Raw genomic sequence first — 287,764 nt, forward strand, 5'->3', positions numbered from 1 at the left:
TCTCTGGGTAGTAGCCCTTATCTCTGGGTAGTAGCTATCTGCTTTCTCTGTGAACTTAGTTTACTCCCCATTTCCCAGGACTGTTTTATTAAGGCCATTTTTTTTATGGCGGCTCTTGGCTCCTTTCACAGGGGAATGACATTAATCCTTTCACAAGGGCAGGTTCCCTCATGACCCCAAACACCTGGTGAAGGTCTGACGTCTTCTCCACAGTGTTACACCGGGGACCCAGCACTAGCCTGAGTTTTGGTGGGGACACACCACGAGCAAACCACAGCAAACTGCTCAAGTGTGGGGCCTGGCTCTCCGTTCCACACTGCTGGCTCACCTGCGACAGGCCTGTCACACAGTGCGTGTCTCTGCAGAAGCGGTCCCTTCCTGCTGTGGTGCATCTCCCAGAAGTGAGTAGTCAGGTAAAAATGCACAGGATGGAAGGGCAGCACACGGGCCACGGAAGAATGGTCCAAGGCAGCCACGGAGGCCATCAACCCAGGCTGGGGCTATATTTTCATGGAGGATTTGCAACAAGCCTAAGAGATCTAGCCAGGCCCAAAGCAGGGACAGGGTGATTAAGATTGGGACGAATGAGCATAACCAGTATCTAAGACAAGTGGACTTAAAGGCGGTGCAGTGGACATGATCCTAGCTTGTGGAAGGGTCTGAAGGCACAGGGATGAAGGCTGGCCTTCAAGCTGCAAAGCAGGGGAGTCCCTCTTCCAGGTTCCTGCTGCTGGACAGAATGGGTTCTCAGTTAGGTGGTTGGTGTGGCAACAGAGGAAATGAGAGATTAGAGAGCAGTTAGGAGGCCATTGTATTCCAAGGGAGAGGCAATGAGGTTCTGGGCTATGGTGGGTAGAGAGAAGGCAGCATGGGCACAATTCAAGGGAAGACATAAACCTTGGGGCCTGGAACAGGAGAGGAGTCTCCAGCATGATACTTAACTATAGAGCCTAGGTGACCCAAATTAACTGATACTTAATTTGGAGGGGTCTTACAGAAACTTAGGAATAAGAGAATTTGTGTATCGTCCATACTCAGCTTACCTTATTTGCGGCTGATTCTCCACCTTGGAGTTCTTCAACATAGAACCCAATTCAATCCAGATACAATCTTCATTTTTTTTTTAAAGATTCATTCATTTATTTGAAAGGTAGAGTGTGAGAGAGAGAGATCTTCTATCCGCTGGTTCAGTCCTCAAATGGCAGCAATGACCAGAGCTGGGCAGATCTGAAGCCAGAAGCCAGGAGCCTCATCTGGGTCTCCTACGTGGGTGCTGGAGCCCAAGTACTTTGGCTATCTATCGCTACATTCCGGACGCATTAGCAGGGAGCTGAATCAGAAGTGGAGGAGCCAGGACTCAAACTCATGCCCATACAGGATGCTGGAGCTGCAGGCAGCAGCTTTATCCATTACACCACAGAGCCGGCCCTAACAATCTTCATTTTTTAAAGTTAAACTTCCCGAGACTACTACCTAAGGGGCTCATAAACTGTGGGAATCTGAATGGGAAGCCAAGGACCCTCTTGCCCAACTATGCATGGTAACAAATAAGCTTGTGATGTGCCAGTGAGTCACAGGTGTGGTTTGGATTGGTTTGGCCACATGTTGGAAGCTTGGTCCCCAACAGAGCAGTACTAGGAGGTGACAGAGTCTCTAAGAGTGCTTGGTGCAAAGTAATTAGGTCCCTGGGGGTGCTGCCTCAGAAGGGATTAAGGAACTTCTTTCTTGCAGGACTCGAGTCAGTTTAGTCCCTTAACCCCGGAGTAACTCCTGACTTGCCGTGTGTTCTCCTTCGCACAGGCACTCCCACCATCATGTCATCTTACTTATAAAGGCCATAAAGCAGGTCAAATCCAAAGTGTTTAGGAAAAATGACTAAACTGAAGACTTTTAAGGTCACACACAGACACACACACACACACAACTAGAATGGTTTAATACTGCTGACAAGTCACAATGAGAAACTAATTTGATTTTTTTGGAGTGGGCACTGAGTAATTAGGTGCCTATGGAAAATTAGTAATAAAGAATCTGAGGCCAGAGATGAAGCTGCCTTGAGGTTTTAACTCTTCCTGCTTTATTGTTACAATCTGGAACAACTAGCTATGAAGGGCTCTGATAAATGGACCCTTTCAAGATCACTCTGTGGGATTTACAACATCAGCAGATAACAATGTGTGTTTCTTTCCCTGTGAATTACTTTAGCGACACCCAGAAAATTGCCATATTTTTAGTTCTCCCTCATAGTAATTGAGCCATTTTTCACCTTTTTTATCTTTAGTAAAAACAAAACAACAAAAATTATTGTTCGTCAACAATGACTCAAACGAGTTATTCCCAAACAAGTAAATCAAATACACACTTCGAAATAGGGAGATTCTCAAGTGCCTTCGTAGTGAGCTGAGAGAGACCATCCTGCGTGCGCGAACGATGATAGTTTCTTTGTTTTATTTGGGGGCGGCAGTTTGGCCTAGGGTACCATGCTGATTGGAATGCCACATTGGGGTTCATGGGTTTGATACTCAGCTCTGGTTCCCAATGCAGACCCTAGGAGGCAGCAGTTATGACTCAAGTAGTGGGCTTCCTGCCACCCATGTCGTTGATCCAAGTTGAGTTCCTGGTTTTCCCACTGCATGCATCTGAGGAATGGACTAGCCTATGGGAGCTCAGTATTTCTGTCTCTCAAATAGATTTAATCTATGTATATTTAAGTATACACATATATACTTAATGGAGCAATACATCCATCTGAGTATAGGTCTGATAATTAGGACTCACTATCATCAATACTAAGTAGGCTGGGACTGGCGCTGTGGCGCAGTGGGTAAAGCCACCACCTGCAGTGCTGGCATCCCATATGGGCACAGGTTCGAGTCCCGGCTGCTCTTCTTCAAATCCAGCTCTCTGCTATGGCCTAGGAAAGCAGTGGAAGATGGCCCCTGCACCCATGTAGGAGACCTGGAAGAAGCTCCTGGCTCCTGGCTTCGGATTGGCCCAGCTCCAGCCATTGCGGCCAACTGGGGAGTAAACCAGTGGATGGAAGACCTCTCTCTCTCTCTCTCTCTCTCTCTGCCTCTCCTTCTCTCTGTGTGTAACTTTGATTTCAAATAAATAAATAAATAAATAAATCTTTTTTTAAAAAAAATACTAAGTAGGTGAAAATCTACAATGTGTGTAAAAGCCAATAAACTGGAGTTTTAAATGTAGAATGTCTCTATCAATTACCAAGCACAGGCATTCTTTATGAGTTCCATGGAGAGTGGGACATCAGTCGACAGCCACAAACCTTTTGCCATCCTGCTGAACAGGCCTGGTTTATTTACATTGCCTTCGGGCTGAGCGGACCATTGGATACCAGGGAGGCGTAGAGGCACTTGGACCTCCTCAGCACATCTGGATCCTCCCTGCCCTCAGCCCCGTGGGAAGGCTACAATAAAGAGAAAGCTGACAAGCAGAGGACTTTGCCAAGCGACGAAGTAACGGCAGCAACGGAACAAAATGCAGTTCCCTTTTGGGATATCAAGTATGTTCCCTTTCTCCTTGTGACTGCTTGCGTCTGTGGTTCTTTTTTTGTTTTGTTTTAAAAGTTTTTATTTATTTATTTGAGCGGTAGAGTTACAGAGAGAGAGGGAGAGAGGGAGAGAGGGAGAGAGGGAGAGAGGGAGAGAGGGAGAGAGGGAGAGAGAGAGAGAGAGAGAGAGAGAGGAGAGATCTGTCTTCCACCCGCTGGTTCACTCCCCAGATGGCCACAACGGCCGCAGCTAGGCTGATCCAAAGCCAGGAGCCAGGAGCTTCTTCCGGGTCTCCCATGTGGGCCCCAAGCACTTGGGCCATCTTCTACTGCTTTCCCAGGCCATAGCAGAGAGCTAGATCAGAAGAGGAAGAGGAGCAGCCAGAACACAAACAGGCACCCATAATGGACGCCGGCACAGCGCCAGCCCCTCTGCGGTTCTGTTTATCTGCTGGTTAAACACCTCCAGTCCCAGATTTGCTGTCACTTCCGTACTTTGGCTATCTTGAAGTTAGTGCTTTTTCACGGAGGTGACTTTCAGTCCCTCTTGTGTCTTCCGCGGTTCCCTGCGGGAACATTGTGGGGAAAATGGGGGTGTAGACTCTTGGTGGTACAGAGCTGTCAAAAAACAAAATTTCCAGTGTGAGCTTAAGGATGCACTGGGAAAGCAGAAGAAGACGTGTGAGCCAGCAGCACCCCAGGAGCTTCACAGGTGTTGAAAGCCCAAGAAAGCAGAAATAGGATGCAAAGGGGATTGGTTTCAAAGTGATTTCCTTACTGGCTACAAAGCAGATGAACTTTGTTATCACGCAGGCGCAGGTTGCCTGGGCCCTTCCTCATCGGTGACCTCCTACTTGTTTGGAAGAGGCCCATTTCTCTAGTGCAGTTTATTCATGAAGTGCACCCAGCCCGAGTGACTCCGTTCTGGTTTGGTGTGGTCTGTTGGGCCCCAGTGCAGGAGCTCATTCCTGAACAGGAGCCGCTAAGAGCTCTTCCCAAAGCTAAGCGCCAAGAAGGCCAGAGGACCAGCTAAGTTCACGGAGCAGGCCCATGGCCGCCCACAAGCAGGGGGCGGCTTTCCCACGGCAGCGGCGCCTGTGTTAAGTTGCCTCTGGAAACTGCTCAGAATGAAGTCATTAACGCCGCATCTTTGGGATGCTTTCTTCAGTCCACCCCAGACTCTCTGCTTGGGGAGGCCAGCCCATTTTGTTGTTCGCTTCTGTAGTATCCAGCAAAAATCTCTAATAATTGAGATCTTTCACTTTCCATACTCTTTTTGACTTGTAGAATGCATTCTTGAGACATTAAGTGGATCAAACATGCCTGAAATTTAAGACTTTCCTCTTTGCAATTTTTTTTTTTTTATTCTGGAAAACTGGCATTGAACCATTGTACTTAAAGATTTATTGATTGACTTGAGAGGGAGGGAGGATGAGGGGGAGAGAGAGAGAGATCTTCCAACTGCTGGTTCACTTCCCAAATGCCTGCAACAGCCGGGCCTCGGCCAGGCTGAAGCCAGGAGCCAGGAGCTTCATCCAGGTCTCCCACATGGGTGCAGGGGCCCAAACACTTGAGCCATCTTCTGCTGCTTCCCCAGGTGCATTAACAGAGAGCTGGATTGGAAGTGATGCAATCTGGACCCAAAGCAGCACCCAAACGATGCAGACATCGCTGACAGCAGCTTAACCCGCTACACCACAATGCCAGCCCTCTTTTACACTCTCACATTAGCGTTCAACAATAATCACTAAAAACTTCAAATTACTGTGAGAACTGTAAGGTGCCAATAAGCATAGCATGAAAGACAGGTGAGTGGTGTATTGTGAATGGTTAGAGTAGAAGGGGTTAATCAGTAGATGATACTCAAACAATAAGTTCCCTCTCTGGGGATAAGCAGAAAACAGCCAGAAACTTAAAAAACGTTATACATCAGAATATATGCCAAACAACTGGGGTAAGTGCCTGCATCCCAAGTTGGAGTGCCTGGATTCAATTCCTGGCTCCAGCTCCTGAATCCAGCTTCCTGCTGCTGCAGACTGAGGCAGCAACGATGGCTCAGGAAGTTGGGTTCTTGCTGCCCACGTGGGAGACCTGGATTGCTTTCCCAGCTCCCGGCTTCAGTCTGCGGGGCCACTGTGGGCATTTAGGAGAGGAAGCAGCAGATGGGAGCTCAATCTGCCTCTCAAATATTTAAAAAGGCAGTCCAAATAATTAAAGATTCATACACCAAAAAAAGAAAGGAAAAAAAAAAAAAAAAGAAAACCCCAGAACCTGGTTTCACTAGAAAACACGAAATATTTATATATCTTTTGGGTGGAAACATCCTTGAGGAAGATTAAAATAATGGAAAAATTAAAGTGATCAATTGCCAAATGACAGAACTATCTTTATACTTTGAGCTGGTATCAGACAGATCCCAATCCAACTGCCCCAAGCATGAGGGGAGGCCCCTTTTTCCCATCTCTCCCTTCAAGGCTCCCAGGACATAATCTCAGGCCACACTCTGGCCTGCTCCTGTGTGGCCCCCTAAGCCTCCCACAGTGCCCTGTGGAATGCATGGTTTGTCCTGGACAGGACGTCCTGGCCTTCATTTTTTTCAGCCAAGTCTCTCCCTGCCTGGTGCTAAGTGAAATCTGAATATCCCCTGAAGAAACCGCTTCTCTGTAGCCCCGTCCAGTGGTGGCAACGTTGCCATCCCCCTCCCCATCCCACATTGGTACTGCTGGGTCTGGAGATGGAATCCGTTCCTCCTTGCTGCTGTTTCAACCCCTGTTCCCGCTTTGTCCTTCTGACCCTCTACAAGCCTTGGAGACCTGAACCACCCCGTCCTGCTCCATTTGCTATCTGCCCTTTTCCATGCTACAGACATCTCTCAGTGTCTACAGGGATTGCTATCAGGACACTATGCCCACATCTGTGGATGCTCCAGGCCCTTGTATGCAACGGCACACTACTTGCATAGTACACACATGCTCTCATGTACTTTAAATCATGTCTACGTTACTTCTAATAGCTAAAACAATGGGAATGCTGTGGAAATAGTTGTTCCGCAGTACTGCTTAGGAAATACTGGTGTATTCATTCAATTCTTCAAATATTTTTTTAATTTGAAAGGCAGGAAGAAAGAGTTGGGGAGGATGGCAGAGAATGGAGTCGGGCCAATCCAAAGCAGGAGCCAGGAGCTTCTGCGTCTCCCACACGGGTAAGGAGCCCAAGCACTTGGGCCATCTCCAATGCTTTCCTAGGCCATTAGCAGAGACCTGGATCAGAAGTGGAGCAGCTAGGACTCAAGCCAGCGCTGCAAGCAGAGACTTAACCTACATCACAGTGCTGGCCCCTGAGTGGTCAATTCTGCACATGTTCAGTACAGTTTTTCCTCCTTTCAATCCACAATTGGTTGAATCTGCAGGCGCAGAACCCATGGATAGGGAGGGATAACTGTATTTTTTTTTTCCCCCACAGGCAGAGTGGACAGTGGAGACAGAAAGGTCTTCCTTTTCCGTTGGTTCACCCTCCAATGGCCGCCGCGGCCGGCGCACGGCGCTGATCTGAAGCCAGGAGCCAGGTGCTTCTCCTGGTCTCCCATGTGGGTGCAGGGCCCAAGCACTTGGGCCATCCTCCACTGCACTTCTGGGCCACAGCAGAGAGCTAGACCAGAAGAGAAGCAACCGAGACAGAATCCAGTGCCCCGCCTGGGACTAGAACCTGGTGTGCCAGTGCCACAGGCGGATTAGCCTATTGAGCTGCAGCACTGGCCGATAACTGTATTCTAACTTTGCTTGAAGATGGTAGCTCCTGGCTTGCTGTGTATGTCAGGGCTTTTCGTGCCATTAGGATGGCTCTGCCTCTCACAAAGACGGTACCTCCACTGTCCTGGCCTCTTGGTTCCTCTTTTCACTTTCCATGGGCTTCTCCCCGAAGTTGGGCCATGTATTTTCCTTGTGAAACTTCAGCTCTTGGAAGGTCTTCCTTTGATATCCAGGGAGCCACACTCTGGCTTTCCTACTGCCCCCTTTCCTCCCCAGCGTTACCCTATATGATGGCATTAAATGATCCACGCATTCCTAATTCCCAAGCATTTCTGCCTCGGTCCTTCCTGGTAAACTGTCTCTACTGGGAAATCTGACAGGAATCTCACACTTAACATACCCAATTCAATTCATTTACCCTCTTTAGATTCTTTCTTTCCAAGTGTACCCCATTAACAGCAAAATTCATTAGCTCAGGCAACATAACTTGGGAATCATCTTTTGACTCCTGTTTCTACCCTATATCCAATCCATCAACACATTGCTGGCTCCATCTTTGAAATGTAACAATAACCCAAGTACTTTTGAACACCTCCACAGTTAGTGACCCAGATCGAATTCTATGGAGACTGTAGATTAGAACTTTCTGAACATCAGTTGTCATTCTGTGCACTTCACAGTTCTATTAAACACCCAGACCACGGGAGGTGCTGTGGTGCAGCAAGTTAAAGCCCCAGGCTGCAGAGAAGAAATCCATATGGGTGCAGGTTCAAGTCCCGGCTGCTCCAGCACCCTGCTAATGTGCCTGGCAAAGCAGTGGAAGATGACCCAAGTCCTTGGGTCCCTGCAACCATGTGGAAGATCGGAAAGAAGCTTCTGGCTCCTGGGATTGGCTCAGCTCTGTTGCAGCCACTTGGGGAGTGAACCAGCAGATGGAAGACCTCTCTCTGTAACTCTTGTCTTTCAAAAACAAAAACAAAAAACAAGGCCACATCTCGCCTGAAACCTTCCAGTAGCTTCCTATTATTGTCAGTGCAGTCCTCACTGGAGTTCACAAAGTCACATAAGATCTGGTGCCTGTCACCCCCATCTCATGGTCTTGTCTATTTGGTGCCATGTTGTGCTTTTGTGGATTTCTGTTTGAAGTAGCCCCAGGCACAGCCCTGAACGTGCTCAAGTGTTATGTAGCATTCTTAAGCATAAGGCAGCTGTGATGTGCCTTACAGAGAGTATCCCTGTTAAACTTCATTCAGGCCTGTTACAGTCCTGCCAGCCGTGAGTTCAATGGTAACGTAATGAATCAGCACTATACATTAACTAAGGTTATCATCAGATAGAACCCCAGAAAAGCTGGTTGACGAAACTGCTGTGGCCAGATGCTTGCAGGAGTCTCACACTGTTTAGTATTTGCTAACTCAGTGTTCCTGGTGACTTAAAGTTAACTACCAAACGTGGCAAGAATCAACTCTCTCAAAATCAATTTCTCTCCTAGTACTACCTAACATATACACAGGGACTTCAAAATGTTCCTGGAAAATGGAATTAAAAGGTTAAGTTTGCTTTGGTGCAAAATATATTAAAATCTTGATATTTGAGTATTAATCTACTTATTTAGAAGGCAAACTCCTACAAGGCAAAAATTTCCTTTCACTGTATTGCCTCACCTTGGGTTCACAGAAGTGTTTGGCACTTATTGGAAACACTTGTTATATGGATAATCAATAACAAACAAAGGATGGACAAGCAAGTCCTCAAAGAAACTCAGCTGCCAGTACTTACCTCACATGGATATGTAAAAAAAAAAAAAAAAAAAGTCTCCATTGTCAGTGCTACTGCCTACCATTGGGAGGCCTCAGGGAGGTCAATCATGAAATCACAAAGACTGTAATTGTGTATCTGCTTTGACCAGGCAGGGCCACTCTCCCAAAAGAAAACTCGGACTTGTGGTAACATTTCACTAAGGGTACCTGCTGTAGCACTATTGACAGCAGCAGCTGCAAAACTCTAAATCACCTAAGAATCTAAAAAGATTAGTGAAACAATGGCTATCTATATAATGTGGCATTATGTAGCTGTTCTACAGGTTTTCAATAACTGAGATGGAAAACTCATTAAACAAATCATATAAGTAAGTTCTAGCAGGCTCTCATTTTTATTTAAAATCTATATGCATAAAACATGATTGTTTGCAATAGCTATCATTAAGTATCAATCAAGATGGATGATTCAAAATCCGGTTTTCCTGTATTTTTCCATTTTTATTTACAATAAATATGTATTATATGCTTATATGACTATATTCAATAATCTCACATACACACACACACACATATACACACACAAAAAAAAAACCAGGAGGGGTGTGGGAGTAAATCTGACAAATAGATTATGAAGTACTGAGTTTCTGGCCACGTCTTTTACCCAAAGACCACTGCCACCCTTAAATCTAAGGAACTGCTGCTGTCACTTGAAATCACTACGGCGGCGATGCTGTCTGGGGATCTCATCGCGACATGAAGCCTGAGAGGTGGAACTGAAGCAGATAACACTGCTGACTACGTGACAACAACTCTACTCAATCCCAGCCCTACAACGTATCCACAGTGTACAGGGGCTCTTTATCTGTAAAGTGTGATCAAAGCATCTCATGCATTAAGAATGCTGGGATTTAACTGAATCAACATTTCATAACATTACAGAACCCAACAGGCTCATAGCAAGCCTGGTAAACACTGGTTATTATTCTCTTCCTAAACAGAACTGTTACATGGTGTCTCACTCTGTGTACATAACTAAATGCCTTGGCAAGAAATTCAGGTTAATGTTAATGTTTTGTATATCACTATAAACATACATTACTTCTTACTGTTAAAGCTCATTTATTGGTAACTTAATATTACTCGAAGTTCTAGCAGTAAGATTTCCTGGCATCTTTCATAAGGAGAAAAAGCAGACGACTGGTCCTGAGTAAGTTTACATCTTCACAGCACTCTATGAACAGAAGAAACAGGCTTGGGCTCTAGGACCACAGAACCAGAAGCGCAACTGTCACACATTCATATACTGCACACAACAACTTATGTTTGTCTAGTGTTTTTCCTGACCTGACATAACCAAAATTTAAAATCTGCAAATTCAATGCACCCAACTGCACTGCCAAAAACGATACAGTAACTCTTCATGTTTTACATTTTGAAATCTTCATCTTCCCATAAGCAGAAAATGAAACCAACAAGGAGGATACATTCCTGATCAATTTAATTTGTAAAACGGAGTCCATGCTTCACAGGCAGAACCAGAAGGAAGACAACCCTCCAGGAGCTTACATTTTGTTCATGGTTATTACATAAGGCCAGTGTATGAACACTACCTGAAAACACGTTTTTTTCTAAGTGCAATAATAAATATTAAACTGAAAAGAATTAAGCATTTAAAAATTCTCAAACAGGTACTCGTCAAAATGAGGTAAGTCTAGTGTGTCATTAACTAAAGGATTTAATGCTGAAGTGGAAAAAAACTCATCGAAAATATCAGTCTTCACGGGACTCTCCAAGCTTAACGTTTTAATGCAGGCATTACTTGTTGCTAAGTCTGGCTGAACTTCACATTGATTTTTCTTGCTGGGGCTGCAATAATTATGGTCCTGTCGCAGATGTGTGTTTTGGGGAATATCATTTAACTCACTAGGTACTGGTGCTGGAATACAGTTATCTCCCATTTCCAAGTATCCAAAGTCAACATCTCCATTGTCTGAGAGCTCTGTTGAAACAGTGTTTGTAGGAGACAACAGTTCTGCTAAAATGTCTTCATGAGTCTGACCACTGTATGAGGAAACATCAGAAACAGGAGTGCACCCAGGTTGCTTATCTGCAATATCAATCTGAAACTGCAGCTCATTTAACAAGTCTTCTAACGAGTCACAGTCATTTGGAGACTCACACTGGGACACTTGCTCTAAATGTTCACTTGCAAGTGTTCCATTTTGGGGGGAAGACTTCAGGGTAGCTAATTTCTTCTTTTTGGCTTTTAGTTTTTTAAGAAGTTTTAGTCGAAGTTTATGGATCTGACCTTCAACTGAGTCTCCATGTTTTGCTGAAGAAAGAGGACTGTGGCTGAGGTGAGCTCTATAGGAGGTGTTTTCACACTTCTTCAAACCTTCTGAGGCAGCACTCGAAGCGGGAGCAGCAATTCTAGCAGGTGGAGCAGCCATGTGAGCCGGTGGAGGACCTGGAGCTGCGGTTTTGCTAGCAGGTGGAGGAGCGGCCATGCTAGCCGGCGGAGGAGGAGCTATGCTAGCAGGTGGAGGAGCGGCCATGCTAGCCGGCGGAGGAGGAGCTATGCTAGCAGGTGGAGGAGCGGCCATGCTAGCCGGCGGAGGAGGAGCTATGCTAGCAGGTGGAGGAGCAGCCGGGCGAAGTGGCAGAGGAGCTGGAGGAGCAGCAATTCTGGCAGGTGGAGCAGCCGTGTGAGCCGGTGGAGGAGCTGGAGCTGCGGTTTTGCTAGGTGGTGGAGGAGCGGCTGTGCTAGTAGGTGGAGCAGCTGTGCTAGCTGGTGGAGGAGCGGCCGTGCCAGCAGGTGGACAAGCTGGTGGGGGACTCTGGACCGGAAGTGGCTTACCTGCGTGCCTCCGAGATTTCTTGGATACCTGCTTACCCTTTTGGTTTCTACCTTTACCTTTAAAGCCATCTACACTATTTGCCCTTGTAACGACTGAATGCAGAACAGTGTCTCTATTGCAAGCTGAAACACAGAGTGGCATGAAAGAAGCCCCCCTGCTTAATAAGCCTTTAACCCAACTTCCCACAAATGGTTTCTTCTGATTTTCTTTCAGACACTGACTCTGTAGTGACTTCACTGTGAAGGTCTGGGGTTCTGCTACAGGCTTTTTCTCCTCCAAATTAGAAAGCTGAGATGTAGTGTGTTGTTCTGATTTTAATTCCTCCAATTTTTGTGGAAAGGACTGTTTGAACTGAGCGCTCGTCTCCATTTCTGTTGCCTCCACTCCCTGTGTAAGGACTGCAGCGTGACTGTCACTCACAGATTTAGAACTGCCGCTGTCTCCCGTATTCGGCTGCACTGACGCCATGTTTGTATTTACAACTTGAGATGGAACGCCTAAACCTACACACTGGTCTTGAACTTGTTTTTCTTTACATGGATCTGATACCGAAGAAGCCGTTAGTGAGTCTTGTGATGGTAAAGCTCTGGTTTCGACAATTCCTGTATTTTCTGCTACAGGCTTATTTTCTAAGTTTGGGAAAGACTGAGAGTTCACTTGGACAACAGAGGCGGTTTCCTGGACAGTTTCTTTAAGTGTCAAAGGTAAAACCTTATTGGCAACCCAATCTTTTGGTTCTGGGAGAAAATGATCCCCAGGAGCCACGGCATCGCCTGGTGGAAGAGCGACTGATCTACCTGCAGGGTGAGTCATGGAGGCCGCGCCAGCTGAGGGGGCCGCACGCCCAGGACACAGCGCTGGAGACGCCGGCTGCTCAGCACCAGAAGCGTGCTCATCGCTGGGTTTTTCAAGCAGAAGGCGAGCACCTTCTTTATCTGTCACTTGGGATGTTTTTCTTTCCCAAATAACGATATGGATCTCTGAAGCAGGAATTTCAAATTCTTCATGCCTTTCAGAACACAGGCCTTTTAAGTCATCACATTCCAGCCAACTTCCTGGGGGTTAGGAAAGAAAGTCAAAGAGGGTTACACATTCAAACATCACCATCCTGTGTTAACTCTCTTCTGATCTTTTTAAAACATGGCTGTGTCCTGCTCACCGTCCTTCTCATGTTAAAGTCTTTATTTGGATGACAAAAGTTATGGACTAATATACTCAGAAATCTGAAAAACTGAGGCAATTTTCTGGATAGCTTATACTCTCCCAAAATGTCCACAAAAAACAAGACAATTATGAGCATAATTAACCTTTGGTACTTAGAATACGGTAACAACCAATTTATCCAACTTCAGAAAAGAGTAAGTTGTTCCACATTATGGACTTAGCCAGATAAATGAAAATCATTACTTTAAGTAAAAGCATTTGTTTTAGTTCTTGCATTATTTTGCGTCTGTTTTCTTATTTGTCAAGCGGTAAGAAAGATGGTTGATGACAAGGGACACGTATGAAGACGAGGACTAGCTCTGTGAAGAATCCACTATTTATAGCAATCTGGTCACTGCACAATTTCAGTGGTGTGGTAGGAATGAGAGTCATTAAGTAGTGGTACAACGTGAATGAAGAGATGACCTGTCTTAAACTATCTGTTACAAAAAGAGGAGAACACACAGACACCAGCAGGACAGCTACCCTCAACAACCACCAGCACCACGACCACAGATGAAAACCACCAAGGCTGGCGGGGACCTGGAGACAGTGGAATCCTCGTGCCTTGCTGGGGGAACATCAAGTGGAACAGCTGCAGTGCCACAGTCTGGTGTTTCCTCCCAACGTTGGATGCAGAACTACTCTGAGACCCAGCAAGTGCCCCTGCAGGCACACACCCGAAAGAACTGGACAAAGGGTCTCAGCCACTCGTGCCTTATTATTCACAGCTCATTACACACAGTGCTCGGAGGCGGAAACAACACACATGTCCATCAACAGGTAAGCGGGTAACACAGACAATGGAATCTTACTCAGCCTTTTAAGAAGAGAAAACTTGACAAGCACAACATGGATGCATCTAGAAAGTATGCTAACTGAAATAAGCCAGACATAAACTGAGAAATGTTGTACAATTCCACTTGCATGAGGTACCTAGAGTTGTCAAATTCCTACAGACAAGCAGAATCACTCGGGGGTAGAGGGAAAGGAAGTCCCTGTTTAAGGAAAATTAGTTAGGATGATAGAAAGTTCTAGAAATGGATGGTGATGCACAATACTATGAATGTATTTAATGCTATCCAATTGCACACTTAAAATGTTAAAATTGTAAACTTTGTTATGCTTATCTTACCAAAATAAAAAAATACAAACAAAAAGTACACTAGACAGGTGACAGAGATTAAGAAAGATATATCTAGGGGCCGCACTGTGGCACAGTGGGTTAATGCCCTGGCCTGAAGCGCTGGCATCCCATATGGGCGTTGGTTCAAGATCCAGCTGCTCCACTTCTAATCCAGCTCTCTGGTATGGCCTGGAAAAGCAGTGGAAGATGGCCCAAGTCCCTGCATCCATGTGGGAGACCCGGAAGAGGCTCCTGGCTTCAGATTGGCACAGCTCCAGCCATTGTGGCCAATTAGGGAGTGAACCATCGGATGGAAGACCCCCCCCCCCTCTCTCTACCTCTCCTCTCTGTGTAACTCTGACTTTCAAATAAATGAATCTTTAAAAAAAAAAGAGGAAAGTATAACTATACTTTATTTATGGTCATGTGATAACTGGGACAAGTTAACCAAAGGCTGGGATGAATAACAGCTTCTTAATAACAATATCTGTGTTTTTATTACTGGCTTTTCAAAACAACTCACACTTTCCCTTTATACATCAATATCTATATTTCTATGACATATAAAGTAACTACAAAAAGTAAACTGTCATGGAAATTGTAGAACAGCAAATATGTGCTCTCTTTCTACAAAACCTAATGTGATCAATTAAAAAAAAGTTATATTAACACCATCCTACCTACTATACGACATTTTTCTACTCTCTGAATTGTAATAGTGAGCATGCAAACCACTGTATTTCTTCTAAGGAGTAGTTACTTTAAAAAACACCACACTTAAAAACACACACACACACACACACACACACTTTAAGGCCGGCACTGAGCGTAGCGGGTAAAACCACTGCCTGCAGTGCTGGAATCCCATATGGGTGCTGGTTCGAGACCTGGCTGCTGCTCTTCTGATCCAGCTCTCTGCTGTGGCCTGGGAAAGCAGAAGATAACACAAGTCCTTAGGCCCCTGCACCCGCGTGGCAAGACTCAGAGAAAGCTCCTGGCTTCAGATGAGCGCAGCTCCGGCCACTGCGGCCAACTTGGGAGTGAACCAGTGGAGGGAAGACCTCTCTCTCTCTCTCTCTGCCTCTCCTCCTCTCTCTGTGTAACTATAACTTTCAGATAAATAAGTAAATCTTTTTAAAAAACCAAAAACACCACACTTTAGCAGCAGAGAGGGGACAACCGCTTTAAGGGAGAAGAAGAATGTTTACAAGGTTCATCTTAAATACTCAAAGTGTGCTAAGTTTCCCTTTTCCCTTCCTTCTACACACACTCCTACCTTCTCAGAAAAACATTTCTAGGAGTGAGATAGAAAACTACTGGCTCGTAAACACATGATGCATCTGTCCTTCACTTTGTTAGGACAAGAAAAGATCTTAAGTGTACAGGGACAGAAGAGCTCGATCTTAGGTTTCAAAGGTTTCCTAGAAGGAACTCATTCTGAGGAACAGGGAAGGTTAGGAGAGGAGAAAGGGATCTACTCTCGATGCTTCAGGCCAACTCAGTTATTAGTAGACTGGGCAATTTCCAAAGTATCCCCAGTGACTAAGTGAGACTGACAAAGGTCCAAGACCCAGCACAGCTTTTTAAAAACTACCCCAAAGGGGAAAATTAAAAACAAGATTAATATGCTTATTAAAATATAAGATATGATGCGAAGTAAACTGAGTGCATAAGTCACAAATAGAAATAAGAGTTCTCTAATAGTTAAGTTACAAAAAGGAAAATTAAATGAACTGCTAACCCTCCCACAGAACAAAAACAAAACCACTCACTAAGTATGTGGTTTATGTAGATGCATATGTACAAAATACCTGACCCCTCCATTTTTTTTCTATGCTCAGTAAAACTCTGAGATTTTTGTTGGTCTGCATCAGTTGTTCTCTATCAAAAGTGCACTTTAGAACCACCTGAGGAGCTTCTACAACATTAATGATATTTGGGGCAATCTTTAAGACTGATCATTGGTCTGGAGTAGAGCCTGAAAATTTTTTAAGCAAACCAACTGATTCTTATATGCTGTCAGGGTGGGAACCAGGCTGTGCATGAAGCGGACTTTTTACTCCCTGCCATGAACAGCAAGCTAAAGTAAGCAGGTTTTGTTTTTATGTTGTGGAGAATTACTTCTATCCAAATTGTAATGGAGGGTGATACTTTAAGGTAATAATTATATTCATAATGTAAGTTTCAGTTTGTAAAGCACTTTTGTAATCCAGTATTTTTAATGACTTTCATCTATTAGAAAGGCCTGTCCGTATAATGCAGTATTGTGCCATCCATCCAAACATCCCTCTGGGAGGATGTAAAAAGTGCCCAAACAACAGGGAACAGTTACATCAAAGTGACCCCTTACCAACGGCCTGATATAAAACGTTCAGGGGGTTCAGCTGCCTAAGGCAAAGTAAACACTCAGAAAAATAAACTAACAAACTACATTAGACAAACAGAAGGGGAAAAAACTTTCAAAACTCATGAACTGTACTTATTTTTGAGAATCTTATATAAATAAAGCTGTTAGCAAACTATGCATTTCAGATATTCTATTTAACAGTGACAGGGGGCTATACTGTCTAATAATAATTCTAGAGGGGCTAGTGCTGTGGTGTAGCAGGTAAAGCCGCCATCTGCAGTACCAGCATCCCATATGGGCACCGGTTCAAGTCCCGGCTGCTCCACTTCTGATCCAGCTCTCTGCTATGGCCTGGAAAAGCAGTGGAAGATGGCCCAAATGCTTGGGCCCCTGCACCCGCATGGGAGACCCAGAAGAAGCCCCTGGCTCCTGATCGGTGCAGCTCCAGTCATTGCGGCCAATTGGAGAGTAAACCAAAGGACGGAAGACCTCTCTCTGTCTCTGCTTCTTCTCTCTCTGTGTAACTCTGACTTTCAAATAAATAAATAAATCTTTAAAAAAAAAAAAAAAAGAAGTGGAACAGCCCAGACTTGAACCGGCACCCATATGGGAACCCTGCCCTTAAAAAATATAATCATCATCCTAGAAACAGATGTGTACTATTTTGCTTACACTAACAATTACATACTAAATACAACTTTTTCAATTAAAATTAAACTTTTTCAATTAAAAACCTCAGAGTGATGAACTTCCTCTGCAAGAGATTTATGCAGCATCCACAAAATTGAAATTCTGGGACCTGCACTGTGACTTAGTGGGTTAACCTGCTGCCTCAGATACCAGCATCTCACATAAGCACCAGTTTGCATCCCAGCTGCTCCATTTCCAATCCAGCTCCCTATTAATAGCCTGGGAAAACAGCAGAATATGGCCTAAGTTTTTGGATGAAGCTCATGGCTTTGGCCTGGCCCAGCCTTGGCCCTTGCGGCATGAACCAGTGGATAAAAGATCTTTCACTGTCCCTTTCTCGCTCTGTAACTCTGCCTTTCAAATAAAATCAATCAATCCCTTAAAAAATTAAACATATATTACTCATAAAATTAAAAAATAAAAATATGAAGTGGAAAACAAGCAAACTGTAAATGGACAGTACATGATCTCATCCTTTGTCTAAAAAGGAAATACTTATAGCAGAGATCCATGCTATAAGAAAAAGGAAGAACATAAAGGTACTTCAAAAAGTTCATGGAAAATCAAATTAGAAGTTTATTTTGCTGCACTTACCATCAGCATCTAAAATCCAGGTTATAAAATGATTACTTGCTTGGTACTGAATTATAGACTTTATTTCATAAAGACATCCTTCCAAATGAAATGCATAGCGCTGCAAGTCCTTCTGTGGCAAGCCTTCTACAAAGTGCACCATGAATATGGGAGACACTCTGTGGAGAACAAAGGCAAGAAAATTCAAACAAATTCAACGCCATGTGTCTGCTCATACAAAGACGGGCTGAAGCAAACTAGTCACACATAATACGTTCAAGGCAAACTGCACTAATTTTTCTTGAGCACCTCCAGATGTGTGCCTTAATTAGAAATGGAGAACTTGCTCTAAGAAATATGTAACATTAAACCCTTTTCAGAATGGTATCAATGACAGTTGGAAGCCATCAGGCAGTAAGAATCTAACACAGACCATTAAACAAAAATTGCTCAAGTAAGAAGCAATGCTGCTTTGGCTTATAGAAGATTTCATGCGAGGTACATGGTAGAATTAAAGGGAAAAATCCAGACCTTTCAGAATTTTCTTTGGCATCAAGTGCCCAAATCAAATTAACTGCTTTTGTTAGGTAGAGTAGGTAATGCATGAAACGAAGCAATAAACCTGTGATATTCAAAGTCACATTAATTTGGTTTATTTCTTTCAGCTATCTCTGGAAGTAGAGAAGTCTACCAAACCAAAATTTTCACAGAGGAAAAGTTTCTAAATAGAGAGGAAGATACAGCATCCTGGCTGATTTACTACAAACTGTAAGACAACCATCATTCCTAAATGCATTTTACTATCAGAGCAACATGCCAAAACAGAAAATAGAACCCAGAGACAGGCCTCAAAAACCAAATTTAACAAAGCCCTCAGGATTTAAGAAAAATGTTGAATATCCCTTTTCCCAATATTTGAACAGCTGTCAAAACTTACTTATCTTATTAAAATATATTCAGCTGAAATGAACTGGAATCAATGTCCAAAATGAAGATTATTTAGACTGACAAGAGATAATTTGTAAATTATTCCTTGTCAATCATTTTGTCAGAGAATAATCAAGTCCTCAAATTTTAAGTGCCTATACAGAAGAAGCCCTGCAAACTCTACAGCACTATGTCCTACTGTTGTTTCTACCACATTTATTTCAATGAATCTGAGATGTCACCGACTATAAAATGTGCTACCATGAAAAAACCAGACTACATCATGCCATCAAATTTGAGATGTACTCCCATTTCAGGTATGTTAAAACGTGAGGTATGTGTCCTTATGTCGATGATCCACAGTAAAAATAGATACACGTTCACAGCTCACTTTGCAAGCTTTTTATACCTAAGAGTTAATTAAAAATATTTTAAAATAAAATATTTATAATATCAAGTTCTGTTGGCCTCATATAAAACCTCTCAAGACATCTTCTGAGCTAGTTGACAAAGGCATTAATAATAAGTAAAGTAATGCATTAAGATCATCTGACATATTTTTGTAAATTCGAGTCTTCTAAACTCCCCTGTGGCAAATTAGTAAAAGTAAAAACCAAGATTAAAACCTGCACCCTGGGTATAGTGGATAAAGCTACCACCTGTGACGCCTATATCCCATATGTATGAGTCCCAGAAGCTCCACTTACGATCCAGCCCCCTGCCTGAGAAAGCAGCAGAGGATGGCCCAAGTGTTTGGGCACCTGCACCCACGCTGGAGACCAGGAAGAAGCTCTTGGCTCTTGGCTTTGGACTGGCCAGGATCCAGCCATTGTGGCCATTTGGGAAATGAACCAGCAGATGAAAGGTCTCTCTCTCTCTCTTTGTAACGCTGACTTTCAAATAAATAAATGAATTTTTTTTATAAATTATGACTTAGATTTATTTATTTTTTTAATTTGACAGATAGAGTTAGACAGTAAGAGAGGGAGACAGAGAGAAAGGTGTCCCTTCCGTTGGTTCACTCCCCAAATGGCTGCTATGGCCGGCACTGTGCTGATCCGAAGCCAGGAGCCAGATGCCTCCTCCTGGTCTCCCATGCGGGTGCAAGTGCCCAAGCACCTGGGCCACAGCAGAGAGCTGGACTGGAAGAGGAGCAACAACCAGGACTAGAACCCGGCACTCATATGGGATGCCGGCACCACAGGCGGAGGATTAACCAAGTGAGCCACGGCGCTGGCTCCTGGCTTTGGATCAGCATAGCTCTGGCCGTGGCAGCCATTTGGGGGATGAACCAACGGAAGAAAGACCTTTCTCTCTGTCTCTTTCTCTCACTAACTCTGTCAAAAAGAAAAAAAATTTAAAAAATCTGCATCCTGCACACTTTCTTGGATTTAACAGACATTCAAACTCTAGTTGGATATAGATTCCCCTGGATACCAAGAAATGACCTGCCCGAAACCTCCAAAGCCAGAGGAGGTAGAAATTTGATTTTCTTATCCAGCACAAAAGGGAAGACAACCATCAGGGCAATTGTATCCATTTTAAAACATCCTCTTAATTACACCAGCCACTCAGCCAAAATATCACCTGGCCACCAAAGTTAAGCAGGGCTCATGTGGAGCAAGACAACAGAGAGAAGAACCACAAATCTTTCTGGCGTTTCTGCTACTTCAGCCACATAGAGGCGAGCCCTCAGAATGTCCTCCTAGCGTTACTTTCCATTAGTATGAAACTTGATAGGTTTCACATGCCAAACAGAGCTCACGTTCCTTTTCTCTAACGCTGGGATGCACCTTGTAACTGATGGCACGCAGTTAAGTAGGCAGCGTTTTTTCAATGGCATATTAAAAAAAAAAAAAAAAAAAAAAACAACAACACAGTGCAATGTGTGAACACTGGTATCCTGGAGTCAATCAAATAAAGCATTCACTCCGTCCTTCTTTCCTTTTTCATTTTCCTCTTTAGATCCCCTAGAACAGGAGTGGGGAACCTCTTTTCTGTCAAGGGCCATTTGGACATTTCTAACATCATTTGCGGGGCATACGAAATTATCAACTTAAAAATGAGTCTGCTAGAGATGTACTGAATGTTGTGTCCCACCTGCAGTTGCCTTTGCAGGGCTGGACCAGATGAATTCACAGGGCAGGACATCCCCACACCTGCCCTGGAATCTAGTGTCCCTGGAAGTTACAGAATTCTCCTACTCAAAATTACAGCTTGTCTCATTTCCAGCCTCTCAGGCCAGGGTGGAACTTTACCCCTTGTTTGGTACTCAATTTCATTTTCAAGCTTCTTCCTTCCTGCAATGCCTGCAGTATCAATCAGAGATGAAGCTCAGAGTTGACAGCAAATTAGGTACTGCTTCAACCACAGGAAAATTACATGGGACAGATTAAGAGAACTAGAATCTAGAGTCAACAAGAGATTTCAAGCTAAGATCCATTTGCATTCAACTGAAGTGGCACTGGACTCCTACTTAAGGATCTACCCTTAGGAAAAGAAAACAGAACAGAGAGAAAACAGCACAAGAGAACTGTGCTAGTTATCTACTCCCCAAACACAGCAGGGATATGAGTTCCTGGTCTCATAAAGAGCACTCACATCTTGTGCTAGTGGTTTGAAGTGTAAGTTTTTAATTTCCTTTCCAACTAGTGGAATAATGCCTATTTTCGAAAATGCAATTTTAACAAGATGTATATATGTGCATCTGAACTGTAATAATTAGGCTTTAGAGAGAAAATAAATGCAAATGTAATTTTTAAGTCTCATTATACTTCACATCTATCATATCACTACTGCAACTATTTCAGACTGATAAAAAATGAAAAATTGTGAATGAAATCAACTGTAACCCAAATAATTAGAATTGGTTCCTATTAACTGTAACAAGAAAATACCTCTTTAGAAAAGTACAGCTGCTCAAAGGTTTGCAAGCTGTACTTTGGAGGTAGTATAAGGATCTTATAAAGAATAAAGAGGAGCTGGCTGTGGGGAGCAACTCGGACTAGACTAAGTTACTGGAATTAAGACTTATTCTATGCATCTGCTCTCCCACAATATGGCGCTGAGAAGGGAGAAACAGCTTCTACACAGCTGCCTCCAGTTCAACCAATAAACTGTAGGACCTGCTCCTGATTGGAGGAGAGCAGCGTACTCGGCGTGTGGGTAGCAGAGTTGGGATTGGCGGAAGAGGACTATAAAGGAGGAGAGAGACAACATGCACCAGGAACATCTAAGGGGAACATCTATCTGAAGGAACACCTGTGCAGCCCCTGAGAGAGCCGGCTGGCGGTGTACCGCTCCCCCCGCGGAAGTGGGGAATGTGGCAGGGGGAACCGCCCTTCCACGGAGGTGGAAGGGTCGGTAGCCAACCCGGGAAGAACCAGCAGCAAACCTGGGGAGGGCCAAGCAGACAAAAGAACAGCGCAGGGTCCTGTGTCGTTCCTCCACGAAGATGGGGAGCGACATAATGGTGCCATGACTCGGATATGAAGCCTAGGCAGGGTTTAGTGTCGCTCCTCCACGAAGAGGGGGAGCGACACTGGCACTGTGGCATAGCAGATAAAGCTGCTGCCTGTGGCACCTGTATCCCATATGTATGCCAGTTCAAGACCCGGCTTGCTCCATTTCTGATCCAGCTCCCTGTTAATGCACCTAGGAAAGCAGTGGAGGATGTCCAAGTGCTTGGGCCCTTGTACCCATCTGGGAGACCCAGAGGAGGCTCCTGATGGCCCAGATCCAGCCACTACAGCCGTTTAGCAAGTGAGCTAGCGGACGGAGGATCTCTCTGTCTTTGCCTTGCATGCTCTCTGTAATTCTGCCTTTCAAATAAAATAAATCTTAAAAAAAAAAAAAAAAAAAAAAAAAAACAGGAATAAAGCATTTCCTATCAAGCAATGAGGATTTAGATAAATTATAGCTATTTTATATATCAGTATCCATTCAAACTTTTGCAGAGGAGCTTAAATCAAAAAGCCTCCATATCACTGTAACACATTGAATAAGCTCTGTAAGCACAGAAATGTCTTATTTCTACCACTTCCCTATTCTTTACAAAGAGTTGCTTAATAACTCACTGTTGAAAGTGAGTTTAAATACACGTTTCAAATGCTGATCCACAGCAGTGTACGACCAGACTCCTGAAGGAGACTGTAATGAGGTTCACTTCAAGAGTTTGGGAAGTAAATAAACAGTTTTGGAAGTAAATAAAATCTGGTTCAGGGATCTTGGTGCTCCATGATTCCTAAACAATTTACTTGAAGACATGAAATGAGTTTTGATCCACTAGGCGCCATTCACCTGATTTATCAATGGATTCCTTTTCTAATGGGGACATAACAGAGATGTGGATTATCTAAGACAAGGTGTTCTATTACTTTTTAGAATGTTGCATGATAGAATTACCCATATATCATGATGGATATAATTGCTTTTAAGTGAATTCCTAAAGACTATATTAAATCTATTTTTAAATTTCAGCAGGTACAAACAAATCGTTATGAAAATTTCCAAGTAAAAAACTACAAAGGGCTTATATAAAGATCTTATCATTTAAATGAAATTTTACACTAGTTCAATTTACTTTTGAATATATGGAAAATATTCGAATTACAAATTTTGTTCATAAATTGGCCTCTCAGTTATTAAAGCAAATTTTCCAATGAAACAGTTTTACCTAATAGATACATTTCCAGACTACAGCATGAATCTTTAATGTAAAGTAAAAACAACATACTAGTATAATTAAACAGTTAATGCTGCAATGAAACAATTAACAGATCAAACAAAGTAACAGAATGAGTCTATCTTCTATCATTAGGCTTGAGAAAAAGCAGGTATAACCAAAAAATGATAAACCCCAAGAAGTCTGAAGCCATGCAATGGCCCAGTGCAGGATGACAGACGGTCACACGCTGCCGCCCTTCCACCTGCCTTCTCAACAAGGAAAGGGCATCAGAGAGGCTCCCTCAACTTGCTCCCAAAGCTTGGACAGCAGAAAGCCAAGATTACAGACTTCTGGTTAAGCACAGCTCCTCTTCCTTCCCATTCAAATGCTATGGGATACAGTGAAGGACAAAGAGGAAAAGGAGGCAGGCATGCAAAAGAGAAGTCAGCAAATTCAGAAGACAAAAACCGACAGACAAGCGGTACCTCGCAGGGCAGATGGCCCAGTGGTAATGGCAGTGCTACAGAGTGGCCATACTAAGAAGAGCTTATTTGGCCCACTGGAGCCCTATAAGATTCCATGTTTGCAGATTACAGATGCCCTGGAACAAGGGGATGAGGCCCTGGGCTAGAAACTAGAAGAATGACTCCAACTATATAATGAAGAACGCCCTGAACATAAGCACCACATGCTTGGCTAAGAGGGAATAATGATGTATACAATGGTACTTCTAGAAGTTTCTGGAGGCTGGTGCTGAGGCCTAGTAGGTTGAGCCTCTGTCTGTGCAGCCAGTTCAAGTTCTGGTTGCTCCACTTCTGATCCAGCTCCTTACTGGTGGCCTAGAACAGTGGAGGATGGCCCAAGTGCTTGGGACCCTGTACCCATGTGGGTGACCAGTAAGAAGCTCCTGGCTCCTGGCTTCACATTGGCCATTTGGGGAGTGAACCAGCAGATGGAAGATATTTCTGTCTCTCCCTCTGTGACTCTGCCTCTCAAAAGATTTATTTATTTATTTATTTGAAATTCAGAGTTACAGAGAGAGAAAGAGAGGTCTTCCATCTGCTGGTTCACCCCCCAAATGGCTACAACAGCTGGAGCTAGGCTGATCCAAAGCCAGGAGCCAGGAGCTTCTTCCAGGTCTCCCAAACGGATGCAGGGGGCCCAAGGACTTGGGCCATCTTCTACTGCTTTCCTAGGCCAAAGCAGAGAGCTGGATTGGATGTGGAGCAGCCGGGACTGGAACCAGCACCCATATGGAATGCCGGCACTGTAGGCGTTGGCTTTACCCGCTATGCCACAGCACCAGCTCCAAAAATAAATTAAAAAAAAAAAAAAAAAAAAAAAGTTTGTGGAAAATGAAGTCTATTTGGATTAAAAAAGCCTAAAACCCATGCATAGTTTTTTCATAATGTACACTATTTTTCATTTAAGAAATTTTTATTGGTAAGATGATATGAGATACAAAGATGAACAATGCACACTTTATACGAGCTTTTTGAAGACCTTTGAATCCATAAAAACACAAGTACCCTGCAAGTACTAACTTAGCCAAATACATTATCCCACTGGAAGGACAACGATGGGGCCAAGGTTTGGTATTAAAAACCTAGTCTTCAACTACTATAAAAGGAGAACAAAGTGCATACAGCAGAGCAAATGAATCATTTGAAATACCACAATTCAGTGGACCCTTCATAGGGGGTAGAAGTGGGATTGGCTCCAATCTGTGGATGCTCAAGTCTCTAATATAAAATAGTACAGTATTTGCACAGCCCATGCATGTCCTCCCATATACTTCAAATCATCTCTAGATTACTTATAATAGCTAATACAACGGAAATGCTCTGTAAAATAACTCTTCTATATTGTTTAGGGAATAATGACAAGGGCAAAAAGTCTTTCCATGTTATTGCAGATACAGTTCTAAAAAAACATAATTTCAATGCAAGGTTGATGGAATCCACAAAAGGAAGGGTTGACTGCACTACCTTAAGGCTGAAGCCCGGAGGCAGGGAAGACTGCCCCTCCTCCCTTTTAAGCCTTTGGGTAGTATTACCTGAACGAGTATTTATGCTTCAATGAGAATAACCCTTTGAAGAGATGCTGCGGACTTTCTGGCACATTCAAAGGCATCGCTGGTTCTTTATTAAACCAAATTGTATCTCAAAACATTCCCTTAATTGAAGAGTTAGAGATAAGGACACTGAAAATGAAGGTTAAAGATGTGTGAGTGCATGAACAAGACAGACTGCTGAAGCTGTAACTGACCCGAGAAGTTTAAAAAGACAGGACTTTTGGTGACACCAGAAAAGATAATTCTGACCAACTATTCCACTGTGGAAAAACAAAAAAGCTGGCAAAATGCAATCAAAACACATCTGCTTGAGGACGGCAGAAGACTTCCAAGATGATGAAGAATTAGCAGGCCGAGATCTAGGAAAAAATGAAAATGCACACAGATGAGCCTGTAGTTCATCTTGGAATCATCTTAGTTCTTGAAATCAGATTAAGGAGATCTCAGAATCCTAGTGACTTCAGGCACTTGGCATGAGAAAAAAACTGAAGTTTAATATCCTTAAAGATGTGGAGGCAGGAGGTGGGGGTGGCAGAAAGAAGGAAAACTGTAGGAGAACAGGGCCAGACAATCCCCCGAAGTCAGCTCTGCCGCCGAGTGTCACCCTGGAAGGTATCAGCTAGTACACTGATTAACAGAAGCATCTGGTGATCCTAAGTGTGCGTTCACCCAAACTTCTGAAACGTAAGTTGTAGTCGCCATTCTGAATACCACACATTAAAAAAATTTATATAAATCCACCCTCATTTTGTTTTAAAAATTGTAAGAAAATTTTAACTCACTTTTCTAATACCATTTTTCTTATTTGTGATTTATTGTTGCAATTGTTACAAGGACCGAAATGGGCAGCATTAAGAGGGTGCCACTCAGGGATGACATTTGTGAAAGTGACCAGACTCTTCGTACACCTATGAAGAAAGAAGACATAATTTAAGTTCATGTATGTAACTTCAGCCAATGCCTAAAACTAATGGCACTCCCTTTATTGCTTATTCATATTTTCATATTTCCTCAAATCACATTATCAACATGGTAGTGGAGCTCCCTGGCCCTAGTGACGAAGTTCTCTGAAGACTCCTCACATCACCAACAGTCTCTCAGCTATAAGGCAAAGCAAGAAAGCGACAAAGGCAGTTTCCAATAGCAGCACAGATAATCCTCTGGGATGGGGGGCACTGCCCTATGCACTGTGGGATGTTTTGCATTGTCCCTGGCCACTACTCACCAGAGGCCAACCCCAGCTGTAATAACTGATGCCTCCAGAAATTGCCAAATGGCCTATGGCTGGGGCAGGGTGGGGAGCCCCTACTTGAGCAGCACTATTCTAAGGTGGTCAGTTATAAAGCGTTCATCCCTGACTCAAACAACTCCATGTGGCTGGCATTACTGACACCAAAAATGAAAAGAGGCATCTGCATCGTAACTGCCGTGCCAGGTGCCCACCCCAGACACGTCTCTCCCTTGAGCTCTCGGAGCTTTTGCTATGCACCTCTCAAGTGCAGCTACTACCTTGCGTTCAAAGATAATGGAAAGCAGCCCAAAGATCAACTAAATGACTAAGTTACTGGCCCTCCACTACGTGTTCATATATTATCTTCCCAACCCACAGGCTGAATGTGGCCAGGACAAATATTTCCAGAGGAGTCACTAGAACACAGGACACACTCAATGAAAAGCTGTGAAACCAAGATGGAGAGTCTAGAAAAGCTGGAATTGGGCTGATTTTCATCATGAAGCTTGTTCACAGTATTTAAGACCCAGGCAGTAACTAGGGAGCAGACCACAGTGAGAGTCTTGGAGGCCAGGAAAGCCCTGGCGTGCCTGCAGGTTCTGCCACTTACTAGTGTGTCACCTCCGGCACCGGCTGAGCCCCTTTCAAGCTTTGGTGTCCTATTTGTCAAGTGAGGATAACAGGACCTCCCGCACGGACTACAATCAGATAACTGAGGTCCATCAATGACAGACTAGAAACGGGTGTCTGTCTTCATCCTCACAAAAGGTGTTGAGTAAAAGGTTAATTCTTACCCTGTTCTAGTAGTCTTAAGCTTACCGGTAAAAAAACAAATACTTTTCTGTTGCGTGTGTTCCCTAGCACAGTCTCCCAGACTCAACAACATCTGACTGCTCCCTAAATACCTAAGAAGAATCTCATGAGTTAGGCACCACCTAAGCAATAAACTTCTCTCAGGGCAAAGGAATGCGAATTATCTCTATGAACTACTGCCAGCCTCTAGGAGTTTCTATGATGTTAAAAACGTAAAGTAAACAACAAATAAATACTCTGCTCTTTAACAGAGGAGTTGACAATGGAGTTATGAGAGCAGAGAATCTAAAGGGACACTCTCAACAGCAATCTATGAGACCATGGGCTTTGGATCCTTCCAGCTCCTAGCAGCAAGCGAGCTGCAGTTTGTGTCTTCAGTCTCAGTGCTGGAAAGACTTTGAGGTGTAGTGGGAAATTCGGTCAAGGGTAAAGAAATCAGGGAGAGCAGTATTCAAATGTGATCCTGACAATCATTTTCAGTAGATGAACTCCCTTTAAAAACACTCACCCACCTGTGTTGATACTGGTGTCCACACTGGGAACATTCAAAGTCCCAGGAAAAAGAATATGTGAAGAGCTTTTCAATGTGGGGCTCTAGTTTTAAGAGCAGGGGAAATGCGAACACAGGGCTTTCCATGTCACCTTCAATTGAAAGAGAAAAATCATTGTTCATAAGTAACAGTTACAAAAGGCAAACAAAACTGCTGTCTTTTCTCACTATAGAGACAGAGTTGTCACTCACATTTGGGTGGGGCACATTTCTGGAATCATCGCTCTAAAAATGCCCAGCATGATTTAGTTATCACCTCAGTCTATTTCTTTTTTTATTTACTTATGTACTTATATTTTTTAACTTTTATATAATGAATATAATAAATTTCCAAAATACAGCTTATGGATTACAATGGCTCCCCCCCATAACTTCCCTCCCACCCACAACCCTCCCCTCTCCCGTTCCCTCTCCCCTTCCATTCACATCAAGATTCATTTTCAATTATCTTTATATACAGAAGATCAATTTAGCCAATTTAGCATATATTAAGTAAAGATTTCAACATTTTGCACCCACACAGAAACACAAAATGAAAAATACTGTTTGAGTACTAGTTATAGCATTAAATCACAATGTACAACACATTAAGGACAGAGATCCTACATGAGGAGTAAGTGCACAGTGACTCCTGTTGTTGACTTAACAAATTGACACTCTTGTTTATGGCATCAGTAATCACCCTAGGCTCTTGTCATGAGTTGCCAAGGCTATGGAGGTCTTTTGAGTTCGCTGACTCTGATCCTATTCAGACAGGGTCATAGTCAAAGTGGAAGTTCTCTCCTCCCTTCAGAGAAAGGTACCTCCTTCTTTGATAGACCGTTCTTTCCACACCTGTCTATTTCAACAACAAAAACTACAGAAGACCCACACCACCTTCTCAGATAGCTAGCTATTCTCAGAACTATAAAAACTTTAGCATATATTGAAACAAAGGTTACACAGTTTGCTACAGACACTAACAAAATATAACCAGTGAAAATGTTAAAATATCAAAATTGGATAAAATCACTGAAACACCATTTCTACTCCAATTCTCTCCTCTGACCTTGGAGAAGGCATGACACACGGGGTTAAAGGGCCAGGCTTGAATCGCCCACCTCCTCATCTCCAACAACTGTAAGCCTGAAGAAGATCTGAATGTTGTTGTCACTAAAGCAAACACTGCATAGTAGATGGTAGCTTCCAGCTTGGAGATCAGCAAGTATGTTAAATGGGAAGATGTACATTCTTACATTCCTCCTCCAGGTGGTTTCTCTCCTTCCTATCCTTCGGGGTGCTAGGCTGCAGCCTTCCTGGGCTGGCCCTGCACAGTTAAGAGTCCTTCCAACTCCTCCCTCCTCAGGACAGAGTTGCACTTTCACAGTCCAGTTGTCTCACTACCCTGGAACTACAGCTGCCCAGAATGTGTTACTGCCTAAGCATATACTGTAAATACCTGTAGTTAAAATGGCGATTTAAATAGTCATCTTTAGGGTACAGTCCCATTGCTATTTTTGTACAAAAACATAAAACCCAAATGAAATATTCTGTATAAATAGAAATACAAGTGATCTCGAAATGAGTGTTCAACGCCATATGCATAAACAGTATGCAGTACAGCATGAATTTGTAATTAGTCCCCAGCCTTTAAATGTGTACTGTATCACAATTCAGTATTAACTGAAAAAGCAAACCATCTGCATTTCCTAACAATAGAATATTCAGGTGGAAAATACAGAAAGTTCTCAATGAAACAACCAAAACACACTGTTAGCTATATGGTTATAGATAATTTTAGGCTATTTATATAGTTCCTAAATTAATCATCTTTTTCCTTTGATTACAAATTCTATGGGTACTAAGCATAAAACAGCTTAACTAGAGAACATAAAATACCAATACCTAATTTAAATCTAAGCCTCTGCCTAACTAAGTGACTTTTTGCTCCCACGATCAACATCTACTCCCATCCCAACTCCTAATCTAGTCTGTGCATTTCCTTAAAACACCACTGCCAAGATGCAAAGCTTTTAGTGACTCTTTTCTGACTATTCAAGTTTTCTTGTGTGTTAATTATTCATTAATATCTTTAGGCCACTTTTCTGTCAGGTTATCTTTTTTTTTTTTTGACTGATGTTCAAGAGTTCTTTGTTGGATATCATTTCTTTGTTCTACCTTTGCCCAGAGGTCTGACATTTTAATGTAATCATATTTATCAATTTTTTCTTCATCTTATTTAAGTGAAATCATCACTTAACATGTAATAAAAGTTAAATTATCACTTATATTTTCTCCCAAAGTTTCACTTCTCTGCTTTTCACACCGAGGTCTTTAAATATGTTCATGTTTCCTTTTACTTATGGTGGGAAGCAGGGCTCCAACGTTCCCTTATATCAGCAACCAATAGTCTCAGTACCATTTCCTTACTGTTCCTCTCCATTTACCTGCATTACCAACTCTGTTACCATATGAAGTAGCAAAAGGGGAGGTTTCTAGCTACACTCCATTCCACCAGACACAGCATTCAAAGAGTAAATTACTCTTTTGATTTAAAAGAATAAGGAGAAACCATAATAATATTAGGTCTTGCTTTTTTTCCACTTTTTTCAGAAACAGATATTTTGGAAGGAAAGAAATACCAAATTGAAGACAGTAGCTACCTTTGTCAGGAGATAAAGAGGAACTGGGGAAGAGTACAAAAGGAGCTTCAGTTCTATTTGTAATGTAGTCCTTAAACTGCACAGAGGGTGAGCAAAGACGACAGTACTTTGTGTGAGTGTGTGTTATTTATAAGATTTATAACTTACTTAAAAGGCAGAGTTACAGAGAGAGATATTCCACCTGCTGGCTCACTCCCCAAATGGCTACAACAGCCAGGTCTGGGCCATCATCCTCTGTCTTCCCAGGGACATTAGTAGGAAGTTGGATTGGAAGTGGAGACGCCAGGACTCCAACAGGCACTCCAATATGGGATGCTGCTGCCATAAGCAGTGACCTCACCTACTGTACTACAACACAAGCCCCTACATTTATTTTTTTGTAAATAACAACCAAAATGATAAAGAAGCTGACCTGAAAAGTTTAGTCAACATTCAGGGTCAGTACAGATTCTACTTCCATACAGAAGACTCACATGGGGGGTTCTAGAAATCACTGATTACCTCGGCCTCATCTCTGAGACTCTGATTTCATTTAATCTGATAAGCCTACAGTATTTTAAAGTTCCTGGGTGCTTTTTGATGCACAGAGTACTAGAGAAGTACCCAATGTTATACCCCTAAGTGTTCACCTTGTTCTGAGAAATGCACCTCCTCCCAAGAAATGACCACCACTCTCACACTGACATTTTAAAGTTCCTGGGTGCTTTTTGATGCACAGAGTACTAGAGAAGTACCCAATGTTATACCCCTAAGTGTTCACCTTGTTCTGAGAAATGCACCTCCTCCCAAGAAATGACCACCACTCTCACACTGACATGGAACAGCTCCGCACAACAGTGACTTATCCAGAGTTAGAGTCCTATGGCAGATGACTCAGCTTCTCTTGCCCAAGAAGTTGATCATCCAAAGTAATAAAACAATATATTTCTTTAAGACGTACATATTTCTATCACACCATCACTTACCTAATGTGCATCTGAGCAGGGGCTGAAGTCTACTAAAAATTTCAGCTCTGACTTCATTCAGACAGGTCTCGATCTCTGCAAGTATTTTGGAAGGAAGTTTTTTATAATCTCCACCTAAAACATTATACAGAACATTATCAGTTTCTCATCAATGTGTCTTTCCGCAGAAAACTAAAACACTGTCATGAGAGAAAGTTATCAGTCAGTAACTTCTGCAAATGGAGCCAAAAAGCAAAATACAGAATTTCCTTAATTCTCTCCTCTCTGTGGTCTAACATGTATCCCCACAGTAACTGCTATCAGTGCATCAAAATTAGTTCACACGGCCTAAGCAAAGTTTCAGTTAAAGTCGTTCTCATCCAAATAATCAGAGGCCTAAAACACAGGCTGAGGATCTCTTATCCAAAATGCTTGGGACCATTCATGTTTCATTTCCAGGTTTTACTTTTCTCAAATGTTGGAATATTTGCATGAGATTTCATTTGTTCCTAATACACATAGCCTGAAGGTAGTTTTACATAATATTTTTAGTGTCCCTGTAGTTGACTGGGAACTATCACATGAGGTCAGGTGTGGAACTTTCCACTTGCAGTTATCATGGTGGCAAAAGCTTTTAAATTTTGGAGAATTCAGATTTTAATTTTTAAATTACCAATGCTCAACTTGTAGGAAGTTTTAAGACATATCATTTATATCTAAAGCAGCAGAGTTTTGGTTTCTTTTTGAGAGAGAGAAGGTTGAGGGAGAGAAAAGCAGGCAGGCAGGCAGGCAGGCAGGCAGGCAGGCAGAACCACCTACTAGTTCAGTATCCAAATGCCTGCAATAGCCCAGGCCGGGCCAGGCTGAATTCAGGAGCCTTGCAACACAATCCAGGTCTCCCATGTGGTGGCAGAAACTAGATGCTGCTTCCCAAGGTGAGTATTAGCAGGAAGCTGAAGTAAGTCAGGAGCCAGAGCTGGGGCTCAACGCCATGCATGCAATATGAGATGGGGGTCTTTTTTCTTTTTTTCTTCACTTGTTTTACTTGAAAGGCGGGGGTGGGGGGGGGCAATGGAGGCAGGAGGAGCGGGGAGAGAGAGAGAATATCACTCTTCCATCTGCTGTTTTACTCCCTAAATGCTGAAAACAGCAAGAGTGGGGTCAGATTGAAGCCAGGAGCCTGGACCAAATCCGGGTTTCCCATGTGGGTTACAAGGACTCAAATGTACTTGAGCCACGATCTGCTGCTTTCCTGGAACATTAGCAGGAAGCTGAACTGGAAAGTAGAGTAGCCAGGACTTGAACCAGCACTCTGACATGGGATGTCTGCATGACAAGAGACAGCATACTCTGCTGCACCACAAAACCACCCTCGAGGACCGTCTTAACTGCTAAACCAATGGCTCACCCCAAAACGCAGGTGTCTTAACTGCTAGGCTAAATGCCCATCCCTGAAGTTGTCTACTTCTGTGCAATTATTACTTATGCTAGAAACTACATCGAATTATGTATTCTACTTTGGGGTCTCTTATGACTATTAATAAGTCTAATAGGGGCTGGCGCTGTGGTGCAGTGGGTTAATCCTCCACCTGCAGCACTGGCATCCCATATGGGCACCAGTTCTAGTCCCAATCTAGCTCTCTGCTGTGGCCTGGGAAAGCAGTAGAAGATGGCCCAAGTCCTTCGGCCCTTGCACCTACATGGAAGACCAGGAAGAAGCTCCTGGCTCCTGGTTTCAGTTCAGCACAGTTCTGGCTGTTGTGGCTATTTGGGGAGTGAACCAATGGAAGGAAGACCTTTCTCTCTGTCTCTCCCCCTGTCTGTAACTCTACCTCTCAAATAAATAAATGAAATATTTAAAAAAAAAATAAGTCTAATATGGCCGGTGCCGCAGCTCAATAGGCTAATCCTCTGCCTGCGGTGCTGGCACACTGGGTTCTAGTCCCGGTCGGGGCGCCGGTTCTGTCCCGGTTGCCCCTCTTCCAGTCCAGTTCTCTGCTATGACCCGGGAGTGCAGTGGAGGATGGCCCAAGTGCTTGGGCCCTGCACCCCATGGGAGACCAGGAGGAAGCACCTGGCTCCTGGCTTCGGATCAGCGTGATGCGCTGACTGCAGCGGCCATCGGAAGGTGAACCAACGGAAAAAGGAAGACCTTTCTCTCTTTCTCTCTCTCTGTCACTGTCCACTCTGCCTGTCAAAAAAAAAAAAAAAAAAAAAAAAAAGTCTAATAAAGTTATTATTTCCCAAATTAATAGCGCCCTCCTCCATGTCTTTGTGAGGGGTGTTGAGGGGTTCTCAGCAGCATCACAGTGTTTACACAAGTCATATCCTTTGTTCATAAGATTTTGCTTCATTAGAGACTGACAGCTAGCTATTACTGTGACTGACACGTTTCCTCAATCATTCCCAGTTTGCCAGACTTATGTCTTTTTTTTCATTATTGCAAATGCTTTAGTGATAAACACCTGTGAGAATGTACCTGTACAAGTTTCTGATGTCTTCTTTAGAGCAGGAATCTTCAAATGGAATTACAATGACAATAAACTACCAAAGATAATAAAAAAATTTTTTTGAAGAAAAGTTGCCATTGGCATTTAACTCTAGTTACTCTTATGCTACAGATGGATCTTTTCACTCAAATCTCTTACAAATAGTTCATTTATAATTAAATGGGTGGGTGTTCTGACACAGTGATTCAGTCACCATATCCTCTATCAAAGTGCTCAGGGTTGAAGTTCCCCCTCTGCTTCCAATCCAGCTTTTTACTAATACATACCCTGGGAGGCAGCAGGTGATGGCTCAAGTACATGGGTTCCTGTCACCCAACTGGGAGACCTGGACTGAGTTCCAGGCTGCTGGCACCAGCTTGGCCAGCCCTGTGTGTGGGGATTTGGGGAGTAAAGCAGCAGATGGAAGACCTCTGTTTCTCTACCTTTCAAATAAATTAAATAAGTAACTCACACACAGTGTGATCTCCCTCTGCTTACGTGTTTCTCTAGTGAACACAGTATGAAGCATTCATCACAACTTCTGTTATTTAACCAAAGGAAAAAAAAAAAGCCTATAATCCAAGTAATACTTCTCAAATACAATTAACAACCAGATTACAAAAGCTACAATTATTCTGTAAAAACTTAAGATTAGATCAAATATAAATTAAAATTAACCCCAATATTCATCTTGCTCTTAAGTAACTCTGACTGACACAGCACTGTGGTTCCTGTAATTTGAGAAAACAGGAATACAAGAAATGGCAAAGGCAAAGATGCTCATGAGAAACTGAATTTTAAATTGCAAAAAATCATGAATGACACAAAATTCAGTGTCAAGAGTAACTCGAATTGAAACAAAATATTCCTAGCCTAACAAAATCCTAACTTTTTAAATGTTTATAGCTAAAGGTGTTAAGAATATTGGGAGACATTTTCTTCTACTTAATAAAAATAGATCTAAATGTTAGTAAACCCTCCTTGAAAACCAATCAGCAATATTCTTTAGAATCATATTTTAATATCCTTCCTAGGTTTTAATCGGCAATGGATTCAAAAGGTATATGAACACTTGTACAATAACAACAATGGTAAGCACCTTGGATGGCCAACTATGGGGAAGTGGCACACAGGAGCCACAGAAAACGCACCAAGGTCACACATTTTGTAACATTAATGAAGAAAACACCTACAATGACAAGTGAAGAAAGCTTCGTCTGATGTCAATTCTGTCTATATATATATATACACATATATAAGCAAAATTAAGATAAAAAAATAACTAAAATACTCGAGAACACAACTGAGCGTGTAGGGTCAGCTGCACATCTATACAGAATGCTGACATGATCCAGGTGGCATGGCAGTAAACTGACAAGAAGAATGGAGTCAGAAAAACTGGCTATGCAAATGGAAAAAAACAGGTCTTTATCTCACATCATACACAAGCAAAACTTTTTGACTTTAGGAACATACATATGCGCATATGTGAATAACTTTCTGACCCTGGGAAAAGAAAAGATCTCTTAAAAATCTACAAATACTGCTAACTCCAAAAAGAAAGCCAAAGACTGTCCTATAAATAAACCAAGACATCTTTTGAAAAGAACACAAGCCACAAACTGGCAGATAATTCAGCAACACTTATCTGACATAAAAACATCAACAAGGACACACAAAATCCCTCATAAATCACTAAGAACATAATACTCCGCAGAACAAACAGGGATAAGATACAAAACAGGCATTTCACAGAACAGATAACATACATGGTCCAAATACACATTAAGTGCTAACCAACCACTTTAAAACCTAGGAAAGACAGATCAAGACCACAGACTATTTTATAACACTTAAATAGAAAATATCTCAAAGTACGAAAGTAACCAATGAGAATATAGGGATCAGGAAGATCTCTTACACAGTGCTAAGGGCAATATACTGTTTGGTACAACCACTTTGGAAAACAGCTGCCATTCTCTTGTAAATCTGGGCTCAGTGTCTACAATTTGGTAATTCCATTCCCATCACATATCCAAAAAGAAACCCATCAGACTTGCTCAAGAATAGTCACAGCAGCAATATTTATAATGGCAAAAAACAATCTATTGACAAGTGAATAAATACATTACTGTATTTATAAAATGGAAACATTACATGTAATGAAAGTCAATGAACCACACTATAAGCTGCTTCACAGATAAGTCTTTACAAAGAGGAAACAGGGATGAGCTTTTGGCACAGTGGTTAAGACCCTGCTTAGGGTATTTGCATTGCACATCAGACTGCCTGGGTTTCAGTCCCAGCTCTGCATCTGATTCTAGCTTCCTAACGTACACTCCAGGCGGCAGCATGTAAATGCTCAAGCACTCGAGTTCCTGCCACCCACATGGGAGACACAAATTGAATTCCAGAGGCTCCTGGCTTCAGCCCAGCCCAGGCCCAGCTGTTGTGGACAACCAAATCAGCAGTGAATGGAAGCTCTTTCAAATAATTTTTTCTTCTTTAAAAAGGGCCTCAGATGACATCCTGGGCATCCTTTGTTATTGATTAAACAGGACTTGGTTCCCAGACTTGTGAAGACCTTTGAACCCCAAAGTCTTAAGTTAACAGTTAACAGATTAATACTAATAGTGGACAGATTAGTGTGGCGGCTTGATCCAATTATGGTGTCTGAAGGAGGGGTCTTGGGAAGTGACTGGATTGGATTAGGCTGCCAGTGAGTCCCATCGCTGAAATGATGGTGGCTTCATAGACTATGCTCCATATGCTTCTCTACTTCCTGGCTCATTCTGTGATCCTTCCTCCACATACTCTGCTACTGCTGGCCTCCACCAGGTGTCAGACTAATGGGCTGCACAATCTTGGATTCTGAATCCCAAAACTGTAAGCCAAAATCAACTTGCTCGTTCCCAAGAAGCTCAAGAATTTTAATGTAATGAAAAGCTAAATACACCTTTTAACAAAGTTCAAAGCCAACCAAATTAGGCAATATATAGTTGAGCTATACACATGTAAAAAAACTAGAATTATGTATTTCAGGATAATGACCACCTTTGCAGGAAGCTGGGGGATGGGACAGGAGTAACAGGTAAACTGTTCTTAGGTTGGGATGTAGGTTCATGAGTGACCTATTTTATGGAAATAAAGCAAAAATATATCCTTCATTGTAAAAAGAGGCTTTGGAGTGTTGTGAGATTGTGAGTAATTTTTACTTACTTTATTCTGCTCTGCAGTAGTTCTGGTTTTTTTTGTTTTTTTTTTTTGTTTTTTTTTTTTTTTACAGGCAGAGTGGACAGTGAGAGAGAGAGAGAGAAAGGTCTTCCTTTACTGTTGGTTCACCCTGGAATGGCTGCTGCGACTGGCGCACCATGCTGATCCGAAGCCAGGAGCCAGGTGCTTCCTCCTGGTCTCCCATGCAGGTGCAGGGCCCAAGGAGTTGGGCCATCCTCCACTGCACTCCCAGGCCACAGCAGAAAGCTGGACTGGAAGAGGGGCAACTGGGACAGAATCCGGCACCCCGACCGGGACTAGAACCCGGGGTGCTGGCGCCGCAAGGTGGAGAATTAGCCTTGAGCCGGGTGCCGGCCCAGTAGTTTTTTAAGATTTATTTTTACTATGATTTAAAGGTGGAATGAGAGAGTGAGAGAGAGAGAAAGAGAAAGAGAAAGAGAAAGAGAAAGAGAAAGATAGAGAGAGTCAGCTCTTCCATCCACTAGTTTACTTCTCAAATGGACACAGCAGCCAGGCCCAAGCCAGGAGCCTGGAACTCCATCCAAATCTTCCATGTGGGTAGCAGGGTTGCCTAAGTACTTGGGCCATCTTCTGCTGCTTTCCCAGGTGCATTGCTGTGAGTTGGATGGGAAGAGGAACAGCTGGGACTTGAACCAGCACTCTAATATGGGATGCAGGCATCACAGGTGGTAGCTTAATCCACTGTGCCCTAACGCCAGCACCTTTCAGTAGTTTTAAAACTTAAGACTTTACTTTGATGGACCCAATTGCCATCTAAGTATGTGACAGCAAACCACAGTAATGCCACCATCTCAATCCTCCATTTTGCCTCTCCCTCTGCCCTGAGACACTGACCACCTAGTAGTCCAGCTGGGCAACTCTCTGATGACAAAAGACCTTTAAGTGCTATTAAATCTTTCTGATAAGGTCAGGAAGACCAGCAGGACATCTGAAGCGCTGGGTCCTAAAGCGCATGTAAATGAATTTTATAAAACAAGCTCCTACCCCAACTCCCTAATGAATCTGTAAATTTATAAAATCTTTCTCCTACCTGCAGTCTTGGCCAAAAACATCTTGCTATAAATTCTGACCAAATCACCTGTTCATTCCAATCTGGAATCCTGTATTTAAGTTGCTTGAATAAATCCTTTACTCTTTTTTCACTTGTTTTTAAGGATTTATTTATTTATTTGAAAGTCAGAGTTAAGAGATAAAGAGATCTTCTGTCTGCTGGTTCAATCTCCAAAGGGCCAGAACGGCTGAGGCTGGGCCAGACCAAAGCCAGGAGCTTCTTCCTGGTCTCCTAGGTAGGTGGCAGGGCCCAAGCACTTGGGCCATTTTTCACTGCTTTTCCCAAGCCATTAGCAGACAGCTAGATCTGCAGTAGAGCAAGATGGGACTCGAACAGGCACCCATATGGGATGCTGGAGTCTTACCTATGCTATGCCACAATCCCGGCCCTACCCTTTATTCTCATACAGAGCTCCCACCCTCATTCTTTGGTCTCAATTGTTTCCCAGTTCAAGGAGGCACCTCACAATCAGCTGACCCTCAGATCTAAGACACAATCACAGCCTTTCTTCTCCTTTCTACCGAAAAGACTGTCTTGTCAACGATCAAGATACCACCACTGGTATTATCCTGAACTTCATGACACTACCAGGACTCCTTGCTCTTTTCCATATGCTATGAGGAACTCAACATTAACACCTTCAAAAATTAAACAGAAATAATACACTGGTACCTACCTTTAATTTCATCCAATTGAGTGGCAGACAGAAGCTTATTCGCTTGATTGTATTTTGTAAACAACTGCCAGAAAACAGATTCCTCCTTAGAACACAGTTCAGTCACAGTGTTCTTTAATCCTTCCAAGTGTACCAAAGCTGAAAGAATACAGTCTAGCCAACAGAGAGCATGAGCATTTTTCCACTGAACATAAAAAGTCCGCCGAGACGATGTACACTTGCTTTCCAATGGTATTTCCAGTTCAGATGTGCCTCCTTCATTTTGAGGGGAAGTTTGCCCAACTCCAGAGATGTCAACTGTACTAGGATCGTCTTTAGTAGCCATGTCAACAATACCAGCTTCCAAAACCTTATTCTGCTCCAAGGAATAAGCTGTCCCAATTGGATGCTGTTGAGTACTACCATCAGAACACTTTGATGAGGTTTCATTATATACTTCTCCATTATATTTGCTGTCCAAAATTGGCTCACCATCAATAATATGATGTCTAGTCTTTTTGGAATTTGCTAAAACAGGTGCATCATTATAGCTGGTTTCCAAGAGCTTTCTTTTGTGAGGTTTATTTGGAGTGTGACAATCTTCCGAACCCGGAGAAATTAAGTTATTAAGTGACTTAAAGCCCAAAGGATAGATGCACTAGAAAGAAAAAGTAAAATGATAAGAAACACAAACATTCAAATGAGCTTAAGTTTTACTTGACAATTTCTATGTCATGAAGAATCTGAGCATTAATTTGACATGAGAAAGTATATTTATTAACCCAGATTTGAAGGAACTGGAGACAATTTTTTTTTTTTTTTTTTGACAGGCAGAGTGGACAGTGAGAGAGAGAGACAGAGAGAAAGGTCTTCCTTTTGCCGTTGGTTCACCCTCCAAAGGCCGCCGAGGCCAGCGCGCTGCGGCCGGCGCACCGCGCTGATCCAATGGCAGGAGCCAGGAGCCAGGTGCTTCTCCTGGTCTCCCATGGGGTGCAGGGCCCAAGCACTTGGGCCATCCTCCACTGCACTCCCTGGCCACAGCAGAGAGCTGGCCTGGAAGAAGGGCAACCGGGACAGAATCCAGCGCCCCGACTGGGACTAGAACCCGGTGTGCCGGCGCCGCTAGGCGGAGCATTAGCCTAGTGAGCCGCGGCGCCGGCCTGGAGACAATTATTTAATAAAAATTTTGGCACCCTAAGAATTTTTCCTAGATAATCTGAACAACCAACATTGTGATCTGAGTTACACTAGGATAAGCTAAAAAGGAAAATATACATATTTTTTCTTTAATAAAAATATCTGATGTCAAGTAAATTTTAAAATTACAAAAATATAAAGAAACACTATATGAGTGTTACTCTTGGAACAAACACTGTACAGCATCAAACATTTTTTCAAGTATCTTTAAATAAAAAATTGCATGGAGTAATTTCTATACTTCTTAAATTGTGAAACTGAGCATTAATCTGAGAGTACTGCTATTTTACATCCTTATTTTAGTGTTATATTGGCTGAACTTTAAATGATCTCATCAAATCTCTCTACATATTAATGTAACTCATAAAATATAAATAATAAAAAACATAAATAAATCACTAAGATAATGTGTGAATCTTTCCTAAGATTGAAAACTACTAAAATATATTTACAAGGTAAGACACCTATATACTAACTGCCCCCACTTAAAATATGCCTTCCTCCATGCAACTATGAACTACCGTGGTGGCCGCCAATGAATGGAAGAGCCACATGTCCTGGGTAATTCATGCCCTCAGTCAGTCCCTACCACACACGACTAGCTTTCAGGGGACTTCAGCACGCATGCTGCACATGGAGATCTCACAAGCACTGGCTCACTGGGCTTGCCCTCTTGCAGCCCTCCTTCTGGAACTCTCTCAGTATCCACCATCATAACAGGAGGAGCCAAATCAGACTCATGGAATGATCCTCATGGGAAAGAGCTGAGACTCTGGCTGAATGACTTAGCTGAACACCCAGCCAGCCAACACCATCTCCCCACTATACATACATTTCAGATGTCCCAGCCAATATGGTGTGAAACATAAGAACTGCCTGTCAACTCACAAATTCATGGGAAATAATAAATGAAGCCATTATATTCTTTCAGCAACTGTTTTGAAATGATTTGTTTCACAGCAACACATAACTGAAATGCACCAAATGCTACACAGCGACTTCTACACAACTGAATATATACTTATAGTATCGTACTTCTGATAAAATTCCCTAGTATAAATGGACAAATTCTGGATTCTTCTGTTACCAACCACCTGCAGAGTCACTATCAGCAACCCGTCAACTATATACCTTGAGATTATTTCCTAAATCCTACCATATGTCAGAAAGCTGAGAACACTTTATAAAATCAAGTCAGTAACTAAGAATTCAGAGTCATAAAAAGGTATATATATATCCACCCCAAAATAGGAGCAGGATCACAAAGAAATTTCTGCACGTCAATGCTTGTTACAGCATTATTCAAAATAGCCAAGAGGTAGAAGCAACACAAATTTCTGCTAACAGATCAATGGATAAAGAAAATGAAGTATGCATCACATACAATGGAGCAATATTCAGCCTTAAAAAGAAAAAAAAAATCCGGCCGGCGCCGTGGCTCACTAGGCTAATGCTCCGCCTAGCGGCGCCAGCACACTGGGTTCTAGTCCCAGTCACGGTGCCGGATTCTGTCCCAGTTGCCCCTCTTCCAGGCCAGCTCTCTGCTGTGGCCCGGGAATGCAGTGGAGGATGGCCCAAGTGCTTGGGCCCTGCACCCCATGGGAGACCAGGAGAAGCACCTGGCTCCTGGCTTCCGATCAGCGCAATGCGCCAGCCGCGGCGGCCATTGGAGGGTGAACCAACGGCAAAGGAAGACCTTTCTCTCTGTCTCTCTCTCTCCCTGTCCACTCTGCCTGTCAAAAAAAAAAAAAAAAAAAAAAAATCCTGTTACATGCTACAACATGGACAAACCTTGATGACAGTATGCTCAGTCAAATATTTTGGCCACAAGAGACAAAAGCTATATGATTCCAATTCTATGAGGAACTTAGAGCAGTTAATTCACAGAAACAAAAAGCAGAAGTGTGGTTGTAAAGGGCTAGGAGGAGCAGGGAATGGAAAGCTGCTGTTTTGGGGTAATTAATTTCAGTTTTGCAAGATGAAAAAGTTTTTAAAATCTGCAGCACACCATGTGAATACATCTAACACCCCTCAAATGTACACTTAAACATGGCCAAGATGACAAATTTTGTTAAGAATTTTTAACCACAATTTTAAAAAATGTTTTATCATTTTTTTAATTTTTTTAAAGAACCTCCTCAAAACCCCAACCTTTCACTAATATCAAGTCATCAAGATCTTGGTGTACATCATCCTAGCTGCACCTATTGTTAATTAAAAACAAGATTAATGAACAAAAAGGGACCCAAAGGCCGCAAAAACTCAGTGGTCTACATGGTTCCCTCCCCTCCTCCATAACTGTCTCCTCCGTGTAATCTGTGCTCCCATCAAAAGTAACCTAAATTCTCACTTGTTCCTGCCCTGAGAGTTCCACTTTATTAAATCTTTCAGATTATCTCTTAATAGCCGTCTTTGGTTTCTACTTACAGTGAACATGTATCATTTTAGTAAAATTAAAACAGTGCTTTTAAGCTGTCTGCAAGAAGCCATTAAAAGATACAAAGAGCAGGACTTAAAACCTGCATAACCATCTAATATTTAAAATCTAATGCTAAAATAACAACACCAAAAAAAAAAAACCTAACACTGTCTCTTTCACTGATTTTTGTAGCAATTTAAATAAATTCTTGTTTTTAGTCCTGTAAAATAGGAAAAATGAAAACATCCCATGCCATCTTATATTTAGATAAGTGGTTACCTGGAAGATCTTACCAGAGACAAATTATAAGCATATACTCTTGATACAAATGAAAAAGAAAACAAAACACACAAAGGTTTACTTTGCTGATTTAACACTAATGATTTAAAAACCTGTTGTAAATTTCATTTTTAATTAAAAAAAAAAGATTAATGAAATACTCCAAAATAAACACTGAATAATGGACTACTCCAAAAAGGATGAGCTAAAACTTTCTACTGTTGGAAAAACATTGGACGGTTTCAACTCGGTATTAATTTGAACCACAGTTTTGAATGTTTGTGTTTAGTTTTTCAAAATCAGGAAATATTTTCAAAGCAACATCTGATTAAAAGGTATTTCCTACATGGTTCTTTCCAATTTATAGCAACTGGACTGCAAAATGTTCAGTAGACTTCAAATTTCATAACAGAACTCTTCAGAAATCAAACACAGCACACTATACTGATAGGAGGCCAGAAAATAAATATTTAGGCTTTGTGAGCCATACAGTCTCTGTCACAACTATTCAACTCCACTGGTGTGATACAATATGTACCACAATATGTAAATGATTGAGCATGGTTGTCTTCCAATAAAGCTTTATTTATGGATACTGAAATCTGAGTTTCATATAATTTTCATATGTTATAGGAGACCATTTTTTTTTTTACTTTTGTTCAACTGTTTAAAAACTATCTCCTGGGGACAGTGGCTTCTCTGTTTTTATAATCCATAATTAAAGAATTCTACTGAATATTATGTATTGTTCAAAAGGAGGACAAAAATTCTTTCTCTAGGATCTAGTATGATTTCTCTTTCCATTGTTCAAAATCCTTTAACTTTATTTTTAGTTAAGTAGTAAACTCTGTTCATAACTGCTATCACAGATGAGCTATTGAGGCTCCTAACTTCAACCCCTTCCCTTGTAAAACAAAGTCTGACCCCTGCCACTTTAAAAAGGTGGGGCTGGCATTGTGGAGCAGTGGGTTAAGCTACAGTGCTGGCACCCCATATGGTCATTGGTTCAAGTCCCGGCTGGGCCGATCCACTTCCGATCCAGCTCTCTGCTAATGGCCTGTGAAAGCAGCAGAAGATAGCTCAAGTGCTTGGGCCCCTGTACCTGCGCAGGAGACCTGAAAGAAGCTCCTGGCTCTCAGCTTTGGCCTGGTCCAGCCCCAGCTATTGTGGCCATTTGGTAAGCGAACCAGTGGGCGGAAGATCGATGTGTCTCTCCCCTCTCTCTTTCAAATAAGTAAGTATATCTTTAAAAATAAAGCTTTCTCCTTTTATCTGTACATCTCAAATGTCACTTCCCATTCACTCCAGTCAGGCTTTCATCATACTAGTATACCGAAACTATCTTCATCAAGGTCTCTGATGACACTCACAACACTCTGGGTAAGGTCAGTTTAGTATTTTTTTTTTAAGATGTATTTTATTTATTTGAAAGACAGAGATACAGAGAGAGAGAGGTAGAGACAGAAAGAGAGAGGTCTTCCATCCACTGGTTCACTCCCCAGATGGCCACAACAGCTGGAGCTGTGCTGATCCAAAGCCAGGAGCCAGGAGCTACTTCCAGGTCTCCCACGCGGGTGCAGGGGCCTAAGGACTTGGGCCATCTTCTACTGCTTTCCCAGGCCATAGCAGAGAGCTGGATCAGAAGAGGAGCAGCCGGGACTAGAACTGGCACCCATCTGGGATGTCGGTGCTTCAGGCCAGGGCTTTAATCCGCTGCGCCACAGCGCCGGCCCAGTCAGTTTAGCCTTAACCTTCCTTGCACTCTTAGCTGCATTTGACAGTAGACAACACCTTCCTTCCTTCCTTTTTTTCACTTAACTTTCAGAACCATGTACTGTCCTCCTTCCCGATTTTACCTCTAGCTCACTGTCCATGTCCTCTCAAGACTCTTCTGTGGTTGCACTCCATCTCTCCCATCTCTTAACACTAGACTGGTTCAGGGCTCAGTGCTTTGTCCTCTGTACCATCCTACATTAACTCACCTATTCTTGTGGTTCAATATGCTTATGACTACCAAATTTTTATTCCCAATGTCAATCTCTACATCTACTGGAATGCCCACAGATCCAACTCCTTATTCCACAGATCCACAGATGTCAGAAGTCTAAAGTTTGACTGTCCTGACCTGAGCTTTGCCCTAAATCTCACTCCCCTCAAAATCTTTCTCAAAAGTTCAGTATTTGGCAACTGTAGTCTTCCAACTGTTTGGGTCAACATCTTGGAATCATCCTTGATTCTTTTGCCCCAACCTTTATGCCAGTCTTTCAGCAAATCCTACCGGCTTTACTTTCAAAGTCAACCCTCTTTATCCACAGGTTCTGTATTCACAGGTTCTACATCTGAAGATTCACCCAAACACCTTGCACTATGTGTGAGGACTATGATAGTTGCATCTGTACTGAAACATGTAGCCTTTTTTCTTCTATCATCATTCCAGAAATACTACAGTATAAACCACTATTTACGTAGCATTACATTGCATTAGGTATTATAAAAACTCAAGAGATGACTGAAATATATGGAAAGATATACACATGTTCTATGCAAACACTACACCATTTGATAGAAATGACTTGAGCAATTCTTATAAAAAATAAGGGCTGTTGTGACACCAATTCCCCACAGATTCCAAGGGACAACTGCATAAACAGAATCCAACAATAGCTTGTCACCTCAGCTACTACCACCTTCCTTCACCATTCCAGAAATACTACAGTATAACCACTATTTACACAGTGTTTACATTGCATTAGGTACTACAAATACTCAGGAGATGACTTAAATATATGGAAGGATATACACAGGTTCTATGCAAATTATTCCTAGCTTTCACCCCCAGACGCTGATCCCAGTACAGTTGGTGGCCCAGAATGAGCAGTTTGGAAAACAAATCACACAGGTGGTAGTAGACAGTTTTACCAGGTATAATTTGAAAAAAAAAAAAATAATTCTAGACATTTTTAAGTATAAAACAAAATTTTTAAAATAGAATTCATTTTTTGAAAGGCAGGGTGACAGAGACAGAGAGACCTTCCATCTGCTGTTCACTCCCCAGAAGGCCACAACAGCCAGGTGTGGGCCAGGCAGAAGCCAGAACTCCATCTGGGTCTCCTTCATGGGTGACGGGGCCCAAGTACTTGGGATATCCTCTGCTGCCTTCCCAGGCACCTTAGTGGGAAGCAGGACTGGAAGTGGAGCGGCTGGCACTGATATGGGATTACCAGCTGGACCCAACGTGCCACAAGGCCAGCCCCACAAACAGTGAGCAAAATTTAAACAAGGAAGGGAAAAAAGCAAAAGACCAAAACTTACACACTATGTAAGATTATTAATACTTTACCTGCAAATCCTCACACAAAAAGATTGATTCTTGAAAACTAATTCGATAAGTCTTTAAGGCTTTTAACTTTCCCTTCTCTCTACAAGCAGGGCAATAACCATCTGATGGAACTTTTGATGGATCATAATTCTAAAAGAGAAATAAAGCAAATTAAAATATAGACATTCATTTATTAGAACAAACTATTAAAAGTTAAATGGAAAAGTAACCAGAAAAAATAAACAATTTTCAACTAGAAATGTCCTGGCAAGATATTATAAAAGAAATGCACTTAAAGTTTTAAATACTGCTATTATTCCAAAAAGAATATACTACAGTTTTAAATTTTTAGTGTAACAGATACCATCGATTTTATTTCCAAGAAAAAAGGTCCAATCAATTGCCAGGAAAAATTTATGTTCCAAATTTTCAAATAGTAATCCATAAAGTGCATGCTTTTATTTCTACTTTTGTATATTACAAAAACAGAGAGGTAAACACAGTAAAACAATCTTTCGCCATTGCTGTAAGATTTCCGTGGAAGACACAATTTTTTAAAAGTTAATTGGTAAAATGAAAACTGAATTTAATATCAAAAATAGAAGGGGGGAAAAACAACTTTGCACCGAGGCAAAAAATAAGTTCACTAACTTTTCCCAAATACCCCACCATGTGGAGTGAAGATATCCCTATATCAGTCCCTGGTCCAATCACTGGCAAACCATTTCCAATCTTCGGAGAATCCATCATTCCGAGTCATTGGCTAATTTATGTCACTTGAGACATGTCAATACCACTAAGGATTTTTCAATGATCCCTGGAAAAAAAAAAGTCAATAGACAATTAAATAAAAATCCCATGTACTCTAAACAAAGAGCTATTTTATAAGATGCATACAAATACATATGAAATACAGTTTGAGAGCCCTTTGTCCTAAGACAAACATTCTACAGCTATGATCCTGAAAACAAAAATGCCTATATTAACTAATAAACTTAGCAAATTGGTGGGGAGAGCAAAGACTGTAAGGAACATCCTCATGGCAGGCATTTTCATAGCAGACTCATTTTTGAAATTAAAACCTGTAGTAGAAGCAGTCACTATTTAAAGAAAACTGTATTTGCCAGGGTTTGAAAATCTAGGTTTTTAAGAGCTTATCCACAATTTGAAAGAAATATGCCAACATTATACTGAGAAAGTACTTTAAAAACCCAGATTTTATGCTGTTACTTGATAAGGATAAAAGAACCAAGGAGGGGCCGGCGCCGTGGCTCACTTGGTTAATCCTCCACCTGCGGCGCCAGCATCCCATATGGGCACCAGGTTCTAGTCCCAGCTGCTCCTCTTACAGTCTAGCTCTCTGCTGTGGCCCAGGAAGGCAGTGGAGGATGGCCCAAGTGCTTGGGCCCTGCACCCCATGGGAGACCAGGAGGAAGCACCTGGCTCCTGGCTTCGGATCGGTGTAGCTCCGGCCGTGGCAGCCATTTGGAGGGTTGAACCAACGGAAAGAGGACCTTTCTCTCTGGCTCGCTCTCTCTCACTGTCTAACTCTGTCAAATAAATTTAAAAAAGAACCAAGGAAACACATCTACATTTCTATTATTTTCAACCAACAAGAATACTTGGCCAGCTGTGAATGCTACTTTTTAAAAGTTGTCAGTGAGATCCTATTCTGTATTATTTGTAAATGATCTGTACCAAAACAAAAATATAAATCTGCCCTAGCACAAGTCACACACATGACAAGCTTTCTCTGAGTGTAACCCTGGGAATTAGTGCCACTGGGAAAAGTCAAACTATAAGAGTGAAGCTCAGCCCAAGACAAAAAGTAATTAAAAGCAGTTTAAACACAGAGTTAAAACACAGCACAGCCAGATGCAGGAAACCTGTAAGCCAAGGTGAATTACCTCTAGCAGAAATGTTGTGAAGTAATTTCAAGCCAGGTGTTTTCCAAACCCAAGCATCTATGATTCTATTCCCATTTCCTGGTAATCAGTGGGTCACAAACTGCACACATCTCTCATGCCAAGGAATAATTTCAAAAATACAAAATGCGTTTTAAAAGTGCCCATGAACCTCCATTTCCTATTCCTAGAGAAGCAGCCATAAGGCAGACATAGTGGACTGCAGACATACTGGACTCGGCCGTTCTTTGTTGCCAGGGCTTCCTGTGCATGGGGGATGTTTAGCAGCATCACTGACCTTTACACACTAATGTGACAGCCAAAACGTCACCAGACACTGCCAAGTGTCTCCTGGGAGACAAAATCCCCCTGTCCAGAACCTCTGATGCTAACTTTTCTTTTTAGGTTCCTCACAGACACCACCAACATACTACCTCTAGCAGTTTCTACTTATAATCTATTAACAAAAGAGAACCATGGAGGAAAGAGTCAAATTTCTAGAGTTCCACAAAGTTAAAAGCATGGGCTTTGCGCCTTCAGAGATAAATCCAGAAGTCTATCTGTAAAATTGGGTATTGGAGGAATTAGGAGATAACGCATGTAAAATGCTTAGCATCCAACACATATTACATTACAGCTGCTATTTGGTGCTAGGTTTGCTTTTCGCGTTACAAAGAAAATACGCAGCACACCTTATCATTCTACAGCACGCTCAACAGAAAACTTGTGAGGCTATCCACCTTGAATAAAGTGATTCTGATAAAGCTTTCCTTTTGCACGAGGAATCTAGGAAACTGTCAGAAGGGCCTCTCTCTCTAACAGCAAAACGTAAGGAGCCTTCCAATCTGCTCCTCTGATTCCATCACCAAACGTTTCAATGGGATAAGTAAGCTGGTGCTGGAATTCCTGAATACAAAGAATCCCTCTCGCCCTGGAAAGCCCATTTTAAAAAACACCAGATAGGACTCTCCAGGTCTTCTTTCAAACGTATTTTTCTCTTTGATACAAATCCTGGGTGCATGCTGCAACTTCATCTGTCCCTGAATAACCGCCTCCATCAAATTCCCTTCAAAATCAACCTGCTCCTCCCCGCTGCATCGCCCCTACATTTTGGCCTCTCCAGCCTTCCAAACACAGAGTAGAAGGTTTGAGCTGTTCTCTTACTTCCCTCCTCTTCTCGCACTAAGTCAACAAATCCTGTGGACAGTTCTTTGGAAGTAACTCAGATGCCCACCTCTTTTTCCATTCCAGCTCCAACCTTTATCGCTGTCAAGACGGTCCTTCTGTAAAATAAGCCTTCACTACTCAACTTCAAGTACCCTGCTTACTCCTGCCTTGGCTATTCAGTCTGTCCAAACAGCTCAATGTGACCTAGAGGTAGGACTATGACCTGAAAGCTCACTGCACTGAGAGATCAGCCCAGATTTCCAGTCTTACCTTTTTCTACCCCCACTTACTCCTCAGCATCGTTCTAACGCCGCCTCTGCACACTTCTGGGGGAGTCGCTGAAGCCCTACTGTCAACTACTAACCCAGGATGGCCCACGTTACAGCACAGTAAGTTGGCCCTGGGACAGGTGGGCAACCAAACTTAATTCGCAGCCCGGTGTGCAAAATGGGGACAAGCTAGAGAAACGGCTGTTGGAAGAGGTGAGGGCCTTTTATCCACTTGAGTTTATCCCACGAGACCCCCGGGGCTCACACGTGAACTGTCAAAAGGAGAGACCACAGGAGACGAACGCAGGTGGCTGTCAGCGCCGCCTGGTCCCCCAACGCAGCGGTCCTCAGAGACAGACGGGACCAATGCAGGTGAGTTTCAAAACTCAACCTTGGAAACCCCAGGAGACGCACAGGGTTTCCTTCAACCCTGACCATCTTCGCGCTCCCTAGGGCACGGAAACAAACTCTGGTTTCTCTTCGGTGTTTACCTCTCTCAGCCCAAACGGATGCGGAACTCCAACTCCCCCACCTTAACCAGGATCTCAACCATTCCCACCGCACCGCGTCCCAGCCCAGGCTTTCAGCGGGCCGGCCAGCCCACGATCACCCCAGCCATGTCCCTTTCTCCAGTTTGTAGAGAAGGAAGCTCCTGCTGCTGCTCCCTTACCTGTCCCGGGCACGCCCCGTCTCCGTACCAGGTCGATCCGAACTCCTGGTCCAGCCTTGAGCTTCCCACCACCGGGATGCAACGTCCAACCCACGTTCCGCTCGGACCGCTACTCCCCCAACAGCGTCTCCGCTAGAAAAGAGCTTCCGGTTTGAGTCCGCCGCAAAAGAGTTCCCCCCTTCCTGCGGCGCGCGGGGCCTGAAAGCACGTAGGCGTGGCGGGGAAGGAAAGGAAGGGAGCACTTCCGGCCGGCCTCTCCCCACGCCCCAAGCGGGGCGGTCCGCTGTGTTGACTGCCAAGGCCGCAGCTTCCGCGGCGGCCGGCGAGCAGGGGAGGGGCCGGGAGCTGCAGAGCCCGCCCCGTGTGAGGAGGCTGGGTTTGGTGGGGAGGGAGGCGACGTTTCTGGAAGCTGCTGGAAAACGCTCGAGTGGCGGAGGTGACGCCGGCGGCCAGGGGGTGGGGCGTGATTAAAACTAGTGCGCGGCCGGCTGCGGAGGGATTACGCCGAGGAGAGATCGCGGCGAGCGTTTCGTTGCGCGCGGGGTCGGAACCCGCTGGTCCTGGGTGACCCCCGGGCGGGGTGGGCTGGGGTCGGGAAGGCGGCGCGCGCGAGCCGGCGCGGGCCGCCATGGAGCCCGCGGGCCTCCACAGCCGGCACGCGCCCGGCGCCCCTAGTCCGGCGGCCCCAGCCTCGGGGAGCGCCGGGCCGCCTGGGAGTGCCGTGCACAAAGGGTCACCACACACGGAGCCGCCCCTCCCCGTCTCCCCTAATCCCCACCTTCGAAGCCAGGGGCTTGGCTGCCAGGAGTCTGGGGTGTCTCTCTCCTCCTTTCCTCCCTCCCAGATCTTCTAACGGTAAGGGGAGTAGCTAAAGCACAGGGACTGCGCCCTCCGTGCCCCGGTTCGGAGCTCCGGGCTGCGGGCTGCGGGACGCCTGTCAGCCGCCCCTGCCCGGCGTGAACTTCCCGGAACCGGGGGATTTCTCCCTTAGCTCTGCTTTCGTAGGAAGGTCATGTGGTTGAAGGGACGTCGTGACCGCGGATGCTATTTCTAAATCTCGGGGGCAGTCTCTTCCAGAAGTCCTTTCGCTCGGCTGCTTCTGTGTCCTGCCTCCCGTAAGAAGCTGTGGTTTCTGTACAGAGTAACCCCACGGTTCGCATTTTGCACTGTGGGGTGTTTTTTTTTTTTTTTTTTTGTGGTTTTTCTTTTTGATCGTCTCAAACTAGATGCTTTTTTTTTCCCCGAAATAATTCCGGTGATTTTGATAGGGTGCTTATATAGGCGTCGAGACCCGCGTACGAAGACGTTCCTGAGTAAAAAGATGGTTAAGTGGTTATGTTCTGCTACCGGAATGTGAATCAAGAAATCCACCAGGGATTTTGTTGGTTTTTTTTCCCCTCCAGGCAAAAATGGGCTGGTTAGTTTTTATCTTTTTTTTTGTAGTTGTGTTCTTAATGCCCTGGTGTGTTTGTTGTGAGACCTCACCAGTTAAGAGTCTCCTTTTTTTATGCTTTAACGGTGGAAATTTGAGAGAGCGTTATTTCCTCCTGAATACTAGCCAAAACTAAGAGGGTTTTTTTTTTCTTGCTCATCATTGTTATCTCCATATTTAGAGTGGAATACACTATTATTTTTGTAATGCTTGATAACTGTTAACTCGTAAATTGAACAAAACAGTTCAGTTAAAACGTAGCTAAAAGTGTAAGATTGCAGAGCGTCACTGAACTAAAGCATATCAGAAATCAAACGTTGGCATCGACGAAGTTGATTTAGTCTGTTAGTGCAAATTTGATTTTGTTTTTTTTTTTGCCTGGAAAAAAACTCTGTAATAGTGATGGGGGTAAAAGGTGGAGGTGGAGCTTAGGGGTGTGGAGATACGGGAAGGGATTTAGTGTGTGCTGTGTTTTGGCTTCAGAGCATTTTCCCGCTTGTCAACCGTAGGAAGTCTGATCTAGGAGATCAGAAGAGATTTACTGTCAAACTCTGTTTGTTTATCTTGTAGGGTAAGCCCAATTGCTTATTCCACACCAGTGTATGTGGAATGCTTCTCTCATGTGCGGTCCTCCCGAGGAGAGTACACTCACCTTCCTGTGGGGTTGTTGCCTCCAATATGGGACACATTTTATTTACCTACTTCTATTGATAAGCCCACATGATTCAATCATAGAAAGCTTTTTAAAGGGTGACTAGTGTATGGCTACAGTATGCAATATTGTACACTTAGGGTTTTTATTTCCTTTTTTTCTTTTCTCAAAATGTCAGCCTTTGCACCTGTGGAGCCCTTAACTGCTACACAAGTCTTCTGCCTAAAGCCAGAAAGTAAAAAATTCCTGCTATGATTGTGTGTTCTGGTCTCGTCAAAAAATAAATAAATAAAAAGAGTTGAAGTGACTAACCCTGCTTTCCAGCAACAGAACGGGCTTTGGTCCCTTGTCTAAATCTATCAACCAGAAAGTTCTGAAAACCAAAACCTCTTGAAGTGAAGTGTTGCGACAAAAATATGACCAGACCTCATGAGAAGTCTGTATTTTGGATGTTTTGCAGAGCCAGTATTAATAAGTTTAATTATGGGGTGCCGCTCTTGGCCACTGGTATGTGGAGTGTTATGTAACGGTTTATGTATCTTATAAATTTTTTAATTCCAGTAAGTTCTTCCAAAATGTATATAATGCTTAGATTTTAGTTAAGGAATTGTGAACTTCGGTAGAATAATTTTGGCAGTACACGTGTACTTAAAAAACTAAGTAACTTAAGACATTTTAGTTTTTGCCCTCAGTAAATCCACTTGAGTTAACATAGAAAAAATAACTTCATACTGTATAAGTGCAGTAATGCAGATAGCTACAGCCTATTTGTAAGTATAGACATTTATCATCAAATAAGAAATTGTCACAGGATATGAGTTATTTTATACTTTCAACTCTAAAATGTAGATAGAACAGACAACTCATAATGCAACAAACTTACTTGGAATGAGAAGACAATATAATCAAAAAGAGTTCTGCTGTAGATATCAGACTTACCTGATTTTTTTTTTTAATTTTTTTATTTTTTTGACAGGCAGAGTGGACAGTGAGAGAGAGAGAGACAGAGAGAAAGGTCTTCATTTACCGTTGGTTCACCCTCCAATGGCCGCAGCGGCCGGTGCACCGCGCTGATCCGATGGCAGGAGCCAGGTACTTATCCTGGTCTCCCATGGGGTGCAGGGCCCAAGCACTTGGGCCATTCTCCACTGCACTCCCTGGCCACAGCAGAGAGCTGGCCTGCAAGAGAGGCAACCGGGACAGAATCTGGCGCCCCGACCGGGACTAGAACCCCGTGTGCCGGCACCGCAAGGCGGAGGATTAGCCTAGTGAGCCGCAGCACCGGCTGAGACTTACCTGATTTCTAATCTCCTCTGCTATTATGACCTTGTACAAGTTGCCCAGTTTTCAAGGCCTTGAGTTCCAGATGTACAAAGTGGGAAGTCTGGGATAGATGAATTTCCTAAGAGAGGTCTCCTGTAGTCCCAGCATTCTACCTGCAGCTAGTTAGTCTCAGAACTGTCACTTTTTAAAAATGTTTCTCACCAGAGTGGGCATTCGGCACAGCAGTTAACACACTGCTTGGAGTGTGCGCATCGCATATCTTGAGGGCCTAGATTCAAGTCCCAGTTGCACATGTGATTCTAGCGTCCTGCTAGTGTGCACCTTGGGAAGGAGTAGGTGATGGCTCAAGAGTGTGTGTGTGTGTATGTGGAGTGGTACTGGGGAGGGAGTATCTCTGCTTTCCACCCACATGGGAGGTCCACATTGAGTTATGGGATCCTGGCTTCAACCTGGCCCAGCCCTGTCACAGACATTTGGGGAGTGAACCAGGAGGTGGAACGTCTCTGTGTCTGTCTCTATTTCTCTGTCTTTCAAATAAGTAGATAAATTTTAAAAATGCTTACCAAGGACATGATCCCGTTTATTTCAAATCTCGTTTATCTTTCTGATGTAAATTTGTCATCTTGTTTTGGACTAGATAATACATAGTATATTAATATTGATATATTAATCATATTAATATATAATACTTTATTAATATATTAATATATAACAGTACATTATATATGTGGCATAAAAAGCCTACCTTCCACATCTGTCCCTCAGCCACCTATTTCCCTACCTAGGGAGCAACCAAGGCTGTTTCTTGTGTATTTTTCCAAAAAAAATTTTATGAATATACAAGTAAATAGGCACTACACGGTACATGTTTTCACTTGTTTACATAAATAGTACATGATATACAAGCATTTTACATACATTATTGTTCACTTAGAAGTTCTGTATTATATAAGGTGTTTCATTCTTTTTGTGATTACATAGTATTATATAATGCATCATTTCATCAGTCTTCTCCTTTAGAACATTGTTTTAAAGATCTTAAAAGCAAGTAGGCTAGTAGGCTGGTGCCTTGGCTTTCTTGGCTAATTCTCTGCCTGTGGTGCCGGCACCCCAGCTTCTAGTCCCAGTTGGGGCGCCAGGTACTCGTCCCGGTTGTCCTCTTCCAGTCCAGCTCTCTGCTGTGGCCCAGGAGGGCAGTGGAGGATGGCCCAAGTGCTTGGGTCCCTGCACCCATATGGGAGGCCGGGAGGCAGTACCCGGCTCCTGGCTTCAGATTGGCGCGGTGCCGGCCATAGCGGCCATTAGGGGAGTGAACCAATGGAAAGGAAGACCTCTCTGTCTCTCTCACTGTCTATAACTCTCTCTCTTTCTCTCACTGTCTGCCTGGCAAAAAAAAAAAAAAAAAAAAGCACAATGAATAACTTAATATATTCATCACTTTCCACATATGTGAATATATCCACATCCTAAATAGTGGGGGTCCATCTGCTTTGATGTGTGTGTTCCCTCTACCACTATAAATCTCATTTAGTGGAATAGTGATGCTACAGCAATGTGCTGGGAGGCAGCAAGCCTTGGCTCAAGTACTTGAGTCCCTGTCCACCATGTGGTAGACTCAAATGGAGCTACTGGCTGATGCTGTCATTTGGGGAGTTAACTGATACATGTCTCTCAACCTCCCTCTCTCCTTTTCTGTCTCTGTCACTCTGCCTTTCAAATCTTAAAATAAAAAAAAAAAAAATTCAGTATATGAGATGAATCACCTGAATAGCTAGTTCTTTATTTGAGCCCTAGACAAAGCAGGTAGTTTGTGTTTAGGGTCTTTCTCCTAAACAAATAAGTTTATAAATCTTTAAACACTTAAATTTTGCAGCCAAGCAAATGTTACAGTGAGAGGTCTGTGGGAACTAAGACCTACTGATGTTACAACAGTTATTGTTCATTCCAGGCCGCATGCTCATTGATTGCTACTTAAACTAGTGCTTTTGTTTAGAAGTTTTTGCCATGCATATATAGCTAAATTTGTGTATGATACAATTTCCCATGTATTCTCACTTAGCAGCTAGAAAACTAAGCTTGGGCAGTTTAGCCTGGTTGTTAAAGACATCTGCATCCTCCATCAGAGTACCTGGGTTCGATACCTGGCCCTGGCTCCTAACTCCAGCTTCCTGGTGATGCAGACCCTGGGAAGCAGTGATGATGGCTCAAGTAATTGGGTTCCTGCCATCTGCATGGGATACCTGGGTTAAATTCCAAGGCCAGCGCTATAGCACAGCAGGTTTACGCCTTGGCCTGAAGTGCCGGCATCCCATATGGGCACCAGTTTGAGGCCTGGCAGCTCCACTTCTAATCCAGCCCTCTGCTGTCACCTGGGAAAGCAGTATAAGATGGCCCAAGCACTAGGGTTTCTGCACCCACATGGGAGACCCAGAGGAAGCGCCTGGCTCCTGGCTTCAGATTGGCGCAGCTCCAGCCATTGTGGTCAATTGGGGAGTGAACCATTGAATGGAAGACTTCTCTCTCTGCCTCGCTTCTCTCTGTGTAACTCTGACTTTCAAATAAATAAGTAAATCTTGAAAAAAAAAAAAAAATTCCTGACTCCCTCCTTTGGCCTTCACTCTGCTCCATCCATTGGGGAATTTGGGGAGTGAACCAGCAGGTGGGGGCTCTTCCTGTCTGTGCCTCCCAAATGAATAAAAATTGAAAACTAAACCTAAAAGAAGTAAATACTTTGCTCAGATTTACGTGATAAAGTGACAGACCTAGGGCTAAAGCCTTCATCCTCTAGTTCAGGGCTATTTCCAGTAAATCGCCCACTTGGAATTGAACATGCCTTAGCTCCAATAGTAGGTGTGAGAATACACAGTGGTCAGGGACTATTTTGTGTATATTTTCTCTGCCTAAATTCTAAACAACCTGAGTTCAGAAATCAGCAGCGTGTTTTTCCAGGGACAAAATAACATTCCTTAAGTACTTGTTGAAGTAATCATACAACATGCTGATTAGCAATCAGGAGCCCTCCAAATCAAAAAATTAAGCTCATATAGAGAAGCTGTTTTCCTAACTGGGACACAGTTGTCACTTCAAGATAAATTCATCAGTCATAAGGACTAGAAAAAATTTAGGATTATTTGGAAATGGTTAGTCTTGCATTCCCAAGGGTTCATGCCATCGTTTAGTCAGGAAATGTAAAGCAGTTTGCCACCGGGAGAGGAGAAGTAGTAGAAACAATAGCAAAAGAATTGAGACGTGGAAGGTTGGGCATGTACCATAATAACTGTCCCCCTGAAGCTAGCATTGGAGCACGTGTCCCCTCCCCCTTCAGGGCCACAAGTCCCTCCTGCCAGTGCTTTTCCTTCTCGTCCTGTAGCGCTCTCCACCCTATCTGAAGGGCCATCTGTCCTCTACTATTGTAGTTCTGTATTACTACCTATTATTTGTTTTCCTTACAGCACACTGTGTGTCTTGTATGTCTGTATATATTTCTTTCTCTGTGCTAAAGGTCAGAGAGGGCAGAGACTATGTTTTGTTCACCGTCATGTATTCAGTGCCTGGTACATATGGAGATACTTGTTGATTTATGATGATCTTGAGCCTCCAGTTGCCAATTGACAAGGTTGACCAAACCCACTCTTCAAATGTGATGTTTTCAACAGCATGTTTCCTCATGTTCTTAACATTTGCTAGCTCAAATGCGTATGTGATTGGTATACCTCTTTAAGAAAAATATTAACTTCTTCATTAACAAGCTTTTATTAAGTGTGCAAGGCATTGTGCCAAGTGTAGAGAGAATACAAAGGTGAATACTGGAGGATTCTTATCCGTAAGGGAAGTAGAAATATTTGTAAGCAAACAGCTTTCATATAAGGCAGAATGAAACAAGTACTCACTAGGAGTTGTATAAGCAGTGTTCTGTAGAATCAGTGGGAGAAAAAAATGATTACTTTTAATTATAGGAAGGGCCTCATGGAGTTGAATTTTTTACTGGGGTCTGGAAGATAAAAAATCAAACTGAAATCCCTATAGATAAAAATGGATGAGTGTTTAGTTTCAGTTTTTTAAAAGTTGTTAAAATAGTAATATTGACCACAAAGGATTCTTTTAAAGCATTGTTATAAAGCCATCTTTAAAAATCTCAGTTAAAGGGGGCTGGTGCTGTGGCATGGTATGTTAAGCCTCTGCCTTTGGCACAGGCATCCCATATGGGCACTGGTTCGTATCCCGGCTGCTTCTCTTACAATCCAGGTCTCCCACATGAGTGGTAGGGGCCCAAGGACTTGGGCTATCTTGTGCTTTCCCAGGTAAATTAACAGGGAGCTGGATCAGAAGCAGAGCAGCCACCACATTGCCAGCAGCCATTGATTCATCATTTTTCAAAAAATGGTTTTTAAGTCAGTGAAGGTCTTTAGGATACCATTCTCTGACCACATCACTAAATGTGGACTGTTTTGTGATGCTCTGATGGGATTTTTAAGTTTATTTTTGCTGTCCTACCATTGTTTTCTTGAGGCAATATAGATTATCTCTTCCTACTCTTCCTTAAAAAAAAAAAAAAAGAAAGAAAAACATATGCTTTAGTCACATACCTGATTTCAGCTGGGCCACTTACTAATCCGGGTTCTGCCACTTTCCATTTTTGTTTTCAGACAAAATACTTGACCTCCCTGAGGCTCAATTTCTTTACAAAATGAAAATATCTACTAATCTCACTTCTGTTATTTAACTCGTTTTGTGACCCCAGGCAAATTATTTCACCTCTCTGAGCCTCAGCTTTTCCATATACAAAATGAAGTTACCTTAAGTTAAGTTATTATTATTATGTAAAAAATGGCGTCCAGCAGTTCCGCCCTGACAGCTGAGCCCTCACCCTCCTTCACCTCCTCTAAATTCAATGTGTCCTTGAAATTTAAGGTTAGTGTGCTGTAACCTTTCCTTTGGCAGCTGCTAGCAGTCTCCTCTTTTCCAGAACTGTTGGCACTCATCATTTATACCATGGGCTCTTTTTCTTTTTTTTTTTTTTTTTTTAAGATTTACTTATTTTATTTGAAAGAGTTACACAGAGAGGGAGAGGGAGAAAGAAAGAGAAACTCTGCCATTTGCTAGCTCACTCTCCAAACTCCTGCAACAGCTAGAGCTGGGCCAGGGTGAAACCAGGAACTAGAGAAGGAAAGGCAGAGAGAGAGAGAGAGAGAGATCTTCCACCTGATGGTTCATCCCCCAATTGGCCACAACGGCCCGGAGCTGTGCCGATCTGGAGCCAGGAGCCAGGAGCCAGGAGCTTCCTCTAGGTCTCCCACAAGGGTGCAGGGGCCCAAGGACCGGGGCCATCCTCTACTGCTTTCCCAGGCCATAGCAGAAAGCTGGATTGGAAGTGAAGCAGCCAGGTCCCAAACCAGCGCCCATATGTGATGCTGGCACTGCAGGTGGAGGATTAATCCACTGTGCCACGGCGCCGGCCCCCTCATTTTTTTTTTTTTTTTAAGATTTATTTATTTTACTTGAAAATCACAGAGAGAAGAAGAGGCAGAGAGAGAGAGAGGTCTTCCATCCGCTGGTTCACTCCCCAGATGGTTACAACAGCCAGAGCTGTGCCTGTTTGGAGTCAGCAAGCCGGAAGCTTCTCTCAGGTCTCCCACTTGGGTGCAGGGGCTCAAGGACTTGGGCCATCTTCTACTGCTTTTCCCAGGCCATAGCAGAGAGCTGGATCAGAAGTGGACCAGCCAGGACTCAAACCGGCACCCATATGGAATGCCAGCCGTGCAGGCAGTGGCTTTTCCCGCTATGCCACAGCACCAGCCTCACCAAAGGCTTTTAAGTGAGTACTGGGAACTGGTGAAAGCTGCAGTTGAGAAGTGAGCACTGTGGCACTGCAGTTAAGACGCTGCTGTTTGGGACGCCTGCATCCCATATGTGAGTGCCTGGGTATGAGTCTGCACTCTAGATTTTTGCTAATGCCCACTTGCAAAACAGCAGGTGATGACTCAAGTATTTCTGTCCCTGCCCAGTGCTGGCTTTGGCTTCTGCCAGACGTGGCCATTGTGGCATTTGGGGAATGAGCCAGCAAATGGGAGATCTCTTGGTCTCTATGCATTTCAAATAGAGAAAATAAATATTAAATTATGGGCTCACCTTTTAGTTTCCTTTTCTGCAAACTTTTTGAAGTACCGAGGTATTTTAGTTTATCCCCCAATTATAAACTCCATGGGGGCACAAAATGCTTAGTGTAAAGGTTGATAAGTAATGCGTAAGTTTGGGTCTAGTTAAGTCAGATAGATGAAGATTGAAATGTAAGTTTAATTACTAAAAATGAGGCTCACGGCAACAGTGCACTTCCCAGTACTGCACTCCAGAATTAAACAGATTTAAACCTCTGTTTTCTCTATATTTAAAAATAGAGGGGTGGGCAGATGGGCATGTAGCTTAATAATTATTAATCAAGACTCCTGTTAGTATTCTCACATCCCATACCCAAATGCTGGGGTCTAGTTCCAGCACTGGCTCCTGACTCTAGCTTCCTGCTAATTCACATCCTGGGAGGCAGCAGGTGGTGGTGTAAGTGATGGGTTTCCTGCCACCTACATGGGAGACATGAACTGAATTCCGAGTGCCTAGCTTCCATCCCAAGTGGGGGCCATTTCGAGCATTTGGGGAATGAACCAGATGGGAGTGAGCTCACTTAGCACATGCCCTCTGTGTCTCTCAATCTCTCTCCCCTCTTTTGCCTTGCAAATTTTTAAAAAACATTTTTAAAAACATTTTTATGTTAAAAAAAAAAGTTGTACCCCTCTAGTTACTGTAAGTAGCTCAGAAAAGTGTCTTTCTCCTGTCATCCAAATTCTAATTGGTTAGCAGAGAGGAGGTAACAGCCTCGAAATTTCTTTTCTCAAACTTGCTACCAGATCAGCCCTGCAGGAAGAAGGTAATGAGAGAGGAAAGATCAGCCACAAATGGTACACTGAGGAAGTTTACTCTATGAAGAGCTTTCATGCCCTCAACAGTATAGAACAGGTATTCACTAGTAGATCTTTTAAATACTTTGTATCATATTTAAAATACTATATCACAGGGGCCAGCTCTGTGGCACAGATGGGTTAAATCTACGGCCTACAGCATTGGCATCCCATATGGGTGCCAGTTTGAATCCTGGCTGCTCTACTTCCAGTCCAGCTTCCTACTAATGCGCCTGGGAAAGCAGAGGAGGATGTCCCAAGTACTTGGGCCCTTGTACCCACGTGGGAGACCCAGAGGAAGCTCCTGACTCCTGGCTTCAGCTTGGCCCAGACCTGGTCATTGAGGCCATTTGGGGGGTGAACCAGTGGCTGGAAGACCTCTCTCTGTCTCTGTAACTCTGCCTTTCAAATAATTCCTTAAAAAAAATACCATATCACAGTATTTTGAATACCTAAATAAGAAGTTACGAAGTTATAACTTCAACCAGTTAAACCAGTATATATCATTGTCTTGGCTCTCATATACTGTGTAAAGGAGTTAAAACATCAGTATATCATTTTCTTACTTTCTGATGGTCAGGAGTCTGGGAGTAGCTTCGCTGGGGGCTCCAGTTCAGTATCTCTCCTTTGGTTGCAGCTAATTGAAGGCTGCTTGAGTGTCCCTACAACATGGCAGCTGACTTTCCCAACAGAGTAAATGAGAGCGAGGGAGAAATCACAGTGTCTTCTACAGCCTAGTCTCAGAAGAGACCTGCCGTCACTGTGGGGTATTCTAGGAGTCCACAACCCCCTGATCCAGGGAAGGAGGGACCTGCATGGGGGTGTGATTGTCGTCAGGAGCTAGGACTTACTGAAGGCCTTCTTGGATGCTGCCTTCCCCAGTTACATTACATGTTGGCTTGATTCTCCGCTTCACAGAGCAGGTAGTTCAATAATGTTTGATAGCTCAATGAAATTTTTAAAATGTTAATAATAGTTTTGTGAAATAATTGTATTTTTATATAAGGTTGTATAATTTCCCAGGTGGAGAATCGATTGAGAGAATATGTCTGTAGCGCAGTGGTCCACTGCCAGCCCTTCCTTCCCATCTAGCAGGCTCTGTGTCTAAATTGGTGGTTATGTAGTATGATCAAGGACTGTGCTCGGATGCTTGCCCTTCCAGATAATCTGAGAATGTTCAAGTGATCAATAGCAGACTTACTATAAGGTGATAATAGCTACAGTTTTGCCTTACGAAGTGTGATTCCCGTGTTCTGATAAGTCAAGTGAGTGTTTTGTTGCAGTGGTAATCAGAGTGGGGTAGACTGCATGGCTAGTCCTCCCTGAGATAGTTAACAAATCCAAAGGAGTGGCAGACCATTGTTGTAAATGACTACTGGTGGACTGATTAAAATCCTAATGACAAAACACTGCAGAACTCCAAGTAAGTGAAATGATTAAGAATATAACAATGTCATATACTATGCTAAATAAGCTTAGATTTTATAAGAACAAAAAGAAAAACATAATGTAAGGGGAAACTTGAAATGTTCTTTTAACTGAAGAGTATGCAATTCACTTGTCCTCTGTCTTTACAGCTTCTCAACACACTAGAAAAGAATAATTTGAAGATTATGGTAGAAGGTATTTTAAGATAAACTGACAATACTTTAATGTTCTTTGGAGTTCTAACCATAAGTATTGTTGGATCAGTTTGCATCTTAAGTTGCGTAAAGAATTTACACATGGATGACCAGTTGTAGAAGTCCAAATTACTATAATCTGTTTCCCGTCTGAATGTGGGCCGCTTACCACATGGAGGAGAGCATAGAGCGTGCCAGCACAGATCCGGAGAACTCATTCGGATGTCAGTTTCCAGTCAGGTCGGCCTCTCTGACAGCAGCTTTCACCCTCAAGTATTAGGAGGCACTATTTTGCTAATCAGGAAAGAAATTTTAGGAAATTCATTTTAGTTTCCAGATGTAATTTGTCATGATTAATCAATAAAATGATGTGTGGGAACTGATTAGCTTTAAGATGAGCTCTCCCATGAATTCTTATGTTAAGTGAGAGGTGGAACTTGTTTTGTTTTTGTTTTTTTTTTTGCCTGAATATGGAGTATATAAGCCTTTGAAGTTGCCCAGTTGAGTCTTCTGAGCTAGTAGGGTTTGAAAAACAGAAACCACCACCACCTTGGAATAAATTGAAGATTTTCATTTTAAATGGAAGGGCAGAAATATTTAGGAAAGCTGAGAAATGTGAACTTTAGAATATTGTGCCAGGAGTAATAAATAGGTCACCCCCCTCAAAAATGCCCTTTTCAAGGGTGGGCGTTTGGCACAGTGGTTATGACGCCACTTGAGGAGCCCATGTCCCATATCAGAGTGCCTGGTTTTGAGTCCAAGCTCCACTTACAGTTACTCTAGCTTCCCGCTGCTATGCACCCTGGGAGGCAACAGGCGATAGGTCCAATAGTTGGGTCCTTGTCACCTACCCACATAGAAAACCCAGATTAAGTTCTTGGTTTCCATCTTCCATCTGGCTCAGCCCCAGCTGTTGTAGGTATTTGGGGAGTGAACCAATGGGCGACCCCTCTGTGTGTCTGTGTCAGCATTGAGGGGAAATGTGCAGCATTTGCCTTTCTGTGTCTGGCTTCACTAACGTGGTGTCGTTAAGTTCCATCCATTTTGCTGCAGATGGGACTACTGTGCTGTATGCAGTCCATCGATAACCAGAACATTCTACAGTGCACGACTATAGTCAGACTCCCTGGTCCAACATTGTCCATTGCACTTCAGACTCATGTACCCATCTGCCTACCTGATATACTTGTTTGTTGCCCAGTAGGCATTTGAGGTTTAAATGTGCCAAATACATGTGTTTATATGTGCCATCACTCAGGTCTGCTCACTCCCAAACAAATGAGGTATTGATCCCTATCTGCTACTCCCACAGTTCTTCCTTATCTCAAAATGAGGAACTTCCATTCTCTGATTATTGGGGCGAGAAACCACCACGCCAACTTTGATTCCTTTTTTACCTCTAGACCTAACATTTAATCTCTCAACAAATATGGCCAGCCCTACTTTTAAATATATCCGGAAGCTAAGCACTGTTCCAGCTTTCACCTCTGTCGTCTTAATCCAGACTACCTTCTGTCACAGGTCATTTCAGAGTGTTGCACACTCTGGGGCCAGTGGTATTGGAGGAAAGGGCTGACCTGTGCATCAGGCATTGTAGGATATTCAGCAGCTTCCCTAACCTCTACCCGCTTGATGCAAGTAGCAACCCAGTGGCACAGTCATGACAACCCAACCAGACATTGCCAAAATGTTTCCTGGGAGGCACAGTTGCTCCTGGTTGGGAGCCACTGGATTATCTAAATATCTTCCTGCTCTCTGCTCCTTTCCCTGTCTTCTTACAGTTTATTTTCCATCCAGCAGCCCATGTGTTAGATAAAAACAATCCAGTATGTCATTCCTTTGCACAAAACCTTCCAATGGCTTCCGGTCCCTTCAGGGTCAAATCTGTAAGTACCTACGTATCCCTTCCCCACCAACCAGTTAACTCTCTCTCTTTCTCTTTCTTGATCTCTTGCTCCCTCAACACAGAGAGAGCAGCTTTTTCTCTCTGAAAATTGAAAAGGGTACCACTTCCCCAGTTTTATTTTCATTCACTGCATCATTGTCACCACTTGTTGAATGAGTGGTAAGATGAGAAGTATAATTGTATTGTTCAGTAACAAGGTAAATTGCTAATCAAGTCTGAGAATATCAAGAAGGGCTGAACACCTAAGTGAACCTCAGATTCTATGAAGAATTTCTCCCATAAAAAATAAAGCCTAAGACCTAGTCTGTGAGTGTAGGAGAGAAGAGGTAGTAACAGGAAGTTGGGGATTAGGGGGTGGCAGGCACTGTGGCACAGTGGGAGACCCAGAAGAAACTCCTGACTCCTGGCTTTGGATCGGTCCAGCTCCAGCTGTTGAGGCCAATTGGGGAATGAACCAGTGGATGGAAGACCTCTCTCCTCTGTGTAACTCTGACTTTCAAATAAATAAATAAATCTTAAAAAAAAAAAAAAAAAAAAAAAGGAAGGGGGGAGGAGGAAAAGTGGAACAAGTAACAGGCCCAATTTTGAACCTGCTCTGGGATATCTCCTGAAGTAGAATTTTGTTTTTATTTTTTTTCCTTTAATAGCAGAGTTGGCAGGGATCCAAGCACTTGGGCCATATTCCGCTGCTTTCCCAGGCACACTGGCAGGGAGCTGGATTGGAAGTGGGGCAGCCAGGACTCGAACTGGCACTCAATATGGAATGCCAGTGTCACAGACAGCAGCTCAACCCAGTGCAACACCATGCCGACCCTCGGGGAGGATTTTCTTCTGCCAGGCATCAAAGAGACATCTGCACTGTAGACACAGATTTTCAAATAATAAATATGTAAACATGAGAGAACATTTACATGTCAGAACTGGAAGGCAAACCTTGAGATTTTGTCTGATTAGTGGGGGAAAAAACTCCCTAAACAAATGCCACAGAGAAAACTATAGGAGAAAATGAAAAAAAGATGGGAGACTGCTGATGGTGGTTGTTTTTTATTTTTTGAAGACAAGGAATGACAAGATAGGGTGGTTTGCTCTCTGTCCCTTAGGGCTCTCCCCATCACTGCAGTCAGGTTTAAGCCAAGAACTGTTCTCAGGGATGACTGAGGGGTTGGTTGCAACAGACAAATGAAGCCACCTGGCTATAGCACTCACAGAGGTGCTCAAGTCATTTTCAAGGCTTCAGAAACTTGTCTTATTACTTAACATCATTTGTAAGTAACTGAAACATTCTTTGATCTCAGAGCGGCGGGGAGGAGGGGGAGCTTTCTCATGGAGCTACAGCCAGTGGGCAGCTGACCTGCAGCTGAAAAGTCTGAGGTGGCCTCAGCGACATGTCTGACGCATGGCCCTCACGCCTCCCCACCCCCCACCTCTCTCTCTCTTTCTCTCTTCACTCCTCATTCATAGCCTTTTAACAGGGCAGTAAGAACAATCCAAGAGGGCAAAAGCTCCAAGGCCTCATAGGGGCTTACTCTCAGAAACCACACATCACTCAGCTGCATTCTGCCACATGTGTGGGGATTTACTCATTATAACCTCGCAACACTGCTGTAACAGGTGGCTAAACGAGGGCCCTGGGGTAGGTGTGTGGTGTGTGGTTAGCCTGCTTCCTGGGTCCGAGTTACTGCTCCACTTCCAGCTTCTTGCATACGTTCACCCTGGGAGGCATCACGTGATGGCTCAAGTACTTGTGTCTCTGCCACATGTGGAGGGCCAGAGAGAGTTTGGAGCTCCTGGCTTCAGCTCGGCCTGGATGCTGTGGGCCTAGAGGAGTGAACCAGCAAATGAAAGATATTCTCTCATAAAAATGAAAATAAAAACTAATAAATGAAAATAAACATTTACAAATGAGTCAGTGAAACAAGGACACTAAAGCTCAACTGTAGTGATTAGGCCACAGCTCCCCCAGGGTGATCCACAGCACCAGATGTGGGTTTTGGTCTCTCCTGTCAAGCTCTGGTATGTTACTTTACCTGAGCAGATTCCTTTACCTGTAAAATGGGATTAATATTACCATACAGAATGATTTTTTAGGATTGAATGAAATGATTTCTGAAACATCTTAGCAGAATGTCTGATTCCTAACAGACACTCATAACCCTTGATTTCACCACCTTTTTTGTCTTAGCAGGGTCCTTTGTTGGATGAGAAGGTGGTTTTGTACGTGCTGTTTATCTCATTGACTTTAAACTAAACTTGAATCACCTAGATGGGAATCACTTTAAAGGAGACAGTGATTAACATTCCAGTAGCTGAGCAGTAATAACGAAAAGTCCATTCGATTGAGTTAGTTATTTGAAGACCGTAATCTAGGCTTTTCTACCTTGAGGTGTTAGTGGCCAGTGATCACTTAATATATGAGTTTGCACTTTCAGGGGAAATAAAATGCCAGTGAGAATACAACAGGAGGGTACATAGTGAGGACGCTGTGATCAGGGAGGAAACTTAGCGCTGCCTTTGTGGCCCTTCCACCAGGCGTGTTGTCTCATGGTAACTCACAGCATCCTGTATACAATTTATAGAGTCTGAATTTCTGTGCAAGAGGGAGAGAGTGCTTTTAGTAAGTTGAATTAATTATGCTATATTATTTCATTTGGCTATGTGACATTTAGATTAGCATGAAAGCAGTGCCTGTACTGTGAATCCAAACTACAAGGCTGCAAATTAAGGATTGGACCTGTTCTGGGCTGAATTGTGGTCTGCCCAAAATGTATGCATACATACATACATACATATAGATTCAATGTGGTCTGCCCAAAATGTATGCACACGGGGGGGGGGGGGGGGATATGTTGAAGCCTTAACTCCCAATACTGAAGAATGTGCCTGAATCTGAACATGGGACCTTAAAGAGGTGATTAAATTAAAGTGTGCCATTCAGGGTGGGCCCTAATCTGGAAATGTGTGCACATAGGGAGGCATCTAAAACAGAGGGCCAACCATTGAAGACGTTTTTAGAAGACAGCTGTCCCTAGGCCATAGAGAGAGGGCGCAGAGGAAAGCAGCCTGGCCCATCCCATGCTCTCAGCCTTTAGCCTCCAGGACTGTGGGGAAGTAGAGCTCTGTCGTCCCCACCGACAGGCTGTGATATTTGTATGCCAGCTCTGGCAAATTTAACACAGGGCTCATTTCTCCCCCTCACCTAGTGTGTCAAATATTTGGGTTTCAAAACCCAAACTCTGTCATAAAAGCAGATCAGGAATGGATTATAAAGAGGCCCTTTCTCCTGATGTAATCAAATTGAGTTACACGACCTGGCATTAGAAATAACCATGTTAGAAGAATCTTCATTTGGCCACCAGCGCTGGGACCTCTTTCCTCCCCATTGTTCTGTCAGCCTCGCCCTACCTTGTACCGCCCGCTCTACCCCACTGCAACGCACGTGCAGACCCGGAGCCAGCTCTCTTACCTTCACTCCCTGTGTTTTCAGGTCTAGTCCCCCATTTAATAGGCTTTCGTCGTTTTTCCTAAGCAACAGGAAAATCTGGCATGCTTTTCTGTCGTCACTTCAGACAAACCACATGTGTAGACCAGCTGAAGGGAAAACCTTAGCACTTAGTGAGCACCTGTTTTGTGCTAGGCGCAGCGTTATCCACTTTACATAAAACATCTCCTTTAGTGAGAAATCAGCAGTGGCCCAAATGCTTATTAGCCCTGCCATTATCAGATCTGCAGTACCTGGTAGTTAGGAAAAGCACCGTAATTATTTAAATCTGCAGATGCAGACCTTTTGTGAGATGTGAAAGCAGCACAACCCTGGGCTACGTCTGTTTAGAGTGAGCCTGGAAACAGTCCTGCGAGCGTGCCGTGACAGGAGCAATAAGCCTGAAAGGAGAGGCACTGAAGGGAAAAATGGGAGAAGCTGCTGACTTCTGGACTGTTCTGTGAGACTTCTGAGAAGGGACAGCTACTCTAAGGACCTGGGGAGCATTCCCCGGCCTGAGAGAGGATATGTCCCATCTACCAGTGAAAAGCCTGAAGTTGTTTCCTTGTGTTTGGAATGGCTGTGGGAAAGGAACCCCAAAGAAAAGATGCTTATCAAACCTCTACACCGCAGGTCAGACCATGAGTCATGTGGACTGAGGCCTGTTTCTCTATGTCCCTTGGGCTAAGAAAGGTTGCCATGCTTTTAAAAGCTTGTAAAAATACTTGCAATGGGGGCCAGCACCGTGGCTCATTTAGTTAATCCTCCACCTGCAGCGCCTGCATCCCATATGGGTGCTGGGTTCTAGTCCCAGTTGCTCCTCTTCCAGTCCAGCTCTCTGCTGTGGCCCAGGAGTGCAGTGGAGGATGGCCCAGGTCCTTGGGCCCTGCACCTGCATGGGAGACCAGGAGAAGCTCCTGGCTTCGGATCGGCGTAGCTCTGGTCATAGCAGCCATTCAGGGGGTGAACCAATGGAAGGAAGACCTTTCTGTCTCTCTCACTGTCTAACTCTATCTGTCAAATAAAAAAAATAAACATGCAATGCCAAAGTCTTATACGACACACAAAGCCTGAAAAACACTTACTGTCTGCCCTGTGACCCTGTGGTGTGGAAGTTGGCTGTTCTTTGCGTAGACAGTCAATTGGTGCTTCCAGTGGGAAGACTAGTGGCACACTGTGTGAACAGCTGAGTGCATGAGATCTTCCCAGACATTTGGAGTAGCTGGTAGAATCTCCTAGTTTCAGACCTTCCGGAAGGTCAGAGGCTCCTCTCTCCTGTGTTAGTCTGTTGGAGTTGCTGCAGTGAGGCCCCCACAAGCTGGGCGGCAAGGACCACGGGGATGTGGTATCTCACAGTCCCCGAGGTCAGACGTCCAGAATCATCTGTCGGCAGGGCTGGTGCCTTCAGGGGACTGTGAGGAGGAATCTGGTCCACGCTTCTTCCTAACTTCTAGTGGTTTGCTGTCCATCCCTGATGGTCCTCGGCTTGTAGACGCATCACCATCAGCACCGTCCTCAGCTGCACCTGCTGTTCTCCCTGTATGTTTCCATATCCAGATTTCCCCGTAAGAACGCTGGTCACCCTAATGACCTTGTCTTAACTTTATCACCTGCAAAGACCCTGTTTCTAAACCAGCTGGCAAAAACTTGGCGTAAGATCAAATTAAAGGATAAGTTCACTTTGATGCAAGAAAATGTTGAAATCCATACTGTTTTTTCATCACACATATTTTGGGCAGTTTTTGAGGACCCCCTGTTATGCATGGTCTTAGAATTTTTTGCACCAATACTAAACTTATTTTTTAATTCTGTTTTCTGTGAACTTTTTAAAAAATATTTATTTTAGTTATTTAAAAGTCAGAGTTACAGAGAGAGGCAGAGACAGAGGGAGAGGTCTTCCATCTGCTGGTTCACTCCTCAGATGGCTGCACCAGCTGGAGCTGGGCTGATCTGAAGCTAGAAGCCAGGAGCTTCTTCTGGGTCTTCCTGGGAGGGACTCAAGGATTGGGCCATCATTCGCTGCCCTCTGTGGTGCATTAGCAGGGAGGTGGATCAGAAGTGTAGCCTCCAGTACATGAACTGGCGTCCACGTTGAATGCCTATGCTGCAGGCTGGGGCTTTAACCCACTGGGCCACAATGCCAGCCCCTTCCATGAACTTTTTGAAACAACTGTCTGTTGAGGCCTAAGACTAACGTCTTTTGGGAGGGACACAATTTAACTTCAAAGCCTTTGTTTTACAGATAAAAACAGAGACACCAAGAAAGAGTAAAGAAGTCACTCAGTTTTTTTTAAAGATTTATTTATTTGAAAGTCAGAGTTTTACAGAGAGAGAAGGAGAGGCAGAGAGAAAAAGAGAGAGAGGTCTTCCATCCAATGGTTCACTCCCCAAATGGCCACAACGGCCAGAGCTGTGCCATTCTGAAGTCAGGAGCCAGGAGCTTCCTCTGGGTCTCCCATGTGGGTGCAGGGGCCCAAGGATGTGGGCCATCTTCCACTGCTTGCCCAGGCCATAGCAGAGAGCTGGATCAGAAGTGGAGCAGCCAGGACTTGAACCAGTGCCCACGTGGGATGCCAGCATTGCAGACAGCAGCTTTACCTGCTACGCCACAGCACTGGCCCCATCAGTCAAATTTTTTTTCAGTTATCTTGGAGCAGAACCATTATTAAAATAAAGGTACACTACTAGTCCCGTATTTGTTCATCTACACACATTACATGATAATGCACAATTGATTGGAGTGTAATGAGGTTTGAATCAAATGTAGTAATTGTTTGTACTCGTTGCATTATTCCAGTCTTCTTTCATATGCCTCCCGTTAATCATAAAGGAATAATAAATTATACATGGGTCAGAATTAATCCATCATTTCTATTACTGAAATAAGCTCATCATACAGCAATGTTGGGTTAAAACCATCTTGTCTATTCATTTCACGACTCATGGTGTGTGTGTGCTAGAGAGTACCTAAGCCTCACGGTAGAGCATAGGCCACTCTGAGGGTGTGGGAAGGCTAGGGAGCACCTGCAATGATCTGGATCTGAACACGGCCTGTTTGAGCAGGTGCATCCACAGGTTCTAGTCTCATCTCCATAGCTTTGTCCTTTGACAGATCACTTTCTTAAGTCTCAATTCTCATTCCTTACAGGAAGGGATGAGATTTTCAAAAATCCCATGTAACTCTATAGAGTTCCATCTCTCTGATCCTGGGACTTGGATGATACACTCTGACATTTGGGTTGCCTATTGTTTAGGAACAATATACTTGCTTCCCACTATGTATACATGGTAAACTCCTATACAGACTGAGACAACTTGGCCAGCTTGCAGTAGTATTTGTAGGTGTTGGTAGTAGGGACCCATTATCTGCTTATAAAAACGATGGTCCAAGTCCTTGGGCCACCGTACCTGCGTGGGAGACCTGAAAGAAGCTCCTGGCTCCTGGCTTCGGATCAGCGCAGCTCCGGCCGTTTCTGCCATCTAGGGAGAGAACCAACGGATGGAAGACCTCTCTCTGCCTCTCCTTCTCTGTGTGACTCTGACCTTCAAATAAATAAGTAAATCTTTAAAAAATAATTTAAAAAAAAAGATTTATTCATTTAATTTGAAAGAGATACAGAGAAAAAAGAGAGAGAGCAATCTTCCATCTGCTGCTTCACTCCCCAAATAGCTGCAATGGCTGGGGCTGGGCCAGGCTGAAGCCTGGATCCAGGAGCCTCTGGATATCTCATTTGGGTACTGTGGCCCAAGCACTTTGGTCATCCTCCACTGCTTTCTCAGGCTACCAGCATGGAGCTGGATCAGAAGTGTAGCAGCCAGGACTATGGGATGCCAACACTGCAGGTGAAGGATTAACCCAAGAAGTAAAATTAAAAGGTTGTACCTCAGGGATAACCTAATATTTCTTACCATTGGCATACCGAGGAATTGAGTTTGATCACATCTCCTTTCTGCTCCTTTGGTATTTGCTCTCTTTTATGTAGCCTTTGGTGGTCACCAGCCTCCAAGGTACCTTCAGCTATTCTTGACTGTTGTTCATGCTGTTCTGAAGTCCCCTTCAGAGTAAGTGGGGTTGACCTGTGGAACCCATAGACTGTTGTGTGACTTCTGAGGCTGAGCCCTCTTGGGGAAGTCATCTGCCTTGTCATGGGAACGTTCCTGCTGCCCTGGGGAAGGGGCCACGTGATAAGTCCCAACACCCTGCAGTTGCTGGCGGGCTTCTGCGTGAACCACCAAGGACACGAGTCTCACAGCCCTGTCAAACCCTCAGAGGACCACAGCCCGAGCCGACTTCCGGTCTTAACTGAGCAAGAGCCACCCTGTTGAGTTGCTTCTGGATTCCTAACAGTAGAAGCTTTATGAAAAAGTAAATGCTTGTTGTTTTAAGGCACTAAGTTCTGGCACGGTATGTTCTGCAGCAGGAGATCATAATAGCACCTTTGTGGTGCTTTCTTTCCAGATCATTGTTTGGATCTTTATTTCCCACTTGATTTTTAGATAAAGGGTAGACTTTCGTGTCTTAACTCATTCTTGTAGGCAAATATTTCTTACATGGAATGTGATTGATTTGGATCATGGCCAGCACATCTGGGTTATCCCCAATGCTTCTGTTTGAAACAGTATAAATCATCTCTACCATTTTATTTTTAAACAAATGTGGTCATTTAAGTGGATTTCCTTAAAAAGAATTTAGTGTTTGAAACATGCGAATGAAACACAAATACAACTGTTGCATGAGACTTAGCATTTTAACAAGGGTCTGGGGAAGGCCAGTGGATCCAGGAAAAACTGTTACAGGAGCTGGAAACCGGGAGGATTTGCTAGATGAAGAATGCCCTGTGCTTGCTTGCGTGCGTTTATTCTGTATTTGATAATCATTTCAAATGTACAGATAAGTTGAAAAAAAAAAACACAAATAATACCTGTATACCTTTCATCTGCCCTTGAGATTCTGTCTCATTTACCTTCTCACTTTTGCTCATGTGCACTCCTGCTTACTCTCTCAATGCCGGTGTGTGTAGATAACTCAGGTGTATGTTTATAACTCCACACACAAAGCATTTCTTTCTAAATCATTTAAGGATTACTTACATACATCAAAGCCCTGTATCTGTAAATTCTTTGATATATGCAATTCCTGAGAATTACAGTTAGCAACTTTGGTAAATTTAACATTGATCTTTTACCATTTATAATCCAATTTTGTCAGTTGATCCAATAATGTCCCTTACGCCATCCCCCCGGTTCCTGGAAGAGGGTCCAGTGTAGGGCCATACATTTAGCTCCATGTCTTTCGTCTTTTTTGAGTCTGGAACATTTCCATAGCCTTTATGACATTGCTGCTTTTGAAACATTAGACTCAGGTTTTGCCATCTATAAAATACCATTTTCAGTGTTCTAAATGTGAAAACAGAATTCTATCTAATGGATCCATTTAAAACAAAATTTAGGTCAAACGTAAAGTGTGAAAGAATCATTAGAAGTCAAAATGAAAAACCAAAATGTGTTGTAGGACCAACTCCCTAGAAAATATTCGGAGTAAGGTAGTCTTCAGCCTTTCAGTCGTCAGCTCAACAACTGTATTAAAAAAAAAAAAATCAAGAAATGTCTGGACATGGAGGTGACCTTACGTGGGTCTATTTCATTTTGACATGAGCTTTGCTCCCCAGAGAGCCAGTGATCTCTTCCTGAGGAGATGAAGATTTTCTTCCAACTCCTACCAAATTTATTCAGCAAACATTAAATTCTTATTATCTGCCAGAACTGGGATGGACCCTGGGAATGCAAAGGAGACTGAAACATAGATTCGGTGTGCCAGGCTGGATGTTAAAGGATAGTCAGAGGGGCCGGCGCTGTGGCGCAATAGGTTAATCCTCTGCCTGTGACGCCAGCATCCCATATGGGACTAGTTCTAGTCCTGCTCCTCTTCCAATCCAGCTCTCTGATGTGGCCTGGGAAAGGAGTAGAAGATGGCTCAAGTCCTTGGACCCCTGTGCCCCATGGCAGACCCAGATGAAGCTCCTGGCTCCTGGCTTCGGATCAGCCCACCTCCAGCTATTGTGGAGTGAACCAGTGGATGGAAGACCTCTCTCTTTGTCTCTTCCTCTCTCTGTAACTCTGCCTCTCAAATAAATAAATAAATCTTAAAAAAAAAAAAACACAATTGCTAATGTCATTTAAAAAAAAGGATAGTGAGAGTCAGATATGTGACAAGGCAGGAGGCGCCTCTAGGGACAGGCTGGAGGGCCAGGCCTGAGCGCCCCTCACTGCTCCTCAGAAAGTCCCTGGTGCTCCTAGACACGGCACATCCATCTGCAAGAAAGCTTTCCTTGCTGGTGCTGGGCATTGTCACCTGTTCTGCTGCATTAAAAATGACTGAGCTGTATTGATGAGTTCAGTTACAGGCAATTCCTTGCAAAGGACTAGGGGATAATGAGATGATTTCTTTTAATACTTGAATGCTTGAACTGTTGAACTTCTTTTGTGTTTTTTTTTTAATAGCCTAAATTTTAAATTTTGTGTCTGTCTGTTTATACATCACTCCTGACAGGATGAGGCTACTCCAAAAAGTTCATGGAAAATGGAATTAAAAGTTTGCCTTAAGCAAAAACACTTATAAAATGCATGGATAATTTTCTCCTCGTGTGCATTTTCCTATTCTTCATTCTGCATTCTTTCAATTCTTTCATAGTCTTCATTTTTCAGTCTTCATTTTCTGAAGACCCCTTGTATGCATGAAATTTAAACTTCTTTGCACTAAAATAGACTTGTTAAAAAACAAGTTTCATTTTTCATGAACATTTTGAAGTACCCTCATATCATGGGTGAATGCGTAAATATTGTTTTAAGATGAAAAATGTATTTTTACAGTCTGAAGACAAGGGAACTTTGCATGTTCTCTTGCTGTGATCGTAGCTGGGGCCTTGTTCTGGACTTTTTCCATGTGGCAAGATCGTAAGCAATTCATCTCGTCTGAAGACTTACGCACTGTCAGCCACTCAACCCTGTGGGCCTGGTTTCTGTAGGGAAATGTCATTATGCAAGGGCTGCCAAAAACACGATGAATTATGCCCGCGAATAAATCACTGATTTGCTGAAGCTGAGATCATTTCTAGTGAGAGTATCACTATAGACAATTCCCATTTTTCTACACACAACATAGTAGAATGGCTACGGTTGTACTATGTAGAAGTTGTGTCACCTCTGGAGATGGATTGTTTCCATGTCATTCTTGAATAATGAAAATGTAAATAGTTATTAATTCTAAATTCCATCTTGTGTATATTCTTAATACTATAACTAAATTTTACACCAAAGCAAAGAGCTCTGATTTTATATTGTCAGAAATTTGACTTTAAGGATGAGAGTTTTGTGTAGTGGTTAGGCAACTGCTTGCGGCACCAGCATTGTGACATAATGGGTTAAGCCACCACCTAGCTGCCTCCTACCAGGCCAGAATCCCATGTAAGTGCCGGTTTGAATCCTGGCTGCTCCACTTCCAATTCGGGTCCCTGCCAATGAGCCTGGGAAAACAGCAGAAGGTGGGCTAAGTACTTGGGCCCTTGCACCCATATGGGAGCTCTGAATAGAATCCCTGGCTCCTGGCTTTGGCCTGGCCCAGCCCTCGCTGTTGTTGCCATTTGGGTATGAACCAGTGGATGGAAGACCCACTCCCACCCTACCACCCCCGTAGCTCTTGCCTTTGGAATAAAGAAAGAAATCTTTAAAAAAAGAAACTGCTGCTTGGGATGCCAACATCCCATATCAGAGTGCCTAGGTTTGAGTCCCAGTCCTCCTCCCCTTTCCATCTTCCTGCTGGTGCACACCCTGAGAAGCAGCAGAGGATGGCTCAAGGCTCGACGAGCTGGGTCCCTGCCGCATGCATGGGAGACCTAGATTGTTTTCCAGCTTCTGGCGTCAGCCTGGCCCATTTCTGTCTGTTATGGGCGTTTAGGGAGTGAACTAGCAAATGAAAGATCTTTCTATGGCTGCCTCTCTGTCTTTCTGCCTTTCAAACAGATATATTTTTTAAAAAAAAATTTTTTTAAAAGAAACGTGACTGTGGATGGTGTGGTACAGTGGGTTAAACTGCCACTTGTGACACTTGCGTCCCATATCAGGTAGTTTGAGACCTAGCTGCTCCACCTTCCATTCAATCCAGCTTCCTGCTAATGCTCTTGGGACAGAAGCAAAAGGCCTAAGTACTTGGGCCCCTGCCACTCATATGGGACACCTAGATGGAGTTCTGGCTTCTAGCTTTGGCTTGGCTCAGACCTCGCTGTTGCAGCCATTTGGGGACTGAACCAGTAGGTGGAAGACCTCTCTGTCTCTTTCTCTCTCCCTTTCAAAATAAATAAATCTTAAACAAACAAACAAAAAAAAAAAAACTTTAAAAGGCACCTAGATAACAGAAAGGAATTGAAGACCCACAAGCCTAATCTAAGAGAAGAGCAAACGTGTGGAGATTTTTAAGTGATTAGATAGGAGTCCTTGCCTTTGTGTTGAAAAGTATTGATCAAAGAAAATTATTTTATTAATAACTATGTATTTTGATCAAATAGTTCTCGAATGTGACCTTCAAAAGAAGACAACTAATTTTAACAGTTTGCCTCCTATTAAAACTGAGAGGAAGAGAACACTGATTCCTTTCTCCCATGCAGTGGACTGTAGTATGGACATAGTTAGTCTTTCAAACTGGCTTTGTCATTGAGCTGCACACTACAGGGCAACATGGTGAAGCATGAGGGAACCTGTGAGTGGGATTGTAAATGACATGTTGATTGCTTAGAGGTTATTATTTACGTAATATCTAGTGAGAGTTGACTCGGTTGTCTTAAATTTAAAAATCCCTGTTGCTTTTGCACAGAGCTTAGAGAGCAGAATGCAAAGTGTTTTAAATTCCTTAGTCCAAGGGGCCGGTGCTGTGGCTTAGTAGGCTAAGCCTCTGCTGTGGTGCTGGCATCCCATATGGGCACCGGTTCCTGTCCTGGCTGCTCCTCCTCTGATCCAGCTCTCTGTTTATGGCCTGGGAAAGCAGAAGATGACCCAAATGCTTGGAGCCTTGCACCCGCATAGGAAACCTGGAAGAAGCTCCTGGCATTGGATCAGCTCAGCTGCAGCTGTTGTGGCCATTTGGGGAGTGAACCAGCGGATGGAAGACCTTTCTCTCTGTCTCTCCCTCTCTCTGTAACTCTCTCTCAAATAAGTAAATAAATCTTTAAAAAAATTCCTTAGCACAATATATTATATAAAATCGTCCAGCATTTCCTTTTTACGTCAAAACTGGTTGAATATTGGGAGTTTTATGATTCAACCTGGAACGGGATTCTATGTAGCAAGGCTTCCGCCTCCTTCCCTGGGGCTGCTGGTGTGCCTTGGTCCTACCCCATTTGGTCTGCTACAGCAATGTACCTTATACTGTGTGGTCTATAAACAGCAGGTATGTATTCCCTACAGTTCTGCAGGCTGGGAGGCCAAGATCAAAGTGCCAGCAGGCTTAGCATCTGGTGAGGGCTCTTTTCTTGCAAGATGGCACCAAGGGGCCGAGGAGCACAAGCTCCCTCAGGCCTGTTCCAAAAGGGCACTCAGCCCACTCATGAGAGCAAAGTCCTCACTTTCTAAAAGCTTGCCTCTTTATGCTGTTGCATTGGTGATTAGGATTTCAATGCAGGCATCTGGGGGACACATCAATCAGACCATATGAACCTTGACCTTCATGCCCTCCCAGCACTGAACTGCTCTCTGTTTCCTGGTTCACATCTAACTTTCACACCTGAGGGTTGCAAACTGGTGGTCACGTGGCTATTTAAGTTTAAATTCATCACATTTGAAGTTCAGTGCCTCAGTTGCACCAGCCCCATGTCCAGTACTCAGTTGCCGTGCGGCACTAGCAGCTCCTGGTAGGACAGTGCCGGTGGAGCATGGCTGGCTTTGGAGAAAGTCATGCTGGACAGTGCTGCCTAGAGCACTGTTTATCTCCTCTCTCTGTCTACAACTGTGTAGCTATCTAAAAGTTTCTTCAAGGGGCCGGCATTGGGGAACAGCAGGTTAAGCCACTCCTTGTGATGCTTATATCCTATATCAGATCACAGATTCAAGTCTCACCTACTCCAGTTTCCTGCTAATGCCCTGGGAAAGCACCAGATGACAGCCCAAGCGCTTGGGACCCTGCCACCTGTCCAGGAGACCCAGGTGGAGCTCCTGGCCTTGGCCTCGTCCAACCCTGGCTATTGCAGCTATTTAGGGAGTGATCCAGCAGATGGAAGATCTCTGTCTCTCCCTCTCTCTCTGTCACTCTGTCTTTCAAATAAGTAAGTCTTTATAAATTAAATAAACTGTTCTGCAAGATTCATGTGAGGTGTCCTTTAATAAAAGAAACATTTGCAGCCAACCTCACTCATTCCCAGTTTCTAGGGAAGGTTCCTCCTTCATTTTGTCATTGTGCCTTTATTCTTGGCACCATACTGTGTGAAAATGTAGGTTTACATAGATGTCTTCCCTTCTAGACTGTACACTTCAGATTTCACCTCCTAAATATTTCTTTTCTATAAGTGCAGTGGAAATGGTACAGACTTGGGAATGGAACAGATCTCACTTTGAATCCTGGCGCCGCCACATATGATCTTTGTGAGCTTAGCCAGCTTTAATCTTGCTGGGCCTTCGTTAACTCATGTGTGAAATATGAATGGTCAACCAGGCATTCAGCTGAACGCTGCCAGGTTGGATATACAAGGGTACTTCAAAAAGTTCATGGGAAAATGGAATTAAAAGATAAGTATTTTGGTGCAAAAAATTTTGAAATCTAGGCATAGTTTTTTAAAAAAAGATTTATTTTATTTATTTGAAAGTGTTATAGAAAGAGGTAGAGACAGAGAAAGAGAGTGAGTCTTCCATCTGATGGTTCACTCCCCCTAAATGGCCACAATGGCCAGAGGTGAGCAGATCTGAAGCCAGGAGCCGGGAGCTGCTTCTGGGTCTCTCACATGGGTGCAGGGGCCCAAGGATGTGGGCCATCCTCCCCTGCTTTCCCAGGCCCATTAGCAGGGAGCTGGAGCAGAAGTGGGGCAGCCAGGACTCGAACCAGCGCCCATATGGGATGCCAGCACAGCAGGCTGGGGCTTTAACCCACTGCACCACAGTGCCAGCTCCAGCAATAGTTTTTTAATTACCTGCATTTTCCATAAACTTCTTTCTCCTTAACTTATTTTTAAATAAATTTTATTAAATCAATAAACATCCAAGGGCAGGCATTTGGTACAGTTGTTGAGCTGCTGTTTGAGATGCCTGCCTCCCATATTGAGTTCCTAGATTCGAGTCCTGCTCCGTTATACATTCCAGCTTCCTGCTAATGTGACCCTGAGAGGCAGCAGGTGATGGCTCAAGTACTTGAGTCCCTGCCACCCACATGGGAGACCCAGATTGATTGAGTTCTGGGATCCTAGCTTTGGCTTGGAGCAGCACTGGCTGTCACAGATCTATCTATCTGTGTCTCTCTCTCTCAACTAAATGATAAGTAAACATTTTTTAAAGATTTTATTTATTTATTTGAGAGGTAGAGTTACAGACAGTGAGACGAGAGAGAGAGAAAGGTCTTCCTTCCTTTGGTTCATTCCCCAAATAGCCGCAATGGCCAGAGCTGCGCCGATCTGAAGCCAGGAGCCAGGAGCTTCTTTAGGTCTCCCACGCAGGTGCAGGGGCGCAAGGACTTGGGCCATCTTCCACCGCTTTCCCAGGCCACAGCAGAGAGCTGGATTGGAAGAGGAGCAGCTGGGACAAGAACCGGCGTCCATATGAGATGCCGGCACCACAGGCAGAGGATTAACCTACTGCGCCATGGTGCCAGCCCCCAAACATTTTTAAATAAACAAATAGCCTACTCAGTTCTCTTGAGTTTAATGAAGAGAGGGACTCCACAATGAAGCAGTTTGGGAGCTAGAGGAACTCCCAATTGTAACTTAGGAAGAGTACAGATTGTGTCCTTACCACACATGTACTTCTTTGCTGCAATGAGCTGCCATGCCATGACACTGGCTCTTTGATGTCTGCCGCCACCATCTTTATCCAGGTCCTTAGAACTGCACAGCCTTCTTATTAACTTCCCTGAAGCCAGGTACCCCCTGTCCTAATCCACCTGCCATGCCAAATTTACTCTTTGTTACTCCCTTTTCTCTGCTAGTCCCCATGTCATTATTACACTTCTTTGCCTCGACTTTCAGACTTTCAGTGTACTTGCTATACCTAAAATGTCAGAACTTGGAAACCTGCAGCTACCCATTGCTTCCTGTTGCACTACGGAGACAGATCGCTTCACTGTCTTAATAACACATAGTACTCAGCTCTGCCTCCCAGTTCCTGTGCTGTAGTCCTGACTGGGAACTCTGTCCCCTGCCTGTACACCATCTACCCACCCATCCTACATGACCCAACCCCCATCTCATCTCCCCCGTTAAGCTTTTCCTAATTAGGTTTTCAGACTCTTCCTTTCTTGCTACCTCATGATTTATAAATTATATGTTGTCTTTGCTTGAGTATGTATGTAATTATACATTGTCTTTCTGTGTTGCCGCATAATATTTTAGCAATATATTGTCTCTTATTTTCTGTTATCTAATTTGTGTTGATTATTTTTTATCCCTAATAGGTATTATACCCTGTGTTTCCTATTCATTTTCCAGCACTCTGCACATGATAAATCTTTAATAACTGTTTGTTAAATATGATAAATAGAATGGGAGACATGCATGACAGCATATGATAGTAATTTTCATAGGATTTTTGTTTTGCTGCTAAGTGGTGTTCTCCGCTGATTGATTCATTCTACAGTTTGGAGAACAACCTCTCATTCTCACCTTGCTTCTTTGTGAGATCAGTCATCACTTACGGAGCTTCTGGAAGGTTGGTCTGGGACCTCTATAGCTCCCTCATTATCAGTTTATTCCTCAGGAATATCCGTGTTAGTATTTTTCCAGACTGTTTTTGTTCAGGATAAAAGGAAACCTTATCATGTTGTTGTTGATAATGATGGAGTGATGTTAAGTTTATATTACTTATAGCCCCTATAAGAACAAGTAGTTACTTTTCTTGGCTGTATGTGCATCATAACCTTGATATTGAACGTTCAGAGATAGAAAAGGTATGCCTGCACCCCAAAGAACATTCTGGAAGATATAAATTGTTTAATAAATAATTTAAATAGTGTCAATCTTGCTTACTGACAACCGCATAGTTTCTCATACACACATATACACAGGGCATATGAGAAATTTAGAAAGCTGAGTATTTCTAATTTAAAACTCTAACTTGGATGGTAAACTTTGTAGTTAATGAAGCAATATCTTCACAGAATGGCTGCATTTGTAGAGTAATGCAGTGTTACCAGGCAAATGGTCAGCTTTTCATGGCCTCTCTTCAACTTCACAATACTGAGGATATTAACCCTGTTTTACAGGTGAGGCATGTGAGATTTATAAGTTAATTTTCCCCAAAATCTGTCAGCCCATAAGGGATAAACTAGATTTCAAAACCAAGTCGCTTAACTCCCAGGCCAACCCTTTTGGTCCATCACTGCTGCCTCCCAGGATCTGCATTAGCAGGAACCTGGAGTTGGAAACCAGAGCAAGGTACCAGACTCAGGCATAGCATGTATGGGACACAGGTCTTTCACTGGCGATTTTACCTACCAGGGTAAATGCCCACCCTCCTTTATAATACTCCTGAACTACAAAGTAACAAGAGTTGTGCTAATGCCTTGTAGACAAAAGGCGTGGGCCAGTAACTTCACCAGCAGAGCTGGGCGGCCTTGTGCAGGTTCTTCAGCCTGTTGGAGCATTCATTTGCTCAACTGTGCAGTGGGGAAATTGTAACTACTTTAAAGTTGCTATTGGGTTAACCTGATGTCTGCATGGAAAACAGAAATCACAGTGGAACATGCAAGGAAGATTTTTTTTTTTTAAGATTTATTTATGGGGCTGGCACTGTGGCACAGTAGGTTAAGCCTCTGCCTGTGGCACCAGCATCCCATATGGGCGCCAGTTCATGTCCTGGCTGCTCCTCTTCTGATCCAAGTCTCAGCTTATGGCCTCGGAAAGCAGTGGAAGATGGCCTAAGTCCTTGGGCCCCTGCGCTCATGGTGGAGACCTAGAAGAAAATCCTGATTCCTGGCTTTGGATCAGCCCAGCTTTGGCCATTGCTGCCATTTGGGGGAGTGAACCAGTGGATGGAAGACCTCTCTGTCTCTCTATTTCTCTCTCTGTAACACTGCCTCTCAAATAAATATGTAAATCTGTTTATTTGAGTTAGAAAAAGAGGGAGAGACACAGGTTTACTCCCCAGATGGCTGCAACAAACAGGGCTGGGCCAAGAAGCCAGAAGCCAGGAGCTTCTTCCAGATCTCCAACGTGGGGAGCAGGGACCCAAGCAATTGGGCCATTTGCTGCTGCTTTTCCCAGGGCATTAGCAAGGAGCTGGATTGTAAACAGAGCAGCCAGGACTCGAACCATCACCCATCTGGGATGCTGGCACTGCAGTTAGTGGCTTAATCCACTCCGCCATAGTGCCAGCCCCGGAAAGCAGATCTTATAGACTCAGTTCCAAGTGAAAGAAAACCCTAAGTTAGAACGGTTTAACAAACTGCAAGTTTATTTATTTGACCTTTGACCACACAAGACTTGTAACATCTCAAGATCTGAGGGGACCAAACTTCTATGTTGTTGTCATTCTTAGCCTTAAACTCCTGAAGATGATGATGTTTGCATTCCAGGCAGTGGGACAGGGAGAGGGGTAAGTATCCTAGGACATCATATGACATTTCCACTTACATGTCCCTGGCCAGAACTTAGGCACCCTGCCACACTTCTTTGCAAAGGAGGCCAGAAAATGTAGTTCTTCAGCATCGATGGCTGAAAAATGTTATTAAAATGTGGTAGTAGGCATTTGATGTGGTTGTTAAGACACGGCCTGGGACGTCCATGTCCCATACCAGGGTACCTGGATTTGAGTCCAGGCGCTGACTCCTTATTCCAGCTTTGCTAATGTGCACCCTGGGAGGGAACAGGTGATGCCTCAAGTACTTGTGTCCCTACCACCACCCACATGGAAAACCTGAATAAAGTTCTGGATTCCTGATGTTAGCCTGGCCCAGCCCCAGCCATTGCAGGCATTTGGGGAATGAATCAGCAGAGGGGAGAGCTGTCTGTGTCTGTCTCTCTCTTTCTCTCTCCTTAAAACAAACAAACAAAAAAACTTTAACCCAACAGCTTCTACTATGATAATGAGCTGTGAAATTATTTTAAAAATTTAAAAATTTATTTCAATGTAGGATGGGAAAAAATCTCTTGCCATGTACATAGGTTATTTTTAAAACGTATTTATTTATTTGAAAGGCAAAGGCACTAGAAAGAAAAATAAAGATGACATACGTACATTAATAAGGTTATGACATAATGTTTTTAATCCTCAATGCAGCACAAGGGACGGCTTGTTCACACCCAGGAAAGCCTGTGGCGGAAGGGAGCTAGGTGCAGTCCTTGTTAATATTCTTAGCATTTAGAGGTCAGATAGAGAAAGCGAAGAAAATAGAACTGGCCAAAGAGGTGAGTGAAGAACGTCAGGATTGGGCAACTGAAAAGCTTTCAAGGAGAGGATTATGGACCCTGTCAAACACTTCCGGGAGGCTGGGCCTGAGAACCGGGAGTGGGAAGTCACTGCTGGCCTTAGGGGCTGCTTTGGTGGAAGAGTCCTGTGAACTGGGGCCAGCCTGCAGTGGGCTTCGGGTAAATGGCTCGGAGGAAATGAACATCTATGGAGAGTTCTGTCCCTGAGAGAAGAGGGAGAACAGGCCGAGGCCTGGAGGCGGAAGTCATGGGGCAGGTTTGCCCTGCCTAGACTGGGACTGGGAAGAGCCTATTTGTATTCCGGTGAGAATGAGTGTAGCTGGCCGTCTTAGACCAAAGATGACAGAGCATTGTGATGGTGAAAGAAGTATCTATACTTTAAAAGTCCCTGCAGAATCAACTGTATACTTTTCTTTACACTGGATTTAAAGTTTGAGCAATGCATTGCTTCTTTAAAAAAAAAAAAAAAAGATTTATTTTATTTATTTATTTGAAAGAGGTACAGAGAGAGGCAGAGACAGATAAATCTTCTATCTGCTTGTTCGCTCCCCAAGTGGCCGCAATGACGAGCTGAGCAGATCTAAAACCAGGAGCCTGGAGCTAATTCCTGATTCCTACATGGATGTGGAGGCCCAAGGACTTGAGTCATCCTCCGCTGCTTTCCCAGGAATATTAGGAGGGAACTGGATCAGAAGTGGAGCAGCGGAGCAGCGGGGACTCTAACACCATCCATATGAGATGCCGGTGCTGCAGGCTGGGGCTTTAACCCCACTACACCACAGTGCCAGCGCCTGCGTAGCTTCTTATTCATGAAAAGTGATTGGGTGTGTTCTGTCTAGGGATGAATACGTGTTGGTAGAGAAACTTGTGTTAATTGTAGGCACTTTTGGAAGCTATGCAGTTGCTAAAACACTTTTCAAAGTAATCCTTTTCATTGACCCATGTAATAAATATTTTATTGAAATAATTAGAAAATACCTACAAAGCATCAATATTTAATTATATTTCAAATTCTATGTGTTTAGTTGAAAAAATGGAATATATAAGTAAAATGTGTCATAGCTAGTCAGTAAAAAAAATTGATAAAGTTTATATTTATTTGTGAAAGGCAAAGAGAGAGAATATTCCATCCACTGGTTCACTCCCCTAATGCCCGCAAGATCAGGGCTCTGCCAGGCCACAGCCAGGAAGCTGGAACTCCATCCAGGTCTACTTGTGGGTGGCAAAAACTAAGCTCCCAGCAGTGTTAGCAAGAAACCGGGTCATAAGCAGAAGAGCTGGGACTCACACCTGGCACCCCAAAATGGAATGTGGGTACCCCAAGGGACAGCTTACCCACTTCACCACAACACTTGGCCCGGTAAACAAAATTTGTATTAGTGCCTGCTGTGTTCCAGGCACAGTTAAGTCCTGATACAGGAGTGAAAATCCCTACCCTCAAGGAACGCTTAGGTTTTAGAAGCACAGAGACAACAAGCTCATACTAAGGTAATTTGTGTGAACTTAAAAGCATTATGGGGGCCGGCGCTGTGGTGCAACAGGTTAACACCCTGGCATGTTAACCCTGGCCTGAAGCACTGGCATCCTTTATGGGTGCCAGTTCGAGACCTGGCTGCTCCACTTCCATTCCAGCTCTCTGCTATGGCCTGGGAAAGCAGTAGAAGATGGCCCAAGTCCTTGGGCCGCTGCACCCGCGTGGGAGACCTGGAAGAAGCCCCTGGCTTCGGATCGGCACAGTTGCGGCCGTTGCGTGTAACTCTGGCTTTGAAATAAACAAATAAATAAATAAATCTTTTTTAAAAAAAAGCATTATGAAAAAAATAAAAGGAATGATGTAGGAGAGTGACTAGGATACGTACTTCGGCTCAGTAGTGAAGACAGACCTTTCTGGTGGCGCAGGCCCTGTGGCATAGCAGGTTAAGCTGCCACTTGGGTTGCACGCATCCCTTATCAGAGTGCCTGGGCTCAGGTCTCAGCTACTGTGATTCCGATCCAGCCTCCTGCTGATCCATCCTGGGAAGCAACAGATGGTTCCCTGCCACCCTTATGGGAGATACAGATGGAGTTCTGTGCTCCTGGTTTCATCCTGTTGCTGGCATTTGGTCAGTGAACCCGGGAATGGAAGCTCCCTCTCACTCTCCCTCCCTGCCCGTCACCTCCCTCCCTCTCTCTGTTGCTCTTTCAAACAAAATAAAAATTATATATATATATATAAATATTTTTAAAAGAAAAACCTCTTTCAGTTAGCCTTTAGTTAAAATGGAATAATGGGTGGAGGGTTTAAGTCAGGGGAAAGGATGCATGCAAATATCTTGAGGGCAGGATTGTGTTTAGCTGATATCAGTAAATAAGAGGTTATTGAGGCTAGAATATGGAGTCATCTAGGAATAGAATGGTAGCAGATGTTAAGAGAATTGGGAGAAGATTCTATGAGCCTTCTTGGTTAGGATAAGGAAGTTGGATTTAGTTTTTATTTTCTTTTATTTTTAAGATTTATTTATTTGAGGCTGGTGCTGTGGCTTAGCGAGTAAAGCTACCACCTGCAGTGCCAGCATCCCATATCCGCTCTGGTCCGAGTCCTGGTTGCTCCACTTCTGATCCAGCTCTCTGCTATGGCCTGGGAAAGCAGTGGAAGATGGCCCAAGTCCTTGGGCGCCCTACACCCTCATGGGAGACCTGGAAGAAGCTCCTGGCTCCTGGCTTCTGGCTCCTGGCTTAGGATCAGCCCAGCTCTAGCCGTTGCAGCCATTTGGGGAGTGAACCAGCAGGTGGAGGACTTCTCTCTCTCTCTCTCTCTCTCTCTCTCTCTCTCTGCCTCTGCCTCTGCCTCTCTGTAACTCTGCCTTTTAAATAAATAAATAAGTCTGTTGAAAATATTTATTTATTTGAAAAGCAGAGTTACAAAGAGAGAGAAGGAGGGAATGGAGGGAGAGGCCTTCCATCCTCTGGTTCACTCCCCAAATGGCCGCAATAACTGAAACGGTCTTGGCTGAGCCAGGCTGGAGCCAGGAGCTTCCTCCGGATTTCCCATGTGGGTACAGGAACCCAAACATTTGGACCATCCTCCACTATCCCAGGTTCATTAGCAGGGAGCTGGATTGGAAGTAGAGCAGCCAGTACTGGAGGCTGTGGCTTTACCCCACTGTGCCACAGCACTGGCCTCTAGTGTTTTTTTCTTAATAGAATCCATTGAAGGTGTTGTTGAAGAGAGGAACATGTTTAGATTTATGCTTCAGAAGATGAGTCTGGATGCTGAGTTGACTAGAAGCAGGAAGACCCACTAGGAGGCATCTATAGTGGTCCAAATGAGACTGAGATATTTCAGACTGCAGTAGCAGTGAGGGATGGACAGGAAGGTTCGATTCAGGAAGTGCTGCCAGGATGTGCTGATGGGCTGGACGTGTGGTATAAGGAAGGAGAATCATCAAATTCAGCAGAAATGAGGCCGGCGCCGCGGCTCACTAGGCTAATCCTCCGCCTAGCGGCGCCGGCACACCGGGTTCTAGTCCCGGTCGGGGCGCCGGATTCTGTCCCGGTTGCCCCTCTTCCAGGCCAGCCCTCTGCTGTGGCCAGGGAGTGCAGTGGAGGATGGCCCAGGTGCTTGGGCCCTGCACCCCATGGGAGACCAGGAAAAGCACCTGGCTCCTGGCTCCTGCCATCGGATCAGCGCGGTGCACCGGCCGCAGCACGCCGACCGCGGCGGCCATTGGAGGGTGAACCAACGGCAAAGGAAGACCTTTCTCTCTGTCTCTCTCTCTCACTGTCCACTCTGCCTGTCAAAAAAAAAAAAAAAAAAAAAAAAGCAAATTCAGCAGAAATGTGTAGTAAGTACTGGCCTTATATGTGCCACGTTAGAGAACCAACATGCAGATTGATTTAAGTGGCTGTATGCCTTTCTCCTAGGACACTTCTTTCTTCCCATTTTGTTGGGGTTTTTTAAAGACTCCTAAATGATAGCATAAAATTAATTTTCATCTTAACCCGATGTAAAAAATACATTATTATAGAAACGATTTTGAAGATTTTGATGGCAAAACAAAAGAAAGCAGGTTAAGCTGTACCAATTCCTATAAGGCATGGAGACGGTTCTCTCTGCATTCCCCTAAGTCTTCTTGCTGAGTACCCAGCTCCAAGGGTGCAGACACGCGGAGAAATGCTTCTTTGAGCGCCTGTTGAGGCACAGTGGGTGGAGCCGCTTCCTGGGCAGCCCCATTCCATTTCCCTGTGCCTCAGTCAAGTCCTAGCTATCCTGCACTTCCAGTGCAGCTTCCTGCTGGTGCGCTTGGGAGGCAGCAGATGATGGCCCGGTGCTGGAGCCTGGCCTGGCTGCTGCTGTTGCAAGCATTCTGGGAGTGAACCAGCGGATAGAAGATCTCTCTCTGTCCTTTTGCCTGTCAATGAAACAGTCCTTTGAAACAGGAAAAAGTATCCTTAGCTCTGAACCACCCACTTGATGTCTTATTTTGCTGCCTCCCCAGTGTTGGCTTCGGTTTTTATACCTGTCTGTTCACCCTCACCTCTATTTTTAGATGAAGTTCAATTTGCCTCCCTTGGCATGTTGTGGAATTCTGTGGGAAATTCCTAAAACACTCCCCTCACCAAGTCCTGGGAGACTTCCCCTCCCCCAAAGAGAAGCATCTGTAGCAACCCAGTTGAGATTAAATGCAGGAGGACTTCAGAAAATTCTTGGAAATTGGAATTAAAAGTGTGTTTTGTTGGGGGTGGCATTGTAGTCAAGCAGCGGAAGATGGCCCAAGTGCTTTGGTCCCTGCCTCCCAGTGGGAGACCTGAATGGAATTCTTGGCTCCTGATTTCAGCCTAGTGCAATCCTGGCCATTGTGGCCATTTGGGAGAGTGAAGCAACAGATAGAAGATATCGATCCCTTTCTCTCTCTCTCTCTCTCTAACTCTACTTTTCAAATAAATAAATAAATCATTTATTTTAAAAAGTATATTTTATTGCCAGAACAGTTGAGATCCATGCATTGCTTTTTTGATAATAGACATTTTTCATAAACATTTGGAAGATCCCACATGAGTGGATTTCCAAAAAATATTGCACCAAAATATACACTTTTAATTCCATTTTTCTTGAATGTATTTTTTAAAGATTTATTTGAAAGGCAGAGTTACAGAGAGAGAGGGAAAGACAGAAAGAGAGAGGTCTTCCATCTGCTGATTTATTCCCCAAATGGCCACAGTAGCCAAGGCTGGGCCAAGCCAAACCCAGGAGCCTGGATCTTCTGGGCCTCCCACAAGAGTACAGGGTTCCAAGCACTTGGGCCATCCTCCACTGCTTTCCCAGGTGCATTAGCAGGGAGCTGGATGGGAAGTGGAGCAGCTGGGACTAGAACTGGCACCCATATAGGATGCTGGCACTGCAGGTGGTATTTTAACCTGCCATACCACAATACTGGCCCCTCCTTGAGTATTTTGATGGGTTTATATCTAACTGAGCCCTTGTTCACATGTTAACATGGACTCAGAACTTCTCCCTGCAGAAAATTCTGACTTTGCCTGCAGGTGTCTCCCTCCTCGAGGAGTTAGAAGACCTTCTGTCAAAGCAAGAGTCCTAGTTAGGAACCTCCATTTCCATTAAAGAGCTTCAGCCCTGACACTGGCTTCTCTTAACTTCTAATATATGTAGTGTTGCTGTTAATCAACAATTAGACATAGCTGCTCCAAGAATCAGCAGACTTTCTGCAAGGGGTCAGATGATAAATATCTTAGTCTCTGAATCATGTGTCCCCTGCCACAACTACCCAACTCTGTTGTAATCTGAGAGTTGCCATGGACTATTGAAATGAGTAGGAACAACTGTGTTCTAAGAAAACTTTATTTATAAAAACCAGGAGCCAGCAGCATGTAGCCCGTGGACTGTTGTTATTCTACTCTGTCAGGCAAACTCTGTTTAACTATCCTCAAAAGAAGGCTGAGAACATTGTTGTTTCTGGACTATGCTTAGAAGGAGCTATCATATTTAGATTGCTGCTCTAAGGCATCTAAATGACAAGCTTCAGTTCCTGGATCTGATCCTCCTTTTTGTTTGTTTAAAAATATATATTTAGGTTTGTGTATATGTGTATTTGTATTATGTATTAGGCAGGTAGATAAACTGCTGGGAGTCTGCCTTGTCTGCAGTAGAAATGCTGAAACAGAAGAAAGCCCTCCTGTGGTAGTAGAGATCTCCAGGGAAGCAGTGGCTCAGTTCAGATGACTGGTGGAGCTTAACTAGCACAGAGGAAAATATGGGCAATAGACAAAGACGTCCTACTGGGCGACCGGCGCCGCGGCTCACTAGGCTAATCCTCCGCCTTGCGGCGCCGGCACCCCAGGTTCTAGTCCCAGTCGGGGCGCCAGATTCTGTCCCGGTTGCCCCTCTTCCAGGCCAGCTCTCTGCTGTGGCCAGGAAGTGCAGTGGAGGATGGCCCAAGTGCTTGGGCCCTGCACCCGCATGGGAGACCAGGAGAAGTACCTGGCTCCTGCCTTCGGGTCAGTGTGGTGCGCCGGCCGCGGCGGCCATTGGAGGGTGAACCAACGGCAAAGGAAGACCTTTCTCTCTGTGTCTCTGTCTCTCTCTCTCTCACTGTCCACTCTGCCTGTCAAAAAAAAAAAAAAAAAAAAAAAAAAGACGTCCTACTGGGCAAAACATGATAAAAATTATCAAAAAGATGCATCTTTGCTCTCTTTCTTGCCTCTGTGTGTGCCATTCTAGTCTCTACTTTTAATCAGCCAATAGTTAATAAACATTAAGCATTATCTCCTGAGAATATACTTCTATTAGAAAAAAATAACAAATGGTCAATACCTACTCTACTGCCATATCTAGCCCATTCCCTGGCATGTAGGAGAGTCTCAGTAAATATTTGTGGCTGAATGAATACCTCCCGTTACTAATAAATGGGCATCATTGTTTGTAAATCACTGTCTCGTGAATTCAACTAACATGAATCACGGGGTGAACCGATAATGATGACGTCCAGCTGTCCAGCCGTGAGCCCAAGGTGATTCCAAACAGCTGTGATACCTAATGACTCCAACATGATTACTGGAGTTCTCTTGCTTTTTCATACTGCCATCTCCAGCCCTTTGAATTAAGTAAATACAGTTGATTTGCAGAGAGATAACAAACTGAGAGCCAGTCTTAGGGTTAGAACAGTTAGGCATTTGCTAGCTAATAGAGCAGAGCTTATATCTTTTTGGGAGCACCTCCTAAGTTTCTGGCTTCTTATGTTGTCCTAAGATGATGTGAATGTCATCTAAGATTAACATGGACAGTAGGCATGAAAAGACTTCGTGAACATATAATTTTTTATATCTGCAGATGAAAAGTTGATTCTAAGAGAGAGGAAGTAGTTTGAGTGAAGCCCCATTTTCTCACTGTCTCTGTGTAGAAGTCCTAGTCTAAGAAACAGACAGTCATATCTTCTTCTGTCATATTTGAGGTTATGTAGTCACTTGTGTTATTTTCCTTTTCCTCCCAGCTGAGTCACTCCACTGTTGTATCAGATGAACATGACTTTGTAAGCAGGTATTCATTCCTTTTAAACAGGCGTCATTTGAAAAAATTTTATCTAAGATGCCTACAGTGACCTCCTCCCCAGTTTAGTATTATCAGTCAAATTAAGTGTGTTCAACCACAGAAAGGAACTACTAGTGAGCTCTCTTACATGCTGAGTACCGTGTTGTTATCATTGCAAACATTTATTGAGTAGACACCTAGTAGATGCACCACGACACCAAGGGCTTTAACCACGTTCTGTCATATTCCTCACAACACTGCAGGGGTGTCCTTAGGGTGCTTCCGATGAGGCAACTAAAGCTTGCAGCTAACACATTGACTTTTCCCATCTCATCTAGTTTTCCAAAAATTCTGTAGTCGAAGTTATTCAAGACATAATTGATTGTCTTAACCTGAGTAATGACCATGAGCAGTGTTTTCCAAGCCTTTTTAAAAATCACACTTTACAATAGGAAATGCATTTCACATTTCAACCCAGAACATACATGTTCTGTTCATTTGTGTAACTGGGACAAAAAATTCACCTTCTGATGTTTTCTGTTGTTCTAACTCTTTTTAAAATGGACCATGGCCCTACAATTTGAAAGCAGGAATCTAACGTGATTCTGCATAATAAGCATTCTTAGCGTGACATTGCAGCATGCAGTATGCTAGGGGTTCCACTTGTTAATTTATTTTAAAACTACAGACCTACTGATTGTTTACTATATCTTGGGCACAGCTCTAGGTCCCAGGGTAGATGAAGATGAGAATGATTCAGTTCTCGCCCTTGAACTCAAGTGAGTAAGAAACTGAATTATCAGCGCGCCAGCCGCAGAGGCCATTGGGGAGTGAACCAACAGAAAAGGAAGACCTTTCTCTCTGTCTCTCTCTCTCACTGTCCATTCTGCCTGTCAAAAAAGAAAAGAAAAAAGAAAGAAACCAAATTATAATAGCTTGTAGTAAGTTCTGTAATGTCAGCATCTACAGCGAGCTTTGGGCGCAGGGAGGAGCCAGCACCAGCGTCTCCCAGTGGATGTCTATGACAGGCTTGATAAAGGAACGATTTGGGAAATAGGTCATGGAGAATGCATGGGAATTTTCCAGGTGTAAGAGAGAATGGCATTCCTGGTGGAGGTAACTGTGAATGCAGTGGCCGGAAGGTTTGAAAGTGTGGATCTTAACCAAGCAACAGTGAGAAGTTTCACATAGTGAAAGTTGAGGTGCACATAGGGAAGTGAGGCAGAGCGGACTGAAGCCCCTATGCACTTTGTTAAGGCGATTAGATTTTATTTTGTGCAGTGAGAAGTCCAAAGAGCTTCTGAATCTAGGACGTGCTACATATATAGTATTTGTGCCTCAGGAAGACAGTTGTCACCTATTTAAAGGGTAATATGAAGAAAAAGGAGATTAGAGGCTGGAAGTCCTTTTCATTGATTCAAATGGGAAATAAGGAGTTGAAGGAAGCCAGCAGTGGAGGATGTGGACAAGTGATCTAAATTCCAGGGGTCAGGTCTGTTGGATTTGTCACACATTCACCAACGTTTACTGTATGACAGGTCACGGAACACTGATGGAAAAAAAAGAGTAAGGAATGACCTCTGATCTTGAGAAATTTTCTGTCTACTGGGAAAAGCACACACACAGATCACTTCAGATTTGTCATGGTTAAGTGCTATGAGAAAGGCTTGCATAAAGTCTGAAAAGGGCAAAGGCAGGGGCTCATAACCCAGACGAAGGGGTTCATCAAGGCTTCCGGGAAAGGAAACCTTGAGTGGAATCTAATAGAGTGAAGAGGAGCTGGCCAGGTGAAACGAAGGGCAAGGCCATCATAACAGGGCAGAGCAAAGCAGGCCTGAGGTTGCACAACAGCGGCTCTAGAAGTTTAGTGTTGGGGGAGCCTGTGTGACTTAGGAATGATGTGACTGGACACAGAGAGGAATGGAAGGCTAAAATGATTTCCTGGAGTGGGACTTTAGGGAACTTCTATGTGTACTAGGGAGCTTGGATTTCTATGCTGTTGTGGTGGGGTCCCCATGAAAGTGGTTTAAAACATGAGAATGACAGGGCAGCCGTGTGGTTTGGGCAACTTGTTCTGATCTCGTAAACGGTCATAATAGCTAACTTCGCTGAAGGCTTCCCGTGTGCCAAGAACAGATGTGTGTGTGTTGCCTGCATCACTTTATCTCAACAACCCTACCGCTAGTCTTAGCCTCATTTTAGAGGGAGGCCACTGACACACACACACACACACACACACACACACATAGATTAAGTAACTTGCCCAAGTTTATGCAGCCAAGGAGCAAGGATGTAACCCCAGGCATCTGACTAACCCACAGTGATTTCCTGCAGGTCTACGAAATCGAAACTGGTTGGTTTGGCCCTACTAAGGCAACCACAGGTAGGACTTGAAATTCACTAAACCTATAGCAGGCTCATTTTTCAGTTGATCATTTTGTATGGCCTGCGTGAATGATGTTCTAAATATCCAGATGGTTCTTGGCAGAAAAAAGGCTCCCCACGCCCGTAGGGAGGTGAGGATGACCAGCCTAGAAGCTTCTGATGCCCCACCCTGGAATGCGGCAGTGGTGGGAGAGAAGGTGGCTGCCCTGTCAGCCTTGAGGGCTCCCCTAACATTGCAGTAGACTTGGGGGAGGTTTACAGAGCAGACACTGACCTACTCATAGTCCTGGAGGCTGCAGGTCGTAGAGGGCACTGTCAGGATTGGGTTCTGGTGACCACTCTGCCTGGCCAGCTCTCTCTCTGCCATCCCACAGCCTTCTCTTGCATGAGCAAGGTGAGTGGAGGGCACTAAAGTGTCTTCTCATTGGGCCACTAAGCCTGTTGGATTGGAGCCCCAGAGTTATGACCTCGTTTAACCTTAATTCCTTCCTTAGCAGCCCCATCTCCAAATGCAGGTCACGTGAGGCGCCAGTGCCTGGACATATGGATTTGGGGGGACATAAACTTTTCAGTCTGTGAAATTCTGGAAAATCCTCGAAGGTGAAATCAGGACAAGTTGGTGATTGCTCCGATGCGAAAAGTAAGGGTAAGGAAGAGTTCAGAGTGGTCCTCGGGTTCCTCACAGGGGGCTCAGAAGCAGCAGCAAGTTGGCAGGGTGAGTGGCAGTGCGGTGGGCTTGACTGAATCTCTGAATCTCTGGAAAGTTTTGCAGGAGCTTAGCTGGCCCTGCTGATGTGAAGAGAGGCGATGGTGTGTGTGGATGGCGGCTGAAGCCACAGATTGGGTCAGATCCCCTAGGGAAACCGAGAGTGAACGAAGAGATAGCTGGGAGTGCTGAGATGGCAAAATATTTATGAGACAAGCAGAACAGCAAAAGAAGACTCAAGAAATAAAGAGACCTTTATCCCTGCATCTGAAGGGAGAGAGAGTTTCAACAATAGGGAGTCCTTGACACTCAAATTCTGCAGACTCTCGTGCGTCAGATTTGTGGTCTTAGCTAAGGAAGAGGAACAGTCGTGGAATCAGAGCCTTTTCTTGGCCAGTAGGACCAGGGAGATGATTCTGTAATCCTCTCATTTTACAAGCCGGGAAGCCGAAGCCCTGCAAAGCCTTGTGATTTGTCCCTTTCCCAGAAGACACAGAGCTAGAATTTAGGCCTCCCAGGCCTTTCAACTTCAGTCCAGTGTTTTTTTTTTACCATAGAACAAATAAAATCCACTGAAGTAGGGTTTGAAAATTGAGCCTAACTTGTAAAACAGTTACACTAAATAAAGTGGAGAGAGAAACATCAAAATTCTGTTTATGCATGTGTGTAAGGGAAGAAGTCATGTATAAAATGTGTAAACCTTGCCCTAGAAGAGAAAATAGTAGTGTTGGTGTGGAATAGTGATAAGAAAATTGATCAGTGGACGAAGGCTTGGAAACAGGAATTTTTGTCTACTATAGTTGGAGTAGAAATGGCACATCATTACGTTATTACATTGCTGTCAGCTGTTACAGCCTGGGCACAAATTTTTTTTTAAGATTTATTTATTTATTTATTTGAAAGCAGAGTGATAGAGAGGGAGAGACAGAGAGAAAGAGAAAGATCTTCCATCTGCTGATTCACTCCCCAAATGGCTGCAATGGCCCAGAGTGGACCAGGCTGAAGTCAGGAGCCTGGAACTTCTGAGTTTCCCACATGGGTGACTGGGACCCATGCACTTGGACCATCTTCCGCTGCCTTCCCAGGCACAGTAACTAGCAGGGAGCTGGATCGGAAGCCGAGCAGCAGGGACTAGAACGGGTGCTTTGATACAGGATGCTGGCATCACAAGCAGCAGCTCAACCCACTGTGCCCCAACACTGGCCTCCGCGAGCACACATTTTTTAATGTGACCCCTTTTTATTTTTTTCCACCATTGATTAACCCCATTTTATACACAGAGCAATAACATATTATTAGAAAATTGATTTTACAGCGCAATGTGCCGGCCGCGGCAGCCATTGGATAGTAAACCAATGGCAAAAGGAAGACCTTTCTCTCTGTCTCTCTCTCTCACTGTCCACTCTGCCTGTCAAAAATAAAAAAAGAAAGAAAATTGATTTTAACTTAGTATGTTGTCATAGGCCTGACACTGAGAAACGTCATTACGAGTCATGAAGAGGAGGGACTTCCCTTACAGGATCGCCATTAGCCACCTAGATCCCCAGTGAAAATTTCTGTCAGTAATGGACAGCTGATGCTGTGAGTCAGTGAGTGACGGACATGTTGCACATCTGTTACCCAGGACCCACTGTGCTCAGCACCACAGTGGAATCGGTAGACTGAACACAGTCACCCCTGGGTGAGAGTGGACAGCCTGTCGCTATGGACAGGAATGATGTCACGTGAACCATGAGACTCGCGAATGTGTTAGTGACGCCAGTGTTGTCAAGAATGCCCACGTGCGTTCTTCAGTTCTTGCTGAAAACGTGGGAACTGACTTTGTGTTCCTCAATTGAAAATTTTAAAAAGCAAGCAAAAGCTAGAGTAGTCACCATCTTAGCTTGTATGTTAATTGCTTTCTTATTTTGTTTCCAGCTACATAAACAGGAATTTGACTTGATAAAAAACCTATTTTCTCCCCATCATATTATTCTATAGTTTAAAAGTGTATAAGCTAACATTTAAGAATAATACATAAATGCACACCATGCAGAAGCTCTTGCTCGGAATTTGTATTTTTGGTAGATTTTAACATATCAAGCAAGATAAAATTAAACAGAATAACTGATTTGCCAACACACATCTTTGGTACTAGGATTAATAGAATTTTTAGTAGTATAGGCATATGACAGAGGGTATATTATGTGGAAAATAGATCATGCTAGGTATTAGTAAGCATTAAATTAAAAAGCTTTGTAGCATCATAAAAGGAATTTTTATGTGTAGCTGTACTGGTGTAAGCTTCTGCATCAGGGACAGCCCTCTGTCCCTGTAGCAAAGTAAGTAAGCATAGCATAGCTTCAGAAAGTGCCAGAAGGGCCTGGTGTCGTGGTGCAGCAGGTTAAGCCTCCACCTGGGACCTGTGTTGCATGTGAGTGCCAGTTTGAGTCCTGGCTGCTCCACTTCTGATCCAGCTCCCTGCTAATGTACTTGGGAAAGCAGCATAAGATCCCCAAGTGGCTGGACCCGTGCCATCCACATGGGAGACTCTGGCCCAGTCCTGGTCATTGTGGCTGTTTTGGGGAGTCAGCCAGTAGATGGAAGATCTTTCTCTCCCTCTCTTTCCTCTCTCCCTGTCTCCTTCTCTCGCTCTGTAACTCTGCCATTCAAATACATAAATGTTTAAAAACAAACCAGAAAAAGGTCCCAGAAGGTTTGCACAGCCCACAATATGCGTTATTCCAAGGATGAAATCTTATCTCCAGAAGCCTTTCCATGAAAATTTGGGCCCATAATGCTACACTGGTTTGAGGCACTCAGTAGGTTGGGGACCTCATCACGTTCCTCTTTATAGTCCCATTTTTTTAGCATAGTTCATGGAAATTAGTAGGTTCTCGATGAATGTTTATTAAATGAATGCACTCTGTGAAAAGTAAAGCAAGAAGAAATGTTGACTGGGTTTCTGTTTACAGTGCTGTTATCATAAGAGGATTCATTTAGCAAGTGTTCATTGAGCCTCTACTATGTAGAGACACTTCAAGCATTGGCTTAGGAACAGATAAGTTAGTAAGGCAAGCCTTGGGGTTGAGGAGTAGATGGTAAAAGGAATAGAAAAACTTGTGAACAATTATGGTAAAAGTGATTGGTGCAACGAGAGAACCACAGAATTAACTATAAAATTGTAATGCTGTCACAGAACTGCCTCCTCTAACAGTATACAGTTATGCTATTGGAGAAATACAAAGTGCTGTGAAAACTCAGAAGGGAAACTGTTCCAGTTGGAGGAAAGGGTGCTGGATAAGGTTTTGCAGGGAATGTGGCCTTTCTGTTGTACTTGGAAGATTCTCTCCCTGGTGCCTTGGGCATCTCACATCTACCTTGACTATTTGGTCATTATTTTTCCCTCTCACCCACCCAACCCAGATCTGCATACTTCAGAATCTTGAGCATGATATTGCTCTTAATTTTAATTTTATTTGAAAGGCAGAGAAAGAGACAGACTGTTTGCTGGTTCACTCCCCAAATGCCCAGAAAAGCCAGGATGAACAAGGCTGAAGCCAAGAGCTTGGAACTCGGTCCCCACCTCCCAGTTGGGTGGCAGGGACACAGGTACTTGAGATTTCCAGGCTGTGCATTAGCAGGAAACTGGAAGCAGAAGTGGAGCTGGGATGCAAACCCAGGCTCCCTTGAGAAGGCATGTAGGCATCACAAGTCTCTCTTCAGCCACTGTGCTACCGTTTGCCCTTTGAGCGTGATTACTGATGGCACCATTCACCCCCAGATCCATCCTTTTTGGAATCATTTGACTATCTTTTTTTCCAGTCTTCATTTGGTCACTATAGTTCTATGACTTTTTTTTTTAAAGATTTATTTATTTATTTATTTATTTGAAAGTCAGAGTTCCACAGAGAGAATAGGAGAGGCAGAAAGAGAGAGAGATGTGTTCCATCTGTTGGTTTACTCCCCAGTTGGCCACAATGGGCCAGAGCTGGGCCGATCCAAAGCCGGGATCCCGGAGCTTCTTCCAGATCTCCCGTGAAGGTGCAGGGGCTCAAGGACTTGGACCATCTTGTACTGCTTTCCCAGGCTACTTCAGAGAGCTGGATCAGAAGTGGAGTAGCCGAGACTTAAACTGGTGCCCATATGGGATACCGGCAACTGCAGGTGGTGGCTTTACCTGCTATGCCACAGTGCTGACCCCTGAAGTTTTTAATAGTTAGCAGTTTTTTATAATTGATAAATTTTGTACATAGTCAACAGCTTATCCAAAATATGTGAGCCTGTCAGTCTACTAATCACTATTTTAATTTTTTAAAGCATACCAAAAAATGTAGTCCTATTTTGAAGTAATCCACTCATTTCTTTAAATTAAAAAATACAATTATGGTTTTTAAATGTACAGAAAGTCATAAAGAATGTACAGAGAAGCTATACCTTGATTATAGTATTTTGTTTTAATTATTTTTAATTACTTAAAAAGCAGAGAGAAAGAGAGACAGACAGAGAGAGAAGGTCTTCTATCTGCTAGTTCATTTCCCAAATGCCCACAAGAGCTGGGGCTGAGCCAGGCCAAAGCTAGGAGCTAGTAATTCAGTGCAGGTCTGCCTTGTGGGTGGCAGGAACCTAACTACTTAAGCCATTGTCTGTTGCCTCTCATGGTGTGCATTAGCGGGAACCTGGAGTCAGGAGCAGAGCCAGGACTCGAACCAGGCGCTCCTATATGGGATCCAGGCACCCCAAGCAGTGACTTTACTGCACCAAATGCCCACCCCAATATTTTTCCTTTAAATAACACCTTTCTTCTAAACACACATTTATTTTAATTTGTCCTTGTTTCTATGGAATCCCACAATTGGATTCCTGCTGTTGACTTTCTAGACAGTAATACGTTTCTGCTACCATTTGGAGGAGCCTGCATCACAGCGTACTGCAGAGTGGGTTCTGACTTTCGAAGATGCCTTCCTGGAACCATAGGCCCACCCCCACCCCAGAAGTCATCGTCCAATTCCCATGATTAATGAGCTTAGTCCGAAGTCGAGTGGAACTTACAATTCACTGTTTAGTGGAGATTCCGATGCTGTTCACTGAAACAAGCGATGTTCAGAAAACTGAAAGTGAAACTGTCGGTCCTTGGCTTCTGTAGATCAGGAGCCAGGCAGTTTTGTTGATAGAGAGCTAGGTCACTGTGAGATTAAGCCAAGAGTGTGGGAGCCCTCTGGGCTGTTCTCATGAAACTGAGTTTCCAAAAGCCCTTGAAGCATAATCATGCTCTCTTTGAATCCAAAACTTTAAATAATATCTAAAATTCCTTATTCTTTGGCCTGGGCTTAGGATTTAGGGAAAGCAAAAGTATATAAAAACATATTTCATTCACTTTCTCACCGAACCTGATATGGAGTTACACAAAATTAGCAAAGTTCACTGATAAGAGATTTACCCTTCTGATATCTTGCTCTGATGAAATGCTAAAAAATGTTTTCAAGATATAAAAGGTTGAAGAGTTTAAAAAAAAAAAAAGAGGGGACCAGTGCTGTGGTTAAGCAGGTTAAAGCCCCAGCCTACAGCGCCGGCATCCCATATGGGCACTGGTTCAAGTCCCAGCTGCTCCACTTCCACTCTAGCGCTGTGGAGGATGGCCGAAGTCCTTGGGCCCCTGCACCCGCATGGGAGACCCAGAAGAAGCTCCTGGCTCCTGGCTTCAAACAGGCTCAGCTCCGGCCATGGTGGCCATTTTGGAGAGTGAATCAGTGGGTAGAAAACTTCTCTCTCTGTGTCTCTGTCTCTACTTCTCTCTGTAACTCTGACTTTCAAATAAAATAACTAAAAAAAAAAAAGTTAAGGGGAATTTCAGTTCATAAGCAGAGTTGCATTAAAATATTCTTACCGTGATTGTGAGATCTTGAATTCTGATTTTGCCATTGTTAGAATAATGTTGATGAAATATTTTACTTAATTTTTAAATTTTCATAGCAAGTAGCCCGTATCATAAAGTGGAGAACTGCATTTAGAATTGCCATTACAAAACGCAACTGAAAAGTCTCTAATGGCCAACATGAACGTTTATCACTAAGGTGTTCTTGCATTCTGTTAACAGTTGCCTTGTAACACAAATACAAAAGTAAGGGACTTCCTAATTTGTGTGTTTACATCAAGACCACTTACCCTAATACCCATGGACAGTTCCACCTCTGCCAGGACTGTTTGATACTTGGTGACATCACATTTCATTCTTTTTTTAAAAAAAAGATTTATTTATTTATTTGCAAGTCAGAGTTACACAGGGAGGGGGGAGAGAGAGAGAGAGGTCTTCCATCCAATGATTCACTCCCCAGATGGCCACAATGGCCAGACCTGTGCCGATCCAAAGCCAGGAGCCAGGAGCTTCTTCCGGGTCTCCCACATGGGTGCAGGGCCCCAAGGACTTGGGCCATCTTCTACTCCTTTCCCAGGCCATAGCAGAGAGCTGGACTGGAAGTGGGGCAGCCGGGTCTCGAACCGGCGTCCATATGGGATGCCGACGCTTCAGGCCAGGGCGTTAACCCACTGTGCCACAGAGTCGGCCCCCACATTTCATTCTTTAAGTTGTACTCTTCCATCATAACTTACAAAACTAGGCATAAAGCTATTTTATTTCCTCCCAAAGTAATACCTGCTAATCAGAAAGTTTGTTGAAAATGGAATTAAAAGATAAGTGTATTTGGATTTCAAAATAATGTTGGGAGGGGGCATTTGGCACAGCTATTAAGTGCTGCTTGGAATACCTGCATCCCATTTCTAAGTGCGTGGTTGGAGTCCTTGCTCTGCCCCCAATTCCAGCTTCCTACGGACGCACACCCAGGGAGGCAGTAGGCAATGTCTCAAATACTTGGGTATGCAGCCACCCATGTGGAAGACCTGGATTGCGCTTTAGCCTGGCCCAGTCCTGCTCATTTCAGGCATTTGAGGAGTGAACCAGCAGATGAGCAATCTCTCTGTCTCTGTTTCTGTCTCTGCCTTTCAAATAAATAATTTTCAAAAAAATAATAAAAAGTAAAAATTTCATAGAAATACATGTTATGGAAAAACTTTGCATGAATTTCAACATTTTTTGCACCAAAATAAACTAATCTTTTCAATTTATTTTTCCATGAACTGTTTGAAGTCCCCTTGTAGAAGCGGCTTCAGGTACAGTCTCAATGGCACATACAATGAGGGTTATCCTGCACTAGGCTTACTGAAAGCAAATGTAAGCACAGTTTCCCATTACATCATTTAAAATATATGTATATACATACATATTTCACTAACATTATTGGAATGCAAATATTAAACTTATTACTAAACTATAGAAAACAATAAAAAGTAATACTTACAAAACGCCAATATCCTTTATTAATCTTTACTTCTCTGAGCTATTTTCATTCTTTGTTTAAACAATCCTCATTTTCGCTAGATTTGAACAGATTGAACAAATGTTTTTCATTAACCTGTTTGTGGCTTCAAAGCCACCAGGCACAATGCCAGCTATTAATAGTGGAGTTTTATTCTGCAACTAGATCGTCCATAAAATAACGTTGTCTTTTTTTTCTTTTTTGACAATCTTGGAAGAAGTACTTTCCCACACTTTTATTACTTCTTTAAGTCACCAAACTTCCTATGTTGATTTTTGCCTGCAGAATAAAATAATTATTTACACAAAAAATGTCCTTAGTACTGTGCCTCTCTAGTAAGAGTAAGATTCTTCTTCCATCTTTTAGGCACTCTCAGTCTGTTAGATTCTAATTTATAAGTGTAGAATTTATAATGAAAGCACACATTCATTCAGGAGCCAGACTTTTAAACAAGAGTAGTTTTAAAGGACTTAGGATTCTATTTTTCTGAGAAATAATTTGTACATAAAAATCTTACAAAAATATGAAAATGAAAGCATTTTAGGTCATGAAGAATTGCCTTTATTTAACAAGGGAATTTCATGAAATTAGAACCCTCCAGAAAACAAGGAATATATAACCATCATCTCTGTGGAGAGTGGCTCTTATCCATTTGATGGTGACTTCGCAGAGGGTCTAGCTCTGTAGCACACACATAAGAGTAGGCATTTAATTAAATCTTTGAATAATCAGGCGATGAGCTTCCTTTGATAAGAAGTAACCAAAGCTACACTTTTGTTCTCATTGTCCCTAGAGCGTAGGGGCAGAACATTTAACACAGTGAAGAAGAAAGCCACACACACAAAATCAGCAGAGTACCACGTAAAAAGATCAAGATTTGTGGAGGCCCAATTCCATGAAGGGCATGTAAGTAGAGCCCCATGCGTCTCTGTGTGGATGCAGATTGATTAGGTTAAGCACTTAGCAAAATTGCTCTCCGAAAGCTAAGTGATCATAAAATAAGATGCAGAAGTTCAAACTGAAAAAGTTCCTGCAGACCAAGTTCAACGACAGCTCAGTTTCGCGTGGCAGCAGCTCAGCCATTCCTCACAGTTTTCACTGGTGTCTGGAAATTCACAAGTGACTTTTCTAGAGACTGAGACGCTGAATCATTTGTCACTTGCTTTGTTAGTGTACTTGTTTAAGCAGAATGACTGCCTCTGGGCAAGGCCTCACACTTCTCTTTCCCTCCCACTCTCTCTGCTTGTGAGTCACCAAAACCAGCGCACCGTCCTGCACACACAAAACCGCTGGGGACCTGTGTCTGCGGAAGGCACTGGGCCTGCACTCTTCTTTCTCTGCCTCCCCCCTCCTCCCTGGAATCAAGCCCAGGTGTTTACCGCCTTCCTGGTGGGTCAGGAAAGGGCAGTGGCTATCCGCTGACATCCCAAGGGCGACCAAACCTACTAAGATCAAGTGCGTGACCTCTGGCTTCTTGAACACAAGAACGGATTCATGTAAAGAATATTAACTTGTGTATGATATTCTTCAACGTTCTTGTTTTTATTTTTCATCTTATCTGCCGTCTCATTCCACCGATCTTTGTGCACCAAAGCTCACTCTGAAGGGCCCTGTAGAAAAGGGGGTACAGCAGTGAAAAGCAGGGGCTTCGGGCCTGGCTCTGCCCCTTGGTAAATGTGTCATCCCGGACAAGCCAAACACTTTAATGGTGTCACCTTTTCAGTGTTCGCATCTGTAAAATGGGGTTGTGCCCACCCACTCAGAATTCTGTTGCCATTAAGCAAGGTAATGGATTGAAGGTGCTCAGTGCGCTGCCTAGCATACAGAAGTGCGTAGTGAGTAGCTAAAATGAAAAGGAGCCAGACTTGTGTACAGTAAGACTGACGCATTGAACTTACAGGGTAGGCTCTTGCTTCTCCCAGAAAAATTCTGATAGAACCTACTAACCTCTAATAAGGGAATTTAGAATAGTACCCACTGGTGGGAAGAGGCCATTTTTTTTTAAAGACTTATTTATTTATTTGAAAGTCAGAGTTACATAGAGAGAGGAGAGGTTGAGAGAGAGAAGTCTTCCATCCACTGGTTCACTACCCAAGTAGCCTCAACGTCCAGAGCTGTGCTGATTCGAAGCCAGGAGCCAGGAGCTTCTTCTGGGTCTCCCATGCGGGTGCAGGGGCCCAAGGACTTGGGCCATCTTCCACTGCTTTCCCGTGCCATAGCAGAGAGCTGGATCAGAAGTGGAGCAGCCGGAACTCGAAATGGCATCCATATGGGATGCCAGCACTGCAGACAGTGGCTTCACCTGCTCTGCCACAGCATCAGCCCCAAGAGGCCATGTTTTAAAGGAGCCCATCTTAGCACCCCTGTAATCATACAAGGGCATTACAAATATTTTACTTATTAAAGCAAAAAATTTCAAGATCCTTGATGCATAGTTTTCTCTCTCTCTCTCTCTTTTTTTTTTTTTTTTTTTGGACAGGCAGAGTGGACAGTGAGAGAAAACAGAGAGAAAGGTCTTCCTTTTGCGGTTGGTTCACCCTCCAATGGCCGCCACGGCCGGCGCGCTGCGCTGATCCGAAGGCAGGAGCCAGGTGCTTCTCCTGGTCTCCCATGTGGGTGCAGAGTCCAAGCACTTGGGCCAATCCTCTACTGCACTCCCAGGCCATAGCAGAGAGCTGGACTGGAAGAGGGGCAACCGGGACTAGAACCCCGGGTGCCCACATGGGATGCCGGCGCTGCAGGCGGAGGATTAACCTAGTGAGCCACGGCGCCGGCCCCGATTTTGTGATTTTTAAAAAATGTTGATTATTATTCACTTGAAAAAGTGAGAGGTCTTCCATCTGCTGATTTCACTCTCCGAATGCCCACAACAGCCAGGGCAGGGCCAGGCCCTAGCCAGGAGCCAAGAACTCCATCCAGGTCTCCCATGTGGGTGGCAGAAACCCAAGTACTTGGGCCATCCCAGGGTGTGCATTGGCAGAGAGCTGGACTGGAGGCAGAGTCACACTTGATGGCAGGCACTCCAGTAGGGAACACCTGTGTCCCAAGTGGCAGCTTAACACACTACCACGACGCCCACCCTTGTGTGATTTCTGTATGGCTTAGATAACTTTTCAGAGCCCAGATTTTCTTGTCTTGAAAATGGACTTCATAATAATATGAGTGTGAGAGATAATCTACATAAAGTTATACCATAGCACCCAACAAGAACTACACACCCCTGCTACTCACGACGATCGTGGTTTTAATTTGCTGCTTCAAGAGGCTAGGGTGCTTTGTGCTTTAGTTAAGGAATCCACTGTGTGCATTCGCAGGAAGTTGGAAACAGGAGCAGAGCCAGAGTTCAAACGCAGGCCCTGTGGTGTGGGATGCAGGTACCCCAAGCTGCGTCTTACGTGCAGTGCCCGCCACTTAGCCCATATTCACAGACTTCGTATTGGCTTCTGCTTCTGCCTCCAGTTCCTGTCACGGGCAGGCATTTTAGAGGACAGTGGTTTATGGCATTTGGCCAATTTGATAAATTGCAGTCATGACTATTAGATGGATAAAAGTACATATTTGAGAAACGACTGAGTGTGCTAAGTCTGTTTTTTTGAATATGGCTTCTGGAACATTGCCACTGCTGACCAAAAGCAGAGCATCTCAGCAAGGCCAAATGGCACAGACCACCGTCCTCTAAGGAGGTGCTGTGGTCAGAATATTTGTCCCCCACATTCACACTGGAGTTTCGTCTCCCAGGTTTTACATTAAGGGTTCTGAGAGGGTGAGAACCTAATCCAATGATGGTATTTAGAGGCAGGGGCCTTTGAGAAGTAATCAGAAGGGAATAGGTTGTTCACAGTAGCTTTTTTTTTTTTTTTTTTTTTTGACAGGCAGAGTGGACAGTGACTGGGAGAGACAGAGAGAAAGGTCTTCCTTTTGCGTTGGTTCACCCCCCAATGGCTGCTGCGGCTGGCGCACCGTGCCAATCCGAAGCCAGGAGCCAGGTGCTTCTCCTGGTCTCCCGTGTGGGTGCAGGGCCCAAGCACTTGGGCCATCCTCCACTGCACTCCCGGGCCACAGCAGAGAGCTGGCCTGGAAGAGGGGCAACCAGGACAGAATCCGGCACCCCGACCAGGACTAGAACCCGGTGTGCCGGCGCCTCAGGTAGAGGATTAGCCTATTGAGCCGCATCGCCGGCCCACAGTAGCTTTATAAGGAGCGAGAGAAACCACATACACACAGGGAGAGATACAGGCCAGGCGGCCCATGCCAAAGCCTGTGACACGCCGTTTGGACTCGGAACCTCCGAATTGCGAGCCAACATAAATCTCTTTTTGTTTATAAAGTTGCCTTCATCAGTGTTTTGTTACAGTAACAAAAAAACTAATAGACTTTGTATGAGAAAAAAGATGACTCGTAGTTTGCATAAACCTCCTCAGATTTGCTTCCAAGATCGTTAGTACTGTATTAAAGATAAACAGATCCCTCTACGCACAAGGCCAGGGTTGGTGTCTTAAGCACGTACTGTCCCTGCTCGTTTGTCACTTTCCCTTTGAGGATTTATCACCTTAATAAAATTGATCTTAGGGGGGGAAAAAAACTGTGAATTGAATTTACTTCCACAGCTACAATGTTTTGGCCACTGTGCCCCTGCAGTTACCAAGGGGAATTCTTTATTGAATAGCAAGATAGGTTTTCCAGTTACTACTTTCATTTCTACTGCCTTGCAAAGGAAAGAGCGTGGTTACGGAGTGGAAAGCCAGTGAATACAAGCATAAGCAAGCCATGAATAAACATGCTGGATGCGTAAAATCCTTAAAGCACAGCTCAGTTAACAGTGAGACATCTTGGCCGGCGCCGCGGCTCAATAGGCTAATCCTCTACCTGAGGCGCCGGCACACCGGGTTCTAGTCCTGATTGGGGCGCCGGATTCTGTCCCCGTTGCCCCTCTTCCAGGCCAGCTCTCTGCTGTGGCCCGGGAGTGCAGTGGAGGATGGCCCAAGTACTTGGGCCCTGCACCCCATGGGAGACCAGGATAAGTACCTGGCTCCTGCCATCGGATCAGCGCGGTGCGCCGGCTGCAGCGCAGTGGCCGCGGCAGCCAATGGAGGGTGAACCAACGGAAAAGGAAGACCTTTCTCCCTGTCTCTCTCTCTCTCACTGTCCACTCTGCCTGTCAAAAAACAAAACAAAACAAAACAAAAAAAAAAAAAAAACAAACAAACAGTGAGACATCTTGATCATCTCATCTGTACCACCTATGGGACTCTGGCTGGGCAGACACCCATGTCAGGACGGTCCCCGATTACTTTGGCTAGAATCTAAATGTAGAACTACAAAAAAAAAAAAAGTGATTCCACTAGCCACCACTGGGCACATGATGATAATGAATTAGATGAAAGAACACGTTCTGATGACAGCCAGGCAACGTTGTTGTTGTTGACTGGGCAATGTAGGGGACGCCCTATTAGATACTAAATTTGTGAGGATGGGCATTTGGCCTCACAGTTACGACACCAGTTGGGATGCCTGTTCTCGTGTCGGAGCACCTCGGTTAAAATCCCAATCCTGGCTCTCACCTCCCGCTTCCTGCCAGTGCAGACTCTGAGAGGCGGTGGTTATAGTTATTACGCAAAAGACTGGGTTCCTGGCACCCACGTGGGAGATCTGGATTGAGTTCCCAGCTCCTAGTTCCAGCCACAGCCCAGCCCCTCCTGTCGCAGGCATTTGAAGAGTGAACCAGTGGAGAGGAGCTTATTCCATCTGTATCCCTGCCTCTCAAATAAATAAATAAATAAAACGCTTAAGAAAGGACAGGCCCCTGTTTTTACGTACAAATGATTGTATTTGAAAGTAAAATTAGATGTCTTTTAAAATTTAAATTTGTGTGGATTTTCCTCTCTTCCTTAAATAGGAATTTCTGTGTGTCTCCACAAATGCAGACATGGATTTTGACCTTAAAGATCTCCATTGACCTGGTAGACTTGGCCTTGCAGTGCTGGGCAGGTGGACCCCCGGCTCTTACTGATAGAGGGAGGAGCCCTGAGCACTGTGCTTTGGAGGCCCACACCTGTGGCCTCCGCAAACTGTGTGCTACAGACTTGCAGGTCCAGCTCTTGCCCGGCATTAACCTTAACACTGATCTCTCTTTGTGCTTCTGGGAGCCACTCTCCTGTGGTTTACTGATCCTGTCCCGTCAATAAGCCATCTTAACCACAACTCTTCTGGAACACACTAGTGTAGATATCAACAGAGGGAACGAGGAACTCTCTCTCTCTGATTGGCAGTTAGCAAGGCCAGACCTCTGCCACTGCACAGTCGTGTGTCCTCCAGCCAACCCAAGGACTACGCTGTCATTGTTAGTGTGTCAGTGACACCCTGCCCTCAGTGACGTCAGCATCCAAAAATGAAATCTTTGAATTTCCCAGACTCATAGCCCTCTCATTAGTGTTTCAAAATTACTATCAGAAATGGGTAATTTACACTCGGTGAAATCATTCTTTGTTTTTTTTTTAAAGGATTTATTTATTTATTTGAAAGGTAGAGTTACAGAGAGAGAGAGGGAGGTCTTGCATACACTAGGTCACTCCCCAGATGGCCGCAACAGCTAGAGCTGCACCTATCTGAAGCCAGGAGCCAGGAGCTTCTTCTAGTTCTCTTACATGGGTGCAGGAGCCCAAGGACTTGGGCCATCTTCCACTGCTTTCTCAGGCCATAGCAGAGAGCTGGATCAGAATTAGAGCAGCCAAGACGTGAACTGGCGCCCGTATGGGATGCCGGCACTGCAAGCAGTGGCTTTACCCACTACACCACAGTGCCAGCCCCTGAAATTGTTCTTGAGAAATATTTTTTGTAATTATATAAACTTCTATATAAGAAAATATTCTCAAATAGAAGAAAAGTTATGTATAAGCTTGTAAGAGTATATTTTTCAAACTATATACAAGTATTTTATAGTGTTTATTTAAAATTTTATATATAAATTTACTTCTCTATAATAAGAGTATTTTTCCATACAGAAGTTTGTATAGTGACATTAAATGTTTATATGTAAACTTAAAAAAAATCCCAAACTGTTTATTTGAGAGGCAGAGATCTTCCATCTGCTGGTTCGCTCTCTCAATACCTGCGAGAGCCCAGGCAGAGCCCGGCTGAAGCCAGGAGCCAGGAACTCCATCAAGGCTCCTGCATGGCTGCCCCCAGGGTGCACAGTAACAGGAAGCTGGATCTGGAGCACTCTGAAATGGGATGTGTGTGTCCCAAGTGGCAGCTGGTGCCGCTGCAGCACACACCTGCCACTGCTGCGTGGCCTTCCACCAGCAGATAGAGTTGCCTCCCACTTCTGAGCTCCAGGCCAGGAAGCCCCGAGTGCCCATTCCCTCCTTTGGGAAGTACTCACTCCTGCTGACGCCCCAGTTCCAGAATGCCTTGGTTTCCCGCCCACTTTCCTTGACAGGCGTTTCTTCATCTTCTTGAATCTGTTACTGTCTTGCTTAAAGCAGTCTGGGTATTTGAATTCAATGTGAATTATCTGTTCAGTGGTGATCTGGCTCTTCCCTGTGTCTCTGGACAGTTCCCTCGTGGCCCTGACTCGAGCCACTTCATCCTAGCTTTTATGTCTTCAAACACTTGACTCTCTTAACCTCTTGCTCCTGGAGGCAGGAATTGAGTGCTGACTCGAGGGGCCAGCGCAGTGGCATGGTGGGTTGAGCCTCTGCCTGTATATCCCCACTGCTCCTCTTACATTTCAGCTCCCTGCTAATGCTCCTTGGAGGGCAACAGATGATGGCCCAAGTGCTTGGACCCCTGCACCTACATGGGAGACCCGGAAGAAGCTCCTGGCTCCTGGGTTCAGATCGACCCAGCTCTGGCTGTTGCAGCCATTTGTGGAGTGAACCAGCAGATGTAAGACCTCTCTCTCTCTGTCTCTCTCTCTCTCTGTCTCTCTCTACCTCTACGTGTATCTCTCCCTCCTTCTGTCTATAACTCTGCTTCTCAAATAGATAAATATTTAAATATTTATTTAAAATAAATACATATTTAAAATATTTATTTAAATATAGATATTTATTTTTAAAACTAGATACTTATTTAAACAAATAACAAAAGCCCACTGTGACTTGAAGCCAAGTCTGATTTATGAACCCCAATCTTTACTGGTTTAAATAGTTATTCCAAATGCCGTTTCTGCCCCCTCCTTCACTGTGGTGGGGGCGGGGGTGGAGGGGGAAGCCATGCACTAGAATTTCCTGACCACCTCCTTACCACTTAGAAACTTGACCTCCGTGGGAACCTGTGCTTTTTCCTTCCTTTTCTACTCCTGGGGAAGAACCCTGCTTCCACCTCTGTAAGTCTGACCCCCTCCTTATCAACATTCCAGGAGTGTGTTTTCACTGCTCTGTTGGCGCTGGCTTTTATCTCAAGTGTTGTATCATCTTGCTCCTGGACCCCACCCTTCTTCTAGCTACTGATCTAACCCTATGCCCTTCAGATCCAAGCTTCTAGAAAGAGTAGCCTGTAATTGGTTATCTCCACTTCCTCATGCCTGTAGGTTGCTCAGTCCACTGCAATTAGCTTGTTTCTATTCCCTGATGAGATAGTTCTTGCTAAGGCTTCACATTTGCCAAAACCAAAGGACCTTTTTTCTTAGCCTTGTCTTGTGCCTTCGTGGTGCTAGATGCTGTGGAACTTCTTTCTCCTCTGATTTATGTGACCCTCACTTTCCCCTGCTACCTCTGTTTCTCTAGTGTTTTTCTTTGCAGCCTTTTCGGAAGCTCCTATTTTCTCATTTATTCATTCAACTAATGTTTATTGAGCTAGGTCCTGGAGCTACAGTGGTGAGCAGGCTAGAACACCTGCCCGCACGGAATTTAAGGGATCCAAGGAGAGGGAACTACACAAACAACCGTAAATAATCACAGTCTCTGGAAATGCCATGAGAGCGCACGTTAGGGGCTGATCCAGTCTCACCTGGAGCAGCACCTGACACCTGACGCATGAATAGGAAGCGGCCATCACGCTGTACTGATTTTTCTTTCCTTTTTTCTCTTTTTGAGTATGAGATTTTGGTGAATGAATCCATATTCATCTTAGTCATACTCTTAATTATTTAATGACTGTCAGTCATATCCCTTTTCACAATCTGCTGTTTCCAAGCGGAGATATTTTTAGCCTTTTGATAATACAGTTTCCTATTAGTAGTTCCGAAGAGACTGTGGCTTCAATACACTGTTGTGAATCTTCTTGCCTCATTTGAACAGCAGCTAGAACACAGAACTCTAGGTGCCCATCTTTGTGAAGAGGAATTCCATTCACTTCCTTAAACACTTGAGATTGCCTGTGTAGCTGTCTAAATTTAGATGCCATGTGTTAGAGTGGGCAGCCTCCTGAAAGCACATCTATGAGCACTCTGCCATACTGTTGAAGAGGACAACATGACTCAAAACATAGGTGTTTTGAGTCTGAGCGCCATCATTTCTTGGCTTTTGGCAAGTTATTTAAATTCCACCAACCTAGTGAACCAGCACTGAAACCCTGGGCGTCTGAGATTGGGAGTTGAGTGGCGCGGTAGTCCAGCGTGCTGTACCTGACCATTGTCCATGGTGAGGATGCAGCTCTCCTACTGTGTGCTTCCCCAGACAGTCTGGAAGCACACGAAGCAGCCAACCTTGGGGTTATCTGAAGCAGGCATGATTCTGCTCTCCACCTCTGTCCCTACCTGGTCCCCTACCCCAACAGGCACATTTGGGAATGTGGGTGATTAGAGGCCAGGGATGTTGCTAAACATCATACAATGCACCAGACAGCCCTCTGGACCCCGAGAAAATTACTGGAAGGAGTAATTATTGACCAGTTCTGATCTAAAACATAATGGGAATGTTGAGCCAGCGCTGTGGCACAGTGGGTTAAAGCCCTGGCCTGAAGCACTGGCATCCCATATGGGTGCCAGTTCGAGTCCCGGCTGCTCCACTTTTTTTTTTTTTTTTTTTTTTTTTTACAGGCAGAGTTAGACAGTGAGAGAGAGAGAGAGAGACAGAGAGACAGGTCTTCCTTCTGTTAGTTCACCCCACAAATGGCCGCTGCAGCCGGTGTGCTGCACCAATCCAAAGCCAGGAGCCAGGTGCTTCCTCGTGGTCTCCCATGCGGGTGCAGGGCACAAGTACTTGGGCCATCCTCCATTGCCTTCCTGGGCCACAGCAGAGAGCTGGACTGGAAGAGGAACAACCGGGACAGAATCCGGCATCCTGACTGGGACTAGAACCCGGGGTGCTGGCGCCACAGGTGGAGGATTAGCCTAGTGAGCCACGTTGCCGGCCCCTGGCTTTGCCTCTGCCTCTCTGTAACTCTGCCTTTCAAATGAATAAGCAAATCTTAAAAAAAAAAAAAAAAAAAAGAAAGAAAGAATGGGAAAGTAATAATTTAGTGACTTTCCACTTGCAGATAGATACAGGTACAAGAAACAAATCAGTCTGTTTCAGAAGTTATTTTTAATTTTTCCCTGATTTGTACTTATTTTATTTGAAAAAGAGAGAGAGAAGTCTTCCATTCCCTGGTTCACTTCCCAAATGCCCCCAATAGCCAGGACTGAGTCAGGCTGAAGCCAGGAACCTGGAACTCCATGTGGGTCTCCCACCTGGTGGGCAGGGACTCAAGCACTTGAGCTGTCTGTCACTAGTGCCTGGGAGGATACACATTAGCAGGAAACTGGATGGGAGGCTAGGTAGCCAGGGCACTTCGGTATGGGATGCAGGCACCCCAAGCAATTTAACTACGATACCAAATGCCCATCCCAGTATTTTTTTTAAATTTTTAAAAATAACCACAGACTCAGTTCACTGGGAGAATATTTAGACTATTCATTTAGCACACTCTGAACACTTTCGTGAGCCATGTGCCAGGATTACCCTTCACTACATTTGGTCCCTGCCCCAGGGAGACTGCAGTCCAGTCTGGGTCATCCTCAAGTCTTAGCTGCATTGCTTATGAAAATTTGTTGCTGGGCCCCACCCACAGGGTTTTGGATTCAGTGGTCTGGGGTGGGGCCCAAGGATTTGCATTTCTAACAAGTTCCCAAGTGGTGCTAAAGAACCCTGTCTCTGAAACACACTTGGAAGCCATTGTTCTAGGGAATAAAGGAAACTCCTGTGGCTTGGAGCATCAACACTTCGCGATATCTGTGAGGCACTTGAAAGCTGTGCTTATGTATGTCCGAATGTCTTTGGAAAAAGGACGTTTTCAGAACCCATGGTTCTTAGAGTAGACTTGGTGTTTCACTGAGCTCAGCCATTTCAATTCATTTTTCTCTAAAGCCAGCAAGCTTGAACATCTTTGCTCTTAAAACAAAATGTTTATCTCCTTTTTTACATGAACTATGTGTTCATTTCAGTTATCTTGACATTTTTTTTCGGCTGAGATCTTGGTGCGCAAATGGTTTTGAAATCCACTAATTGAGATGCAAAATATAGACAGTAGCTCTACAACTGTTTGCTTCTGCCAAGGGAATATAAACAATTATATCACACTACCAAGTCATACAAAACAGAGTACCTAGACTATTGTTTTATTTATCTTTTTTTTCCCCTTTCCGTCTGAGGATATAGTCAGGTGATCGAGGTGCCAGGTGTTGGGGTAGCAAGGGTTAAGTTTCTAGACTGCCTCCCACTCCTGAGCTGCCTGTGCCATGTCTGCCTGGGAAGGCTCCAAGGGAGACACAAGCAGCAGCGACTCCAAGCCTTCTTCTCTCCTTTATCTTTTTTCTTTTTAACAGCTTTGGCATAGGCTTGGGTTTTTGGAAGTTGTAGGATGCTAATTTAGGTATATATGTCATTACAGTTTTAGCCTGGCTCCTTCTCAGGCATACACAAGACATGCCAGACATGTGAAAAAAGGAGGGAGTCACGCACAGGAATCTCAGGGGCACCGGGCTGACCTTGTTCCAGGGCCCAAGATGCCCACAACCCCTCCCAGGTTGCAGGACCTCAGTTTCAAGTCCTCTTTCTCCTGTGTCCCCAGCTCTTTCCAGAAATGCATTCTACATGGGTGAGGGGACTTAAAGAAAAACGGGTGGAAGTGGAATTAAGACATAAGTTTATTTTGATGCCAGAATTTTTTTGAGATTCATGCCAAGGAGAGGTCTTTAAAAAGTTCATGGAAAATGTGCATTGTGAAGAAACTATGCATGGATTTCCAAAATTGTTGCACCAAAATAAGCTTGTCTTTTTTTTGGGGGGGGGGGGAGGGTAAGGCCCAATTCTCTCTCGCTTTCTCTCGCTTTCTTTCTCTCTTTCTTTCTTTGTTTTTCTCTCTCTCTTTTTTTGCTTATTTATTTTGTCTTATTTCATAGGCAGAGAGACAGACAGAAGCAGAGATCTTCCATATACCAGTTTACTCCCCAGTTGCCTGCAACAGCCAGGTCTGGGCCAAGCTAAAGCGAGAATTCGGGAACTCAATCCAGGTCTCCAAGGTAGGAGTCAGGGGCATACGTACTTGAGCTGTCACTTGCTGCCCTCCCAGGGTGCACATTAGCAGAAAGCTGAAATCCAGAGCAGAGCCAGGACTTGAACTCAGATACTCAGATATGGGATGTGGGCTTTCTAAATGGCATCTTTAACTGGTACACCAAACACTCACCTCTAAGTGTTTTTAATTCTGTTTTGCTACCAACCTTTTGGAAGTTACCCTCATGTAACTCCCTAGGTAGAACTAGATCAGTTGGTGAAAAAGTAAAGGGAGGCAAAGAAAGAATCAATTTAACAGTTAGTGTTGTCATGATCAATGCAACTGTTTGTCTTGGTGCGGAGAGACTCTGGCCCTGCAATGTTTTTATTTTTATTTATTTATTTTTATTTTATTTATTTATTTATTTTTGATGGCAGAGTAGACAGTGAGAGTGAGAGACAGAGAGAAAGGTCTTCCTTTTTCCGTTGGTTCACTCTGCAGTGGCCGCTGCAGCCAGCGCACTGCGCTGATCCGAAGCCAGGAGCCAGGTGCTTCTCCTGGTCTCCCACCCTGTAATGTTTTTAAAAAAGTTAGTCACTGGTGGAGTGAGGTGTTAAGGGACTGGATTAGATGATGCCTGGAAAGTCTTTTTACTGCAAGATAAATCAGTAAATCTAGGATGCTTTGATCAACATTCAATGGAGCACAACAACCAGCATTGTGGCACAGCAGAAATACCCGCATCCCATCTGAGTGCCCAGTTCTGGCTGCCCCACTTCCAGTCCAGCTCCCTGCAGATACCCCTGGGAAAAGCAGTAGAAAATGGTCCAAGTGCTTAGACCCCTGCCACTCATGTGGGAGACCTGGATGGAGTTCTTGATTCCTGGATTCAGCCTGGCCCAGTCCTGGCCATTTGGAGAGTAAATTAGTGGATGGAAGATTTTCTCTTTCTGCATCCCCACCAACCCCCAACCTCTCTCTCTGTCACTCTGCCTTTCAAATAAATAAACTAAAATAATAATTTTTCAAAAGAACTGAATCGGCAGCAAAGATTTGAAAAACAAACAAACAAAAACCTTGAGTGGAGTGCAGGTCTGGAGAGAGCACAGTGTGGGTTAGGCATGTAGATGTAGGGAGGTGTGAGGCCTGGGCCTTGTCCTCAAGAGGCCTGCTCCTTCACTGAGGAGACCAGATGTACACACGTCATCAGAAGCAAACACACAGTGTAGGAGGGCACATCAACAAGTTCATGGACAATGTGTATTATGAAGAAGCCATGGATTTCAAAGATTTATTTTGCACTAAAACAAACTTATTTTTTCATTCCATTTTCCCACAAGCATCACAAAAACGAGGGTGTTTACCAGCCCTGGAACTGGCATTGAGAATCACCATGGTTATGTGTAGGGTTAAATTCTTGGCAGTTATATTATTTGTCCTGATACACAGCACCCAGGGAAATTTTTCATGGAATGACGGACAACTTATTTCCATTAGAATGCTGCTGATATAAAAATAAAGATGAAAATATGGAAAAGGGAAACCTAAAATATGTAGAATTCAATGCAGATTTTATTAGCCTTTAAATACAGTTATTTATACACTTATTACTTTTTAAAGTATTTATGTAAGGGGTGGGTTGAACAACCACATCATCAGAGTGTCTGGGATCGAGTCCTGCCTCTGCTTCCCACCCAGCATCCTTGCCAATGTGTCTGGGAGGCAACAGGTGACAGCTCAAGTACCTGAGACCCTGCCACCCACATGGGAGACCAAAGTGGTGTTCCAGACTCCTGGCTTCAGCTTGCCACAGCCAGGCTGTTGAAGGCATTTGGGGGTGAACCAGCAAATGGAAGATCCTTCTCCCCTCCCCACTTCCTCCTTCCTCTCCTCTCAGCCTCTCTCCCTTCTTCCTTCTCTCCCTCTCTCTGACATTCTGCTTCTCAAATAAATACATAAATCTTTTTTAAATGTGGAACTATTAATGTGAAGTCAATAAAAGCTCTGATGTTTGAAAACTTTAGCATACAAAATACTTTGGTTTGAATTTGCTGTGTGAGGAAAGGAATCTTGGTAGCTTGTTGGACTGGATCCTCTCCGTGAAGACGTGCTGGTGGCTGCTGCTTGTTCACACCCACAGCAGCAGCTCCCCAAGTCTGCTTCTGAGCTTTCTGACGTCTCTCCCATTGAGAAAGTAGAGTTTTTCTTTTTGAATAATTCTCCTCTCCTGCTAAGTACAGAAGCAACCTGTAATATCTCGTGAGATGCATGTAGATTAGTATTTCAAGCATAATAATCCGTGTGTATTCCTTTCTGACTGTGGAAGTACAATTTTTTTTAAAACTTTTATTTAGTAAATATAATTTCCAAAGTACAGTTCATGGATTACAATGGCTCCCCCCCCCCATAACTTCCCTCCCACCCCCACCCCTCGTATCTCCTGCTCCCTCTCCCATTCCATTCACATCAAGATTCATTTTCAATTATCTTTATATACAGAAGATTGATTTAGTATATATTAAGTAAAGATTTCATCAGTTTGCACCCACACAGAAACACAAAGTGTAAAATACTGTTTGAGTACTAGTTATAGCATTAATTCACATTGGACAACACATTAAGGACAGAGATCCCACATGAGGAGTAAGTACACAGTGACTCCTGTTGTTGACTTAACAATTTGACACTCTTATTTATGGCATCAGAAATCTCCCTAGGCTCTAGTCATGAGTTTCCAAGGCTATGGAAGCCTCTTGAGTTCACTGACTTCAATCTTATTTAGACAAGCTCATAGTCAAAGTGGAAGTTCTCTCCTCCCTTCAGAGAAAGGTACCTCCTTCTTTGATGGCCCATTCTTTCTACTGGGATCTCACTCGCAGAGAGCTTTCATTTAGGTGTTTTTTTTTTTTTTTTTTTTCCCAGAGTGTCTTGGCTTTCCATACCTAAAATACTCTCATGGGCTCTTCAGCCAGATCCGAATACCTTAAGGGCTGATTCTGAGGCCAGAGTGCTGGTTAGGACATCTGCCATTCTATGAGTCTGCTGTGTATCCCACTTCCCATGTTGGATCGTTCTCTCCCTTTTTTATTCTATCAGTTAGTATTCACAGACACTAGTCTTGTTTGTGTGATCCCTTTGACTCTTAGACCTATCAGTGTGATCAACTGTGAACTGAAATTGATCACTTGGACTAGTGAGATGGCATTGGTACATGCCACCTTGATGGGATTGAACTGGAATCCCCTGGCACATTTCTAACTCCACCATTTGGGGCAATTCCAATTGAGCATGTCCCAAATTGGAAGTATAACTTTTTGAACAAAGACTATTTGTTAAACAATTATTTTCATTTACTTGAAAGGGAGAGGGACAGACAGATAGATCTTCTATCCACTGGTTCATTCCCCAGATGCCTGCAACAGCTGGGGTTGGGCCAAGCCAAAGCCAGGAGCCAGAACTCAGTCCCATCTTCCATGTGGGTAGCAGGGACCCAGCACTTGCATCATCACTACTGTGTTCCAGAGTGTGCTTTGGCTGGAAGCCGGGTCGAGAGTCCAGGACCCTAACCAGCACTGTGATACAGGATGCAGGCGTTGCAAGCAGCAGCTTAACCAGCTATGCCACAATGCCAACCTCACAAATACTACTTTAGAGGTCCCCAGACTTCAGAAATCTCAGATACAAATCAAACAACATATTCCCAGGAGATCTTGGTGTCTTATCTAGTTTTCTAAAGTTTTTCTCCCGGGGATTGAGAATTTCTTCCTGAAATTTAATGTCTTACAAAAGGAAGTCTGTTCCTTTCCAAATTTAGAATGATTCTTTGTGGGTTTTTAAACATTTTTCTTACTTATTTTCATTTTATCTGAAGGGCCAAGAGAGACAGACAGAGATCTAGCTTCATTCCCAGAGGTCCACAATAGCCCAGGCCGAGCCAGGCCAAAGCCAGAGGCCTGCAATTCAATCTGGGTCTCCCACATGGGTGTCAGGGATCCAGCTGCTTGAGCCATCACCGACTGCCTCTCCGGGTGCGTGGTAGCAGGAAGCTAGATCAGAAGTAGAACTGGCTTTCAAATGCAGGCCCTCTGAGGTGGGATGGGGGAGTCCCAGTCAGCTTCTGAACCGCCTGCACTGGGAACTCACACTTAGGATGATATTTTTTTTTTTTTTTTTTTGGACAGGCGAAGTGGACAGTGAGAGAGAGAGAGAGAGAGAGTGAAAGGTCTTCCTTTTTCCGTTGGTTCACCCTCTAGTGGCCGCTGCGGCCGCGCACTGCGCTGATCCGATGGCAGGAGCCAGGTACTTATCCTGGTCTCCCATGGGGTGCAGGGCCCAAGCACTTGGGCCATCCTCCACTGCACTCCTGGGCCACAGCAGAGAGCAGGACTGGAAGAGGAGCAACTGGAACAGAATCCGGCGCTCCTACCGGGACTAGAACCTAGTGTGCCGGCGCCGCAGGAGGAAGATTAGCCTATTGAGCCGCAGCACTGGCCTAGGATGATTATTTTAAAAAATACTTCTAAGCATTGTTTATTGCACGTGTCTGTGTATTCATTAGAACACTGGTTGCTAATAAAAACAACCAACTAAAATTAGCCAGCACAAAAATGGCTGTAGGTGGAGTGATACAGCAGGGCCTCCAGGGAGAAACAGACCTTTAACCTGGAAGTCGCCAAGATTCCACGACCTTCTCTCTGTGCTGCTCCTGCCTTTGCTTCGTTGTGAGGGACCACAGTGAAGTACTTCATTTTTGTTTCTCTCTGTAGACCAGAGCTTTGTGCTTCTTCATCCAAATGGCAAAATATGTCCCTTTTCAGGGGTCCCTGGATTTCATAGCTAGAGCCATACGAGGGTTACACTGCCTAGTCTTGATCTCAGGTTCCGTCTCCCAAGAGAAAGAATCTGCTAATGGTCTAGTCAGCCATGGCTAGGTAGGGAGGACCGGAAGTCTTCTAGTAAAAATGTGAGCATGTGACACCATCTGTAGCATACTTTAGTAGAAATGTGTAGGGAGAGAGTGGCTTCTAAGCTGGGGCAGACCCCAGCGTGGTTCATTATAGTCAAGCATTACTCTGAGAATTGACGTGTATTTCTCTCTCTCTCTCTCTCTCTCTCTCTCTCTCTGTGTGTGTGTGTGTGTGTGTGTGTGTGTGTGGAGAGAGAGAGAGAGAGAGAGAGATTTTCTAATTACCACAATCCTACAAAGTAAACATTGTTATCCTTATTTATTACAATGTGAGGAAAATGAGGCCAAGATATTTTCTGCCCAAGGTCAAATTCAAATCCACCTGACCCCCAAGTCCATGGTCTTTTGACTTTACATCACCTTGGCAGTCTGGTCTGTCCTGAAGCCAAAGCTGTACCAAATACCTGGATTCAGGTCATGTGGGAATGGGATCCCCAGAAGGACAGCATCGCTGAGTTCCTCTGCACATTGTGAGCCAGCCGACTCTCTGCTCCCTGACCCTGTGTGAGCTTCCAAGGAACCTTGTGCACATGTGTCTCAGGGTGGCCACCCTGGGATCAAAGAGGGGAAGGCAACTGTCTATGCAGCCCTGGCCCTCCCTGGTGAGGGAGGACCCTGAGGCCTTCCGAGCCCTCCACCCCATCTCCAGGTTGTGCAAGCCCTAGGACCCCGTGGTTCTCGTGGGATCCTGTGTCACAGCACCAAGGTGGCCCTGGGACCAGCCATGAGAGTTCTACAGCACAGGCCCAGGCAAGGTCACATCTGTGCCAGAGTGGGAGACACCCACACAGGCCTGGGTGCCACAGGGGTGTCTGAAAAAAGAGGTGAAACTGGGAGCATGGCAGATACTGCCCAGAAGGTTCTGAGGCATGCACTGACCAGCTAGAGTGAGAGAGGAATGAGAATCTTGCATAGTACCATTCACTCATTTATCCATTCAGTCACCAGCTGGTGCTGGGTAGTATATGACCTACCAGAGGAATTGACATGAATCTAGTGGTGTTTCAGATACCACAGGAAAGGAAATACACAATACCGTAATGTGCCTGGGGCTTCAGTGAGATATGCAAGAGGTAGTTATTACGGAAGAGAGATACCTGATATGTTGTCAGGGGGGTGGGAGGGTGGAACACGGTAGATAAAAGCCAGTTGGAGAGAAATGTGAGTGTCAGCTGTATATCCAAATTAAATTTTAATATTTTAATACCAAATTTCCTGAGTGTGATCATCATTGTGGCTATATAAAAGAATGTGGTGCTTTTAGGAGACACATGTTAAAAGAGTTGAAAGCTAAAATATCATAATGTCTGCAATTGAGCCTCACAGAATTCAGCAAGGTGAAGATATGGTCGTGAGGCGAGAGCAGGTGGGCACCGGTGTGGCGAAACGTTCGCCGTAGCGGGATATGAGTGTCAGGGTTTGCTGTTCCGCCACCCCTTGGTATCCACAGGGGATTGGTTATGGGACCCTCCGTAGACCCTGGAACCCGACAGTGCTCCAGTCCCTCACATAAAATGGCATAGTATTTGCCTGTAACCTGTGCCCGTCCTCCTGTGCACTTCAAATCACCCCTCGATCACTTAGAATACCTAATGCAGTGCGATGCTGTGTATATCGTTTCGCTCTGTTGTTTGGGGAATGATAACAAAAAAAAAATCCATGTATGGTTGGTACAGACACAATTTATCTTTTCTGAACATTTTCTCTCTGTGGTTGCTTGAACTCGTGGATGCACAACCCATGGATACAGCCACACTAATTTTATACCTTCTGGAACATTGCCGTAATTTGTGGGGAAAGGCTAGTTAGTTACGGGGCCACGAGCAGAAGTTGGGGGGATGCGCTTGTCACAGGGCATCAGGATACTGGGGGCTTCTCAGCAATTGCAAGCAGTGAGAGCACAGGGTGTCCACGCAGGGAATGACGGAGGCAAGAGAAGGCGGTGAGCCGCGCCTGCGCGTTCGGGCTGCTTCCCGCAGGTGTGGGTGACCCTGCAGGGTTGCAGGCAGCATTTCTTCTGTAGGTGATCACATTAGCAGCAGTTTAACAAGGCTGGGCCAGAGAGGGGCAGAGCTGTGGCACAAAGAGTTGCTTCTGTGTGGTGCCAATCCAGTGAAGAAGGCAGCTCTGAAACGCCGGAGGGCGGACAATCAGCAGGACACAGCCATCAGTTACACTCAGTGTGTTCCTAGGAATCCTGTCGTGGTTCAGTTTGTTTTGACAGATCCTTTAAACCCAAAAGAAAAGAAAGAGTTATGGATGGGTAAGATTAGTCACAGAACTTCTTTAGGCGTGGATTCATAAATTAAGGGGATTGACTTATACATCAAACGTTTAGTTGTTTTTGTTTTTGAATGGGAGAGTTACAGAGATCTTCCTTCCATCTGCTGGTTCACTCCCTAAATGGCTGCAATGGCTGGGGCTGGGCCAGGCCGAATCTGGAAACCTAGAATTACATCCAGGTTTCCCACATGGGTGCAGGGGCCTATGGACTTGGGTCATTTGCTGCTGCTGGGAAAATGGATTTTTTTAAAAAATTCTATTTATTTATTTGAGAGGTAGAGTAATAGAGAGAGAGAGGGAGAGACAGAGAGAAAGGTCTTCCATCCTCTGGTTCACTCCCTGTATGGCTGCAACAGCTGGAGCTGAGCCATTCTGAAGCCAGGAGTTTCTTCTGTGTTTGCTATGAGGGTTCAGGGGCTCAAGCACATGGGCCATCTTCCACTGCCTTTCCAGGCCATCAGCAGAGAACTGGATCAGAAGAGGAGCAGCCGGGACACAAACTGGTGCCCATAGGGGATGCCAGCACTGCAGGTGGAGGCTTAAGCCCACTACGCCATGGCGCTGCCCCCAGCACCAGCCCTGGGAAGCTGGAATTGAAATGGAGGCAGCAGGGATGAGAACCGGAGCCCTAGGTTAACTCACTACTCCACAACACTGGCCCCAAGGTTTAGTTATCTTTCAATCACCATATCTAGCAATGTTTACAATGTAATAGATATTTGGTTATTTTCTTTCATTGTGTGTATTAGTCAGCTTTCCATCACTGTAGGTTTTGGAAATGCACAGCCCAAGATCACTGTGCAACCACTGTGCACCTAATGAGGACAGTGGCAGTGGGTAGAGTACAGAGAGATAGGAGCACACTACATGTGACCTCCTTAAAAAGCCACCTCGAACCATTTGATCATGGGGGCTCTACCCCAACAACCAACCCAATCCAGTCACTTCCCAGAGGCCCAGCCAACAAACACCATAATCAGATTGTTTTTCCCCTTAATCCATTAACCATTGATCTAAGACTTTGGGGACCAAGCCCCCAACATATGGGCCTTTGAGGGAACACCCAGACTGATATCCAAACTGTAGCACTGTGTAGAAATCATGATGGTAGATGGTAAAATGCTTTCTTTCTTTTCTTTTTAAGATTTATTTATTTATTTATTTGAAAGTCGGAATTACACAGAGAGAGAAGGAGAAGCGGGGTGGGGGGTGTCTTCCATGCACTCCCCAATTGGCCGCAACAGCCAGAGCTGCGCCAATCTGAAGCCAGGAGCCAGGAGCTTCTTCCGGGTCTCCCATGCGGGTGCCAGGGCCCAAGGGCTTGGACCATCTTCTACTGCTTTCGCAGGCCACAGCAGAGAGCTGGATCAGAAGAGGAGCAGCTGGGACTAGAACCTGCTCCCATATGGGATGCCGGCACCGCAAGCAGTGGCTTTACCCGCTACACCACAGCACCAGCCCCAGTAAAATGCTTTCTTCAGTTGCTGCTACTCAGGGGAAAAAAGCTGTGTATGAATGTTTTCTCCCAGAGAGCTAGGCATTTGGTGAACATCTGTCTCCTAACACCTGTTGGGCTGAACACTTGCCAGGGTAGTGCCACCTCAAATACCTCTGCATTCTAAAATCAGTTGGATGTATCTGGGATCAGTTTTGTCTTCTACCATCTAGTTAATTGTCTCAGTTTAGAAAGTACCAGTGTTTCTGCTTCTTAGTAAATTGAAAACATGAAGCATGAATTCAAAGACCTTGTAAAGTAGGAAACATTAATATTTCATACAACACGAATTTTCAAATGCAAATATTTCCTCTTGGAGGTGATTCTCCTGTTCACAAGGAGGAATTGTGGGACAAATACGGGCCTGAAGCCACACTGACCTAGAACACCGTAGACTCTGGGTAGAGGTGGCCTGGCTGTGTCGTCAGAGGCCCCTGGGCATGGGAGCAGACCTTTGGTTGGTGGCGAGCTGAGCAAAGGAAAGCAAGTGTGGGGTGGGCATTGGTGGTGTGGTCAATACGTCAGTCCGGGTGCCCACATGCTGTACTGGAGTGCCTGGATTCAAGTCCTGGCTCTGCTTCCGATTCCTGCTTCCTGCTGATGAACACCTGGGGGCGGTAGGTGGTGGCTCAAGCAGTTTGATCTCGGCCACCCACGAGGGAGGTCCAAATTGAATTCCTTGCTCCTGGCTTTGGCCTGGCCCATCCTGGACTGTTTGGAGGTGGTGAACAAGTGTATGGGAATCTTCTCTCTCCCCCTGCCCTCACCTCAAATTCCATTTTTTATTTAAAGGCTGTTGAATCATAGGTGGTCATAGAGACCCACTATATCTAGGAAATACAGAAGACCTCAGGACTCACTTTGGATTCCGTGTCCAAAAGCCTCCCTTGCCATCCTCCCCACCATGTCAGGGAGACCCCTGCTCTTGTCCCACTCACCCTGGCACCAGTCACACCTGTTGTGATAGCTTTTAATTGTCAGCTTTCACTCTGTGCTTCTTTCTTTTTTTAGATGATATATGCTTTCTTAAAAAATTATTTATATATTTGAAAAGTGGAGTTACAGAGAGGCAGAGACAGAGAGACAGAAAGGTCTTCCATCTGATGGTTCACTCCCCAAATGGCTACAACAGCTGGAGCTGGGCTGATCCAAAACCAGGAGCCAGGAGCCTCTTCCATATCTCCCATGCGGGTGCAGGGGCCCAAGGACTTGGGCCATCTTCTACTGCTTTCCCGGGCCATAGCAGAGAGCTGGATTGGAAGTGAAGCAGCTGGGACTCAAACCAGACTTACGCTTATTTCTAGGTTTACTTTTTATTTAATAGATTTTAAGTCTTAGAGAAATTTTTAGGCTCACAGCAAAATTGAGAGGAAGGTACAGAGATATCTTATATACTTCCTGCCCCCACACATGCAGAGCCTGCCCAGTTATCAACAGCTTACTGCAAAATGGTGCATGTGTGAAAGTTTATGAACCTACACTGATGCATCATCGCCCATTGGCATTCTGTTCTTCTGTGAGTTCCTGCCCTTGGACTTGAGGTCACCCCCATGAAAGCCACTGGCTTTTATGCGTCTCACGTTGAGCATGGTGCCCAGCACACAGGCATTACCCTGTGCGTTTACATGCATGGATGAACAAGTGGGCCAGAGAGCATATGTGACTTCCCAAAAGGGATCAAAGCATGTTTCAACCTTTTTCTTTGTAATGAGTTTAATTCAGTGTTTTTAAAGAAAACGTAGGGGTTAAAATTTTATTTTATTTTTATTTTAGAATATTGTTTATTAGAAAGGCAGAGAGATGAGAGAGAGAGAAAGAGAGAGGGAGAGAGAGAGAGAATTGATCGGTTGATCTTCCATCTGCTGGTTCACTCTCCAAATGGCTAGAATGGTCAGGGCTGGGCCAGGCTGAAGCCAAGAGCTCCATCCGGATCTTCCATGTGGGTGGCAGGGTCCCAAAGACTAAGGCCATCTTCTGCTGCTTAGTAGGGAGCTGGATTGGAAGCAGAGCAGCTGGGACACGAACTGGCACTCCAATATGGGATGCCATCATTGCAACCAGCAGCTTAACCTGCTGCACCACAAGGCTGACCCCAATTTTTAAATGTTAATTGATACACGATAATTATGCATACTTACAGGGTACAGTATATTTCGGTGCACGTCCGCAATCTGTGAAGCTCAGATCAGGGCCGTACCCACCCCCCTCAAACATCGATCGTTTCTTTGTGTTGAGAATATTGTAAAGCCTCTCCACCAGCTGTTTTGAAGTCCTCAATTGTTGCCAGCTGCTGCCAGCCTGCTGTGATTCCTGCCATCCACCTGCGTCCCTGTACCTGTTAAGCAGCCCTTCCCAGGATTTTTTTTAATAGTACACACACACACACTCTAGTGTCTATGAATATGAACTTGTAAAATAGTCTAAGCTCACATGCCTTAAAAACTAGTGTTTATTATTGAGGTATTGTTTTAGGATCTGCAAAATCCAGGAATACCACCCTAACCTGGTCAGCTCTTTCTCTGATTGTTTTTTCCATGGAGAGCAAATTTGGGGACTCCAAGAGAGAAAACAGCCAAAGTGGTCACAGTGTCCCTGGGTTCACTCTCAGGGACGATGTTAGCGGGGACTGCTCCCAGCTCTGTGCACGATGCCCTTTGCTGCCCCAGGCCGGCACTTACAAGACAACGTGATTCGTGTGGTCTCAGGAGTGGGCGTGAGGAGTTAGTGCACAGTGCCCAGCACAGCTCTGTGAGCACCTGCTCCCAGGGCCTCTTTCATGCACCACCCCCCACCCCACCCCAGGGCTGACGCTGTAGGTCCTCAGTGACTCCTTATCACAGCCCTGTAGAAACACTGAGAAACAAGTAAGCATAATTCCAGGCCAAGATAGCAGAATTCTGCAAACAATACACACTCTCTTATTGTGTTACCATGCTTGGCATTTATCTTTTGGGAGGAGGCCCACGGACCTTGATGTAACTTGTGGAACAGTCACTGCTTATTAATGAACTATCCTGCTCAGATGAAAGGAAACAAAAATGAATGCTGTCAGAGAGTTTCCCACAACAGGGCTTCTGGCACCATTTGAAAACCAGAAACGGGTGGGCATCTGTCTTGGTGGTTAAGATGACCCCACCGCAGATCACAGTACCTGGGCTCCACGTCCAGCTCTGGCTCCCAAGCGCAGCTTCCTCCTTGTGTGGACCCTGAGAAGGCAGCAGGTGAACACTCAGTTAACTGGGTTCCTGCCACCATATGGGAGACCTGGGTTGAGTTCCTGGCTTCAACCCTAGCTGTGTGGGCGTTTGGGGAATGAACCAATGATTGGAAGCAGGATGGGGGGGACTGCAACAGTGATATTCCTATTAAAAAAATCTCTTAGGAAAAGACCTTTAGATAAAACCACAACAAATGATGCAGAAGTTTCTATTGTAGAATGGGAGTTTTTATTTTCTCTTAAACCTAGTTAACTTACCCATACTTTTATTTTTTAAAAAATACAAGAGTCCTGTTTGTAAAAACCCTTTCCCCATGGTATTTTTTATATTTTTATTTATTTATTTGAGAGGCTGAATTAACAGAGAGAGAGAGAGAAAGATAAAGATAGAGAAAGGTCTTCTATCCACTGGTTCACTCCCCAGATGGCTACAACGGCTGGAGCTGAGCCGATCAGGAGCCAGGAGCTTCTTCCAGGTCTCCCATGCCGGTGCAAGGGCCCCAGCACTTGGGCCATCTTCTACTGCTTCCACTTGCAGGGAGCTAGATCAGAAGAAGAGCAGCTGGGACACAACCCAGTGACCATATGGGATGCTGGTGCCACAGGCGGAGCTTGGCCCCCTATACCACAGTGCTGGCCTCTCCCCATGGTGTTAAAACACCCATTGCAGTGCTGTGTAACAAGCCACCCCAGACCCAGTGACTTACATCAGCATGCATCTGTTCTCACACTCAGGGTCTTACACTTGACCAAGGTTTAGCTTATATAGGACAGGCTCAGCTGGGTGGCTCTGCCTCAGGCTATGGGCAAATGGAAGTAACTTTGCCCTGTGTTAGGTAAGCTTTCACTGAGAATGTTTAACAACAATACAGTAAACACCCCCCCCCCATTATCTACAGATTTAAAAAAATGTTTATTATTAGAGACAGAGAGAGTGCAAGCGAGAGCTCTCATCCACTGATTCATTCCCCAGATGCTTGCCATGGCCAGGGGTGGGCTAGATCAAAGCTGGAATCCAGGAACTCCGTCCAGGTCTCCTATGTGGGTGGCAGAGACCCAAGCAGTTGAGCCGTCATCTGCTGCCTCCACAGTCCACATTAGTAGGAAGCTGGAATCAGGAGCCAAAGCTGGGGATTCAAGTACCCGGATACAAGACTGAGCATCTTAACTGGGGTCATAACTGCCAGGCCAAGCAGGCCCTGCAACCCACTGCCTGCAGTTTTACTTTCTGCAGGATCACTTACCTGCAGCCAAGCATAGTCCAAAAACATTGAGTGGAAAATTCAGAAATAAACAGTTTATCATTTTAAAATATAATTGTTATAATTGTCCTATGTTATGATTATTTTTGTTAATCTCTAATCATACTTAGTGTATAAATTAAACTTCATCATGGAAATGTATAGGAAAAAACATAGTCTACATAGGACTTGGCGCCATCCAAAGTTCCAGGCATCCACTGGGCATCCTGGAACACATTCCCTGAAGAGAAGGGGGCACCAGTGTAGTTTTCATGAAACAGGAGGCTATGGTAAGAAAACGTATCACTCAAATAATACTTTAACAAAGAATGAAACAATGGATTATAAACAGATCAGACATGATAAAAGTTCCTGAAAACTTGTAACATTTATGGACAAAGCTCCACAGAGCTAAGCAGCTGACTACTTTTTATCCATTCATGTTGTCATCAGTTATGTGGAGAACATTCTCAGGAAGACTTCAGGTTTAACATTGGAGGTCAAGGGCAAGCGTTGGGTCTAGCGGTTAAGGCACTGTCGGCATGCCAGCGTCTCATATCAGAGTTGCTGGGTTCAGGTTCCAGCTCTGCTCCTGAGTCCAGCTTCCTGCTAATGCACATCCTGGCAGGCAGCCATGATGGCTCAAGTGGTTAAGTCACTGCCACCCAAATGGGGGACCCAGATTGAATTCCAGGTCCCTGACTTTGGCCTAGCCCAGCCCTGGCTGTTGTGAGCATATGGAGGGTGAGCCAGTGGATGGGAGATTTCTTTCTTTTGCCACTCAAAAAATAAATTTAAAAATATGGTGGATGGAACATGCCCCTTAGTTCTGCTCTCTGCCTAACACTGAAATAGAGTGGTGAAAAGGAGGAGACCAGGGATAAATAGGTACAAGTATGTTTGGAAGATGGAAGACAGATGGAGTAGTGGTAGTTAACAGCTGAAACCTACTTCCTGCAAGTGTGTGCATTCTGCTGGGGGCGGCTAAGTCAAGCTTTAAGAAATGGGGGTAACTTCAGCTACCTCTGAAGGTGGGCGCAGGTGAGGATTGGACATTAACCCATTACGGCCTGTTGCCCTATATATAGAACATCGATAAAGACTTAAATTGAGCAATAAATACACCCCTGTGGTAACTTCAGAATAAATGTTATGCTGTTGCAGTATTTGCAGAATTGAAAGCCTGGGGGCTTAATGGGCTACAGAATTAAAGAAAACATTGTATAGAGAGTAATCAAATTTCTGGATCCTCCTCTAATGGTACTGTTTGGAAGCTACCCACTAAGCGTAAAGTGTGAGACTTAGTCTTAAGTACCATCCAACAGAACTTTCTGTGATACAGAAAGGTTTTATATCCATGTTGTCCATCATCCGGTGGCTCAAGAGTCACTTGAAACAGCCAGTGTGACCAGGGAGCTACGTGTTAAATCTGATTTTGATTTTCATTCACACAGCCACACGAGGCTGGTGGTGCACACTGGGTGCACAGCTCTGGACCCAGGCCCCGCTGAGAATAGGCATGTGTTAGCTTGCTGCAGAACAGGGAGAGTGAGCCTTTGGCCGAGCTGAGAGGTCTCTCAGCCTGTCCGCTTGGGGCCAGGACTGGAGGATTCCTTTCTGAGGAAACTCATCTGCCAAGGAGAAAAGAGAGACATGGCAGGCATTTAGTCTGCCTCAGTAGAGTGGCTGACACTCTGCCTCAATACCCGCCGACCGCACCCCTCACACACCCCGCTCCCAGGCAGCTGTACTTTGAATGTGTCCCCCAGAAGTGCGTGTGTTGCAAGCTTCATCGCTTAACATGATGTCTCCAAGGTTCATCCATGTTGTAGCCTATGAGAAGATTCCCTTCCTGTTCGAGGCTGAGTAGTAGCCCATTGTGTATATTTGCCACGTTTTGCTTATCCATGCATCCCCTGTTGATGGATATTTGGGTTGCTTAAACCTTTTAGCTATTGTGAGTAATACTGTTAGGAACATGGGTGTACAAATATCTCCATGAGATCTGTAGGGAATATAAACAGAGGTGGGATTGTAGTAATTCTATGTTTAATTTTTTTGAAGAACCACTGTACTGTTTTCCATACTGTCTACAACACTCCACATTCCCATCAACACTACACAAGTGTTCCAGTTTCTCTATGTCCTCAGCAGTACCTGTTACTTTCTGTTTGTTGATAGCAGCCATCCTAATACTGTGAGGTGCTATCTCCTGATTTTGATCCACATCTCTCTGCTGACTAGTGATAAAGTTGATCATCTTCTCTCATGTGTTCATTGGTCATTTGTAGACCATTTCTGGAGATATGTCCACTCAAATCCTTTGTAGATTTTTAAATCAACTGTTTATTTTTTATCGTTCAGTTGTCAAACTTCTGTATATATTCTATATATATATATATAATCATATTCATATGATTTTCAAGTATTTTCTCTGATTCTGTAGGCCTTTTTTCTCTATTGTGTTCTTTGATACATAGAAGTTTTAAGTTTAATGTTGTTCTATATATATATATTTAATGTTGTCTATATTTGCTTTTGTCTATTTGTGCTTTGAGTTTCATATCCAAGGAGTCACTGTTAAATTCAATGTCAGTAAACTTTCCCCTTATATTTTCTTCTTTGAGTTTTGTAGTTTTAGGTTTTGTGTGTAAGTCTTTTTGTTTTTGTTTTTTTAAGATTTTATTTATTTATTTGAGAGGTAGAGTTACAGAGAAAGGAGTCTTCTTCCTACTGGTTCACTCCTCAAATGGCCACAACGGCAGAGCTGGGCTTATTCAAAGCCAGGAGCCAGGAGCTTCTTCCAGGTCTCCCACATGGATGCAGGGGCCCAGGCACTTGGGCCATCTTCTGCTGCTTTCTTAGACTATAGCAGAGAGCTGGATCAGAAGAAAAACAGCCAGGACATGAACTAGTGCCCATCTGGGATGCTGGTACCCCAGGTGGAGGCTTAGCCCACTATGCCACAGCACCGGCCCCTATATGTAGGTCTTTAATCCATTTTGAGTTAACTTTTGTGGCATAAGAGTCCAACTTCATTCATTCACATGTGGTTTTCCCAGCACCAGTTGTTGAAGAGACTTTTGTTTCCCCCATAAATAGTCTTGGTGTCCTTGTCAAAAATCAGTGGCCAATATACCAGAGGGTTTATTTCTGTTTTCTCTGTTCTCTTCCAGTTTCCTACATGTATGTCTCTCATCCCTTTGTCCATGATTGTCAGGAAGCTTTTCAGCTAAATCCAAGGCCCAACTGTGACACCAGTGTGGACCTTCCTCTCAAAGTGGATGTCCTTTGTTCCTGGTCTTGGCTTTGGACTTTTGCTGTTCAGTTTGTCTTGGTCTAAATTTTTAGTTCATATTTCTATTGTAGTCTATGACGCTGTGGCATTTGTTCCTACCATGAGGTCCCTATGTCCTTTGTCAGTCAGACACGGGCATTCAAGAGCTTATGGTCTCATTGAAGAGACGTAACCCCGTGACAGAATCTGTGTCACACATAGGGTACGCTCTGGGGGGTGGAGAAAGAAGGAATCGCTGTGGATCAGGGTGTCTGGTGCGCATTCTAATTCAGAGACTGGGCTTCTAAGGAATGGAGGCATTTGGGCTGGTAGCCTCAGGGGCCAGGGAAAACAACTTGCCTGCAAAGAGAGCAGCTGTGTGAGGCTAAAGTGAGGGGCAGCACTGAGCACGGCCCAGGCTTTTGGGCGTATTTTGGCCACTTATGAATGGACTTAGAGTAGGTAAGATGAGACCAGTCCTTGGAGGAACTTGACTGCGAGAATGAAGGATCTGAGTCTTAAATCTCTTTCACACGTCCACCCACCTGGCTAGGGAAAGACCATTCCTCTGCCAGGTGATAGCACCCACTTTTCAAACTGGGGATCCATTAGTTTTTGTATAGAAGGGGGGATTTCACCACGCACGGCACGTCGTAGATACTGGTGTTTTTCGATATCTCTGTTTCAGCTGTACACAGGTGTGTGTGTACGTAGGCTGGGTCTCAAGGCAAGCTGTTTTTCCTTCCTGAGAATCACATCGTCAGAAGTTTGAGATCGGGTACAGGGCCTTATGGTGCTGGTAGAGATGAAAAACCCCGGGAAGTGCTGACCTTGAGCCACACCTGAAGGCATCACAGTGCTATGGGGCTTGGGGGCTCTGGGAGCGCAGAGTCCCCCAGCCCCAACCCCAGCTCCTCCCTGCATGGGGCTGCACTGCCAGGCTGCTGCGCTGCCCGCTCTCCATTCTGTTAAATCCCCTGTCTGCTTTCCTGAATAGGAGTCCACAGCGTGTAGTAGGAAGACTCGCTGGGCCTGGCTATGAAGCTCGGGTTGTTAAGCCATGGCAAGCCTCAGTCGCCTCTTCCGTAAATCGCCAGGGGAGGCAACAGTATATGTCTCATAGGGTTGTAATCAGATTTTTAGAAAATGTGAGTCCCTTTCAATCAAGCTATGTTCTACTTCTAGGAATCTATGTCACTACCCCTCTGTGCAGTGAGTCACATACATGGCTGATTGCAGTTTTATTTATAAAACCAACAATTTGGAAATAGTTCAAATGTTTAAGAGGAGATTGATTTTCTTTAAAATATGTTGGAATACTAGGCAGCTATTAAAAAGAATGAGTTAGACCTAGGTCTACTGATAGGAAAGATACCTGTAGCACTTGGTGGAAAAAAACAAATTGCAAAACCATGTTCCCAATTTTTTATTTTAATGATTTATTTTATTATTTATTTGAAAAACAGAGTGAGAGAAAGAGAGAGAGAGTCTTCCATCTGCTGGTTTATTCCCCAGATGAGCTATGACCAGGGTTGGTCCAGGCCAAAGCAGGGGGCCCAGAGCTCCGTCAGGGTCTCCCATGTGGGTGGCACATGGGTGGCAGGGGCCATCTTCCACTGCTTCCCCAGGAACATTAGCAGGGAGCTAGATCAGAAGCAAGCAGCCGGGACTCAAACCTGTGCTCCTTTATGGGATGCCAGCATTGCAGGCAGCGGCCTAACCTGCTGCACCACAACACCAGCTCCCCGACTTCCTAAATTATAATCCTTCATTGCTTAATGATGGTATGCGTTCTGAAAAGTGCATCCCCAGGCAAATTCATCGTCGTGTGAACATCTCCAATGGCAGTAGACAGCATTCCGGGCCCACCATCAAACATGCAGTCCATCATTGACCAACACATGGCTCTGGAGCCTGTGACTGTATACAGGTTTTGGGATGCACATAAATAGATGCTAGAGTAGTATAAAGATGGCTGCAGTGTTACCTCTGGAAAGCCAAATTATAAGGAAATTTAGATTTCTGTTTTATAAAACATTTTTTACAATAAGCATATATGACTTTTATATTCAGAAAAAAGAAATTGGCTGAATTTGTGCCCTCCCACCACATGCACACATACACATTGCTTAGCGTAGTAGCCTGTGCACCCAGCTGCACCTCTTACTAGCTAGTGGTTATTCTGAGTTCACTTTCCACGTGAGTACACTCTATCTTCAAATCAAATATTCCTGCGGTGGTGGGACAGCCTCTGGGCCTGTGGTTTCTGTGTGAACACATACCCTCTTCTCCCATTCCTGATAGACTCACTATTACAGCTGAGGCCTGTTTTCCTTTCCTTGTTATCAGTAGCTTTCATCAGGGGGCTTGTCGGGCAGTTGTCGCAGGATATGTCACCATTCAAGGTAATTTTTAGATTATAATAGCACTTTAAGTTCATCTTAATAATCCAAACAGTGCTGATGTTAGTAGAGTAAAAGTCTGAAGTCCCATTTCTTACCTTCCCCTTCAGTCCCACTACCCAAAGATGGCAGTGATCCCTGTATGGCCTTAGAATTTGTATGTATATCCAAACTGGTGTATGCTTGTACACATTCTTTTTTTTTTTTAAAGATTTATTTATTTATTTGAAAGAGTTACACAGAGAGAGAAGGAGAGGTAGAAAAAGAGAGAGAGAGAGAGAGAGAGAGAGAGAGGTCTCCCATCCGATGGTTCACTCCCCAATTGGCTGCAATGGCCGGAGCTGCGCTGATCCAAAGCCAGGAGCCAGGAGCTTCTTCTGAGTCTCCCACATGGGTGCAGAGGCCCAAAGTCTTGGGCCATCTTCTGCTGCTTTCCCAGGCCATAGCAGAGAGCTGGATTGGAAGTGGAGCAGCTGGGTCTCGAACCAGCACCCATATGGGATGCCAGTGCTTCAGGCCAGGGCGTTAACCCACTGCGCCACAGCGCCAGCCCCTGTATACATTTTTACACAAATAAGATTGTATTGTGTATACCAAAAAATATTTTTTCAGGGCTAACCTTATGGCACAGTGGGTTAAGCCACCACTTGTGATACCAGCATCCCATATCAGAGTGCTTGTTCAAGTCCCAGCTGCTCCATTTCCAATCCAGCTTCCTGTAGATGCACCTGAGAAAGCAGTGGAAGATACCCATGCGGGAGACCTGGATAGAGTTCCAGGCTCCTGGGTTTGGCCTGGTTCAGCCCTGGCTGTTAAGGCCATTTGGGGAATGAGCCAGCAGATGAAAGATCTCTCTGTATCTCTCCCTCTGTCTTTATCACTCTGCCTTTCAAATAAATAAATCTTTTAAAATGTATTTTCCTCTCATAGATTTAGTTTAAGTGCAGAATATTATGCTTTATAGGTTTGTCATTTTTATTTCATTATGCCCCCACTGAAATAATTTTTACTTTTGCTTGAGGACTGCAATAATATTCTTTTATACATATTTTTGCTCAATGACTGTATCTGTGGGTTAAAGTCCCACAAGTGGAATTGGTATTGTTTGAGGATTACACACCTGGAGAATTATGATCATTTTACACTAACTTACAATCCCAACATCAGGGAGTATTTGCATTCCTTTCTCCCCCAGCATTCTCATCAATATTGGGTATAATTATTTATAAATTATTTATTATTTATAATAATTATAAATAAAAATCCTTGTCAGTCTGATATGTGAAAAGCAGATCTCATTGTTTAATTTGAAGTCCTCTCATTATGAGTGAAAATGAGCATATCTTTATTGCCATCACGTATTTGGGAATGTTACCGTGCTCTGCCAGTCTAGCAGGAAGGCTGGCCTGGAATTTGCAATCTTGGGTAAATGGCGGTAGGGGTCTATTAACATGCTCTGAAATGTCCCGGGTAGAGGCCTCAAGGAAGAATCGAGAAAGTGGAGCGATTTAGGATGCTTATGGTTTCATTTTTGGACACCCATGGCAGGAGCCAGGGACAGGCTGGATAATGGCACAGAAGTCTGTAACTGCGTGGCTGCTGCCTCCGTACTCCTGAATCGCTCACCTGGCTGAAGTGGGCCATCCGGTCAGCTGTTTTGGAAACTAGAGAAATCTTCTCCATTGTTCTGCACGTACTTTCCCTAGCTGGAATCTGGCAGGATAGTGACTGAGCATCTGCAGGAGCCAGTGCAAGTTTGCCCAGGTCTGCACTGGTCACCTTCCAGTGCCTCCGAGTCCCCAGGGGGTTCCATGCAACCCCGTTGCAGAACTTGTCTCAGACTGCTAGAAGGAAGCCTTTTAAAAGTGTGGCAAAACGCAGGCAGGGCCTTAAAAGGAGGAGTGTTCCAATCTCTCCTCAGTGTTCTGGTCATCTCTCCGCCACCTCTTGCCTCCTGGCTTGTCACTGGTATACGAGGCATCACCCAGCACGGGCGAGCTGTGAAGTCTGTGCCAATGCACGTGCCTCCTCCCTTTAAGAATGAGTAGCCTTGGTCCAGGTGGAAGCCTCCTAAAGGGAGCTTCACTGAAGGGGGCACACAGATGGTATGACAGGGACACTTAGGATATCTCTTCAGATTCCTCCATTTTACCATCCAGAGATACAGAGCTCTAAATTGGATGATTCTTTCTGAGTATTCAAGGCTTCCAAAAGCAGTCCAGCCTCACGCAAAGCAAATTCTGGTTGAGGAATTTCCCATGATTCTTCTGCAGCTTCCTCTCCCCAACGCTTCTTTTTTTCTACCTACTGGCTTTTCCTCCATGGAGTTCATGTCTGGAGATTTTGTTTTCAAAACACAACAGCATTCACTGTTTCCCTTTTTTTCAGTCAAACAGAAAGGATTATAACTGCACATACAGGCTTCCGGTCACTTACAGGAACCAGCATTAGCTAACAAGTGTGTGAACTCAGGCAGAAACAAGGGGATGGGGGCAGGCATTTCCGTAACCCTTGGGCTGCCTGCCTCCCACATCAGGGTTCCTGGGTTCAATTCTTGGCCCCGGCTCCTGATGGCAGCATCCTACTAATGCAGACTCTGGGAGGCAGTGTTTAGCTCAGGTGTTGGGGTTCCTACCTCCTACCTAGGAGATCTGGATTGAGTTCCTGGCTCCTGGTTTCAGCCCTGACCCAGCCCTGGCCCAGTTCCAGCAGCTGGCATTTGGGGAATGAACCAGCAGATGAGTTCCTGATCGCTCTCTCTCTCTCTGAAAACAAAACATCAAGAGAACATAAAATGGTGGTTGTTTGGCAGGCCAATATTATCTCACCCTCCCCCACCACAGAAGTTCTCTTCTTTATAGTCCTACAAAGGAAGGACCCGGGGTTGGGAATGCCTTAAGTTATCCCTTTTAAATGGGACACATTTCCTTCCTCCCACCCCTCTGACTCTCCTAGTGAGCTTGTGATTGGCCCTCAAGGAGAGGGTGAGTGATTCAAGATCATCCACCTCCCCTCGACCAAAGAAAGCAAAGAAAGCCATTTCCCGTGCAGTGCTGCTGGGGAGGGGAGCCCTGAGTCACCAGCTGTAAGCTGACAGCAGCCTGGGAACCGGGTTGCCTGGTCACCGGCGCTGGAGCACAGCTAGTTCCCTGCCTCGGATCAGGCTGTTCAGACCACAGAGGATGAGCTGCTATAAAAGTGCCTGCCGTTTCCAATTTAGGTTTACCAGAGCGCGTAAATCCACTGGCAGCTTTCTTTAGACAGTCGTTCTCAACTGTAAATAAAGTGTTTAAATAATTAACACCTGGTTTGCTTTTTAAAAATTGTGGTGTGTGCGATAGGGCAGGAGAAAGGCATTGATGTTGGGGGGGGGGGGGTGGGCACAGAAGGCATTCCAACCCAGGTTGGGTTTGATCCAAAATGCTTACAACCAGAAGTGTGTCGGAGGTCAGGTTTGTTGCATCTTGGAAGATTTGCACAGACACAATGAGCTATTATGAAGTGAGACCCAAGTCTAAATACAGAATTCATCTATGTTGCACGTGTGCCTTACGCACACAGCCTGCAGATCATTTTATACAGTTACTCACCTGCGTTTTGACTGTGACACACACATGAGGTCAGGTGTGGCATTTCCCATGCATGGTGTCGTGGTAGCACTCAGCTTTGGATTTTGGATGCTTTTGGATTGCAGATTTTTGGATCGGGTGTTCAACCTACACCCAAACGCATGTTTTTAGAGTTAGATGTGTTTGACCCTGAACCCTGGCTTTACCAAATATTGGGCTACGTGGCCTTGAGAAAGTTGCTTTTAACTCCTGACTCCCTTAGCAAGGAGTGGGAATAATCCTACCTGAAGTCTTGCTGGGAACATTAAACAGTGATGTGAAGAGGCACAGCCGGGGGGGCGGGGGGGGGGGCACGGAGTCTGGGCTGAGTGCGGGGCTGGCTTGCCTATCCCCTCTGCCACCTCTTGATGTCGCCTTGTGCGGAGCCTTCTCTTCTGTCCATGGTTACAGGAAGCCGTGAATGTCACGGTGACACTGACTCTGTGGAAGAGACAGGGCAGAAGACGGACAGTCATTGTTACCCACAGAAGCAAGTCACCCTCCGCCCTGCACCGCAGACAGGCGGAAAGCACAGGAAGGTGGGCACAGGCTCCACGTACCCGGCAGCACGGCCCACTCAGGCGGCCTCATCAGCTCACCACCCCCTGACCTTTGTCAGCTGAAGGGCAAGGGAAGAGTAGGTGAAGGGCGTCGACCCTCTTCCTGCTCTCTGACTGGTCCCTCATCTCTGAAAAATCCTCTCAGAAATGTAACTTCAGTCTGGCAAACAGGAGTCCGTGGATCTGGGTCACGAGTCCTCCTAGCTCCCTCCCCGGTCAGGGGCCTCTTCCCTTTCTGAAATGATAGCCCCTTCCCAGCTTCCACACTCACCTGCCAGGAGAGAGAGCAAGCTCAGCATCTGACCCAGGTCCATGTGGCCCCGCTCCAGGGAGAACTCTTTTGCCTTTTTAGTAGCATGTCGCTAGTTCACTCCCCAGATGACCACAGCAGCCAGAGTTAGGCCACGCCAAAGTCGGGAACCAGGGAGTCAATCCGGGTCTCCCAGGTGGTTGGCTGGCAGGGATACAAGTACTTCAGCCATCACCTGCTGCTTCCCAGGGTCTGAATTACCAGGAAGCTGGAATCAGAAGGGGAGCTAGGACTCAAATCCAGGCACCCTGGAAGGAGACGCAGGCGTCCCAAGAGGCATGTTAGCCACGAGAGCAAATGCCCCCTCCAGGTGAGGGCGCCGAGCCTCCACGTGGGAAGGCCCAGGCTGCCTGTTAAGTGGGCAGGCAGCTCTCAGACCATCAGCAGGACGCGTTGCAAGCACTGAGGTTAGAAATGAGCAGTTCACGGAGCAGAGACTTCAGGCCGATTATGGTCTGAGACGCTGAGACAGAACAGTGTCAGGTGCTTCTAGAATCATGTGAACAGTTGTGGAAAACAGTGAGAGAAAGGAAGGCACTCAGTGCACTGCACAGGAGAGCAGGGTGCCCGAGTCCGGGGAAGCTTGCGCTTTGGCGTCAGCGAGAACTGGCCCCTGTCTGGCAGTTTGTCTTGGGACAGGTTCCTTCGTAATGACAGTGGAGGTGGGACTCAGGATGGTAGTTCCTGCCATTGCCTAACATTAAGGTCTGAGGATGTGCCAAGCACTGTCAGCTACTTTATAGATGTATCTCTGAAAAGCCATATGAGGTAGTACTAGCCCCACTCCGTAGGTTAGGAATCTGAGACCAGAAATTAAAAGACAAGAGGCGAGCATTTTGGGGCAGTGGACTGAGCCACTCCTGGGACATCCACATCCTATATTTGAGTCCAGTTCAAGTCCTGGCTACTCTGCTTCCAACCCAACTTCCTGCTAATGCATCTAGGAAAGCAGCGCAAGATGGCCCAAGTATGTGGGTCACTGCCACACATGTGAGAAACCCGGATAGAGTTCTGGGATCCTGGCCTTGATCTGGCCCATCCCCAGCTGTTGTGGACATTTGGGGAATCAACTAGTGGATAAAGGATCCCTCTGTCTCTTTCTTACTGTCTCTGCTTTTTTTTTTCTATCACTCTGCCTTTCAAATTAAATAAATAAATTATATTTATTTTAAAAATTAAAAAAGATGTACCCACAAGTGAAACCACTATTTTCCATCTAACTCTCTCATCCTTCACTTCTCATTGGGAAAATGAGAATGAAAAAAATACAATCTCCTAGAGTAGGAGAAATAATGAATACCTTACAATAAAGCCTATGATATACAATAGAAGTTCAGGAAATGTTAATTTTCTCCATATATAGTATATAATCATGTTGCAGTGGATTTGTTCTGAGATGAGGAGCGTGGTGGGGGCAAGAGGCGCGGAGGCACCACACAGATCCTGGGAGCCGAGTGAAAGCAGGCCAAAGGCTAGCAGCCCGCAGACTCGTTTGTTTCAGTTGCTCCAGCAGCTTATATAGCCAAGGCAGCCAATCTGGTCAAGGGGCGGTCTATGCCCTAACCAATCACAGCCTGTTGCCAGGCAGTTTCTAAAGCCATCCAAACACAGCCTGTTGCCAGGCAGGCTCTGTTGTCATGTGGTTTCTGAAACCATACAATCACAGCCTGTTGCCAGGCAGTTTCTGTTGCCAGTGGCCATCTTGGCATGGCCTTCTCATTCCACCACATTATCATATACTATATGTATGCTGTGTACATGAGTATGTATGTATGCATATGTGAAAATCCTTCAAAAGGTTTGTGGAAGTGGAATTAAAAGACAAACTTTAGGCTGGCACCATGGGTCACTTGGCTAATCCTCCACCTGCGGCACCGGCACCCCGGATTCTAGTCCTGGTTGGGGCACCGGGTACTAGTCCCAATTGCTCCTCTTCCAGTCCAGCTCTCTGCTGTGGCCTGGGAGGGCAGTGGAAGATGGCCCAAGTGTTTGGGTCCCTGCACCCACATGGGAGACCAGGAGGAAGTACCCAGCTCCTGGCTTCGGATCGGCATAGTACCAGCTGTAGCGGCCATTAGGGGAGTGAACCACGGAAGGAAGACCTTTCTCTGTCTCTCTCTCTCACTGTCTATAACTCTCTCTCTGTCTCTCTCTCTCTCACTGTCTAACTCTGCCTGGCAAAAAAAAAAAAAAAAAAAAAAAAGACAAACTTTAACATTTTATTTATTTGAGTGGTAGAAAGAGAAAAAGAGAGTGGTAGAGAGAGGGACAAACAGCAAACTTATATCTGCTGGTTTATTTCCCACATGCCCACAATAGTTGGGACTGGGTCAGTCCTAAGCCAGGAGCCAGGAACTCCATCCAGGCTTCCCACATGGGTGGCAGGGACCCAAGTACTTGAGCACCATCTGCTGCCTCCCAGGGTGCACATTAGCAGGAGGCCAAAAACAGGGGTGAATCCAGAACTTGAACTCAGGCACCTGATATGATATGTAGGCATCTTAACCACCAGGCCAAATGTCCATTCCAAGATAAGGCTTATTTTCATGCAATGATATTTTGAAATCCATGCATAGTTTTTTGTAATAGACATTTTCATTAACTTTTTAAATACCCTTGACATACATGTGTTTCAAAAATATTTTTCCTCCAAGCCAACTTCTTTTCGTTCCATTTTCCATGGGCATTTTGAAGAACCCTTGTGTGTATTGATTCTGCTTCTCTGGAGGACAGGATTACAGTGGCCAACAAAAGGAAAGGTGTAGCAGACGATGCCAGACTATTATGCAGCCGCTAAAATATTTATGGAGTGGAACGTGTTTCTAATACTAAGTTAATAAAGTACCATACAGAAGAGCATATGCACATTGAGTACGACTGTAGAGGTTGCAGTGGTAGACAAGAGTCTGGAAGCAACATATGACAATTAAAAGTGGTTGGTGTGGATTCTATAATGCTTCTGCATTTTTGTCTTCCAATCTCAAAACAAGTCCAGCAAAAGCAAAAGTAGCTGCAGGTGCCCACCAGTAGCAGACACTGTCAGCAGAAGCAGGGCTAGCCTTAGCACACGCAGGATGGGTGCTATCAGTGACGTCCCTGGTGGCGGTTGCATCAAGAGTGGTGATGCTTCTCTGACAACCTGGAAAGACACTGGTTCAGCAGATACACCCAGTGCTGATTGCTGTGGTTTGGATGTGGTTGGAGAGTGGCCTCCAAGGGTTCCTGCGTTGAAGTTTACTGGGCTTTGGGAAATAGTAAGAGGGTAGAAGCTTCATCTCACCCACGGTGTTTGGGGGTGAGGCCTTTCAGAAGGTGATTAGGATTAGATAAGGTCAAGGGGGTGGGGTCTCCTTGATTTTGAATCCAGGAGGCTTTATAAGAAGCAGAAAGATAAGAGGAGACGCACACACACTCCCTGTCTCTTGTCACATGATACCCTGTGCCACCATCAAGAGGCTGTCAGCAGACCCTGGGCCTCCAGAACCGTGAGCTAAATGAACCCCTCTACTTTATAGTTACCCAGCCTCAGCTATTTAGTTATAGTAATGACAACTAGACTAATGCACAAATCAACCCATTCCACTCTGTAACTCCAGTAAGGTTTCATGGTCCAGTGATTCGAAGTTGACTTTATTAGTGAGGCAGGAGAGCGTCATTTAGAGGCCTTTTCCCTTGCTCAGCCAGGGTTGAGCAGTGTGCAGTTTCTTTGACTAGAAGAAAGTAGTGCTGTAGCACTTAACCTCCAAGGAGATTATTTCATAAAATATTGATTTTTTTTTGCACAAAAAGGAGATAGTTCATGAATAGAAAATGTAAGCATAAGCAAAAACTCTTTAGTTCGCTCAGTTCATCAGCATGGAAAGTACTGAGTCCAGCTTACAAACCAAGGCTGACGGCTGCTATACCTAGTGGGAGTTAGGCAGAGCTGGGCAATTATTCTTCCTCCTTGAGATAACCCGGGGAACCACTGTGCCAAAAGCAGACTAGCCCGGATTCACAGCCTTAGCCTGTAGGGTATGAAGGCAGAGCTCTAGACTTGGTTGCAAGTTGTAGACTTTCTTTTTGCCTCTGTCCCTCCCAGGCTCCTGCTGGGCCTCTTCCCAAAATCAGATCCACTGGGCTGCAGTGCTGCAAGCCAACACGGGTTTACTAGCTGTTGCTGTCTTGCCAGAGCCAGCAGCAATGTCACCTCACATGAAGTGGTGTGGCAGAGCTATGTCCTGATGGCATTCCCGCACTAAGCTTTGCTCATGACTTGACCGTCAAGGTCAGCGTCTGCACTGTGGTTGGAACGGCCTGGTGTTGGACGAGCACTGGTCTCAGAATCGGGAAGCATGTTGTTTCAGCCCACATGCCGTCACTAACCGAGCTATTGCCAGCAAGTCAGCGGCTGAGTCTGGTTATTTGCTTCCTTGGCTGTGCGTGAGCAGCACTGACGGATGTTGTGAGGAGCAAATGAGAAGCCTCAGGTGGAGGTGCTTTCAAAGTAAAGGCAACGCCAAAAAGGGATGTTACTTGTCACCCACTAGGAGGACGTAGGAGCAAGTGTTGGAAGAGGATGTGGAGACACTGAAGCACTTTAAATGAGTAAATTGTATTATCACAATAAAGCTGCTCTAGAAGAAACTAACTGCGGTGCAAAGACTATAAATCATAGTACTGCTGGGGTGGACTTTTGGTGCAGTGGTTAAACGCTGCTCGGGATGCCCACAGCCCATGTGAAATGCTTGGATTTGACTCTTGGCTGTACTCCTGATTCCAGCTTCTGACTAGTGCACTCCGTGGGAGGCAGCAGATGATGGCAATGGTACTGGGGTCCCTGTCACCCACAGAGGAGACCTGGATGGAGTGCCAGGCCCCTGGTTTCAGTCTGGCCCAGTCCTGGCCATTGTGGGCATTTGGAGAATGAATCATTGAATGGGAGATTCCCTGTATGTCTCAAAGTCGCAAGTAAACAAATAAATAAATATTTGTAATAAATTAATAGTTATGTATTTTCTGCAAATGACCAAACAGAGCTAAACTCTAGCAAGGATCCATTTAAGGCTTGATTAATATGACCACCAATATCTTTCAACTCCAAGAAGCATTTTTTTTTTAAGATTTATCCATTGCTTTGAACATCAGAGAGAGAGAGAGAGAGAGAGAGAGATCTACTACCTGCTGGTTCACTCCCCAGATGGCCTCGATGGCCATGACTGGACCAAGCTGAAGCCAGGAGCCAGGAGCTTCATCCAGGTCTCCCATGTGGGTGGCAGGGGCTCAGACACTTGGGCCATCCTCTGCTGCTTTTCTGAGGCAGATTAGCACAGAGCTGCATTAGAAGTGGAGTAGCCAGGACACGAACAGGGGCCCATATGGCATGCTGGCATCCCAGTTGGTGATTTTAGCTGCTATGCCACAATGCCGGCCAAGATGCATCTTTGAATCACAGATGCCTTACAGTCTATTGGCCAGGCCACATCTGTCATTGCCTGCACATCCACGAACATCAAAAGTACCAGTGGGCCGGCGCCGCGGCTCACTAGGCTAATCCTCCGCCTTGCGGCGCCGGCACACTGGGTTCTAGTCCCGGTCGGGGCGCCAGATTCTGTCCCGCTTGCCCCTTTCCAGGCCAGCTGTCTGCTGTGGCCAGGGAGTGCAGTGGAGGATGGCCCAAGTGCTTGGGCCCTGCACCCCATGGGAGACCAGGAGAAGCACCTGGCTCCTGCCATCGGATCAGCGTGGTGCGCCGGCTGCAGTGCGCCAGCCGTGGCGGCCATTGGAGGGTGAACCAACGGCAAAGGAAGACCTTTCTCTCTCTCTCTCTCTCTCACTGTCCACTCTGCCTGTCAAAAGAAAAAAAAAAGTACCAGTGTCCAGACTGGGAAAATGGATGTCAGTTGCTTGGAATAAAATCCCAGAAAGAAGAGTGAAGCACTCTTTTAATCTCTGAGAACCAAATGTTTATGGGAAAAGGGATGGGGAGAATGATAAATCATCATGCACTTGGCAATCTTCCTGAAGCAGGAATCAAAAATAGGCAAGCAAAGCGCCAAGCCCCAAGAGCTTCTAAGTACTTTTGGATTCTCTTAAGATGTACTACATCACCAGTGCCCTTGCTAGTACAAAGGACGGCATTGAGTGACTAAGCAGTGACACGCAGTGAGTCAACCAAGTGATCCGGAGGGCTGCCACTCGGGAGGGGAGGATGACTTGGGAATGCTGAATGTCAATTTATTTTGCCTGGATCTTGTCTTTGAAATATGCAAGAGTGTTAAGGTTTTCAAAAACATAAGTCAAAAAGAGCAATTTCAGAAAGTAAAAAATTATAATTGTGACTGATCAGAAAGCCACTCCTTGTAGTTTAATTGGCACTAATTTTTTTTCCCCTTAGGGCTGCATAGTAAAATGCTGCATCAGCAATAATTTTTTATTTGGTAATATTCAGTGCTTATTAAAGGTAGTTCGGGAAGGTGACAGGCGCTGTTTAATAAGCTGCATGTGACAGTCCCAGCTGCTTTATTGACAAGTATTACAGCAGCATTCTCATTACGCATTGAACTTAATTGAGACTTGTTCGCAGACTCTCAGAGTTTTTGTAAATATTTTATTTTTATTTATATGAGAGGTAGATTTACAGACACTGAGAGGCAGAGGCAGAGGCAGAGAGAAATATCTTCCATCCGCTGGTTCACTCCCCAAATGGCCGCAACGGCCGGAGCTGAGCCGTTCAGAAGCCAGGAGCCAGGAGCTTCTTCCAGGTCTCCCATGTGGGTGTAGGGGCCCAAGGACTTGGGCCATCCTCCACTGCTTTCCCAGGCCATAGCAGAGAGCTGGATCAGAAGTGGAGCATCCAGGACTAGAACCAGTGCCCATATGGGATGCTGGCGTCACAGGCGGAGGATTAACCTGTGTCACAGCACCGGTACCCCCCGCATAGAGTTTTTATGTTGCTGATCATTGACCTCAGCTTCTGTGCCAGGCACTGTGCTGAGTGCTTTTCTACATTTTTTCATTGACATTTCATGTCAGGGAGGTACAGAAGCTGCTACAGTCGTGCTCTGCAAAACAACATTTAGATCAATAATGAACCACATGCAGTAATGGACCCATGAGACTGAAAAAATTCCTATCCTCTAGTGACGTCAGCCATAGCCAACCTGACTACATTTGGTGATGCTGATGTAAACACAGGATCCGCGCTGCCAGTCATGTAGAAGTTCAGCACAGAGGCAGGTGTCTAATTCTGAGGTTAGGCTGCCCATGGGATGTCCACATCCAGATCAGGGCATCTGAGTTTGAGTCTCCCCTCCGCACCCTTTGCCAGCTCCCTGCTAATACACACCCTGGGAGGCAGCGGCTGATGGCTCAAATACTTGGGAGATGTGGATTGAGTTCTTGACTCCTGGCTTCAGCCTGGCCTGTCCTTGGTCGTTGCAGGTATTTTGAAAGTGACCCAATAGATCTCTCTCTCTCTCTCTTTCTCTCTCTCTCTTTCTGTCTGCCTCTTTCAGAATTATGTACAGTCCATAATACTTGATAATGGTAAAAAAAAAAATCTGTGTTACTGGTTTGTGCATTTATCCATTGCGCCACAGAGCTGGCTTGGTTTGTGCATTTATAATACTAAGCTGCATCATTATTTTAGAGGATAGTCCTATCTTTTAAGTTTCCTGTGAAACTTTGTACCATGTAATGTTGGCAAGAGCCTCACACATCTCGTGTTCACCCCATGATTGCATAAAGAGGCCACATCAAGCGATCTACACCATCCAGGTTTGTGTAAGGACAGAGGCTCCTCAAAAAGTTCATGGAAAGTGGAACTAAAGCATCGGCTTATTTAGGCACAAAAGAAATTTAAAATCCATACATACATGGGGTTTTCCAAAAATTATGGGAAATACATACATAGTATGAAAAATATGCATGAACTTCAAAATTTTGTACCAAAATAAACTATTGATTTTTAAAATTCTTTATTTTTTTGTTTTATTTGAGAAACAGAGAGCATCTGTCTGCTAACCATTCTCCAAATGCCCACAGTGCCCAGAGCTGGATCAGGGCTGAGCCAGGCTGAAGTTGGATCTAGTAATTCAACCTTGGGCTCCCTCATAGGCAGCAAAAGCCCAACCACTCGAGCCATCACCTGTTGCTTCCAAGAGTGTACATTAGCAGGAAACTCAAGTTACAAGCAGAGCTGAGACTTGAACCCAGGTGCTGAATGGAACATGGGCCTCCTAACCAGCATCTTAATAGGCCTAATGCCTACCCCTAAATTCATAGATTTTTTTTTTAAAGATTTATTTTATTTATTTGAAAGGCAGAGTTACAGAGAGACTGAGGGAGAAACAGAGAGAGATCTTCCTTCCACTGGTTCACTCCCCAAATGGTCACAGTGGCCAGAGGCTGAGCCACACCAAAACCATGAGTCAGGAGCTTCTTCCCAGTCTCCCAAGTGCAGGGGCCCAAGCACTTGTGCCAAAATCCACTGCTTTCCCAGGTGCATTAGCAGTGAGCTGGATCAGAAGTGGAGCAGCCGGAACTGGTGCCAGCAGCCATGTGGAATGCATCCCCATACACTCCATGATGTTCACACAAGGATGAAATTGCCTGACAATGAATTTCTCAGGACATGTCCCTATCATTACATGACACGTGGCTAATCCCCATTTTGGAAAAGAGGTAATGGAATATTGAATAACTCTCTGGCATCCCTCAGCAGCTAAAGAACAGAACTAGGACTTGAATCCATCTGACTCCAGAAGATGACACTTTTTGTTGAGATTTATTTATTTATTTGAAAAGTAGAGTGGCAGAGAGAAAAGGAGAGACATCTTCCATCTGCTGGCTTACTCCCCAAATGGCTGCAACAGCAATAGGTGGGCCAGGACTAAGCCAGAAACCAGGAACTCCATCCAGGTATCACACATGAGTGATGGAGACCTAAGTCGTGGGGCCATCTTCCACTGCCTTCCCAGGTGCATTAGCAGGAAGCTGTGTTGGAAATAGAGTAGCTGAGACTCAAATAGCCACTTCCATATGGGTGCTGGTGTCACAGCGACAGATTAACCCATCACACCACAACACCCACTCCAAGATAACACTGTTGACTGCTATGCCAGCACACCTTCATGGCTGATGCAAATCAGATCTCTCTCTCGCTCTCTCTCTCTCTCGTTCTCTCAGTCTCTCACTCTGCCTTTCAAATAAATCTTTAAAAAAATAAAGCTTGCTACTTAGGATGGCTGTATCCCTTATTGGAGTGCTTAGTTTCAGTCCTGGATACTCTGCCTTTGATCCAGCTTCCTGCTAATGTGCACCAGAGATAGAAGTAGATGATAACTCAAGTTCTTGAATCCCTGACACTCATGTGGGAGCGCAGGATGGAGATCTGGGTTCCTGGCTTTGCGCTGTCCTAGCCCCAGCTGTTGTAGGCATTTGGAGACTGAATCGCAGATGGGACATCTGTCTCTATGCCTTTCAAATAAAATAAAAATAAATAAAATTGTAAAAAAAAATAGTTTGTGAATCATGTTTTCTGCATTAAGTTGTAAAGTATTAGATGACAAAATCACCACTTGTTTTTTAAATATCCACTTTGGTATTACAAAAACAGATACATAGTATGGCTAAAACTATTCTGGAAAATCTACTGGGACATTTATTCTGCTATGTAACTATTTTACTAAAATTAATGCAGTTGTTAAAAACTACTTTTCCAATTTTTTTAAAGATTATTTATTTGAAAGGCAGAGTGACAGAAATGCCAGAGAAGAGTTAGATGTTCATCTGCTGGTTCACTCCCCAAGTATCCTCAACAGCCAGGACTGAGCTAGGCTTAAGGCAGAAGCCTAGAACTCCATTTGGGTCCCCCATATCGGTGGCAGGGACCTAAGTACTCAAGCCGTCATCTGCTGCCTTCCCAAAGGTACATTAGCGGGAAGCTGGATCAGAAGTGGAGACGTCAGGGCTCAGACCAGCTCTCCAGTGTGGGATGCAGGCAAGTGGCGGCCTGTCCTGCTGGACCACAGCACCATCCCACTTTTCTAACTTACTGACTGCAGTAGAAAATTAGTGAAGGTGGGGGGGCAGTAAAAAAAAAAAGAAAAGAAAAAAATCAGTGAAAAGTTGCCACAGCCAATGAGGAAGGGAAAATGAGACTTCAGGTCTTGAATACCTTTAATCAGTTCCATTTTTGAAATGTTTCTTTCCCTACTAATTTTTTAAATTTTTATTCACTTATTTTCATTTTATTTGAAAGAGAGACAGTAAGACAGACAAACAGAAATCCCTCATCCACTGGTTCACTTCCCAGATGCCTGCCAGAGGCAGGCCCCAGAAAGAAGCCCCCAACTCCATTCAGGTCTCTCAGTTGGGTGGCAGGGACCCATGAACTTGAGCCATCACCTGCCACCTCCATGGAGTGTGCATTAGCAGGAAACTGGAAATGGGCTCAGAGCTGGGACTCAATCCCAGGCACTGTGAGGTGGGTGCAGTGTCCCATTCAGTGTCTTAAACACTGTGTTACATACATGGCCCACGATGATATTTTGACTTGACGCATAGTTCAGGGGAGGGAAGGATTAGTTTATATACCACATTTCTCTGATGGTGTCCGTGCAAGATTTCAAAAACTTGTTTCTCAAAGAAAAGGTTCTGTGGTAAATATATTTGGAAAATGGTATATTAAAAAGATTCAATAGGTGGATTCACTTCATGACTTCGAGTTTTTAATATGGTTATATATGCTGAGAATCTCCAGGGGAGTGTGTATTTTTTTTTTATTTGACAGGTAGAGTTATAGACAGTGAGAGAGAAAGAGAGAAAGATCTTCCTTCCGTTGGTTCATCCCCCAAATGGCTGCCACGGCCGGCACTGTGCTGATCCGAAGCCAGGAGCCAGGTGCTTCTTCCTGGTCTCCTATGCAGGTGCAGGGCCCAAGCACCTGGGCCATCCTCCACTGCACTCCCTGGCCACAGCAGAGAGCTGGACTGGAAGAGGAGCAACCGGGACTAGAACCCGGCGCCCATATGGGATGCAGGCGCTGCAGGCGGAGGATTAACCAAGTGAGCCATGGCGCCGGCCCTGGAGTGTGTATTGTGAGCACAGCATTTGCCAAATTTTTTATTAGTAAAAATTTTTGTAAAGGAATGAATAAAGCATTGTTTCTAAGAACCATCTGCATTAACGTGGGAATAGATTTATCATATAGAATCCTTCTTTATAATGGTAATTTATGCAAGGAAACTTTACCTGTAAATTCCTTTGATCATTGCCTTAGTTTGTAAAATATTCCACTAGCTGGCTTTTGGTACCCTGAAACTAAAATGTTAGCCCCTGGGTCTATAAAATGTGTTTCTAGGCACATCTCTGCCTTCGTAATCATTTTTATGTTTTATTATAACATCACTACTAGAATAATGTGTTTTTGGAAATTTAATAAATACAAAGGCAAGCATGTCAGATTTTGTTCAAATTAAAGTCTTTTTTAAGAATTTTTTTAATGTTGATCATAGGCCAAGAAGGCTAGTTAACATTTACAACTTTCCTAGTGCTAAGATAAAGTTATTTCAGTTATTACTGTTTTCACGGAGAATATTGACTGTAATGTTAATTATGTGTTGCTCAATTAAGGCACTAAAGAGAAGTGCATATTAGTTTTGTATTGCTGCATGACAGAAATTATCACAGAGCCTTCAAACACCACCCACTTATTAGCACGCAGTTCTGTAGGTAACGGGTTCAGCTCGGCCCATCTGGGCTTTCCGCTCCAGCGAGTCTGCCACACAGCTGAAACTGAGGCGTTGGCCAAAGTGAGCTCAGATCTGATTCCAGGCTCATTCGGGTTATACCAGCAGAATCCACTTCCTTATGGCTGTATACTGCTGTCTTGGGGTGGAGTTTTGATCTGATTGGCCCTAAGATTTCCTCTCAGGTCCTTGCCCTGGGGCCCCCTCCACCTTCAAGCCAGCAAAGGTGAGTGGGAATCTCTGATTGCCCTCTCCCCTCCGGCCTCACAAGACTCTGGCCTCTTAACAACTTGACTTAGGGAGATTAGGTCAGGCCCGCCCGAGTAATCTTGGAAGCTCCTCCTGGGAGTCTAATGATCTGCTCATAGTCACTGGTTCCATGTGTACCCCAGGAAGGGGGTCCAGTAAGCACAGGGGTCACGAGGTCATTTTAGAACCCTGCCTACCACAAAGCATAAGGCATACCCCCATTCTCCAGAGTTCACAAATTAGCATGTAGATACACAAGTGTGGTTAGAATGTAAAGTTTAAAAGTAATTCTATAGTCAGTGCTGCAGCAGTTTCGAGAAGAGTGGCATCAAACGATTGGTTAGAAAGGTCACACAGAGTTTTTAAGAATTGTAGTAGACCCTGAGAAATCATAATAGCAAAGGCTGACATTAGTTGAATTATAAATCCAAGTTCTGTGCTGTTTCTCTCTGTCATCCTCATTGAATCCTTACAGAGATCTTACTACAATTATTTCCATTTTACATATAAGAAAATGAAAGCTTACAAAGGTGAAAGCACTGGCCAGTGGTGGAAGTAGGAACAACACCACACCACTGTGCTTGTTGCCACCGTTCAGTGTAACAAACACTTTGTGGGGAGCAACCCGGACTAGACTAAGTTACTGGAATTAAGGCTTATTCTATGCATCTGCTCTCCCACAATATGGCGCTGAGAAGGGAGAAACAGCTTCTACACAGCTGCCTCCAGTTCAACCAGTAACCTGCAGGAGCTGATCCCGCTCCTGATTGGAGGAGAGCAGCGTACTCGGCGTGTGGGTAGCAGAGTTGGGATTGGTGGAAGAGGACTATAAAGGAGGAGAGAGACAACATGCACCAGGAACATCTAAGGGGAACATCTGAGGGAACACCTGTGCAGCCCCCGAGAGAACCGGCCGGCGGTGTGCCGCTCCTCTGCGGAAGTGGGGAATGTGGCAGGGGGAACCGCCCTTCCACGGAGGTGGAAGGGACGGTAGCCAACCCGGGAAGAACCAGCAGCAAACCCGGGGAGGGCCGAGCAGACAAAAGAACAGCGCAGGGTCCTGTTCCTCCATGAAGACGGGGAGCGACACACTTGTCCGGCCATTCCCCTGTGCCAGACACATGGCTAGGTGCCGGAGATACCGAGTGAGACAGAGTTCCTGCCTCAGCACTTCCCAGGGAGAGTGATGGTCAGGAAACTGAATCATTGCCTCCGAAGTACGGAAAGCAGTGGCAGGCTGTGTACAGGTTGAGCAGCCCTCATCTGAAAATCTCAGATCCAAAATGCTCCAAAATCAAGAATTTCCGATTTTGGATTTTAGGAGTAGGGATATTCAGGTATTCCAAGTCCCAGGCATTTCAGGTAAGGGATGCTCAGCTTGTGTTATGTTCAATGGCGTCACAGAACAAGGAGTGGTCAAGTCTCCTTCAATAAGTCCCCAAGGGCTTCTCGGGGAGTTGCCACTGGAGCCTCTGGTGGTCCTGTGTGATGCCAGGGCCTGAGAGATGATGGGGAGAGAGAAGCGATGAGGCAGAAGCAGCCAGAAGTTCAGGTAAAAAGGGTCTCACGTGGATCTGTCTCCTGGACAGGGAGTCTGTTGATTTGTTTGAAGCAGAAGAATGACAGGGTTAGAGTTGTATCCAAAAGAGACCATTTTAGCAATGGCACGGGGCTGTCTTGGAGGAGAACAAGGGTAGGACGCACACCCATTTTGGAGTGCCAGTTCGGGTTCCAGATACTACATTTTGGATCCAGCTTCCTTCTAATCCCTCCTGGGAGGTAGCAGATGACGGCTCAAGTTATTAGGCCCCTGCCACTCACGTGGGGGCCCCTAATGGAGTTTTAGGCTCCTGGCTTCCACTTGGCCTGGCCCAACTGTTGTGGGCACTTGGGGAATGGAACAGTGGATGGATGGAAATAGCTGTGTGTGTGTGTGTGTGTGTGTGTGTCTGTCTGTCTGTCTGTCATTCTGCCCTTCAGGTGATGAAAATAAATTTTAGAAATTTTTTTAAAGACTGAATTATCTGGGGTGTAAATTTGACACAGCAGTTAAGATGGCACTTAGGATGCCCCATTCTGTATTAGAGTGCTTGGTTTGAGGCCTGGCTCAACTTCTGATTCCAGCTTCCTGCTAATGCACACCCTGGGAGGCAGCAGGTGATGGCTCTAGTAGTTGGGTCTCTGCCACCCACCTGGAAGACCTAGACTGAGTTCAGGGCTTCTGACTCTAGTCCGGCCCAGGTCCGGAGTTAGAGGAGTGAACAAGCAGATAGAAGATATCTCTCTCTCTCTCTCTCTGTTCCTCTGCCTTTCAAATAAAATGAAAGTAAATTTCTAAAAAGTTTAATGTGTTGTTTTTAAAAAGATTGAGTTATTCGAATTGCATCCAAATGAAGAGGACCGCTAGAAACTTGGACACGCAGGCCTGGGGCCCAGGGGAGGTCTGGCTGACCGAGCAGAGCTTTGCAGTCCTGAGCGCTCCACAATGGACTCAGTGCTTGGTTATTCCAGCTCTGCTACCTGCACTAGGCTCCAGGAGGCCAGATATGAGGATGACATCCCGCCCCCTGGATGGTGGCAGCTCACATGCACATGTGCAGGCTGCAGCGTAAGCAATGCACTAACACTCATTGTTTTTCTTTATTATTTGGAGGAGTCTAAGTCCCTGGTGGCACAGGGAAGAGGGGGTGGAGCCTGGCTCCCTGGGGGACCTCGTGGAGCAGAGCCCCTGCCTGGCCCCTGGGACGCAGCCAATGAGCAAGAGAGGAAGAAAGCCCTGCTGCCAGTCCTAGACTTGAGGGATGTCTGTCACTAGTGCACAACGGGGCTTCTGCAGCTATCCAGGGACAGGGACCACTTCCCGGGTCTCCAACACCACCCAGTCACACCTGGTGAGACGTCACCGGCCCCTCACAGCAGCCCTCCCACGGACCCCCACTTTCCTTCCTCCAGCAAACGCCTCGCGGTCTGACAACAGCAACTCCTGAGAGCCACTGCTGCCCCAGGGAAGCCTGGCCTTCGGCATTGCCCCGTGGCCACCATGACACTGCGGTCCCCAGGATTTGCTGCAAACCAAGGGCACTCTTCCCCACGCAGAGCCCCGAGACCTGGGTGTCTGTGTGTGGCCATCAGAGCAAGGGGAGCTCAGCCTGAAACCTGCCGTGTGACTGCTCCAGTCTGGGCCAGGCCCGGACCTAGCCGTCCCCATCAGTGCTCCCTGCTGGGGTGGGGCCAGGTCTGGAACGGACAGGAAGGCGTCCTGGGGAGAAGGGCCCCCACCCTGCGGTCCTTCGTACACATAGTCCAAAGGAAGGCTTTACAGGCAGGCAGGAGTACAATCAGGAGAGAATAGTGGAAGAGGTCTTCTGTGAGGACAGTGAAAAGTGATTAGAGAGCCAAAAGCTGGGGCGGCTGGAGAGAAGACAGGATGCAAATGAAGAGAGTATTGTGGCCGGTGCCATGGCTCACTAGGCTAATCCTCCACCTAGCGGCGCCGGCACACCGGGTTCTAGTCCCGGTCGGGGTGCCGGCTTCTGTCCCGGTTGCCCCTCTTCCAGGCCAGCTCTCTGCTGTGGCCTGGGAGTGCAGTGGAGGATGGCCCAAGTGCTTGGGCCCTGCACCCCATGGGAGACCAGGATAAGTACCTGGCTCCTGCCATCGGATCAGCGCGGTGCGCCGGCCACAGCGCGCCAGCCGTGGCAGCCATTGGAGGGTGAACCAACAGCAAAAGGAAGACCTTTCTCTCTGTCTCTCTCTCTGTCCACTCTGCCTGTCAAAAAAAAAAAAAAAGAGTATTGTATCCAGTAATGTGACTTAGTAATAGTGCCTTACTAGAGAGGAATACAGAACTCCTGCCCGAGAGGTGAGCCAGTTGCCCATCAAAAAGCCTCCCTTGAACACTTTTTTTAAAGATTTGTCTATGTATTTGAAAGGAAGAGTTACAGAGAGGCAGAGAGAGAGAGGTCTTCCATCTGCCTGTTCGCTCCCCAAGTGGCCACAATGGCCAGAGCTGGGCCAATCCAAAGTCAAGAGCCAGGAGCTTCTTCCAGGTCTCCTATGCAGGGGCCCAAGCACTTTAGTCATCTTCCACTGCTTTCCCAGGCCATAGCAGAGAGCTGGATCAGTAGTGGAGCAGCCGGGACTCAAGCCAGCGCCCATAAGGGATGCTAGCGCCACAAGCCGTGGCTTTACCTGCTACACCACAGCACCGGCCCCTCCTTGGACACTTTTACCTTGGTCATCCCTGTGGTCCTGGGATGTCCTTCAGGCTCAGAAACTCCATCTGGTTTACTGGTTAATTACCATTATTGTTGGGGTGAGGGTCCCATCTCTTCCCCGAAGCTCACGTTGGCCAAGCTCACGGAGACTGATTGATTATTCACGCAGAGGCCTGCACCTGATGGCCAAGGCCCTGACCTGCAGAGGGAAGCATATTGTGAGCCTGCCTGCAAAGCCAGACTGCTGGGAGGGTGTTATGGGATCGCGAGCTGCTGAAGGGCTCGCCGGGTCCTCTCAGTGTGCAGCAGCGCCAGAGCCTGCCCTGCCACCCCCATTCCTCCAGGCACCGGCAGACATTTGAGTTCACATCACAGAGGGCCACTGGCCTCCTCTTGCTCCGTGGGTCCTCTTGTCCGGCCCGTCTCATCCCATTGCTTTACCAGGTTCAGTCTTTGCATCTGCTAAGTAATGACAGTCACTGTGCAGTATGACTGCGAGTTTTGAATGGAGTTGGGGGCTCTGCCCAGCTCTCAGTCTCTCGTTTACATAGTAGGCATGTGCTCAGTTTACTCCTGCTGACGCAGTCCATGGTGCAGAGGTTCAGCCAGGGGAATCTCAGGCTAGGCCTCAAAGGGCAGCTCATAATCGCCTCTTTTTTTTTTTTTTTTTTGACCGGCAGAGTGGATAGTGAGAGAGAGACAGAGAGAAAGGTTTTCCTTTGCCGTTGGTTCACCCTCCAATGGCCGCCACGGCTGGCGCGCTGCGGCCGGCACACTGCGCTGATCCGAAGGCAGGAGCCAGGTGCTTCTCCTGGTCTCCCATGGGGTGCAGTTGGGCCATCCTCCACTACCTTCCCGGGCCACAGCAGAGAGCTGGCCTGGAAGAGGGGCAACCGGGACAGAATCTGGCGCCCCGACTGGGACTAGAACCCGGTGTGCCGGCGCTGCTAGGTGGAGGATTAGCCTATTGAGCAGTGGCGCCGGCTAATCACCTTTCATAAAGAAGAATCACAGAGAGCAGGCTGGAGAGTAGACTCAGACTGAAGTCTTTAACAGTCTGGCAAGGAGGTGGGGCGTTGCGAGCCGGCAAGTTAAGCCACCACTTGGGATGCCCACATCCCTTATCAGGGTGCCACTTCAAATCCAGACCCAATTACTTCCCACCCAGCTGCCTGCTAATGCACCTGGGATGGCTCAAGTGCTGGTGAGTTTGGGACAGTGGGGCAGCTTGATGACATCAGTGCTTGCGACGAGTTAATCTGAGGCTAAGGGGCAACTGCTTTAGGGAAACCAAAGGCAGACAGCCCAGTTAAGCTGAGGCAGGGTCTGGTGATTGGGACAGCAGTTAAGATGCAACTTGGGATGCCAGCATCCCATATCACAGGGCCCGGGTTCAAGTCCCCGCTCTGCTTCTGATTCCATCATTCCTGCTAACATGCACCCTGGGCAGAAATGGCGGTTCAAGTAGTTTAGTTTCTGTCACCCATTTGGGAGAGCCAGATTGAGTTCTGGGTTCTTGGCTTTGGTTTGACCCAGCCCCAGGTATTGTGGGCATTTGGGGAGTGAGCCAGTGGATGGAGGATCTCTCTCTATCTTTCTCTCTCTCTCTTTCTCTCTCTCTCTATCTCTATCTCTGTCTCTATCTCTCTCTGTGTGCATTCCAAATACATAAAACTAAAATAAATTTTTTTGGAAAAAGAAGCTGAGTCTGTGGAGTTAGACGGGACACGAAAGGCCAGGGCTAAACGGTGACAAAGTCCAGAAAGGAAACGCCAAGTCAGCAAGCATTTCATTGTGGGGCAGGTGCTGTGGCGGAGTGGGTAAAACTGCTGCCTGCAGTACCAGCATCCCACATGGACTCTGGTTCATGTTCTGACTGCCCCAGTTCCAATCCAGCTCCCTGCTAATGAGCCTGGGAAAAGCAGTGGAATATGGTTCAAATACTGGGTCCCTGCACCCACTTGGGAGACCTGGAAGAAGCTCCTGACTCCTGGCTTTAGCCTTGCTCAACCCTGGCTGTTTGCGGCCATTTGGGGAGTGAATCAGTAGATGGAAGATTCTCTCTCTCCCTCTCTCCCTGTAACTCTGACTTTCAAATAAATAAATAAATCTTAAAAAAAAGTTTCCTGGGAAGAAGCAATGATGCTCAGTGACTGACGGGCTGTAGTGAGACACAAAGAGGAAAACACAGGTGCACCATTTTTCTTTAGTTACATGAGTGTCATCCCCAGTGTTTCAGACAATTTAATTGCCAATGCAGTTGGCTTCAGGTGTATGTCCATAAGCACTATGCCAGTACACAATCAAACCTCCATATCCATGGCTTTCACATCTGTGGGTTCAACCAACTGGGAGTGAAAATATCTGGGAAGAAAATTTGCATCCATACTGAACATACCGGGATTTTTTTTTTGTCAGTATTCCCTCAACAATGCAGTAGGACAACTATTTACATAGCCTTTACATTGTATTCAGTACCATAAATAATCCAGAGATGATTTAAAGCGTACAAGAGGCTGTGCGTGGGTTCTATGTGAGTGTTACATCATTTCATTTAAGGGACCTGAGCATCCGAGATCCAAGGATTTGCGTACTGTAGGGGTCCTGGAGCCAGTGCACACAGATACCAAGGGTGACTGTCCATGTTTGTTTATTCGGTGTCAGGAATAATCTGTCAGAGTCCATCACCTTTGCTCTGGTTTCCTTAGTACATTTACCACAAGGACGACTAAACATGCCAGTCTTTCAGCTGATATAGACTCTTCCCCGCCCAGATCTCTTAGGAAGAGATGCTCCTGCTTTACACGGTTACCTTGGAAGAATAAGGAATAGAATTCTGAAAGACACTTGGGATAACCGGGGAGTGGGGAGGTGGGCAAGGGTACTGGGGGCTGAAAGAGAATTGATCTCTTAAGCAATAAGCTGTTGCTAAGAACTTAGCAGTATACCTGAGATCAGGAGAGGCACTGGACACTCCACAGGCTGCATAACAAGGGCTGCAAACCTTCTAGGGAGCCAGATCTTATTCTGTGACCAGAGGCAAGCAATGTAGAAGGGTATGCGACTCAGCTGCTAAGCAGATGCACAGAGACTAGTGGTAGGCGGGCACTCCCCCAAATTTGTGGAGAAATGCAATTAAAAGATGAGTTTAGGGTCTGGCATTGTAGCACAGCAGGTTGTGTCCCGGCTGCTCCACTTCTGATCCAGCTCCCTGCTGATGCACCTGGGAAAGCATCGAAAGATGGCCCACATCCTTGGGCCCCCACACCCACATGGGAGATGAGGATAAAGCTCCTGGCTTCGGCCTGGCCCAGCCCTGGCTGTTACAGACATTTGGGAGGTGAGCCAGCAAATGGAAGATCTCTCTCCCTCCCTGTAACTCTGCCTTTCCAATAAATCAGTCTCTAAAAGAAAATATTTGGGGTAGATGTTTAGCCTAGCAGTTAAAACAGTGTTTAAGACATGCACATTCCTTATTGGAGTGCCTAGGTTCGATTCCTGGTTCTACTTCTGAGTTTGGTTCTGGCCTTGGCCTGCCCCAATCCCAGCCACTGTGGGTATCCGAGGAATGAGCCAGAAGATGGGAATATGGGAGCACTAGCTCTCTGTGTCTCTCCCTCGTAATAAAGAAATAGTAAGTTTACTTTGGTGGCTGGCGCCGTGGCTCAATAGGCTAATCCTCTGCCTTGCGGCGCCGGCACACCAGGTTCTAGTCCCGGTCGGGGCGCCGGATTCTGTCCTGGTTGCCCCTCTTCCAGGCCAGCTCTCTGCTATGGCCAGGGAGTGCAGTGGAGGATGGCCTAATAAGTACCTGGCTCCTGCCTTTGGATCAGTGCAGTGCGCCGGCCGCGGCAGCCATTGGAGGGTGAACCAACGGCAAAAGGAAGACCTTTCTCTCTGTCTCTCTCTCTCTGTCCACTCTGCCTGTCAAAAAAAAGTTCATTTTGGGGTAAAACACTCTGAAACCCATGCATAGTTTTTTCATAATATATACTTTCCATCAACTTTTTTTTTTAAAGATTTTTTATTTATTTTATTTGAGAGTTAGAATTACAGACAGTAAAGAGGGAGAGACAGAGAGAAAGATCTTTCTTCCGTTGGTTCAATCCCCAAATGGCCACAACGGCCGGAGCTGTGCCGATTCGAAGCCAGGAGCCAGGCACTTCTTCCTGGTCTCCCATGTGGGTGCAGGGGCTTGAGAACTTGGCCCATCTTCTGCTGCTTTCCCAGGCCATAGCAGAGAGCTGGATTGGAAGAGGAGCAGCCGGGACTCGAACCAGCACCCATATGGGATACCAGCGCCACAGGTGTAGGGGTTAACCTACTATGCCATAGCGCCGGCCCCTCCATCAACTTTTAAAATAGATTGTTATTTTATTTTTAGAGATTTATTTGTTTACTTCTTTGAAAGGCAGAGAGAGAGAGAGAGAGAGAGAGAGAGAGGAAGAGAGAGTATTTCCATCTACTGGTTCACTTGCAAGTGGCTACAATAGCCAGGCCTGGGCAGGCCAAAGCCAGGAGCCAGGAATTCCATTTTGGTCTCCCACATGGGTGGCAGGAACCCAAGTATTTGAGCCATCATCCCCTGTATCCCAAAATGCACTAGCAGAAAATTGGACCACAAATGGAGCAACTGGGACTCAAACTGGCACTGCAATATGTGATGTTGGAATCCTAAGTGGCCACCCAACCCACTGTGCAACAAGGCCTGTATCTCCTATGAAGTTTTTGATGACCCCTTGTATGCATGGACTTGAAAATGTTATTTATCAAAGTAAACATAGCTTTTATTTACTTGAGAGAGGAACACAGAGTGAGAGACAGAAAGGAAACTCCCATCTACAGATTCACTCCCCAAACGACTCCAATGCTGGGGTTGGGCCAGGCCAAAGCTTGGAGCTGGGAGCTCACTCGGGTCTCCCACAGAGATGGCAGTGACCCAACCTGCTTGAACCATCACCACTGCCTCTCAGGGGTCTGCTTTAGCAGGAAGCTGGAGTCAGGAGCCAGAGCTGAAACTGATCCTGGGCCACAGGCATTTTAATCTCTAAATCAAATGCCTCCAACCTTATCACAGTTTCAGTTCTCCATGAACATTTTGCAATACCATCGTATTTCCATTCAAACTGAGTGATAGGCCCCTAGGAACCATGGCAGAGAAAACAGCAAGGTCAGGAGGACAAAAAATCCATAGCTTGAAAGAAATCAACAAACTGGGACTGGTGGGTACGGTGACAGATTCCAGAGGATCCAACCTTTCTTTTTATTCCCCAGAGGCTTATTCTTTGACAACCACTTTTTTATGTGTATTAATCTCATTTTTAGCCTTGACATAATCCAGCAAGGGAGACAACGTGGGGATTTCAAAAGCAGGAAAAGATTTTAAAAAGATTTATGATGTTGTAACTGCAGGACTTCATGACCAATTAATCTTCCAGTTAAGGACGAGGGAAGAGTTGAGATTGGCTGCCCCCACTCACTCAGCCACTCATGGAATCACTCACAACAAATGCTTCCTGAGGGGCGCTTACAGATCCTGTCTGCACACTGGTCCTGGGCTCCCAGGTTCTGGCTGGGGATACCAAGTAGACAGCAGTGCCACCGCAGAGACAGGAGCTGGTAGGAGAGTGTGGGGCACAGACAGGTGGTTGTTCAGGTGTTAGGGGTTCAGTTTCCCCTCCGTGAATGCAGGGTGGCCATGGGACTCCAGCATGAAAGACACAAGTAGGCAATTTTACAGAAAAGTTTGGCCTATCCAGGACAGACGTCTGAGACATGAAAGAGACCATTCTGGGTGTGCGTTGTGGCACAACAGGTTAAGAGCCACTTGGAATGCTCCCATCTCATATTGGAGGGCTGGTTTGAGTCCCAGCTACTCCACTTCTGATTCAGCTTCCTGCTAATGTGCACCCTGGGAGGCAGCAGAGGAGGGCTCAGGATGGGCCTCTGTCATCCACAAGAGAGACACAGAAGGAGGTCTGTCTCCTGGCTTTGGCCTGGTCCAGCCCTGGCCTTTGTAGAATTGGGGGAGTGAAACAAAGGATGGAACCTCTCTCTCTCTCTCTCTCTCTGTCTTTCAAGTAGATGAAAATAATTTTTTATAAAAAGCCTCTTATTTAGGGGCCTGTGCTGTGATGCAGTGGGTTAAAGTACTGGCTGCTCCACTTCCAATCCAGCCCCCTACTAATGCACCTGGGAAAGCAGCAGAGGATGGACCAGGTCCTTGGGCCCCTGCACCCATGTGGGAGTCCCAGATGAAGCGCCTGGCTCCTGGCTTCAGATCAGCCCTGCTCCAGCCATTGTGGCCATCTGGGGAGTGAATCAACGGATAGAAGACCTCTCTCTTTATCTGTACCTCTCTCTGTAACTCTGTCTTTCAGATAAAATAAATAATAAATCTAAAAAGCCTCTTATTTAAAAAATCATAAAGAAATGGAGAAGTAGCCTGTAGGTGAGCATTAACACTCAAAATGTTTAGATGACTTCAGGAGATCTTGCTTAAGATACTTAGCAATTCTGAGCCTCAGTTTCTTTCAGTGGGAAATTAAAAAGATAGCATTATATCACAGCGTTATCTGTGATGATGGATGATGGATGCGGCAGGCACTGCCTTAGATCCACTGAAAGTACTGCTGTTTCATCACCACAGTGTCTGCCCCTCGTCCTGCCCTTCAGGTTGGCAAATCATAAAGTTTTGCATTAATGTTCGTCCATTATTGCATTATCTTCACACCAGGCGAAGGCCGAGAGTTAAACACAAATACATCTTCCTATCCAGACTATGAATAGAAATTAGGAATATTGGATCAATTCACAAATATATCTTAGAGATGAAAGGCGGATCTGATCAGGAACTGGGGCAGGAAGATAATTATGCAAGAAAGAATGGTTCTGCTTCTGTTGAGCTTGATTTTTGAAAGCACAACTAATGAATGATTAATGTGAAAAAAATATTTTCACCTTCTCTGATCATTGAAAAGTGAAGGGGATGGGAAATTTGAGAGAAATCTTCAAGTTGTGACCAGGAAACCCCCTGATGTCAAAATGAAAGGTAAGGGGAAAGCCAGAATACCTTTAGAAAAATATTCAGAACAAAAGTGCAGGAGGCTCAGTCTAGGAGCAGTGTTTGAATGAAGAGCGAGAAGAAAACAGGTGATGGGAGATGATTTTTTTCTCTTTTAAGATGCACTAGTCTCATTTTAAAAAAAGATGCATTTATTTATTTTGAAAGTCAGAGTTACAGAAAGAGAGAGAGACAGCCAGAGATGGATCTTCTATCCACTGGTTGACTCCCCAGATGGCCGCAACAACCAGGGCTGAGCCAGGCTGAAGCCAGGAGCAGGAGCTCCATCCAGGTCTTGCACTTGGCTGGCAGGGGCCCAAGCACTTGGGACATTTTCCACCACTTTACCAAGATCATTAGCAGGGAGCTGGGTGGGAAGTGGAACAGCCAGATGAAAACTGGCACCCATGTGGGATGCTGGGGTTGCAGGAGGTGTCTTTACCTGCTATGCTGCAACACTGGCCCATATTTTTATTTATTTATTTATCTATTATTTGACAGGTAGAGTTATAGACCGTGAGAAAGAGAGAGACAGAGAGGAAGGTCTTCCTTCCGTTGGTTCATCCCCCAAATGGCCACTGTGGCCAGCGCTGCGCTGATCCGAAGCCAGGAGTCAGGTGCTTCTCCTGGTCTCCCATGGGGTGCAGGGCCCAAGCACCTGGGCCATCCTCCACTGCACTCCCGGGCCACAGCAGAGAGCTGGCCTGGAAGAGGGGCAGCCGGGGCTAGAACCCAGCGCCCATATGGGATGCCGGCGCTGCAGGTGGAGGATTAACCAAGTAAGCCACGGCGCTGGCCCCCCATATTTTTTATTTTTATTCTCTTATTTTCATTTTCTTTGAAAGAGAGTCAGACAGAGATCTTCCATCTGCTGGTTTACTACCCAGAATCAACAGCTAACGCTGGGCCAGAACAAAGCCCAGAACACCATCCAGGTCTCCCAGGTTCCATTAGCAGGAAATTATGACCAGAAGCAGAGGCAGGCCCCAAACCAGAAACTCTGAAGTGGGATGTGGGTGTCCCAGATGGCGGCTTAACTGCTATGCCAAACACCTGCCCCAAAGGTGCTTCATTTATTTATATTTATAGAAAACTTTTATTTAATAAATATAAATTTCATAGGTACAGCTTTTGGAATATAGTGATCATTCCCCCCATAACCGCCCTCCCACCACTCCCATCCCACCTCCTTCTCCCTCTGCCATCCCATAAAGAGATGCTTTAAAAATATATATATTTATTATTTGAAAGAATTACAGAGAGAGAAATTTCATCCATCTACTGTTTCACTCCCCAGATAGCCACAGTGGCTAGGGCTGGGCCAGGCCAAAGCCAGAAGCCAGGAGATTCATGTCTGCCGTGTCTACCATGTGGGTGCAGGGGCCCAAGGACCTGGGCCATCCTCTCCTGCTTTCCGAAGCCATTAGCAGAGAGCTGGATCAGAAGAAGAGCAGCCGGGACTAGAACCAGCACCCAGATGGAATGCTGGTGTCGTAGGCAGCAGCTTTACCCGGCACGCCACAGCGCCGGCCCCCGCAGAGGTGTTTTGTTTGTTTGTTTGAAAGAGTTGCAGAGAGAGGGAGAGTCAGAGAGAAAGAGATTTCCCATCTTCTGGTTCACTTCCCAGCTGGCCGAGGTGGCCAGAGCTAAGCCAGCCCAAAGCCAGTTCTGTCCAGGTCTCCCACGTTAAATGTCAACAGTTTTGCCATTTCCCGCTCTGCAAGACTATGGTATAAAAATGATTGTCTTAGGCTCATCCTTATTTTGGGGGTAGCATTGCCATAACTAACTATGCAGATTCGAAGGCAGCTGGAGAACATGAAGGGACACATTTCACCCTTGGTTTTGCTATATTCTTAAAGATTTATTTATTTGAAAGGCAGAGTTACAGAGAGTCAGAGGCTGGGTGGGGAGGTGTCTTCCATCCACTGGTTCACTCCCTAGATGGCTGCAACAGCCAGAGCTGTGCTGATCTGAAGCCAGGAGCCAGGAGCTTCTTCCTGGTCTCCCACACAGGTGCAAGGGCCCAAAGGCTTGGGCCATCTTCTACTGCTTCCCCAGGCCATAGCAGAGAGCTGGATCAGAAGTGGAGCATCCAGGACTCAAACCGGTGCCCATATAGGATGCCGGCACTGCAGGCAGCGGCTTTACCCGCTACCCCACAGAGCCGGCCCCTACCCTTGGTTTTTTCTATCCAGGAGGATTGAGAGCCATGGCTTGGCCACGACCAGCCCCTCATTGCAGTTTCTGGCACTTGTGATTTGATGACTGGGAGTGCAGGCGCAGCTTCTGTGCTGACCTGCAGGAGTGACACCGAGGAAGAGGAGGGGTCCCCGGGCACTGGAGATTTCTCTCCTCCACTGTCAGCAAAACCAGGCGGGGTCCTGTGTTGAAATGTTAGCTGCAGCGCCCAGGAAGGAGTAGGAGTCAGTTTATGCAGCGACAGAAACTGCAGGAGCCAGATCCTTTGCTTTCTCCTTCAGTCGTCATCAGCCGTGCACTGAGGCACTAATGTATGCCAGACCCTGTGCTGATTGCTAGGCACGCATGTGTACAGAACAGACTAGCCCCCAGCAATCTTCCGGGTTAGGGAAAAGTGGGTTCCAGGGGCCCCCCTGCCTGTGCTGTGCCCTCCACCACTTCTCGCACGTGGTGACTCTGAAGCTGATTCCAAAAGGGTGAGCTGGAAATGGCCACTTAGCCACCAAGTGGCCAGTCAGATTAGGAGCTGAAATCCCATGCAAGTGGCAGAGACCTTGGTAGGCAGCTGGGAAAAGCTCCCCCTGCAGTGGGAGATGGAACTCTTGTTAGTGAGTTGCCGAAGTTGAGCTGGAGACCCAGGCAGGGCCAGGTTCAGAGGGTCTGTGTGTCTTTCTAAAGGCGGTGGCTGTCCACCGTGGAGGTGAGGGGGAGCCCCTGAGATACAGGAAGCAGGCCCGAGCCTGATCGCCCCACGGTGGGAGGAACACTCCTCGACAGGCTGCACTGCTGGAGCACGGGGGTGGCGTTCTTCCTCTTCGGCCCTGCTGTTTTCCGACACACCTCTCTTAAGCCTCTTCTGAGTGAGCACCCTCAGAGCCAGGAGTGCGAGCGAAATAAGCCACAGCCCGGGTCCAGCTGGGCGAGAGCCGCCCACATCTGGCTGTGGAGACAGCAGCGTCGGGGTACCGGGAACCTGGAGGAGCGCCCTTAGCCCACAGGGAGAAAGGCAGTCTCAGAGGGCTTCCCACGGGAGGTGAGGCTCAGGACAATGCAGTAGGCTAAGAGGAAGGAATGGGAGGGCAGACCGGGAGGGGAGGAGCCAGTGTGAGCAGAGGCTGAAGGGCCCACAGGAGGTAGAGGCAGACGGTAAGGGGATGTGAGTCCAGGGTGGTTGACAGAACAAGTTCAATGCCTGTGCCGTCAGTTAAGAGTAGCATACAGCGGGGAGTGTGTGATTGGCCTAGCAGTTAGGATGCCCACGTGCTCTGTGGGGGTACCTGGGTTTGAGTCCTGGCTTCGTTCCCAATTCCAGCTTCCTGCTCTTGCACACTCTGGGAGGCAGCCCTGGATGGCTCCAGTGTTCAGGTCTCTGCCACCCAGCCTGAGAGACCCAGCCTTGGCTGTAATGGCCATCTGGGGAGTGAACCAAGGGATGGGAGAGCCCTTTCTCTCTCAAATAAATATTTCTAAAAATTAAAAAAAAAGTTTTTTTTTAATCTGATGGGAAACATATACTATGAAAATGGATCTAAAAATTTTTGCACCAAAACAAACATGTTTTAGTGGCATTTTTTTTCCATAGATTTTTGAGGGACTTCTGGGGTGGCAGCTGCCCCCTCCTCAGCCAATTCCTGCTTCCGTCTCTCAGACCCTCTCCTCCCCACAGCTGCGTAAGAGTGCCCTCAGTCCAGGAGCCAGAAAGAGGGGCAGGAAACCATCAGCAGTTACCTCCCAGTCCTGCTCCCTCCTAAACCCCCCACTAGGGGTATAGCCCTTCAACCCCCACTCAAAGGCCCACTCCCACCCATCAGAGTCCCAAGACCCTACCCCCGGGAGGCAGCAGGGAGGCAGTTTCACTCCACCTCCCCTGACCTTTTATAGAAAATGTATTTATTATGTTCATTCTATTTGATAGGTAGAGACACAGAGAGAGACTTTCTACCTGATTCACTCCTCAAGTGCCCACAACAGCCAGGGCTGGGCAAGGCTAAAGCCAAGAGCCTGGAACTCCATCCAGGTCTCCCACGTGGGTGGCAGGGGCCCAAGCACTTGAGCTGTTGCCTGCTCCCTCCCAGGATGCACGTTTAGCCGGAGTTCAACTGGGAAGCAGAGTGGCTGGAACGCGGTCCACTGTGGCATATGGGTGTCCCGAGCAGCATCGGAACTGCTGTGCCGAACCCCTGCCCCTCGGCCTTCTGGTTCAGATGGGTCTGGGTCCGTCCTGACAGTCACTTGGGCTTTCTGTGGAGGCGCCTTTCCTCCCCCACCCCCGCAAAGGTCTCCTGGGGTCCTCTGACTCAGGCCTTGGATGGAGTACAGATGGAGGTGGGGCCAAACTGGGCCTATGCCCCCTGAGGAACTGCAAATGAAACGCCGGCTGCAGCGTGGCCCGGTGGGCAGCAGAGCTCATGAAAGTAGCAGTGGTCACATGCTGGTGGCTGTTGCGGGTGGACACTGGGCGCGTGGGGTTCCATTATCCCCTTCTGTCTGCTTTTGCACGCGTTTGCAGTTTTCCACAGTTGGTATTTTGGAAATACTGTGAATTTACAATAATACTTCATTTTGCCCATGAATATAACCAGCATGTATCACCGAGCGCTATGAAAAGAGCCAAGCAAGAGCCGCTGTGCGGGCGCAGCCTTGGTTTACAGCCCTTTGTCCCTTTCTCCCTGCAGACTCCAGGCCTGGACCGACATTATCTGGGCATCCCCCTTCCTGGGTTTTGCTGTTTTTTTTTTTTTGTTTGTTTGTTTTTGTTTTTTTTTTTTTTTTTTTTTTTTGTAAAGATTCGTTCATTTATTTATTTGAAAGGCAGAGTTAACAGAGAGATGGAGAGAAACTGGTTCACTCCCCCACATTGGCTGGGGCTAGGCCAGGCCAAAGCCAGGAGTTTCCTCCAGGTCCCCCACGCTGGTACGGGGGCCCAAGCAGTTGAGCCATCTTCTGCTGCCTTCCCAGGTGCATTAGCAGGGAGCTGGATCAGAAGCAGAGCAGTGGCCGGCGCTGTGGCTCACTAGGCTAATCCTCCACCTAGCGGCGCTGGCACACCGGGTTCTAGTCCCGGTCGAGGTGCCGGATTCTGTCCCGCTTGCCCCTCTTTCAGGCCAGCTCTCTGCTGTGGCCAGGGAGTGCAGTGGAGGATGGCCCAAGTGCTTGGGCCCTGCACCCCATGGGAGACCAGGAGAAGCACCTGGCTCCTGCCTTCAGATCAGCGCGGTGCGCCAGCCACAGCATGCCAGCTGCAGTGGCCATTGGAGGTTGAACCAACGGTAAAGGAAGACCTTTTTCTCTGTCTCTCTCTCTCTCTCACTGTCCACTCTGCCTGTCCAAAAAAAAAAAAAAAAAAAAAAATCATGTCATGACAGTAGAATCTGCTTTGACTTTATGTTGCTGCAATTATTTTTTCAAATTTTTTTCTGCACACAAAGTTAATTTGGGCTTTTGTAGCTTTTGCAGCGTGCCGGCCGTGGCGGCCATTGGAGGGTGAACCAACAGCAAAAGAAGACCTTTCTCTCTGTCTCTCTCTCTCTCACTGTCCACTCTGCCTGTCAAAAAATAAATAAAAATAAATAAAAAATAAAAAGAAGCAGAGCAGCGGGGACTCAAATAGTCAGGCACTCCATGTGGGATGCTGTGTCATAGGCTTAATCTACTGTGCCACAACACCAGCCCCTGTGCATTTAATGTTCTCTCTCTTTGCCCACTTCACATCTCATCAAGTCAGTTAACGTGGACTTCTCTTAAGCCCATATGCCTTGATTTGGAGCCAACTCTGCCTCTTTTTAACTTACCTGGTTAGTAGACAAATTACCCAACCTTTTGTGTCTTGCTCTCCACATCTGTAAATTGGGTACAGTAATAGTAGCTACTTCATGGAATTGTTGTGAGGATTTAAGCTTCCAGAACAGTGTCTAGCACATAGTAAAGGTCATAAAACTGTTAGCTGTTGGGGCAGGAGCTGTGGCACGCTGTGTTAAAGCCCCGGCCTGCAGCATCGGCTTCCCATATGGGTGCTGGTTCGAGTCCCGGCTGCTTCACTTCCAATCCAGCTCCCTGCTAATGTGCCTGGGAAAGCAGTGGAGGATGGCCCAATGCACCTGGGAAAGTAGCGGAGGAAGGCCCAATTCCTTGGGCCCTGCACCCACGTGGGAGACCCAGAAGAAGCTCCTGGCTCCTGGCTTCGGATCAGCTCATTTCCAGTCATTGCAGCCATTTGGGAACGAACCAGCAGATGGAAGACCTCTCCCTCTGTCTCTCTCTCTGTCTCTACCTCTCTCTCTGTAACTCTGTCTTTCAAATAAATAAAATAAATGTTTTTTTAAAAAACTGTTAGCTATTCATGTTATTATTATTTCAACGTACTAAAAATTACTTGTTTTGTGTTTTAATTTTTTTTCTGTATTTTCTTTTTCTCAGTTGAATTTTGGACTCTTCAGGTTTTCTGTATATCAGCTAACTTTCCTTTGCATATTTAATTATGATAATTTTACCATAAACAATTATATTAACTGCTCTCCTTTAGCACCCTTCTTCTGAGAAATCTAACAAAGTACCCATTCCTGCTTTTAGAAAGTAATCACAAATCTATGCGTGCTGACACATCCTCAGGGTTTAGCACTAGCTGAAAATTGGAAGTTATAGATACATATATATCCGTATAGCACCATAATCTAAATAAGTGGAATTTTACATTTTAAAATGATATCAATTTACAGTTTTAAAATCTAATTTCCTAGATGGTGACGTTGATCGCACAGCCCTGAAAATATATTAAAAAACAATTATATACTTTATACAGGCACTATGTATGTTATATGTCAATAAAGCTGATTTTTAAATCCTAGAGCAGCTACTTTATGTAAATGAACACAAAAAATCTAGAAGAAGATACACTAGGGGCTGGCACTGTGGCACAGTGGGTTAAGCTGCTGCCTGTAACACGAGCATCCCATATGAGCCCCAGTTTGAGTCCCGGCTGCTCCACTTCCAGTCCAGCTCCCTGCTAATGCACCTGAGAAAAGCAGTGGAAGACGGGCTGAATATTTGGATCCTTACCATCCACGTGGAGACTAGACATGAATGTAGATCCAGGCTCCTGGCTTCAGCCTGCTTCAGCCCTGGCCATTGCAGCCATTTGAGAGAACCTGCAGGTGGAAGATATCTCTCTCTCTCTCTCTCTCTCTCTCTTTCTCTCTCTCTCTTTCTCTCTCTCCTTCTCTGTGTAACTCTGCCTTTCAAATAAATAAATAAATATTTTAAAATTAAAAATAAATATTTAAAAAAATACACTAAACTGTTAATTGGAGTAATTATAAGGAAGGAGCCAGATAGGAGGTGGGTCTTTGGGAGAACAAGTTTGATTTTTTTTTTATTCTATGCACTTTCGTATCTGAATGTTGTACAGTGAGCATTTGCGTTACTTGTACTACGTTTTGGTCTGTTTTGTTCACTGCTATAATTCTAGAGCCTAGATCAGTGCCTACACATAGCAGAGGCTCAATAAATATTGTCAGGGAAACTAATAAGATTTTAAATACACAAAAATGAATGGAGTACAATAACTTGATTGTTTTGTATACGGCTGACTCAAAGCTTCTAATTTCTGAAATTCATTTCTAAGATTCGTGGAAGTGCTACTTTCCAGCAATTTGAGAACTATTTTTGGAATACTCTGCATGGGTCCTGGCTTAAAAAATGCAAGCTCTGAATTTGATTTTGGGCTGCAAAATTTGGCTATGAAAGGAGTTTCCCCTCATATATCTTTTTTTTAAAGATTTATTTATTTACTTGAGAGGCAGAGTTACAGAGAGAGGGAGAGACATCCATCCACTGGTTCACTCCCCAAATGGCCACAATAGCCAGAGCTGGGCCAATCTGAAGCCCAGAGCCAGGAGCTTCTTCCAGGTCACCTACGTGGATACAGGGACCCAAGCACTTGGGCCATCTTCCACTACTTTAAGAGGCCATCAGCAGGGATGCTGGGTCAGAAGTGGGCAGCCAGGACTCAAACCAGTGCCCATAAGGGATGCCAGTGCTGCAGGCGGATGCTTAACCTACTGGCACCATAGTGCCGGCCCCATCCCCCAGTATCTTTTAATCACTCTGTTATGAAGCACATACCATAGTTAATTTTCCTTAACACGATGCTGTAACTGAAGCCCTGTGTTAACTAATGACTTAACTTGTGTTGGGTATTGCCTTTAAGTCACCTGATTGCAGTTTTTCTTAGACAAGAGTGACGGCTCAGCCGTCCACTGGGCAGTTTATAAACGGGCTTGAACATGCCCTTCTCTGACGACCTTGTTGTATGTATGCTAAGGTAAATGCTTGTTACTGTATATCTGAAGTGCTGGAATAGTGTCGCCCATAGTCGTCCTCAAACATGGTTTATAATCCTGTGTCGATTATTTTCAGTATCTGACATTTTATCTTGCTGTTTGCCGAAATGCAAGTCGTTTGCAGTTTTTGTTTAATGCATTTGTAAAAATATTAGATGTCTTATTTTAATCTTGTCTTTCCTCTAAAGCTTCAGGAGGCCGTGAGCTCCGTAAGGATCTGATAAGAGCAATGAACGTTTGCACTGGAAACACATACACACTGGAGCATGGTCCCAACCCTCAGACCAATAACTCTTGTTCTAAACCATTCAAATGCATGGGGATATGCGGGGGTATCTTCCCGCCCAAATTTACATATGTATATTTAACTGGAAATCATGCAGTTTGACCAAGGCTCTTGGCTTGTATGTCAGTGGCAACGCTCACAATTAACCCGTGGCAGGGCAAGGTCTCCTAAGATTCCTTAATTAGAATATCACGCCTAACTTCCTTCCCCATGTCTGTGCTGCTCCGGTGGCTCCAGGGTGATTGACAGCTGGGTTTCAGATCCACCTTAATCCCATCCCAGCGGCTTGAAGCAGTGTTTGTGTTGGTTTAAGTGAATTCAGCAGCTTTCTGAATCCTTCAGACCGAGGTATTACGTCGTTATTTACAGGTGATGGAGCTTCGCGCTTGGTCTCACGGTCTTCAGCGATCCAAGACTAGCGACTGTGCGTGTTTTTTTTCTTTCTTTAAAGAGGAAGAAGGAGTCTGCAGCTCATGACAGGGTCTGGCCCAGACTTTGGGCTTCTGTGAGAGCAAGAAGGTGCGGTTTCTAAGGGCGGCTTGGGGAACGCTCCTGGGACTGGAAAGATCAGTGCCAGCTCGGACTGCAAGGCTGCCTGTGAGACAGTGTCGCAGAGAGGGACTGAGTCGGGAGCAAGCGAAGGGAGGAGCGGGAAGGCGCTGTGTTCAGGACAGGGGAGAGCCACGCTGTGTTCAGGACAGGGGAGAGCCACGCTGTGTTCAGGACAGGGGAGAGCCATGCTGGTGTTCAGGACAGGGGAGAGCCACGCTGTATTCAGGACAGGGGAGAGCCACGCTGTGTTCAGGACAGGGGAGAGCCACGCTGTGTTCAGGACAGGGGAGAGCCATGCTGGTGTTTAGGACAGGGGAGAGCCACGCTGTGTTCAGGACAGGGGAGAGCCATGCTGGTGTTCAGGACAGGGGAGAGCCATGCTGGTGTTCAGGATAGGTGAGAGCCACACTAGTGAGCCCTGAAGACAGAGAAACCTGGTGATGACCGGAGACTCCATGGGCCCAACTCACAGCTGAACACACTGAACACTCCGCTGCAATTGTGGGCAAAGGAAGGGGGTAACTTATATCTGACCCCATCTCAGGGCAAAGAATGTGCTGATTCCCCTTTCTAGATTTGTGGTCTTTACAGCAAGAACATTGGAATTGAATCACATGCCATAACTAGACATGGACGGGGTGGGGGCACCCTGCGGGGTTAGAGTGAGTGACAATGTCCCCCCAAACCTGCACCAGCTCTTACCCCTCTCCAGCACCCCACTTCTGCTGGATCCCAGTGAGAAGCGATTCCAAACGAAGGACATCGAATTTGTCCAATAAAAAGTCCTAATTGGCCTTTGGAGGATATGTTGTTATAGGTTCATGAAAATAGAGTAGGTAATGGATCTAAAAGCAGAATCTATGACGCATTCCCTTGTGAGTACAAACAGGGGGCACAGAGGGGCAGTGGTGCTGCAGAGCTGCCTTCCACACTGGGGGGTCCTGGTCATTCTGAAAGGTGACGAGGAGCGAGGCAGCGGGCAGAGACAGGGCTGATTCTGGAGAGAGAAGAAATGACTGAGGATCAAGGTCTCCTTTGTGATTAAAGGCGAGGAAGGCTGAGGGCCGGAGAGGAGATGGCTTCCTTGCGTAGAGCTGTGTGAGCATAGAACTTCTAAGTGTGGAAGCGATCCTGTGTGGGAGGCTTTGGAAATGGTGAAATGTTAGTGGTGTGTGTGTGTGTGTGTGTGTGTGTGTGTGTGTCTCAGGGTGCTGAGCTGATGGAGGGAAGCTCTGTGTGGAAGAGTAAATAGCCATCAGGAAAAAAAAAAAAAGCCCCGATACATGTTCAGGTCTGTCCTCTTCAAGTGACTCCTAGGTTTCGTGGAAATTTCCCTGGAAGAACAATCTTTGTCCTCATCCATCGACTATATTATATTTTCTTCTTTTTAAGATTTTTTTTTTTTTGGGTATTTATTTGAAAAGCAGAGACGAAGAAGCAGAGATCTTCCATCTGCTGGTTCACTCTCCAAATATCCACAACAGCTAGGGCTGAGCCAGGCCAAAGACAGAACCCTGGAACTCAAACCAGGTCTCCCACAGGGGTAGCAGGGACCCAAGGACTTGAGCTGTCACCTGCTGCTCCCAAGGTGCATGTTAGCGGGAAGCCGGAATTGGAAGGAGCACCACCCACTTGAACTCAGGCACTCCAACATGGAACTCAAGCATTCCAAGGGGTGTCTTAACCACCGTGCCAAGTCAGCACCCCAAATATATTCTACTTAAGAAAAAGCCAACAACAAAGGAGCAACTCCTCTTTTATAAAAAATTCTCCCTTTGAAAACTTAGCTTTTTAAAATTTTATTTTTTTAAGATTTATTTATTTGAAAGAGTTACACAGAGAGAGAAGGAGAGGGGGGGAGAGAGAGAGAGAGAGAGAGAGAGAGAGAAAGAGAGGTCTTCCATCTGCTGGTTCACTCCCCAGATGGCTGCAATGGCCAGAGCTGGACCAGTCCAAAGCCAGGAGCCAGGAGCTTCCTCTGGGTCTCCCACACAAGTGCAGGGGCCCAAGCATTTGGGACATCTTCCACTGCTTTCCCAGACCATAGCAGAGAGCTGGATTGGAAGTGGAGCAGCCAGGACTTGAACTGCTGCCCATATGGGATGCCAGCCCTGCAGACAGAGGCTTTACCCGCTATGCCACAGAGTCAGCCCCTTTATTTGTGAGTCAGAGAGAGAGAGAGAGAGAGCACTTCCATCCACTGTTTACTCCCCAAAATCCCACAACAGCCAGGAGTGGGCCAGGCCATGGCAGAAGCAGGAACACAATCCAAGTCTCCCTCGTAGGTGGCAGGAAACCAATTACTTGGCCATCACTGCTGCTTCCCAGAGTCTATTGGCAGGGGCTGGAGTCGGCAGCAGGCTCTGAACCTAGGCTTTCCCCTAGGAGACATGCGTGTCCCTAACCACCAGGCTGAAAGCCCACGCTGATAGCTTAGCTCTTAGACTACCTAGGGAAAGCTCAGCTGGAAACTGCGTTCTCGCTCTGTTCCCTACACGTTAGTTTTGGTAAGATTCTTAAATGGTGCTCAGTGTCTGAACTGCCAGGTGCTTTTGTAGAAATGCATTTCTTAGATAAGGGTGTGCTGTGGCCATCGCCAACATCTCCTGCTCCTAATCACTTGTCGCAGTCCCCGGGGCTATCAGGGATAAACCCAACAGTGCAGGGAGGAGACCTGCGTGTCAGACTGTGAGTCCAGGCAGATTGCTGGAGATGAGGTCCTTTACTGGGCACTGGCATTTGGTGAGCAGCTGATAGGAGGCCTGAAGGAAGGAGCGGTGTGGATGTGTCTGCATCCGCTGTCAGGAGCAGTGAACGCTGCAGCAGTAGGCATAGGGGCTGACTTCAGCTCGCCCCTCCCCTTCCTGTCGGCGACCCCTTCTTCAGTGTTCCTGGTGTCATAAAAATGTATTAAAAAAAAAAACAAAAAAAAAAAACTAGGAGCTGGCGCTGTGGCACAGTGGGTTAATGCCCTGGCCTGAAGTGCCAGCATCCCATATGGACGTCGGTTCTAGTCCCAGCTGCTCCTCTTCCAATCCAGCTCTCTGCTGTGGCCTGGGAAAGCAGCAGAAGATGGCCCAAGTCCTTGGGCCCCTGCACCCATGTGGGAGACCTGGAAGAAGCTCCTGGTTCCTGGCTTCGGATCAGCGCAGCTCCGGCCGTTGTGGCCAATTGGGGAGTGAACCAGAGGATAGAAGATCTCTCTCTCTCTCTCTGTCTCTGCCTCTCTCTCTGTTCAAATAAATAAAATAAAATCTTAAAAAAAAAAAAAAAACTAAATGTTTGGCTTGCCCACAAGTTAACAGGTATTGGCATTGGGATGGACCTTTGACCTACAGTTAAGATGCTGGTGAGGGGGCCGGCGCTGTGGCGTGGCAAGTAGAGCTGCTGTCTGCAGTGCCTGCATCCCATGTGCGTGCTGGTTCAAGACTCAGCTGCTCCACTTCCCATCCAGCTCTCTGCTGTGGCCTGGAAATGCAGTAGAAGATGGCCCAAGTCCTTGGGCCCCTGCACCCGTGTGGGATACCTGGAGAAAGCTCCTGGCTCCTGGCTTCAGATCAGCACAGCTCTGACCATTTTGGCCATCTGGGGAGTGAACCAGCAGATGGAAGACCTGTGAGTGTGTGTGTGTGTGTGTGTGTTTGTGTGTGTGTGTCTCCTCTCTCTGTGTAACTCTGGCTTTCAAATAAATAACGAAATCTTAAAAAAAAAAAAAAGTTGCTGGTTATGTGCCCATCTCCCACACTGGAGTGCCTGAGTCTGACTCCTGACTCTGGCTTCTGACTCCAGCTCCCTGCCAACATAGCTCCTGGGAGGCAGTGGTGATGGCCTAAGTATCTGGGTCCCCACCACCCACATGAGAAACATAGATTGGGTTCCCAGCTCCTGGTTTCAGATTCTGCCCAATCCCAGCCTTGCATTTGAAGTGTTTTCTCTCTGTCTCTCAAAAGAAAAAAGAACAAATATATTTTTACATGCATCAACATTGAAGCTAAATGTTCACAGCCTGTTAGTCTGCGTTCTAGTAAGAGAACAGAACAAAGAAGACGGCAGCCCCACTCTATCTTACGTCCAGAGGATGATATTTTGTTTTCAGTGTCCAGTTTTGAAAAGGACACTGACCAACAGGACCGCAATCAGAGAAGGCCAGCTAGGACTTGGAACCCACATTACCTGATTACGTACTCAGGGCCTGGAAGAAGAAGACCCGATGACTGTCCTCCATGTGTAAGGGGTCATCGGCCACAGGGGGGAGGAAGTACTCCGCAGGATTGCACCAAGAGGGGCCGATGAAAGGAAGTGACCAGGAGACATGCACTGGGTTAAAGAAGAAAGACATCTCTACTAACTAGAATGGTTCCAAAGTGGAATGGGAGGTAAGCAAATTGCAGAGGATCATTAGACGTTCATTTTAGTCTGAAATTGTAACAAGGGGCTTTGAGCAGTGGAGAAACAGGATCGTTGCTTTAGGAAGTGCTGCTGGCAGCAAGCTAAAGCGAGAAGGTATGTGAGACAAGGGGCAAGGGTGGTCAGTTACAGGCCAGCCAGACAGTCCGGGCAGGAGGGGATGAGAGCCTGACCCAGGGTGGTAGCAGTGGGCATCTTGAGTCACAGTTGCCCCAAATGCCCATCGGTGGATGAATGGACACACAAAATGTGGCTTATGCAGACAGTAGACCATTATCTGGTTGACCCTCTAAAGGGAGTGGCATTTTGACACATGCTAAAACAGGAGTGAACCTTGAAGACGTTATATAAAATGAAATAAGTCAAGAACAAAAGACCAAATACTGGATAATCCCACTTTTGAGAAATAAATATTAGACATATATATGTATATGTTAGGAATACATATTAGTTAGAGTATAAAATATACTCTTAAAGGGGCTGGCACTATGGCACAGCAAGTTAACGCCCTGGCCTGAAACACTGGCATCCCATACGGTCAGGTTCAAGACCCAGCTGCTCCTCTTCCAATCCCTCTCTCTTCTATGGCCTGGGAAAGCAGTAGAAGATGGCCCAAGTGCTTGGGCCCCTGCACTTGGGTGGGAGACCCGGAGGAAGCTCCTGGCTCCTGGCTTTGGATTTGCACAGCTCCGGCCATTGTGGCCAACTGGAGAGTGAACCAGCAAATGGAAGACTTCTTAAATAAATCTTTTTTAAAAATATATATATTCTTATATACTCTAACTACCTAAAATAGTCAAATTCATGGAGACAGAAAGTAGGATGGTGGGTGACAAGCCTGGAGGAGTTAGTATCCAGTGGGGACAGTTAGTGTTCAGTGGAGACAGAGTGATGGTGGTGGTGATGGTTGCCATGACACTCTGAATGTACTCAGTGCAACTGAGATACACACTTAAAACTGGTTTGGAAAATTTCATGTGTGTATTTTTTTTAATTTATTTTTATTTATTTGAAAGGCAGAGTCATAGAGAGAGAAGGAAGGACAGAGAGAGATCTTCTACCCACAGTTTCACTCCCCAGATGGTTGCAACAGCCAGGGCTGGGCCAGTCTGAAACCAGGAGCCAGGAGCTCCTTCTGGGTCTCCCACATAGGTGTACAGACAGGCCACAGTTTATTACTGATGGACAGCCCACTGTACGGATGGGCCACAGTTTATTTATCTGTTCACGTGTAATTGAGCATTTAGTTTGTTTGTAGCTTTTAGACTATTTTTAAATAATTTATTTTTATTTGAAAGAATGACAGGGAGCGAAAAAGAGAGAGATCCTCCATCTTCTGGTTCACTCCCCAAATGGCCACGACAGCCGAATCTCGGCCTGGCTGACCCCAGGAGCCAGAAGCTCCATCTGGGTCTCCCACATGGGTGGCAGGAACCCAAGTACTTGGACCATCTTTCACTGCCTTCCCGGGACCCTTGACAAAGACAAAGAAAGCAACTATGAACGTTCCTGTACATGTCTTTATGTGGACATCCATCAACATTTCTCTTAAACAAATACCTAGGAGTTGAATGACTAGGTTAAATTACAGGTGTATGTTTAACTCTTTAAAATATATCAGTGAGGCCGGCGCCGCGGCTCACTAGGCTAATCCTCCGCCTATTGGCGCCTGCACACCGGGTTCTAGTCCCGGTCGGGGCGCCGGATTCTGTCCCGGTTGCCCCTCTTCCAGGCCTGCTCTCTGCTGTGGCCTGGGAAGGCAGTGGAGGATGGCCCAAGTGCTTGGGCCCTGCACCCCATGGGAGACCAGGATAAGTACCTGGCTCCTGCCATCGGATCAGCGCGGTGCGCTGGGCGGCCGCGGCGGCCATTGGAGGGTGAACCAACGGCAAAGGAAGACCTTTCTCTCTGTCTCTCTCTCTCACTGTCCACTCTGCCTGTCAAAAAAAATAAATAAATAAAAATTTTAAAAAAATAATTAAAAAAATATCAGTGAGGCCAGCACTGTGATTTAGCAAGTAAAGCCACCGCCTGCAGTGCCGGCATCCCATATGGTGCCAGTTCAAGTTCCAGCTGCTCCGCTTCTGATCCAGCTCTCTGCTCTGGCCTGGGAGAGCAGCAGAGGATGGCCCAAGTCCTTGGGCCCCTGCACCCATGTGGGAGACCCAGAGGAAGCTCCTGGCTCCTGGCTTCGGATCGGCGCAGCTCTAGCCATTGCAGCCATCTGGGGGGTGAACCAATGGATGGAAGACCTCTCTCTCTCTCTCTCTCTCTCTCTCTCTCTCTCTGCCTCTGCCCCTCTGATTCTGCCTTTCAAATAAGTAAATAAATCTAATAAAACAAAATGTATCAGTTAGGGGCTAGCATTGTGATGCAGCAGGTTAAGCCGCCTCTTGGTGACACCAGCATCCCAAATCAAAGTGCTGGTGCAAGTCTCAGCTACTCTGCTTCTGATCCAGCTCCCTGCTAGTGTGCCTGGGAAAGCCGAGGAAAATAGCCCAACTACTTGGGCCCCTGCTACCCACCCACATGGAAGACCTGGATGGAGTTCTAGGCTCCCAGCCAGCTGTTGTGGCCATTTGGAGAGTAAATCAGCAGGTCAAAGAACTCTCTCTGTTTCACCCTCTGTCACTTTGCCTTTCAAATAAATAAATCTCAAAAATAATTATACTATCTGTTTCCAAAGTGTTTGTACTACTTTGCACTTCTACAGCAATGCTCTACACCTTCATCAACACTTGGTATTGTCAATTGCTGACTTTAGCCACTCTGATGTATGTGTAGTAGTACCACAGTGTATTTTATTTGCATTGTCCTGGGAACTAATGATGTTGAGGATCTTTTCGTGTGCCATCCATGTAGCGTGTAACTTCTTTGGTTAAGCATCTGTTCAAATCTTCTGCCAATTTTAAAAAGTGTATGTTTCCTTTTTTATATTAAAAAAAAAGTTTATTTGGAAGGCAGACAGACAGAGAGGGAAAGAGAGCACTCCTACTGCTGGTTCACTTTCCAAATGCTGGCAACAGCTGAATGAGGTCAGGCCAACATGAGGAGCCAATAATTCAGTGCAGGTTTCCCACATGGGTGGCAGGAAACTAACCACTCAAGAGATCACCTGCTGCCTCTCAGGGTGCACCTCACCAGGAAGCTGCAGGTTTGAACAGAGCTGGGACTTGAACTCACACACTCCAGTATGGGACGTGGGCATCCCCTAGGACAAACACCTACCCTGTGCCTTGTTACTGAGTTACAGTAGTCCTTTATATTTTCTTTATATGTAGTCCCTTATCAATACATGTGTTGCAAATATGTTCCCAATCTATAACTTATCTTTTCATTTTCCTAATAATATCTAATAGCAATTTTTTAATATTTGGTAAAGTTTAGTTTATCAATTTTCTCTTTTATGAAAAGTGTTTTTTTAATATCCTAAGGTTTCTTCTCTTTTGAACTCCAGAAGTTATCTAATCTTAGGTTTTACATGTAAAGTAAGGATCCATGTTAATTTCTTTTCCAATACAACTATCTAGTTGTTTTAGCACAATTTGTTGAAAAAACTTAACTCTCCTTGTTGAATAATCTACCACCTATACTGAAAGTCATTTGACTGTATATGAAGGGACTTCAGAAAGTCTGTGGGCCGGCGCCGCGGCTCAATAGGCTAATCCTCCGCCTAGCGGCGCCGGCACACCAGGTTCTAGTCCCGGTTGGGGCGCTGGATTCTGTCCCGGTTGCCCCTCTTCCAGGCCAGCTTTCTGCTGTGGCCCAGGAGTGCAGTGGAGGATGGCCCAAGTGCTTGGGCCCTGCACCCCATGGGAGACCAGGAGAAGCACCTGGCTCCTGTCATCGGATCAGCGCAGTGCGCCGGCCGTGGCGGCCATTGGAGGGTGAACCAACGGCAAAGGAAGACCTTTCTCTCTGTCTGTCTCTCTCACTGTCCACTCTGCCTGTAAAAATAAATAAATAAATAAATAAATAAATAAATAAAGGGACTTAAAAAAAAAGAAAAAGAAAGTCTGTGGGAAAATGGAATTAAAAGGTAAGACCAAGGGGCCGGCGCTGTGGCGTAGCAGGTAAAGCCCCTGTCTGCAGTGTTGATATCCCACATGAGCGCCGGTTCAAGCACCAGCTGCTCCACTTCAGATCTGGCTCCCTGTTAACAGCTTAGGAAGGCAGTGGAAGATGGTCCAAGTGCTTGGGCCCTGCACCCACGAAGGAGACCTGGAAGAAGCTCCTGGCTCCTGGCTTCAGATCAGCCCAGATCCAGCCATTGCAGCCATTTGGGGAGCGAACCAGCAGATGGAAGATTCTCTCTCTCTCTTTCTCTCTCTCTGCCTCTGCCTTTCTGTAATTTTGCCTTCAAATAAATAAATATTAAAAAAGAGATAAGTTCATTTTGGTGCAAAAGATTTTTAAATCCATACATACTTTTTTCATGATACACAATTTTGCAAAAGCTTTTTGAAGACCCCTCCAATGTGTGGGATTATTTCTGGAGTCTCTTCTCTGTTCCAGGTGGAAATGTCTGGTATGGGATATTTGTAACTGGGAATTAGAGACACTTCTTTATTTTTTGGAAGAACACCACCAGTGTAGCTTTGCCCATCCCAGAGAGAGAAAAAACAACAACAACAACAACAACACTGATCTACATGACAGCCTACCTACCATGGTCAGGTTTGTGTGTCATTTCTCAATTGGCTATATATAGCCGATTACACACACACACACACATCTATCTATATATATAGATATAGATATATATCTTACACACATATATCTATATATATATAGATATAGATATATATCTTACAGGTCAGAATGCGAGCCAAGACCTAGGATGCCAGGGGAAAAGCAAATATGAAAACGGAAGTTCATACCTGACCAGATGCATCATGGCAGAGTACTTGGGGGACCAACTTCCTTGTAGCATTAAATGTACCCACTTCTTATTTCTGCAGAAGAACTTGCAGATCAGGAAGGCACTGGAGGCGTCTGGGGACTTTCTGTGCATAGCCAATAAGGAGTCTGACGTCACTAAACCACTCCGCTTTTCCTTCTTCCCATTCAGGTCACAGAGGCCATCTGCCAGGGCACCACGCTTGCTGGCCATGGTGCCGGGGTGTGGGCCTTGCTTTCTCCCCCTAGAGTCTGAGAGCAGCCAATGGTTTCCAGAAATTGATTCAACCACCAGCCCCTGAGAATGGTGGCCTTCCCACCTTGTGGCACTTCGGGAATCTTTAAAGGTTCCCTCTCTTAATTCCCTCCATGTATCTAGTCCTAATGGCCCGAGGGAAGAAGGAGTCTTGTCCAAAAGATTGTTAAGAATAAATAAGAATTTCAAATAAATGTGAGAGTTGAAAAATGCAGTGCTAATGGCTCCCTGAAAAGGAGCGGAGAGAATGTTGGAGATCACGTGTTCAGGAGTGCCCAGTGGGCCCAGGGAATCTGTTTTCTGATTTTGGTGCACATCTTGGAACCATTAACCTCTGTTCCTTCTCTTAGCGAAAACTACACATGCTATTAGGACAAATACATTGTGACTGCCACACTATGCTTCTTTAAAGCAAGTAACTTAAAATATATGCAAGGGGGGCCAGCACTGTTGCACAGCAGGTTAAAGCCCCAGCCTGCAGCACCAGCCTCCCATACAGGCGCCGGTTCAAGTCCTGGCTGCTCCTCTCCTGATCCAGCTCCCTGCTAATGTGCCTGGGAAAGCAGCAGAAGGTGGCCCAAGTGCTTGGGCCCCTGCACCCACATGAGAGACCCGGAAGAAGCTCCTGACTCCTGGCTTCAGATTGGCCCAGTTCATTTGGGGAGTGAACCAGCAGATGAAAGACCTGTTTCTTCCTCTCTCTGTAACTCTTTCAAATAAAATAAAAGAAAAATCTTTTTTAAAAAGCTTTAAAAATAAAAAATTTTTAAAAATGTGCAAGGATGCTTCAAATGTATGTGGGAAAATTGAATTAAAAGATTTTTTTTGTTTTTTTTTTTAGGTTTTTTTTTTTAAAGTCTGTTTATTTATTTGAAAGAGGTACAGAGTGAGAGGGAGAGACAGAAAGAGTTTTTTCATCTGATGCTTCACTCCCCAAATAGACACAACAGCCAGGGCTGAGCAAGGCCAAAGGCAGGAGCCAGGAGCTTCATCTAGGTCTCCCACGAAGGTGTCAAGGACCCAAGCACTTGGACCATCTTCCACTGCTTTTTCCCGGCCCTTAAAAGGGAGCTGGATTGGAAGTGGAGCAGCCAGGACTCCCAACTGGCACCCATATGGGATGCTGGTGTTGCAGGAAGCAGCTTTACCCACTATGCCACAGTTTTGGCCCCAAAGATGTTTATTTTGATGCAAAGTATTTTGAAATCCATGTGTAGTTTTTCATAATACACATTTTCCATGAACATTTTGAAGCCCTCTCATATTCTAGATAAACCTTTTGCACTTCCACAGGGCAGTGTTTTTTGCTTTTACAACTGAAAATTCTCTCTCCACCAGTACACCTGCATCTTCTTCTTCTTACTTCTGTGTGTGAAAGGCAGAGTGACAGAAAAAGAGGGAGAAAGAAAGAGAATCTTGCATCCACTGGTTCACTTTCAAATCCCCGCAACAGTAGGGCTGGGCTAAGTTGATGCCAAGAGCCAAGAATCCCAAACCTCATCTGGGTCTCCCACATAGTGGCACGAGCCCCAGTACTTGAGCCATCATCTGCTGACTTTCAGGACCGGGGAGGAAGCTGAAGTGGAAACACAGAGTACTTGGGACTGGAACCAGTGTGGTATACCAGTGTCTCGGGCAGCAGTTCAACCCGCTGCGCCACAAGGCCTGCGCTGCTTCTTCACTCTGACAAATAAAGTCAGTTAACTGAAGGATTGATGTGGGAAGTGTCTGCAAATTAAAGTTGTAGGGTTGTGAACTATTGCGCTGACGATCATTTTGAAGGAAGGGTGTCAAATACACCAGTGGCTGAGTCGGCTCCCTGACGTGACTCAGAAATGTATTCAGCCTCCAAGACAATACGTAAAAAGAAAACATTATTTTCTCCCAATATCTGTGTATCTGATTACTTGATGAGCATCTGCACTGAATGTTCATGTTTAACTTTGTTGTCTGTTTCGGTTCAGGTCCTCTTTTTGAGTCATTATCATACAAGGGTACTTGAGAGGTTCATGAGAAATGGGATTAAAAGATAAGGGTTTTTTGGTGTTAAAAAAAAATTGAAAGCCATGCATATGAAGGTCTTCAAAAAGTTTGTGGAAAATGCCTATCACAGAAAAACTATGCATGGATTTCAATTTTAATTTTTTTGCACCAAAAGAAACCTATCTTTTTTTTTTTTTTTTTTTTTTTGACAGGTAGAGTTATAGACAGTGAGAGAGAGAGACAGAGAGAAAGGTCTTCCTTCCATTGGTTCACCCCCCAAATGGCCGCTACGGCCGACACTGCGCCGATCCGAAGCCAGGAGCCAGGTGCTTCCTCCTGGCCTCCCATGCGGGTGCAGGGGCCCAAGCACTTGGGCCATCCTCCACTGCCTTCCCGTGCCACAGCAGAGAGCTGGACTGGAAGAGGAGTAACCGGTACTAAAACCCGGCGCCCATATGGGATGCCGGCACTGCAGGCGGAGGATTAACCAAGTGAGCCATGGCACCGGCCCCACAAAACCTATCTTTTAATTTCATTTTCCCATGAACCTTTTGAAGTCCCCTGAATGGTACATAGGCACATGCATGCGTGTGTACAGGTGTGGAGGTGGATGCGTCTGTGTGCTCGCTACGTGGAGAATAGCTTAAGATGTCTGTAAGTTTCCCGTAAATGCAGAAGGTGACAGCTGCCTCTAATCACAGCCAGCCAGTGGGTGCATTTTGAGCACTGTTTTTCACTGCCGGTTCTTGATTTACCACTTTGAATCTTTGGGTCTAAAATGTTTCGTAGTTGTCCCCAGAGCAGCAGTTCTGATTCATTTCTCCATGATGTCACAATAACTGTCTCAGCATCCAAATGAAAAAATAAAGACAATGCTGATAAGAATTTGGTGTTGTTTTGTCTAGACTGAGTTTCAAATTTCATTTTTCTTTATTATTTGAAACTGACCAGTAGGAACCAGTGAATGAGGTCCACTGTGGGTACCGTTTCATATATAAAGTTTGAACAACCACCTGGTATATTTGGTTGGGTCCAAAGAAGGTTACACAACAATTCTGTAACTCTTTAAAGACATTGGCAGAATGGTTTTTTTTCCCCATTGATTTTAAATCATTGTTTTGTAAGAAAAATTTAATTAGAAAAAAAAAATACTTCTTTTCTGACTAAGTGCAGGCCCCTCCATTGAGCCAATAAAGAATTTGTTTGAAAATAATTCCCAGCTTCTAGAACTACTAACAGTATAATTTTTTCCCCTTTAATTAGTAGCTTAGAATTTTTTAAACCAATGCCAAATGCAATGTGAGCTCAAGTTTTTAGTTCAGTTCTAAACTTAGAACCCGTGATTTTCAAGTGGGTTCTAAATTTGGCAAAATGTCTTCTCCCTGCCATAGTAGTTGGTGTTTTCCCATTCTTAAGTGTTCATCTCTCTTATTTTCTAACCAAGCAATATGGTCTTTCTTAACTTTTTAATAATTTTTCCCATTTCCCCTTTTTGTGGAATAGCAAATGTGATGCAACATTTTTTAGACCACAAAATAAAACAGATATAACAGCTTTGTAAAAGAAAGGGAGAGAAACAGGAAAAGGGGAAAGGGTCATTTAGCTTGCTTGGTTCTTCAAATGAACAGGTAAATCCCGTAGCTGTTAGCTATTGAGTGGCACAAAGTTTATATATAGGTTGGTAGAAATCGCCAAGGCAGAATTCAGTTTTCAGCAACTCTCTGGGCAAGTACAAGTCCCAGCCCCTTCCCAGGGAAAGTGTGTGTGAAACCCAGTCCCATTAGGTCACCACTTAAGGATGTGTGTCCAGCCCCAGCTGTCACGGGCATTTGGGGAGTGAACCAGCAGATGGGGGGCATGTGTGTGTCTGCCTTTCAAATCAATAAAATAAATAAATAAAAATTAAAAGACGTGGATTTGACAGTGCCATCCTGTGCCAGATGGTTCTTTGTGCTCCTTGTGGAGGATGGTGCCGAGAGAAAGTACGAGGTGCACAAGGAGCCCTGTGTGCCTTGCGCAGGCCCAGCAGGCGAGGGGCACGGGCCTCTGGGTGTTAGCTAGTTAGGGTACAGATGTTGGCCATAGCTGAGAAGAGCCATTTCCTCACCTGCAAGGTGGGAGATCTCTCCCAAACAGACACCCATGCTTCCCACACTCACCTGCCTTGATCTCAGCCCGTGCGCCGCCTGGCTCAGCTCTCTCCTGGTCATGGCCCGTGTGTCCGCTTTTCTCTACCTAGAGAAAGGACTGGCATGACGGGAACTTGCTGATGGGGCTCTCCTTGCCCTGGTGTAGCAGGGCAGCTGGAAGGAGATCCCTGCCGGGGCTGTGCGCCCCGCCGCAGCCTGTGTCTGGGCAGCTCTCTTTCCTTCCCCAAGTGTGCCGTGGAGGTATTCGGATACGTCACTCCGCCCAGGCCCAGAGCTACAATGCTCAAGTCTGTTCCCTGGCGGACAGAACGTGGCCCAGCACTGCCCTGCAGGTCTTGGCAGCCAAGCAAGTGTTCGCTGCCATCTCTCTGGCCTTCGCCCTACCCTCTGCTGGAAAGGAGGAACCACCAAGCCTCTTCTAGCAGGGAGAGGCCTCCAGCAACCACAGTGGCCTTGCCGGTCCTGTCCAACAGGTTCCCCTGTTGTATGTTTTCTCTTGCTTCTGCAGCACCGAGAGATGAATACTTAAGCTATTTCCCGTTGCCAGCCTTCCCGGGCACTCAGACTCCCTACAGGGACAGCAGCAGTAGGATGCTCGGGGATGGACGACACCCCCCCCCCCAGTTCCCCTCCCCAGCCAGCAGTGCTGGTAGAATTCCATCGACCTCAGCACCCCTCCTGTGGCTGGCATTGGCTTGGACGTCCAACCTTGAAGGGACCGCAGCGAAGCAGACCAGCCTCTGCACCGCCCCTGCAGACCCATGGGCCATGGAGCTCCAGGGGACAGATGCTCTGAGAAACGCAACTGGGAGCAGGTCAGCAGATCAGCCAGGCCCGTCTCGTGCCTCGGAGGGCAGTACAAAGGGCCGTTTTGTGAGAGAATAGTGTTGCTTTACCACGTCCGCCTCTCGCCTTTAGGGGAGTAGCACACAACCTCCCTGTCTTTCCAACTTCTCCAGTTGGGCCTCTATGATCTGTCACAGTGCTTTTATATTAGAGTTCAGTGGAAAAGGCGTCAATAGGAATCATGAGTTCAAGCTGTAGCTCTGCCACAAGGTGATGCGTGATCCTATGGAAGGCATTGACCTCCTCTGGACCCTGCTGCTTCTGTGTGAAAGATGATGAGGGCTGGGGCTGATGATCTTAGTGGTTAAAGATGCCCGCATCCTGTACTGGAGTGTCTGGGTTCTCTCCCAGCTCCGGCTCCTGCTTCCTGCCTCCTGCCTCCTGCTTCCTGGCACTGTAGGTCCTGGGAGGCAGCAGATGATGGTTTAAATAGATGAGTCCTTGCTACCCATGTAGGAGCCTTGCATTGAGTTCCTGGCTTCTGGCTGTGGCCATGGCCCCAATCCCAACCATTTCAGGCATTTGGAGAATAAGCCAGCAACAGTGAGTTTTGTCTGTCTCTCTGCCTCTTAAATACAAGAAAAAATTTAATATTTATTTATTTGAAAGGCAGAGTTACAAAGAGGCAGAGAGAGAAGGAGAGAGGTCTTCCATCTGCTGGTTCACTCCCAAATGGCCGAGACAGCAGGAGCTGGGCCAGGCCGAAGCCAGGAGCCTGGAGCTTCTTCCAAGTCTCCCACATGGGTGCTGAGGCCCAAGGACTTAGGCCATCTTCTACTGCTTTCCCAGGCCATAGCAGAGAGCTCGATCAGAAGCAGAGCAGCTGGAACTTGAACCTGCGCCCATGTGGGATGCTGGCACTGCAGGGGGTGACCTTACCTGCTATGCCACAGCACCAGCCCCCAAAATACAAAAAATTTAAAACGAGAAGGTGGGGCAGGCATTTGGAGCAGGGATGAAGACACCTGGGTTCAAGTCCGGAATCTGCTTCGGATTCCTGCTTCCAGCTAATGCACAGCCTGAGAGGTGGCAGATGATGGCTCAAGTGCCTGGGTCTCTGCCACCCACATGGGAGATTCAGACTGAGTTCCAGCCACCCGGCTCCAGCCTGGTCCAGCCCTGGCTATTGCAGGCATTTGGAAAATGAACCAGTGAATGAACGATTTCTTTTTTTTTTTTTTTCTCTCTCTCTCTCTCCCCCCAATTCAAATAAAATGAAACTGCTTATCACTATGTTCTTAAATGTCAATCTTTAAATTACTACTTAGTAGTATAGTGAATAGCAAATAGTATTCAGAACACTCTTGTAAGATGATATTTTCCCCACAGGTGTGCCTAAGTGACTTTGGGCAGCATGAAGACACTCACTCACCCTACCTGTGCTTTTCGTTTTGAATACTCCTTCTTCTCCAGCTGTACGGCTGGCACAGCTCCTGGCTTTGCTTCTCTTTATAAATCCGCCGTTATTGAGACAATTTGATCTATTGATTTCTGGATTGTTCTTTGTTAGCCATCCCAGGAGCAACCTGGGCTCAGAAGAAGGTAGTATGTGCTGAAGGCAGGAGGGCCGTGGTGCCTGGTGCTTGTCTCCTGATGGTGGCCCACAGTCTGGTGGCTTGTGGGTGGCAGCAGAGTTGGTGGCTTTCGGCTGCCACCTCCAGCGCCTCCCAAGGTGCTTTTCCTATGTTCAAGAAGGGGATTTGGCCTCGGTCTTATATACACTGGAATCGCGCTCCAACGTCATGCTCTGTACCACATGAATGCTTAGGTCGCGTGCTTTGCACATTCCCACGGTTTGGAGAGGCCTTTGGGCTACTTCTCCTCTTGGCTGTTTGTCTCACAGAATTGAACATTGCACCACATATCTGTCTCCACTTCTGTGGCCTTGTTTACATGCTCAAAACAAATAAATGCACCCAAAGTGGATGATAAACCCTTAGACTCGTCCGGGTCCCTAGGAGAGACTAGCAGCTGGTGGGAGATAGAGGGAGAGGAACCTGCTAAAGATCCCACTTCAGGGTGAGGACAGGTAGCCGTCTGCTTCCCTGTGATTTTCAGGAGGAGGTTTTACAATGCTTGGGGCTGGACAGAGAAGCAGGGCGTTGACCACGAATGGCCTCAGCAGTTTGAATATCCTCTTGCGGGCAACAGGGAGTCCTGGAGAGTTTTTAAAGTCGGAGGATCTCTCGCCCATAATGTGATAGTGACTTTAGGAAGGTCACCTGGTGATTGCTAAGGCTGAGGCTGAGGGACGTCGGATAGAAACTGCTAGACTAAGCAGGAGGTGATGACATCAGAAATGGAGGGCCGTAGTGGAGACTAGAGACGTATGTTACAGAGGGTGAGTCCCCAGAACTGTGGGCAGACAGGGAGAGGGAGGGACCCATGCAGGACCCGGGTTCTGGGTCAGGCACCTGAGCTGGAAGTCCCCGGGAGGAGGCTCGAATGGGAGCATGAGGGTGACCACGACAGCCCAACTCCTGCTGCCTTAGAGCCACGCCCGTGTCTCTAAATCCCGGAGGGCTCCGAGGGACAAGGGACCACTCTCAGAGCGGAGCGGGTGTTCTGGGCTCATGTGACTCTCGCTCACCTTTGGGTATGGAGCGCGGCTGGGGTGCTACTACTCAGCCCTGCTCTGACCTATCATCTTTCCATTAGGACAATTTCCCCTCAATCATTGGCAAAGAACATCATTTTGAAAATTCACCACAATGACCCTGGAGGGAAGCACAATTTTCGTTCCAGCTGTTCTTTTGCTCCCTTTCAAGCTTATCTTTTTGTTACTGCTGTTTCCTGTGCCAAAGCCAGGAATAGTTAGGAGATGCACCTGCAAGGCGCTGGGGTAGAGGACCTGGGCTTGGGGGCAGCTGGACTGGAATTTGGATCCCTCGCTGGGTTAGCTTAGGTGGCCTAAAGTTCCTCATCTGTAAAACAAGGCAAAGAACACCCGCTCCAAAGACTTGCTGTGCAGCTTGTAATAAGCGAAAGCATTTGTGAGGCCCAGCAGATGGTAAATGCCCAATAAATATTAATGTCTGTCTCTCCCCGCGGTACGGACACTTACAGCACCAACGCGCTCCTGCTAATGAAGGAAACTCCTTGCTACCCTTACCTTTACCATCTTGCCTCTTGCAGTCAGCCTTTTGGTTTTCTGTTTTTATTTCCAAACAATGGAGAAAAGAGAGGAAGGGGAACAAGTCAGAATTTAACTTAGGAACTTTTCTAGGTAAGTAAAAGCGAAAGTTGGCCTGAAAGAGCGCCTTTTGAAATCCATGCATGCTTTTGCCATAATACATTTTCTGCAAACGTTTTGAAGATTCCCTCCTATACATGGACTTAAAACACTTTTGCACCAAAATGTGGGTGGGCATTGTGACCCAGTGGGTTAAGATGCCACTTGGGATGTGCCTGGGTTTGAGTGCCACCTCCACTCTGATCCAGCTTCCTGCTAATGTGCACTCGGCAGGCAGCAGGTGGTGGCTTCAGTACTTGAGTTCTTGTCACCCAGGTGGGAGACCCAGCCTGGCTTAAGCCTGGCCCAGCTCTGGCTCTTGTGAGCATTTGGAAGGATCTCCCTCTTCCTCTTCCTCTCCCTCTCCTGCTCTGCTTTTCAAATAAAAGCAAATAAACATTTTTTGAAATTGTACCAAAATAAGCTTATCTTTTCCCTGTATTCCCAGTAGCAGGACTGGCGTAGCGCGTCAGTCCCCTGAGTAAGACAGCAGCATCCTTCCTCCCAAGGGAGCATCAGCCTTGAGTGACGGAGGTCGGAACAGGGGCATGCTGGGAGTAGGGGTTTCTTCTTTGCCGAGAGACGGCAGATGCTTTTTGTCCCGTGGACTGACATGACTCTACCAGTCCAGGCCTTGAACTTAGAGTTCTCAGCTGTGTTGGGATTGGCACCTTGCTTTCGAAAAATGCCAGTCCTCTGCCTTGGGCCCTCTCCAGATCCTTCAGCAATGGGAACGAAGCATGGAAATTCTTTCTTATTACTCTTTCCAGATACACATAGCATCGAGCCCTTGCACTGAGGGCTTGCGGGCTCCCTCCGGCCATCTTCCTTGGGTGTTGGACAGACTCAGGAACATTTTTTTAGTGGAACACTTTCTGGCCCTGGCTGCTACTTCGGCAGCCTTTCCCCCTTTCCCTCCTTGGCATTCTTCTCTGCTGTTGTTCTAGCCGCTCCTCTGCTAAGCTCATTTGTGTTCTTTTGCTCCATCTGAAAATCCCAGAGGAAAAAAAAATAGAAAGTGCAGTTCTGGCCACTGGAGAATGTATAGCTTCATAAAAATGTTCTTGGAATGTTCTCACTGTCGTTAATTAACGTACGCCTGGTTCTTGGAGACAACTTGTTACCATAGAATCCTTAGGTCAAGACATACCTGGGAGAAGTTAATCTTTATTTCCTAGGGTAAAGAGGAGAGAGAGAGACAGAGAGAGAGAGGGAGACAGGGTTCAATACTCTAATATTACACCTCTTTTAAAAGATATAGGCAGAGACCCAGGGAAAACAGTTTCACAAAAATCCATTCTTCTTCTTGGGATGAGTTTATTGATTTCTTTAGTTACTATTTTCTCCTGAACTGTTGAATAAGTGCCTTTTGATGCCTGGACTTGAGAGAAGAAAAAGTTTTCCCCAAAGCCACTTGGCACGCATAATAACCCGAGGAAGAAGGTGCCTTAGGCACGTGCTGATTGTGGAGCAGGAGCCATTATTGAGACAGGAGGGAGGGGAGGAGCAAAGGGGGGCGAGGGGGCAGGTGGGAAGTGACCACACAGAGAACCACAGCCATGGATGAGGCAGCCAGGATGAATGAAGCCTTCAGGTCGGCCTGGCTCTTCCTTGGTTCTACCAGCCCTACCCAGGGGATCCACGTCACCCACACGGTTCCCCTGAATTCTGGGGTAGCTTCATGCAAATCTAAACTGGTTTCATCCGTAAGTAAAATCTAGCCCGAATGTCTTGAATTCGGTAAGCACATATTTTTATGTAAAAGTGAATGTCCTGTACAAGAGAACAGTGCATCTTGAAGGAGTTCATGAACTTTCGTGATGCCTGGCAGAACACAGGAAAGCATGTGTTTCTTTTTGAAAGACAGAGAAAGAGGTCTTCCATCCGCCGGTTCACTCCCCAATTGGCCGCAACGGCCAGAGCTGCGCCAATTTGAAGCCAGGAGCTTCTTCCAGGTCTCCCACGTGGGTGCAGGGGCCCAAGGACTTGGGCCATCTTCTACTGCTTTCCCAGGCCACAGCAGAGAGCTGGATCAGAACAGGAGCAGCCAGAACTCTAACCGGCATCCATATGGTATGCCGGCGCCTCAGGCCAGGGCTTTAACCCACTGTGCCACAGCGCCAGCCTCGTAAAAAAAGTGTATGTTTCAACCTCAAAGGCACCTTTGCGGCTGGCATTGTGGCATAGTGGATAAAGCTAGCACCCATGACGCCAGCATCCCATATGGGTGCCAGTTCAAAAGGCCCAGCTGCTCCACTTCTGATCCAGCTCCTTGTTAATGGCCTGGGAAAAGCTTGGGTCCCTTCCACCCACATGAGACCCAGAAGAGGCTTCTGGCTTCAGCCTGACCCAGCCCTGGCTATTGTGGCCATCTGAGGGAGTGAACCAACAGATGGAATATCTGTTTCCGTCCCATCCACTGTCTCTGTAACTCTGACTTTCAAATAAGTAAATCTTTAAAAAAAAAAAAAAAAAGATTTGTTGTTACACAAATGCCCCCATTTAGGAAATGTGTGTTTTGTTTTGACTTTAAAGATGCTTATTAAGATATATGGATTAAAATATAACTTTTTGAAGGTAAGTATTGTGAGATATAGGGTTAAGCCACTGCTTGGGACAATCACATCCTGTATTAAAGAGCTTGGGATCAAGGACCTGAGACAGCTTCCTGCTACTGCACCCGGGAAGCAGCAGAAGATGGCCCAGGTCCTTGGGCCCCTGCACCCGCGTGGGAGACCCAGAGGAGGCTCCTGGCTCCTGGCTTCGGATCAGCTCAGCTCTGGCCATCGCGGCCATTTGGGGAGTGAACCAGTGGATGGAAGACCGTTCTCTCTCTCTCTCTCTTTTTCTGCCTCTGCCTCTCTGTAACTCTGCCTTTCAAATAAATAAATCTTAAAAAAAAAAAAAAGAAATTCAGTTAAAACAACAGCTGATGAGAACCCTCAGATAGGTACCAGTTGGTTCTGACCAACAAAAATGATCATCTGTTTTGCTGCATATCCCTGTGTCCAGCGTGCTAGGACGTGATTTAATCTATAAAAGGAAGGCAGCTCTAGACATAGTTTATTAGAATGGAATATCTGGTCTGTGCTGTTGCACAGTAGGTGAATCTGCTGCTTGTGATGCCTCCCTCCCATGTCAGAGCACTGGTTGAAGCCCTGGCAGCTCCACTTCCCATTGGGCTCCCCGCTAAAGCACCTGGGAAGCACCTGAAGCCAGGAGCCTGGGACTCCATACAGGTCTCCCATGGGGTTAGCAGGGGCCTAAGCTCTTAGGGCCATCACATTAGCAGGAAAGTGGACTGGAAGCCGCGGCGCCGGGGCCTCTGTCCCAGGCACTGTGATGCAGGCATCCCAGACTGGGGCTTCGTCCGCTGCTCCACGATGCTGGCCCCACATTCTTGCCTCAGTGATCAGCTCCACGTAGAGGGGTTGTATGCGGCCAGGATCAGCTGGGAAAGCAGCAGAAGATGGACCAAGTGCTTGGGCCCCTCCAACCCATGTGGGAGATCCAGGCTCCTGGCTTTGGCCATTCCAGCCATTTAGGGAGTGAACCAGTGGATGGAAGACCTCTCTCTACCTCTTCCTCTCTGTCAGTCTGCCTTTATAATTTTTTAAATAAATAAATGCATACAATTGACCACAAACAATATGACAGGTGTGGCACAGAAATCTAACATCCCCTTTACATTCAGTGAACATTTGTTGAGTCCCTGGGACAGGCAGAGAATGCTGGAGAAGCAGAGACGAGAAAGCTCACATACTATGCAAGACATTTATATAGGTTATAAAAGCACAGAATTAGGTATTGTTGTTATATTTATAACACTATAAAAGTCATTAGATAAGTGCAAGCAAAAGTCACCAGGAATTCAGGACTAAAAGAAAGCTCAGCGAGTTGAGACGTGGACAAGATTGGGAGGCTTTGGGAGAACGGGTTGAATTTTAGTAGCAAAGGTAGGGGGAGGACACTGCCGGGCAGAGAAACAGCACAGCCAGGAGCTCCAGGAAAGTCCAAGGTCCAGTCTGGCGATTAGAAGGGCAATGGGAGGGAAAGCCAGGGAGAAATTTTGCCGCACGAGGGAGGATCTTGGAAGCCTGGTGAAGCTGTGGTAGTTAAATGGATTTTTTATGCATTAGGAAAATCATGATACCAGTTTTTAGAAATAATCTAAAATAAACACCTGACAGCTGTTAATCATTTACAGTGTTCCAAGTGATGTACATATAAGCTCAGTTCTTTGTGTATATGAGGCCATTTAAACTCAGAGCCTACCCCTGTTGTTTTTAAAGATTTATTTGTTTATTAAAAGGATAATTACAGAGAGAAGAGGAACAGACAGAGCTCTTCCAACCGCTGCTTCACTCCCCAAATGACTGCAAAAGATAGAGCTGGACCAGGCCAAAGCCAGGAGCCTGAACTCCATTCAGGTCTCCCACATCAATGGCTGGGACCCAAGTACCTGGGCCATTTTCCACTGCTTTCCCAGGTGCATTAGCAGGGAGCTGGATTGGAAGTGGAGCAGCCAGGACTTGAAGTGGTGCTCATACAAGAATGCAGCGTTGCAGGCACTGGCTCAACCTGGATACCACACAACGCTGGCCCGTACACACCCCCACCCTCACCCCTTGAAAGGGGATTAGCATCTGCTTTCCAGGAGCAGCTGAGGCTCAGAGAGCTTAATTTACTTTGCCCAAGGTAACACAGCTAGGAAGCACCAGAATCAAGCTTTTCACCAGATCTGCTTCCAGAGCCTCCATTCTTACCCACATATTAATAAGTACCAGAAGTAGCACTGGGACAGTAGAAACGGAAGAGTAAAAATAAAACAAAATGATTCAAAAAGTGTTGTGATGGGGCCGGCACTGTGGCGCAGTAGGTTAATTCTTCGCCTGTAGCACCAGCATCCCATATGTGTGCCAGTTCTAGTTCTGGCTGTTCCACTTCCGATCCAGCTCTCTGCTATGGCCTGGGAAAGCAGTGGAAGATGGCCCAGGTCCTTGGGCCCCTGCACCCGTGTAGGAGACCCAGAAGAAGTTCCTGGCTCCTGGCTTCGGATGGGCTCAAATCCAGCTGTTGCAGCCAGATGGGGAGTAAACCAGCGAATGGGAGACCTTTCTCCCTGTGTCACCCAGGTCACACCCCCCGTCTGTAACACTCTCCTGTCTGTAACTCTACCTCTCAAGTAAATAAATAAAATTCTTTTTAAAAAAAAAGTGGGTGACATAGATGTTACAGGATTTGATGAGAGAGGGAAGAGAAAGGTGGAAGGATCCAAAACAACTCATAATTTGAACTGGTGTGGGAAAATAGGCTAGGACAGACAGCAAGAAAGAGTGGTATCCAGGGCAAATTTGGAATCTGCACACACCAGTGAGAGCAGGGCCTGGGCATCTGGAGGCCAGCCTGGAGCCTGGGCTGAAATGGAGACTTGGATCATTCACACCGTGATCCCGGCAGCATACAACCCCTCTACGTGGAGCTGATCACTGAGGCAAGGATGTGGGGCCAGCATCGTGGAGCAGCGGACGAAGCCCCAGTCTGGGATGCCTGCATCACAGTGCCTGGGACAGAGGCCCCAGTGCCGTGGCTTCCAGTCCACTTTCCTGCTAACGCATTCTGCTAATGTGCGGCTGTAAGTGCTTAGGCCCCTGCTAACCCCATGGGAGACCTATATGGAGTTCCAGGCTCCTGGCTTCAGCCTGGCTCAAGTCACATCCCCTATACCCCCACCTGCCACCACCCACTATTGTGGGCATTTGAGGAGTGAACTAGCAGATGGAAGATATCTTTTCCTTTCTCTCTCTCTCTCTTTCTCTTTCTCCTCTCTCTCTCTCTCTCTCTCTCTCTCTCTGCCTTTCAACTAGATGAAAATAAACATTTTTAAATAATTAAATAAAATATCTGGACTAGGGACCAGTTATGTGGAAAGCAGCACTAGCCATTAAAGAACCACAGTAGTGATGGGAGGTAGAAAGAGTCTCTTAGGCGCACATTGGTACCTGTCTTTCTAAGTTGCCTGGTCATGATACAGACACCTGTACCTTAGAGCTATGATAAATATGCATATTCATCCTCGTGGGGATATTTCTTTATAGGGAGGAGGACAGAGTAACAAAGTACGAATTTTTATTTATTTATTTATTAAGATTTATTTGTTTATTAGAGAGGCAGAGAGAGAGAAAGACTATCTTCCATCTGCTGGTTCATTCCCCAGATGGCCGCAACGGACTGAGCCAGGCCAATCTGAAGCCAGGAGCCTGGAGTTTCTTCTGGGTCTCCCACCCGGGTGCAGGGGCCCAAGGACTTGGGCCATCTTCTACTGCTTTCCCAGGCCATAGCAGAGAGCTGGATCGGAAGTGGAGCAGCCAGGATTCGAACCAGCGCCCATATGGGATGCCAGCACTGCAGACGATGGTTTTACCCACTGTGCCACAGCGCCAGCCCCAAAGTAGGAATTTTTTTAAGAACTCCAAATCTTAGGGTCTTCTATGAACAACATTCTTCCCTTAAAAATTGGGGTTTTTTTTTGTTCCTAATTACAGAATACAGCATATTGACAGTAAACAGCTTGGGAATTAATGAAAAATATAAGCAGAAAATAATGATTACCTTCCACCAAAAATAAATCCTATTGACGGTTTTTTATATATCTTTCGGTCTTTTTTAATTCACACATACACTTTATTTTCAATCCAGAGATCCTTCTGAAAAGAGTTTTTCTTATAATAGTATGTGTAGTTTCTCATGGTATTAAATTTAGTATTTGTAACCATTTGGTAGTGGCATATATTAATCCATCCTAAAGAGGGACTGAGGGGCTGGCACTGTGGCACAGCAGGTTAAAGTCCTGGTCTGCAGTGCCTGCATCCTATATGGGTGCCGGTTCAAGTCCTGGCTGCTCCACTTCTGATCCAGCTCTCCGCTATGGCCTGGGAGAACAGTAGAAGATGGCCCAAATCTTTGGGCTCCTGCACCCACTTAGGAGACCTGGAAGAAGCTTCTGGCTCCCTGGCATTGGATTGGCATAGCTCCAGCCATTACAGCCATTTGAGGAGTGAGCCAGTGGATGCAGGCCCTCTCTCTCTTTCTCTCTCACTAACTCTGCCTTTCAAATAAATAAATAAATCTTAAAGAGAGAGAGAGAGAGACAGAGGGAGTGAAATTCATTGATCCAAGCCTCTCTGGTTGGACAAGGTCGTTTCCATGTTAAAAGTAAGGCTGCAATCATATTCTTATGCATCCCTTCCTGCTTATTTTACTTGTTTCTCGTTATCTTCTTCATCTTTCCTAGGAGCACAATCACTGGGCAGATGCTGTGAATGTTTTCAAGGCACAGTCTCGTTTTGGAACACGACTGTCAATTTGCTGGTAGTATTTATGTTTGAATAGACGAAATTGTGCTGTCCCCTTCCTGCTTCCTTATTTCCATTCTTGGAAGTCAAAAGGTGACTTCAGAGCAGGTACCAACAGCTACCTTTCAGAAAAAAAAAAGCATGCAGGTTTGGTGTTGTCATTGCCTTCACGAACAACAGAGATGGGTGCCGGTTTACCTCTTACTTGCCCCCATGAACTGCCTTGAGCTTCTGTTTCTTTGTTTGTTATTTGAAAGGCAGGGAAAAGACAAGGAGAGGTCTTCCATCTGCTGGTTCACTCCCCAGATGGCCACAATAGCCAGGGTTGGGCTGAAGCCAGGAGCGCTAAACTCAATCTGGGTCTCCCCATATGAGAGGCAGGGGCCCAGGGTGTGTGTGAAGAGGAAGCCGGGGTTGGACCCAGGGTCAGGACTTGAAAACAGGCACTCTGCTATGGGATGCAGGCATCCCAAATGGCATGCATTTGTTTTTTTAAAACAAAGGGCCTGGTACCTTGGATGGTGGGGCTGCCATACCATTGGGTCCAGCTCCTCATTGGCAGAGGACTCCTGCGCTGCTGGCCGCTGGCTGGTTAGGTGGAAAGTTCTCCTAGAATTTCTCCTCTAGGCTGCCAGGACTTGCCGGCATCATTTCAGCGGCTCCTGGAGGGCTCTGGCCTGGACCACTCCTTCTCCTTGTGGGCCTCCTCAGGCTGGGAAGCCACTCCCCTTTCCCGTCTTCAGAGCCTTTCTCTGGGCTTGGGACAGGCCCTCGGTGTTGACGCCGGGTGCCTTGGGTGTGCAGGGGAGTGCGGCTGCAGGCCCTGGGTGCTGAGCTTCTGTCCTGGCCTCTGTCCCATGCAATGGGCCTCAGCACCTGCACTTGTAAATCAAGGCTGATGTTACCCTGGACGGGAGGTGGGGCTGCTTTAACAGCGCTGTAATCCAGTGTGGTGCCAGATTCAGGGCCGACTGATGCCTGGGGAAGTGAATTTAAAATATTGAGAAAATCAGCATCACACTCCATCACTTTCAGGATAGATGTTGTTTCATGATTTTTTTTTTTTTTTCAAATTGTGTATCTGCAAACAGAACGTGTCCTATTCAAAAACCTTGAACGTCAAGGCCGAAAGCCATGCATTTTAAGCTTGTGTCAGGATTGCCATTGTGGTAGGAGGTATATTCAGGTGGGGAAATGTGGTAGCTTCCTTACTTTATTAGCTCAGCTAATTATTGCACAGTCTTGTGGCTTAGTGGAGAAAACGTTACTTGGGAGTCAGAACTGGGTCAGCACTGTCGCGCTCTCCGTAGCTGTGTGACCTTGGACGACTTAATGGATCTCTCTGAGCCTCCTTAACATTTTCTGGAAGAGATAAGCATCCCGGCCTCATAGGATTGCCGCGAGGATTAAAAGAAGCATTCTTTGTGTGGTGCATGGCATACGGGATAGGCCTGGGAGATAGGCTCCTTGTTTTGGTCTTTTGTGTGGGCCACAAGGCCGCCTGTGCAGCACAGCCAGGCTCTCTCTGGTACCCCCGTGACGTCGATAAACAGGGTTGTAGTTCTCCTCCAAGGCACCCTTTTCATTCAGAGTTTCGCTTCTTAGAAAAGGAATTTGTGATCAAGATGATTTCACAGCAACAGCTCATAACCCAACGCGGGGGCTGGAAATGCAAATGTCTACAGGGTCCAAACAGGTGCCAGTGCGGGGTCTCTGAGAAGTCAAGTACACCACTTAGGGTACGGTGGGGACTGTGGCGAACCGGGAAAACACAGCGCCTTGAGGGAGGCAGCCACCATTCACTTCAGCTCCCCCCACTGGATCCGGCCTTATCAGAATTTCTCATTTCTCAACCGAAGCCAAATATTTGGATTTTTTTTCAATGTGAAAATGTCCAACCCTTTTTGACACTTCCTTGGCCAAATGAAGCATCCCCGGATCAGATGAGGCTGAAAGGATGCCTGTTTGCACTGGGCCAGCCCCGCGCAGCTCAGCTCTCTGATGGTCACCGCAGGCTCCTGAGAAAAACCTCCCAAGGTATCCCGAGCAGGCGCGCTTTTAAAATTACTATTTTGCAGCAAAAATACACGTTAAGCACCGAATACAGAGCTCCAATAATAAGGGAAATTTCCACTTACTGAAGAGAAGGGCCATCGTTTTCACAAGGCGTTAAACACCAGGACCGCAGGAAGGAACGGGGCAAAATTGGCAAGTAGGTGGCGTTCCATTTCCCCTGCTTTGTCTGGTTGTTTAACCAAAACCGTTCATCAGACATTTATTCCTTTTCTGAAAAATGGCTTCATCGAGATGTAGTTCACACACCACACCATTTACCCATTTCAAAATGTACAGTTCCACGGTCTTTGGCGTGTTCAGAAGGTTGGGCAGCGATTACTATAATGTAATTTTAGAACATTTTCATCTCCCTGTAAGAAACCCCATACCCATTAGCAGGCACTCCCCATCCCTCCAAACCCTACAACTGCCAGTCCACTTTGCGTCTTTATACAATAATTTCCTTTTCTGGACATCTCATAAAGGACATTGACATTGACAGTGGTCTTGGGGTGTCAGGCCTCCCACTTCACCTGTTCCATCCATGCTGTAGTAGGTACTGTACTGCCCTCCTCTCACTTGTCAAAGAACATTTAATTGTAGGGATAGGCCACATTTTATTTATGCACTTGTCAGTTGATATAATGGCATCTTAACTGCTAATTAATTAATTTTATTTATTTAATTCGAAATGCAGAAAGAGAGAGAGAGAGAGAGAGATATCTTCTACCCATTAGTTCAGTCCCCAAATGCCTGCAACAGCCAGGGCCAGGCCAGGCCAAGCCAACACCGGAATCCAGGAACTCCATCCAGGTCGCCCACGTGGGTGGCAGAGACCCAGCAACTTGAGCCATCTCCTGCTGCCTCCCAGAGTGAGGCCCAGCCGGAAGCTGGAATTGGAAGCAGAACCAGGACTGGAACCCAGATCCTCTGGTGTGGAATGGGGGCATCCCCAGTGCTGTCCTACCCTCAGCCAAATGTCCACCCCCTACACATCTGCTTTATTTTTGCGGTTTTCTTCTTCTCCACGTACGGTGTACACACTCACAAGAACAGGTCTTCCCTTTGTTGGGCACAGCACTTCCTCACTAGCCAGCAGACAGCAGAATATTTAAATTCTCGAGAAAGGCTTGGTACAGGTGATAGCTCTGGGGCCGTTTTCTCAGCCATCCGTGCTGCTCACAACAGAAGCTGCTGTTCTCCCCGCTCCACGCCACACTGGGGTGGAAGACCCAGGCCGGTGGTGGGGAGCCCTTGACTGGCTTCGGGGAAGGCGGCCCTGGTGGCTGGAGCACCACCTCTCTCCCTCCGCCTCTGCTCTTTGTGCCTGTTCCTTTCGTCTCCTTTCAAGTTTGATATGATAGTCCTGCCCCCTCGTCAGTGCTGGGGAGAGGGAGCAATGGCCTGAGCCGGCTCGGCTCGCAGGGGTCCCCGCAGGGTGACCCGGGTACAGAGCGGGTATGCGCTTGCGGTGCCCACCGCCAGTCTAAAATTCACACACCTCCCTCTCTTCTTACCCTGCATTCCTCGCTCCTTGATTTTCACCACCCCGAAAAGCACAGAACATAGTTCTCGGTGCTTGTGCTCCTCGGTGTGGCTGGCGGCATCAGACATTCGGGTTTACTGTTTCTTACTCCTTTTCAGAACCTGGCCCTGTCTGTGAAGCAGACCAGAGAATTCACTCAGCATGGCTTTAGGACTTGTTGCATTGGGAAGGAATCAATATCCTTCAGCCAGTGAGAGCTCAGAGCCCCCTGGCTGTGTTTGGTACATTTTTTTTTTTTTTTTTTTACATTAGAGTTCAGTTTCAAAAGCCTGTTGGAAGCAGACATTCTTGCAACTTTCTGTGATAAATTCTTATTTGGCTTGCCAGAGTTCGCTGTAGCCAACAAGGAACAACCTTGACCTCCCTGGGAACTGGTCCCTGCTAAGACTGGAGCCTCTTCTCACTCCCCTAACTCTGCAGCCCCCTTTAGAAGTTAGATGAATGAGGTACAGTTGGCATCTATCCTCAATCTTAGCAGCTTACATTAAATAAATTTGTAATGAAGGGACTTCAAAAAGTTCATGGAAATGCATATTATGAAAAAAATCAATTTCAAAAATTTTTGCACCAAAATAAACATCTTTTAATTCCATTTTTCACAAACTTTTTTCCCCAATTTTTTTTTATTTATTTGAGAGGTAGATGGATCTCTCACACTGGTTTTTTGACCCAAGTGTTCACAGTGGCCAGGGGTTGGGTCAGAATGCATCTGGAAGCCAGATACGAAATCCAGGTCTCCTATACAGGTAGCAGGGACTCGGGTTCCAGAGCCATCACCCACTGCCTCCCAAGGACCACACTGACAAGAAGCTGGAATTAGGAGCTGGAGCCAGGAATTGAACCCAGGCACTCTGATTTGGAACATGAATATCTTAACCACCACTAGGCCTATTGCCCACCCCTGCCATGTACTTTTTGAAGTTCGCTTTGATTTTCTTTTCCTGCTTCCTAATTTATAGACTCAAAAAAGTAGACCCAAAGATGGAAAAGGAAGATTAAAACAATGGTTTGCCACAAAATCGCTTTCAGTTAATGAATTTGTTTATTCAACAGACTTTATTTGAGGCCTTGCTATATGCCAGGCTCTGTGCTAGGTCCCTGGGATACAAAGAGAAGCTAGGGTCCCCACAGTGCAGTAGGCCAAGCAGACATGTAACTGGGTAATTACAATGGTAAGTATAGTAATTAATGTGCAAGATATTGTAGCCTTGCGCTTCACCTGCCCCAGAGGGGATCAAAGGCAGGCATGAACCGTATTAACGAAGCTCTGTAATTCAGTCAGCGAAATTGGGTACTGGAGAGGTTATTTGGGCTTTTTCAATTAGATAACTTTGTAATTTGGGGGAAAACACCCAATAACGTTGAAATAAAATATATCTCAATTTCTGGTTAATCATGTGGAAGGAAATGTTCTAATATCATGAGTTAATGAGTGTCCTGACTGGAAGATTAGGGCTAGAAGTTGTAGGGTCTATTTCAAAATGCATTTCCTTTTTGTGTCCTTCCTTGCCTATACCAGAGAAAAACAAGTATAACAAATGAAATGCCTGCATTAGAGGTTTTAACTCTTCTTTCTCAAATGGCTTCTGTTATATTTGGGATAGATAAAGGTCCCCTCACCAGACTAGAGGGACAATAGGACTGTTTGAGGTGAGGATGGGGGTGGCAGAGTACCCAAAAGAAGACTTAAAAAACCCTCAAGGTTAACTACTTTTGAGGTATTCTAGATTGCAGGAGTCAAAGGGTCTGTATAACATAATTACGCTTTTTTTGAAAAATTCAATTTTATAAGACTCTTGTGGGTGCCTCTAATTTATAAATGAGAAAACTGAAGCATAAAGAGGTTTAAAACCTTTCCCAAAATCATACAATTAGTTACTACTAGCAGAGCTGGGATTTGAACCTGTGTCTGTTCGGTTTTAGTGCCTCTGACTCACCATCCATCCTGCCAAAACAGGAACCGTGTGTGGGCCCACTGCTCACCTCTTGTCCTGTGGCCTTGCATTGACCCTGGTAGGAAGGAGCAAACTGGCATATACCACTGGCAGTGTGTAGACCAGCACAAATATGGTAAATATTGATGATGTCATATTCAAGTAATAGGCAAATTGCAATATGGATGCATTGAAAGTATCTTTTTTTAAAGATTTTTATTTATTTATTCGAAAGTCAGAGAGTTACACAGAGATGAGAGGCAGAGAGAGTCTTCCATCCGATGGTTCACTCCCCAATTGACTGCAACAGCCAGAGCTGTGCTGATCCGAAGCCAGGAGCCAGGAGCTTCCTCCGGGTCTCCCACACGGGTGCAGGGGTCCAAGGACTTGGGCCATCTTCCACTGCTCTCCCAGGCCACAGCAGAGAGCTGGATGGGAAGAGGAGCAGCTGGGACTAGAATCTGCGGCCATATGGGATGCTGGCGCTTCAGGCCAGGGCGTTAACCTGCAAGTATCTTAATCATTCTAATCAATAGCTTATGATAGAAGGTATTAAAAAGATCAGATGGGATTGAAATAAATATCAAGATTTAACTTAAGGGGGCGGCACTGTGTCACAATGGGTTAACACCCTGGCCTGAAGCACTGGCATCCCATGTGGGCGCTGATTCTAGTCTCGGCTGCTCCACTTCCCATTCAGCTCTCTGCTGTGGCCTGGGAAAACAGTGGAAGATGGCCCCCCTGCACTGGTATGGGAGACCTGGAGGAAGCTCCTGGCTCCTGGCTTTGGATCAGGGCAGCTCCGGCCGTTGCGGCCAGTTGGGGAGTGAGCCATCGGATGGAAGACATCTCTCTCTCTCTCTCTCTCTCTCGCTCTCTTTCTCTCTGCCTCTCTCTCTGTGTAACTCTGACTTTCAAATAAATAAATAAAAATCTAAAAAAAATTTTAACTTAAGAATAAAATTTGACTAGCAGGGAGAGGTAAGTATACTTGAAAATAACACAAAAGTTAACTTTAGATGTTGAGTTTTTAAACACTGGGTGTGCATTATATCAATTTATAAAGTCTTTAATATTATAGTCTTTTTCATGTGCATATATGGTACATTGTCCATTCATGAAAACTACAATCCCTGAGACCAAGAGTGTATTTTTAAAAAAATGAACATCAAAACTATGGGGCAGCAAAGGTGATCCATGCCTATTTTCAAATAGCTTCCTAAACAAATAACATTTGGTTATGGATGTTCAGAAATGATATAAAAAGCAAATTAACACAAGGTCAGTGACTTAACTTCAGGCTGTTAGTTTTGGGGGACTTGGTTTTTGGATTTAGAAGTGAAGGAAATACAATCAAGAGAGTAGAAAAAAAAAGGGGAAGTCTGTTTAACCGAACAGGGGTGCGGTCCGCCCGGGCTAAAAGGCAGAGCTAGGAGCAGTTTCCTAAGGGCCGCTGGGAGCCGGCGGTCCTCGGAGCTGGCCAGCACAGCTCGCACATTTGCCCTGCAGGCTAAGCGTGTCGTGGAGAGCAGCCAGCCTGGCGAGCTGGAGAGGCCACAGCCCGTGGATTTGGGCATAGGCACCCTCCTCCGCCTGCATCTAATCCTTCGGGTAACAATATACCCACAACCCCTGTAATCCTAGAGCAGTTACGGGGATGCACTAAGTGGTGCGATGGGACGAAAAGATAGCATCACAAGGATTCGTTTGATTATAACAGTAATCCACACCGGGTCAAATAAAACAGCCAAACAGTTAAAAAAATGTGGTCTCTAATGAATTTGCTAATTCTAGCAGGCCCTCACAACACATTTCCTGCTATACTACCCCCTATCAAAACGAAGTGGCTGTGCTTTAATTACAGGGCATTAATTATTTGATTTCCAGGAAGTTTAAACAGTGCTTTGTATTTAAATAAAAAGTTCGAGACATGCCGTGAAACTCGAGCAAACCAAGAAAAGGGGTGAAACCGAATGCCTGCTCGGTGAGCGAAGGTTCCAGCCGCTCGGCGAGCCTGGCGGGACGGCTTCGGAGCCCGGGAGAGGGGCATTTTAAAACCCACTGGCAGCACGGGATCGCTTTCTTGCAGAAGCCTGGCCTTTCCCGGGACCTGAGGTGATCTGCAACCCTAGGCGGGTGCAGGGGCTCCAGACGCTGCTGCCCGCGCCCCTCGGCGCGGGCGGAGACCCCCGTCTCGGGGGGAAGGGTCTCGAGCGTCGCCCCCACTCCTGAAGCGCCATCCAAAGCCTGGGGCCTCTTATCTCAACGGCTTTGGGCGTGAGTGTGGGGTAGGAAGGGGGGGGGAGGCCTGTGGGTGTCTCTTTTGCCTGAGGAGTTGGAGACACTTGTGGAAAAGTCAGGCCCTTTTCGCTCCGGCGGCCGCTCCGGTGTGGGGCTGGCTTGGGTTAGACACATGCACACATACACCATAGAGCTCTGCTTTGCCGTAGCAGCTGCTGCCTCTGCCTCTGCCTCTCCCGCCTCAGCCTCTTTGCCCGGCATACACACACATTCAGATTTGCGCGCTGTTTCAATCCTTGATGACGTGTCCCCGGAGACAGCCAATAGCAAACGGGCTCTGGTCAGGACAATGGGAGGTATCGGACCAATGAGCGGGCCCCGTGAGTTGGCGGTAGCCAATAGGAGGCGCGCTGGCTGGAGAGTAATGTTACAGAGCGGAGAGAGTGAGGAGGCTGCGTCTGGCTCCCGCTCTCACAGCCATTGCAGTACATTGAGCTCCATAGAGACAGCGCCGGGGCAAGTGAGAGCCGGACGGGCACTGGGCGACTCTGTGCCTCGCTGAGGGTGAGTCTGGGGCAGCGCCGCGGCGGGGAGAGCGCCTCCGGCAGCTCCCCTGCCCGCGCGGCGGCCGGATCCCCGCGGCCGGGAGCCGGCGGGTCAGGATCCACACAAAGGCAAATGAGGGGGGACCGTGGGGGGAACTGCGCACGGAGCGAGCCTCTGCCGGGGCGCCGGGGACGCTGCCCCGCGCCGGAGCCCCGGCCCTCAGGCTGCCTGAGGCGCCGGGAGCCCTGCGCCCCACGACTTTCCACCCCCGGTGGCGTCCGCGCTGACTGGCGCAAAAAAAAAATTTTTTTTTTTAATTAAAATTGTTAGCGTGTGTCGGCCCCCCGGGCCGAGCGTTCGGGCGGGCGGCGTGCGCGGAGCGCGGCCGGGGCGGCGGGGCCGGCGGCGCGGCGCGGTGGCGGCGGCGGCGGGCAGCGGCGGCGCTTCCCGGGCTGCATTGGCCGCCGCGGCCGCCGCAGCGAGCCCGGACGCCGGCGGGGAGCGCGGCCGGGCCGGGCCGCTGGGCGGGCGGGCGGGGCGCGCCGCTGCGGGCGAGGGCGGCGCGGGTGGGCCGGGGGCGGCGGTGCGGGCCCCGGCCTCGGCCCGGGCGCGGCGGCGGCGGCGGCGGCGGCGGGGGGGAGCGGCGCCGCTGCGCTCGCTGGAACATGGCTGACTCGGGCCCGGCGCTGCTGGCTGGAGAGAAAACAAGGCGGGCGGGCGGGCGGGCGGGGGAGCTGGGCGCAGCAGTTCCGAGGCAACTTTTTTTTTCCTCCCTCTTTTCACAGCCCCGCGTCCTCCGTGCGGGGGCGGCGGGGCGCGCGGGCCGCGCGGAGGGAGCCGGGGAGCGGCGGGCGGGTGGGCCCGCGCGCGGCGGCCCCCACCCGGCGGGGGGAGGGGAGCGGTGGGGGGAGGGCCCGGCCGCGCGCCCCCCGCCCCTCCCCCCGGCCTGTAATGGCCGAGTGTGTGCGCCAGAGCGCGGCGCGCACCCCGCCCGCCGCCGCCCGCACTCGCACCACACACTCGCGCTCTCTCTCTCTCACACACACACACACACACATACACACACAAAGGGAAGGAGCCATATTCGCGCTCGCCCTCGCGGCGGCGGCGGCGCAGGCGGGGAAGACGCGCAGCGGCCATTCCGTGCGCCGGCCCCGGCGGCCGCGGGCGGAGCCAGCCCCCATTTCGAGCGGGGCTTCTCTCTCTCTCTCCCTGCGCGCCGCGCCTGACAAAATGGGGGCGGCGGCGCGAGCGAGCCTGCGGGGCCTTCCGGGCGCACGTGGCGGCCTCGGGCCTGCGAGCCGAGCCCGCGCTGCCGCCGGCCCTCGCCTCGGCGCGCGGCCGCCGCCGCCCGCCGGAGTTGCGGGCCCCCGCGCGGGAGTCCCCCCAACTCGCAGGGGCCCGAGCAACGCGCCCCCGTCGGGGCGGGAGCGGGGGAGGGGGCCCGCGAGCCCCGCGCAGGAGTGGCTTTTGTCCCTCATCCTTGTTTACTCGGAGAAACTTCAGACCGGACGTGTTTAGTCAGGGCAGAAACACATCTCGGGGCCAAAGCGATAGGAAGCGGAGCCGCCGCCGCCGCCCCAGCCCGGGCGCTCGCGCAGGAGCCCCGCGGCTCCTCCCTGCTCCCGGCGAAGTTTGCTGCAAAGAGGATTTTTTTTTTTTTTTTAAGCAATTGGGAAAACTTTAGATGCAGGGCGATTTTTTTTTTTTTTTAGGCCTCCTCACTTGGAAGGGTTTACTCACACTCAGGCTCGCTTGTTCCTTTGCTTAGGGCAGATCCACACATGGGCAGCGTGAGTTTTCTGACCTTTGGGTTTGTTGGTTAAAAAGGGTGTTGGGAATTTGCAGACCTGTTTGGATGACTGGGCTGAGGGACTCAGAACAGACCCAGGCAGCTGAATCACGAATACTGTGTGTGTGTGTGTGTGTGTGTGTGTGTGTATGCCCTTGTATCTGGACTTAGATCGCTCCCCGAAGGATCGGGTGTTTTTTCGTTTTTTGTTTTTTAACTTGGCGTAGCCCCTTCTAGGAATTGGCTACCATTGCTGTAACTGGTACCTTGATTTTCGTGCAGACCCTAAGCACTTTAAGCTCTTAAATGTCACCATTTCATTGCTAACGTGCAAACACTTTTTTTTTCTCCACAAGAAAAATAACTAAACATGGGCAAAGGAGATCCTAAGAAGCCGAGAGGCAAAATGTCATCATATGCATTCTTTGTGCAAACTTGCCGGGAGGAGCATAAGAAGAAGCACCCAGATGCTTCCGTCAACTTCTCAGAGTTTTCTAAGAAGTGCTCAGAGAGGTGGAAGGTAAGAGGCCTTTAAAGCACACCAACAAGATCATAAAACAGTTAATGATTTCCAAATTAGGATGGGGGGGGCTAGCTGGCTATTTTCATAATGTGCGTCCATAAACAGTAAAACTTCTTTATCAACTTTAGCTTACAAATAATTCTTTTGTAGACCATGTCTGCTAAAGAGAAGGGAAAATTTGAAGACATGGCAAAGGCGGACAAGGCTCGTTATGAAAGAGAAATGAAAACCTATATCCCTCCTAAAGGGGAGACAAAAAAGAAGTTCAAGGATCCCAATGCGCCCAAGAGGCCTCCGTAAGTATTTTGCCTCTTTTTAAGTTTTGAAGATGTGTCTTATGGTCAAATTTGGTAGTTAACTAAAACAGTTGGATGGGGGTGTGAAGCAGAGTGCGTAGAATTAGACACTCGCATCCTTTGCTGAGCGCATCCCCTAATAGGATTTTGTCCTATTATTTAATGAAAAATAATACTTTGCAGATGTTCTGGAGTTCTAACTAGGCTAAATTAAGAAACTACGCTGTTCTGGGTAGCTGAGGGTTAGTTAGCATATGCTAATATTTGCACCTTCTTAAATGCATAGTAGAAGTAGGCAGCGGTTTGTCTAGTGCTGCAGTCCCCATTTGATAGCATTTGTGTGTGATCTGTTCTCCTTAACATCTTCACATTGCTCTTTCAGTTCGGCCTTTTTCTTGTTCTGTTCTGAGTATCGCCCCAAAATCAAAGGAGAGCATCCTGGCCTGTCCATTGGTGATGTTGCAAAGAAACTGGGAGAGATGTGGAATAACACTGCTGCAGATGACAAGCAGCCCTACGAGAAGAAGGCTGCCAAGCTGAAGGAAAAGTACGAGAAGGTAAGAAGTGTGTGGGTTTGCTGGTGCGGTGTCGGACGTGCCACGTGTTGGATGATCATGCTGGACTCCTCATCCTGATTTCCTGTTTCCTTATGGATTTCCAAGAGTTCGAGCTATAATAGTGTTTAGTGTAACTATTAAGAAGTGCTTCTCCGTATTTCAAATATGGAGAATCAAAACTGTAGGCATAGGTAAAGGCTGTATATTTAAGTTGGTCTTGATAGTCCACATTGTCTCCAAATTTATGAATGTGGAGATTTTGGTGATTACTTTGCAAGAGCAATTACTGTTCTAAAATGATCAGATAGAACAAAAAACTAAGCTGGACAAAGTTAATACCAGTTCTGGGTTTCATGGACATGCCCTGAAACATGTGTTCCTTTAGATAACACAACAAAAGCTTGTATGGTTAAATTTCAAGTTTGTTGATCTGTGTAGCTTAAAAAAAAGCTATATCTCCTATACTTTAAATTGAAATACTAAGTACTTGAAGTTAAATTTTAGCTTTTGTAGTTATTTATTCTTAAAAAATATGTATTTCTAAATGTTTCTTAATCCAGTTGCATGCTTACTGAAAAGTTGCCCCCTTTTTTTGAAGTTAGCATTTTCTGCTGTGAGTTGGGGTCTGGCAGTATAAACCTGTAGAATGCATTTTTGCATTCAGAAGGTGGCAGTGTCTACCCTTTAATCAAAGTCTCTGCGATCTGGTTGTAATAAACTAGAGTTGGGATGCGGTACATGATTACACCTCAGTGAGGCACAGCTCTGCAAATATTAGACCATTTCATAAGTCACAGGTTGTTGATTGTAATTAGCTCAGTACTTGATGTGCATGTTTTGCAGTTTTTATTTGTGAAGTTGAAGTGGGTATAGATACGTGGTATTTCCGGGTAACTGAGTTGTTAGTTTTTCTCAGTTCTGCCATGTTGTTTCTGTTTTTCTCCCTTTTACTTAACTCTTCTCTCTTCCCCATCTCCTTTTTTCTCCTGCCTTTATTTTGGAAGGATATTGCTGCATACCGAGCTAAAGGAAAACCTGATGCAGCGAAAAAGGGAGTCGTCAAGGCTGAAAAGAGCAAGAAAAAGAAGGAAGAGGAGGAGGATGAAGAAGACGAAGAGGATGAGGAGGAAGAGGAAGACGAGGAAGATGAAGATGAAGAAGAAGATGATGATGATGAATAAGTTGGTTCTAGCGCAGTTTTTTTTTCTTGTCTATAAAGCATTTAACCCCCCTGTACACAACTCACTCCTTTTAAAGAAAAAAAATTGAAATGTAAGGCTGTGTAAGATTTGTTTTTAAACTGTACAGTGTCTTTTTTTGTATAGTTAACACACTACCGAATGTGTCTTTAGATAGCCCTGTCCTGGTGGTATTTTCAATAGCCACTAACCTTGCCTGGTACAGTATGGGGGTTGTAAATTGGCATGGAAATTTAAAGCAGGTTCTTGTTGGTGCACAGCACAAATTAGTTATATATGGGGACGGTAGTTTTTTCATCTTCAGTTGTCTCTGATGCAGCTTATACGAAATAATTGTTGTTCTGTTAACTGAATACCACTCTGTAATTGCAAAAAAAAAAAAAGTTGCAGCTGTTTTGTTGACATTCTGAATGCTTCTAAGTAAATACAATTTTTTTTATTAGTATTGTTGTCCTTTTCATAGGTCTGAAATTTTTCTTCTTAAGGGGAAGCTAGTCTTTTGCCAATTTTGGATCACATTAATTATTACAGTGTTTTCTCTTTTCATGTAGTTAGATAAAAAGCTTTTGTCTACACACCCTGCATATCATGATGGGGTAATAGAAGTTGAATTGAGATCGCTGTCATCGGTAACTGAAACGACAAAATCTTGATCAGCTGATAACAGATTTCACATAACCCACTTACATTTACGAGTGAAGAGTAACCAGTCTGTTCATAGCATGGGATTATTAGAATCAAACATTTTGAAAGTCTGTCCTTGAAGGACTAGTAGAAAAGTATGTTCTAATCTTTACCTGAGGATTCTATATTTAACTCCCATTACCATGTAATGGCAGTTATATTTTGCAGTTCCCACATTAAAGAAGACCTGAGAATGTATCCCCAAAAGCGTGAGCTTAAAATACAAGACTGCCATAGGAAGTAGTTTTTGTTGTCCATTAGTCCTGGTGAAGGCTACGAAAGTGCTGGCTGTCCATGTCTCTCCCATTTATCTAAATATGGACTGCTCAGGAAATATGAGACTCCATTAAAAGTAGCTTTAATTAACTGGGCCAGCTTTTTGAAATGATGAAGCCACATTCAAAGGAGGGTATATTTTCCTATATTGTGGCTTGCCCCTTTATTAAATCAAGTGGCCACTTGAGAAGGAAGACACTTAAAACTTAGTGTCTCGTGTGAGTTATCCAATTTATTTGATTTTTCTTTACAAAATCCAAGCTCATTCATTACAGTCATGTTTATCTACTTAGCAGTTTAGGGAACAATTTGGCAATTTTGTGGTTTTTGAGATTATCGTTCTCTTAAAGTGCCAGTGTTTTAAAATAGCGTTCTTGTAATTTTACACGCTTTTGTGATGGAGTGCTGTTTTGTTATATAATTTTGACTTGGATTCTTTCCATTTGCATTTGTTGATGTAATTTCAGGAGGAACACTGAACACCTGAGTCCTGGATGATACTAATAAACTAATAATTGCAGAGGTTTTAAATATTAGTTAAATGGCTTTCACTTAAGAATTTTAAGATTTTCTTATAGATTCTGTTTCCAATAATATGGCTTAGCAGCACCCTTTAAATATGAGGGCTGACAAAGGATTCCCGTTAGAAATAGTCACTTTATGCTTTTAAATAGGTTATTGGGCTGATAAAAACAGGTTTTAGCAAACATTCCAAGTACTCAGAATGCTGTATTTAAATGGGAGAAAACCAATTTTACTTTCAGAACTGTTAAACAAGATTTTTTAAAAGCAAGGCACATGAAAGAAGCAGTGCTAATGATGATAAATCAAAGCCTGTATCAGGTTTCAAGCTGAACAAGGACCTCAAGAGAAATGCAGCAGTTGTGTCAAATTTTATCAAACTGAGTCAAAGGGAACAATTATTTAATGTGATTTTGACAGAAGTTTCTATATAGAACCGCCATTGTCAGCTTCTCATGTGGTGCTAGGAAGCAATCCATTTGAAAATGAAGTCGCCTTTTCTTAAAACTTGGTGGGTGTGTGCCATTTTTAAGAAACTGACCGTGGGAACAGTATTTGGGATTACTTAACTTGCTTAAGGTCTTGACAGAAAAGTTGACAAACTCCCTTAGTATCTGAAAACTAACTGCTGTTTAGTATCCTATTAAACTTGGATATCCAAAGCTCAGGTGTATGAAGGGCAATTAGGTAAGGGATAAAAACTAGCTATAATGAGATGATTTAACAAAAGTATATAAAAAGCCAGGAGCAAGTGGATCACAAAGGGGTTAAAGATATAACCAAGTCAGTGGACGGCAACAACCATAGAGAGGCTGATGACTGGTTAGGTACTTGTGATCTTCCAGGGAAGTGTTGGTGTTTTCTTAGAATGACATCTTAAAAAGGAAGTCATGTGTCCTGTGCCCCACAGGAGTAAGAAATGATAAATTCAGGGAAAGTACATGAGTGACACAGTGCCAGTTTAACAGACTCTTCCCTGTGCTCAGATGTTATAGTGGGATCTATGTTGAAAACTGCATGGGAGAGACAAAATACTGAATGAAAGATGTGGCCACTGTCTTGTTACATAAGCTGGCAGAGCTCAAATCTAGATCTGTTTGGTTCAACATGCACTCTGAAAAGAGCTGAAGTAGGTATTTCTGGTGTGAGTGTATGGAAGACGCAAATCTGAACATCACATTAGCCTAAGTCAAATTAACGGTTATGTGTGAGCCATTGGCTGGTATACAGGCTGCATTATTAAGGGATTGTGGAAGTAGTTACTTTTCATGTTTGTGCTTTAAATCACTTCCTAGTGACCCTTGAAATACCGCAAAATGATAACAGCCACAAAAAGGTTTGACTGGCTATCCAACAAAAGCTGCAAGGTGATTCATTTTCTTAGCCTCCTCTAACAGCAGGGCTGTGCTACCATTGGCCATGACTGGGAAATTCCCTGGGCCTGAGCCAAATTGCTCCCTGGAGTTGGGAGGCAAACTTGCCCTGTTCTAGAAATGCTGTTGTTTCATGATATGCTAGGGCACAGAAATACACACCACACAATGGCAGAAACATGACTTAGCCACGCTGCAGAAGAGGCACGGCCCATCATGCAGTGGGCTTCAGTCTTGAACAGATGATACTGAGAGGAAACGCAGTCACATCTACTTTGCAGGATGTCCCTTGGTCTGGCCCTTCTGAATAACAGTGTCTTAAGTGTCCACTGAAAAGGAAGAAGTGGTGCTATAGGCCTAGACACAAGTGAGCGCCAGGAATAGTGGGCAAGTTTGTGGGGGCTCTGCAATCCCCCGCTCAAGCGGTTAGAGGTCTTGCAGATGTTTCTGGTGTATGGATTTTTCTCTTTAGTAGCATAATTCAGACATAAATCCCATCCTCTAGTTTGACCCTTCTTAATATGTTTGATGATTCCCTCACTGATGGACATTGAGGTTGTTTGTGATTTCTGACTACTGCAGTGAACATCTGTGTGCCTTTCTCTCAGGCATGTGTAGGGCTTAGGGTAGAAAGCTTAGAATTGTGGAGTCAAAAGACACTTGCATTTTAATTTTTTTTGCACTTTACATTTTGGCTGATATTGATAAGCCGTTCCTCCTCCCAACCCCAAAGGCTGCACTTAAACTGTAAAACAACAATTTTGTAAATGAGTCAAGATTTTTACTGGTGGATTTTAGGCTCTCTGAAACAACTATCCATTTTTCAAAGATGAGAAATTAAAAATACTGAAATACTGTCATTTGTCCAGAACCCACCCAAATACAGAGTCAAAAAGCAAGGCCCTTGGGTAGCTATTGATTATTTAAACTGCTGACCTAGTTCTCTTGAAAGTACTGCAATAACGAAGTATCTAAGTAACTCACGGGTGAAGACAAGGCGCTTCCTGCCCGAGTCGCTGTCCTCCATCCGACATGGAAGCTGGCAGCTGTCTCTTCCACCCAGGGAGGGCCTTCTCCCCCAGAGATTGTGTCAGCCTTACAGAAGCTGCAGCCAATACTTCTGGAAGCAAGTTTGGCTACAAGGTTAACCCAAAGCAAGAAATTAAGAGATTGCGTGGTCCAGATTCTCATTATTAGGAGACAGTTTGGAAAGGGATTTACCTTAAATGGAATGAAGTTCACTGCTTCACTTCCATGGTGGAGGTGATAATTTAGGATAAAGGACATACTCCAAATGCACTTAGAAACGCAATTGTGTTTGTCTGCCCAAAGAATTAAGTATTGGACCTTAGAGGTACATGGAACTCCTAATTAGTCTTTACCATATTTTTGTTTTTGGGTTTCCGTTAGAGATCATCTTAACAAAGTGTTCTGAACCCAACCAGGTAAGAGAATAAGAAGTCCTAAAACACGTGAGTGTCTGGTGTGAGAGAGGAATGCTGACGGTGGACGAGATGTTCAGATAGCGCCAGGAAGGTGGAAGAGTGAGAACTCGGAGGCTGCTCAGAGCTGTGCTGTCCGCTCCCCCGCCCGCCACACCCTCATGTGAACTTCAGGGAAGCCAGGCCTTGCTCTGCCCTCTAGAATCAACCTGGCTGGGGCTTGGGCATTTCTCGAGGCACACTCAGGCTCAAAAGCTGGGAGGCTGACCAGAGTCATTACACAAAGAGGGGCAAGAGTTGGTCACCGCCTTGGGAGCCGTCCACAGAATGAAACACAGCACCCGCGTGGGGTCGTGGCCTGGAAGAGACAAAGCATCTTTAGGACAGTCCCACCTGTGCGTTAGCTCACAGAAGCGGGTACAGATGCAGAGGCTTGAGCAGCAGGCTCGCAGCAGGTGCAAAACACGGCACGGGCTCTTCCCTCTTCCCATCGAGGGCAGTCAGGAAGGGGCTGGAAGGCCTCCCCTGACCCTCACTGCACGGCCTGGATCTCCTGCCACAGGAGAATTGTCCATATGCGATTCCTCTCTGGCCTTCTCCTCTGCTTCATCTGGACTTGGAACATTTTGAAACCAAACCAAATAGAAACACTGCCAGTCATCCAGAAAGGTACAAGGGACGGCTGCTGGTCATCAGGTGCGTCCACAGAACTGCAGCATGAGCTTCCAGAAATGGAGGAGGGTGCCAGGATACCACACACCGTGGTACTTTCTGGAAAATGAGTTGTCCTCATCATGAACAAATTTAAATTCATTAAAAGAAAATAAGCAAGAAGGCAAAAATACAATTCTGCCTCAGACTATGAGCATAATGTGTCCTGGATTATACACACACACACACACACACACACACACAAATATATATATAAAAGATGCATTATATAAAAATTATTTGAATACACAACTAAACCATTTCAAAGGGAACAATTAGTACATTCACAATGTTCTGCAACTACCATTTTTTAAAAAGGATTATTTATTTATTTAAAGGCACAGTTACAGAGAGGGAGAGAGATCTCCATCTGCTGGTTCACTCCCCAAATGGCCAAAATGATAACGCCTGGGCCAGGCTGAAGTCAGGAGCCAGGAGCTTCTTCCAGGTCTCCCATGTAGGTGCAGGGGCCCAAGGACTTGGGCCATCTTCTACTGCTTTCCCAGGCCGTAGCAGAGAGCTGGATCAGAAGTGGAGCAGCCAGGACTTCAACAGGTGCCCATATGGGATGCCAGCATCATAGGCAGTGGCTTAACCTGCTACGCCATAACACTGGCTCCACCTGCGACTTCTAGCTAGTTCTAAAACATTGTCATCACTGCAAAAGGAAACCCTGTACTTGTAGTTTCTCCCTCACTCACAGCCCTTGGCAACCACCAGTCTGCGCTGCTTGTGTGGACTGTAATTCCAGATATGTCGTATACATGCAATCAGGCCATACATGACCTTTGCTTCTGACTTCTCTTGGCTTAGTAGTTTTACAGTTCATCCACAGTTTAACATGCATCCGTACTTTGTTCCTTTTTAAGGCTAATAGTCCCCTCGCATGTATCAGCTGCCTGTCCCTTTTTTTTTTTTTAAGATTTATTTATTTATTTATTTGAAAGTCAGAGTTACACAGAGAGAGGAGAGGCAAAGAGAGAGATCTTCCATCCGCTGGTTCACTCCCCAATTGGCTGCAATGGTCAGAGCTGTGCCAGTCCGAAGCCAGGAGCTTCCTCCAGGTCTCCCGTGCAGGTCTCCCATGCAGGTCTCCCATGCAGGTCTCCCATGCAGGTGCAGGGGCCCAAGGACTTGGGCCATCCTCTACTGCATTCCCAGGCCACAGCAGAGAGCTGGATCGGAAGTGGAGTAGCTGGGTCTCAAACTGGTGCCCATATGGGATGCTGGCACTTCAGGCCAGGGCATTAATCCACTGCACCACAGCGCCGGCCCCAGCTGCCTATTCCCTTAACTATATAGCACCCGAGAGGACCAAATTGGGAGGGCAGGTTTATCTCAGCTTATGGCTCGGAGACTCTCACGGTCCAAGACTGGGCAGCTCCACTAGCCTGGCATGTGGTGGAGGCTGGCAGTGGTGAGGCAGGAAGCAGACAGACCCAGGGAGCACACTCTGCATCTCCCTTTGTGTGGCCTCTTAAGGCCATCAGGCTCCATCACAGGGCTCCACCCGGCAACCAGGTGATCACTTCCCTCTGCCTCAAGCCTCCTCCCTAATCCATCAACCATCCAAGCTGATCCATTCACTATTAGCACAAGACTTCGGCTTCAGACATCTCTCACAGGGAGCCACGTCCTGTTCTGCCCATAACACTATGGTATGTACATGCTGTAATTCCTTTCTCCACTCAGCCATCAGTGGACACTGGGGCTGTTTCCACCTTGTAGCTATTGTGAATGATGCCACCCAGAATCCTATGAGTCTGTGTAGGTAAGTATTTGTTCCGGTCCCTGTTTGCAGTTCTTTAAGTAATATACCTAGGAATGCAATTGCTGGATCGTATGGTAATTCTATGTTTAACTCTTTGGGGAACTGCCAAACTATTTTCCCCAGCAGCTATAGTACTTTTCAATTTTCACCAGCAATATGTGAGGATTGCAATCCCTCCACCTTCTTGCCAACATTCTGTAGTTTCCAATTACAAAAAAAAGAAGAAGAAGAAGAAGTAGAGAGATGAGAGAGGAGTGGAGAGACAGAAGGAGAAAGCTCCTATCTGCTGGTTCACTCCTCAGATGCCGGTAACAGCCGGGCCAGGCCAGGCCAGGCCGAGGCCGGGAGCCAGGAGTCCAGTCGGAGTCTCCCACGGGCTGGCAGGACCCAGCCAGCTGAGCTGTCCGTGTTGTCCCCCATGCATGGAAAATCTCGACTGAGCTCTGGGTTCCTGGTTTTGGCCTGACCCAGCCCTGGCTATTACAGAAATTTGAGGAAGGAACCACGGAATGGAGCACCTGGCTCTGTCTCTCTACCTTTCAAATAAAATAAAAATAGACTTCTAAACAAGTTTAAAGACAAAATGTATGTTGGGGCAAAACTTTTGAAATCTATGTGTCTTTTTTTTTCTCTCATAAAACATATTTTGGAGACCCCTCGTGTGTGTGTGTGTGTGTGTGTGTGTGTGTGCTTGTTTTACAAAAATGGCCATATATTCTAGAGCTGTGGCATAGCCGGCAAGGCCACCGCCTGCAGTGCCAGAATCCCATGTGGGCACTGGTTCGAGTCCTGGCTGCTTCACTTCCAAATCAGTTCCGTGCTAATGCACCTGGGAAGTCAGCAGAAGATGGCCCAAGTGCTGGGGTCCCTGCACCCCTGTGGAAGATCTGGAAGAAGATTCAGGCTCCTGGCTTCCACCTGGCCCAGCCCTGGCTGTTTCAGCCAGAACCAGCAGATGGAAGACCTCTTTCTTTCTCTGCTTCTCCCTCTCTGTAACCCTGCCTTTCAAATAAATAAAATAATTTTTAAATGGCCATATAATAATATTTATAAATATTTGTAATCTATGTTTTCTGCTTAACAGTGTCTTGAACAAAGATCTTCACCCTCATATATCCTTTTTTAAAAAGAACTTTTTTTAAAAGATTGATTAATTTGAAAGGCAAAGTTACAGAGGCAAAGGCAGAGAGAGAGAGAGAGAGAAAGAGAGGTCTTCCATCCGATGGTTCATCCCCCAAATGGCCGCAACGGCTGCGGTTGCGCCGATCTGAAGCCAAGAGCCAGGAGCTTCCTCTGGATCTCCCATGTGGGTGCAGGGGCCATCCTCTACTGCCTTCCCAGGCCATTAGCAGAGAGCTGGATCTGAAGTGGAGCAGCCGGGACTCGAACCGGCACCCATATGGGTTACCGGCCCTGCTGGGGGCGGATTAGCGCTGGGCCGCCATGATTATTTTATTAGGCTATAAACATGCTGCTCCCAGCAAAGCTGCTCAATCAAAGGAGAGGCTGAATGACTTTCACCTAATCGCCGTCAGAAAGTTTTCTCCTCAATGTAATAACTGTTTAAAAGACAGGTCAGACAACTTCACATGGAAGGGTCATGGCTTCTAAGATCCTATAAAGGCTTAAGCTTACGCCAGTGGGGGAAGTGGAGAAAGGAGTAAACCTTCAAAAGTGAGCAGATGAAAAGGCTGACAAATCTAGAAAGCCATGGGATTAAAGTGGCCGTTCCCTTTATACTCCCGTCATTTTACTACTTTTCAGGCTGCAGATGAACAGGAAGAGCTTTTATAGTCTAGCAGTAGCAGAACTGGAAAGGAGAATGCAGATCACCTGGCGTTGACCAGGTGGAATGGGTGGAAAACTGAAAACTTTGCTCAAGTATTAGAGCTTTTTGCTTTTCACTCGGTAGCACCATCATTCTGTATAACCTATCACCAAAACTGACTAACCCGCAACTGTATCAGAATGTTTGCTTTAAATAAGGCTAAACACATTTTCACATATTGTTTTGTTTTGTTTTGTTTTGTTTTGTTTTGTTTTGACAGGCAGAGTGGACAGTGAGAGAGAGAGACAGAGAGAAAGGTCTTCCTTTGCCGTTGGTTCACTCTCCAACGGCTGCCGTGGCCAGTGCGCTGCGGCCAGCGCACCGCGCTGATCCGATGGCGGGAGCTTCTCCTGGTCTCCCATGGGGTGCAGAGCCCAAGGACTTGGGCCATCCTCCACTGCACTCCCTGGCCACAGCAGAGAGCTGGCCTGGAAGAGGGGCAACCGGGACAGACTCCGGCACCCCGACCGGGACTAGAACCCGGTGTGCTGGCGCTGCAAGGCGGAGGATTAGCCTAGTGAGTCGCGGTACCAGCCCATATATTGTTTTAAGACCAAGACATAGGCCAATGCTCTTTTGAGGTATACATATTTTATCTAATGATAGCAAACAAGTCAACACGAAATTCAGTTAATTATATATAATGTATTCCTCTAGTCAATCCCATTGGAATGTTTTTTATATATTGATGAGCACTAGATTTTATCCTACATAAATCAGATCTGAAAAGGAGTGTAAATTTCACATTTCTTTTAAGAAACTAAGTTTTAAAGGTCAACATTGTAAGCATTCATGGCATAAATTCATATATATTGAACTTCCATATGTAATTACATGAACCATTGGAAATAACATTTATTTTATTTCTAAAAGTTTGACAGAGAGGTTATTGTATAACAGCTATGCTAATATAGACATCAAACTTGAAGTTTTAAATAAATTATAAGTTACAGAAGGGCTGTTTAAAGAACCCAACGGATGTGGGCTGGTTGTTTGGCCTAACAGTTAAGTCGCCCTAAGCCCACATTGTAATGCCTGGGATGCATCCCAGCTCAGCTCCCAACTCCAGCTTCCTGCCAACACAGACCCTGGGAGGCAGCAAGGATGGCTCAATTTACTGAGTTCCTGCCCCCTTGTGCGAGCCCCACACTGCATGCCTGCTCCTCCCTGCTCCCAGCTTCAGCCTTGCCCACCCCCCCCCCCACCATTGTGCGTTCGGTGAGCAGATGGGAACTCTCTCTCCAGCTGTCTCTCTCTCTCCCTCTGCCTCCCAAATAAATGTTGGCTTTTTTTTTTTTTAAGAAATAATAATAATAGCAGCCGGCGCTGTGGTGCAGCGGGTTAACACCCTGGTCTGAAGCACTGGCATCCCATGTGGGCGTCAGTTCGAGCCCCGACTGCTCCACTTCCGATCCAGCTCTCTGCTATGGCCTGGGAAAGCAGTAGAAGATGGCCCAAGTCCTTAGGCCCCTGCACCCACGTGGGAGACCTGGAAGAAGCTGTTGGCTTTGGATCAGCACAGCTCTGGCCATTGTGGCCAAACGGGGAGTGAACCAGTGGATGGAAGACCTCTCTGTCTCTCTCTCTCTCTCTCCCCCTCTCTCTCTCTCTGCTTCTCCTTACCTCTCTGTGTAACTCTGACTTTCAAATAAATAAAGAAATCCTTAAAAAAAGTTATTTCCTTCAACTTTCCTAAAAAAAGTAATAATAATTAATCATTCTCAAAAAAGACTTTTTTTCTTTGTTTAATAGTTTGTGCTTTCTCTTCATTTTTAGGCCTACTCTTGTTTTTTCTCACCTTCATGACCAAACAATCTTGGTAAGTTACACTTAAAGCCTCACTACAAATGTTATCAAAAATATTTTCATTTTGTTTTGGTATGAATAGCCTCTTCAAAAAACTGTTATGAGTCCCATCATTTATTTATTTGAGAAACAGAAAGAGACAGACAGACAGAGATCATCCATATGCTGGTTCACTCCCCCAAATGCCTGCAAAGCCTGGTCCCAGATTAAGGCCAAAACTTAGAGCCAGGAACTCAATCCAAGTGTCCCCTAGGGTGGCAGGGACCCAATTATTTGAGCTATCACTTTTGCTCCCCAGGGTATGCAGGCAACTGGAATCAAGACCCAGAATTGGGTATGGAACCCAGGCACTAGATGGGGGACATGGGTGTCCCAACCAGTGTCTAAATTACTAGACCAAATGCATACTCCATGAAGATTCCCTTTTTAAAGGGTAAAATTATTGAGAAACCTACTGTTCAAACAAAGGTTCACCTCAAAGTATATCTTTACTAGCTTTCATGCCTCTCCAAAGTATTTGTGAGGATGGAGACAAAGAATGAATAAATGTCAGAGTTTGGTCTGTTTATTTCTTCTTTATATGCATACATATGTGTGTATACACATCCATATACATATACATACATATACATATACATATAATTTTTTTTTGTCAGGCAGAGTGGACAGCGAGAGAGAGAGACAGAGAGAAAGGTCTTCCTTTGCCGTTGGTTTACCCTCCAATGGCCGCCACAGCCGGCGCACCTCGCTGATCCGATGGCAGGAGCCAGGTACTTCTCCTGGTCTCCCATGGGGTGCAGGGCCCAAATACTTGGGCCATCCTCCAGTGCACACCCTGGCCACAGCAGAGAGCTTGCCTGGAAGAGGGGCAACCAGGACAGAATCCGGCACCCCGACCGGGACTAGAACCTGGGGTGCCAGCACCGCAAGGCGGAGGATTAGCCTAGTGAGCCGCGGCGTTGGCCTACATATAGTTTATTTTTTAAGAGACAGAGAGCAACCTCTCATCCTCTGGTTCACTCCCCGACTGCCCCGCAATGACTGGATCTGGGTCCGGCTGAAGCTGGATGCTGGGAGCCAGAACACATCTAGGTCTTCCATGTGGGGGCAGGGACCCAGCTTCCTGAGCCATCACTGCTGCTGGGTCCCAGCGTTCACTTTAGCAGGAGCTGGAACCAGGCATCAGACCCAGGCCTTGCTGTGGGAAAAGGGCATCCCAAGTGATGTCTTAACTAACAAACACCTGCCCCTGTTCACTTTGTATATAAACCGTGTAGGCCAAGTGACGAGTATGTGGGCTTGACCAGGAGCATGTGACATGATATGGGAGACAGAGGATGCTCTCCAGTCATGTGTTTGGCAAGGTAGCGGGCAACATCCTGGCTAGGAATGCTGGCCAGAATGGTCACCAGGGCAACACCCTTAGCCGCAGCAGGAGCTGCCGGGCACCTGTGCAGGGGGGTGGGCCTGCTGAGCACGCACTCAAAGCTCCTCCTTTGGAGGGAACGTGCCCATTGGTCCTGCATTCCAGTCAAGGGAAACCAGGAACCAGTTTTTCTGAGTGAGCTCTGCTGTGATTCCTCTGCAACAAAGAGTAGCTTCCCTTGGTTTGCAAAAATCCAAAGGAATTCCCAGAACGTTCTTCTGCGTGGGGACTCTGGAAGTGTGAATCTCCAGAGCATTTCTTGGGCCTTTAATTCCAGGAAAGAAAGCAGTTGAGTGAGAACATCAGTTTCCCCCTTTCGTGGTTTCACTTTTGCAGTTTCAGTCACCGTTGGTCAACCATGGTCCAAAAATATTAAATGAAAAAAAAAAAACACAGAAATAAATAGAGAGGCTCCATTCATTGTATTATGATCTATGGCTATAATTGTATTTTATTGTTAGTGGTTGCTGTTACTCTCTTACTGTGCCTAATTTATAAGTTAAACTTTATCATAAGTATGATGTGTAGGAGCATATATGGGCTTTGTTACCGTCTACATTTCCAGGCTTGACCATGACCCTGGAACATGTACCCCACACAGAAGGGGAGCCACTGTGATGAGAATAGCCAGGTGACAATCATTCTGATCATCTACTCTCCATTCTTTTTCTCATCAACCAATTTTAGCTATAACAAAATAAAGCTCCTCTGGCATCATTTCAGAGCGTTAAGGGGTGTGGGGAGCAATCCGGACCAGACTAAGTTACTCGAATTAGGACTTATTCTATGCATCTGCTCTCCCACAATATGGCGCTGGGAGAGAAGTAAACAGCTTCCGCACAGCTGCCTCCAGTTCAACCAATTAACTGTAGGACTTGCTCCTGATTGGAGAGCAGCGTACTCAGCCGAGTTGGGATTGGCGGAGGAGGACTATAAAGGAGGAGAGAGACGGCATGCACCGGGAACATCTATGGGGAACATCTAGCTGAAGGAACACCCGTGCAGCCCCCGAGAGAGCCGGCCGGCGGTGTGCCGCTCCCCTGCGGAAGTGGGGAATGCGGCCAGGGGGAACTGCCCTTCCACGGAGGTGGAAGGGATAGTAGCCAACCCGGGAAGAACCAGCAGCAAACCCGGGGAGGGCCGAGCAGACGAAAGAACAGCGCAGGGTCCTGTGTCGTTCCTCCACGAAGAGGGGGAGCGACATAATGGTGCCGTGACTCGGATATGAAGCCCAGGCAGGGTTTAGTGTTGCTCCTCCACGAAGAGGGGGAGCGACATAATGGTGCCGTGACTCGGATAGGAAACCTAGGAGGGAAGAAATGACTCGGATAGGAAACCTAGGAGGGAAGAAATGACTCGGATAGGAAACCTAGCTCGGATAGGAAACCTAGGACGGATAGGAAACTTAGGAGGGAAGAAACGGGAAGAAGCAGGAAAATACCGGAGGGAGAGACTCGAAACAGCCTAGGGAAAAGCCGGACGAAAAAGGAGCCGGAAGAAGCTATTGAAAGCCTAGGCATAGACTCGGATTCGGACTACGGGGGGAAGCTGGGAGAAATCTCTAAGGTCGAAAGCGAAAGTGAAAGCTAGAACAAACAGACTCGGACGCGGACTGTGGGGAGAGGCCAGGAGAAATGAGGGAGGAATATCGTTGGAGGAAAGCTTGGGGAAACATACCGGGTAGAGAAAAATGTTAGGGAAATTGAAGCCGCGGGGGGCAGGCCGAGGCGGAAACGAAAGCCACTTTGGGGTTCTCAAGTTAGCCCGGGAATAGGGGGCGAAAAGTTGAAACTAGAAGCTGAGACGTAAGCCAGGTTGGGATCCGTCTGATTAGCCCGGGGAGCAAAGGACGGGAAGCCAAACCGTGGGGCGGAGACGTACGCTGGGTTGAATTCGCCAGGCTAGCCCGGGGAACTTAGATTGAATCCTAGTGGCGGAGACGCAAGCTACGCCGTGTTACTCGCGGAAGCCGCCGCGTGCAGAGAGAGCACGGGGCGTGAATAGATAGGGAACGCTGGCGTAGGCCGTGGTTCAGACGCGAAAGGGTTAAGCGTGGAGACCGCGGACCGCGCAAAGCCGGGAAGCCGCGCAGAGAGGCGCGCGGGCTGAAGCGGCGCAGAGCCGGGAACCCGCCGGCGGGGCGAGGTGCCGGAAAGCCGCAGGGATAAGAGAAACAGAAGTTTGGAAGTGAAGTAAAAGAGAAATGGGAATGCTGGAAGATAGAAGTGAAATGGGAGAGGTAGGAATGCCCGGAGATAGAGAAATAGAGAAAAATAAGGCCTCCCCTCAACATGCCAATTAGAAGGCTTGGATTCGGTCTGCCTGATTTAAGGCGGTAAGCGCCAGCAAAGCTCGACCAGAGTATGAGCTGCAGGTCACCGAAGATAGGCACGAACCAACACTAATAAGTCTCCCCCACAATAAGGCAATGAGAAGGCTTGGATTCGGTTTGCCTGATAGGTTTTGTAAGCCCCTGCGGGCAGAGCAGAGCATGCGCTGCAGGGCACCGAACACAGGCATGCATCAGCGCCTAAAAACCTCCTCACAATGGCGAAGAGAGGACCCGGATTCGGTTTTCCTGATTGATAGGACTTGTAAGAGCCTGTGGCGGCTCTAGCAAGTAGAGCAGAGTGTGTGCCGCGGGACACCGAGGACAGGCGCGTATCAACGCTAAAAAATAAAAAGAAAGGGGGATCTGTGGGGAGCAATCCGGACCAGACTAAGTTACTCGAATTAGGACTTATTCTATGCATCTGCTCTCCCACAATATGGCGCTGGGAGAGAAGTAAACAGCTTCCGCACAGCTGCCTCCAGTTCAACCAATTAACTGTAGGACTTGCTCCTGATTGGAGAGCAGCGTACTCAGCCGAGTTGGGATTGGCGGAGGAGGACTATAAAGGAGGAGAGAGACGGCATGCACCGGGAACATCTATGGGGAACATCTAGCTGAAGGAACACCCGTGCAGCCCCCGAGAGAGCCGGCCGGCGGTGTGCCGCTCCCCTGCGGAAGTGGGGAATGCGGCCAGGGGGAACTGCCCTTCCACGGAGGTGGAAGGGATAGTAGCCAACCCGGGAAGAACCAGCAGCAAACCCGGGGAGGGCCGAGCAGACGAAAGAACAGCGCAGGGTCCTGTGTCGTTCCTCCACGAAGAGGGGGAGCGACAAGGGGAAAAAGTCTGAGGAGGATTTTTTTAAAGAATAAACTAGTAAAATATAGTCATGATAAAGCTGATCAAAATTACAGTTGGAATCTAAATTGGCTGCCCGGCACAAAGAAGTATTTTAAAAGAAATCGCAATCCTTGCAATGTGGCTGCTGTAAGAATATGATATTGTAAGGCAGGCATTGTGAGCAGTGGATAAAGCAGACTCTGCAACTCGGGCATCCCATATGGGCGCCAGTTCAAGTCCCAGCTGCTCCACTTCCGGTCCAGCTCTCTGCTAAGGTGCCTGGGAAACCAGTGAAAAAGATGGCTCAAGAAATTGGGCTGCTGCCACCCATGTAGGAGGCCCAGATGGAGTTCCAGGCTCCTGGCTTCGGTCTGGCTCAGCCCCTGCTGCTGCAACCATTTGGGGAGTGAATCAGTGGATGAAAGATCTCTCTGTCTCTACCTATCTCTCTGTGACTCTTTTCAAATAAATAAAATAGATCTTTAAAAAATGAATATGATATTGTACCACGTGTCTACCTTTTTAATTCTTATCAAAGTCTGTTAAAAGTTTGCATAAGAGGGAGAGGAATCCCATCCAGCAGTTCACCCCCAAAATGTGACAACAGCCAGGGATGAACCAGACAAAAGTTAGGAGCCTGCAACTCAATTCAGGTCTTCCACATGAGTGGCAGGGACCAAGTATTTGAGTCATCACCATGGCCTCCAAGGGTGTGCACTAGGAAGAAGCTAAAATGCCAGCAGAGCCAGGACTTGAACCCAGGCACTTCATGTGGGATATTGGGGCTCCAAGCAAGACCTTAACCACTATGCCAAAGGCCCACCTTAGGAGCACTTGCTTTTAGAAGGAAATCCTTGGGGCCAGTGCTGTGGCACACAGGGTTAATCAGATCCTTGCAATGCTGCCATCCCATATGGGCTTTGGTTCCTGTCTCAGCTGCTCCACTGCTCATGAGCCTGGGAAATCAAAGGAAGATGGCCCAAATGCTTGGATCACTGTCACCTATGTGGGAGACCAGGATGGAGTTCCTGGCTCCTGGCTTCAACTTGGCCTAGTCCTGGCTATTGCAGCCATTTGGAGAGTGAACCAGTAGTTGAGATGGATCTCTCTCTCTCTCTCTCTGTCACTCTGCCTTTCAAATAGATCTTTCCAAAAAAAAAAAAAAAAAAAAACCACATAAAAGTAACCTTATTCATGCCATTAAATCCTCCTCTTTAAAGGTCTGAATTCTTACTAAACACAAAAGACTAAGTTCAATTTCCTTAAGGAATTGAATTGGACTGAGTCTCAAATTTCTTATTTTGACCAAGTTTTGGGTGAAAGTCTCCTTGTAGATTACAATGCTTAAGGTTATACTTTCGTAAAGTCCTAGTTACCCTATCATTTTACCTTCTTTAACTGACATAAGAGTACATTAAATAGTGACAGGTGGCAAAGATCACCAAAAACAGCCGCAAAAGCCACTAATGTGCCAGACTCTAACACTATGGATTGGAAAAGAAATAAACCCACTAGGGATGAATTTCCTTACCCCCAAATGAATCAAACTTCTCCCTGTAGGTTGATGACAACACGTTCTCAGAATGTAAAGTTGAAAAATTAAACTACTCGCTCCCTTGGTAGGCAGCTGGCTGCTACTGGGCTCATCATTTCTCCCCCAGTGAGCCAGGCACCATTGCTGGCCTTGGAGGCTCACAAGTAAACAAAACAGACCCACTGCGAAGTTTCTATAGGCTTCCACTGTAATGGAGAAAAAACACGCAATGAACAGGTAAGCAGAGACGCAAGATAGTTTCAGAGCTGCTAAGGGCAATGAAGACAACAGACCAGGGCAAGGTGACAGCAGGTGGGGAGGGGGGGCGGTTCCTTTCTGGGGAGATGGCGGGAGGAAGTTGGTTTACTTTCAAACTACCAGTAGTTCCGCCCTCTCACTCTGTTTCCGTTGGCTCGGACAAGGAACAGTGGTTTGCGCCCCTGTGATGCAGGGCAAGACACAAGTCCTCGACGCCATGCAGGCCACTGTCTCATGACTTCTCTGGCCTTTCCCCGGGCTGGGGAGAGCCTGCCTCCCCTCCCGGTTTTCCCAGTCATCCTCTCCCTGCTCTGCGTCGTTTTTACTCACTCGCTCCCAGGAGCAGGCCTCGTATCCAACTCTCAGGATGTGGAGAGCTGCAAATAGCTCCAACAGCTGCAGCTGGAGGTAGCCGCCTGGGCAGCGTGCCAGCTGTTGCCACCGCAGGAGCCAAGGCCGCCACGGGCCTCCCCACGCCCTTGTGTGCAGCCTCGCCGAGCATCAAGGCCTGTGGGCCGGCTCGTGATGCACACGATGCCTCGGACTGTCGCCTCTGTGGCCCAGTGACCACGGCAGGCAGGCCAGGAAGAGGGGACTTCTGACCTCCGAGGCTGCCTCAGCGGAAGGGTTGGCACCCATCATCACCCCTTCCGTGCAAACAGGGACCCTGGGGTGAAAGGGTGCTGTGACCGCAGAGCTGGCTCCCAGGGAACCCGGCTTCCAGCCCACCCACTGTGTTCCTGGGGCCTGACCTTCTCCTGATGGTTTGCTCAGTCCCCTCCTGTATGTCCGCCAGTTATAAGACTCACATTCGCCTCTGGCCACACTCCCAGATGCAAAAATCTAAGTACAGTTATGCCTCGGCAGCCCCAGGGGATGGCTTCCGGGACCCCCTGCAGATACCAACCTCAGCAGGTGCTCGGGTCCCTTCTATAAAATGTGAGTATTTGCATACAACCTACAAATACTCCAGCCTGCGTAGATTTCAAATCCTCTCTGGATGATTTCTAAATAGCTAACAACGCCAATGCTGTCTAAATCACGATGATACTGCAGGGTGTAGGCAATAATGACAAGGACAAGGTTTGTACATGTACAGTACGATGCAATTTTTCCCCCCAACTATTTTGCTGAATCTGCAGATTCAGAACCTGTGGATCTGGAGGCTGATTGCATTACTTCTAAGGCACCTGGGGAATTTATCTTTAAAGAAAGAAGTGTAAATGGAAGTTAAAATACCCGTCTGGCCACTGCCCACATGGAACTGGATTTAGGGTGCTTGCCCAGGGCTCCAGCACCTTGGCCTTGAAGGGGCCCCCAAGTCCCTCCACACCAGGCAGGCCCTTGGGACAGTGAAGCCGGGCTCCCGTCGTCGGTCAGGTGGCCGTGCTGGGTGTCAGGGAGGAGGAACCGCTCTCCCGGAGTAAGTGGGCTGAAGGAGAACCCGAGACTGCGGAGGTGGACCCTGAGCCCGCCGTGGCGGGGGCCGCGGTCCTGGGGGAGCTGTTTGAGCGGCTCTCTCAGCTCTTAGGCCAGGAGAGGAGACGAGACCGGATTGAGAAATGAGTGTACAGCCGCGTTAACTGTACACAGGAAACCAGTGCAGGCGACCGTGACACTGTCCTGTGTTGTCATCTTTCTCTCTTCTTTGTGTTTTTTTGTTGTTGTTCTGCAACCAAAAAAACAAAAGTGCATGTTAAGAATTCAGCTGATGTTCAGTAACACATGTTTCTTAAGGGGCCTACTTCAGCATAAATACATTAAAAAAAAAAAAAAAGCTTTTTAAAGCAAACCCATACAGGTTGGCAGGACAACCCTGACGAGCTTATGAAATGGCAAGCAAGATTCACCGGGAGTACGAAGCACAGTTATATTCTTACTCTCTTTCAATTAAATTTTCAACATGCTTCAGCAAATCTGCGTGTTTCCTCCAGGTGGTTGTTTTGTTTCGGGTTTCCTTTCTGCTGCCTAAAAATGTTTTAAGTCTGCCAGGAAGCCCCCTGAGGGAGAGGGAGATCTTAATATGCAATATTAACTCCTCTGCCTATTGTATCCATAAACCGGGCCAGCCCTCTCCCACGGGTGTCAGAAATTGCTTTCACGTGCTGTTTGGAAAGGCCTTGACATCCAGAAACAAAGAAAATGAAATAAACCAAAGCCCCAAGAGATAAGATAAGAAGTCCAAAGACCTAGGAGAGCAGTGACTTTCCAGTCCCTGATTTTACAAAAGCCCCGGAGCACAGGTGTTGGGAGTGACCTCATTGTCCTGGTGACTCCCACTTGACCCCTTGCTGCCTGGGTGTTCTTGGGCAAGGCCTCAACTTCCCCACGTGTGCAATGGACTCAGTCATTTCACTGGTTTCCTAAGACTTCACTGCTGAGTGAGAGGAATTTAATGAAGGAATCCAAGGATAACGCCTGGCATTGCCCATGATACTTGGTAAGAGCTCAATAAAAAGCTGCTGCTTTTTAAATAACAATAACAATAAAAATTATTAGGAGCATTTGGCACAGCAGTTGATGCCACTTGGCACTCCTGCGTCCCATATTGGAGTGCCTGGGTTTGAGTCCTGGCTCTGCTTCCCACTCCAGCTTCCTGCACCGGGAGGCAGCAGGTGATGGCTCCAGTAGTCAGAACCCTGTCACCCACATGGGAGACCTGGATAGTTTCTGGCTCCTGGCTTTTGCCTGGCCCAATCCTGCCTGTTGTCAGCCTTTGTGGAATGGCCCAGTGGATGAAAGATCTATGTCTATTCTTTCTCTGTACACCTCTCTGCTTTTCAAATAAATACGTAAATTTATTTCTGCAAGTACTGCTATAAAATAAAATTATGAGCTTATGGTAATTAGTAATATGATTCCCAAGTCTCATTCTTGTTTATTTCTCCATTAGGCTTCCACCTTAATGCAAAACACGGTCTAGTGGCTTCATTACTACCTATGTATTTGAACTTGAGGTCAGCAGTTCCCAAGCCTGGCTGTGTCACCTAAGGTACTAATAATACCTGAGTCTCATTACCGCCACCCTCGCCTCCAGGATTCTGACTGAATTCACCTGGGGTGGCCTGGGCTTGGGCAGTGTCAAAACTCTCCAGGTGATCCCAGTGTAGAGGCAAGTGTGCAAGGTAATGTTTTTGGGTGGAGTCCCAACCAAAAAGACAAAACAGATGTTCATAGATGAGATCAAATTAAGGCAATGTGTATCCTGAGCTAGTAATTTGACTCATTTTGCTGCATTGGCCACTCAAATCAGCCAAACAAATCGTCTACCTTTTTCATGGATTTTATAAGTTTTGGTAGGTGTGATGAACTAATTCAATAAAAAGTTTGATTTCATAAAAAAATCCCATGGCCATAGCCTCAGGTAAACTGAGGCTAAAGAGGGAACCAGCTACAACTGTGTGAGTATTTTGGTACTTGGACAAGACACATTACTATAGGAGTCTACATTATTTAACTCCATCCAGTATAGCAATTAAAAAATTGAATATTAACTTAAAATGCTGATAGTTTTAGAGGAATTTCATCAGTTCAGTAAAAACTTGATTCCTCAAACTCATACAGCAATTTCCTAAAGGAATTTGTTGGGAACCAGCTAGGATTTTTAGGTGTAATTAAGAATATAAATTACTACAAGAGTACACCCTATGTAATTCTATGCTGCACATTTGCTAATAAACTGAATGTTAAATCATAATGCTGTCAGCGGAATGACACTGATGCCACCTCATGCTTTTGATCTTGTCCTGGGGACCTCTGAGGTTGTGTGGGTTGCTCTTTGATTTATACACTATTGTGTACGTTACTAACTTCATTTAAAACTGAATAAGCTGGCAGCACCACGGCTCACTAGGCTAATCCTCCGCCTTGCGGCGCCAGCACACCGGGTAAAAGGAAGACCTTTCTCTCTCTCTGTCTCTCTCTCTCTCACTGTCCACTCTGCCTGTCAAAAAAAAAAAAAAAATTGAATAAGAGGGGCGGGTGCAGTGGCACCCTGGCCTACAGCGCCAGCATCCCATATTGGGCTGGTTTGAGACCCTGCTGCTCCACTTCTGATCCAGCTCTCTGCTATGGCCTGCGAAAGCAACAGAAGATGGCCCAAGGCCTTGGGCCCCTGCACCAGCTTGGGAGACCTGGAAGAAGCTCCTGGCTCCTAGCTTCAGCTGTTGCGGCCAACTGGGGAGTAAACCATTGATGAAGATCTCTCTCCCTCTCTTTCTCTCTCTCTCTCTCTCTTCTCAGCCTCTCCTCTCTCTGCGTAACTCTGACTTTCAAATAAATAAATCTTAAAAAAAAAAGAAAACTGAATAAGAGAGTGGTCCACTTCGCGCCTTGGGTCATACTGATCCACTCTCAGGCTCTATCAACTTCCTGTCGACATTGTCTGTTAGAGGCAAGAAATGGTAGGTTAGAAGAAGACCTTGATCTCATTCCCCAAAAGTTCTGTATCTGACCATGGACCGGGGATACCCTGAACCACTTCCACCAGCTGGGCAGAGCAAACTTTCTAGGATATATCTGCAGATGGGCAAAACATGACTAATAGCCCTTTGCCTCCAGCCTCCCAAACATAGAACAACTACCAAGTTAAAAATCAGTCAATTTTATGTATATGGGCAATTTTCACCAATGCAAAATCAGTTATTCATTTATTAGAGTATTTATTTATAGAAAGAACAAAGAAATGACATTATTAGAAAATGGAGAGTGGGGCCAATACTATGTTGTAGTGGGTAAAACTGCCGCCTACTGCATGGGTATCCCAAATGAGTGCCAGTTCAAGTCTTGGTTTCTCCACTTCCAATCTAGCTCCTTGCTAATGGCCTGGGAAAGCAGTGGAAGATGGCCCAAATGCTTGTGTCCCTGTACCCAATGTGGGAGACCCAGAAGAAGCTCCTGGCACCTGGCTTTGGATCAGCCCAGCTCTGGCCATTGCAGCCATTTGCTGCAATGAACAGTGGATGGAAAACCTCTCTCTCTGTCTCTCCCTCTCAAATAAATGAAAAAATCTTTTTTAAAAAAATATTCCTTTGGAAGGCAGAGCACAAGAGAGGGAGAAATCCTTCATCTGCTGGTTCATTCCCCAAATGCCCACAAGAGCCAGGGCTGGGCCAGGTCAAAGCCAGGAGCCTGGGACTCAGTCAAGGTGTCTCAGGTACCCAGAGACCCACCTACGCGGGCCACAATCTGGGCCTCCCGGGATGTGCGTTATCGGGAAGCTGGACCAGAAGCAGAGGCGAGACTTGATCCCAGGCACTCCAGTGTGGGATGTTGGCATCCTAGGCAGCAACTTTACCTGTAGCATCACAACACCCTCCCCAAGAGTGTAACTTACAACTTAAATGCGCTGAGATACACTTGGAAACCTATGGGCACGCTTACCTACAATTTTAATTACCCAAACTGTTCCCCAAAATAACCGGAAGCAGCATCAAATAAAAGCAGAGAAAAGTATGAACAAAAGCGATCAACATCAAGAAAGGAGCAAAGGGGGCCGGTGCTGTGGTATAGTGGGCTAACCCTCTGCCTGCAGCACTGGCATCGCATATGGGTGCCGGTTCGAGATCTGGCTGTTCCACAACCCATCCAGCTCCCTGCTAACGTGCCTGGGAAAGCAGTGGAGGATGGCCCAAGTGCTTGTACCCCTGCACTCCCATGGGAGACCAAGAAGAAGCTCCTGGCTCCCGGCTTTCGACAGGCCCAGCTCCAGCTACTGCATCCATTTGGGGAATGAACCAGAGAATAGAAGACCTCTCTCTCTCTCTCTCTGTGCTTCTGCCTCTCTGTGACTCTGCCTTTCAAATAAATAAATACATCTTTTAAAAAAAAAAGGAAGGAAGAAAAAAAGAAAGAAAAAAGAATAGAGACCATAGAAAGACATTTAAACATCAGAAGGGTAGGGAGGGAACTAGCATTAAGTGCCTAGAATATGTTAGTCTTTCTGTGCATAATCTCCTTTAATCCTTATGACAATCCTCAAGAAACAATCAGTCCCACTTTGTAGATAGGAAATGAGGCTCAGAGGGATTAAGTAACTTCCCCCAGACCGGTCCACTCCCTCCCCACCACCTCTCAGAGGGACCAACCCACCTATTTGCCCAGGATCGAGGGATTTCCTGGAACATGGGACTTTCTGTTTTAAAACAAATGGTGGTCCTGGGAAAACGGGAAGGAACTGGTACTCAGGTGGTAGCCTGGGGTGACTGCTCCTTTGGTCACCAGATGGATTCCCGGTCTTCAGTCTGTTCCTGATGGGAGCGCCCAAGGAAGCCTGAATCTCTCAGACATTTCGGGAAATAATATAGCCATAGCACATGCCCACTAGCGAAAGTAGTTAAGGGGGCTGCTAGCCAATCACTGCTTAGCTCATGTAGGTCAAGGGTCAGCACACCTGGTCATTATCAATGTCAGTTCTCAGTGTTGTGGGCCAGAGGTCTCTGACACAACTACTCAATCCTGTCATTCTGGTGAGAAGCCGCCTTGGAGAACACAAGAATAAGTAAGTGTGGCTGTATTCCAGGAAACCTTTCGTTACCAAGACTGGAGATGGGCTGAATTTAGCTAACAGGCAATTTCCCAACTCTGATGCTGGTTATTAATTAAAAAAAAAAAAAACCTTTGCATAGAGGACACATTTTTGAAGGAGAATTATTTCTGAATGTTACTTTAAGTAGTGTAGGACCAGTAGGTAGTCAGGAGCTCTCTTTTGAACTTATTTATCAGTTAACATTTCCCACACTTTCTTGCTAGTCTGGGACTATGGAATTTGACTTTTTTTAAAACAATTTTATTTATTTATTTGAGAGGTAGAGTTACAGACAGAGAGAGGGAGAGACAGAAAGAAAAGTCTTCCATCTGCTGGTTCACTCCCCAAATGGCCACAATGGCCAGAAGCAGGCCAATTTGAAGCCAGGAGCTTCTTCTGGTTCTCCCATGCAGGTGCAGGGGCCCAAGCACTGGGGCCATCTTCCACTGCTTTCCCAGGCCACAGCAGAGAGCTGGATCAGAAGAGGAGCAGCCAGGACTCAAACCAATGCCCATATAGGATGCCAGCGCTGCATCTTCTATGCCACAACGCCAACCCCCTTGACTTCTAATCCTACCCCCAAATTACACTGTATTTGGGAGTGTGAAGGCATCACACATTTTTACTCCTTTCTATTGGAGATTTTATCCCTTACTGTGTCTCTCTCTGTGACTCTGCTTTTCAAATAAAATACATAAATCTTAAAATAATAAAATAAAAAAGTAAACAAAAAAGAAAAATAAAACCACAGAAGCCACTTCATATTCTCCAACTGGAAGTACCATTTGGATGGCTGTCGATTTCCAGTTGGAGTTAACCAGTAGATGAGATCTCTCTCTCTCTCTTTCTCCCCCTAACACTCTCCCTCTTTCCCTCCCTTGGAAGTACATAAATAAATTATAATTAAAAAAAAAAAAAAAAGGATTCTCTGGAGGAGCAAATGGGAGCCCAGGCTGTCTGAAGGTTTCAGGCAGGGTTCCCTGCAGAGATGGCAACCCCACCAGGCCAGGACTGTCGTGTCTTTCCTGCCACTTGTTTGCTGAGTGGTCTCTGCCTACACTCTTCCACGTTTGCCTGGAGAGCCACACGCACCAGTGTGCCTTCCGATTTCCTCTGGCTACACAGTCCCCACGCTTCCCGCCGACAGCCACACTGCACAGTTCTCCAAGGATTCTAGCTCCCCCAGATTGTGGCTTTCAAGCTAATCTCTAAATTGCCTGAATTGCCAACCGCAGCCAGGCTGGCTTGAGATCCCAGTTTTCCTAACTCAGGCCTGGCTCCGTCTGTCTTGTCCACACTGTACTTGTCATTGAACTGTTGAGTGTTAGGCTTGCGCTTGACTCGTAAGAACTGACTCAAAATACTTATGACCCTAAAAGAGAATCCTTTAAGGAAAGTATTAGAGCAGAATTTCAATAAGAATGCCTAAGCACACTCTTAGATAAATATTTAGATAACGCATGCATTATTAAGCAATAAAAATCAAGATCAGCTACTCACCTGAACACATTTCATAACTGTTTAATTTATCAACTTAACCCAGTTGACTCCAATTTTCCAACCTTACACTTATAAGGAAGACATTAATACTGAAGATTATAGTGATATAGTAGAGGAGAATACAGTAATAAATAATTTAGTTTCTTTATGCTTCAGTTACTTTCCTAAATTACTTATGAAACAGCAACAAATATTACTGGTGCTACTGGGAAAATTGACATTATCCATGTTTTATTTAACAATGAAGTCGGGTCGGCACTGTGGCGTAGCAGGTAAAGCCGATGCCTGCCATGCCCCTTAGAGGCATGGGTTCAAGTCCTGGCTGCTCCTCTTCTGTTCCAGCTCTTTGGTATGGCCTTGGAAAGCAGTGGAAAATGGCCCAAGTCCTTGGGCCCCTGAACCCGCATGGGAGACCCAGAAGAAGATCCTGACTCCTGGCTTCAGATTGGAGCAGCTCCATTGCAGCTATCTGGGGAGTGAACCAGCAGATGGAAGACCCTCTCTCTCTCTCTCTGCTTCTGCCTCTCTGTAACTCTGCCTCTAAAATAAATAATTAAAGCTTTAAAACCAACAAACAAAAACCAATGGAGTCATCATAAGGTTGAGAGAGAAAAGGGAGGCTGGGACAGAAAAACTCATTGCATGTAAATCTTTTTTAAAAAATTATTAATTAGGGGCTGGCACCATAGCATAGTGGGTAAAGTTGCTGTCTGCAGCACCAGCATCCCATATGGGTGCCAGGTTGAGTCCTGGCTGCCCCACTTCTGATCCATCTCTCTGCTAGTGGCCTGGAAAAACAGTGGAAGATGGCCCAAGTCCCTGGGCCCCTGTACCCACGTGGCAGACCTGGAAGAAGCTCCTGGCTCCTGACTTCAGATTGGCCCAGCTCTGGTCATTGTGGCCATTTGCAGAGTAAACCAGTGGATGGAAGATCTTGTTCTCTCTCTGTAACTCTTCCCTTCAAATAAATAAATAAATCTTTTAAAAATATTATTTATTTGTGTTTGTGTGTGTGTGTGAGAAAGACACCTGCTGGTTCACTACCCAAGTATCTACAATGGCCAAAACTGGACAAAGTTGAAGCTAGGAGCCCAGAATTCAATTCAGGTCTCCCACATGGGTGGCAGGAGCAAGAAACTCATTGTATTTAATACAGATTCTGGTTTCTGTAAAACCTATATGCTTGATTTGGCTGAAGGATATCAAAGTCACTAAGCAAGGGAATGGCATTTGTTGTAGCTAAAGTAAACACTTTTTATTTCTGCTATCCGTACGTAAGCGTATGAGTAAAACAGAACATTGTGTATTTGTACATTTTGGGAAAATATGTAGCTTAATCATTATCATAACATAAGTCACATCCCTTAGGCTACTCAGTGTTTCACCATTGCTTTGAGTATTCTATATGGGCAAAGACCATGGAGCCGAGTAATCCCCAATAATTTGAATAGTGTGGATTTTGGTCTGGTCCAGACAAAATGAAGCACATCTGAATTGGCCCAGTAATGTCAAAATTAATTCTGTAACTCACTCCCAGATCATGTGTTCAAAACATCACACTAACATTAAATGTCACCCTCATTGCCAGAAAACACTCGTGGAGACTTATTAAGATTTTTTCTCTGATTTATTTGGAGTTGGAAATATCTCCTAATCTTCAAAAACTCCAAGGTTTTTCTTCTCTGTGCAAAATAGGAGCATTTTTGGGGGACAGAACCCTGTCCTCAGACATAAACATGATCAAATCCATACATTTCCGGAAAACCCTTTACCAAAAGTTCAAATGAATTGTGAATCCTTTTCATGAATCATCGTTCCTCACTCCCTGAATAACAGCTACACCTGTGACACAAGATGTTTGCAATAGGGGCTGGAGTGTGGCACAGCAGGTTAAGCCGCCATCTGTGGTGTCACACCACCATCCCATACAGGTGCTGGTTTGAATCCTGGCTGCTCCACTTCCAATCCAGCTCCCTGCTAATGCACCTGAGAAAGCAGCAGAAGATGGCCCAAGTGCTTGGCCCCTACACCTATGTGGGAGATCTGGAAGAAGCTCTGGGCCCCTGGCTTTGGGCTGCCCTAGCAAATGCGTTGACGCCACTAGGAAGTGAATCAGTGAATGGAGGATCTCTTTCTCTCTCTGTTTCTCCTTCTCTCTCTGTAATTCTGCCTTTCAAATACATAAATAAGTAAATCTTTTTAAAAGATGTTTTCAATAGACCTTATAAATTTCCATATTTTGAGAAATTAATTGTGAGCATTACGATTGGAAATAGAAGGGGCCAGGCCGGTGCCGCGGCTCAATAGGCTAATCCTCCGCCTTTTGCAGTGCCGGCACACCGGGTTCTAGTCCCGGTCGGGGCGCCGGATTCTGTCCCGGTTGCCCCTCTTCCAGGCCAGCTCTTTGCTGTGGCCAGGGAGTGCAGTGGAGGATGGCCCAAGTACTTGGGCCCTGCACCCCATGGGAGACCAGGATAAGCACCTGGCTCCTGCCTTCGGATCAGCGTGGTGTGCCGGCCACAGCACGCTGGCCGCGGCGGCTATTGGAGGGTAAACCAACGGCAAAAGGAAGACCTTTCTCTCTGTCTCTCTCTCTCACTGTCCACTCTGCCTGTCAAAAAAAAAAAAAAAGAGAGAGAGAGAGAGAGAGAGAAATAGAAGGGGCCAGTGCTGTGGCATAGTGGTAAAAAGCCACCTGCAATGCCGGCATCCCATATGGGCGCAGGTTCTAGTCCCAGCTTCTCCACTTCTGATCCTGCTCTCTGCTGTGGCCTGGGAAAGCAGTGGAAGATGGCCCAAGTCCTTGGGCCCCTGCATCTGCGTGGGAGACCAAGAAGAAGCTCCTGGCTCCTGGCTTTGGATCAGCCCAGCTCTGGCTGTTGGATGGAAGACATCTCTCTCTCTCTCTGTGCCTCTGCCTCTCTGCAACTCTTTCAAGTAAAATAAAATAAAATAAATCTTTAAAAAAGATTTGAAATAGAATAAATGAAAATAAGAAGTGATGGGTAAATGTATATAAAGTCTTCAACAGTGCTGGAACATATGCATTCAATAAATGTTACAAGTGTACAAGGAGACTTCAAAAATTCATGGAAAAAATAGAATTGAAAGATAAACTTATTTTGATGCAAGAAATTTTGAAATCCATGGATTTTTTTCACAATATTCATTTGCCAAGGACTTTTTGATTACATTTATAATAATATATAAGTTATATAAAATGAAGTATACTGATATAAATCAATATATTATATAACTAAATAATATATAATTATGTGAATATAATAAATATTTTATTTGGGAATAGTCACATATAATAGTCCCATATAATGTGTACACAGATTTATGTATAGAATAGGCATGTATAAACAGAGAAGGATCTAACTTTTCCAGTTGCCAAAAATAGTCTTTGCTTGTGAAGTAATTCATTGTCTGCTGTTTGTCTGATCTCCTGTAGAGAGAGCTGGAAAGGAGGGCACCAGCAGAGGTGCGAAAGGCTCATTTATTTTAGTTCTGGAAGCCTCACCATAAGTATTCTCATATTAGCAGTGAAGTAACTTTGGCCGTTAATGAAATACCTAATCAGTTATCAGAATTACAGCACAGACTGCCCAGGGCCACCTTCAGCACCGACTGCCAGCGTTACAGGGGACTCCAGGCATCAGCTGGTAAGACGCCCTCATCTTACAAGTGAAGAAGGAGGGGCCTAAAGTAGCAAGGGCGGGAGCTGGCCAGGAAGCGCGGCAAATATCAGAGGGATGCATTTCCAAACCAGACCTCTGCCTCCTTATCCATGCTCTGTCCACGTTCATCAGCTGTCAGACTTTTCTTCCCCTCGAAACAAATTGGAGCAAGCATGTGGTGCAGTGGCTAAGCCACCCAGTCAGAGTGCCTGGATTCAAGTTCCAGCTGCTCCACTTCTATTCCAGCTTCCTGCTCATCGGTACCCTGGGAGGCAGCAGGTGATGGCTCAACTACCCATGTGGGAGTCCCAGATGGAACTCCAGGCTTCTGGCTTTGGCCTGCTTCAGCCCAGGTGGTTGCTGACATTTGGGGAATGAAACAGTTGATGACGATATCTGTGTGTCTCTCAGCCTTTCTAAAAACAAATCTGATGACACTGAGTTCGTGTGACACCATTGTGGCTGGACTTGCTGCCTCGGCCTCTTGTGAGTAATGGTCCCTCGCGTCTCCAATACAGAGAACAGATTCTGATCCTGAGACCACTGAACTGATCCCAACACCTGTGTCCCCTTAACCTCACCTTTGCTGCTTTGCTATTGTGGACACCCAAATGCTCAGTTCTATCACCTCATTTTAGAATAAAAAGGTTCATTGTTTTACTTCTTTTTTCGAAAGGTATTTAAAAATTATGTATCTATTTTATTATTATTTGAAAGGTAGACACACACACACACAGAAGGAGAGGCAGAGACAGAGACAGAGAGAGATCTTCCATCAGTTGGTTCACTCCCTAAATGCCCACAACAGCCGGGGTTGGTGCAGGCCAAAGTCAGGAGCCTGGAACTCAGTCTGGGACAGTCTCTTGCATGAGTGGCAGGGATCCAAGTATCTGGCCATCATCTTCTGCCTCCCAGGTTGTGCACTGGCATTGGGAGCAGAGTTGAGTCCAGCCCAGATAATCCAATATGAGATGCAGGCATCCCAAGAGACATCGCAACCACTGCCCCGCCTGGCTGCCCCGCCAAGGGCACTTCAAGGTCTTTGAAAACTTGTGGGAATCCCCCTGTATATCCAGCAGCATCTTTAGTGTGAACTGATTATTCATGAGCTAAAAAAAAAAAAAAAGAAATCGCTGAATCTGAGGTTCTGAATGCGTGGTCCACTTGTGCAAACTGGCCTGAAACCACACACGCAGGACACAAGATGGGGTGAAGGCTGGAGGCCCTTGAAGAGCAGGATTTGGGTCCCCTCTGTATTTGCAGCTCCAGGATCAAGTGCCTCGTTTGGTACATCATGGTGCTTAATAAATGTGTTGGAAAAATTCATGAAAGGGTAAAATGCTTCCGGTGTCCTGAGCTTTCCAGGGAAGAGTAGCTTAACACGGAAACAAACATTTGTGTTTTGTAAAGTCTTGGTTTTCCAAACATGATGGTCTGCTAGCTACTTTGGTGAGTCTAAAAAAACCAACCACCCAAGCAAAAAAACCCTTTTAAACTTTTCCATCCTCTGCTGATAGACATGGAGAAGCATACTCCCAAGGACACAGGGGCATCTGTGAACGCTAGTAGGTGACTTGGGGGTGAGTCCCTGGACTCCTTGAATTCCTTCAGTCCTATGCTATTCAGAAATACTGGCCTATTCTCTTGGCTCACTGATGAGGCCAACTAGTTGCCTGTAGCCCCCCCACCTTTTCTGGAACTTTCCAAGGCTCATTCCCCAGGGTCTTGCCTTAGTGGAGTTTTGTGTTGTATGGTGTTCTTGTCAACAAAGTCATTTAAATTTGTTTGCTGAAGTTCTAGACAATTTCTTCTACCAAAAGCCCTTGCCTGTTGGCTGTGAGGATCCTAGCCTGACTTGCAACCACATTTGCCCACTGAGTGGTGGGGGATGCTACTGGATATGTGCTACTTAGAAGATGGTTCTACAGGCAACCATGTATTGTTAAACTATTTTGTGCATGTGGCCAATAATTAGGAAAAGGATTCCGGCACCCAATATGTGCAAGTTGGCAGCGTCCAGAGACCACGTAAAGGTGTGAAATATGAATATTTTAAGGAAAGCGCCACAGTTGGAAATGGACGAAAGACACAGCCAGGGAACCTTCTAGAAGCCTATAATTCTGCTAACAACCAAAGTCTCCTGTAGCAAAGTTCCGTGTTCCTCATTGTGAGGGATCTGAAGCTGCCTCAAAAAATCTGTCCCTGAGATTTGGATTCAAAGGTCTTTTACTGTAGGCATCAGTAAGATAACAGCTTTGCGATGGCCACATTTTCTCTTCCAGAGATGCCCGGAGAGGGCAGGACTTGCCACGCAGGTCTAGAAAGACGCTCCGCTTCTTCTCTCACAACCTTCCGAGGTGTTGCTCCACCTCTGGCGCTGTGCTATGGAGAGATGATTATTTTGGTCCCTGAGCCAGGCAGACTGGCTGCCTCGCACCTCGTAAACAGTGGTGACATTTCACACAAGAGGACTTTCACCTGATTTTTCCTGTGGCATTTTAAAAATCTCCACTGGACTTTGCGGCCTTCGTTTTTTCCGTCCCCAACGGCACATCCAGAATCCCACTGAGACTCAGAGTGCCCGTCTGGGCAGCTCCACCAGCAGCTGGAGCCTGGCTCTTAGGACAGCAGGAAGCCCTGGACGCACTTCCGCTGCTTCTAAGCGGTCCACATCTCGAAGAAGGGAGGCGCTCGTTGTTTGTGCTCATTGCCAGCAGTCAACAAAGTGAAGATAAAAACACATTCACAAAACCTTCTAGGCAATTTCCCTTGAGATGAATCACTACTTGGTTATTATTACTATTAAGTTAGAAAAGTCTACCTGGAAATGATTTCCAGCTTTTTAAAAAAAGATTTAATATTATTATTATTATATTTTTAAATATTTATTTATTTATTTTTGAAAGTCAGAGTTACACAGAGAAGGAGAGGGAGAGGCAGAGGGAGAGAGAGAGAGAGAGAGAGGGGGAGAGAGAGAGAGAGATCTTCCATTTACTGGTTCATTCCCCAAATGACTGGAACAGGCTGGGCTGGGCCAGGCCGAAGCCAGGAGCCAGGAGCTTCTTCCAGATCTCCCACGCGGGTGGCAGGGGCAGGCAGCTGAAACAGAAGTGGAGCAGCCTGGACTCGAATTGGTGCTCATATGGGATGGCAGCGGTGTCACAGGTGGAGGCTTAACCTACTGCACCACAACACCAGGCCTGGTTTCCTAATTTCCAAGTTGATTTCATGGAGCAGGTCTGTGTCCTTTTGCCCGCTCCCCCACGCCCACCCCCAGCCCCCACGGTGTGCCTGGGAGAAAACTGCCCAAGGGGAAGACCAACATCCAGCCCACTCAACCATCTCCAGAATTTCTTATGTTTGGTGCAAGCTGACTTCCCAAATATCTAGGTAGAAAAACATAAAAGAATAAAGACAACAGGAAATTTTGCAACTCTCTCTCACACTTCAGCAGTTCAAGGCACCACCTTTAGGTCTGTTTATGCTTTAATCAACTCATCGCAACTATTGATACCATTCTGTATTTTCTCTCAATCAATAAAATAATCTTAGAAGTTGGCTGGAGTTGTCTATACCCACTGGGAGCAGTAACTCCTGTCCCTACTTTACCCTGCACTCACAAGCAACCCTAGTTCTACTAAGTCTCCAGCTCTTTTCCTATCTCCCTCTGCAGCCAGCTGGAGGAGCCCTCCCTGAGCCCCCGGAGACTCTCCTGATCTTGTTCTCTTGAGTAGTTCACAAATCTACCCTCACCAGCACTGTGCACAGCGAGGTAAGAGGCAGCCTGCAGTGCCGGCACTCCCCTATGAAAACACCAGGAGCCCTGGCTACTCCACTTTCAACCAAGTTCCTTGTTAATGTGCCTGCAAAAGCAGCAGAGGATGGCCCAGCCACCTCTTGGGCCCCTGCCACCCATGTGGGAGACCCAGATGGAGCTCCAGACTCCTGGCTCCAGCCTGGCCCAGCCCCAGCTGTTGTGGCCGTTTGGGGAGTGAACCAGCAGCTGGAGGAGCTTTCTCTATCACTCTGCCTTCCAAATTAAATAAATAATTTTTTTTTTAAAAATGAGAGAATGAGGGGGCTAGCGTGTGGCACAGCAGGTTAAAGCCCTGGCCTGTGGCGCTGGCATCCCATATGGGCGCCAGTTCAAGTCCAGCTGCCCTACTTCTGATCCAGCTCTCTGCTATGGCCTAGGAAAGCTGTAGAAGATGCCCCAAGTCCTTGGGCCCCTGAACCCACATGGGAGACCTGGAAGAAGCTTCTGGCTCCTGGCTTCGGATCAGCTCAGCTCTGGCTATTGTGACCATTTAGGGAGTGAACCAGCAGTTGGAAGACCTTTCTCTCTCTCTCTCTCTCTCTCTGGCTCTGCGTCTCACTGTAACTCTGTCTTTCAAATAAATAAAATAAATCTTTAAGAAAAAATGAAAGAAATCTACCCTCATCACCTTCCAAAACAGAACCGAAACTGATACACATTTCCCAGATGAATAACAGTGACTTTTCTTCCCCATTACCCGTGTCATTTATGTCTTATGTATGACATCAGTGCGTGTACTCAGAGCAAATTCAATTCTAAGATAATCGAATGTTAGTAACCATAAATTGACCATTAAACTCTCCAGCAGCTACCATGGTGATACAATGAAAACATGTTTTCCAGGAAGATATTGGTTACGGCAATGACTAGCAAAGTTCTAGAATCCTTGGCAACATGGTGCTCTATCATCAAGCACTGGGATGTGTAGGTTTCTCTGATAATCACAGAAGCTGCTTCTACTGGATATAAAAAGGAAAACTTCAAAAGAAGGAGCGCTTTCTTTAGAAACTGATTAGGAGCAGGCGTTTGGTACAGTGGTTAACACGCCACCCGGGTGCCCTCATCCCATAACACAGTGTCTGGCTCTGCTTCCCGTCACAGCTTCCTGCTAACGCACACGCTGAGAGGCAAGCAGGTGATGGCTCAAGTCTGTGCCATTCAGTGGGAGACCCAGGTGCAGCTCCAGCCTTCCAGTTTCAGCCTGGCCCAGCCCCAGCTTTTGCATGCTTCTGGGGAGTAAACCAAATAGCAGAGCTTGGTCTGTCTGTGACTCTCTCTCTCCAATAAATAAAAAAATAAATTAATTTTAAAAAATGTAAAAGAAACCAAAGGTAAAAGAAGCTGGGCTGTAACAGCTTCTACAGATTCCAGATAAGAAAAATTATAGATGTCAGTTTCAGTTATTAAAAAGTATGAGCTTGCCCTTTTTGATCCCGCCATTAAAATTCTTGTTCCAGAAAGTGTGTTTAAATGCAACCTATAACAGCTCCATTTCCAAAACAGTTTCATAAAAGCAGGAGAGTGAGCGAATCTATAGGTCTGTGCACTACAGAAGTCACCCCACCGACTACTGCCGCAGGGAAGACCAGCAGCCTTAACTACACCTGCTCAAGATCCTCCCGGGGAGGCGGGGGCTGGGGGAGAAAACGAAGCCGTCACTGAGGGTGAGGGGCTCGGCGTGACACAAGGCATGTGAGCCCCTCCAGGTCATCTCACCTGCTGTCGTCTCCACCCGCAGCCTCAGAGGAAGCCACCCCGTTCCACGTACATCTCATGTCAATCACTAAATGGTAGCTCGAGGGGTAGGAAACATCAATGCAACCCAAAGTGGACTTCTCCGAATGTCTAATCAGCTAATGACTGGGCAGGTATCACTGCCCATGGAATTAAGCGGGCTTAACTTACCCTAACGTGGGGCCCTGCCGTCCACATAGGAGACTCGGACGCAGTTCAGGGCTCCTGGCTTTGGCCACCACTGGCTGTCAACAGCATGATGTCTGACTTCTTATCCTATCAGGATAATCAGATTTGATGGTCTTTCTTAAAAAAAAAAAAAGATTTATTAATGTATTGGGAGGTGGGGTGGTGGGAAAGACATGGAGAGATATCGTCCATTCCCTGGACCAAGCTGAAGCCAGGAACCAGGAATTCCGTCTGGGTCTCCCACATGGGTGGCAGGGGCCCAAACACTTGGATCTGCTGTCTTCCCAGGCACATTAGCAGGGAGCTGGATGAGAAGTGGAGCAGCCAAGGACTTGAACCAGCGCTCCAATATGACATGTGGGCATCACAAGCAGTGGCTTAGCCCACTGTGCCACAATGCCAGTCTCTTTTATGTTTTCAAGTTTTTTATTTTTTACTTTTTATTTGAAAAAAAATTTAAAAAAGAGAGTATCTTCCATCTGCTGGCTTACTCTCTCGACGCCCAGAACAGCCAGAGCTGTGCTAGGCCCAAGCCAGGAGCCTGGAACTCAATGCAGGTCTCCCATGTGGGTATCAAGGACTTCAGCTATCACTGCCACTTCCCATGGTGTGTAATAGCAGGAAGCTGGATTGGAAGTGGAGGAGCTGACTCTTGAACCAGACACTCTGACATGGGATGTGGGTGTTCCAAGTGGCAACGCAACCTCTGCACAAAATGCCCAGCCCAGATTTTCTGGTTTTAAACTCTAACCGACCTGATGGGCATTTCCATTCATTAATGGTCACTCTCAATGGCTGCATATGTATAGACTCAACAAAAGTTCTACTTTGGCTAAGCTCAGCCTCTTGCTCACAAGGGAGAGTGCCCATCTACAAGCCAACACACGATTCTACCTTCATAGTTACCTGTTGCCTAACTCTTGTCCAAATCAAATTGGTTACCTTGCATTCAGAGCCCAAAGTGAGATCCTTGCCATATGAACTTTTCCCCCCAAAGAATGTCCACTAACCCAGTGCATTGTCAATAGGAAGGCATTTAGACTTGGGACATAATAAAACGTATGCAACTAACAGCCAAAGATGACAAGAGATTGAGGTGAAATACAGTTACATGCACAGGGAGAGAAATAATGTATTGGGGGCATTTTACTAAAAGTTGCCACTTCAGAGTAAAAAATGGAAATTATACATCTTGACTTGACTTTTCTGATATAGCTCACTTTGGAGAATATTTGCAATATTGAAACCCACTCAAAATTTGCCCCATATTTCTCTAGAACAAGGCTGGGACCCAGAAAAATACAAAGAGCTCAATAAGAATGCAGCAAAAGGGAATGAAGAGAATCATGCATTTAAAGGAAAGATTATAGTGTACTAATAAATTATCAACAGCATTACTCAAAAGAAGTTATAGAATATGAATGCAAAGTAGTCAGTGACTTTCATATTTGGTGTCATCGTTAAGAAGCTGAGAAAGATGTGGCACAACAGGTTAAAGCCCTGGCCTGAAGTGCCAGCATCTCATATGGGTGCTGGTTCGAGTCCCGACTGCTCCACTTCCGATCCAGCTCTCTGCTATGGCCTGGGAAAGCAGTAGAAGAAGGCCCAAGTCCTTGGGCCCCTGCATCTGTGTGGGAGACCAAGAAGGAGCTCCTGGCTCCTGGCTTCGGATCAGCTCAGCTCTAGCCGTTGCAGTCATTTGGGGAGTGAACCAGTGGACGGAAGACCTCTCTCACTCTCTCTCTCTTTCTCTCTCTCTCTCTCTCTTTCTCTCTGTAACTTTGACTTTCAAATAAAGAAAAAAAGGAAGAAAGGAAGAAAGAAAGAAAGAGGCCATAACAGACCAACGGCACAGCAGAGTCACTTGGCTTCAACCAAATTTCTCAACAATATTCTGTAAGAAGAGAATATGCAAGTTGCACTTAAAATTTTATTTTACTTATTTTCATTTACCTGAAAAGCAGAGACAGAGAGACCTCCATTGGTTTACTCCTCAAAAGCAACGGCCTGAGGTGGGCCAGGCCAAAACCAGGAGCTTGGAACTCAATTTGGAGCTCTACACAGGTGGCAAGGACTCAGTCACTTGCCTATCACCTGCTGCCTGCCAGGATGTACAGTAACAGGAACCTGGAATGGGGGGGGGGGGCAAGACTTAACGCCAGGCAACGCTGCTGTAGGCTGCAGGCGTCCCAAATGGCATCTTAACCGGAGCACAAAATACTTGTTCCTACAACTTGTATGTTTAAAATTAGGTTGTTGTGGAAACTCCTGCCTTTTGGAAATGAATGTTGATTTTGGTCAAAGCCTGGAAGAGACACAGAGGCTCTGGTTCAGAATGCAACAGGGTAAACAGAGCTGCCCGGCCACAGATAAAAACCACCACCTGGGTAGGGGCTGTGCAGCACAGGGGTGGAAGTTCAAATGGCAGGGAAATGGGGTAGGAGTCAGAGAACAAACAAGGCTGCAGCAGATGTCAGGGCCCAGATAACAATCAAACAGACCAGAATTCCAAATGGCTCACTAATATGGTTTGTCTTCCCTAGCCAGAAGTTCCATGTGGGCAGGGATTTTAATTTTGTCCATGGCTGTCTCTGCAGTTTCTGGAACACTGCCTGGCTCATAGAAGGTGCTCCACAGATATCTGAGGAGTGAGGGAACATAAGCTAAGTCTCAGAAGACAGATTCGCCGACGAAATTAAACTGCACAAGCGTCTAATGAGCATCTACACAGTACTATGCTACGGGTCCGCGTGTCCCACCTTCCCTCCTTGCCCTCTGCCTCCTTCCTTTGAATGACTGTGGCCAGTCCAGGAGGGGAACTGTCACAGCGTGGGCCAAGAACTCCCGCCCCAGAATTAAAGGTTAAAATGGCAACCCCCTGGGGCACCACTGGGGACTTCTTGAATCACAATCCTGGGTGAAGGGGCCCAGAAACTGGTGTTTTAGGCAAGTATCCAAGTGAAGTTTCCCATCCCCCGAGGTTTGTACTCTACTGATGTAAGACTTTGCAGAAGAGATGTGATAAGAATTCTCCAGGACGGACAGTCCCACGCTGGCCATGGTTTGACTTAGATTCTTCAATGTTATGGTCGGGGGAAAGCAACGCCTACTCAGGAGAACACATACTTGAGAGTTTGAATTCTGATGTTTTCTGGATGTAGGATCCTCTCTTTGACACGGGCAAGGGCAGCCCACAGTTAGGAGGGAGATCACTGATGCTCTCCAGCACGCTGTGTGGCCCAGCCACGGTGTTCGGCAGGCTGGATGGATGAAATGTGTTTTCAATTTACGGTCATTTCAACCTCGATGCGGTTATGGAGGTACTGGAGGCACCTGTATTCGCGTTAGCCACTGAAATCCCAAGGGCCAGGGAGACGACTATTTTGGGGGGTTACTGTGGACCAGGTACCGTTCGAGACAAGTATCAATTAATAATTCAATATTAATATATTAAATTTAATATTCACTCATCCAAGGAGGCATTTTGACAAAAACTATGTTTAAGGAAACAGCTCAGGTACAGCGAATAATTTGCCTACCACTGAATAGCAGGTAACGAGGAGGGATCCGTATTCTGATTGTGAATCTCAAGGCATCGTGGGCACAGAGGTCTAGATGCTCCACTGTCTAAGTCATCACCAACTTTCCGGATGCTGGGAGAAGCAGTTCATCTGCCCCAGCACCGGACCCCTTCACAAGCAAAAGCAGGGGTGCATCCCTCTCCTGCGAGCATCCCCCCATCCAGGGACATACAAATCCCAAGGTGCTGAGCTACGGGAGCCCGGGACAAGCACAGGCATCAGACTGGGGCTGTGCACCCTGCCGACGGGAAGGTGCTGCTCTGATTCAATAACATTTCATTTTACACGCATCTATCTACCAGATGTGGCCCGAAGGCCACGTGTTTGTAAACCGACTTGCGTCTATCACCTTTCCTTACCACGGCAGGGACGGACGCCTCATTTTCTCGTGCAGTGATCCTAGCTGGGCAGCGGGCAATGTACGATGCTCTCGCCTTCTCGCTCACGTGAAAGGGAGACGGAGTGAACTCTCCGGGAGAGAGCCTTCTGTTTCAGAGAGCGGACTGCACTGCCGCCGACGTCCAACACCTGCAGTCGGAGATTTCCTCAGAGTAACAGAAACCATCCCCGCCTGTCTGTCTCCCTTTCAAACACACACATACTCCTACGCATGGATTTCAAAACTTTTTGGCACCAGCTTAAAACCCTTCATTCCCTTTCCACGAAATGTCTAAGGAGCCCTTACACAGAGACAGAGAGCAGGTGATGTGCGAGGTAACACAGCGCAGAACACACTGCTGTCACCTAAGGCTTTCATCCCGCTACTTTCTCCAGAATGGCTGTGGGTTAACTCATGAGTTTCTGCTACCTCTACTCCGGCCGGTATTGGCGCGGCGTTAGGGGGAGGTGTTTCAACGTTATCTTATGGCAGGGTTAAAAAGATACCTCTTTGCCATGTGGTGCGTAAATTCCGCGTCGTCGAGAGAGGCGACGTGAACCGCCCCGGGCAGCACCCATCACCAGACCGCAGGACCGCGCCGTGCCCAGTCCGCTGGCGTTAAAACGCAGGACCGCGCGCGGCCCCCGCGGCCACGGATCGAGACGCGCTCACAGGGACGGCCCGCCAAGACTCCCCAAAACTCCGCCAAGACACCACAGAAAGCCTCCAGGAAGCGAAGCCCGCGGGGTCTGAGCTCATTTTATTGTCGTGGCCGTTTGTCTTTTTAATTGTAGCCTTTCCACCGTGAAACCAACGCGCGCCCAAGGAGCCTGGCCGGTTTTGGAGAAGAAAAGCCTCCCTCTCCCGGAAGTCCGAGCTAGCCGAGTTCCCGGAGCCCGGGGGCCGCGGGGGCCGGGGGGGCTGGGCGGGCCCCGGGGAGGATTTATTTGGCAGTTTCGGGGCGGGGGAGTCCGCAGCCCTCAGGAAGCCCCCCAGACACCCGCCCCGCTTCGCGGCGCTGCGCGCTCGGGCCACCCGCTAGCTCCCGGGTTTCGGCGCCACAGGAGACGCCGCGGGGCGCGTCGCCCCTCCCCCTCCTCGTTTACCCCCCCTTCCCCCTCCTCTTCCTCCTCTTACCTCCCACATCCTCCCCCCCACCAGCTTCCCTCCAAATCCTTCCCCCCCACTTTCTCCTCCTCCTCCCTACGCCGCCCTCCGGTCCCTGGCCTGGGCCTCCACAGATTTGCGCAGAGGGTGCCTGCCTGCCGAGGCTCACTCAAGACTACGGAAGAGAAAAGTTTGCGCGCAGCTCGGCGGGCAGACACCAGTTCCCCGCCCCCGGCAGGGCGGGCCTGGAGGCCGGGGCTGCGACGCCGCCGCCGCTCGCTCGCTCGCTCGCTCGCGGCTCCCCTTGGCCTTCGAGCCCGCCCAGGAAGCCTGACGCTTCCAGAAAGGCCTGGGGCTCCGGGTCCCAAGCGAGCGAGTGCGGCGGGCAGCAGCCTGTCTGCCCCGCTTCTCAGCGTTGCGATGACCTAGCACAACCGAGGCGCGGGGAGGGAAGGCGGCTGGGGTCCTGCTGCCGGAAGGGATGCCCCGCAGCCAGCGCATTGGAGAGGGGCTGTGATGGTGGGTGCTGTGCATAGGGCCTGAGGCCCACTTTCCCCGGTCGGTCGGGGCCGAGGGGAGGCACACTACAAATAGTAGCGGACACGGCAGGCACAGTGCAAAGAACTTGGCCTTGCGTGGTGGTCCTTACGAACAGTTCTGTGATCTGCTTTATTCCCGGGAGACGCAGCCGTGGCTCAGCTAGTGTTTGGGAGGCATGCATTCAGCCTTGCCATCGACTGCCTTGGCTCCTTGCGAGCAGGTCCGTGTTGGGGTTCTCAGCAGCGCACAGAGCCAGCCTGGCCTCACCCTCCGGCTCGTCCTGAGCCCTTGCAGCAGTCTGCATTCCTAGACCACCCCCCTAGTGCGCGCTCCAGGAGCTGCCAGCCATCTCCGCGAACCCACATCTCCTTTGGCTTTTTAGGGAAATTCCCTGTGCCCTAGGCAGGGAGCCTGGTGCCAAGTGACTAGTCTGTCCAATTGGGGGTTTTTCCAAGTCCTCCAAATTCCTGTTCTTCTGCTAAGGAAATAGCAGTGTGGAGGGGCAACCATTCAATGCAGTTCAGCTGGGGCCCTTGTCAGCCACCCGAGATTCCTGCTAGGTTATAAAGAGCTTGTGACGAAAGCACTGTAGGCTCCTGTCACAGGTTACAAGGTGTTTGCCCTGGAGACTAAGGAGATGGGTGCTGGGGAGGTGACGGTGGTGGGCCACTTACGATCTGACCTGATGTGTGTCCCTTTCCTCTTTCTCGCAGCTAGTGTGAAACACCTCTGCTCACTTCACTGTTAGGCTATTCTGGAAGTTTCTTTCCGGGTTTCAATATTCCAGTGAGGTTTCTTTTTCTTCAGTTACAGTTTTTATTACTAAACATCTGCACGCTTGTGAGTCACCGAAATCGTCCCCCAAAATGAGACAGAGTTGACAGCTCCAGCTGCAGTCAATGGGAGAGGGTCCACAAATCCAGTGTCTACACCTGCTGCAACACAGTGCACAGGAAGCTGGTGTCTCAGACGCCGTGGGGTGCTATCTGATGAACAGTTGCCCTGGGAGGGGCTTGTGCTTATCCTTTCTGTCGCTCCCCCATTCGCGGAGGAACGACACAGGACCCTGCGCTGTTCTTTTGTCTGCTCGGCCCTTCCCGGGTTTGCTGCTGGTTCTTCCCGGGTTGGCTGCCAATCCTTCCACCTCCGTGGAAGGGCGGTTCCCCCTGCCATTTTCCTCACTTCCGCGGGGGGAGCGGCACACCGCCGGCTGGCTCGGCTCTCTCGGGGGCTGCTCAGATGTTACCCGGTTGTTCCCTTTAGATGTTCCTGGTGCATGTTGTCTCTCTCCTCCTTTATAGTCCTCTTCCACCAATCCCAACTCTGCTACCCACACGCCGAGTACGCTGCTCTCCTCCAATCAGGAGCAGGATCAGCTCCTGCAGGTTATTGGTCGAACTGGAGGCAGCTGTGTAAAAGTTGTTTACTCCTCTCCCAGCGCCATATTGTGGGAGAGCAGATGCATAGAATAAGTCTTAATTCCAGTAACTTAGTCTAGTCCGAGTTGCTCCCCACACTTTCTCCCTTTCTTTAGGTTAACAATGAAATCAGGGCAGGTGTTTGGCCTGGTGGTTTAAGTTCCTGCATCCCACATCTGAAAACCTGGGTTTGATACCCAGGTCCAGCTCCTGTCTCCAACTTCCTGCTACCGCAGAGCCTGGGAGGCAGTGGTGATGACACTCAGGAGGTAGTTGGATTCTTGCCACTCAGGAAGACCTGGATTGAGTTCCTGGCTTCTGGCTTAAGCCCTGGGCCCAGCCCCAGCCTAGTCCATGCCGCCAGGAAGCATTTGGGGAGTGAACCAGCAAAAGGATACTCACTTAGTCTCTCCATGCCCTCTAACTGCACCCCTCTCATCTGATCTTGAAAGCTAAGCAGGCTTCAGTCTGGTTTAGGACTTGGATGGGAGAAACAGGAGGGGTGGATCTGCTTTCATAACAACCTGCTCTCCAGTAACCAGCCCACTCCACTGAAACCACATTACTCCATTCCCCTTATGACCCGACCACCTCTCATTAAGTCTTAACCTCCCAATCCCACTGCATTGGGGATGGAAATCCTGTTTCATGAATTTGGGGGTACACATCCAAGTCACAGTTGGGGGGTCCCTGGAGGGTGGCCAAAGACTGCCTTCCTTCCTCTGGGTACCCCGAAGAGGACAGAATCTAGTTAAAATGAGGCCAAGCTTAGACCCATGCCTGGAGCCTATGGCCCTGCTCCCCAAGCACGTGCACTTGGCCCTGACCTCCTTCCGCACCTGGCCTTGTGGCTCTTGACTGCAGGTGGGCTACTCTGCACATAGACTTCCTGCCCAGGCCCGTTCTCCAAGGTAGTACGCTGTGCCCCAGACTCTTCCTGGCTCGTGTGCCTGTACTGGAAACCATTCCTAATAAGATTCCTGGGGAATCCAGAGGCAAGTCCAGGCTCATGTGCTCTGGGAAACCAATGGGCGTGTGGGTGGCTGAGTGCTTTTGCAGGAGACTAGCTACAAACAAGACTGCATCCCTAGCCTGGCTGTGAGAGGAGGGACTGTGGGGTTCAGCACCTCCTAAGTCAGAGAGAGAGGCACTTCTACACGCATGGGCTGTCCCCGGCTCCATCACAAGAAGATGAAGAAAAGTAATAAAACCAAGATGAAGTCCCATGTACATTCGTCCAGCTTGCAAAGATTGTAGAAAGTTAAAGATGGAAAGGGTATTAAATACCACCTCATTGTGCAGCTGTAGAAACTGAGGCCGGGGGAGGGTGCTTGCTGCTCTGTGGCAGTAGCCGTCTCCTGTGGCTGTGACCACTACATCCAGCGTCTTGCCACTTTTGAGAACTGTTAGGGACAGAGAGATCAGGCCTGCAAGCATCTTGGCCTCCCACCGCGTTTATTACTTCCAGCTGCTAAAAAATTGGCACTGTTCCAAGTGGGAGACTCCCCCACCACGAGGGGCACTGCTCCTGCTCTGCTCTGGGGAGTGCTGATTTGGGGGGGGGTGAACAGGCAGGTGACCGGAGGCGTAATGGCCAGTCTCCTCCCTGGCGCTCTGTCCTTCCAGGCTAGGGGTGTGTGCCCTCTGCAGATGCTAAGCCGCAGAGCTGACGGCTGACTTCAGTCACGTGTGCATTTGCCCCTGGAAGCTGGAAAGCTGGAGGAAATGCCGCTGCCCAAGCCTGTTGGCCTTGGAGGGAAGCCTTTGGAGAGTCGGTAATAGGCTGTCCTGTAAGGGACCGATTGCAAAGCAAACCCCACAGATGGCGCTGGCTTTGGCTTTGCCTGAGACATTTTGGTGCAAGTAATGAACTTGAGCTAGCTTAAGCATGAAGGGGACTAGAGGATGAAGCGGGGCCTTAAAAAGCACGAGGGCGCCTGGCCTCAGACTAGCCTGGGGAGCTGCAGTGGGTGGCTGGGTAGGAGATGCCCCCACCCCTCCATAGCTACCCCCTTCACAACTCCTCTGCTAAGGACCTCAGCTTAAGGTGACAAGCCATCCTCAAGCCAATCCCGAATTCCCAGGAGACAGAATTTGGCCCAGCTTGGGTCAAGTGCACAAGCTGATCTGATCAAGTGCACCTGGGATAGGAGTCCTGGGACAGGCACAGCTGGGAGCAAACATCTTCACAGGTGATGGAAGGGTGAGTTCCTCCAGAAAGAGTAGTGAAATACAGTGGAAGACATTTTTTAAAAAAGATTTATTTATTTATTTGAAAGTCAGAGTTACACACAGAGAGGAGAGGCAGAGAGAGAGAGAGAGAGAGAGAGAGAGGTCTTCCATTAGCTAGTTCACTCCCTAGTTGGTTGCAACGGCAGGAGCTGTGCCAATCAGAAGCCAGGAGCCAGGAGCTTCCTCCAGGTCTCCCACGTGGGTGCAGGGGCCCAAGGACTTGGGCCATCTTCCACTGCTTTCCTAGGTGCATTGGCAGGGAGCCGGATTGGAAGTGGAGCAGCCGGGTCTCTAACCGTTGCTGCTATGGGATGTTGGCATCGCAGGTAGAGGCTTAATCTGCTATGTGACAGCACAGCCCCTTTTTTTGTTTTTTAAAAAATTTCTCTGAAAGACAGAGCACAAGAGACGGAGAGATCTTTCATCTGCTGGTTCATTCCCCAAATGCCCACAAGAGCCAGGGCTGGGCCAGGTCAAAGCCAGGAGCCTGGGACTCAGTCAAGGTGTCTCAGGTACCCAGAGACCCACCTACGCGGGCCACAATCTGGGCCTCCCGGGATGTGCGTTATCGGGAAGCTGGACCAGAAGCAGAGGCGAGACTTGATCCCAGGCACTCCAGTGTGGGATGTTGGCATCCTAGGCAGCAACTTTACCTGTAGCATCACAACACCCTCCCCAAGAGTGTAACTTACAACTTAAATGCGCTGAGATACGCTTGGAAACCTATGGGCACGCTTACCTACAATTTTAAACACCCAAACTGTTCCCCAAAATAACCGGAAGCAGCATCTAATAAAAGCACAGAAAAGTATGAACAAAAGCGATCAACATCAAGAAAGGAGTAAAAGGCAAGCAGTAAACAGGCTGCAGTTGAGCAGAGCTGCAAGGGACAAGAATTCCTGGCTTGAACAGAGAGCTAAACTTATCTCTGAGTGGAATAGCTATCATTATTTAAACAGGCCCAGGCCTGGGGTCCTCAAAGCCCTTGCAAGGGGCCCACAGATCAACACTATTTTCATGGTAACACCGACAGTGTTTGCCTCTTTCACTGTCTTCCTCTCCCGAGTGTACAGTGGCACTTTTTTTTTTTTTTTTTTGACAGGCAGAGTGGACAGTGAGAGAGAGAGAAAGAGAGAGACAGAGAGAAAGGTCTTCTTTTGCCGTTGGTTCACCCTTCAATGGCCGCCGCGGCTGGTGCGCTGCGGCCGGCGCACCGCGCTGATCCGATGGCAGGAGCCAGGAGCCAGGTGCTTTTCCTGGTCTCCCATGGGGTGCAGGGCCCAAGCACCTGGGCCATCCTTACAGTGGCGCTTTCTAATGAGGACATGTCACGGGACATCCCCACAGCTCAAAGGAAATAACAGATATGAGAATCCAGCCGGATTCTTCTAAACCACACATTTGCAAGATCTGAAAAGGTGCGACAACACCGCTCTTCTCACGCCTTATTTTTTTGTTGTGGAAAACATATATTCATAAAATGTGAATTATCTTGGTAAAAGTTTGTTCTTTTCAATAAATGAATATTTCGTTTTTTGTTTTAGTTTCTAATATGTTAAATATAAATGGATAGATCCTATATATGCTAAAATTCTTTGAGGCTCCCAACAATTAAAAATTTTTTTCTTTATTTGAGAGGCAGAGAGAGAAAGAGAGCGAGCGAGCTCCCATTCCCTGGTTCACTTCCCAAATGCCCAGAATGACCAGGACTAGGCTGAAGCCAGAAGCTGGACCCTCCATCCAGGCATTGCACATGGTGGCTGGGACCCAACTACTTGAACTATCACCTGCTGCCTCTCAGGGTCTGTGCCAGCAGGGGGCTAGAATCAGGAGCCAGCTATCAAACCTTGGCACTCCCATATGGAGATTCCCAACAATTTTTAAGGGTATGAAGGGGCTCTACGCCCAGAAATGATTAAGAAGTTATAATTGTGGGGAGCAACTGGGAGCAAGTCGGACTAGACTAAGTTACTGGAATTAAGACTTATTCTATGCATCTGCTCTCCCACAATATGGTGCTGGGAGAGGAGGAAACAGCTTCTACACAGCTGCCTCCAGTTCAACCAATAAACTGTAGGACCTGCTCCTGATTGGAGGAGAGCAGCGTACTCGGCGTGTGGGTAGCAGAGTTGGGATTGGTGGAAGAGGACTATAAAGGAGGAGAGAGACAACATGCACCGGGGAACATCTATCTGAAGGAACACCTGTGCAGCCCCCGAGAGAGCCGGCCGGCGGTGTGCCGCTCCCCCGCGGAAGTGGGGAAAGTGGCTAGGGGGAACCGCCCTTCCACGGAGGTGGAAGGGACAGTAGCCAACCCGGGAAGAACCAGCAGCAAACCCGGGGAGGGCCGAGCAGACGAAAGAACAGCGCAGGGTCCTGTGTCGTTCCTCCATGAAGACGGGGAGCGACAAAAACACTCATGGAAAATGCATATTCTGAAAAAACCATGAATGAATTTCAAATTTTTTGCACTAAAATAAAGTTGCTTTAGCTCCATTTTCCATGAGCTTTGTGAAAGCTCCTTATACAATACAAGCAGAAGGTGAAACTGGGAGCAGGCATTTGGCACAGCAGGGAAGACACCACTTAGGACACTCACTTGGGCATCGAGTGCCAGCTCAAGTTCCGGCTACTCTGCTTCCAATCCAGCTTCCTGCTAAGGCACAGCCTGGGAGCCTGCGGTGATGGCTCAAGTGTTTATTTTTTGACAGGCAGAGTGGACAGTGAGAGAGAGAGACAGAGAGAAAGGTCTTCCTTTGCTGTTGGTTCACCCTCCAATGGCCGCCGTGGCTGGCGCGCTGTGGCCGGCGCACCGCGCTGATCCGATGGCAGGATCCAGGTGCTTCTCCTGGTCTCCCATGTGGGTGCAGGGCCCAAGCACTTGGGCCATCCTCCACTGCACTCCCTGGCCACAGCAGAGAGCTGGCCTGGAGGAGGGGCAAGCGGGACAGAATCCAGCGCCCCAACTGGGACTAGAACCCAGTGTGCTGGCACCACAAGGCGGAAGATTAGTCTAGTGAGCCACAGCGCCGGCCTTAGATTGAGTTTTGGGCTCCTGGCTTTGGCTGGCCCAGCCCTGGCTATTGTGGGCATTGGGGTTGTGAACCAGTAGATGGAAGGTCTGTCTTTCTCTGTCTCTCTGCCTTTCAAATAATTAAAAATAAACAGATAACTATTTTTTAAAAACAGCAGACAAAACTGTGTTGTACAGTTGCACTTAAAAAAAAAAACAAAAAAACAAGGAAGCCAGCTGCTAGATGTGGTCAGTATGGATGCTAGGTAAGCTCCAAGAGGGAAGGAGAAGTCCAAATTTGGTAAAAGAGCAGTGCCAAAGAAACTATGAATGGCAGGTTTAAGCGGAACTTAATTTGTTTGACAGCCTGGTTGAGCTGGAAGGTTAAAGCAGTAAGACCAACTTTCCATAAGACAAAAATTTAATAAAAACCTTTTACAGTGTCCTTGACTAGTGGAAAGATGTAAGACAGACCATGGTACAATTAGATGGATTTGCAGCTGGCTGAACGATCACTTCCCAAAGGCACTGGATTTGGATCCATTCCAGCTTCAATGGGTGTCTCTACTGGCTTGCCACAGGGCTTTATCTTCAGCATCATTTAATACTGATCAGTGCGGTTAATACGGTTAGGAGTGATTTGCCGAAGATATCTGCTGCTGACACAAAAATGAGAGGAATAGTTTCTACACCGAGATGCTAGGCCCAGGGTCAAAATCATTTTACGAGTCTGGAGCGCTGTGTTAAGTCTAACAAAACAGGTTTTCATATGGGTATGTTCCACATTTGGAGCACTTCCAGACAGCCAAACAAATTCAGGTGGCTCGGACCTGGCGCGTTTAAGGGGAAGCAGGATGAAGCAAGTGCACAGGTGTGTGTGGAAAAGGAGAGGCAGCTCCTGCTCTGCTCTCTGTGAGCTCAGCCTCACCTGGGGTGTTGGAGGCAATCCTGGCTTCCTCGGCCAGGACAGAAGCTAGGTGACAAGCTCTCGCAGTCACGTCACATCTCCGCTCCCGGTCCCACACGATGGGACTTGGCTCTCAAGCCCGCATGGCTCCTGGCTAGCTCGCAGGCCTCACTGCCTGCCTCTGTCCTCTGACTGTCTCTGCTTTAGCTCTGCCACCCTCCTCAAGGTTCCTCAGCCCTCCAGCCTTTATCACTGCTTTGCTCTTTCCCCCACACGCCCACGAGGCTCGGCCCTCGGCTGATCAGGTCTTTGTTCCCAGGCCACCTCCCCTACCTCCCAGCCCACAGAAGCACCTCGCTTCCAGCCTCTTACCCCTGCTGCGCCTTTGACGTCTTCATCCTTACGTAACATTATTTATGGAGCTGTTTATTTTCTGTTTTCCTCAGTGGAACACAAGTCCCAGAAGGGCTGAGGCTTTGTGTGGCTACCTCTTTCATCCCTGAGCCACTTTCTATTTTATTTTTATTTATTTATTTTAGAGGTAGAGTTACAGTCAGAGGGAGAGACAGAGAGAGAGGCCTTCCATCTGCTCGTTCACTCCCCAGATAGCCACAGCAACCTGAGGTGGGCCGATCCGAAGCCAGGAGCCAGGCGCCAGGAGCCTCAGCCAGGTCTCCCACGCAGGTTCAGGGGCCCAAGGACTTGGGCCATCTTCTACTGCTTTCCCAGGCCACAGCAGGGAGCTGGATCAGAAGTGGAGCAACTGGGACTCGAACCGGTGCCCACATGGGATGTTGGCACCACAGGTGGAGGCTCAGGCCCCTCCCTGAGCCACCTTAAGGCACTGAGTGAGTTGTTCTTAAAAAATGATTTATTCATGGGCTGGCACCGTGGCTCACTTGGCTAATCCTCCGCCTGCGGCGCCAACACCCCTTATAGGCACCGGGTTCTAATCCTGGTTGCTCCTCTTCCAGTCCAGCTCTCTGCTGTGGCCCGGGAAGACAGTGGAGGATGGCCCAAGTGCTTGGGCACCTGCACCTGCATGGGAGACCAGGAGAAGCACCTGGCTCCTAGCTTCGGATCGGCATAGTTCCGGCTGTAGCGGCCATCTGGGGGGTGAACTAATGGAAGGAAGACCTTTCTCTCTGTCTCTCTCACTGTCTGTAACTCTATCTGTTAAATTAAAAAAAAATGTAAAAAATGATTTATTCATTTATTTTTATAGATTTGAAAGGCGAAGAGATAAAGATCTTCCATCTGCAAGTTCACACCTCGAATGCCCGTAATAACCAGGGATGGGCCAGGATAAAGCCAGGAGTCCAGAACTCAGTCCAGATCTCCCACTGGAGTGGCAAGAACCCAAGCATCTAAGCCTTCACCTGCTGCCTCCCAGGGTGCGCATTTAGCAGGAAGCTAGAACTGGCAAGCGGAGCTGGGACTCAAACCCAGGCTCTCTGGTATGGGACGTGGGAATCCCAAGTTGGTGTCTTAACTGCTGTGCCAAATGCCTGCCCCCGCCGCCGACCCCTCTGTGAACTCTTTTTGATGCAGTCAATAAAATGAGGCCATAGTGCAGAGTTACAAAAGGGAGGCTTCTGACAGCTATGTTTAAATCAAATACTTGGTGCTGGCAGCATTGTGACAGATTGGCTTAAGCCACAGCGTGCCAAGCCAGCATCTCGGATCCCAGCGCAAGTTTGAACCCCAGCTGTTCTACTTCTGATCCAGCTTCCTGCTAATGGCCTGGGAAAGCAGCGGACAATGGCCCACGTGCTTGGGCCACCGTCACCGGTGTGGGAGACCCCGATGGAGTTCTGGGCTGTGCTCCACAGCAGCCCTGGCCATTGTGGCCATTTAAAGAGTGAACCAGTCAATGGAAGATATCTCTCTCTCCCTCTCTCTCTGTGTCTGTTTCTGTTATTCTGCCTTTCAAGAAAATAAAGTAAATCTTAAAAACAAGCAATAAATCAGGCACGTGGAGTCCTTCTCCCCATGACCAGGCTGGAATGAGGAGCAGGTACTCGGGGACTCTGAGCTCCATGAGAGGAGGGTTTTTCAGGTTTGGCCAGGGTGGCTGCTTGGGGTGGACGTCCCTGCCACTGGTTGTATGTCAGGGACATTGTGTGGAATTTGAATCATATAATGCTTAGTACTTCTTCTATTCCAAGTTTTTATGAGATTGTCACAAATCAGGCTACCTCTTTCTTTTTAACATATTTTGTTTGTTTAATTTAGGGGCAGGTGCCCACATTGGAGTGCCTGGCTTTGAGTCCTGGCCCTACTCATGACACTAGCTTCCTGCTAAGAGACATCCTGGGAGGCAGCAGGTGATGGCCCAGGAAAATGGGCCCCTGCCACCCACCTGGGAGACCTGGATTGAACTCTCAGCAATACGGGCCCCTGGGAAGTGAACCAGCGGGTGGGAGCTCTGTGGCTCTGAAACTTCTGCTGCCTACAAACCCCAGGGGTTGGAGCCACACGGTTAGTAAAAAGGAAGGCCTTTCCTGCAAATTCTGAATTTTTAAAAATACATTGCAAAGCACAAAAATGAAATAAGTAAATAAAATGATTCATAGTTACACATTTAATGTCTTGAAATAGTTTTGCTATGTGAACCCCTCTTCAATATTTTGAATGTGTCAATGGGACCCATTCTATAGAAGCTATGCCCATTTTGGAAACTTGGTTTGGAATGTGTGAGATTTAGAGGAGAAAAATTTTAGCTTCGTGGGAAATCTGTGTTATTCTCTTTGCGACTCCTGAGAATGATCGAGATGTACCTAACTTTTCTTCTTCACAAATCTCATGTGCTCAGTGCCCTTGCAAATAATCACAAATGTTGCTTTCTGCAAATCTTTCTAGATAAGACATGGCATCTGTCCCAAGGAGAAAGATTTTAGTGCCCAACAGCTGAGAAAGGCAATGAATGATCCTATTGTCACCAGCAGGGCCATTTGGGTAGTCAGTCAGGAATTATCCTGGTATGGACAGACTGACCAAAGAGTACACAGCCCTCTGGTATGGTTTTTGCAATGAAGCACTAAATGTTTAGTATTAAACAGAGTTCAAAGGATACTGGAGACAGAGCTCTGCTTTTTTAAAGTAAATTAGAACAAACAAGAGGCATCAGAGTGGTTCTGGCCGACACTGCATTTCTCCCTGGGCGGCAGAAGGACGAAGTTGGAATGAGAAAGGAAGCCAGGCAGCTCTCAGCTTCTAACTCCCACACCCCCAAGCCGGCCACCGGCTGGGCCCCAGGCTGAAAGTGTGCCATGGGAAGCGGCGACTAGTTTTCTGTGTGATGTGATTTCTGCTGTGTGATGTGATTTTTGTTGCCTAAAAACCCCAGAGATTGGAACCACATGGCTAATGTTCTGTTAACCTAGTAAGAAAGGAAGTTCTTTCTTACAGTTCTGGATTTTGACAAACTTACTGTCCAAAACAAGCAAAACAGCCCAACCAGAATTTCAACATACTAAAGACAAAACAATCACCAAAACAAAACAAAACCAAGCTACATAAAGGTAGACAGAAGAGTGACCCTTCTTTGTGTCCTGGTATCAGCCAGATTCTAGAACACAGTTTGTTAGGAAAGGAAGGAAAATGCAGACATTTTGCAGGAACCCCTCCTCTCCACAACCACCCAGGAAATGAATTCAGAGGGGAATGGACCAGGGAACCCAGAGCAGGGAGCCCAAGCTCAGGGCCTAGGATGCCTGTCCTTTGGCCATCGCCAGAGAGGACGGCCCTGCACACCAGCTCCAGATGGTGGCTTTGCGCAGCGACTCCCTGTCATTTGGGTTGGGCTTTGGGTGCGACCCCGGGTCCAAGGGCTGCGACCAGACTTCTTGCCTTACAATCAACAGGGTCACGGCTCTGAGCACTTACCGCCCTGGGTGAGCAGCCCAGGACAGCCCCAGTCCTCGAGTCAGCCGGCAGAAAGGAGGCTTTTGGACGTCACTGTTCCATGGAGTGGAAATGTCCTCTCGGAACCCAAAGCAAATATGGTGTGCTGGGTGTGAGCCCACGTCCCTGCTGGCCCCTCTACAAGGAGTGGGCCCCAGGGCTCGTCCAGTCGCTGATGCTCATTTCTTGGGTGGCTTGAATAGGGTGGCTCCCTGCTGAGGCTCCCCCACAGTGCCTGGCACCCACTCGGGGATCAGTCGACATTTGTTAAAGAATAAAGGAGCTGCTACTGGCCTGCCTTGTGCCCAGCAGGCCGCTGGCTGTCATTACCCAATAAAGGGGCCCTTTTCAAAACGAGACATGTGAGGACACTGAATCTTCCTAAAGGGACAAGGTGGCCAGACGGCCAGCGGCCCTTTATCCCGCCGCCTTCTGGGAAGGCGACAAGCAGGGAGCTGGGAAACAGGAGGGAATGTCAGGGTCAGGGGTCCTACGGACGCCCCGTGAACTAGGGTTTGACAGGCGGCGCCTCTCTGCGCGCAGCCCCCGGGGTCCCCGAGCCAGGCGGCGTGGCGGGGTGGTGGGGCGCAGGCCTGCCCAGCGCGCCGCTGCCCCCGGCTCTGGCTCTTCGGCCCCTCCTCCTCGCGCCTCCATTTGGCGCACTCACAATGGGGTCGGAAGCCAGGAAAGGGACGTCTGCCGGTGGCGCCCGGCAGTGCGGCTCCCCGCCGGCCCTGCCTGACTGCACGTGCGCCCCCCTTGCCCCAGCCGGTTCCTCAGTCGGCTGCCAGGGGCACGGCGCTTTCTCTTTCTTTTCTTTGGGCACTTTCCCCAAGACTTCACAAGCTGTAGCCTCAGAGAGAGAGAGACAGAGACAGAGAGACAGAGATCTCATTCGCTTTCTGTGACGTTCTCTCCGGCTCCGGGTCTCCCACGTGAGTGCGTGCAGGGGTCCAAGAACTTGAGCCATCTTCCACTGCTTTCCCAGGCTATAGCAGAGAGTTGGATCGGAAGTGGAGCAGCCAGGACTCGAACCAGAGCCCTTATGGGATGCCGGCACTGCAGGCAGTGGCTTTACCACTTTATGCCACAGCTCAGGCTCCATGGGTGAAGCTTCTTACAAACTGAAATTGGGGCCGGGAGAGGCGTGACTAGCTGATGTCCTAGTTACTGGTGGGTATGATGGTGGGTATGATCTTCCTTGTGGTCCTTGGTCGGTTTGTGGGGGTTGCATGCAAGTGATCTGCCTGGTCTGTCCTAGAAATGGAATTCCCATGCCCGACCTAGAATTCCCCTAAGCAAGTCCCTCGGGGCAATGCTGGCCGACAAGGTTCTTATCTATGAGAGAAGCAAATGACTTCTTGAGTACAGTGGTTAGAGCCCTGTCAGGCCAGCTGGGTCACTCCCTCAATTCAGTGACTTCCTTTTGGTAAGGGACAGGCAGGGATCCTGGGGCTAAGGGGCAGCAGAGGTGAGGCCAGGCCCTGCCTCTTACATTCTAGGGTTTCTGTCTCAGACGAGGACACTGACCGACACTGTTAGAAATCACGATGAAGAGGGGCGGGCTGGAGCCCCTGCAAAGCAATGCAGGGGATTCTGGGGGAGGGGGACAGTAGTAGCTAGGCTTAGGAGGACGGGTGACATGCTACCAGCTGGTGGGACCAGTGCCAGCGGGGCTTCAGGGAGCCACTGCTGGTCCCTACCATCCAGGAAGTGCAGTGATAAACACAGAACTAGAAGGTGGGGTGGTTAGGGCTCTCAAAGCAGCATCAGCCCCAGCTGGAAACTTGCTAGAAATGCACATTCCCAGGTCCCCCTTAACAGTGTTGAATCAGCCTCCGAGGGTGGGTTTTTAAAATTTGTATTAATATTCATTTTACTCGAAAGGCAGAGAGAGAAAGAGGAGAGTCTTCCACCTGCTGATTCACTTGCAAATGCCTGCAACAGTCTGGCCAAAGCCAGGCCGAAGTCAGGAGGCTGAAACTCAATCCATGTCTCCAGTGTGGGTGCCAGGGACCCAAGGACTTGAGCTGTGCATCAGCAGGAAACTAGATCAGAAGTGGAGTCGCCAGAACTCAAAGCCTGCACCGATGGGCACCCCACGGGGTGGTTTAACTGCTGTGTCCTTTTACACCTGCCACTTTTAAAAATGATTGACTTCTTGGTGAGGCAGACAGAGACAGACAGAAGGAGAGAGCTCCTATTCACTGGTTTCCTCCCTAAATGCCAGCAGTGACAGGGCCTGGGCTGGGTTGAAGCTGGGAGCTGAGAACTCACTACAGATCTCCCACGTAGGTGACACGAACCCAGCTGCTCGTGCCATTGCCTGCTGCCTCCCTGTGCCTGCGCTAGTGGGGAGCTGGGGTCAGGACAGAGCAGGTATCAAACCCAATCGCCCAGGCATCTGAATCACCAGGCCCTTGCTTGCTCCCCAGGGGGACTATTTCGGTCATCTTTCACAAGTCCTCCCAGTCATGCTCATGTTCCCTAAAGCTTGGCAGCCTCAGCTTAGGGAACGAAGAGCAGAGCAGCCAGCTGGACTTTGTGGAAGAGAAATCACGGAGCAGGGGGTGGGGTGGGGGTGGCTGACAGGTGTAGGATGTGGGCACGGGGAGCCAGTGTGTGGGGCACAGTGCTGCAGAAACACCATTTTGATCCCATTGAGTTCAGCGCAATGGCAGGCGGGGTGGCAGGCACCCACAGAGAAGTTCCCAGAGGCCACTGCAAGTCAGCCAGAAATACACATAACACAGGGAAGGGGGTCACCTGGGTGGAGAGGGAAGTTGAAGTGAGGGAAGTACCTCTTGGGGCAGGTTTGTGGGACAAGTGGTTTAAGCTTCCCCCTGTGACGTGCGTATCTTGTATCAGAGCACCAATTCAAGTCCCGGCTGCTCCGCTTCTGATCCAGGTCCCTGCTAACGCATCCCGGGAGGTAGCAGATGATGGTTCAAGTGCTTGGGCCCCTGCCACCCACATGGGAGGCCCAGACTGAGTTCCAAGCCCCAAGATTTGATTTGGCCTAGCTCTGGCTCTGGCAGGAGTGAACCAGTGAATGGACAATCTCTCTCTCTGTGTTCACGGAGGAAGTGAGAAGTCCAGTAAGGTATAGGAAGGGCTGGTGTCTCAGTCCGTGTTCTGCCGCTGTCACAGGCCAGCACAGATCCAGCGGGTCGTCAAGGAAAGGAACCGACTTCTCACCATCTGCCATGTCCAACATCCAGATCCCAGCCTCAGACAGGGGACGTCCAGCTGTGCCGTGACACATGGAGGGCATCGTGTGGGGAGGAGCCCGGTGTCAGCTCCCGTCTCCCCTCTTCTTGCGGAACCATCAATGCCGTCATCAAACCCTGCTGGCCTCCCGAAGACCCCACCTTTATTCATTTATTTATTTTTTACTTTTTTAAGATTTATTTATTGATTTGAAAGTCAGAGTTACACAGAGGAGAAGCAGATAGAGAGAGAGAGGAAGCAGAGAGAGAGAGAGAGGTCTTCTATCTGTTGGTTCACTCCCCAGTTGGCCGCAACGCCCGGAGCTGTGCTGATCCGAAGCCAGAAGCCAGGAGCCAGGAGCCAGGAGCTTTTTCCAGCTCTCCACACTGATACAGGGGCCCAAGCACTTGGGCCATCTTCTGCTTTCCCAGGCCACAGCAGAGAGCTGGACTGGAAGTGGAGCAACCGGGACTAGAACTGGCGCCCATATGGGATGCCAGCGCTGCAGGCAGATGCCTTACCTGCTGCGCCACAGCGCTGGCCCCTTTTAACCTGCTTTTTTGACAGAGGCTGTGGATTCCCAAAGGGAGAGGAAATCCCTAGCTCCAGGCAGCCTGCGGCGTGGACAGTGCTGGCCTGTTATAACCCAACACAGCCACTCTGGGGGAAGTCATGCGGGTCTTCCAAGAGTTCACGGAGAATGCTTCCCATGAAAAAGTTATGAGTATATTTCAAATCTTATTGGCGCCAAGGCAAACACCTTCTAATTCCATTTTTCCACAAACTTCTTGAAATATGCTCACGTAGAGGCTGGCACTGTGGCTCAGCGGGTTAAAGCCCCAGTCTGCAGCGCAGGCATCTTATATGGGCACCGGTTCGAGTCCTGGCTGCTCCTCTTCTGATCTAGCTCTCTGCTATGGCCTGGGAAAGCAGGAGAAGATGGCCCAAATCTTTGGGCCCCTGACTGGCATGGGAGACCTGGAAGAAGTTCCTGGCTCCTGGCTCCAGAAGAGCCCAGTTCTGGTTGTTTGGGCATTTGTGGAGTGAACCATCGGATGGAAGATCTTTCTCTCTGTCTCTGCCTATGCCTCTCTGTAATTCTGCTTCTCAAATAAATGAATAATTCTTTAAAAATGAAAAGAGGCCAACACTGTGGTGTAGTGGGTAAAACCACTGCCTCTAGTGCCGGCATCCCATATGGGCACCAGTTCGAGTCCCAGCTGCTCCACTTCCAATCCAGCTCTCTGCTATGGCCTGGGAAAGCAGTAGAAGATGGCCCAAGTCCACGTGGGAGACCCAGAAGCTCCTGGCTCCAGATCGGCCCAGCTCTAGCCATTGCAGCCATCTGGGGAGTGAACTGGCAGACTGAAGACCTCTCTTTCTATCTTCCCTGTCTGTCTGTAACTCTACCTCTCAAATAAATAAATCTTTTTTAAAAATTAAAAATAAAAGAAATATACTCACATATACCAGGAAGAGACCCTTGGAGGGGAGCATGGTGGTTGACAGTCCAGGGTTATATTTGATTCTAAACCGTAGTTTCCTAAAGGCTGCATGAATCAACTGTCCCTGTGTCATCAGAATTCCTTCAAGTGACCTGGAGGAATGAAAGATTAGTGATGCAAACTGCTTTTCTTTCTTTCTTTTTTTTTTTTGTAAGATTTATTTATTTTTATTTGAAAATCAGAGTTACAGAGAGAGAGAGAGAGAGAGAGATCTTCCATCTGCTGGCTCACTCTGCCGAAGACTGCAATGGCCAGGGTTGGGCCACGCCAAAGCCAGGATCTGCATCAGGATCTCCCAATTGGGTAGCAAGGGCCCAAGCACTTGGGTCATCTTTTGCTACTTTTCTCAGGCTGTTAGCAGGAAGCTGGATCAGAAGCGGAGCAGTGGGAATTCAAAGCAGCACCCCCATTGGACACTGGCATTGCAGGCGGCAGCTTTTACCTGCTATGCTGTGACACCGGCCCCAAATGCAGCTGCTTTTAATGCCTGGGCTTCTGTCTTGCATAGTTATAAGAGAGCAGTGGTTTTGTCCCACCCAGGAGACACATGGCACCCTCTGGAGACATTCTCAGTTGTCACAACTGGGAGGCCGGAGGCATGTGCACTGCTGGCATCTAATGAGGAGGAGCTGGGGATGTTGCTCAACACCCTGGGGTGCCCAAGCCCGCCCCTCCACCACCGCAGCACAGATACCCGGCCCCAGTGTCAACAGCGCCAAAGGCTGAGAGACTGAGTTAGGAGAGATGAGAATCTGAGAGCCGATCCCGGTCCCGAAAGCTGCCTGGGCCCTCTTCACAGAAAGAAGGGTGGTGAGCCTCCCCGCCTGGCTCGGTTTCAAGTGGATAATCACAACCTGCCTCCCTACCATTTACACTTTAATTTTCACTGCGTATCTTTCTTCAGTTCATGCTTAAACAAGCCAAGTGCGGCTGTGTTCCCGGCAACAGGGTGATATTCCACAGCTGAGTCGCTCACAGGGCAACAGGGGGTGAGGCAGTTGGCCTGCCAAGTGATTTGAAACCTTTGAGCCCCAAGACAAAAACCCTGGGACATTCTCATCATTATTAATTATTAGTAATAGCACAGCACTCTTTCAGCCACTCTCAGGATTCCCATGGGATACCCATTAGCACCAAGGTCAAAATTAGATTCCTGACCTTCAGTCTCACCAGACACCACCTAGAATTAATACGTTAGCCCGTTCAGAGCTAGGGGCTCTCGGGCTGCTTGCCTCGCTGCTGCGGCGTGTGGGAGAAGCTTCGCACTGGCCACGTTGAACTTCAAAGCCAATCTTCTATTTGTACTCGCTGTTCCCATATTTAGAACAGAGCGGCACATACTTGCCTATTGCTTCAAGGCAAGAGCAGATTCTGAAGGAATTAAACAGAGTCTGACTGCGAGCAAACAAGAGGCTGGAACAAGTTGAGGACAAGCCTCTGTCTCCAGCCCCTTACATTTTTAGAGATTGTAATCATTTAGCGGGGCAGAACTTAAAACCAGAAGCCAGGCTGCTGACTCTTTGACAAACTGAACAGTTACTGTTCTAAAAGCCACCCAGATCAGTTTGTGAAACCTGATTTTGCCTTCTTCTTCTTTTTTTTTTTTTTAAATAGCATTTAAATGCAGAACAAGCCTGGACAGCTACAGACAGGCAACAGGCACAAGAGCTGGTTTAAAAACATTGGGGGGGGGGTTGTTTGTTCATTTTCCATAGATTTCTGTCTTTAGAAAGACAGTATCCTTAGTAACCTGGAGTTGTGGCAGAATGCGACTATTGGGATTTTGAATGGTAATGCAAGAGCCTTCAAAAAATTCATAGAAAATGCACAATGTGAAACAACTATGCGTGGATTTCAGAAATGGTGTGCACCAAAATAAATCTGTCTCGTACTTTCGCTTCTCTACAAACTTCTCCAAGTACCTGTTCTTTCTCTGCTTGACGTGTCTCTATTTAAATGCATTCGGGATGGAGGCTGTCCTGGCACCATTCTCCCTTAAAAACCCATGTTCTCTCACAGCACAAGTGCTGCCTTTCAAACAGGGACACAATGCCACTGACTTTACTGCGATTTTTTTTTTTTACTAGCTGACTCATCCACACTCTCTCACCTAAGTCCTTCAAAAACATGGGTTCCGAAGGCGCTAGCTGAGGTGAGAGGCAGAAATTTTAGCCAAGGGGCAGAGTCTGTCTTGCAAAGCAAATTGGCAATGTCCTGGGCAGAGCCTGGGACACTGACGGGAATCAGAGTTAATGTTTATTGGTTCCTTAGCAAGTGCCAACCCTAGTCCCAGTCTTCTCTGTGGACCAACTCAGTTCGGCTTTGCTCAACTTCTTGAGGTAAGTGCTGCCTGTAGCTTCCCTGCCACAGCTAAGGAAACTGAGGCTCAGAGGGGTCAAGGTCTTCACCCAAGGTCAGGGGGGAAAGACTTGGCTGAAATTTGAAACCAGCCCTCTGTCTCTGAAGTCCTTGCTCTGGGCCTTTCCCCAGCGGATAGGAGCTTCTTCCGGGTCTCCCACATAGGTGGCAGGGGCCCAAACGCTTGGGCCCCCTTCCACTGCTTTTCCAGGCACATGAGCAGAGAGCTGGACTGGAAGTGGAGCAGCCAGCACTCAAACTGGTGCCCACATGGGATGCCGGAGCTGCAGGCGGCAGCTGTACCAGCCCCAGAAATTCCCCTTTCCTGTGCAGCGTTAACAGAAGCCCTATTTGAGCAAATCTGGTGGCCCAAGAGATCACTTCCATTTATTTTCCTTCTCCCCAAGATGAACTTAGGCAGTGGGATGCTTCAGATTTTCTTTCGGTACCACTCTTCTTTTTCTACATTTTTCCTGGCCATGATGCAGTTGATACCCTTTTGAAGTTTAATTACACCTCCGGCACTGCATTGCGTGAAGCATTTTACTCATAGCTGTGCTTTTGGAAGCTAAGTGCATGGCAGTAATGGCATGTTTATCTTGGAGTGGAGACTTGAGCAGCTAGTTCTTGCCTTGAACACAGCCCAAGATACAACGCCTCCCCCTCCAGGATTCCAATCCTAGGTGCTAAGGAAGCCAACGGTGAATTTTAAGAAGTCATTTTTCCATTAATGTAGCTGAAAGTCAATTAAAGGGCAGCTCTGTCTACTGGGACTTAGTACCAGAAGGTCCCCTGGAAAGCCTCCCTACCCACTTCCCAACACGGCAGGAGGAGAGGAGAAGAGAAGACCCAGCAAATCTCCACTAGCAACAGTGTCTATTCCAGTTTAAGTCTGGCCTTTGTGGGTCAAATTGAAAACAGAGCAAGGTGTTAAGGCACACACAATTCTGTGCTTGTGAGACATGTGGCACCTTGTTGGCCCTTTGAAAATGGTCCCTAGCCCTCCTCCCTAGCCTAGCACCTGCCACTCCCCCCTCTGCAGCTACCCCAGATGAGCCTGTACCTCTTATTCCAGATGAAGCAAAAGGCAAGTCATGGCCACACATCAGCTTCTCAAAGATCAATTTCCAATTTCCTCTAGGCCACAGCTTTGAGATTTAATGCTTCTAGGATGGGTCCTATGGTCCCAGGTTGACGGCCGACCAGTGCAGCCCGAAATCCTCAAAAGATCGAGGGGGCTCCGTGTCATCATTTATGGCAGGAGCCGCGCTGCTTCACACCTCCAGACTTTTCATCCGAGCGGACCCTTGTCTCGGGCTGCTGTCTTCCATGTTGTCTCCTGACCAATGCTCTTCCTTTAACCAGTCACGGTTCCTGAGGACAATTCTCTCACCTGGTCCTCTGATTGCGAGTCTCCCTCCATACCCCGTAACAACCTGGGCTCCCCCTCCCCAGCCGCAGTGTACACCAGGCCCTGCTGTGTCTGTGTTTCCCATTAACCTATTTCCATTCCTCCTGGCCGATAGCAGGGAATGAATGAACAGAGGAATCCATGACGGGGATCAGCAGAAAACTGGTGAGAGTGGAAGGCCCCGGATGGGCTAAACCGGAAATGCCCCCATCATGTGTGAAGTCAGTCACCCCAGCCCAGTCTATTCCAGGCCCTCCAAGCTTCCCATCATTCCATGCTATGAACATCTCCGTCATCTCTGGTGGCGTCCACAGGGTCCCCAGTAGGTGTTAACTCTCTGGTTAAACTTGGCCAAGATCGCAGCAAAGAGAGCAACCCAACAAAGCCCTGGGCTCTCGTGTTGAAGAAGGATTGTCACCTCTCACCCTGGGAGCGTGAGTAGGGCGAGGCCAGCTGTGTGGGGTATTTCATTTGCAGCTTCTCCCACAGCTGCTTCTGGCCCCAGCAATGCCGTCTGCTTTTTTTTTTTTTTTTTTTTTTTTTCAGGGATGTAGGAAGGCTTTTATGTAATGTGTACAAAGGACATAGGCATGATGGGAAAAGTGGCTCTTTGGAAGCAGCTCTTCATACAAGCCCAGGAGCCGGCCTCCCTCCCAGGAGATGAGCAGAACAGAAATGCTCATCTGCTCCAAGCTATTCCCTCTCTGCTCCGGCCGTGAAATTCCAGTGTCAAATCCAAGTACCTCCCCTGAGGGCCTTGTAGACCTACAATCTATTAGCCTCCCCAAGCACATTAGCACTAATTAGTTTGTTCAAGGGCAGGTCCGTTTTGATGTGAAGGAAGGCCCCCGAGGTCTGTAAGTGCAGGGCTGGGTGGAAATCTCCGAGCAGCAGGAGGGCCAGTCTCTAGGCTACGCTGCTGCCGCCTGTCCAGTTCAGATGGGCCTATGAGGCCTCGGCCGAGCTCTCTCTGCAGAGCGTCCTCCTCCAGATCACGCATTCCTTCTGTTCCCTAATCAAGTATAAATACCTTAAACTGCCATGAGAAGCCTTAGAGGCACCAGTGGGGCAGCCACCATGAGTGAAGAACAGTCCCACCTGCTCACCCCTGCAGGGCCCGGCTCAGGTGCTTTTACACCTCAGTGTGTCACTCCGGGCTGTCTGCCTTGAAGCAGAGTTATTTGAATGCCTGGGCCGTGTAGCTGCCCTACAACTTGATCAGAAGCCGGCGCCGCGGCTCACTAGGCTAATCCTCCACCTTGCGGCGCCGGCACACCGGGTTCTAGTCCCGGTTGGGGCGCCGGATTCTGTCCCGGTTGCCCCTCTTCCAGGCCAGCTCTCTGCTATGGCCAGGGAGTGCAGTGGAGGATGGCCCAGGTGCTTGGGCCCTGCACCCCATGGGAGACCAGGAAAAGCACCTGGCTCCTGGCTCCTGCCATCGGATCAGCGCGGTGCGCCGGCTGCAGCGGCAGCCATTGGAGGGTCAACCAACGGCAAAGGAAGACCTTTCTCTCTCTGTCTCTCTCTCTCACTGTCCACTCTGCCTGTCAAAAAAAAAAAAAAAAAAAAAAAAAAAAAAAAAAGAAAAACACTTGATCAGAGCTTTGGGGGACAAGGCCATCTCTTTTTCATTTTTTTTTATTCCTTACAGCTTAATATTTTACTTTAGAAGCCCATTGTTTGTGGGTGTTTTTCCTCAAGATTTATTTGTTTGAAAGGCAGAGAGAGAGAGAGAAGGAGGGAGAGAGAGAAATATCGTATCAATCTTCCATCCATTGGTTCATCCACAAATGGCCATAATAGCCAGGGCTGGACCAGGCCAAAGTCAGGAGCCAGGAACTCCGTCCTGGTCTCCCACATGGATGACAGGGGCCCAAGCACTTGGAATATTGTCCACTGCCTTCCTAGACACACTAGCAGGAAGCTGGATCAGAAGCGGAGTAGCTAGGACTTGAATCAGCACTCTGATACGGTATGAGGGCATACCGGCCTCACTACAATATCAGCTCCCGATGTGTGTTTGCTTATTAGATTCAGCAACTATGACCTACACCTGTATGAGCTGGGTGAACCACTCCCCTTGTATACCCCTAGACACAGGAACCTGGGCAAGCATCAGAGTGGAGTGGTCTGTCAACAATGAGCCCAGAAGGGTTACAGACAGCCTGGAATCTTCCAGACAGTCCCAGATTGAAATAGTCTCTGTCCGAGCATGTGTTTACATTTTACACCAAAATCTGGGACTTGCAAAATGTAATCGTTGTATTCTGGGAGTCCAGAATACTAATAATGGTCATAATAGTGCTACCCAATGGATGGAACGTTTGCTAAGCTCCAAGCACAGAGTTCAGCAAGCACCCTTCCCTGTGAAGTGATTATCAAGTGCAACGACCGGGGGAGAGAGGTCAGGTGGCGCCTCTCTTTACGATTTTTCTTTCATACGTTTTTCTGAATGACTTGGCCACCTGCCTGAGGCTCTTTGCTGTGGGCTCACCACTGGTCTGATTCATAGAAGGAGGACGCGGGTCCAGGTGTGGTAGAGCCTACAGCAGAATGCACGTGTTACCGGGCTGCGGAAGTCTCCCGGACCCGACCCACTTCTGCGTTTATGGATTGCTGAGAACGTCACCTAGAGCCTCCGAGGCCATCTTAACCATGAATTTAACTTCTTCTAAGAAAGCTTTTCCAAATGAGAATTTCTCAAATGAGAATTTTCCGGCCAGTGCCACTGCTCACTAGACTAATCCTCCGCCTGTGGCGCCGGCACCCCAGGTTCTAGTCCCAGTCGGGGCGCCGGATCCTGTCCCGGTTGCTCCTCTTCCAGGCCAGCTCTCTGCTATGGCCCGGGAAGGCAGTGGAGGATGGCCCAAGTGCTTGGGCCCTGCATCCGCATGGGAGACCAGGATAAGCAGCTGGCTCCTGGCTTTGGATCTGCGCAGCGCGCCGGCTGTAGTGACCATTTGGGGGATGAACCAACAGAAGGAAAACCTTTCTCTCTGTCTCTCTCTCTAACTCTGGCTGTCAAAAAAAAAAAAGGGGGGGGGGCGGTAGGGAGAAGAAAGAGAGAGAGAGAGAGAGAAAGAGAGAGGGACCCATCTGCTGATTCACTCTCCAAAGGGCTGCAATGGCCAGGGCTGGGCCAGGCTGAAGGTAGTAGGGAGCCTGGCACTCCATCCTGGCCTGCTGTGTGGATGTACTTGGGCCCTTGTGCCCACATGAGAGACCTGGAAGAAGCTCCTGGCTCCTAGCTCCTGGCTTCAGCCTGGCGCAGTCCTGACCATTTGAAGCACTTGGGGAGTAAACCAGCAGATGGAAGATCTCTCTCCATCCCTTCTTGTCTCCATAACTCTGCCTTTCAAATAAATAAATAAATAAAGCATGATATATAAATCTTTTTTTTTAAGTAAAAAGACTTTCCAATGACCGTCTGCAAAAATCTATTACAGCTGAGAAAAAACTGGAAATGCAGGCAAAAAAAGGAGTTTATCTCAAATCTACAACATTTGGAGAGCTGGGCAGCGGGAGTTCAATCTAGTATCTTCCTTCTTCTATGCTGCTATTGCTGACACAAATACTGTGAGATCACATTGGTGGCTGAAGGGTGGGGTGAAGGTGAGGGTGGACTGAGGAAGGAGGGGGTCCTCAGCTCTCCGCAGTGGGCATCACAGAACAAAGACTGAAGGAAACAGAGATGGCATCACTCCCTGCACTGACCCTTTTTCCGTCATCTCCTTGGATGCCAGAAGGGATGAGACAGGTGAATGACGTACAGAGGTCCTGCTGTTGCACAGGACACAACGTCCAGGGCAAAGATTGTCTGGGATTATCCCACACTCTAAATGTCTACGTGCTACTCTGACATGCTTTCAAGAATTCTTTTTTTTTTTTTTTTTTTATCGTGGTAAAATACAGGTACTATACAACCTGCCCCTTTACTGTTCTCAAGTTCAGTGGCATCGAGTACATGCCCATTCTGGTGCAACCATCATCGCCGTCCCACTTCAGAATGTTTTCATCTCCCAAACTGAAACTCTGCACCTGTTAAACATGAATGTCCCATCCCCCACCCCACAGCCCCCAGAAACCACTACTCTACTTTCTCTCTCTATGAATTCGATTGTTCTAGATACCTCATAGGAGGGAACTCATCAGTGTTTTTTTTTAAGTGACTTGTTTCACTTACTACGTGGATTAATCCTGCTTTTCATTATTTTAACTAAAATGCCTGTGAGGAGCTTCTTCAGGAAAGAAGAGGTTTATTTCAGCTCACAGTTTGGAAGCTCCAGCTAAGGCTTCAGCAAAACTTCCTAAGCCTGGCAAACATTCTGGGGTGTGTGTGTGTGTGTGTGTGTGTGTATACATATATATATATACACACATATATATACATACATATCTTCTTCTTCTTCTTTTTTTTTTTTTTTGACAGGCAGAGTTAGACAGTGAGAGACAGAGAGAAAGGTCTTCCTTCCATTGGTTCACCCCCCAAATGGCAGCCACGACCGGCACTGTGCTGATCCGAAGCCAGGAGCCAGGTGCTTCTCCTGGTCTCCCATGCGGGTGCAGGGCCCAAGGACCTGGGCCATCCTCCACTGCCTTCCCGGGGCCACAGCAGAGAGCTGGCCTGGAAGAGGGGCAACCGGGACAGAACCTGGCGCTCCAGCCGGGACTAGAACCTGGGGTGCTGGTGCCGCAGGCGGAAGATTAGCCTAGTGAGCCGTGGCGTGGGCCTTCTTATTTTCTTTATCCACAGACACTTGTGTTGTTTCTACCTCTTAGCTATTTTGACTAACTCTGCAATGAACACAGGTATACAACTACCTGCGTGAGTCCCTGCCTTCCGTTCTCTTGAGCACGTATCCAGCGGTGGAATGGCTGGACCACGTGGTACCTCCGTACTTAAGTTCTGAAGAGCCCGCATTCTATTTTCCATAGCAGTTGCTCCGCTCCGACACTCCTGATGGCACAGACTTTTTGCAAGAGGTGACTCTGGAGAAGCCATGAATTTTATTCTTGAGTTTCCAAGGACTCCCTGAGGCTGGGTGCATTACCAAGTTCCTGCTTTAGCTGCCCCATGGGTAGAGGGAAGATGGTGGTTACTGCCTCTCTTAGGAAAACAAGGGACAACGGGAAGCGTTGTTGAGACAGGCTGAGAGAAGAAATCTGGTCCAAAATACACCCTCACTGTGCGGTCCTGGGGCCAGGGCCTCTGCTGTCCCTCTCTCCACTTCTTCCAATGCAGCGGTCAGGGCTGGGATGGCTGTGGGGCCAGCGTGGAAGGGTATGGCCTGTTACTTTTGCTGCTTAGCAGGCACGAGAATCCAGACCCTTCTCTAAGCAACGCTGGTTATTAAAGAACCATTCTCAGGGGTTGGATGCCCAACTTCCGGTTTCTACAGGTCTGGGGAGCAGAGTAGCCACTGAAGGCCCAGCAAACTCCACGATTTCCCGATGGCTCAGCGGCCTCCATCCTTTCCATCTCCCCGTTCCTGACCTCCAGCCAGCTCTCGCTCAGGAGAGCAAAAGCTCTGGCGATTCCATAACATACGCTGGCTCGGATTCATCCACAGGCCCATGCTGGGCCTCACATTAGCAGGGAAAGTCTCCTTCCCGTCGCTCACAGCACAAGCAGTGCTAACATCTTGTCCTTGGGAAGCCTGCCTGTGACTGTCTCCTGTCACGTGGGCGCCCCCACAGAGCTGGCTGCGGGGAAGGGGTCGTGGCTCCACCCAGGGTGCTCACTCTGGAGCAGCTCTGCCTCATTTCGAGTCATGCTGCTGGCAGCAGTGAGACCTCTGCACAGAGAGGCTTGTTTGGGCAGGATCAGAGATGGAGGCGAGGGTGGGGGGCGGCGCCCACGTCTCAGAGCTGACTTAGAAGGTCTCGGAGACACAGGATCACACCAGGATTGGCCCACCAAGCTCCAGCTCTTCTTTCCCCAGCATCAGCCAGCAGCTCCATTGGTCCTCCAGGACCAGCAGGGAAAGGCCCTGGGTTCCTGTCAGTAATGCCTAAGAGGAATTCCCACGCTGCACCTGCGAGCCCCGTCCCCCAGCCTGGCCAAGCGGAATGAGTGGATGAATACGCTCAGGCAGCATTTGTGGAATGAATGAATGAATCCACTACTGCAGTCTGCTAGTCTGGGCTGGAGAACGCACCTGCCTGTCTGAAGCAATGGGAGGCGGTGACAGCCCCACACAGAGAAGGCCTGCGTCCTGCCTGGCTGCCTCTCCAGGCAGAGGTAACCAGTGTTATTGTCCCTCCCCTGTCTTTATCCGGCAATTGAGTCATCACCAAAGACACCGGACACTGGCAGGAGGAGACAAACATTGCCAGGCTTCTCCAGCATGGGGGAACCGGCAGTATTGAAAGAGGCATCATAAAGATGTCACCTTCCAGGGTGGGGTGGGGAGAGCCCACTAGAGGCAAATCTGCATATATTTGCATACACACCCATTCACCCTAACCTGCAAAGGGAGCCCCAGACTTCTCACTACAAAAACTACTAACCTTTCTACTCTCTGCTTTACAGGATATGCTGAGAATAAATGTTTAACTGTTAATGTTCTAGAAATCTAAGGGAAAAACATCACAAATGAACATGTCACTTCCATTTTAATTTTTTTCTAAATGTCACTTTTAGGGTTCATTTTTGGTTAAGTAGGGAAGAGCGCATTTGGAGAGTCTCCAGGGAGGGAGAAGGGAAAACAGTCAAAGGTAAAAAACAATCCTGAATCTCCTTTGAAAGGGAGCCGGCATCTTCTGTTTCCTTCTTGGTAGGCTGGGCAAAGGTTCTGCGCCTTTAGGCTCAGAGCACTCACACGGTCTGGAGAACTGGGCCTCGAGCTCCTTCCAGGATCATCAGGCATTTTCCAAAGGGAAAATGGACGCTCCCTCTGGAACACAGAAAACCGTGTTTGTTTTACGTTCCTTCGAAAACAACTCCCCGGGCGGCTGGAAGCCGAGGTCGGGCGCCGAGCGCCGGCCGGGCGAGCCCAGCTCCGCCGCGTTGTGTAACCCGCCCGGGGATCACGTTGCACCGCCGAGCCCCGCGGGCTTTTGCGGCAAATAAGCAGCTTGATCTGCTTATTCAAATACAAGCAACCTCCACGGGCGGCTCCAGGTCACGTGGCGCGGTCACGTGGCGTCGACACAGAGGCGGCCGGCGATCAGGAACTACCGCCGGCCGCCAGGGCGAAAGTACGCGTTTTTCTAGATACGGACTCTGTTTTTACACAAGGGGCGGCCCCGCAGGGGGAGGTGCTCGGGGAGGGTGTGTGTGTGTGTGTGTGTGCTGCGGGGGGCCTGCGTGTCTTCCTCCCCGCCGAGCGCTTTCCGGGAAAAGGGAAGCAGCCCGCCCGCCCGCACACGCGCCCTGCGGTGGGTGCTGCCGCTCGGCGTGGCCGCCCCGGCCCGGCCCGGAGTCCGGCGCCTGGGGCCCGAGGGCGCGCTCCGGGAGGGGAGGCGGGAGTCTGGGCCGAGCGAGGCCAAGGCCACGTCTGCGCCGCGCCGGGGGTCGGGCGGCCGTGGGGGAGCGTGGGCTCGGCGCGGCGGGGGGCGTTCGCGGGCCCCGAAACGCACGCCGAGCGCGGCGGGGACGCGCCCTGCACCGCCGGGCCCCTGCCTGCCTGCGCGTGTCCAGGCTGGGCCGTTGGAGTTCGAAAAGTTACGCTTTGTCGGACTTCCACAGGGCGACTTGGCGCTGCCAGAGCCGCCGCGATCCAGCCGCGCTGGTCGGAGGTCGCGTAGTGGCGGTGTTGGTGGCGAGCGGGGAGTTCAGGGGCTCTGCTGGCCGCGGGGCACACGCAGGAAAGGCCTCGGCAGAAGGCTGACGGGTCAAACGCGAGGGTTTTTTTATTTTTTATTTTTTTTTTATTTCATGTTATGCAAAAAGTCCTCTCCCCAACACTGCAGTAATGGACTGCGCCTTGTAAGAAAATTCCCTGGGGTAGTCTGCAGCCTTATATTCTTACTTCGTTTAGCTCTTTTCAGAAAGAACGCATGCACAAAGAACTTTCCATTTTCTAAGTTCCCTGTATCGCTGGAATACAATTACTTCAGGTAATTTACTTAGGGAGTAATTCCCATGCTCTTTCCATCTCCGGCCCTTCAGAGGCAGAACCAGCTTTCCCAGGGTCTGGCCCTTTTATAACTTGGGGACAAGGGCCTGTGGAAGAGAGAATGTAAAATTACACATATGAAATTAAAGGTAAATATTATGAAATTTCAGAAAAATATTGTTATTCACTGATTAACGAGTCTTTTCATCCTTCATTTGGAAGCATATATTCTTTGATGGTTCCTTATGTTTCTGAAAAGTTACAATTTTTATCAATCAATTTTTTTAGAAGTTCATTTATTTGAAAGGTAGAGCAGGAGAAAAGAGAGGGGGAGAGAGAGAGAGAGAGAGAGAGAGAGAGAGAGCGAGTGCTTCCATCTGCTGGTTCCCTGCCTGAATGCCTGCAATAGCCAGGGTGGGGCCAGGAGCTCCATCGGGGTCTCCCGTGTGGGTGGCAGGGACTTCAGTGTTCTTCCTCACCTGCTGCCTCCCAGGGTTTGCATTAGCAGGAAGGTGGATCAGAAGTGGAGCTGGGGACCATGTCCCAGGCACTCTGATACCGTGTCACAAGCATTTGCTTAACCAGCTAAGCCACAATGCCTGCCGCCACCAGTGATCCATGTTAAGTGAGCCTTTGTTGTCCAGCTTTGTCCTAGGCTGGCCCAGGGCCCCATCAATGTCATGCCTTGCTTCTCCTTCCTAACACAGTTCCTCTGATGCCAGATACTGCGGGCCATGCTCCTATCATGCTGTGATGCCCCAATCGGCACGCTGGGTAGCAATATCCCTGGAAACCTGTCTTACTCCAGAACCATCAGCAATGGCCTTGGTATAGCATGGACAACCCAGACTCTAGCCAGATCCAACCCACCCGAAAGAGGGGAAATGTGACTATGGGGAAATCAAAGTAAAAAGAGGCAGTGATTTTTTTTAAAAAAAAGATTCATTTATTTTTACTTGAAAGGCAGAGTTACAGAGAGGGAAAGGCAGAGAGAGAGGGAGAGAAAGAGATCTTGCATCCGTTGATTCACTCCCCAAATGGCCTCAATGGCTGAAGCTGGGCTAGTCCAGTCCTAAGCCAGGAGCCAGGAGCTTCTTTCAGGTCTCCCATGTAGGTGCAGGTGCCCAAGCACTTGGGTCATCTTCCACTGCCTTCCCAGGCCACAGCAGAGAGCTGGATCGGAAGCAGAGCAGCCAGCACCCATACCTAATGCAGGCGCTGCAGGCAGAGGTTTAACCTACCACACCACAGCGCCAGCCCCAAGGCAATGATCTTAATCAGTACAGTATCTTACCATTGTAAAGTTCCAGAGAACAAATGACCCTTTGAATGCACTGTGAAGGTTTCTCTTCGGCCTTAGTGACTGCAAGGTTTGGGGAAGAGCACTTCTCAGTAAGAAGTTGCATTTTCATTAGCTTCTGGGTAAATTACTCTGGGGACCCCAGGATGGGAATACGGGAGTCAGTTCTCATCCATCAGGGAGACATTCCAAAACCCCCAGTGAATGCCAGAAACCAGACAACTCTTACTCGTGTATATGCTGTGTTTTTTGATCTTATAACCAAAGCAGCTACGGGTGGGTAGTGTATACCATGTGGATACAGTGGATACAGCAATGATTCATGTCCTAGGTAAGACAATGTGGTATGAGATTTCATCATACTATTCGGAATGGCTCATTAACTCAACTTTATGAACGGTTTCTTTCTGGACTTCTCCGCTAATATTATGAGACTGCAGTTGACCTAAGATAGTTGAAACTGTGGAAAGCAGAACTGTGGATTAGGGGAGGGCTACTGTGAGTGGGCTCTGGAGAATTCAGAGGTACTGGTTTGAGGCTGGCATGCTTATCAGGGTGCCTTGGTGTGGAATCCCTTGTCAATGTCAATACTATTGAGTAAAAAGCCCCTACATTGTGACAGCCATGCCCCAAGAAACACAGGAGGGGTAGAGAAGGGCAGGCAGGCAGCTCTGACTCACGACAAATATTGTGCACAGCACTGGGTCACGCAGGTCACAGCCCTGGCTTTTCACGACAGCTCTCAGATGTAGCTCTTAACTGTCAACAAGAAACAGGCTCAGAGACAGTGAGTCCTCCCACACGTGGCAAGAGTGCTTCAGAGCTGGGACTCAACCCAGGTGCGTCAGACTGGCCCCGCTGGAGCGTCTGCAATGGAACCCAGACCTTCAACTTCTCATAAGCTGAATGCAGTGCCTGTCTTGTTTTTGGTGTCCAGGGTGGAGCTGGCCTTGTTGGCAGCTGTGTGTGGTGTTAACTTGCATTTCTTTACCTCCCTTCTTGCAGGGCCTGATCTCACTGCCTGCTAAAAGAATTAGGTCTCCCGGGCCACCCCATGGTTTACTGCGGGGTTTCCTGATTTTTATCTGCCAGAGCCCCCTTCCTGTTCTCAGTGTCTTGCTTCCCCCTTGTACTACTGCCCCACTGGCTGCCTCTAACATAGGCCGTGCACCTGGTGGCCCCCACACAACAGAAAGACTCCCCACTTGGGTGCACTTGCTTGGCCTGTCAGGAGCTTGTTTTGCAGGTACAAAGGCTCACCCACGAGCTGCCTGTTGGTCCAGACACTCTGTAAATGCAGTCATTAGCTGCGTGGAAAAGGAGCCGGTGCAAGCAGCAACATCTCCCCTCCTAGACAGGTAACCCGTCTGGTCCCGTTTCCCGACTGCAATATCCCGTCCCAGGCCGGGCTGCGCACACAGGCTAATGATTCCTTTAGCTCCAGGTTGTTTAACATCCATACGGTTGACATTTGGAGCCCAAACAGAGGGCGGGTGCAAGAGCTGCCCGAGCCTTTCCTGATGATTGCCAGCATCCTTGGCTGCTACCCAGTCGTCCTCTCTAACTCCAGCCTGTCTCTCTCTGTCTGCCTGCCTTTCAAATAGAATGAAAGTAAATAAATTTAAAAAAATTTTAAACTGGGCTGTCCTGAGAAAGTTCTGCCCAGCAGCAATATCTAGGATCTGGGTTCTTGGTCATGGTCTCTTAGCCTTAGTTGTGCTGACTCTGCTGTGGTGTTTTACAGGTATTTTTTAAAGATTTTTTTGAGTGGAGAGAAACAGAGGGAGCTGGTTCACTCCCCCAAATGCCCCCAAATATCCAGGACTGGGCCAGGCCTGAGCCAGGAGAGTAGAACTCAGTCCACTCTCTCCCATGTGGGTGGGCAGGGACCCAGGTACTTGAGCCATCATCTGCTGCCTTGAGGGTGCATATTAGCAGGAAGCTGGAGTCAGGAGCTGGAGTTGGGTCTTGAATCCAGGTACTCCTGTGTGCGACACTGGGACATGGGCATCTGCCCGTTGTTTTTTTTTTTTTTTTTTTTTAAACGTTAATTTATTTTCATCTACTTGAAAAGCAGACACACACACAGAGAGAGAGAGAGAGAGAGAGAGAGAGAGAGAGAGAATTATCTTCCATCCACTAGTTCACTTCCCAAATGCCTGCAACAGCCAAGACTGTGCCAGACCAAAACTAAGAGCCCAGAACTCCACCTGGGTCTCTCATGTGGGTGACAGGGGCCCAAGAACCTCAGCCACCATCTTCTCCCCCGTGGATTGCATTAGCAGGAAGCTGGATGGGAGGCAGAGCAGCCAGGACTTGAACCTGGGGCTCTGATTCGGAACACGGGCATCCAAAGCAGGTGCTTCACCGGCTGCACATATGGGTGCCTAACTCTAGATCAAAGGGCAGCCCCTATAAACATTTTTAACCTCGTCATGTCTCTGGAGAGGGTTACCCATGTATTTGATTACAAACAAGAGATGATTTTTTTTTATGGAAAACAATAAAAACGTAATGAATGCTCCCCCTATGAGTGGAGCGAGTTGTTCAACACAAGGAGAGGTTGTGAAAGACATAGAGTGGCTGTGTAATGCGTATGGAAAAGCCCCTTGCCTTTGCAGCCAACAACAAGAGATAGGAAAAGGAACAGACAAAACCAACAGGAGTTGAAGGGTCATAGCTTGGAGGCACCGCACCCACAGAGGGTCTCTCAGTTCCATTCTGGAGAGGGCTAGGCATTGGCCAGAAGACTTAGAGGAGGGATGCAATGATTGCCCAAAGCCATGAATATTTCTTCGGAGAAGGCCGGACTTCAAAGCGCAGGGAGCTGCTGCCTAGGAAGCTGCTAACAAGATTCTTACAATATTTGCCGAGATTATCTGTCTCAATGGAATTTTCAATGTAGTAAAAGCCTGATTGGTTGCCTGCGTGTGCGCCCGCCCGCAGAGAGGAAGCGCACAGTGCTGGATTTGAAGACGCTGCTCTTTGGTGGAAAGAGATCTGAGGGCTGCGAGCCTGCGCCCCTCCCAGGCAACTGGAATGACAAACAGTGCACTTAGGAACAGCCGTTCAGGACCTAACCTGCTGCTCGGCGCTGGAGCTGCCGACAAGAACAGTCTTGCAGCTGCCCGGCAGCGACTTCGTTCCTTGCCCGTAAATGTGACACGTATGCTCAGATTTGTAAGCACCAGGATTGCTTTTTTCACATTCCAAGGGCATAAACAGAGAGAATAATTCCAACACAGACTACGTAAATCTGCAATCTTTTGGAGACAGTACGAGTGGTTTCCTGCGAGCTGGAGCCAGGACCAGCTTAGAGAGTACAGGAAAGTGTGTTTGACCCCTGTGGCTATTTACTTCCCTTTCCTCTTCCTTTTTCTAGTCAAGCGAAGTCTACGGCCTTGGAAATTCTAGCAAAACTGTGGGTTCATGCAGAAAAACGAGCAAGGGCAGTCGGCCAGGCACCAGCTCAAACTTGCCATTAGGATAAAGCTTTGGGGCAACTGACAAGACCACAAGAGTACTGCACAGGACTTAGCTTGGACGTTAGCTGTGGCAGGTCATTATGGGATGTAAGAGGACTTATTTTAATGCAGCATGTCTTCTTAAAAACTCTTCACTTGGAAATCATCTCAGACTTACAGGAAAATAAAAACAACCGCAGGATATTCATACATCCTCCACTCAGCTTCTCTTGATGTCCACTTGTCACAGACCCAAATTGACAAACTAACTTTGGTACAATACAATTTACTGCTTTGGGCCTGGCACTGTGGCGCAGTGGGTTAAAGCCCCAGCCTGCAGCACCAGCATCCCACGTGGGCTCTGGTTCGCGCCCCAGGTGTTCCTCTTCCGATCCAGCTCTCTGCTGTGGCCTGGGAAAGCAGTAGAAGATGGCTCAAGTGCTTGGGCCCCTGCATCCACGTGGGAGACCCAGAAGAAGCTCCTGGCTCCTGGCTTCGGACTGGCGCAGCTCTGGCCGTTGTGGTCATTTGGGTAGTGAACCAGCAGAATGGAAGACCCCTCTTTCTCTCTGGCTCTGCCTCTCTCAGTAACTCTTTCAAAGGAATAAAAGAATTCTTAAAAAAAAATACAATTCACCGTGCTGCAGATGTATCTGGAGTGCACCAGTTTTTCCACGAATGGCTGTTTTTCTGTTCCCGGGTCCAATCTAGGAGCTCATGTTGTCTTTTTCTATTTCTTTAGCCTTTTCCATCTGCGGTGGTTTCTCGGTCTTTCCTTGTCGCTCACGATGTTGTCACTGTTGCTGAGGACCCGTCGGTATTTTGTAGATGGTCCTTCCATTTGGATTTGCCCGTCAATTTCCGCTGAGTTTTTCACAAGGAGAGCGCATCAGAGATGTGCGTTTGCCAGTGCACGGTGTCAAGAGATTTGTGATGTCAATGTTTCCTATTATGGGTGGTATTTACCTTGAAAAAGGGATGATTTTCTCTGCTGCAAGTGGTCACTTTCCCTTTTTAGTTAATTAGCATCCTAAGGGAGACCTTGTTAGACTGTACCAAACTATCCTGGTTCTCCCCCAGTTGCTGCCACTAATTGTAGTGTGCATTGGTGAATTGTAGGCAACAATGATTACTGTGGTAGTATTTTGAAAATTTTAATTAATTAATTAATTATTAATGATGTTTATTTGAAAGGGCAGAAAGTCCTACCTCTGCTTCTGATCCAGCTTCTCGCTGATGCACCTGGGAGGCGGCAGACAATGGCCCAACTACTGGGTTCCTGCCACCCCCGTGGGAGACACTGCTCCTGTAGATTTACTGCTCTGTTCCGCTCTGGTAGACACTTAACAGCACTCGAGATCGTAACCAGACCCTCTTTGAGAAACAAGCTTGCTGTCTCGAAGATAACATTTGTGTACAGTTCTTTTCATCTTGTGCCTTTCAATGTTCTGTTAAAATCCTGCATTCAAAGTCCCGAAGTTCGTTCTCTCACACTCCTTTCAGCACAGTTGTTATTCATTTGTAACCCACTTAGGTTAACTTACTGCAATTTATATTCCTTTTTTCAGTTCCCTGGTGTCATGTTCATTTTTAAAATTTACATATAGCAATTTTCTCTCTTTGCGAAGGTCTGAGGGTTTTGTCAAATGCGTGGAGGTGCATAGCCACCTACACGGTTATGAGACTGTGTAATTCTGTCCCAGAAATGCCCTCTTGCTGTTTCTTGGTAGTCAGCCCCTCCCTGCACCACGTTTGGCAATCACTGATTGTTTTCTGTCCCTGTGGTGTGGCCTGTACTAGAATGTTCTATAATTGGAACTTACCTTACTTTGCTTAGCAAAATGCTTTTCAGAGTCCCCCACGGGGCTTGGTGTTTCAGTTCAGTGGGTTAAGCCGCCACTTGCGGCTCTGGCCTCCTGTGTTAGAGTGCCGGTCTGAGCCTTGGCTGCTCCACTTCTGATCCAGCTTCCTGCCAACGTGCCTGGGGAAGCAGCAGAGGATGGCCCAAGTGTTTGGGCCCCTGCCATCCACTTGGGAAACCCAGATGGCGTTCCAGGTCCCTGCTAGGCCTGGCCCAGCCCCGGCTATTGTAGGCATTTGAAGAGATGTAAGATCTCAAGATCTCTGTCTTACAAGCAGATGTAAGATCTCTCTCTCTCTCTCCACCTTTCCGGTAAATAAATACGTGTTTTTTAAAGAGTCATACATGCTGTTACATGAATCCGTAATTTGCTCCTTGTTATTACCAAATCATGTTCCAGTTTTAGGCCTCTCAGTCTGTCACTGCCACCTCTGCGACGCAGCCCTCCTATCAGGCTCGGGGATTCGAAGTGAAGACATCTCACCCACTGCTGCCCTGGTGGCGCTTTGTGCTCCAGGCGCCCTCCATCTGCCTGCTCCTGTTGAGGTCCCAGATTCCTCACACAGCTGCTGTGTGTCATTCTGTGCACCTCTACCAGGTGCAGACATGGAGGAGGGCAGAGCGAGTGTGCACCCATCACCCTACCCGGGCTTGGACCCCCATTCTTACTGTTTTGCTTTGAACCATGTGAAGCTGGGGACGGGCGTTTGGTGTAGTGGTTCAGACACCATCTGGGACTCCTGCATCCCGTGTCAGAGTCCCGGCTCTGGGAGGCAGCACGTGATGGCTCAGGTACTTGGGTCCCTGCCACCTGCATGGGAGATCAGAATTAAATTCTGGGCTTCTGGCTTCAGCCTGGTTCAGTCCTGTCCGGTGTGGGCATTCAGGGGGTGACTCAGCAAATGAGAGCTTTGTCTGTCTGTCTCTGTCTGTTAAATTAAACACATATCTGAAGTCAGTGTTTCCTGGTGTTTGTAGCTGACATAGTTTATCTTGGTGGAATCTATAGCTTTGTTTTGTCTGTGCTTATAAATTTCCCAGTGATGTTACTTGGTGTTGCTCTATTTTCATCCATTGTGTTGGGCGTTTGAGGATTCCTTTCTTTTTTTATGTTTATTTTTCAAATTTAAACTATTACGTGAAAGGCAGAATGAGAGGGGGCGGGGGAGACATCTTCCATCCGCTAGTTCACTCCCCACGCGGCTACAGCAGCCAGGGCCAGGCCAGTCCGCAGCGAGGAGCCGGGAGCTCCGTCCAGGCCTCCCCGGCGCGTGGGTGACAGGGGCCCGAGCACGCTTGCTGTCATCTCCTGCCTCTCAGGATGCCTTAGCAGAGCAGCCGGGACTTGAACCAGCGCTCGGGTATGGGACGTGGTTCTCTGAAGCAGCGGCTGAACCTGCTGCCCCTTCTCTCTGTCCTATTCTGGGCTCAGTGCTTGAGAGACTTTGTTGCTGGTCCCCTCTGTTTCTCCTTGCTGATGTCTAACGCTCCTTCTGTTATTCAGCTGTCAGATCTCCCGGACTCATCCTGTACTTTTCTCTTTCATTTTCTAGCTCTTTGTCTTTTTGCTCTCATTGCTGTGCTACTTCCCAGTAACTTTTTTATTTTCCCTTTTCTCTCTTTAATTTGTCATCTGTGCAACTCCCATTTTTAATTCCCCAGAGTGCTGGTTGTTGTTTTCTTTTCTTTCTTTCCTCCCCCCTCCCCCATAACACTGTGTTCTTTTTGCAAGGATCTTCTGTCATCTCTCGCAAGATATTAAGTATTTAGGGTGAGGTTCTCTTCTCCCTGCACACAGTCCAAGTTGCTTTTTTCTTTTTGCTCCTTGCATCTTTTGCTTTGTTTGTATCTATGTGAATGAGAAAGAGTTGAGAACCAAAAAGTTACCTGAAGTTCTGAGCTGAAGGCAGGGTTGGGTGCCCCGAGCTTCTCTGTAGGGTGAGCAGGCTGGGTGGGCGACTTGTTGAGCAACGTTCATTGCAATGTCTTTGGGTGGCTTCTCTTGGGCTGGTGAGATTTTCCAGAACAGAGTTTGAGTTTTCTGCCTGGAAGTGTAAGCTCCGGCTGCCCGTGTTCCGGGAGCTGGGCTGGGGAAGAAGGCTGGCGTCTGAGTGCTCCCTAGGCATTCGTGGTGCACAGCGTCATTTTGTCTCGTGGGCTTTGACATAAGGTTTTCAACGCCCAAGTCCAGAGATTTCTGTTTTGCACTCCTGAGAGCGGCATCCAGACTACGCGGGACCATGGAAAGCCAATTCCCAGGAACAGAGTCAGGGACGGAAGCCAGAGGGATGGATCTGGGGCTTTTCCCCAGTCTATTTTTCCCCTCAACATTTACTTATTTATTTTCCTTTATTTGGTTCACGCTCCAAGATGCCTGCTACAGCAGGGGTTAGGCCAGACCAAAGCAAGGAGTTAAAACTCAATCCAGGCCGGCGCCGCGGCTCACTAGGCTAATCCTCCGCCTAGCGGCGCCGGCACCCCGGGTTCTAGTCCCGGTCGGGGCGCCGGATTCTGTCCCGGTTGCCCCTCTTCCAGGCCAGCCCTCTGCTGTGGCCAGGGAGTGCAGTGGAGGATGGCCCAGGTGCTTGGGCCCTGCACCCCATGGGAGACCAGGAAAAGCACCTGGCTCCTGGCTCCTGCCATCGGCCATCCCGCACCGGCCGCGGCGGCCATTGGAGGGTGAACCAACGGCAAAAGGAAGACCTTTCTCTCTGTCTCTCTCTCACTGTCCACTCTGCCTGTCAAAAAAAAAAAAACAAAAAAAACAAAAAAAAACAAACCTCAATCCAGGTCTCCCGCGCAGGTAGCAGGGACCCAAATACTTGAGTCAACACACACCACAGGGTGCACATTAGCAGGAAGCTGGATCAGAAGAGGAGGAGCTGGGACCCGACCAGGCACTCCCTGATAGGGGGTGCAGGCACCCAAAAGGTGTCTTAACCACTGCAGTGAAGGGTTGCCCCAAGTCCTTACTTTCACAGCCCTCTTTGGATCTCTAGTTCCAGATGTACCTGGTGCTGTTGGCTCTCGAGCTTTCTGAAGATTCGGCCATGGAACGAGTTTGACTTTAGTGGTATCAGCTGCCAACTGCAGGCCTCTTTTGTCACTGTCCCTCACTCACCCGTTGCTGCTGTCTGTCTGTCCTGGGAGCTGTGTCTTTTTGAAAATCTCTTTAATGGGCAGGGATTGGGGTCCAGCAGGCTAAGGTGTTGCTTCAGATGCCTGCATTCCAAATCAGGATGACTGGGATTGAGTCCTGCCTCTGCTTTCAATCCAGCTTCCTGCCCATGTGCCTGGGAGACAGCAGATGGTGGCCCAAGTACTTGAGTTCCCACCACTCATGTGGAAAACCCATATGAAATGCCAGGCTCCTGGCTTCAGCCTGACCCAGCCCTGGCTGTTATGAGCATTTGGGGAGTGAACCAGTGGATTAAAGATCTCTCTATGTATCTACCTCTCTTTTTGCATTTTTTTAAAAAAATGTTTTGCCACTCTACGTTTCAAATAAATAAAATCTAAAAAAAAGCATATTGGAACAGAAACATGGATATCAAAAAAGAAAGAAAGGAAGGAAAATCTCTTTACTGTGGTTGTAGTGGGTTTTGGAAGGGAGCACATTAAACACACGTGTTGATGCTTGTGTGCCTAAGTGGAAGTCCAGAATGCAGTGTCTTGAATTGTGGGAATCCTAACGCTCCATGTTACAATGGGACCCACATGCCACCCTGGACTTGGCCCCACCGGGAGAGGGCCCTGTACAAAGGCACACAGCTAGTTACCGCCACATGGGCCAGCCGGGCTGATTCTCTGTCCTGTGTCACCACGGTGCTCCTTGTTATCACCATCAGATTAAGCAAAAATGCTTTATAAATGTATTTATTAATTTGAAAGGCAGAGTGACAGAGAGAGGGGGGAGAGAGAGAGGGAGAGAGAGGGAGGGAGAGAGTTTCTATCCCCAAATGGCTGCTACCGCCAGCGATGGGCCAGGCCAAAGGAGGAGCCAAGAACCCCATCCAGGTCTCCACGTGGGTGGCAAGGACCCAAGCACTTGGGCCATCCTCTGCTGCCTCCCAAGTGCATTAGCAAGGAGCTGCACTGGGAGCAGAGCTTGCACTCAAGCTGGCCCTCCGATATGGGATGCTGGCTTCCCAAGTATGGCTTAACCCACAGTGCCACAAAGCAGGCCCTCATCAAGTAAAACCTTTAAAAATATTTTTATTTGGAACTGTTAAGACCGACAGGAAGTCCCAAAAATAGTACCAAGAATTCCCATGTGCCCTTCACCGGGTGGTTTCCCCTGATGACAACGTCTAAGATAAGAGTAGTGTATATCAAAACCAGGAGCTTGACGTTGGTACAATACTCTTATATCATACAGACGTTCAAGCAACACGTACATAATTCTGTATTCTGCTAAGAAAAGGTCAGAGAAAGACCTAGTCTTTTCTTTTAAGAGCCTTATAATCTAAATAAACATACAAAGTCATCTTGCCATATAACAAAACTCAAATTCAGGTCCAAAGCATATTTTTGGACTTTCTTTCAGAAAAGCAGGAGGTGGTAGAAAGAACGAACACACAGGATTTCAGATTACACAAATCCTGCACTGCAGGGAGCTTTGCTGCTTAAGACTTACGTGTCAAAAAATGAAAAATAAAGATTTATGTGTCACTGGGCAAGAAATGTCCCTGATCATTTTTAATTTTTTTTTGGTTGTAAAATGGAGAATTTCAGATTGTGAAAATTCAATGAAACAGTATGCAGTGGGGATTAGTTCTGGGGTATCCCGACTCAGGATACCAAAATTCACAGGTACTCGGGTCCCTTATGTAAAACTTCCATAAAATCTGCACATACCCTGTGTATCTAAATCACCTATTATGCCTAATACAGTGTAAAGCTATGTAAATAGCTGTTATACTGCATTTAAAAAAAATATTTATTTATTTATTTATTTGAAAGTCAGAGTTACACAGAGAGAGTATAGGCAGAGAGAGAGAGAGAGAGAGAGAGGTCTTCCATCTGCTGGCTCACTCCCTAACTGGCCACAACGGCCGGAGCTGTGCCGATCTGAAGCCAGGAGCCAGGAGTTTCCTCCAGGTCTCCCATGTTTGTGCAGGGGCCCAAAGATTTGGGCCATCTTCTACTGCTTCCCCAGGCCATAGCAAAGAGCTGGATTGGAAGTGGAGCAGCCGGGTCTCGAACCAGTGCCCATTGGGGATGCCGGTGCTTCAGGCCAGGGTGTTAACCTACTACGCCACAGCGCTGGCTCTGATACTGCATTGTTTAAGGGATAATGGCTTGGGGGAAAAAGTCGTGCCTGTTTAGTATAGATTTTCCTATTTTAATTTTATTTATTTGTTTAACTTACTTATTATTATCTTTTGAAATGTGGAGCAACAGAGAGAGACAAAAAGACCCCTGGAGAAAGATCTTCCATCCTCTGGGTCACTCCCTCAGATGCCCACAATCAAAGCTGGCCCAGGCCAAAGCCAGAAGCCCAGGACTCAATCTGGTCTCCCACATGGACGGCAGAGACCCAAGTATGAGCTCCCACTTGCCCCCTCCCGCGGTGTGCATCAGCATGAAGCTGCGTCATGAGTGGAGTAGCTGGGACTCTGACTTGGGATGCAGCCATCCCAAGTGACAACTTAACTGCTGCACTCAGGCCTGCCCCCAGTTTTTCTTGAATATTTTCAACCCACAGTTGGTTGAATCCCCAGATGTTGAACCCATAGATATATGAGGTGACTAGAACACTAATGCTTGGCCCGTGGTAGATATTTAAT

At 46.7% G+C, this 287,764-nt stretch overlaps 2 protein-coding genes and 2 long non-coding RNA genes across 12 annotated transcripts; 1 reads left to right on the forward strand and 3 right to left on the reverse strand.

Moving 5' to 3' along the window:
• Positions 1 to 9,389: 9,389 nt before the first annotated feature.
• USPL1 (ubiquitin specific peptidase like 1) lies at positions 9,390 to 100,898 on the reverse strand. 5 transcript variants are annotated; one of them, XM_070049060.1, is made up of 12 exons: positions 51,117 to 100,898; positions 50,339 to 50,470; positions 46,980 to 47,145; positions 46,350 to 46,478; positions 39,136 to 39,772; positions 31,686 to 31,799; positions 28,041 to 28,170; positions 26,267 to 26,392; positions 25,679 to 25,843; positions 17,839 to 17,996; positions 11,809 to 12,933; positions 9,390 to 11,763 (listed from the first exon to the last, which is right to left on the reverse strand). In XM_070049060.1, exons 3-12 carry the CDS (start codon positions 47,076 to 47,078, stop codon positions 10,691 to 10,693), a joined length of 3,756 nt encoding a protein of 1,251 aa, XP_069905161.1. In that variant the 5' UTR covers positions 47,079 to 47,145; positions 50,339 to 50,470; positions 51,117 to 100,898; the 3' UTR covers positions 9,390 to 10,690. The 5 variants fall into 5 exon arrangements, with proteins under 5 accessions (XP_069905161.1, XP_069905160.1, XP_069905163.1 ...); XM_070049059.1 differs by having other exon boundaries at positions 9,390 to 12,933; XM_070049062.1 differs by lacking the exon at positions 46,980 to 47,145 and having other exon boundaries at positions 9,390 to 12,933.
• On the forward strand, positions 50,967 to 208,964 carry HMGB1 (high mobility group box 1). 4 transcript variants are annotated; one of them, XM_070048313.1, is made up of 6 exons: positions 202,984 to 203,124; positions 204,822 to 204,899; positions 205,255 to 205,418; positions 205,572 to 205,717; positions 206,100 to 206,274; positions 207,279 to 208,964. In XM_070048313.1, the coding sequence occupies exons 3-6, from the start codon at positions 205,269 to 205,271 to the stop codon at positions 207,453 to 207,455; spliced, it is 648 nt and encodes a 215-aa protein (XP_069904414.1). In that variant the 5' UTR covers positions 202,984 to 203,124; positions 204,822 to 204,899; positions 205,255 to 205,268; the 3' UTR covers positions 207,456 to 208,964. The 4 variants fall into 4 exon arrangements, with proteins under 4 accessions (XP_051687684.1, XP_008271738.1, XP_069904414.1 ...); XM_051831724.2 differs by lacking the exons at positions 202,984 to 203,124; positions 204,822 to 204,899 and adding an exon at positions 50,967 to 51,193; XM_008273516.4 differs by lacking the exon at positions 204,822 to 204,899 and having other exon boundaries at positions 202,939 to 203,124.
• Positions 208,965 to 224,206: 15,242 nt separating this feature from the next.
• On the reverse strand, positions 224,207 to 246,799 carry LOC103352078 (uncharacterized). 2 transcript variants are annotated; one of them, XR_519609.4, is made up of 4 exons: positions 246,190 to 246,799; positions 245,664 to 245,832; positions 241,706 to 241,840; positions 224,207 to 225,943 (listed from the first exon to the last, which is right to left on the reverse strand). It is a non-coding gene; the product is annotated as an uncharacterized lncRNA (long non-coding RNA). The 2 variants fall into 2 exon arrangements; XR_007913732.2 differs by lacking the exon at positions 224,207 to 225,943 and adding an exon at positions 235,602 to 239,082.
• Positions 246,800 to 278,671: 31,872 nt separating this feature from the next.
• Positions 278,672 to 284,041, reverse strand: LOC138843700 (uncharacterized). The gene is made up of 2 exons (XR_011378658.1): positions 283,863 to 284,041; positions 278,672 to 282,786 (listed from the first exon to the last, which is right to left on the reverse strand). It is a non-coding gene; the product is annotated as an uncharacterized lncRNA (long non-coding RNA).
• Between the last annotated feature and the right edge of the window lie 3,723 nt (positions 284,042 to 287,764).

This window comes from Oryctolagus cuniculus, chromosome 9, assembly GCF_964237555.1.
Source record: "Oryctolagus cuniculus chromosome 9, mOryCun1.1, whole genome shotgun sequence".
NCBI classification, from domain to species: Eukaryota; Metazoa; Chordata; class Mammalia; order Lagomorpha; family Leporidae; genus Oryctolagus; species Oryctolagus cuniculus.

What these genes read in the sequence shown, in the direction of transcription:
- USPL1 (XM_070049059.1), bottom strand. Translation starts at nt 47,078, where the DNA reads ATGATGGATTCTCCGAAGATTGGAAATGGTTTGCCAGTGATTGGACCA. An exon ending in AGAAAAATGGTATTAGAAAA is followed by an intron (nt 25,844 to 26,266) that starts GTGAGTTAAAAT and finishes ATTTTTTCCTAG; the next exon opens with ATCTCGGCCTGCTAATTCTT. An exon ending in TGTCTTTTTAAACTTCTCGG is followed by an intron (nt 17,997 to 25,678) that starts GTCAGTTACAGC and finishes TGTTCTCCACAG; the next exon opens with AGTGTCTCCCATATTCATGG.
- HMGB1 (XM_051831724.2), top strand. Translation starts at nt 205,269, where the DNA reads ATGGGCAAAGGAGATCCTAAGAAGCCGAGAGGCAAAATGTCATCATAT. An exon ending in AGTGCTCAGAGAGGTGGAAG is followed by an intron (nt 205,419 to 205,571) that starts GTAAGAGGCCTT and finishes ATTCTTTTGTAG; the next exon opens with ACCATGTCTGCTAAAGAGAA. An exon ending in AATGCGCCCAAGAGGCCTCC is followed by an intron (nt 205,718 to 206,099) that starts GTAAGTATTTTG and finishes TTGCTCTTTCAG; the next exon opens with TTCGGCCTTTTTCTTGTTCT.